This window comes from Grus americana, chromosome 1, assembly GCF_028858705.1.
Source record: "Grus americana isolate bGruAme1 chromosome 1, bGruAme1.mat, whole genome shotgun sequence".
NCBI classification, from domain to species: Eukaryota; Metazoa; Chordata; class Aves; order Gruiformes; family Gruidae; genus Grus; species Grus americana.
Window position 1 is genome coordinate 22,271,017 of NC_072852.1, and position 236,783 is coordinate 22,507,799.

The 236,783-nt window shown below is 39.7% G+C and overlaps 3 protein-coding genes and 1 long non-coding RNA gene across 8 annotated transcripts; 1 reads left to right on the forward strand and 3 right to left on the reverse strand.

Moving 5' to 3' along the window:
• Positions 1 to 6,764: 6,764 nt before the first annotated feature.
• LOC129214055 (uncharacterized) lies at positions 6,765 to 78,262 on the reverse strand. 2 transcript variants are annotated; one of them, XR_008579612.1, is made up of 4 exons: positions 78,102 to 78,262; positions 35,339 to 35,448; positions 34,815 to 34,887; positions 6,765 to 6,828 (listed from the first exon to the last, which is right to left on the reverse strand). It is a non-coding gene; the product is annotated as an uncharacterized LOC129214055 (long non-coding RNA). The 2 variants fall into 2 exon arrangements; XR_008579613.1 differs by lacking the exon at positions 6,765 to 6,828 and adding an exon at positions 31,971 to 32,780.
• A 7,814-nt stretch (positions 78,263 to 86,076) lies between these two features.
• On the reverse strand, positions 86,077 to 133,368 carry IL17REL (interleukin 17 receptor E like). Of its 3 annotated transcripts, none has more exons than XM_054821493.1 (17): positions 133,253 to 133,368; positions 114,393 to 114,420; positions 108,488 to 108,637; positions 107,598 to 107,707; positions 106,032 to 106,146; positions 104,254 to 104,298; positions 103,278 to 103,417; positions 103,043 to 103,114; positions 100,734 to 100,788; positions 97,893 to 98,056; positions 95,522 to 95,566; positions 94,801 to 94,858; positions 94,321 to 94,466; positions 91,665 to 91,724; positions 90,551 to 90,608; positions 88,028 to 88,082; positions 86,077 to 87,039 (listed from the first exon to the last, which is right to left on the reverse strand). In XM_054821493.1, the coding sequence occupies exons 1-17, from the start codon at positions 133,352 to 133,354 to the stop codon at positions 87,012 to 87,014; spliced, it is 1,431 nt and encodes a 476-aa protein (XP_054677468.1). In that variant the 5' UTR covers positions 133,355 to 133,368; the 3' UTR covers positions 86,077 to 87,011. The 3 variants fall into 3 exon arrangements, with proteins under 3 accessions (XP_054677468.1, XP_054677459.1, XP_054677478.1); XM_054821484.1 differs by having other exon boundaries at positions 95,522 to 95,569; XM_054821503.1 differs by lacking the exon at positions 90,551 to 90,608 and having other exon boundaries at positions 95,522 to 95,569.
• A 22,279-nt stretch (positions 133,369 to 155,647) lies between these two features.
• On the reverse strand, positions 155,648 to 176,197 carry MLC1 (modulator of VRAC current 1). Of its 2 annotated transcripts, XM_054821515.1 has the most exons (13): positions 176,110 to 176,197; positions 175,459 to 175,596; positions 174,573 to 174,756; positions 172,369 to 172,458; positions 170,259 to 170,312; positions 170,065 to 170,166; positions 163,376 to 163,477; positions 162,373 to 162,444; positions 161,999 to 162,115; positions 161,043 to 161,099; positions 159,819 to 159,941; positions 158,209 to 158,376; positions 155,648 to 156,219 (listed from the first exon to the last, which is right to left on the reverse strand). In XM_054821515.1, the coding sequence occupies exons 3-13, from the start codon at positions 174,750 to 174,752 to the stop codon at positions 156,145 to 156,147; spliced, it is 1,140 nt and encodes a 379-aa protein (XP_054677490.1). In that variant the 5' UTR covers positions 174,753 to 174,756; positions 175,459 to 175,596; positions 176,110 to 176,197; the 3' UTR covers positions 155,648 to 156,144. The 2 variants fall into 2 exon arrangements, with proteins under 2 accessions (XP_054677490.1, XP_054677500.1); XM_054821525.1 differs by lacking the exons at positions 175,459 to 175,596; positions 176,110 to 176,197 and adding an exon at positions 175,280 to 175,397.
• Positions 176,198 to 178,748: 2,551 nt separating this feature from the next.
• MOV10L1 (Mov10 like RISC complex RNA helicase 1) lies at positions 178,749 to 230,803 on the forward strand. The gene is made up of 27 exons (XM_054807243.1): positions 178,749 to 178,836; positions 182,746 to 182,930; positions 184,768 to 184,924; positions 185,436 to 185,548; positions 186,373 to 186,563; positions 188,698 to 188,838; positions 189,720 to 189,961; positions 190,089 to 190,284; positions 192,128 to 192,322; positions 192,995 to 193,109; positions 194,990 to 195,167; positions 195,787 to 195,857; positions 196,235 to 196,326; positions 197,107 to 197,165; positions 197,734 to 197,849; positions 201,315 to 201,411; positions 202,470 to 202,648; positions 203,152 to 203,298; positions 203,971 to 204,092; positions 204,873 to 204,972; positions 205,414 to 205,578; positions 207,051 to 207,224; positions 207,988 to 208,137; positions 209,291 to 209,398; positions 212,346 to 212,483; positions 213,248 to 213,339; positions 227,965 to 230,803. The coding sequence occupies exons 1-27, from the start codon at positions 178,749 to 178,751 to the stop codon at positions 228,059 to 228,061; spliced, it is 3,708 nt and encodes a 1,235-aa protein (XP_054663218.1). The 3' UTR covers positions 228,062 to 230,803.
• The last annotated feature ends 5,980 nt before the right edge of the window (positions 230,804 to 236,783 follow it).

The window sequence follows — 236,783 nt, forward strand, 5'->3', positions numbered from 1 at the left end:
ACAGGAAGGTGGTGTGCTGATGACTTTTCATTGCAGTAATATGATAGTATCACCAGTGAAATTGTCTTATGAAATTGGATTAAAGGGATTTTTGTAAACCAATTCTTCTAAGAGTAAAAGTATATTATGAAGCCAAAGGTCATTAGCTGGAAAAAATATTGATATAGACATTTAAACTGTAGGTTTAAAGTAAACAATAGTTATCATCCTTTTTAGACATTGTGAAGTTTCTTCAGTAAAGATTTTTCCCTTTACATTTCTCCAAGACTTCACATAAACCTAGACAAAGGCAAAAGTTTTAATTCCAAGAGATTGGTGTGATAGAGATTTTGTGTTCAGACAGAAAAGGAAGAATATCAGATTATTTTAATTATTTCAACAAAGTATTTATTCCTTAAAATTATCACATGCATAAATGATAAAATTCTGTAATGTTTAACATAATTTTTGAATATGCTGTAAAACTTTAAGAATGCCTGAGCCAACAAGTCTATAGCAAATGTAGCACTGACTCACAGCTTGGTTAAAATTAGAGTTATAATATTGAGATAAATAGAAAATGATAATTGTAAAAGAAGTCCAGCAGTAGCCTAGTCCTTGACTTAGAGAGATTGTTTAAACACCCTGGCATATCCCAAATGCAGAAGTGCTCCAAGAACTATGACAGTTCAATTCCCTTTTCCACTTCAATACTTTATTAGAGAGCAGTGAGAAAGCATGAGTAGTATGAGCATTTCTTGAAGCCAAGCAAGGCAGAACAATTTAATTCCTCATTGCAGTCTGGAAACTGTTTTAGAAAAAAATTCCATAAAGTGCTTATTTGATCAAATTGGCTATTTATGTTTGCTATATTCAGTATACCACTGTGGCATAATTATACACGCCCAGACTACTTTGTTATGACACTACTGACCACTGTGCTAATAAGAGGTAGCAAACAATGTTTACTCTCAAACTGATTTTGAGCAAGCTACAGTAATTCAGTGTTATAAATCATGTTGTAGTGGTCTGAATGCATAAAGTCCATGCACTTCAGAAGACAGCTTCTACTTTCCCTAAGTTACAGTTGATTGACTCAGTAATTATAAAATGGAAATGTATATCAGGCAGAGCTGCAGGTGTATCAGTGCATCTTTTTCTAAGGGAAAGATTCGAAAACTGTAGCAGAGATAAAGTACATTGCCAGAATTTATATTGACATACTCTTTTCAAGAGTATGTCAATAGCTAAATAAGCTAGTTAAATTCTGGGTGAAGAGTAAAGCATGCCTGTGATTGTCCCCTTCCACAGGTATACAGAGAACTGCTCTCTGCAAACAACATTCATCAAAAGGTTGCAGTCACTCCAAAAAAGAAGACAGCCCAGCAGAACTATTATTGTAAACTATTTAAGCTAGCCTAGTTCATTTTTCTTGGAAAAGGTTAGGGAGTGCTCACATGAGCAGTGTGCAGGCAGATCTAAGAGGGCAATCATCTTTGACAGTGAAACAAGGAGCTGAGGGCAGTAACCTTTACCACCAGCACAGCCAGATGGTACGTCCATGCCACAAGGCTACAGAAACCTCTAGTGCTCCAGGAATGCAAACCTTCAATGAGGACAAATTTTGAGCAGTCAGGAGAAAAAACCCAAATACCACCACTGCTACTGACAAGCAGTAGTCATAATTCATCCTAGCATCAAAAAGGCAGATGGTTCATCTAACAAGAAAAATCAATAGCATTTGTCATAGTTAATGTTGACATTTTTTAAACTTCTCTATATTTGCAGGGCAAAGGCCAGCCAAGCTATGCATATTGCATCTGCTGGAAGATATGATGACCTTACCATCTTGCCCTTTTTCAACCCTGACCTTTTAAGACTACAGTGAAGAGGTATCATCATTAAAGAAGGAATATATATTCACATGAACCATAAACTGATTTTTACTCCAATTTGCTACCTAATTCTTCTGTTTAAGGAGTAACAAGATTTTGGCTCAGTTTCCATCACCTAAAAAGCAGCTTTACATTTTCTTGTTTTTTTAATAAATGTTCCAACCCGTCAATCTAAATTTTATGTCTTCAAAAGACCAAGGTTATTCCTGGAAAGTAGCAGCATTCCCTAGTGTTTACCTTGGCCACATCAGGTCTGGAATTTTGAGGAAGAGGTAGAGAGTGCTGGAGATTCTCAGGAAGAACATGCTGACCTGATTTGATACATCATGAACAAGGCAAGGTAATTTCCTTTTAATTTTTTCAGTGGTTGTATCAGTATATGGGCTTGCTAACAAAACATAAAGTAGTTGTGTGTCTCCATTGCCAAATGAATTACAACTTAGTTTCAGTGCAAGTGATCATAAAACAACAGTCTCTGACAGGTAACAGTTCTTTCACTTCAGCTACTACTTCTCCATTTTTTATTTGCAATACGTGGTATGAGCTACTGATTTCCTCACTCCATTTTCCCTCTATTCTTGCAATCATCTCTCTCTCATTCAACTAATCACTTCTACTTTCCTTAATTTTCCTTCTCAGGGTTGCTTTCCTCACTAATTTTGCTCAGCCGCTTAACCTCCCATCCCCCTTTAATGTCTTCTAAATAAAAGGGCTGAAAACCAAAATACAGCCTTTAGTTTGCCTCTCCTTTTGTCTCCAGCAGCACTTTCCTATGATCTGTTGGGAATTCTGGATTTCATTTCAGATACATGTAGCACAAAGCAGGTTTTGTGATAGCTGTTTCCACGTGTTTTTTGGTAGCTGGGGACTGGTTCTACCAGATACACAATGCTGTTTGCTCTTGTTAATCTCAGAGTGATCTGAAACTCTCAGCATCCAAAGGCTCAGGTACTGAAATGACAGGAGCCTCTGGAAAAAGGCAAAAACAAAATCCTGCTCCCTGCTGAAGTCAGTAAGAATTTTGCTTGTTTCTTCAACAAAGCAAAAGCTCTCTCAAAGTCTTTATTTGCTGAGAAAGTCTCATCCACTGTATAAATAGTGACATGAAGGCAGAGCATGACTTAAATCACTGTTGACTTTTACATAACTATAGTTACTAAACTACAGAATTCAGTGAAGAGGTTTCCACAGAAAATGACTTGCTTTATTACCAAATGCTTACTGAAGGCCATAATTAATAAGAGATTTAGTATGTTTACATTAACTATCTGTTTAAAACTAATCTACTAACTCACATTTTGGCAATGTGAAAAGACTAAGCATAGTACCGTATTGTGATAGTCAGGTAGCAGAAGCATTTTAAATGCTTTCCAGAAATTAACACAATACCTATTTGTACATGTGTAAGTCCTTGTCTTAATGATTGGATTCAAAATAGATCCAAATTACCTCAGTTTATTTTTTTTCCGTATGGCATGTTCTGAAAAATGAATTCATATACTTTATTTTCTAAAAATAGACATTGTCAAATTTATGAAGGTGATTATTCCTATAATAATTACTGAAACAAAAAACTATTTGTCCATGACTTAAGGTCATTTATAACACATTCCCTGTGTGAACCATACATGAATCTGACTCCTTAATTTTGCTTGTCTGTTGTCCATTCTCTTCATTTGCCACCAGAAACCTGTTTTAAAATAAGATATTGACCATGGAAAGTTCATGTAACAATTGATATATTGACAATGATTTCCTTATTACAAACAAGGATTCACAAAAGTTAATAACATTATAGACAATGTGAGCTAGTTAATCCATGCTCAGGAATGCATATAATAAGAAGTGACTCTGGCTTTATGTTGATTTCTCAGATTACCATTTTATTCAGTGTTTTAGAGTGCACAGTAATAATAAAATGCATTAGGCATGATTCATTTCCAATACTGTCATCTACATTTTAATAAGTCTCAAAATTACAGAGAAGAAAAATGACAAAGACTTATGATAGTTAATACAAATTTCAATCTATACACTTCATTTTAAACAATATTCTAGGCTTTTAACTAAGGGTAAAAAGGGTTTGTAATAACAAGATCTCCTTCTCTCTGAAAAGGACCAAGGCAAAGAAAGACTGGTGCTATGTGAAATATACAGGTAAAACTGACGCTAAAGTACCCTCAACTCACTAAAAATGGCAATGAAAACTGATGAAGGCCACAAAGCATACTTGTTCATACTCAGTCAGAAAGCTTTCTCGATGTTCATTGAAATCTGAAAAACACCCCCAAAAATCGGCTTTAGTAAGATTAGTTCATTGATAAAAAAGGTGGAACTCTCTCAATGCTATTTAAAAGGTTTGCGAAAGAGACTGATCCCTCTGGAGAGTGCTTTGGCCCTTCCTAGGTTGGATGTCTAAGGCCAGTAGGGTGAATCACCCTGAGGAGGTACCAGTTACATCTCCACTAACTACTGAAGGAGCTGAGACAACAAGCTTAGATGAGACAGCTAACTCTCAGAGAGCACATTAGGAGAAATTAATGTCTCCCAGCAAAGGTTTATCTGCATTGCAGATGAGGCTGCTTTTGGATACAGGAAGACATATTGGCTCCAAGTTTAAGTTTATTCGCACCAGTAACAGTAATGAAAAGTTGCCAGCACAGGCTTCAGCAAGAGAGATACCCTTGCTGGTCACTGGCCTACATTCAAGGCAATTTACCACATGATCACTATGCTGATGAGATTATAGTCACAGCAGGGTCATTTACCTGTCATACAATTACACCTCTGTTTGTTCCAAAGACTTGCCTGAAGCCTAGAAGTGACCTTTTCACCTCAGATTAGCACACACACAAAAATTTCTTCACAGAAACAGTGGCAATTGTTTCTACCTCTTGGATATGGAAAATGACAACCTACAGGAAATCCTGTATTTTAACATTTAGTTTTACTCATACAGGGATAAAAAAAAAATCAGAATAAATCAACATTACCCAGTAGCTAGGTAAGATAAGCCAGGTGGGGTGCTTGACTAATCTAGTGGCCTTTTACAATGGCGTGACTGTATCAGTGGACAAGGGAAGAGCTACGGATGTCAACTGCAGGGACTTCTGTAGGGCCTTCGATACAGTCCCTCACAACATTCTTGATGCTAAATTGGAGAGATGTGGGTTTGACAGATGAACTGTTAGATGGATAAGGAATTGGGTGGATGGCCACATCCAAAGAGTTATAGTCAATGGCTCAGTCTCCAAGTGGAAACCAGTAACAAGTGATATCCTTCAAGGGTCCATACTGGGACCAATACTATTTAATATTTTCATCAATAACATAGACAGTGGATTGAGTGCACCCTCATCAAGTCTGCAGATGACACCAAGCTGAGTGGTGCACTCAATTCACTGTAGGGAAGGGATGTCATCCAAAGGGACCTTGAGAGGCTTGAGGAGTGGGTCCATGCAAACTTCATGAAGTTCAACAAGGCCAAGTACAAGGTCCTGCACCTGGGCTGGGGCAATCCCCAGTAAACCACAACAGGGTGGTGAGACACTGGAACAGGTGAACAGGTTGCCCAGAGAAGCTGTGGATGCCCCCTCCCTGGAAGTGTTCAAGGCCAGGTTGGATGGGGCTTTGAGCAACCTGGTCTAGTGGAGGGTGTCCTTCCCTAGAGGGGGCAGGGTGGTTGGTCTAGGTGATCTTTAAAGGCCCCTTCCAACCCAAACCATTCTATGATTTGATGATTCCGTGATAAGGAAAATCTGTAAAACATTGTTTGGACTAGCTCTGCTAGGGAAATAAAATAATTTTATTGATGCATTCCTGCTTATAATTAACTTAAGATATGAAATTAGTGAAGCAAAACTGTGTATGATATAACAGGTGATGAAGCAGATGCCTACTAGCCTTAGCTCCTGAAACAATACAGCTACAATACATTTACATTCCCCTTAAAATATTTTCTTGCATTTTGCGAGTAGATGGGATTATTCAAGTCTGCCGTAATGGCCCATCCCTTTAATGGGTAAGAAGTCAGTTAACTGAGAGCTAACTAGAGGAGTCTGCAGCTGGAATATAGACAAAATTCTTCGCTATATGTTTTTCCTCTGTCCTCAAGCTAAGAATCATATTTTCTTTCAGTTTGACACAAGTAAATAATCTTGTCTCAAGGAAGTGAAGCAGCCTATTTGTATGTATTTCATTTCTATCTCTCTTATTTTAAATCATCCTGAGTTACTCTCTGCTGATTTCTTCTTTTCAGTTAGAATTTCTTATCTGTCTAACCTCTCACTGGCACGTATGTAGGTCAAAGCAATTATATTCCTTTGTTAAACAAGCTAGCTTGAAACAACGGAAGCCATCTCCCTGTTACGTAGCTTTAAGCAAAATTAAGTCATTCAAGCTGAAAAATTTCCTGCAGCCAGACCTAAAAAGGAGATGAGGACACTGATTATGCATGTAGGAAGCAAAAAGCAACCAAAAAACCCAAGGAATGCTACAGAATAATTTCCTAGAATGAGCTTGGGAAAGGATAGAAATAAAGTATCATGATTCAGAGCTGCATTGGGATTGCTTACTAAAAATAATTGCTTTCTCTTTGTTACTACTGCCTCAGGAGAAAGAGAACTCCATATGCATTCTTTGTTTAGCAGTAGGATTTCCCTAAGAAATGCTGGATCCACAGTGTGTCTGTTACCTTTTGGGGTGGTACAAAGAGTGTAGGCTTGGAGGTTGATTTGCTGCTATCCACTAGTTCTAGGCCCTTATGTCCACACTACATATTAACCAGAAAATAAGTTCACTCCAGTTGATGACCCTAGATGCACACCATGTATGGGCAGAGATCTAAGCACTCTGTAGAGGACCTTACCTCCACACTGGAAGTGGGGTGCTCTTGATGGTGCCCCGGTGCATGACTTCATCTCTTCAGGAGAGGTACTGGCGGGTGCTTGAGTATCTACCACAAAACATAAAGAATATGCAATAGAAATTACCAGATGGGCATATCACCGGATTCATTTTCATGCCCACCCATTTCTCAACTCAGATTTTTTGTTGAATTGCTACAGGTTAGATTGCTGGTAGAAGACCTCACTCCAACAACTTTATGTCATCAAGCAGTTTCCTGTAAAAAAAAAAATAAAAATCTGCCTGACAACCCCAGTGATACTGTGAATCTATGATTCTATAAATATATATTCTTATATAGCTGTGTTCTCACTTCCTTCTTCTTTCTGTGGCATATTCGTGCTATTCCTTGTTGATTACCAGTGCCCAGGCGCTGGCAGCCTGCCCTGTGCCGGACACAGCCGGTTCCAGCCAGCTCCAATCCACCCCACGCAGGGTATGGCTCAGCCCTCGGCCACAATGGCAGTGCCTCGAGGAAAACAAAGTTAGGAAAGGGCAAAATGCTGCATGGCAGTGAGGAGTGAGGAAAAAAGCGTGAGAAACAGCCCTGTGACACCAAGGTTGGAGAAGGAGGAGGGGAGGAGGTGCCTCAGGCACCGGAGCAGAGATTCCCCTGCAGCTGCAGAGGAGACCACAGTGGAGCAGGTATTTCCCTGCTGCCCATGGCGAGACCACAGCAGAGCAGGGATCCACACTGCAGCCCGTGGAGGACCCCACACCAGAGAAGGTGGATATTTGCTGAAGGACCTCAGCCTGTGGGGAGGACCAACGCTAGGACAGGCAAAAGTGTGAGAGGGAAGGAGCAGCAGCTGTTACGGATGGACCAGACCTCCCGTTCCCCGCTCACCCTGTGCCACTCACGGGGGGAGGAGGTCAAGGAGTCAGAAACGAAGGAGTAAAGTTGAGCCTGGGGACACAATCAGAGAGGGGAGGGAAGGTGTTTTAATTTTTTACTTTGTCACCATCCAAATCTATTTTAAATGGCAATAAATTAAATTAATTTTCCCCAAGTCAAGTCTGTTTTGCTGTGAGAGCAATTGGTAAGTGATCTCCTTGTCTTTATCCCAACCCACAAGGTTTTCCATCTCATTTTCTCCCTCTGTCCTTCTGAAGACGGGGAATGAGAGAGCAGCTGGGTGGGCATCTGGCAGCCAGCCAAGGTCAAACCACTACAACCAGGCAGTCTCTTAAATTGAAACAATACGTTGAGAAACCCTCTATCTATGTAATTCCAATAGTTAATCAGTCTTACATGCTCACTTATATATGACAATGTCCATCTGCTTTGATTAGAGGCCCCTATTGCTACAAATACTTTTTTTTCCATAAAGGGATGTCAATGGCTTTTTAAATTAGCTTAAAACAAAACCAATGAAACCAATAATCATTTTTTTAAAAAAGTGTTTTCTAAGGTGTGCACTGTAATACCTTGACCTCTCTTTACGTATAGATTAAAATAAAAATGTAGGCAGTAACTACTTCAAATAGCCTTTGGTAATGCTGTAATTTTTATAGTTCTAAATACTTTTTCAGTAACACAATAACTCTCTTATCCAATTACTGAATTCAGAATAACTGTAGGCACTTTTACAGTACACTTGCTACATCCTGGATAGACTGAGTTTCTTAGAACGAAGTTTTCTTTCAAAATAGAGCTGCTGGAGCAGTGATGTTATTTCAGTTACAAGCAGCAGTCCTTGGAGCAAGACCTGTGACCTACTGCTCTTCAACCATAATGGACTTTGCTGACAACCAAATTAAAAGCCAGGTGCTCTTTTGCACAAGCACTCTTTTTCTGCCTTTTCTCTTCTTCCCCTCCCATGAATCCTACCTTCTCTTTTTCAAACACTTTCGTGTCTCCAAGAAGAGATGTGAGGCTACAAGCTCTGAGAACAGATGGCAGCATGATCTTTAGAGTTAACTCCTGAAAGACAGGACAGTAGGTTTTGAATGCTTTAGGGCCAAAAGATCAAATAGGAGTTCCCTACTTTCTGCATGGGTATTCTGGGGACAAAGCCATTGTATGTAAAGGTTCTACCCCACAGGTCATTGGTAGCTATGTTATGAACCTAAAAAGACTGAGTTTTGAACTGTATGACTTTTGAAATAAATCCTCATTCTCTTGATTGGGATTTATATTCAAAATAACTATACTTTCTGTATTTCCAGTGCTGGTAAACTGCAGTGGAGCAGCTCTTGGGTTTCCAGAAATGAGGAACTGGAAATAGAGAAAGAATTCTCTCTCATAGGCTCCATTTTATGCAAGGCTTAAATAGATATATGATTCCACTGCTTGTAGATTTATGCTGTGCCAATACAAAACCTTAGACTCTTTATAGATGCTTCAGTGTACATTTTTCTGCAGAATTACAGACATACCAAGATGCCAGACACACCAAGTACTGCAAAAGCTGCTTTGATCTCTACTGATAGAATACTTACTGCTCTGCTCCACATACCATACTGAAGTGCAAAATCAGTAAAGCCACAGTAATGGCACTTAGCACTATAATGCAAAGTGAATTTATAAAAAATGGCAAACCACATAGCAATGCTGCTGCTACAGACTGCTATATATCATTCTGGAAAAATACCATTAACATCATTCCACTTCTGAATGCTGTAATTTCATCACGGAATCAAGGAAGTTCCAAAATTAATCTGCCTTTTTTCAGAGACATCAATTTGATGCCTTTTCCAGATTCTGTTCCATAATGTTCACATTTCTAATCTCCACAGAAGAGAGCAGATGTGTACTGGGCTGGTGCTCAAATACTCTGCAGAGGGAGAACTGAATAAATATGTTCTTGAAAGTTAATTACTCTTCTGTTGCTTCTAAAGATCAAGACTTTGAGTGAGCATCTTGACAAACAACACAGATGGACAGTTCCACAGAGTAAACATTTTCCAGAGGAATGTCCCTTGCTTTCCAGCTTACTCCACAGTTTCAAAGCAGTGTTCATTCAGCTAAGTGATATCTATTAAATGCCATACAAATAAATGACAATGCAGAATTCTGGAGGCATGTATGAGCAGTCAAACTACTTTTAAATACTAACAGAAGTCAACCAGGAATTTACATTTAATATGTACAGCTTCATGCTTTGTTTTCTGAGCGAAAAATAGAGCAAATATTGCTGTGTTGATTACATTGTACATACAGGTCACATAATATCAAAACATTCAATGGTCTTTATTATTTACATGCATTGAAGCACCTAATTATTCAGCTGTATTTATCTAAATGTTTCTATATGCCTCTGTATGCAAAAGAAATAAAGACAATGATATTTGGTTTAAATAAAAATAGTAAAAGCACCTTTTCTCTCTCAAACCAATAGCATATAAATGTACTGCAAATACTTTAAATGTGGAGCTATGAAAAAGCTCCAGATTCTTCCAGAAGGATAACAACTCTTTAAAAGTTGCATACTTCTGAAAATGGACTAATATTTAAATCCATCTTCAGCTAGAACTGCATATAATTTTTCTATAGTAAAATGAAAGCTTTAGATCTCTGCTAGCTGATACATACACTCTACTCTGACAAGTCCCAAATTATAATTTGTGTGAGAGCTTCTGAATCTATAACTATTTGCACAAGCACTCAAAAATACAGCAGTCTCTGCCCCAAAATCTATGGTATGCATGGAAAAAGTCTGAGACAACAAAGTGTTAATAGCCTTAATAATAGTTAATTGTAGTTAGATGTAACTCAACTTCCTGAGGAAGCAGTTTAAGTTGCCTTCTTGTAGTAATACATATAGAACCTATTAAAATTATTGTGAATTGCTTAGAAAATTAACATGCACAAACTCCTAAAGATTCAGCTGAGTAATAAAAATGATCAATACATTACTGGCCTATGTATGTGACTCTCCTTCTCATCAGAAAGCAAAGAAGAAACTGCTATCTAGGCTACCTGAGGCAAATATGGTCAGTTGCCTCAGTCAAATATTAAGTGAAGATTAAATTCCATAGAATTGATTAAACTTGTACTAATATTTTTGGTACTGAGGAATATTTTATAAACTGAATTTCAACATACCATTTATTTGTATATCCACATACTTGTTTAGCATTCTAGGATGAAAGGAGTGATATAAAATTGCTGATAATATTTCAAAGATAGACAATAGCATATATTAAGGAACGTTTTTCACACAACATGTGGAAAGACTAGGCCAATGAACAGAGTGCAAACAGAAGTTTCACCATGCACATCTTCAACCTACCACCAACTCAGCATGTCAATGAAGAAGTGTCACAGCACCTCTGGGCCTTTTTCTTCTGAAGCCTACACTGAGAGAGGCAGCCCGGTGGATGGCTCACGAGTGTTAAAAATCCAGTAGGAAAATAATTCAGGTGCTTATATTTATTCTCCTGCCCAGTACAAGTCATAAGGAGAGAAACTATTCCTTCACTTCTGTACAGTCTGCAAAGGGTGATGAGTAGGGAATTCCTTCATTTTGTGCACATACCATGCTTCTATGAATCCATGCTCAACTTCCAGCTAGACTGCCCCAGCAAAATATCCACAGGACTCTGAAAAGCACTTGTTCTCCTTGAGAAAATCTAATTATTTCCACACAGTTCCAAGGTAGATCCTTCCTTACAACCTAAATTTTATCTTCCCTGCCTTACCAGAAACTGAGTACAGGAGGTAAATATAACCAAAATATGGAATCCCCTGCAGTGATTTCCTGTCGTGGTCCCCTGGGTTGAAATCATAGAATCATAGCATGGTTTGGGTTGGAAGGGACCTTAAAGATCATCTAGTTCCAACCCCCCTGCTGCGGGCAGGGACACCCTCCACTAGACCACGTTGCCCAAAGCCTCATCCAACCTGGTCTTAAATGCTTCCAGGGAGGGGGCATCCACAACCTCTCTGGGCAACCTGTTCCAGTACCTCACCACTCTAACAGTAAAGAATTTCTTCCTAACATCTAATCTAAATCAACCCTCCTTCAGCTTAAACCCATCACCCCTTGTCCTGTCACTACTTGCCCTGATAAACAGTCCCTCACCATCTTTCCTCTAGGCCCCTTCAGGTACTGGTAAGCCGCAATTAGATCTCCCTGGAGTCTTCTCTTCTCCAGGCTGAACAACCCCAACTCTCTCAGCCTGTCCTCATAGCAGAGGTGCTCCAGCCCTCTGATCAGCTTCGTGGCCCTCCTCTGGACTCACTCCAACAGCTCCATGTCTCTCCTGTACTGGGGACCCCAGAGCTGGATGCAGTACTCCAGGTGGGGTCTCACAAGAGTGGAGTAGAGGGGCAGGATCACCTCCCTCGACCTGCTGGTCACACCTCTCTTGATGCAGCCCAGGACACGGTTGGCTTTCTGGGCTGCAAGCGCACAATGCTGGCTCATGTTGAGCTTCTCATCAATCAATACCCCCAAGTCCTTCTCCTCGGGGCTGCTTTCAATCCATTCCTCGCCCAGCCTATAGTTGTGCTTGGGATTGCACCGACCCACATGCAGGACCTTGCACTTGGCCTTGTTGAACTTCATGCGGTTCACATGGGCCCACCTCTCCAGCCTGTCACGGTCCCTCTGGATGGCATCCCTTCCCTCCAGCGTGTCGACCGCACCACACAGCTTGGTGTCGTCAGCAAACTTGCTGAGGGTGCACTCGATCCCACTGTCCATGTCACCGACAACGATGTTGAACAGTGCCGGTCCCAGTACCGACCCCTGAGGAACACCACTCATCACCGTTCGCCACTTGGACACTGAGCCATTGACCACAACTCTTTGAGTGTGACCATCCAGCCAATTCCTTATCCACCAAGTGGTCCATCCATTGAATCCATGTCTCTCCAATTTAGACACAAGGATGTTGTGCAGGACAGTTTGTGCCACTTTGCCAGAAAAGATCAAAGATTTTAGTCTGTTCCTGGTTTCTCTCCATTTGTCAGAGGGGCGGTCTCTATGTAGTGTAACACTCCTTGCCTGAACCAGTTATTGCAACTGGGATTTATCCAGCTGGGACAAGGGACGCTGGAATGCCTCACTCCATACAGCAGCTCCAAACAACTCAATTTTAAACTGCTGTTTGGGTCTGCTTTCCAAAGCAACATGCAATCCTAGATGAGTCTCACAATAACATGGAATATTCAATATGCACCCATGAAATCTTAACTGAAGGAAAAAGCTCATCAACCAGAAACCCTGACTGCAGCACACCACATGTATTTGTTGATGAATAAATAAAATAAAATAGATCAAGCTCTAAAAAATAAAAGATATGGGGTGAGTGAATTTGCCATGTATCGTTTCACTTCTTAATTTTTGTCCCAATCTGCTGTACTGAAGAGAATGCATAGGTATGGGAGAATCATACTGCTGGCTTCTCCTTCCCCCCCTTCTTTTTCATTTTGGTGATAAAATTCAAAAGCTAATAAAATCAGACATTTTATAGCAGCATTGATGAATGGCCATGTCTGGATTTCCTGTCTGGAGACTGGAGCAGGCAGTGTCTGAGAAAGAAGACAAGGCAGTCAGTGCGTAGAGAGAAAGGGAATATCCAGCAGATGGATTATGTCTGGCTGCTCCCATTATTAATACTGATCTGTATCAGGCAGTGATGAATACATAGAAGCACTCAGAAATACTAATGGTTTCACCCTTTAAGTACTAATTTCTACCCTTCTATCCTACTTAGCATTAAAAATGCTCTCTGATCTTGTCATTGAAGGAAATGGTTATAATGAAGACGCAGGGCTCTTGGGAGGAAAGAATATACTGGATTTAATGAAAAATATTAAAATCAGCTTTAAAGGTAGAGAAGTCGTAAACTACAATCACAGAATATCAGAGAAAACTCTCTCCTCCTAAACAATTTATATTCTTATTTAAATGTGATTTTTAAATCCTAAATCTAAGGATATTTTCAGTTATCAAGACATTCTGAGGTATTAAAAAAACTAAGGAAGGCAGGACATGTTAGGTAACATATAGTAATATAATCAATTAAACAGAATTCATGCTGCATTGAAGTTAAGCTTGATGTTACAAAATCTCTAAACCTCCATTTCGTTGGATCTTTAGCTCTTTCAGAAATCTCCTTGAAGAAGTCAAAGACTGTGTGTGCAATCACTGCCAAACAGGTCAAAAAAATCTCACCCTAAGGCCTGAAACTACCTAAATATCTACTAAATGGAACTGGAAACAGCGGCAGCTCACCAGTCTGGAGGGGACAGCTGAAAAAACCAACCAGGCTGTAGCACCTACCAGTAGCACTTACCCGGGATGAAACAGGGAAGATCATTTGGATTGGGGTGGTTCAGGTTTGACTCTCAGACTGTGCAGTTCCAGTTGATTATTCTGCCAGGAGCTATTTGAGGGATTAATCTGACCGAGGGCAACAGGATAGGCTCTGGCCTAGCTGAGAACACTTTTTTGTGAGCTCCAGCTGCTTCATGCAGCTTGAGCAATTTTCTGTTTTGACATGAAAAAAAGCAGGGTGACATTTCTTCCTGGGGCACACCGGGATCTATGCAATATGTATTTAGGTATTAGGGCAGGCTTTTAAGATCTAGTTGCTGAAAAAGAGTTGCTAAAAGAGAATGCAAGCTTGACTTCATGGCTAAGGAGGGTGGGGAAAATGTAAGCAACCACAAACATAATGTAGGTGGTATCTATCAGCAAAGACATAAATTAAGTAACATAACTGAGAGTGACAACAGTGCTTAGCCTGAGGATTGTAGGCACCAGGTTCCCGGACATCAGGTGGTTGAAATCTGTGGATCTGCATTGTTGTGTGCCACACCAACCATTTGCATTAACTGAGAAACTTCTGCTGGGCTTAACCTTCCTTATGAAATGCTGCACAAACAGATGTATAAGGGGGGGGAAGGAAAAAAGAGGGCTCTGTCATTTGTCCTCCCTCCTCTTTTTCCTGGAAATACAAGTAAGCTTTGGTCTGGATCACGCAAAAAGGTAGGCAGAGCAGAGACTCCCATAGCTGCTCTGGTTCCTGCCTATGCCACCAACACAGTATTCCCTGACTACTTTTTCTGAGCCTGAGATCCTATCCCTCCGCTAAGAGTGTTTGTAAACTTAGTTGTGGGCTAAGAGGGAACACAAAACTGTGGAGGGAGGTCACTAACTTTATAAACCCTGCCAGCTGAAACATTTCTTTCCTTCTAGCCAGCAGATAATTCTGCACTTTGACTCTTTTTGTTTAGAAAAACAGGTGTGGTCTTCTAGTGGAGGGTGTCCCTGCCCGCAGTAGGGGGGGTTGGAACTAAATGAGCTTTAAGGTCCCTTCCAACCCAAACCATTCTATGATTCTATGATTCTATGATTATAAATCTATATCTCAAATGCATGACAGTCTTCTAGATTATTTTATTCCCAAATACTCTTATGGACTATTTTATTTAGAGGAACCTTCAGGAACTCAAATACTGTTTTGAACGCAGTGTCACAAATTCAGGGCCCCAAGAGCCCTCTAAGAAAGCCTACTCCAATCACAAAATACAACTTTTTAACACAAATTTTCCCTGAAGAGTGAGACTCCATTCTCTTGAAATACAAATAACATTTTCTTCATTTTGGCTGTCATTTTCTACTTTTAACCTCAGATTTCAATCACACCAGATAAGCTGTGGTTCCATGCCTAAAACCAAGGACAAGAAATGAATAGTTTTGGTTATTTTCATTACTCTGCCGGTGACTTTGCGTGTAACACCAGGAATATCAGTGACTGCTGTGTTATACTCTCATTTGTCTGTAAAGTAGAAGTACTAATACACACCTATTTTTAGATGTTTAGTTGCAAGCTTATGTTATACAAGCTTTTGTAAAATGCTTTGACATTTCTGGAAAAAAAATCGAAGTCTGTAAATGCCATCTTCATATATATAGAGGTTCAACTGAATCATTCTTTCCTTCCTTTTCTTTTACTGCTAAAAATAAGAGTTTTATTCTTGTTTTGTTAGCAAAGCTTCATTTTTACAATGAAGTCTTTATTATTACGCACATGAACTCCCAAAGAAACAGACTATCATTTTAAGAAACTTTGTCTCCTTTCAAACAACCCACATAAAAACTTCTTAAATTTTTCTTTTTTGAGGAAAAAAAAGGAGGAATATTGTAGAACCTTTCAGTAGGCTTTCAGGATACCTGGAGATCTTTGCAATTTCCTGAAGGATTTCAACATTGCAAGTCTTTTTCTCATGTGAAGAGTCTTCAGTTACACATGATGTTCTATGCAATCATTGGAGAAAACTTTGATAGTCTTATTAATACTGAATAACACTTAATAGATTTCAGTGGAAAGCATTACTCAACATAGGATTTTGAACAAGTAAGACTATTAGAGTCAGAACTTTTTATGCAGCTTTCCAGGATAATTTATCTCAAAATATTTCTAAATCTAGACATAAACAATATCAAAGCAATGCACATTATTAATTCCAGAGGAAAAAACCTATAAATACTTAGGTTTACGTCTCTGTTTTACTGCCTTGTGGATACTGTCAGAATATCATTGCATACACAGGTTTTATCTTCAGCATTTCGTCCTGATTTTAAAAGTATCATACTTTATGTATCAATAAATTTAGAACCACCACATTAGAAAATTGAGGGTTTCTTTATATATTTTAGTATGAAATTAAGTTATTGAAATAACTTGTATAATTTGGGAAGGGAGACCATATTTTTCAAAACATAGCACAAGCTATTGGTTAACACAAGTATTTTGAAAACAGCTCTATCAATGTGAATGGAATTTGTTTTAATAGCCTTGAAAAGCCTGTGATAAATGATCTCTGTCAAAAGGCATTATGCGTTTTTACAATTCGTATTCAGATCAGCACATTTCTAATCTCATAATGTAGTATGGAAGTTAAGAACTTGGATTTCTCCATTTTGCTTTTTTATTTGCAGTCTAACACATTTCTTTAGGAACATGAAGTTCCATATGTCTCTCTTCATTAAGTCAACAGTAAAGCAAGATATGTTTGTCTAAAGACTTTACAGTTGTCTTCTATTTCCAGATGTTATTGTACTATTGGGTATTATATAGTCTCTGAAGAATGGGGTCCCTAAACAGTTATTTCAGGTGTGTACACCATTAAAACCAATAACTATACTAAATATTCAGAAAGATCAAGGCAAAAGCTAAATGAACTTCCACAGGATCTGGGAGTTTCAGTTAAAAATCAACATCAAATACTTAAAGATACTTCTTATCTGAAGCTTATCCTAATATATCAGTAATTCTCTTCTTCTTGTAGTTGCAAACTAGGGTTGAAGTACCAATTTTTCTGAAGTCAATATCAAGCCTCCTGATAGGTTTACACAGAACTGTGATTAGCAGAACCGACTAATTCCAGCATTTCAGAAAGGTCTGATATTTAAATATCTCTTAGAGTTAGCAAACCTGGTACAGCCACCCATACATACTTAGCAAGGAAGAATGATCAGCTGGTAAATCAAGGGGAGGAGTTTTATGAAGGTATTTTGTAGCTCCTAGAAATTTTCCTTTTTAGCAGATATTTGCCTGCTTATCAATTTCATGCTTAAACACAAATAGACTCACAGATAGTTTCTACAATATGGAGCTGCTTATGGTGTTAACCTTGGCCTTCAATTCATTGTAGATGGAAGGAAGGAAGACTTGGAGAGTGTGTGCTTTGTAAATTCCTTCTGCACTACACAGTTTCTCTCCAGCTGTTTCATTACTATTTCATCTGCTCCAGTCAAATATGATTCCTGGGTTTTTGGAGAACCCCAAAGTTTGTTTCCCTGCTATTGCATAGCTCACACTGCATCAGAGTGCTACAGGTGAGGCATGTGACCAGTGACCATTCTAGCACTTCTAGAGAATGTGGAAAGGAACAAGTCCACAACAAACAAGGACATAAACCAAATATTTTTAAACCATAGTTCCTGAAAGTTTCTTTAAAATTCTGTAAGCTGTACTTTTAATTTACAGACCTCTCTTCAAATTGGAATGCTTTGTCCAAGTCTGGAATGCATCTGCGATACTCTACTCCAGAAGGCAACCATCCATGCAGTATGTCAGGCACTTTGGTTTGGTTTTGACAAGGTTAAAGAGAGACAGGAATCCAACTGGAATGAAAGCTGAAATCAGGCTTGGTTGAAGTTGCCTGCTGTGAAGAATGCTGTGAGTGAAGAAAGACCACCCTCACAAGATGGTAATCCCAACACAACATTAGCTAAACACAATAGTTCTGCAGGGTGATAGTGCTGCTGCCATCCTAACAATAGCAAATCCAATTACTTCTATGGAGCTCTCATTAGGACTTAAGATAATAGAAACAAATGCATGCTTTCAATACACTTTCACAGAGCACAGAGTGTAGTTTAAGCCAGTTTATCAGCCTGAATAATTTGGATCCTCACTGTAGTCAGCAGTGAACTTATCATTTTTCTACAGGATATTTTTCACTGTGTCAGCCTTAAAGGCATCATTGCTTCTTATTTCCTTCTTTTCCAGTAAAGAACTTTCTCTCCTTGTTGCTACACTCCATTTCTAAAAGATCGTCCAAAAATTAATCTCTCCCCCAAACTCGAAAGTCAGTGAAACTTGAGGACATTCACTTAATTAAAACTGCTGATCTTAACTGTGCCAAGAGCAACAGTGGTACCCAAAACAGCAGATAAGAATCAAACTGAAAACAGGAGGTACCTCACAGCACCATTTGTAGCTCAGACTCAGTCTCTTCTCAGCTCTGTCGTGATTCACAGAAGCCATTGACCTCTGGTTACATGGCATTTTGAGCCCTTACCCACTAACGGAAGAGGAGCTTTTAGCAGCTCCATTGTCTGGTTTGTTGCTTTTGGTTTTAAATGCAAGCTTATACCTCACAGAAGCAAACTATAACAAAATCAGAGAACCTCTATTAGCGTAGCTTTCAAGATGTCTTCCTAAGTGATCCTAAGTCAGGAAATGATAACACAATTGTGAGGGCAGTCAAACAGGCAAGCTGAGAGTCGCAAAGGAAATGGTGGAGAAGAGTTGGATTTCCGCATCATTAGATGTCCCTACCACCTCAGTAAAATGGCAAATGCTGTCTCCACAGAGATCCAGGATGCACAGAACAGTGAAAACAATATAAAGGAAAACAGACTCATCAGAAGGTCAGTTCAATCACCGGTGAGAATGCACAATAAAGGCTCCCCTGCCTTTCACCACCCACAAGGAGAGAGCTGTAATTCTGCAGTGTAATAGTCTTCCACTCACTCCATATGTAGCTACAGGGCTCCTCAGCTTTCTGTCATTCACTGCAAACACATAGAGGCCTGACTATGGGACACTATTGTCCCTAAGATAAGGGAGAATAAAGAACAGCCCAATAAAAAATAACATCCTCCATCCATGGCTTGTTGCCAAGACACATATGGAAAAGTCCTGCTCTCCCAGGAGAACAGAGCTAAGGCAGCAAGGCAGAAGCAGTCCCACCTGTTATTTTTTCACTGGACAGGCCACTGCTGTTGGGAGGTGACTTTGCCACTGGGGCACAAGGAGGGAAAAATGAACAATACTCCATTTGTTTCAAGGGGTATTACGCAAACCTCCTAGAGCAAGAATCACAATGTGCTGCTGCTGCAAAGAAGATAATGAGCTCATCATATAACGTAAGCATTTCTGGAAAGGGATCTGTGTTATTAGATTTTTTTCTTTTTTGCTAGTTATCTGTTAGTCAACATGGGTGAAGCTGGATGAATTAGCTATATAAAACCTTAAGAATGATAAAAGAATTATAACAAACAGTGTTTCCACCCTTTCTTCCTCTTTGTCTTGCGTAGCTTTGAGGAAATATAGCATGTGCACATAAACAGCTGTACCTGCAAGTTGTTACATTTCATTTGGGTTGCCTCTATTCACGAGGTCCTTGCTTACAAGATAGAATTGGGCAGGTTTATTCTGTTAGAGTTTTATAGGCAATATAAATTTTTAAGTCTTGCCTGTACTGTAAGCCCTGTCTTGAAAATGCAATCTGCATTAACAGGATTTTGTAGGAAGGAACATCTAAATCAATAAGGTGAACCCAAAACACCCCAGGTTTTGTGCATTCATTTCTGGATAAGTAACTGGAGAGCATGGCAAAGCTTTTTTGCATGCCAGCCTCTTTTATCTTCAAACAGATCCACAAATGGATTATATATAGATGTGACAGCAGCCCTCTGAGTAAAGCATAAAGGGCAGAGATTACAAAAGATTGATTTCCACAGCTCGTTACTGCCATAAACCTATAACCCAAGCAGATGCACAGGGGAGAATTCTCTTCCTTAGGTCAGCTGTTTATTTCTGGCACGTGCTTACAAATCTCTGGGGAGGACTAAAAGGACATACATATACTACATTTTGAAAGGGCCAGTAAAGAAGTCTTGTTGCTGTAGTTTCCCCCAGTGTTTGCCTCCATTTCATGAATCACTGTGGTTAACCCAGAGAAGAGATCAATTTCTACCTGTAGTGTGAGCCATATGCATACTTGTGTGTGGAAACACCACCACAAGCCTTATATTCAGGGTTTTCTCTACTGAATTCACAAACTTTATGAAAATCAGCAGAATGAACTTAAATATGGATTTCAGGCTATTGCCCAATTAAATTTGGTGACCAAAACATAGACAGGAGTTTTTCATGTCTCATTTCCATGAGCAGTGATAATATATAACATAAAACACCCCTAAATTTAAAATAATGTAGGCTTCAACATCATTTCAATTGCTCACATCATATAAATGCTTTTATGAATCTAAGACAGTGAGGTGTACAGGCCAGGATCAACTAAATGACAGTCAACAGTGCTGGGTCCTGCTCTAACTATACGTGTAATGGAACACCCTCATGATTATACCAGTTAAAGTCCTTATTTTCAGTTTTTAAGAATTTCTCTTCTTTCCTATTTGAAGAAGAGCTATAAGTACAGTTCTGATAAGACAAGTATCCATTAATTGATTCAGCTTTTCAAACAGGTTCGATTCTTCCCTTTGCCTATTTGTTCCTTAGAAATCAAGAAAGCCAAGAGTAAAATACAGCAAACTAAGCTCCTGGCTGTTTGTAAGATAAATCTTCCACAGAATCAAAACTAATACCATTAAGTGTTCAGACACTTCTGTCAGGTGACGAAAAGATATTTAAATTCCCTTTTTAAACTGAATCCTTAACATGCTGCCTTTGGTTTTGCATTTGTTACAGTTTTCTCCAGTCTGCTCAGTTCAGGCATAGATCCCAGAACGCATAAGGTACAGTTTTCATTCATTGTATCTTAAACATAGGAAGAAATCAATACATTCAGCTTTCCCCTTCTGAGCTAAAGAAGCAGTGCCTAATTGGTATAAGCAGTCTTCTGTCAGTCTGCTGCAGAACCATCACTTTGCAATGCTACAAACACCTCGAACACAACCCACTCAGCAACATAAGCAATTATATTGAAAGTTAGTAGATATTCTTCCATCTCCACTCTGAATACAAATCACAGCTTCTAATTTAGCAACCAGCCTCTTGAGACACACACACGCATACACCGGGGGCGGGGGGGGGGGGGAAGCCCATAATGGCAGCTGCTTTTGTGGCCAAAACTCTGCAGCTCACATTCCTATGGGGAGCATCAATCCAGTATCAGCAGGGCTCTTCTACTTCACACAGAGGCCAATTCTTAGTTATAAGTGTTTTCAGAACAAAAACAGTCAGGGTGCTTTATTAAAAATAATGATCTAGGCCCTACTGCATTTTGGCCCATATTTCGTGTGCTGAGACAGCTCCTCGTTGTTACTTCTTTTTTTCCCCAATAAAAAGTTTATAGACTTGGAGGGGGAGTACGGAGAGGGAAAAGAGGAAGGGATTGTGGTATCACCCCAATGTGCCCATATGTGACAGCTGTGAATTTAACTCTCCTCTTAATCTAGCAAGTAGGCATTCAGCAGTTGTGGACATTAAGCCTTCCACGGTCACTTTCTTAGCCTAAAAATTCATGACAGCTGCTACAGTTAAGAAAGGTACCTTTAGTAGATGTACCTAATATAGTGTCTAGGTGGCTTTGATCTAAGACATTTGTATTTCATATGAATAAATGTACTCAGTGTGGAGAAAAGCATTACCATCTTGATTTCCATGGCCATGGCCCTTAATATGTATTAACGGGGTGAAATTAACTATTGGCCCTCCCTAAAATTTATCGTCCAGTTAACATGTAGTAACATAACAACTTGTGTTTGTGACCTAGGTATTTACAAACTGGCCAATATTCTTCCCTCCCCGTTTCCCTCCGCTCCTGTCTCATCTGCATCTGGAGACACAGCCAATAAAGCCACCTTGAAAGGATAAAAGGCAAAAGTGCATTCAGGGCAATGGGTGGCTAGCTCATTCCTAAATGATAACTGAATCTGGAAATCCAAGATATGTACAGCAGGAAAGAGCCATTGGTTTATAAGAAAACTTGGAACATCTCATGAATAAATAAACAGTGAGGCACTGTTCCCAAGTTTTACATCAATACTTTCTTTTCTGACAGTCTTTATAAAAGGCCATATTTTAAAAATAACATTCATATTTTAAGAATTCATTGGGCTGAATTGAATTGCTAAAAAATGCTTAGAATTGTCTTTAAAAATACATTGTATTATTGTGGCTACAGTTGGAAATTATAGGCAAAACTACTGTTAATTCTGAACACTCAGTCTAATGGAAACCTTTCAAAGATTACTATATGCATAAAAATACAGTAAGTCAAATTGCTCAAGTAATTTCTCCATGTCAGACTTCCTAAATAAACTCTTGTACAAAGATATAATGAATTTTAATTGCATTCAGAAAATGTCTGAAATCTAACTACAGGTATAACATGCTGTGCTAGCTATTTCAGACCTGCTTTTTTGTCCCTTGCATTTCATTTTCATCACCCTGTTAAGAATAAGCTCGTATGCACAAAGAGAATAATTTTTCTTTTAAATTATTAATTAAAAGATTAATGCACACCTTCAGATCTCCCATAAGACCAATGTTCCAATATCAGTACAGCTTTTAATGAGGTGAGCAAGAGAGATCCAAAAACTATTTTATTCTGTGGTCATATTTTCAGTGTTAATAAGAAAATTTCGCATCCAGTGAAGTACAAGCCTCAAAACCTGCTACAAAGTATCACATAGACTAGGTTGAGATATGGAAATAGCCTGTTACAGAAATGCAGAGAAATGGCTAGAAATGAGGACTGCCCATCCCAAGTCTCCCAGAACAACTCCTTTGCTGAGTATGCAAATCAGGAAGAGATTGCTATATACTGCCGCCACTCCACACCAATCCCATGTTTTACCATGGGCTCGTTTCCCTTTTCTACAGGGAAAATTAAACAAATCCACATTATTGCAGTTGATTGGATATGCAAAATACTCCATTTGTTTCAAGGGGTATTACGCAAACCTCCTAGAGCAAGAATCACAGCTTATGGCATGCGTAACTTCGTATTGCCACCTTCAAAATGACTAAGCGGCTGAGCTCTGCCAGTCCTAATATGCCAACTCAAAGGCCAATGCTAAATATGCACTTTTTCCTTTTATTTGTGGCTTCTCTTTTGAAACATATACTCATTTCACAACATCCCCAGGGCCATCTAGTATCAGGTTGCTTTTCTAGGCATATCTGTGCATCCCCAAAGTATTACCTGGCTTGAGCTCAGAGGTTAGGAAAGCTTACAGATAGAAAAAGGCAAATCAGATGATAGTCAATAGAGAAAGACATAAATAAAGTTTTAGATATATTATGTTACAGTTCTTACCCTGTGGTCATGACTAATTCCTTTTCTCTTTATTTCTCTAAGCCAATTTTTTTTTTTTGCATTTTAAAAGACAAATTTTAAACTGTAGCAAAAACAAAGAAGTCATTGAACTCTCATTTTTTCTTTATGCATTACAATTACAGGAAAAATATAATATCGCTTTGGGTCAATCTTCTGTGAAAATTCACAGAGTATTAAATAGCCTTACTTTCAGCGTACATCATTTTAAATTGCGTAAGCAACAGATGGGAACAAAAGGTCATTTTATCCATTCTAGTGTGTGTGGTTTTAAGTGTTTTACTTCTAGTTGTAAAACCTCTAAAATTGAGGCTTTATGTAAGAAATTACATAAAACAGCAGATAGTTAAATTCACCACAGGAAAGAAAGACAAGAAGAAATAAATATGATAATAGGATGATTTAAAACAGCATGATCTCTTGATTGCAGTCTAAATATTAATACCTCTGTGTTTACTGTCCTAGTGCATGGAGAGAAAGAGAGGAGTCAGGATGACAGACTGCAGCAAGCACGCCTGGTGCTCAGCACCCAGGGAGTATGACCACTATTAATGAGCTGTGGACAGGATTTGATTTGCCCATTCCTGCCATACAGAAAGGAAGAGGACTTAATTAATGACAAATTATCACTTATCTGATAATGCATAAGGCTCCTTGCCATACTCTGAAAATTACTTTTATAGTCTTAGGTTGCTCTTACTGTTTTGAAAGGTGAGAGGCGTTATATATTGACAAAAAACAAAATCTTGAGTTTAATCTTATTCCATAGTAGAGGGCAAAAAATAGCAAAAAATAGCAGAATAAATGAAAGCTGATTTAGCAGGTAGATTTTTGGCTGAATTCAGATTTTCTTTTAGTTTCAGCTACAGGGAGTCCCTTCTTTATGTTATGCTATATGAGATTCCTATTCTGCCATTAAAGCAGTCTGGTAAACTACTAATTAGAAGGATTAGCCTTAAATGTCCTTTGAATTTTGTACATTCAGTCAGCATCCATCCCAAATTGTGCTTTGATCTTTGATGCAAATGTAAGAAACGTCCTCATGTCCTCCCTTGAGAAACATAGTCCTGTCACTTTAACTTTATGGTTGATGCTGCCTGGGGTTAACATGGTATTGCTCCCAGATGCAATAAAGGAAGGGACCATGTTTGGCTGAGAAAGAGAATTAGACTCGCAGTCCCTCCAAATTCTTGAATTCTAAATGTCTTATGTGGTATTTCAAATATTTTACTATAAAAAGAAAATTATTTGAATGGTTTTTATTGGCCGCAGGTAAAACGCAATGCTTCATTCTGCCAGAGTCCCTTTTCCTTTAAGAACTGTATAGATGACTTATTTTTAAAAGATTCCTTAGAGAACATTTTGTAAGACAACAATTGTAAATTAAAGCACAATTATAATTTATATTGAGTCCTTCTGATCTTTTATGCTCTGACTCTTTATTACAGCTACTATTAGCGAGTCCCTGCAGAGCCTCTTTTTGTAATCAAAATGACAACTCATATCATCAGTGGTAAACATTGTCTGAAATGTAATACAACATTTCTTTGACAGAGGCACAGGCAATTTTAAATTTACAGCCTAAGCCTACACTATCAAATCAGTGGAAAAGCTCATCAAATTCATAGGGCTTCTGATTGGGACAAGAGTCGTGTAAATGAGTAAGTAAACGTTTCAAGTAGCATTTTTATACTGATAAGAAAATCAAATCATTCCTTTGTGGATTTGCTGTTCTGGAGTGTGATCCTGCTTCCCAGTGCTGCTGATGCACTCCTTCCAGTAAGTCCTTAACACAAAGCACATAGGCAAGGCCAGGACCCTCCCTTCTCCTCCAGTAACACCCACGTGAGTGTCCATACTTTGGTTTCTGCTTGCTTTTCTGTGATGTCCCTAGCCCATGATCCCAGTGCTCCTTTCAGCACAGAGGAACTAATATTGTCACGGGTGAAATTATTAACCCTGTCAGCTCAGACTTGACTGCACCCTGATGGCCATGGCACTCTTTTGTGAAGTGGGAGTTCAGGATTCATGTCTCTTTAACAAAAGCTATGAATTCAGTTCTAGGTTTTCTGCTGTTGAGTAAGTGCTCTAGCCATTATGTTACTCAAAAGAAATGGCCAGTGTTTCTTTACTATGAACTGAACTCATCATCCTCGGTGTGTAATTCATTTGCTTGACAAATCGAGCCCTTCCAAGGACTTATGCATAGTTTACACACTTTTCTTCCCGCCTCTGAGATACAACAGATCTTGGATGGGTAATTAGTATTTCCAAACAGTGACATGAGAGCAAGTGAACAGTCTGCATGCCAACTTGTGGGTTCAAGTACTCCCTGCGTGCCTACTCTTATCACAGTCCCTAACACATTTTAGTGCAGTCCGTCTGTCTGCACAATTGCTTCTGTTTAGTGCTTTCTGCACAAGTGCTTCTGCATCTGCCAGACAAGTGCAAAAGTGATTAGACCAAAGATATCGTACGTTTGATTTTTAATACAAATGCATGCAACTACCACAGCATTTTGAATTCTTCTTTCTACAACTAGAGTAGCTAGATCACATGCATCTGCAAGAATGTCAATTCCTCCCCAGTGACCTGAAGAAAGGAGTTTCATAGCTCAGTAAAACACATTAAAGTGTGCATTCAAAGTGAAAACAAAAGTAAAGAAAAAAAAAAAAGACCACTGTTATCTGTGGAGGATTTTCTTTTTTCTCCTTTTGGAAGTCAACCCTTGCTGTTCACAATTATCTTGTTCCTTACAAGCAAGGAGCTGCAATAAATGGCATGATATTTTTCCCTGAAGATAATGCCGCAGTTCTAAGGGTGATGGTTTCATGTATTTATATTGGGAGAATAATTTGAATTGCAGGAACTATTTATTTTTTTTAAATACACACATTTAATACACATGAGAAAACGCCAGTATTCTTATACATTATATTAAAAAAAGAATTTTCAGAAAAGCATTTATACATTTTGTCTCACAATTACATAATTCTTATACTAACCCTGTTGCCTACATCTTCACATTTTCAAGAGGTGTGAATTTGACAGATCAGATGTCAGTTCAGAAGAAGTACACTAAAACTTGCAAAAGGTTGGATGCCATTCTGGCTACACCGATTAAAGACTGACACATATTTGGAACATGCCAGTTCAAGATTGAAGATGACAACAAAGGAAAGTATGAAGACATGGAAGTTGTGATTGATGGGGGCTACATTATTCTAAATTAATACTTAATCTGGGAGCTGACATAGTGGAGCAAAATAAAAAATGTTGTATTTTATCTGATGCACTGCCCCTCACAATAGCATAAACTGAAAGTTCAGAGAAAAATACTATGCTATTTATAGCAAACACATAAAATATCATCTTAACTCTTTATAAATACCTCCTTCATAACACAAGTCATACAAGCAAATTCCATCTTGATTTTTATAGTTGATTATGTATTACCATTTACCCTCTCAGACCCAACCTTATGAATCTGACAGCTTTGGTATCTCTGTAACCTCGGCACAGTCATCTGCAACTCAGAGACTGCTGTATTACAAGGTCAAGGGTGCCAAAACCCGAATACCTCCTTCTTCACTCTTCCACACATACCCCTTTCACTTTACCCCAGTGTCTCTAACTTCTTCACCTTTATTTCCCAACATCCACCCCCTTGCACACATCCCCTATATTTCTGTATCACCAGTTTTTAATTTTCCTTCTCCAGTGTTTTCAGACATCAGCACCAGGCTGCCTAACCCATGTTCTTCAAGCAAGGTTGGGGTGACATGGGAGGGCAAGTGCACTAGCAAGGGGGCTTCACATGTCAGAGACCGACTAGGTAATTTGACCACCTTTCCCTATCACCTATTTTTCCTCGCATCCTCAGATCCTTTCCTCATGACCAAGAGAACTGTTCAGCAGGCTACAAATTGTGCAACCCTCCTCTTGGATTTCTAGCTGCTTTGTAAAGTGCCCTGAGACAGATCCACACTGCACATCAGCAGTTGGCCATGTCTGGTATGCAAAAATCAGTATGAATGTCCTTATGAGCATCTTTATAATCCTGTAATTTCCCTCCTTTACATCCTAACCCACTCATAGAAACTATAAATGCCTGCAGCCCCTCAGGACACTTCCATCTGCAATCTCCTGTGACATTTTAAGTTACAGTCTGTCTCCAGTGCCAATGTTGGTCTTTCTAAAACAGAAGAGGTCTCCCTAAAACAGTCTGAGGTCTCTTAGTGAAGTCTAAACCAGAAGAACTCAAGGCTTTAACTTAGCGAATTCACTATGGGTCATAATCCCTACATCCTGTTTCTCATCTGAGAAACACTTTCATTATTTCATATTTTGAGACACAACAGTAGTATTAGAAGTAGGAACCAGTTTCAAATATTAAACCCCAAAGTTATAGACTCCAAACTCAGTTGTTTTGATTTTTAATTTTTTTTTATATTCCTCTCTCTTGATAACCAGTCTTTGTTTCCTCTTTTTCACTCTTTATCTTTCTTCTCCCCAGTTTAATGTCCCTAAAACTTACAAAGAAAGGAATAGATGTGAAAAACACATTAGCTTTGGGCTGCCTGTGCAAATGTTAATCAGAAAGTAATACATAATGTTTTGTATGTGTTTCTTTACTAGTACATCACGATATGGTCAGTGTGAAGGCTACATATTTTCAAAGGTAATATAGAATATTAAAAAATCAGAACAGCATATTGTTTTTGCAATGCAAAAACTATGAAATTCCCAAATACACAAGCAGTATGATTACTTCCCTTAAGAAATGGAAATGAGCATGAACATGTGATGAAGTATACTTCCACAAAAGACAGAAAATAGCCAATTTATCTGTTTTGGTAAGATCTGTTTTAATCTCCCACTATTATTATCGAATGTAGGAATTTTATGAGGGGAGTAAAAAAGCAACTGTTAAGATTCACTTACATTGCAATGAGGTGCAATGTAGATGCCTCCAGTTTTACATGTGATTGTTTGAATATCATCCTAAGTCTAACCACAGTTTTGGAGAGAATTAGATAAGCCATTTAGTTTTCTGATGAGTGCACTTCACTGAATTAAAAAAATTACAAAGTGAAGTCACTACCAGAAATGTAGTTCTGCCCTTTACCTGCCCTAACCTTGTATTTCCTCCTCTCCCTGCATCAGTACTAGTACCCACATGCCCATCAAGCTTCCTGATCCGGCTGTGAATCCTTTTTTCTTTGGTGCTATAATTACTTTTCAGTTACATCAGCAGTTTGATTCAACTAACCATAGGGTGCCAAAAGCCAATGCCAATACAAAAGTGGAGGTGAAAATATGTAGCCGAGGATGGAGATGAGGGTCCTATCACCCCTTGGGGCAGCATCATTACCTGAGCATTCAAACTAAACTCAAGATACTGCAGGTTAGCCACGAACACATGGTGCTTCTTGTGTGCAGATGCACTGAAGATTAGCTTTGATATGCTCTCATACAAGACAGTGTGTTACAGACACACCTTTTGAGGAACCGCTTTTAAAGCTACAAGGGAAATTCCTCTGGGCAGCATTCTGCCTGCAAGTAAACTGTTGTAAACCCCCTCTGCTTTTGGAAGCTGAGCTCTTTCCTGCAGAACAATCACGGGATGCTGAGTGTCCCAGACCCAGCACTGAAAATGGAGAGTCAAAATCACAAGTGTAAGCCTGTATTTTGAGCATTGGAAAATTAAGGGGTTTCCTCTACTTGCAAATTCTTTCTCCAACAAGGGGGGATAATCAAAGCAGCTCATTAGCAGTATAACATACACTACTATTGCACTTCCTTTCTCTAGCAATCATGATTTCAGTAAAACTCTTATCATAGAATCATAGAATCACAGGATGGTTTGGGTTGGAAGGGACCTCAAAGATCATCTAGTTCCTACCCCCCTGCCATGGGCAGGGACACCCTCCACTAGACCAGGTTGCCCAAAGCCCCAGCCAACCTGGCCTTGAACACTTCCAGGGATGGGGCATCCACAACTGCTCTGGGCAACCTGTTCCAGTGCCTCACCACCCTCACAGTAAAGAATTTCTTCCTAACATCTAATCTAAATCGACCCTCCTTCAGTTTAAGGCCATTATCCCTTGTCCTGTCCCTACATGCCCTTGCAAAAAGTCCCTCTCCAGCTTTTTATGTGTAAGACAAAGATTTTACAACTCTCTTTTTAGTCATCTCCCACAATTTAATTCTTCCAAGACTGTCTTTTTTTCATTCTGTAAGTGACATTTACTGCAATTCTTCATAAACCCCTGAGAATTGGATTCCTTGCTCCTGGAATCGAATAAAATATGTGCACAGCCTGTCAGCAGGTCACATGTATCCTGCCAACCTACATCTAATAGATTTTTCACTTTTCATCAGTGGATTTCAAGACAGTATGTAGTCTGCCAAATTTACTAAAAAGCTTGCTACAGTATCACACTTTCAAAATGTGCAATCTGTCAAAGCCACAGCTCAAAATGTCTGCTACGATGAGAGTCTTTGAAAAATCTGCTACAGTGTTGGCATTCATTCAGAAAATAATGAGTATATCAACAAAGAAGGAGGGGAAAGGAAAAAAGTTGTTAGGGGGAGGGGGAAGAAGCGGAGAGGAAAGAAGATGAATCCTAAATGTAATTTGTTAGCATCTGAAGAAATTACAGGAATTCTTTATGCAAGTGTAATCCAGTTTCATATGAATTCCTCCAGGATGACAGCATGTTAATAGATAAATACTCTATGAGTGCTATATTTAATAACACTGATGAAAAGATAATTTATCATAGATTTGACCACAACTGTACATAGCAAACCTCAATATTGATTCAAACACTGAATACATTTAGCAAACAGTAAGACGGCAAAATCGCTTGCACTGCTATTTCATATTATGAGATGCTATATATGGAGTCTATCAGAAGAGATAGGTGGAGAGAGTAGGAATGCTTAATTTATTAATTATGATATGAAGGAAACTGAAGTAATTTCAGGAGATTTGTAAGTAAAGGCAAACTTCCATTTTAAAACAGACAACACTAGCAACAAAATATCCAAGGACTGTGAAATGCAACTCTCAGAACTTTCCTTATCTGTTTTCCTTCATCTTTTATTTTAGAAAATACATATTTACATTCAAAGAACATAAAAAGAGGCAAAAAGAGGGGAAAAGGCTAACATGTATGTAGATGTTCTTTGCAGACAATCTGTGTTTTATCTTTAAAACTCTAGAAAAGAAGGTGCAATTTGAGAATCAACTCTTATCTTGGAGTGCGGGTGATAACAAAATAACAAACCATAAAATGAAAATAATCAAAAACCAAGAAAAACAGACTTAGGGCAAAAGGACTTGGGACAAAGCCCACACCAAGCCTCAAGGAATTCTGGGCTTCCAGAGGACTGCAGACTGGTCTGCTCCTTGCCTTTACCCCAGAAGAGGAATCTCATCCAAATTAGCTTTTGATGATGTATAAGATTGGGGGTGAGGGTTGGGGGGGTGGAATACACACTTAAGATTATAAAATTGCCTCTCTAAAGCGATCTTTTGTTCCAGTGGCTAACTAACCCCCTCCTTCTAGTAAAACTATTTGGTTGCATAACATGGAAGGAGAGAAATGTAGCTGAGCTGGCCCAGTTCCATAGCGGGTTAACAGAACTGGAATTGTGTCTGGGTCCCAGTCTGGGAGGGACAGAAGTGCTTTTGTTTAGTTGCAGTGGAATCCTGCAGGAAGGTTAAATAGCAGCGAGAGAACCCAACAAAGAAATGATAACACTACATAGGCTACAACCTGCGCAATGCACAAAGATATACATACATACCATGGACATTATTAACACTCTCCAGTTTCAGGCACCTAATTTAACCAGCAACCCTCTCGCAGCCAATAGGAAGGGAAAGATGGCTTTTTCCAAAAGGAAGAAAGGAGATTCCTGCTTTAAACTGCCCCTGGAGCTGACTCCCTCTTGCTCACTTCCTGCAGTGACTATAGAAGGAAAGAACAGGCAGCTACCTTAAATACTGAGAAATCCACTGATGTGAATATCCACCAGTGTGCCTTTCCCAACCTCACAGATACTGAGGATTTCAAAGACAAGGGGTCTGTTTTGTATACTATCTAAAGTAATCATTCTTCTGCTGGCTTGTCAGATAAGTCAGTCCTGTGAAGTTTTATAGAAGTGACAGTTGTTTTGAAAGTTAGGAGCATCCCAAAAAGGAGGAGACTTTTAGGAATGCCATTTTATTTCTCCTTTCTTTTCCTAAAAGACAGACTGTACTCAGTTTCTTGAGGAAAAACACTTTTAAGTAAAAAAAAGATTTGAACTCTTTGGTTGCAACAGCCTCAGCCACAGACTGCACGCAGTTTTAAGAGAATGGTAAGTACAGTAGAATGATTAATTCAGAATTAAATTGAGATAACTTGGGTGTTTTGTAAGTGCCTACAAACTGATCTTCCTCATGTTTTTTGAGGATTCAAAGGAAATATTTACAGACAGTGATTACAAAAAGTGTTATGGTGAAAATACTGTAAGACTGAAATATTTGTGGAAGTTCTTTTGCAATATTCATTGAGGTCTAATGGAAAACTCACTTCCAAACTTATCTAAAGTTGCACTTTACTGCACAGTCTTAAATTATGTAATTGCATGTAATACTACTGCATACTAGGAATTCCCAATAATCTGCGGTTCAACTACTCCACAGAAAAGACTTTCCAGAACTCAGACAATCACTTCACAATGAGGAGCCTAAATATATGCTAACAATGACACCAGCTTCAAAAAGATACTGCATTTTATAGACTGAATAAAATATCTAGCAAGTGTGGTCTTACATAACCAATCAAGACGTCTGCTTAAAATAAGAGCTCTTTAAACTGATTATGCAATGCATATAGTAAGAAATGACCTTGCTGTACAGGCAGAAAATATTCTAAGCTACTATTATGGCCTACTACATGCATTCACAATTTTCTTCTGAATTTCTTAAATATGCATTTATCTATTAGACCAAAACAAAGTCTGCTTAGCTGAATCAGCTTCATACATTATGAAAGGTAGCAATGTCGAACATGCTGTACATCGTAAGACCACTGGTGCACTTCGCCAAGTTATCTGTGTCAGACAAATGATCATCCTGTTGCTTCAGCCCAAGCTGTGTGGTAGGCAGTGATGACATAAGTATGACTACAGAGAAAGCCCACTCCGAACTCACTGTACTTCAGTCTCTGGGGGAAAAAAAAAAAATAATAAAATAATTAACTGAACATTTTATTTCTTCAAAACAGGAGAATTTCACAGAAGCATCAGGAATGAAGGCAGGGAGATACACCAAAACAGGCTGTGGCAGATTCAGTTCGGCCCAGTTCCCTGGACTGCCCAAGTGAGGAGCCAAGGCTTTACCAAGCTGAAAACCCAGCCTGCACACACACACAGACACACACACATTGTGTTATGTACTTAACGTATAGTATGCATCAGTCTCAACTGATAATCTCATTATTATTTAATGGATATGCAATAGATATTGCACTAGTGTATTTGCCTACATTTCCCAAGTCCACGTACATTGAGATCATCTTTGAAACTCAACTTCTGAAATTCATAAGGAAAGTAAACAGAGCGTTTTCCCTAACTGATGCCTATGAGCAGTCTTTGAAGTAAAATTTTAGTTTTCAGTATAAACATTTTGTCAACTGCTTTCTTCCTCACTTATGCACGCAGTCATGAAGTTCATCACATATTGCCCCATATTGAAAGACACGTCTCACAAGCCACCTGGTCCGTGTATTCCCCTTATCTACTCACAGTTCATTTCACTCATCATACTATCTATTGACACAAGTTTCCATGCAGTGGTTCCATCGGGCACCCTTACATCCCCGCTCACATCCAGGGCTCAGTGCCATCGCCAGCAGTCGCAGCAAACACCCCCACAAAGGAAGCGAGTGGGTGGCAGCTCCGGGCCGTGCTCCCCTGGGGCTAACCCTGCGGGATGGGAAGCGGCGCCTCTCCCCAGCTCCCAACAAACGCTAGAAGCAACAACCTCCTTCCCAACCTGTGAGCCTCACTTCTAGCACTACCAGCCAGAATTACAATATTTTCCCTTCAGGGGACTTTTAGCATTAGATGTGCCAGGAATTTCATTAAAACGCAACATTGACTTAACAGCTCAAGTCTCTGGCGGTTTTCCCCTGGAAAAATTGGCAGGATCGATTCCAGGCTGCTCTTCCCGTTATACAACGCCACGGTGCTTCCTACACACACCACTGACTTACAAGGATGCTTTAAACTTGCATTACTCTTCCCACTCAAAGAAGATGTCGGTTTTAATGTCTGCTAATAATACAGAAGTATTTTGATGATTCAGAGTGTGGCAGCTGACTCAGAACTCACTTTGCACTCTTGAATTCAATGCAAATTGCCAGAGAGGACAGAAATCTTGCAAATGTGAGCTTTGAATTGGAAGAAAAGGTTTCCTTCTGGGAAACATTTAAGTTAGGAAAAAGCCTACTTTATTTTTTTTTATGAATATGTCATTAATAAATATTCCCATTGTCAAGGCGCCATGAAGGCTGGTGGGTCCCTCGGGGTCAGGCACTGGGAGCGGCACAGGCTCCCCAGACAACCGGGGCAGGCAGGGCCTGGCAGCCAGGGCCCGTCCCACCCCAGCCAGGAGCAGGGAAGCCGGGGGCACCAGGGCAGCCCCAGGCATCGGGCACCTCCCTGGGCACGGGGACGAGCTGAAGCTGGGACATGGGCCCACGGGTGGGCCCGGCTCAGCGGGGCCCATGGCCAGACAGGGCAGGGCTGTGGGGCGCTGGAGACCGGCCCTGCTGTGGGATCACTGGGGCAGGGCCTGACAGCCCTGACAGCAGAAATGGGGTCCTGGGCCGTAGGCAGGGTGGGGGAGTCCCGGGGGGCTAAAATGGGGTCCTGGGCCATGGGCAGGGCGGTGCGTGTATATAACTTCTCACAGGAGGGAAAAAGGAAGAATTGGCCCTTCAAGACTACACAGCAACTCAAACTCCTTCAAGAAAGTTTACCCAAAAATTGCTGCCAGTCCCACATATCTGCCTGCCCAGAGTCTCCATTGTATAAATATCAGATAACAGCAACTATGGTCTTCCAGAATACGGAACTGCATCACATAATACATTGAAATTGGAAGCACTGTGCAAGAACCTGAATTTTGCATGGAAAAACAACATACCTAGATTTGGAGCAATAATATATGTTCACTCATAATTGATCCAACAGACCTTGTTTTTAAATGGACATAAATCTCCCACACAGTGTTGACATTTGCTCTCCCAGAGTGCCTCAGAAGCTCCCCTAAAGAAAAAAAAAAAAAAGAGAGAGAGAGAAAAAAGTAACATGCCAATGAAGAACTGAGCTTTTTTTTTTTTGCTGCTTTTAAATCAGATAGTAAGTAGTTCAGAGCAAGTATCTGGTAGACTGGAATAGTATTTCATTATTGCCTAATCCAAAGACATTCACCAGAAATCTTCCAACTTACAGGTTTAACTTGTGAGCGAATGTAAGCTTTACTTGTTTCACTGAGATTTTGGCTTCTCCCTTCCCACCTCCAGTGCAATTACCGTCTCACAAAACTTAAAATGGGAAACAAGAGGTTGTCTTCTGCTCCCCAGCACTAGTTACTTCCCAAGCCCCACGTCTGCCTTTGGGTCCCCCAGCAAGCTCCCTCTTCTCCCTGCAGCAGTGGTTGTGCTGGTCGAGGATGGGGCTACCCCATGCACCTCTGCTAGCCCTGGGGAAGGTGTACCTGATGCGACCGTTCCTCAGGCCTGCTGCTTCTGCTTGGGGAGATCTGTAGGTCCAAGGAGTTCTCCATTCTCACTTTTCAGATTTCATTCCCACTTTTCAGATCTGCAGCTGTAAGAAACGGGAAACAAGAAAGAAGTAAGTAACAACTACTTGATTTCAGCTTATTTTTTGCACAGGAACACAGGAGCTGATTTTCTGCAGGTTCTGGACCCTTTCTGTTCACTTCACTGTTCTCCTCAGAGAAATAAGCAAATTCCTGTGTTTCTTTCTTGTTCAAAAGATTCCTCTTTTCAAGGGGTTAGAGACAGCAGAAATTCCGTTCTGACACAGCTGTTTTCCTCCTGGAGGCAGGGAAGTGCAGAAAGCAGCCAGTTCTTAGGGCTTTTCAGTCCTGTTGAATAACAGTAGCAGCCAGCCCATCACAGCTTCATTTGCAAGACCATTACCCATCTATGAAATGTTCCATGAACTTTCAGAAACACTTCCCAAGTCTTACAGGAGTACAGACTTGAACGCTCAGGATTAAAAAAAAGAGGGTCAGAGGGCTTGAACGACAGTACACCAGCATCATTGTACCATACACATTTGTAGGAAGAGTATCACTGTTTTGCAATACTAAAAATATTGAAGGGAGTTTCCCAATATTCACTTTTTCCTAATACACTGGAAAGCCTGCTGTGATGGAAGACAATGTCTCCTCAGCTAAGACACATGTTTTACAGTCTCCCAGCTCTGAGTCCTCATTGTCTGTCCTTGACAAACCCCATGCAATGACAGGAAAATTGAACTTTGCCATCAATTAACGTTCAGAACAGATGAGCATGTGCCCTGGTAACTATTATTAATATGAAGAAAATCTTAAAAATAATTACTTGCACTCAAAGGGAAAACATAAACATCAATCCAGACATTTAGAACCTGAAAGTCTATCTACATAAAAATCATGACATTCATTTTAAGAAAAACGGAGCGGTTTGTTTCAGGAAGGGTCAATTTAAAATTAAAATACTTTTCCTTCTCTTAAAACTTAGTGAACAATGTGACATAAAATATAATAAGCTCTTTTATTGTCTCTCCCTAAAATAGAACAGTAGGAGAGAGAAATACATTAACATCTATATAACATCTAAACCATTAACTGTAAACTAAGAAACAGATAAAAAATGCACAAACAATAGGAAGCAGAGACTACTCACTGTAAAGCTGGATACAGTACATGATTCACAGAAATGGATGCAGAGCTAGGATAAAAAAATTCTGATTTCTGTTCACCCAGTTGGAAAAGTTGAGCATAATATTCACATTTAGGATCCACATTTTTCTCTCTCTCCTTTAGTAACATCTGAAGCCAAAAACTTGATCCTATTTTAACATAGATCACAACTATCCAAAACCAATACATATGAAGGGGAAAAAAAAGATTCTGAAATTTCTTATTCTCTAGTAATGTCTTTGAAACAAACAGGTTGGTTTACCCCATTTTTTACTGCAGAATTTCTTAGCCAAGAACAATCTCTATGTCAATTATGCAGACCTTTTACAGGCTTAATCGGGTATTTTAGGCTAGCAAGGTGTATCCCCATGTAACATTTATTCTCCAAAGTTCTGCCATCTCTGCAGAAAACATGTTTCAAAACAGTGACAATGTCACCTTGCCATCCACAAATCCTACTGTTCATATCTGCAGCAAATCTCTGGCCAAATACATCTCCAGTTGTTTTCAGTTAACCAGGACTGTACATCCCACCAACATGTATATTCACAATAATATGAACAAAATGCAGATATTTTTGCTTTAGAATTATTTATACTGCATAAATGTAGAAAGAAAAAGTTCCATTATAAATATAAACAGACACACGGCATCTATTTGATTTTAATAAATAATTTTCTCTCTTTATTCAACAACATAAAAGTCGCCCTCTTTAGTCAATACATCATCTCTAGTCTAAAAAGTTCCAACAAATGCAAATATTTCTGAGACAAGCAGGCACAGAGATTCTTCTTTAGCAACATTTATTTACACCAGAACTAAATCTGTGCAGATGAAACCTACAGTTCATCTTAAAATATTTGGACAAAGTAGTGCCAAGACATTCCACATAATTGGGTCATTTATTTTCATTCATTCTTCTAAGCTCAATACATGTGAAATAACCCATAATCTTACATTTCTAGTGACCACTAGAATGACTTCATTAAATGTCATCAATATAAAACACAAGGAATAAAGGACTAAGCATATATCAATGCTATATTAAAGGAGAAAGGAAAAGTGCACTTTCAAACATTTTTGCTTTGACATTCTGGCCTACCAGCCATTTACCCTATAAATAAGCAGATTTACTCTTTTATAGGCTCTATTCTTTCCTTCAAAAATGGACTGATTCATCATTATTATTGTCAAAAGCACTACGTTCATTGGCTACGAGTGTCCTTCTGCAGGGACACATCAACTTTAACAAAAAAAAAAAAAAAAGCCATGCAAGCAGACTATTAAAATCCCCAAATCAGATATAAAAGTATAACATTAATTTTAGTTGAATCAGTGTTGCGTTTCATTTTTGACTGTTCCTTAATTCATTACATAATCACAGTTGTAAATACTTTTATTCTGAAAATATTTGATGCACTCATGCAAACCAACAGATCTTAGAAACTTGGAAGTGGCGTACCTTTGTGTTTGTGCTTTAAATTTGCCTTGAAGGCCTTTAGCTGATACAAATAAAATATATTTTTTAAAAAAACAACCCCAAACCTAAAGGTAATTTTTATATCAGGTGGACTTCATTAATCAAAACCATCTCTTTCAATTATGCAAACGTATGCTTAAATCTAACCTGCTGTTGTATAACATACTCAGCTATTGCAGGTGGGAAGTTCAGCATTTCTAAAGGAAAACAGTTTTGCTACCTACTACTTGTTTCAGAATTTTTTTAGGTATCCGCTCTGGTTTTGACAACATTAGATGCACAGCAGCTGGAGCAGCAGGTGATCCAGGCCCTTTAAATACAATACCTACAAACACACAGGTGATTTATACAGGTGTCCACACAAATATTTTCAGGTCCTAATTTCATGAAAGGAGATTTTCACTGTGATCAAAGCTTTGACTTAGTTTTAATGATTACTTCCTCATTAAATGTTAAACATGTTAAGTAGCCACTATGCCAAAACACCCCTTTTGGCAATTACACCTTCCTTTTACTAAAAGCTGATATACAGGCAATGGGAATGCGTATGAGCTGAAAATTAGCCTTTTGCATGGAAATAAGGGAACGTTTGTGGAACTAAAAGGAAATGTATGCAGCACCCATACATTCAAGTAGATGGCAGGTATTTATTAGTGACCCACAGGATTGTGGTTTCAACATTGAACTTGCATCTGATTTATCCTTAAAAGCATCTACAGTAACACTAATTCCTCTGTGCAATGAAGCAGACTTCTCTGCTGTGATAAGAGGGATGCCACTGTATCCTCCTCTCTCTATAAATACTTTGTGCATACAGCAGTTCAGATGACCAGCAGTTTCAGCGTGAGCTTTACAATAGGAAGTTAGGCCACAGGAGCCCTAACATATTCTAATATCGTTATGGAACACAAAGGCTGTGGACAGCAAGCTATAACATAATGCAGCTGGAGTGAGACTGCATTTAAAAGCATATTCTTACCCAAACCTATTCCCTTGAAATTTCAGAACAGAAGAAGATGTATACACTCATTCTGGCTTCTTGACTGATGAAAGGTTTTCAGGACAGAAAATTCTCACTCTGTATGAAGCCTTGTATAACAGAGTTGTGCTGGTCAAATAATTCAGAGCAAGTGGAATAAGCTTGCTTAGAGGGATTGCTGTGTGTGGAGGTCACCCGTTGAGGAAAAACAAAAAGCTAAACCATGAGTCAGCCTCAAAGGATGCTGAAAAAGAAGAGGCTCCTGCAGACTGTTTTTGCATTTTTATTTCCCAAACAAAGCTTTCTCAAAAGGAGGCAATATGATTTCTCAGCCTTTCTGGTAGCAAAGAAAAAGGTATGAAATAACAATAAGTTGGAAAAGCAGCTGAGTTTCCCAAGGCACTGCAAAAATCATGTAATTTTTGGCATTTACAGAGATGAGCAAACTTGTTTAAAAACATACATATATTAAGGTTGTTTTGCAGATGACCAGTTCTCAATTCCTTTGTGTAACCATGCCAATGAACTTCTCAGCTAGTTGGATTGAAGCCTCTGAAAACTGTAACTCATTGAAAGACAGATTGTGCCATGTTCTGAACCAGTGCTTTAGGTTTCCAAGCCTTTTAGATATCTTTTCAGTTTCTAGTATAGCTGTTAGGCTCCTAGCAGTCATTGAGCACAGGTCTGGAAACAAAAAGCACCTAGTGAGAATCAGGAAACCTTTCTAAACACAAACTACAACGTGTGGGAAAGGGAATAGAGAGAAGAATGGAGGGAAATAGCCATTACAGCATTCGGGTCTCCCCATACTGCAAAAGAAAATGTGATTGCCTGGATTCCAGCACCTCCAGAAGTTATGAATGAGACGTGCATGGCATCAGCTATGGTTAAAAGCTCCATTTTATCCTTCATAGTTTGACAAATGTTACAAAATGGGCTGTGCTCTTATATTAAATGTAAGGAGCACAAGTTACTGACTGAGGTACTGAGAAACAGTTAAAGCTCTAGATGGCAAGGACAGGGCAAGTGCAGGAATAAAACCATGAATAGAACATTCAGTATTTCTGCTGTGCCCCAGTGTTCTCCTTATACTGGAAGACGGGAGATTTTTGATCCTTCCTCTTGAGAGTTGTAACACAACTAATGCAATTTCTAGAACAAAGAAATGACAAAATTAGGCAAAAGCTAACTGCAAACAAAATATATAGTTGGTTCAAAATTTCTTCACAATCTCCTCTATAACAGATCAGGGAAATATAGCAGCAGAAACAGACTATTTTTCTGGGGGCAGTATCAGTAAGATCAGTCCTTGGACCATTTACTCAAACACCAAGAGGTGCTGAAATAATTTTTTTTTTTTTTTTTAAAAAAAAGGGGGTATGCATTCAGCATATCGCAGAGAATTTGAGTACTGGCAACAAGATAAAAAATTTAAACAAATACAATTAAAAAGAAGACAGAAACCAGGCTTACTCTTACTGCAAATAACAGGACTTACTGCTTTTTCTGAATCAGTCTTTTGACAATTCAGAAGTTAAACTCCCTCCTGAGCACGTATGCTCAGTTGCCTTCATGGAGCATTCCCAAATCACTGCATAGAGCTGCTTGCCCAAGTCCTTCTACCAGATTAGAAACAAGAGTCAGACTCCGCTACTTATAAAGATGGGGCATGCACTTTTCAAATGCTCACTGAATGCTGTTGCTCTTTTTCCATGACCACCTAAATGTTTCCTCTCCCTTTCCTCCTGGCATATTCCAAGTCCCACAGCCAATCCTTCTGCCTTGCTGAAGGTGCTGTTACTGCTCAGGTAGACAGAAAACTCCCTTGGACTTCAATGATTGCAATTCACTGTACACTTAATTTTTTCAGTTGCTGTAAAACACAAATGGTGAGCTCTTATTCACTCTGAATGTGATAGAGAATAACGAAAGTCATAATGCTTCACATGTTGAAGCTAACATACTTTCAACAAAGCTGGCTGAGGATGGCAATGTCACAGGAAAAATTGATTGCACGGTTGTGTTTCCCTGGCAATTTAAAGATACAAGTGAATCCACTTGTTACTTTCAACACTCCTCAAAATTCTACCAACTGTGCAAACAATATGTCTAATGGCACTAGACTAGCAGAGCCTGCTTGAAATTAAATATGTGCTCTGAATAAGAATATCATTGGAATGCCTGTAACAAAAACTCCCCTGAAACTACAACATGACATGAAGTATGATATGTCCTCTGCTATCTTCAGTGGAATCAGAGCACCTGTGAGCCCAGATCCACAACAGCATCGGCTCCAAGGAACCTGAACCTGGTTCTTGTTTTGCAAGAAGTCACAACCTGTGAGCTAAATCAAAACTGAATGTCCAGAAACACTCATTCTGACCTTATGGTATACTATTACATGAGAGGTAATAGTTCATGTAATTAGAGTTTATATCTGTAAATTAAGATGCCAGGCTGGAAGGCAACATTTACTTTATGCAGGATTGTGACCTGGATTACATTTCTCTGTGGAAAAGAAGCATTACACATTACTGCAAGTGGAATATTTAGGGCATAAATAGAGCACCCATTTACTCTGATAAAACACAGGTGGGACACCTTCATTCCCCAGGGCAGGGAAATAGTTGACTTCTGGTCAGGGTAAATCTCAGACCATATATATCTCGCAGCACTACAAAAAATATGGAAGAGAAATAATGAGGAAACTATCTACATTAGTGAGTAGAAAATGCTAATAAATGGGATCCCACTTCTCCCAAAATTAGAGGGATGTTCCCCCCAGCACAACATGCATGCTGTGTGAAACTGCATGGACAATCCAATTCCAGCTTTCCTGGAATCTGCATCATTCCCATAAGCAAACAGAAGAGAGCAAGTCAGTTACCCATACAAACAGGGCATAACATTGCAACAGCCTCAGGGTTAAAATTCAGTCCTCTCTATACTGGAGAAGTGATGCTCACCTGAAACCCTGCATCTCAAAGAGTTTCTAATGAGATAGCACATGTTGCCAACTATGGCTCAGAAATCCACCTTAACCCTCATGGTTTGACAAATGTTGTGGAGTGAGCTGTTGTCTTACCACATCCAAGTAGGAAAACTTGCCCCAAGGCATTTCTCACATGCTTTGCTTTCTCTAAAGATTGTCCTCAAAACCAAGCCTGGGACTACAATGAAGGGAGTAGCACACTCCAACCCTGCTGTTGAAACAGTTGTTCCATAAAGAATGGAATTCATGATTTGTAAGTTCAGAAGAAGAAATCAAGGAGGACCCTAACAGTACGGACTCATCGTCCACCAGCTCTAAAAGAACCCGAGGTTCTGCCATTCCTTCCCAGCATAGCTGGTTTTGCACGGAGCAATTACTAGGTAAAACTGCTGTTAGCAGCAGCAGGGGCTATCATCTATTGGCTGCGCCCTTTGGAAAGGAATAGCTTAATTACCTTTGAGCATTGGTGGGAATGCAACCTAATCACAAGCCATGAGAAACCATCCTGATAAAGCCACTAAGCCCAGGGAACAACTGCAGCGCTAGAAATAGAAAATAAGGTGCAGCTGATGGCAGACATGCTAAGCAAGGCATGTTTCCTAGACCAATAACACAGATCTCCGTGAAAGAAAAGACTGAGAAAATCAATAAACTGTATCATGGTCCCCTCTCTGATGGAAGGCTCCAGTTCAGTTGACAAAAGTCTCAAGGTCACAGTTAGAGATAGTCTGGGTTAGCCTGATCACAAAAAGCCAATTCCAGGGAATATTACGCTCCGCTACCAGGTGACTGTTGATCTCTGGATGCAGTGAAAGCTGTGCCTTATTTAAAGAGAATCCATGGAGATTTAAGAACCCCAGCAGCACAGACAGAAGTTTCAAAACTTTGGAGAAAACTGACATGCTTATACCTAGTCAGAGAGCCAAGAAAGCCAGGATTCATGCTGTTCCACATATGCAGCTAGGTGCTGCCATCGGAATACAAATTTGGAAGAATGCAGGTCCCTAGTTTTTCATAAAAGAATCTGAGTTCCCTACAAAGAGGTATCTCTGAGAAGGCACGCTCTTGAATCTGGCAATAAACCTGTCTTCTCAAAGTAAAACACAAACCATTAGGGTTTATCCATAGTTTAAAATACCACATACTTCCAAGGATGTGCTCCTGAAAGAAATGAAAACAACTGTGATCATCCTCAGTGAAAAGCTTTAGTAGGTTAATTATAGTCTCTCTTTCCAACGAGGAATATATTTGATGATATTTGGGCTGAATTTTGAAATGCTTATCATGCTTCTCCAAATATGAGAATCACATTTGCTCATGCTGTGTATTGGGTCTCTGTTTGAAAGAGAGAGGCAAAAAATATTTATCAGAGTGAATTCATAATATGGACATGTTTTTCCAAAACCTGCAAGGAGAACAAAGATGTTACTCTGAAATTAAGTCCACTACCCTAATCAGCAAGCCACTTCAAGTTAAGTCTAAGAAGAACGGTACTTTCAGTCCTCTACTGCCTTTTCAGTTGTTTAAAAACAAGTTAAGTGTTATATTTTATGATGTCTGCATTTTTAAACTAAAATTGAGTTTTAAATATTTAAACAACAGCTAAATAACATTGATATGAGCTGATGTGGAGGAATATTCGCATTTGGGAACTGCCACCATTGTGTCAATAATAGTTTAAAACACTGGAGAACTTGTCTTGCAAGACATAAATATTTAATTAACCTACGAACAGTTTGTTGTATATGAATTCATATTGAAAATGGCATTCCCATGTCAGAACCGCACAAAGACAGGCTTACCACCACATGGAAACCATTTGCACATAATCCAGGTTACCATTGTTTAGCAATAGCCTGATAAGCTACAGGTCCACTTAAATGTGTATGAGAGTCACTTCTTTTCACCACATCCTAGTTCTGTCAGACTGGCTTTATGACATGAAAAAAATGTAACAAGATTGTGCAGCACAGCTGGACAGCTCTTCCAGGCGTTCAAACAAAATACTGTGTAAAAGTTATTGTTAAACACACCTGTCCATTCCATTTGCTTATATGTCAGTGCACAATCAGTCTCTACAAAGCTCCTACTTTGTAGAGCACCTTGAGACATAAGGCTCTTTTAGACAGCCAGGTTCTATTTCACATGAAGTTGATAAGATGATAAAAGTAAAAGCTTCTTTCCTTTAAGGAGGTTTGTAGCGATTAAAGCAGTGAACAAAGACAGTACTTGGTCTGAATTTGCTCAAGATCACATACTGGGAAATAAAGAATTGCAAGTCACATTCATGTGCAAACGCCCACATTAGTCTTTGTAGTTTTGAGCATTACTCCTGCTTTCTTTTACTGTTCCCCATTATAATTATTTGTCATTCAAAACAGTAAGTATTCCTACCAATTTTACTTGATCTCTCATCAGTCTCTGATGTGGAGGTGCTGCTGATATGCCTGCAGGACCTGTTAAGGCTAAGTGAGATTACTTTAAAACAGCTTGTTCACTCTTGTTTGGTTGCTACCAGAAGGTTGTGATGGGCATTTGTGTCTGTTCCCTAAAGGCTTTCGTGAGTGCAGTCTTACATCTTTCACAATGAGGTTTTACATCTTTCACTCTAGTTCTCTCACAGGTGAACATCCTTGAAGGAACCATCAAGCAAAGCATTTGTGCTTTTGTACTTGCAATACAAGAGGAGGCTGACTGGAGGAAATAAATAACGAGCACCTCCTCCTCCCCATACCACACACACTAACGGTGCAGTGTTAGAGTCTGAAAGATATGGGATATTTGGAGTTAAGATTATTTGGAGGATACAGGACTCCTCCACTTCCTAGGAGCAGTTAAACTCTCATCTCCCATCTCCCAGGCAGAGTTTGAACCACTCTAAATTATACCTGACTGTTGTTCTTAGTCTCTCCTATTAGAGTAAGTCCACTTTACATGAAATACCCATCAAAGTAAAGAGAGTCAAAACAGGCAAGACAGCTAAGTTACTATCCCATATCCTCCAAAAGATTTAGTATTCTATGCAATGTTGAACATTGTTAGGAGTACTTGAAAGAAATCCACTCTGGAGTAACACATACAATAGTGGTTAATGAACTCTGTTGTGAGATATGGATTCAAATGCCCTTGAACTGCAAGGGAATTGAATCTGGGTTTCTCACATCTTCAAAAATTCCAGTCCAGAATGGCTTGGTAGGGAGAATTAAGAAAAAAGTAATTTTTCTGTCTGGCTGTTTAGTGAATAATGTATGTCTCTTCTTCATGCTTTTACCACAAATTTGCAAAAATACAGTTGTCAAAGCTGGTCTTTTTCTTTTGGACACAATGTTTTGGTGAGTTTAGGATTAAATTTGCTGATAGTTTTGACAACTGAAATAAAACCCCAAAATATTTTTCCTGGTTTCATTTATAGTTTAAAACAGAGAGCACGCAATTTCAAGTTTTACTTCTACAAAAATGTGTATGAAGGCAGGGACACTGAACACATGCATTACAAAAGACTCTCACCTTGACTCCCTCCCCAGCTCTCCTTGCATCTCTGAAGCACCAAGGCTCTTCCTCCTTTGCTGCCTCACAGTTTGGGACCCATTTCGCCAACCATCTTTGCCAGGAAGAACTACTGACACACTCCAGCACCCACGTGTGTATTATCCTGGCCCCAATCTGCCTCACTTTGATGCCAGAGCTAAAAGCGTAATTTTCCAGCCCATCACAGCACTGGAGTGCGGAAGACACAGAAGTTAGTTAGGGCTAATGCCTTCTCCCCAGCTCAGAGTCCTGCTATACGCCTGAGGCAGAAGCAGCCTCAGAGTGAGTTTAAAATGAACCAAGCAGACTCCAGAGATCCCATAATATTACCTTCTGTAAATACAGCCCACCTTTTACCCCCAATCTAAACAGACTTCACAAGGAACAACTGGGTGCTGCGCAATATGCATCACTGAAGAGCAGATGAGGGAAGGAAGACTTCCAGAATATGTTTTATTAATGTGTGAAGATTTCCTCTTTCATCAATCAAACTATTACATTCTACAACTTGTTTTTCCTTTGCAGAGTGCTCCCTGCAAGGCCTCAAAGAGAAGACTCCTCATGCTGGGTTGAAATTCAACCTTAGTGTGGTGGGAGACAACAGTATTTGTCATCATGATGATCCAGATAAAATCCAGATTTCTTTCCAGAATTCCTTTGCCCTCCCTGGCTGGGGGCAGGCTGGGCAGGGAAGGGTCTCACATCCAGATCCCACCACCATGTGCAGATATATTGGCCAGCTGGCAAGGAGTTTGTAATAACTGGCTAGGTACTGCTGCCTCTCAGCTCAGGGGAAAATCAATGAAACGGCTTCGGCAACTCTTCTGCCCTCTTACAGCTCCTCCTGCTGTGGCAGCGGTGCGGGGACCATCCCCACAGACTCACTGAACGTACTACAGCCAACAGGCGCAGGGATGTAGACAATTTCTTCATCAGCTATTTAAGACCAGAGTGAAGACAGGCACTGAACTGAGAATAAGAAATCTCATTCTTCTTATGCTTGTCTCTCTCAACTGCTGGCAACCAGACAGTGTTCAGGAGGAAACCACTAGATTTAAATATTTTGCAACTTTGATAGCATTTTTACCTTTTTCTATGTATAGTTTTCTAGGATTATTAACAAACACAATGAAAAGCTTCACCATTTAACTCCATATCAAGCACCTTTACCTCAGAAGGGCTGCTCTATATGTTTTTAAGTGTGTATCACTTTAAAGCTAGTTCACTGCTAGCTGTATTTTCATTCTGTACAGGGGTCAGAGGTATCTGCAGCTTTTGTACTCTCAAATCTGAGATTATTTCTAAAATCTATTTTCCCATCTTACATTTCTTTTGTTCAGAACAGTGAAAAATAGACTGCAATAAGATTTAGTACTTACCGTGAGTACTACGTACATTGTGAAAGAAACAGGCCTAACCTGGATCTGTGACTCCCATAATTTTATTTCATTGTTTTTGTCTTTGTCAAGTCCCCAAAACAACATAATTTGATTTCATATCATTCAAATTACTACCAGTATTACATGATTAATATAAACGAACAATATCTGAGTAAAAAAATAAGACCAGATGAACATAAACACCAGAGGATGATTCATTCTTGGTGTAATTTCTGTGTCAATGGAAAATACACCAGGGATAAATTTGGCCCCGTTACGCAGAACTTCCAGGAAACATGAAGCTATTGTAACTAGAGATCTCTGCTGACGTATGAATTGAAAAGCAAAATAGAAATGAGGCAAATTCAGCATGGGCATAAAAGTGTTGAAGCCAGGTCTATTAATTACCCAACTGAAAGAAAATAAAAGCCAGGATCAAAATAACCTAAAGTACAGAAAGAAAAGGATGAAAACATGAGGCAAGAACAACAGCATGATGACAGATTTGAGAAGCAGCACATAGTAAATAGGATGACTAAAGTGGAAAAAGAAAGTGTTTTCCATGACATTCAGCACAGAAGACAAATCTTTGACTTCTGAGAAACTCAGTTCAGATAGTGTTCAATGAACTACATCTTTCAATAAACATCCTTTATGCGCATTAATAACCAAAGTAATACAGCTTTTGCTAACACCATGCTCATACATAAAACTGTGAAGAGATGGCTTTTGATCTGATGAAATTAGGGTAAAGGTGATCTGTTCCTACATAACTGGTACTGTCATTTTCAGCACTTCACAAGGGGCACAAGTACCAGTTCATCTCAGGAGATGCCCCACGCTTTCAATTTAAACTCTTATTAGTGTAAAATAAAAATGGTAGAGTAGGGTACAGAAGAGAAAAGGGCAATATGCATTTTATTACAAATAAACCCATCTTATTGGCACTTTTTTTTTTTCCCCCTAAATTTGTTAAGAGAGTGTCAGAATCATCATTAACCCTGCTGTCCCAATCTTCTGCCCTGGGGGAGCTGTGGGAACATGTCACACCTCCCTCCTTCCCTGCCTGCCCTCCCTGCCTGGGTTTGCTGCCTATGGAGGGTGGGAGAAGGGGGCCACCCACATCTTACTCCGATCTAGAGTTAGACACAGTCAAGACATGCACTTGGTGCCCAGGACTGCCTGTAGCAATTATCCATTAATGTGCACAGGTTCTACTGTGAAAAGAAGATAATTCAGATCAGAGAACAGTGGTGAAATTTTGCTTGCAGTTATTTTTTAAAAACTGCCATATTTTAGTACAATATCTAAGGTTGTTCCTAAACCAAGTAACTTATTAATGGTGTCACCAACTATACTATAAACCCTTACATTCCACGCAAGCTGAGACAAGTCAAACTCTAGATTCTTTTTTCTGATAGTTTATTAAAGGCAAGAAATGGTATCATTAAAAAATCAGGTTGACAAGTTCTCCAAGAGCAGTGAGGAGTGGTTTAGGCTCACTTCCAGTCACGTATTTCTTCTCCTGAGAGTTAACAATCAAAAAGGGATGGGAAAGTGAAGAAGGAAAATAAATCCAGATCTTCAAATGGTCTCTCTCATCTTCATGACAAGGTAATTAAGCTATGGATTGAGAATTTACCCTTGTTAAAACATGAACTTGTCCTTTCTGGTGAAAGCTGAGTGCATACAAATGATCTCACCAAGCTGTATCCCTAAAAAAACTACACCATGTAATCATGAGCATAGCTACTGTGTGAACTTCATAAGCACAAATTAAATTTCCACGGACACACAATCCCAAAGACATAACCTAGATGCAATATGATTTCTTCATGTTCTCCAGAATGGGACTAAGCCTTGTCATCCTTGACAAGTGAGCTTTTTCAGTTGTGCTATTCAAAATAGTGTCAATCAGAAGGACATAGCACTTTGTGATAGCCCTGAATCAGACTAATATTTACTAGATTGCATGTCTAGAATCTAAAATCATTAACAGCCTATTCATGACTATATCTTGGCCTGTAAAAACTACTCCAAATAGACATATTTGAGGAGGATTTTGGCAATTATGAACCTATGTCTTTCAAAGTACTAAAACTGCAGTTGCTGTGAGTTACTATATAGAGTTGACTTCTCAAAGAACAGACTTTCTAAAAGATAAAGAAAACAGACAGACACATACAGAAAATCCTTAATGAAATTTTTATCATGGAAATATTTCCATCTAAAACAATTACTAGTGTTCTTGCTTGGCTTTATTGCCATGAATTATCTATCTGTTACGATTGTCTGAACTACAAAAGAGATTTCAGTGTTTAACAAGTCATGTTTATCTCTTGATTTTCCATTATCATGTTAATACTGCCTAATTTCTAAAATACTAATAAATAAGGAAAAGAAGATGTTATTGTCAGTCAATTCAAAATAGGACATTTTTGTCCAACAGGAAAACATATCTTATGTATGTTATTAGCTTGGTTGATTTGTTCTCTGTCTTATGTTTTGCAAGGAAGACTTGAGGTGTAACAGGCAGGGATTTAGTAAAAGACATTTTCTAAATAAATAAAGTGAATTATTTCCCTGTGGCAACAACCCTGAAGAATATTACACAAAGAATCCTGCATGGTTTGAAGCTTCTTTTTACATGATAAATGATGACCATCTGTCCAGGCAAGGATCAGTAGTACGGCTTCTCTTACAAAGTAAAGCAAGGTCAGAAGTTTATGCATCCATCTTTATGTGTCTGAGATGGCAAATAGCACCCTCAATGTATTACAAGTGCATCAGTCTGCATCCCTGGCCCAAAATGAAAAATTTGGTGCAGATGACGCTATTTACTACTTGAACGACATGAGCCAATTTCTGTAACAATTACTTGATCCTGAAATCTATCTTCATGTACACTCTCACCATTGCCAATGAAATACTTGTAAAAATATGAACTATTAACTTCAGCAGCAAAGAATTCAAGGAGTATGGCCCTTCTGAAGACTTCTATCATGGATATGACTAACCAACCAACAAATAATGATCCTTTCTTTTTAATTATCTCTAAAAATAGCAGCTGGCAAACAGAAGAACTGGATAGGAAAACAGGGTCAGGTGGTTGGGTAAGAGATAGACGTAAAGTGACAACTTTAGGACTAGAAGGAGTTAGAGGACTAATACAGGCATGTGTTTTTCATTCAGAAGGGGAACAGAGATAGGAAAGGAATTTCCCATCAACCTCCCTAATCTTCCTTCCCTTGTCTGGTTTCCCATGATTAAAAGAGAGAGGAGAAAAGGAGAGTTAGGAAAAAGGTGAGCAGAAGAGAAAAGGAAAAACATGTTGCTAATTTCTTCCCCTGCTCCTTCCTATCCATGACAGCCAATACCACAAGAACAGTAACAAAACAGCAGCAGGTACAGAGGATCAAAGCAGGCTAGAAGGACCAAGAGGGAGGTGTCATGGGGGTACACAGGATCACCAGACTCCTTATTATTGCTAGGCCCTGAGAAACTCCTTCGCAATCCAGTCTGCATATGAACATCAACTTTACCATCATCAAAATGTTTGAACGTGTCTGACACTACTATTCAAGGTAAACTCAATCCTATCCTTTTGTAACAAGTTTATATGGATCCTTCCACAGTTGAGTCCTGGCTTCCAAATTACCACACAGGCCACTATCACTAGCTTCCCCATTTCTCCTTACTCCAGGAAATCTTACAAGCACAGGGATAACTTCTCTACTGGCCATTCTGATTTTCCCTCTTTTTTTTTGGTATACATAACTGGGAATATTTTTCCCACAATGAATTAACTTGCAGTTTTCTAAATTTCCTGTGTTCCTGCAGTCAGAGAAAATCATCTTACATGATTTGTGTCAAATTCTTGACAGAGAAAACCAGAATTTTATCTTTGCTTTTAATAGAGAGGTAGTGTTTCCACCTTCTGTTTTGGGTATGCGTTAGCCTGTTTTATTGATAAGGGCCTCAAGTATTGCACTTCTGTGCCAGAGCTGATTCAGAGTCCAGTGGTCTGATTTACTACTGTAAATCAGCACAGCAACATTGCTGCCCCTTTATATACTCTCTTGCCCCCCCGTCCTCACTCCAGCCCACTGTTATTGCTAGATATGTTCAAGGCATTTGGCATCTCCATGCAGAGAAAATAATACTCTCCATTTCTTACCCATACCTTCAGTTCAATAATATTAAATTTCATAACTGGGCTATGCCGATCACAGCTGGAGCAGAAGGAACCTAGAGGATTTGAGGAACTATTGCTCCGGTACTAAATAACACTGTTCTTTTCTCTCTGAATCACCAGTTTTTTGACTGAAGTCTCTTTGCTTTTAGTTACCACATCATATAACCAAGCTTTTCTTCTCTCTAAGATTATAGTATAAACCTACAGCAGAAGATTAAAATGCAGGAGCCTGCCCTACACTATTTACATCCCTGACATCCAGCAAAGGTTTCTGCAGAGCACCTATTAACTCTCTGTTAACTCTGTATCTAAATCTGCTATATCACTGTACAGGAGATGTGCTGTGAAAGACAGGATGCACTGCAAGCAGAAGATAATGGAATGGTGACATTAAATTTAACAACAGAAGCACCTCCTAATCATAAAGCAATATCCCTTATTTTCAACACAATTTTATTTCTATTGCAAATAGCTATCAGTCTGTGTAATCATTATATGAGTAGTGCTGTAGATGAAGCTACCCAGAGGGGTATTTTCTCTGTATCTTAATTAATTTATTTTGCCTACATCTAGTATTCCTAGTATATTATCTTGCCAACAGAAATATGGACATACTGTTCCATGCACATCTTGTTGATGGAGGGAAAGCTATGTTTGAATTGGTAACCTTGTTAAGAAGTGAGCAATATATTAGCCTCATCTCCTGTGGTTTTGCCATCTAAAGAAATTTATGCCACACTAGTCACCTCAACAAGAAAAATATAACATAGAGAAATTGAGGGAGAAAATTCAAGGAAAATGTGATGAGAAAGAGTAGGGATATCGATAGAAATTGCAAAAACATGAGGATTATTTTCTTAGGAAACAGGTGAATAGGAGGCTATGGGATTAAAATATACAAAGAACAATACTGAAGGATTCATTTTCTCTGTGTTAAAGCACAAAAGTAAGAGGATATTCAATCAAAATAGAATATCCTCTCACACGATACTTACTCAAACTCTGGAACTACATTTCCAGATGTCACAAGCATCAGGACAGTAGCAAGATGGAAAATAAGATTACATGTTCAGAGGTAGCAGAAGAAAATATGGAACAGAGCTAACAGCATTTCAGAGGAGATTAATCTTCATGTTTCAGGGTGTAGTGAAAAAGTGTCTTAACTTTTCTGAGGTATCTGGGCTGGCCACTTTCATAGTAAGACCTAGCTAGACTGCCATGTTAGATTAACTCCTAGACTAGTCTTCACCTGCAGAGTAGAAATGTTGAGACTGAGCTAAGTTGTCTTTTTCCTGTAAAACCCAGCCAAAACCTACAAATGCATTCACTTTTCCACACCAGTGTTATATCTGCCTACTATCCATACAGTGAGAGACTGCATTTTCCTTTCATTCCAATTATTGCAAAAATTCTGTTATAAAGGAAAGTTAGAAGGGCGAAAAGAATTTGAAAGATCAAAACCATATGTGTACACCTAGGGAAGGAAGATGCCTACCTTCACCTTCTGAAACTGGATTTATGTTGGACTCATAACTTCTGTAGGAACCTGGGAAGAGCTATATATGCAAGATACAGGACATAAAATGCAGTGCTCTTCATCTTAGAGCCATTTGGTCTGAGTAAATCAGCCTGGCATTATGATCACAAAGAGCTGGAGGGACATCTAGTGGACTTGTTTACAAGTAGGAAGGCCTTTGTGCTATCATTTTACTGCACTGCTCCACATCAGAGGTGTTAATGTTGGTCTTTTCACTAAATGAGCATATGAAATGCCAGAACAGTACTAAAATCCATGCCATGCAAAACAGGCAGCCAGCTATAAAACATACTGTCATCAACTCCAGATCTGTAGTCCGATTTTCATATCCAAACCAAGATACAATTCAAAGCCAATCTGCAGCTTACTGACACTATTAGATTGGAACTACATGCTTAAAATACGGACCCGAGGCATTTTAACTATAAATATGTATAGTGCACGTTGCGCCAGCCTTCCAAAAGGTGTTTATGGTTTAACACCTATGAAAATTCCTTTACAGGCTGCAGGCAAGACATAATTCTATTTTAAACATCTTCTTTAAAAGTAAGAGAGAACTATCTTCTAACTTTACCCTAATCTTATTGGCTTCAAGAGGAGTAATGCATTTTGGAAAGCAGAATGAGACATTTAGCAACATGTATTTTATGAAACTTTATTCTTATACAAGCTATGAATATTTACTTCCACTGGCCTTGCTCAATAGTATACCTGAACATCTCCGAGATTCTTAGGAATGGAGTTAGAAGTGTACTTACACATTTAGGGAAGTCGACAGAACAGAGTTGGGGAATGCTGTGATTCTGGGGAGTAATCCTACTAATTTCAAGTACCTTTGAAAAATCCAAGAGATACTATATTTGAGAGTCAAAACATTTTTGGTGCCTGAGTCCAACAGATCTGTTCCAAAATAGTTCATCAGCTTAACATCTGTATCTTTAAGAATATCTTTAGGCAATCTGGTCATTCCCACAAATTTTAATTTGAGCTTCTTGATCTGCAAATGTGTTCAACTTTGTTGTAAACATGGGCAAGCAATTTTCTGTTTAACTGAACTCTTAAAGTATTCTAGTTTAAGAAGCTACTGAAGGAGAATCAGGCAAAAGCCATTTCCCTCTTCTCCTCCCCCAAGTGAAAAGCTGAGTCTCAGCTTTTCTCTCTCTAGTTTTCCCTCTATAGTTCTCGACAGTTGAAACTATAGAAACAGAAGAGTCCTCCAAACAGTGAATTTCAGTAACGTTTTCAGCTTTTCAAATTTAAAAGTTATTTCATTCTATGATCTGTTTTGATTAATATGAAATGGACCAATATCAAACTAGGCCAATTAAAAAAATTAGAACAGAAATCAGTTCTGTTGACGAAGCTAATAGCTGAAAGGAAAAAGCCAACTTCTCTTAATAACCTTCTTAACTTACTGAGCCTTCCTAATATGCAGAGTTATACTAAAACTACAGCTCTTGAAAAGCATGAGTCTCAGGGCAATGGAAACAAAGACTAGCAATAAAACAGGTAAAGAGGAGAAGGAATTTTTATTTAAAATTTTAAAAAAACCCAACCTAATGTGTCTGTCTCATTTTTCTAGAACTTAGCAGATGGATCTTCAGTGCTGGAAAATGAAGGCCCTACAGGTACAACGTGGAACTGCCTGGAAACCAAGCTGTCATCCATTTGAATTCTCAGATCTGTCATCTGTTTCCATCTGCAAGTTTTGTCCAGGCAGCATGTGGGGACCTCAGGAATCTGAGTCAAGGTGGTGCTCGTTCAGATGCAACTCAACAGCTAAAATATAGTTATCCTGACACAGATGGGATTCAGTAGATCCTATGTTGTTTATGTACTCCACGCCAATCTGCGTGCCTCGGATCTGTTGAGAGTGGCTTGCTCACTATCCACACCCATATTTCAGTCTGGAAAACAATATAGAAACACAGGAACACTACGCTGAATAATAAAAAGCTCTACAAGTGTCTGCTTACGCTACAGTCCCTGGTGGGAATCTTTCTTTTCCTCCAGTTCTCACAGGCTTAGCTCTGGTGTCTCCCAGGTGTTCATGATGCTGCCCAGAACAGGGAGGGCTGCCTGCATCCAGTGATCAAAGATATTACTCTTGTCCTAGTCTGAGCATAAAATTCACATCACATAGGCTAACTTCCAGCTGGCTGCCCCAACTCTGCTGGGACACAAAGCTCAGAGACCCAAAAAGCTGAGATTGAAGGGCCAGACCTTGGAACAGTGACTAACCAGGCTCTGATCAGTTTCTAAAGGAACAGTCTGTCCTTTCATAGCAGCACAAGCCACAAGAAAGATTGGAAGACCTTTATCTGAATAATGGTAATTTTTTATCACATTAGTGAAAATGCAAAGAAAAATGCTACTTTTAGGAAACAGTTTTTCAAACATCTGCACTTTTCACTCCACCCTGTGGCCCAGAGTTGTTGGTGTTGGCTTTGTAAAAAAAGTCACTAGTCTTCAGTCTCTCAGAAGTTTCTGATCCTGCAAGAGGAAATTTCTCCTTTTCTAGAATTATATATTTTGGCTACAAAGTGATAGTGACTAGAACCAATGTGACAGAAGGTAGGCATGCAAGCAGGAAAATCACACTTGGAAATTTTACTACATTGTTGGTTGTTTCATACAGAATAAATATTTGGTACGGCAACACTGATGTGCTTTAGGAGTACAGATACTGCATGCTTTATACACAAATAGGAGGCTGGGAGCAATCCGATCTTCAAATAATTGTGAATTCACGTCAAAGAAGATACCTTCCTTCAAGAAAGTACGCTCTTTCTGTTTGAATATGTTCCTTATGAAAAATTCTCATTTCAGGTTATTTTCCCGTACATTAATAACACAGACATTGGTAATCCAAGCACATGTTGCCACACATCCTAATGCACCTAATGCCCTTCACATCCCTTGATAGACTCAATTCCAGGTGGACTTTCACTTTCCTAATCAAATCCCTGCACACTCAGACAGTGTCTCTGTTCCTCCAAAGTCTGGAGGAATGACCTGACCCTGCTTGTACCTCTTCTGCATTCCTTTATTATGTTTTTTAGTTAGGAGACCTCATCTACTTCTTCTTCCTGTCTGTAGCAGACACACGCCACAATGCCCGTGTCAGTTGCCTACCAACCCTAACCCATAAGCTCTCAGCTGGCTCATCATCCATCCTAGGCAAAGTTCATCTACAGTGTGTAAACTCTGTACAAGAAGAAAGCAAAATCTTCAGAAGATCTGAAACAGAAGTCTGCACAACCCATAAAAGAAATATATGCTTCCTGTTGCACCAACACAGGAACATTGCAATTTCTACTGCCATGTTGCCTAATATGGGCCAACATTTTATAGACTACAAGAGAGTAGAAAGCACAGTTTCATAAGTAGACAGCATTTGTCCATAGCAAGCTCCAAGATGCAAATACAGATTATTGAGCAAGACACTTGCTTTCATCAACATTTTGACTAAATTCTTTTTTAGGTTCCTAGATTTACTTGAATCCAAACATGAAAGCAAAGGTTCGGAAATATGCACATAAAACTGAAAGCAAAAAAACCCAACCAAAACACCAAAACCCAAACAAATAACACACACACACCCCCCCCCCAAAACAGAGAAAACTGGCCAGATGTCCATTCCTATTTTTTTTTTTCCCCCACATTTTGCCCTGAATGGACTAATAATACCTGTCACGAACAGAGACAAAAAGACAAAGTATCTGACAATCTTTCTTTACACTATGCTAGTGTTAGATTTTTTTTTCCCATTTCACAGTGTTCTCATGGATAGACGTAGGAATCAGGAATTCCACCACCATTTGGCCAATGGATTTTCTAATTAGGTCATATAAAGGACACCTGAAATCCAGACAGGATCAAAAGTCAGCTCTGTGCATTTACTAGCTACATAGTACTTATGGAGAAGTTATGAAGGAGATTAATAGTTACCCAAAAACTGAAGCTGAGGTTTTGCTTGGATAAGGATTGCAAGATCAATTTAACAGAGAGAGACTGATTGCTATGTCCCAGTTAATTTTGGGGTGCATCCATTTGGACTGCAGGAGCAAACTGCTGCACTCTGTATTGCCAGATGTTCTAAATCCAAGCCCAGACCTACAGTTTAAAAGTTAATTTTCATTTCTGTGGCATTCAAAATACATAGTTAAAATGAGGTTGCAGTGAACAAGCCCACACAAACTATTCAAATGGTGAAAGTGGCTTATACCAGCCTGAAGATGACAAATAAACCTACTGCTAATCACATTGCTGAAAAAGGCAGCCAGCCAAAACACAAGGTTATTCCCAACAGATTTACAGGCCAGTAAAAAAAAAATCCCCATCTTAGGCTTGCAATCCTTTTGACTGAGTAATAATAGAAGTATTATGTCTATCAGTGCCCTTCCCATCCTTATTCATATTTCCACCCAACTCAATTCAACAGCAAAGGAGAAAAAGAAAGAAAAAACAAAACACCTTTTATCTATTTCAGTCTTTAGGATCCAGAGAGTAAGGGAAATCTTCCCCTCTCCCACTACCTTTTCCCTCTTCACATTTGTTTTAAAAAGAAGACACATGGCTTGCTTTAAAAACTCTTTTCCTGGAATCACAGGATTACAATGGCTGAGGTTGGTAGGGACCTCTGGAGATCATCTAGTTCAACCTCCGTGCTCACAGCGAGGTCACCTAAAGCTGGTTCCTGTGAGCCATGTCCAGCCGGGTTTTGAATTTTCACAAGGACGGAGAGTCCACAGCCTCTCTGGGCATCCTGTGCCTGTGTTTGACCACCCTCACTGTAAAAAAAGTTTTCCTTGTGTTCGAGTGGGAATTCCCATACTTCAGTTTGTGCCAATTCCCTCGTTCTTTCACTGGATACCACTTAGCAGAGTCTGGCTCTGTCTTCTTTACTGCCCCCATCTGATATTTGCACACATTGATATTATCCCCCTGAGCTTTCTCTTCTGCTGTCTAAACAACCCCATCTCTCTCAGCTTTTCCTTGTACAGGAATTGGCTCTAATCCCTTAATCATTTCAGTGGTCCTTTGCAGGACTCCCTCCAGTCTGTCCATGTCCTTCTTGCCCTGGGGAGGCCAGGCCTGGACACAGCATTCCAGCTGCGATCCCACTTGGGCTGAGTCGGGGCGGGGGGAAGGATCACCCCCCTCAGCCTGCTGGTGCCATTGCCTAATGCAGCCCAGGATGCTGCTGGCCACCTTTGCACAAGGGCGCATTTCTGGCTAATAATTTTTGTTGTATCCCAGGTCCTTTTTGGCAGCGCTGCCACCCAGCTAGTCAGCTCCCAAGCTGTGCAGGTATAGGGGCACCTGGCTGTCACACATGGCAGGTAAAAATTCCAAAAAAACACCAAAGTCGTCTCCCGTTGTCTGTCTAGTGTCTCACAAATGCTTTCATGTTGCCCTCCCTTATCACTACTAAGACAGACCAATGTAGCTAGTACTCATTTGAAAGTCCAGCATGGAAACTTTTTTCTATTTTTTTTAGGAGTCAGGCCCTGCCCTGACAGACCCCGCGGGCAGCCCTCACCACTCCCAGCTCCCAGCCCATGGGAGCCGCCAGCCTGTGCTGTGCCATGAAAGATACATGTAGTGTCAGAATATGTAGGAAAGCTGCTATATTCCTGTTATACAACTCCATTCTATTTAACAATTCATATCAAATAAAATACTCTGCTGAATACTGTGAGACTTCAGAGTACTTTCTGTCGAATCTTCTTGGTTAATGCATGGTAAATCTGCAAGGGATGGTATACATTCAGCCATCCATCTTCATTCTCTGCAGTTGTTTACTCCATGTCTCGCTCAGGCTGCGAAGTGAAGGCAGAGTCCTCCATGTGGGCAGGAGGCCCCCCCCCCCGTCCCCCCCCCGGATCATAGAATCATAGAATCATAGAATGGTTTGGGTTGGAAGGGACCTCAAAGATCATCTAGTTCCAACCCCCCCTGCCATGGGCAGGGACACCCTCCACTAGACCACGTTGCCCAAAGCCCCAGCCAACCTGGCCTTGAACACTTCCAGGGAGGGGGCATCCACAACCTCTCTGAGCAACCTGTTCCAGTGCCTCACCACTCTCACAGTAAAGAATTTCTTCCTAATATCTCATCTAAATCGACCCTCCTTCAGCTTAAACCCATTACCCCTTGTCCTGTCACTACACTCCCTGATAAACAGTCCCTCACCATCTTTCCTGTAGGCCCCTTCAGGTACTGGTAAGCCGCAATTAGATCTCCCCGGAGTCTTCTCTTCTCCAGGTTGAACAATCCCAACTCTCTCAGCCTGTCCTCATAGGAGAGGTGCTCCAGCCCTCTGATCAGCTTCGCGGCCCTCCTCTGGACTCTCTCCAACAGATGCCATACGGGAGAGCATTAACGGCAGCAGCAGTAAGATTGATCACCCCTCATCACCCCTCACGCTGGCGCGCAGCAGCTCTTCTGCAGGATGGCCATCCCCACGGCAAACTGCAGCGGATTTTCCTTCGGTGCTACCTCGGTGCGGTTGTGCCGGATACTCGCTGCGGGCCCGGTGTCCGGGCACCCCGGGGGCGGCCAGCGACACCCGCCCGCTCCCTCTACCGCCACGCGGGAGCCACCAGGGGGCGCCCGAGTGCTGCGGCGCGGGCAGCGGCGTGGGCAGGCGCTGGCTCACCCGCGCACCCAGAGAGGTTCTCAGGTCCAGAAGACCGTTCGCTGACTGGTTTGCTCCCCATGACGGGAGGGGTGAGGAGTTGGTGCAGCTTCGCTAAGCTGCGGTGACAGCCGGAGTCCTGTTCTGTCCAGCGAAAAGCAGCAGCGGAGCAGAGAGGAGGGAAAGGCAGCGACCCTCATTGGGGTACCGAGGCTTTCTGGTTGTTTTTCTGGGCAAGAGCAGATGAAATCCCAGAAATGCCATTTCAGATTGTTGCCAAATGATACTGAGCAAATCAAAATGTGGTAATGAGTTGCAACAGTAGAGGATTGTCTCCAGGTCAAAACTCTGCAAGAGTTTGTACGTTTCAGTAAACAGAATTTCTGTGGTTTGAAAAAAGTGGGGGTGGTTTCGGTAAAGCAGCTAACTTATGAAGGGATACATTTCCACGTAAAACAGAATCTCCAGGAGTGTTCTGTGTTGTGAAACTTTACTACTTATCATTTACATAAGGGGGTTTTTTTATTATTATTCCTTGTCAAAGCAAGAAGTGAATATCAGTTTGGTGTCATTTGTAGACAAGGTAACCCACAGAATGGTTCAGTGCCTCATTTTAGGTCATAAACTAAGTCATGGGCAAAGCACAAGCCAGAATTCAGATTCTCTGAATTCCAGTTCACCTTCCCATCCAACATGAAACTCTAGTACTGTACTTCTGCACCAGTTCACACCCTTCCACACCAATAGTTTGATGCTTTTCATTGTATTGCTCTTGCATACCTTTAATTTCATAGCAACTTTGGCAAGATATCAACCCTGAAAACACATCTTGCAGAGGCAGAAAAGAACCACTGTCAGCTTGGGATACTAATTCTCATTTGCAATCTCAACAAATTTCCACAAATAGAGGTAGTTCCATGGGTCCTGTCCTGTTTAGGGATAGAGTTAATTTTCTTTCTAGTAGCTAGTATAGTGCTGTATTTTGGATTTAGTATGAGAATAATGTTGATAAGACACTGATGGTCTTAGTTGTTGCTAGGTAGTTGTTATGTCTACACTAAGTCAAGGAATTTTCAGCTTCTCACACCCTGTCAGGTGCACAAGAAGCTGGGTAAGCATAGGCTGACCAAAGGCATATTCCCTACCATACAACGTCATGCTCCGAATATAACTGGGGAGGCTGGCTGGGAGGCAGAACTGCCACTCAGAAATAGACTGGGCATTGGGGACTTTTTTCCGTTCTGCATGTGGTGAACAATTGTATTTGTGCATCACTTGTTTTATAATTGTTGTTGTAGTTATTAATCTCTTCCTTTGTTATCCTATTAAACTGTCTCGACCCACAAGGATATTTTCCATCCTCCTCCCCATCCCCTTGGAGGGGGAAGGGGGGAGCGAGCGGTCGCGTGCTGCTTGGTTACCAGCTGGGGTTAAACCACTTCCATTAAAGCCAATTCCTGCCATTTCAGAGGGGAGCAGGAATTCATTCTCTGTTTGAAACACTAAGAGAATTAAAACATTTAGTTCAGTACCACTGGGATTAGATAATTTTCTCAGTGCAGGGATCGAACCCCCTCTGAAGCCAGGGTTAAATTTGAGCAGAATGGCTAAGGAGATATGGTCTTTAAAAGAGGTGCTCTTCCTGCTATCTCTTACTCTCTCTCCCTGAAGCCCTAACCTATCTAATCAAGCAGAAGACCATCTTTTCCTGGGCCAGTTTTCTGCCAAGTAAGGGAGTTAAACCAGCTCAGGGTCTGACGAGTGCAAATTGGTGCAAGATGAATACGGAAGCCATGCAACTGGGGAGACAAATATAGGATGAAGGACCTCACTCCTTCAGCTGTGGTGAGTGGCCCAAGCCATCTTAAGCCATCAACTTCACCACCAGTAGCTGAAAAACTGTATACACCAACCCCTCCTCCCTGAGCGAAGATTAGCATTGGAGCTTGTCACATCTGGACTCCTTTCCTTCTGTTGGTGACCTTAGCTTAAAAGTAAACATGATGTTGCCAGAAGAAAAAAAAAAAGAGAGAATACAGCTTTCAGACCTTTCATGGGGGCTTTTCTCAGCAAGTTCTATTCGGAGACAAAGTTCATGCACAAATAAAACCTCCCTGTGTCCCAAGTGCGTGAAGTTGTCCTGACTTTAAGCACACATTCTCCCCCCTAACTTGACAGCAAAACAGTGTTGATTGAATGATCTTCACAAAAAAATGGAAGCACTCACTGCTCCTGGATGATGTAGCCCCATGTTGCAATGTAACTTCCTATTTTTGCTTTTTTCCCAGTTCCTCAGAATTATTCTTGCACAGGAAGGGCATTACATACCACTCCTGCTTTTGACTTAACTTTTTTCTTAACCATTCTTGAGAAATCCTTTGGGTTTCTACCAAAACTTTCTCATGCCTCACTGGAGAACAGTAGTACACTTGGCAATGCTGTGGATTCTCACAGTGGTGACCAGGACCTCCGGAAGACCAACAGTCTTACTCAGCGTCACGTTCTCCACACACACAGACACCTGCTTGGGTGACATTTCCATTTGCTTCAACAGCAGCACCAATCAGGTACCAGGAAGAGGAGGACACTTTGTTTCTTCACTGCTGTATGACTGCACATGGGACTATCATTTGCCAAGACACCGTTCATCAAGATCTGACATATACTTAAAAAGGCAATATCAGTCAGTCAGAGGGGATCTGCAGAAACACTGGGAATATCGGCAATGCAGGCTGAAGAGTGAAGGCAGCAAGTTCAGGCACATCTCAGTTCAGATGAGCAACAGATGAACAGAAAGTACTCTGAAGCAGAGAGGAAAGTGCAGGTCCCTGCCCTTCAGCTTCTGCGGGAGCACGTCCACAGTTTATGGACAAGTCAGAGGAACACCATCTTCCCATTCACAGGTGCAGTTTCTACACTTCTGCTTGTAAAAGATAGATGTCGTTGACATGACCTGAATGTGTCTTCACCTAGTTATTATCCTATTAAAATAATTATACCAGCATTTTGAGCAGTGAGAATTTTTGTCTTATACCTTCACACACATTAAGATCCCCTGCTTGCTATAGTGGATGAAATAAGCATTTATTTCATTAGGATCTTGTCTTGGTTTTATTAAACATCCTTTTTATTGCAGTTATAATTTCCATGTTCTTGGCAGCATGGGCTTTGATGTGTAAATTCTTCAGATGGGTTCTTGGAATAAACAACACAGCTTTCTGAAATAGCCAAAAATATCTGTTCTGAGCAGAGCCTTGGAATACATGTGAGAGGCTGGGAGAAGTGGGGGGCACAGCTCAGACTGGCCTCTGGTCAGGGATTCCCAAACCATATGAGCAACTCATGGCGCACAGGACATTTCAAAACGTCCCCTATGTGGGAAGATGCAGAGGGAAACTGCTGCTGCTACTGAAATGCAAAAGAGGAACTCCCAAGTTTAAATCCTTTCTGGGTTGCTTATGAAGTCAGCCAGGTAATTTCGTCACCGCGTAAAATGAAAACGCTGAAAGAGGGTTCCCCTACCACTAAAATTCCTGTACGTGAGCTAAGACAGCCATGGTTTAAATTAATTCCCTATTCCTGGGAACCCAGCGAAGACTCCCCATTACTTCTATAGTGGCAGATAACACAGTAACATTACAAAACCTTTACCACAGAAAAATTACTGGTTAATAGCTCATAGGAAGGGAGTTATGTCTGGTCATTTGCAGTGGAAAAAGTTGGATTGGGAAGCTGGTTCATACATCAAACATATATTTTTGCTCTTTTTGTTGCATTATTTTCTTTCATCCTCTTTGTCATACATAACATTAATAGCTTGCTCAAGTGACTTGCCCTCCATTCAGGTGTCTTGTCACCCAGCACAGCTGCAGTTGAGGATTGCTTTCCTCATCCGCTGGCAACTGGCTTAGAGAAAAAGAATTTCAGGCAGTTCTCCAAGAAAACCCAGACCTTCATTTTGAGCCATGACCTGAAAAATAAGCTTCAGCAGCAGAGGTCACAATCTTCCAGATCAATGAGCACACAAGGTGATGGCTGTTGTGGTTGTCTGAGGTGAGCCACTATATCCTGCTTCCACCGTCTCAGGGGAAAAACTTGGATTTGCCCTGGCACTAGTATATTCTGGGGGTGGTAGTTTGCCTTTGGGGATATTCATGACATGTATTTTGTGGGTTTCCCCCCCGGCCCCGCCCCATGTTCCCTTTTTTTCCTTCCATCTGTACAGTGCCTTGCTTATGACTGAGGAAAAACCTCTTCTTCAAAGCCTAGAGAGCTTGGTTTAATTTCCTCAATTTAATTTAATTTCGTTTCCCCACAGTTCTGCATGGGAGTGCAAAACAGTGTGTGCCTGTGCTTATTTATTAGGGATCCTCAGGGGCTGAGGTTGGCCAAGAGGCTGAATCGTGCCTTCCTTTCTGCCAGGCAGTCCCTAGCAGAAAAGTTACATGAGTGAAGATACCAGACCTACCATTACCCTGGGCTGCAAGACAGCGATGGGATTATGAAAGGAAAGCAGTTTTAGAAGTGAGAAGGCATCTTAGTTACGAGTATGTGGAACTGTGTAAGAGCTCTTGGCATATGCATGGTGCTTGTACCTGGCCTTGCACTCTCTTTGCTGTGTATGTTCAAGAGACAACAGCCTGAATATTTATATATCTGCCTATATAGATATGTAGCGGGCATGCACGCTGTAGTGGTTCACGCTTCATGATGGGGACACAAAGGACAGCCTGTGCCTATAACACAGCAGTTCACTTCCTCAGGAAAGCAAGGCAGACAAGAGCAGACAGCACAGTCTGAAAAACTCCAGTTACTGTAACATAAGTTACCTTCAGAAAATCCCTCAAAAGGGAAGGCCTTTGAGGGATTTTTCTGCTGTGGGCAACAGTGATTACAGAAGTGCTTTGCCAGCTATTAAATCCAGAAGCTTCTGTAAATTAGTGTGTCATCAGAGATTTAGGTTTGTTCTTTCAAATGTCTTTTTTTCACTGACACTGCTGAAACATCTCTGATGCTCTGTTTCACTGCATATGAAAAAAAATAGTATAACATCAACAGAAAATGGTCCATTAAAAATGCTAAAAATACTCTTGCATTCAGAACTAAGTCCATCTTGACCACCTTGTAAGAGCTCTTTATGCAACCTACCATCCTTTTGGAGAGTTCCTAAATAGTTGGAGATTGGCATACCCTCGGCCTCCATTATGGCCATAGTAACACCCAAGGAGACAGCCAAAATATATGATCCAAAAGACAAAGAATGGGACACTGTCTGGCATCTCAATTTTAGGCCACTATTCCTATATGAGATTTGTGAGCTATGGGGAAGAACATAATTGAATTTTTTTAGGTTAACAAAGATTCTCCAATCACTTTCAGCAGAGTGGATTTTTAAGAAATAACTCGTCCAGGTGGAAATGATGTAGTCAGGATCTGCTAACGTATAGCATGATTAAATTTAGGAACAGGCTGATTCAGTGCTTCTTGCATCTCCAGACAGTAGTTTGAGGTGGAGAGCTGCAATATGTCACGCAGTGTTATATAGTCTCTTTCAGGTGGGAAAGCTCATCATAAAGCCTGGCAATTTTGCTGATGGCAATTAAGGTAGCAAAAATTAGTAGAGAAGAGATTTTCACTTAGGACAGCAAACATCTAGCTTTAGGCTGAAGGGTGGTGGGATGCTTTTCCTCCCACCTCTATTCTGTGACAACAGAACGGGGTACAGAAAGTTGGGGTTGGGTGGAGTCACAGGATTCCCCTCTGATTTTGGAAAGAGCCACAGCGATCAGAAGGAGCTGAGAGCAACCCTACAGCGATGCCTCCATTGTCCAGGAGACACTGGCAAGGCATTCCTAACTCTAAGCTCTTCAGAAATGGAAACTTTCAAATTTCTTTTTGGTTAGTCCTGTAAACAAGTCAAATCTGCAGTAAGTACAAAAAGAAAAAAAAAATCCTTGTCGTTCAGAGTCTATGACTGTTCACTTGTGGTGTTTAAAGACGTGCCTGATTAAGTTATCCACCAGACTGTTCTAATAACTGCTGCACAGAGTGATCTGATGCCAGATGCATGAGTTCAAAAGCTTGATTACCTCCTGGCATTGAGAAAAGCTCTTACTGCTTCTCACTTCATTGTCATTGTCTATCATGACTTACACTGATTATCCTGAGATATGCTAGAGAGATCATTCATGGGCTTTCTGGGCTGCTTCAGAGTCCAGTACTGGGGGAGTTTGCAGAGCATGTCTGTCTCTCGGGCAATACGGGCAGTAAAATAGCTGACAGAAATTTACCCGAGTATGATGAAATACGACATGCAAGTTGTATTGTTTTGTGCCAGCCCTGTCTGGGTCCTTTTCTGTCTCTCTCTATATAGTAAATATTGGCAAAGGATTACACCCCAAAAGGCCTGTTTCTACTCACTAAAATTACCTAGAATTAGATCATTAGCTCAGTCTGTGTGGTTAAGTTACATTCAGAAATTGAACCTTGTTCACTTTCCAAACAGTGCCTATTTCTTTCCAGTGACTATAATAAGAGAGCAGACAACCAGCTCAGCAGTAGATGTCTACACCTGATCAGATGAATCCCATCGTCAGCCAAATTGTTGCCCCAGCTACTAGATTAGAGGCTTCTCAATCCCTACATTTTTCATTGTGAATACATGTTTTCTTTTGATCACTCTGCATAGTCATATTACTTCATTATGCTGGGTGTATGATGGGAGGTGAAGACCTGAAAATGAATCATTTGGGCTCACTTCAGTAAACTGAAATGGATTCTTTTGATTGTGGACTATGATAACATTTCATTTATATTTTAAAAACAGCAGAAAAACTTCTAGACTTTTAATTAAACTTTTGTGGGAACATCTGTTCTGTGAAGAGCAACGAGCTCACGTTTTTTCGTCATGTGTAACAAGAACAAATGTTGAAATGTTGGAGTTTTGCTTGGGATTGAAACTGGGCTCTGTTTAACAGCACCAAAAACATACTAAGTTCAGCCAATTAGGTCACAAAGTTACAAAAGGACATTACAGTGAAGAAGAACCTACCATATTTATAGAGCTTAGTAGTGTTTTCCTTTTACATTTGCTGTAGCAAACCATAATGCTGATTGCTATGAAATAATGGCCAAATCTGTATTGGTAAGCTGGACAACTGGCGTGTATTTTCTGACCATGCCAACAAATGGGACAGCCTGGCTTGATTGCATCAGCATAGCTAGACCCCTTCCACAGCATGGTCTTCACGATACCATGTATTGCAACCAGCCCCTGGCCTCATGTTATCCCTGAAACCACACCTGGCCATCATCTGATGGAGTGCCAGTTAATGGTCAGGAGCCAACACTGGGCCAGGGAGAGGGGTGGTAAACACCAATCAGTACAAATGATAGCTGCTGCTTCTCAAGCCAATGTCTTGGCCCTGTTTAGCTTGCTTGCAGGTTGCTGTTAGTTTACTTCTGCTAAGCATGAGTAGCGTAGGCTGGCTCATGCCCACAGCACTTCAGGTTAGCTCCCTTCAGAGCAGATCTCCTTGTGCCTCATGTGGTACACCACTGCTTCTAAGCTACTATTCTGTCTGCTCTTTTCAGTTCAAAGTGTCTAGAAATAATATAAGAGGTGCTTTGCAGTCCATCGTGATGCTTTCGTAGCAAGCAATTGTGGTGGATTGACCCTGGCTGGAGGCCGGGTGCCCACCAAAGCCGCTCTGTCACTGCCCTCCTCAACTGGACAGGGGAGAAAATACAATGAAAGGCTCGTGGGTCGAGACAAGGACAGCGAGAGATCACTCACCAATAACCGTCATGGGTAAAACAGACTCAACTTAGAAAAAAAAAAAAATCTAATTTATTACCAATCAAATCAGAGTAGAGTAATGAGAAATAAAACCAAATCTTAACCCCCACCCCTCCCTTCTTCGCTCCTAGGCTCAACTTCACTCCTGGTTTCTCTACCTCCTCCCCTGCAGCAGCACAGGGGGACGGGGAATTGGGATTGTGGTCAATTCATCACACGTTGTGTCTGCTGCTCCTTCTACCTCACAGGGAGGACTCCTCACACTCTGCTCCTGCTCCAGTGTGGGGTCCCTCCCATGGGAGACAGTCCTCCACAAACTTCTCCAACATGAATCCTTCCCACAGACTGCAGTTCTTCATGAACTGCTCCAGTGTGGGTCCCTTCTATGGGGTCACAAGTCCTGCCAGCAAACCTGCTCCAGCGTGGGCTCCTCTCTCCATGGGGCCACTGGTCCTGCCAGGAGCCTGCTCCAGCGTGGGCTTCCCGCGGGGTCGCAGCCTGTTTCACATGTCTCCACCTGCTCTGGCGTGGGGTTCCTCCATGCAGGGGGACAGCCTGCCTCACCATGGTCTTCACCACAGGCTGCAGGGGAATGTCTGCTTTGGCACCTGGAGCACCTCCTCCCCCTCCTTTTGCACTGACCTTGGTGTCTGCAGAGTTTCTTACTTCTTCTCACTCCTCTCTCTGGTTGAAAAAACTGCTGCTCCCTTCCCCCCCCTCCCCCTTCTTAACTATATTCTCACAGAGGCACTATCACTGTCACTGATGGGCTCGGCCTTGGCCAGCAGTGGGTCCATCTTGGAGCTGGCTGGCATTGGCTCTGTTGGACACAGGGGAAGCTTCTAGCAGCTTCTTGCAGAAGCCACCCCTGTAGCCCCCCCCGCTGCCAAAACCTTACCACACAAACCCAAAACAGCCATATAGGGTGTGTATTGCATGCCCAGAGATATGCTATAGGAGTGTGTGTAGGTGCGTGAGGGCAAAAGATGCTGATATATCATGGAAAGACTGCACAGGGGAAGAGAGCCAAAGTCAGGGTAGTCTCCTACATACTAACTACCTTTTGGGAAAAGAGCCGGGAGTGACCTGTCCCCAGAACTATGCCTGGGCTTTGTCCTAGCTAAAGCAAATTGGAGAGGGCCAAACCAGAGCCATGGAGTAAAACTACAACTAAACAGAGTGGATGATCAAAGTCTCTCTCCTTTGCCCTTGTACATTTAGCAGCAGTAGCACCTTCAGGTTCTAACAAAATGTTTAACAATGGTCCATCATCACCTTTGGGAACTCCTCATAGACTGGAGAACTGGACTCCAGAGTCAAACCGTGCTTAGCTCTCATGTTCTCTAAAGCCAAAACTTCCCAATGTGAAAACAAAATTTTGCTTTTAATTTTAGAACAACTGGACTTGAAGGGAATGTACAATTTCTACACAAAGGATAACTTAAACTTTACTGCTCCAAACTGGAGCATTTTTGCCTATGGTTTGTGGCCAGGCTTTGAAACAACACTCTGCTGCACGGTAACAGTCAAAGTGACACTGCGATCTGTTTTGCAGAGATATGATTTTATTGCAGTGATGTCCAGTGAAGAGTCTCCTATAATAAAAGATTCATAAATGTCTATTTTCAAAAGGCTTTATCTGAACCATAAAATTTATCTTCAGGCATGTGCTATAAAATAAGGCTGTGGCACTCAAGCATGATTTTGTATTTTTGGCAGCAACGTAGACAGTGTGTTTAAATGTGAATTGGTTTGCCCTGATTCAGTCTTTTCTTGGTAACTGAAGGGATGTCATGAATTATATCACATTTTTATAGTGTTAGATTTTTTTTTTTACAGATTTCATAAAAACCCAAAGGAAGGCTAGTTTTATGCCTGTAATTTTTATGGTCCAATAAATCTGTGAGATGGACTGCTGTTTCACAGCCAAATTCCAGCTCTAGACAAGCACGTTATTTTCATTGTCTTTGTAGAAACACTAATTACTATAACCAAGACTCTGTACAAAATCTTGTTGATACAGGTTTGTAATCTACTGGGAAACACCCTGAGGAATCACTTTTTTAATATACTGTCTTTTATGTTTAAATCTTAGCCTGACTGACTGGCGACTCCTCACGGAGAACCATGTTTCAGAGCAATAGCAATAAACAATGTAATAAACGTGAAATCATTTCAGATCCGTGTGATAGCTTCTTATGTCAATTAAATGAAGAAGAGGTTTTTCTTTTTTTCATGTACAGAAGGACCTAGCCCAGTCCCCTGGGCTGGGAGGTGGTGGGGCAGGGACTCTACCTGCCAGGCCAGGCACAGGTAGACATTCACCTCCAGCAACAAGCCTCTCTTTCCCTGGACTGTTTCAATACCCCACAGCTGCACTTGCAGCCTACCCCCAAAATCCCCAGCGTACCAGTGCATTGCCCTCTCATGCATCACCCAAAATGCCTATTAATCCTGGGCCCTTCTACTGTCAGCTCCGCTCAGCACCACAGGCCACCCATCATCAGCTGTCTCAATGCCTAGTCCCTCATTGTAAATCCCTTATCTGCTGCGAGATCTGCCGCACTCATCAGCAAAGTCGTGTGATCGCTAGCTACAGAGCCACAGGGCTGTAAAGCCAACATGGAGCTGTGCAGCAAGGCCACCCCAAGACACCCACTGGCCATGCGTTGGCCACTGTTGCTGCACTCTATGTTTTGATCTCCAGGTCTCCTTTTCAGTCAGTGTGGTATGGCAAAGGGGACAACCACCAGAAGTACACCAAAAGAAGTTTCAAGAGGTGCGCTGACTTGATGATATAACCAAAAACAAGCTTGGGAAAGTTCATGCCAGGAATTAGGTAACACAGAAGTACTTTGGTTTCTAGGAAGAAGTGATATTGCAAAAATATTGTAAGTAAGGTAAAACAGAGAGTCACCCAAATGAGCTTCTAGGTTAGATCATCCCTGCACTATTGAAAAGGCATTGAATCTAGGCATTTTTAAAAAGCTAATAAGAAAGGAAAGTGACAGACTAGGATGTAGCTCTGCTGGTGTGGGAACAACCATGAGCTACATGAAACCAGGTATGAGAGGCATATGGCTAAACACGGGCTGTAATATCTGTTCATTATATTGTATAGGCAACAAGCATGCTGTCAAATAACTTGTCTTCACCTCTTCTTTATCCCTATAATCCCCATACATGCAAACATTTTACCAATCCCACAAAATCTGTCTCTAATTCAGTTTTATCACCCCTGAGTCCACATATCTTCCACTCTTATTATTTAAACTAAATCACAGTTACTAGCTAGAATGGCTTGAAATGTCTCAGGTTTTCCTGCAATTCAGAGTTTTCAGAATTAAAATAGTTTGGTTGTTTTGGGTTTGGGTTTTTTTTATTATTATTTTTATAAAGCCAAGGCTTCCCATTTAAAAAAAAAAAAAAAAGACTGCTTTTTCATCTTCACAGAAGGCAAAAATTGATCATCTTTCCTTTTCCTCCATGGAAGGGAGTAAAAGTAAACAAGGAAGCAGAGATATTATGCTCCTGAGAGAGCAGAAGGAATAATTTCTGTAAATAACCCTGTCATTTGGTGAGAAAATGCCAGCTGCAGGAGGCAGCTCCTTACTGGAATTACCTGCAGGAAGAGAGACGAACACAGAGCACAGAAATAACACGCCAAATGACTGGCTGCCCGAGGCCATGCCTTAAGAACCCTTTGGACAGCACATGGCTGGTGTTGCCAGAAGAAAACCAGTGATACCCACACCCCCGTCCCCAAGCCGGTGCTCGTCTGTCCCTGCTCTATAAACCCCCATTCACTCTACAGAAGTCTTTTCAGAGACACGTTTCCTCCCGTCACAGGCACTTCTGTCTATACCACAACACCAGCATGTTGTACTTAGATCTTAAAGAGCCTGATAACTTATATGAATATGGCCTTATCCTCTATTTCTGTCTCCTAGTCCCCAGAGGATTTTTCACTGCTTGTAGTTGCACAGAAATTGTAAATTTTCTTCTGCTGCTGAGCTGGGTCTGCTCCTGCTAGAAAAAGTTCACAAGACTCTTACTCCTTCCTATTTAACCGTACCTAACAAATTACATTAAGGGGCACAGTTCTTTATGAAAAGACCTACTCTAAGTCTTTTTGGCTCAGAGGGGACTCCTGACCAGAACAACTGATCAGAAAGTACACCCCAAATGAGTTTTTAGTTAGGAGAAAAATCCTATTTTCCCTTTCTATACCAAATTTGAAAAGTATGTTAGAATCGTGCTCAACTCAGTCATGATTCAAAAACTGGAAAAAAGTTGCTATCTTATGCTGTTTAGCATAAATTTGTCACTGGTATTTCAGATAGGTCTAATCAGACTGATGTAGTCATAGGTAAATATTCTCAAAAAAAGTCATTACACAGTACATTAGCCAAGGAATAACATTTTAATGCCTAGGACTGCATAATTACTTCAGCACACACGTGAAAGCTGAGAAGTTCACCCAAAAGAAGTAGACATTTCTTATCAGCTTTGATTTTCTTACACTCCTGTGGCTTGCTACATATCAGCAATAAATTCCTGTTAAGTATTTCCATAATATAGATCAGTGTGTCATCATCCAACAATCTGGCATGAGCTAGCCTGCAAAAGAGCAAACATTTACAGCAAACGGAGTATATCCAGTCTGTGATCAATCTCTTTCTCAACTTTCATACTTAATATGCCTCATTAAAAGTGAAAACACTGGTTCATTCCCTCAACACCCATGTGGAGAGGAGCAGTGATAAACCACGCAGCTTGGAGTGCATTCAGCATGACAGTCCTCAGCAGCCCAGACCTCTGAGACCCCTGGACCTCTATGGAAAATGAAAATATTTCAGTATCTCCTGAGTGCTGCAGCTTAGGAGCAGCAACTCCATGTGTTACTGATCCACTGGCAAACCTCAAATTTCCAATTCAGAATCCCTGCAGTACAAAATGCAAGTTGGAAACCATCATCCCGCCCACTGCAAAGCTTTCCACCTACCTCCTGCAGAAAGCAGCCTGCTGGAAGAGGTACTTTCCAACAGCGAGGTAGAGGCTAGATAGAACTACACTTAAACCCTCCTCCTCTTCTTCCAGATGTTCCAAATATTGAGGGAGTTGGGATACCATATTCTTGACCTTCTCTGGGGGTTTCTTATCTTGCTCCCTTCATGAGATGGTGTTAAGAAAAATAAAATCGGCAGAGGTTTTTAATGTTTTTTTAATTTAATTTCATTAACGTTGTCATTTTAGTAGCTGCTAACTGGCTGAGAACAGGATTGGTTAGCATGGCAAAGAAACAGTGACTTAGACCTTCCTGACTGACCTGTGCCCTCCTTAGGTGCAGTGATTTTTTGTCAATTCTACAACAAACCGGTTAAGACCATTCAGATAAGCACAGCCCGAGCAGTGGCAGTCCCTTGGGGGGCACAGAAACATCCCAATCTGCAAAGGCCAGAGTTTCCTCAGTGTTATCTATGCAAATTCCAAGGGGCTTTCTCATCTGAAATAACCCATAACCAGCAGAGAAGAGGAAGTCACACTTCCTCGCACACCCACATGAAAGATGATTGACACTAATGGCATTTGCTGGATTGTGGTTGTTTCTCCCTTTGTCACACTGTGTTGCTCTGTAGTTCTGTCTGGGGTTCCCAGCACTGGCTGACTTGGTGTTATCATGATAGCCTTACTGGAAACTGTCGTTCCTGTTGTTGTTCTTCACAGGATTCATCATTCATGATTATTGCACCAGTTTTCAGAAGTGATTGTCAAGTGGAAATTCCCAACTTTGAACAAACTTACACAGATTACAGTCTATAGTATATTTGCCTAGTTTCCTTATAGGAAACTGGGGACAGGTTGTGTTTTTAGAATTAGTTGGTTTACTTTCCCTGAGTTGCCCTCCTCTGAAAATGAAAAGAAGCTGTGTTGTAACTGGAAAGCAGCCAAGGATCAGCAGTTTTGTAATGGATTGTGTGTCAGATCATAACCTTGGTTATTGTTGTTTCCGTGCCAAGGCTCAGCTCCCCAACATAGCATGCAGCCATTGGAGCCAAGGAAGTAACATAATTACCTGGATGCAGCAATAGGCTGTTCCCTGAGGTGGCACAGCCACCATGGCACAGGCATTGATTATATGAATTCTCGCTCTGAAATCTCTGGCATAATTTTCTTGCTCATATTGTCTGCTTGAAAAAGCACCTGGAATCACCCCAAAGCATCCTCTTATGCAGTCGGCTGAAGCTAAAAATTAAGTTCTGGAATGAGAATTTACATTGAAATAGTCGTTATTGGTGGTGAAGCTCTGGTTAAAAATCGGTCCATGAATTCAGCCTGAAGTTAAACACGGTTTAAGGACTGGAACAATTTTCAGGGAGGTCTAGAAAAAAATAATGAAAGAGATAAGAAAAGATGACTGATTTCAGCTTTTAGATTCCTTCCTGATAGTGAAGCAATCCTGGAAGACAGCTTTGAATAAATGAAAATTCACCCGAAAGACAAATTATACTGATACTATTGGCCCTCTTCCTACCCATTGACAAATTATGTCTTTCCACATAAACAGTTGGAGGATGCAAATGGCTAAAGTAAAACAGATAACAAATTACTAAAGCAAAGTAGATAACTTATAAGAAGAAAATGCAGAAACTATTCCTGAAGCTATTTTCTCACCACAAGGAACATGTAGCGTAAAATAAACATTTGAATATCTCTGGCAAAATAAAGTAGGGAGAAGAGTGTGTCATCACAATACAATAAAACAATATTATGTTTTATATGGGCTTTTCTTTTCCCCCAATGGGAGCTAAAAGAAGGGAAGGGCTAGAGGGTGCAGAGGTAGAAGCCAATCTTTGGTCTGCATGGCTGGATCCAAGGGTGCTATGAACAGACCAGGAGATAATTCTTTGTGCAATACTGGGAGAAGGATTAATGCAAACCTCTGTAATAAGGAAAACCAAGGCAGTAAAGCCAAGTCACTTTCAAAGTCAGGATTCACAATCAAGCAATTCCTCCTCCTTAGAAATTACCTCTTAGTATGTGCATGTGTGGTCCCTGAAGACTTGGCTCTGCAATTCATAACTCAGTCATTACCTCATAGGAAGGGATAATTTTACAGCAGATCAATATCGTTTGTGTTTTGTTTCAAAAGGTACCACATTAGTCATAGGTTGCACATTTCCTCTCATGCATATTCCTCTCTTTTATATATCATTTTAGCATTCTTCTCCTTTTGTTCCCCTTGCATCTAAGTGGATTTGAGATTTTTATAGGGTAAAAACAAAAAAAAGGATTAGCAAACTTGTATTCACTTCCCCATTCTTGTCTTTGCAAAGCGGAAAGACCTTCCGCAGGGTCTGATGTTGCTATATTAAGTTAGTCAAAAAATTCAGAATTAAAAAGCTGTGAGGTAAAAATGGCAGGACTTGCTCTTCTCACTGTGGTTTCATGTTCTGATTGGAAGAATGTTTTAGGAACACTGGAGCTGAAACAGAAGCATCATGAAAAGGAAACAGCTGAGGGTGATCTACAGTAGATAGAAGTGGGTAGGAAACGGGTGTCAAGAGAGATGAGAAACAAAAGGAATCTGAAAAAATTACATAGCTGCCTTGACAGAAAAATATTAAGGAACTGTGGATTTCAAGCTTTGCAAAATTTTTTATGATTCAGAACCATGTGCCCATTTTTTCTCTGAAAGCTATGTGTGGAGTAATTTCCGGGAAACCAGAGGATCCACCTCTATGGAAAGCGTAACTAAGCCCCACCGCCATCATGGCAAAGTCACCGCTGCTTTTTATGAGGAAAATAATTCCCAGTAAATAGTATCATGAAGCATCACAATAAAACTGATTAATCTGTAGTTAGTTTTCACTTGCTTTTATGAACACATATTTCTTTTCCAGTGAAGCAGCAGGGAAGTCACCCCAGAGCAATCCCTCTACCTCAGGATGAACAGCTCTCCTCTGGAATGAGGAAATAGAGCCTCACCTGGGCCTGCTCCCTGTACCTCATGTGTTAATCAACATTGCATACATATGTGTTTGCTTTATGAAATGCATGCTAGAACAGGAAGGTAGAGCATTTCATGTACCTATTATCTATCCTCTTTTCCACATAAATGCTCCAGAGATGTTTTCCTGGCACACAGTAGGTTCTCTCAGTCTGCAAGCTGGCCCAGGCCCCAGGTTTTTCAGTCTATTTTCAGCACACTCAAGTAAAAGGTCGCACTCCCCACCTGCCCGAGGGTCACTCCCACCAAAGCTGCAGTTCTGCCATTAGAGGTACCACAGCACAGCCATGTATTCAGGGACCAGCCCTCGGGCTCTGACCACGGGACTCCCGTTCCTTCCCACGAGTCACTGACATGCCAGGCAGAGGCCGCTCAGAGACACATCAGTGTTGGGGTGTTGGTCACAACAAGTTTGCATTGAGGTTCAGTCTCATCAGCCCCCAGAGGGAATTTCCAGCCTGGTTTGTTCTCCTCACTGTATCTCAAGCCCTTACTTTGCATTTATTATTGCATAGGTGGATGGGAGTCCCTCTTCCCCCTCCTAATTTCTGTCAGACCCAAAAAGTGATTTGTGCAATTCCCAAATTCTGGAGATGGGGCAGTACAAAAAGTCAATACCAGAGCTCGGACACACATGGTGTTAGCAAACCCCTGGCTTCACATCCTACTGATCAAGGTACTGGATAAGGTAACTTCCAAACCATCATACCATAACCTTCAGTAAAATGCACTAAGAGAGGGAAGGCCTCTGTTTCTTCTTCTCTTTGTCACTTTTAAGAGGGAAGAGAGGCTGAGTGGCTGCTGAGGAGTCCCACTGGACATTGAAAACACAGAGCAATGGCATCCAGAGAGTTTTCAGACTCCCAAGTGCAGCAAGACTTGAGCCTAGGCCCAACAGGTAGTCTATTCTTTCCTTGCCAGTCATTACAGTTTGAATGCTGTATTCAGTTTTTCACAATTAATCAAATAAATGCTAAACCTACGCAGCTGTTAAGAAACGCTTGATAAAAATCACAGCTGAGAAGGTGAAGGGGAATGATTCATCCAAAGCAAACAGTACTTTGCATAAATTAAGAAATAAATACAGGGAGACATATTATTCACTTCAGAGCACTTCCCTTTGGAGCACTCTATGGCTAATTGCAAGTCAGTCATTTTTGGCCCCAGCTGTGCTATTGAGCAATCTATCTGAAGACAATGATGTCTTCTAGTGACAAAAAACTGAGGATGAGATAGAGGGCATGGAAAAGGTATCCAGCAATGCAAGAAGAAATATTGATGTAAATTTTTACTGCTGTAGAGGGAGCGCATGTTGGTTTTTCAACTGTTCAACATACTCATAAATTATCTAGGTACTGATATAAAACATTTGCCGAGGAACCTAAGGTATTCAAGCTGAACATGACAAATTACAAATGGGTTTCACAACAGTGAGCAGCTGGTGATAAAATGGTAGGTGATATTCAGTGCTGATAGACAAAGTGATGTGTGTGGGAAAAAACAATTCTAACTTCACAGCTACAGAAAGTATCATTGACACCACCATCACCATCACAACCCCTACCATGAAACCTTAACTACAAGCAGAATGTATCCTGTGCTTGCTCACAGTAGCTCGGTAGACTTATGGGAAAAAAAAAAAAGCTACCATAATGAGTGGGTTGCAAAACTTTTCTAAAGCTACCTATCTTACAGAAAAATATTATAGTCCATATATGATATTGTCATGTACAGCCTGCTCTAGATAGAAGTGATTTGGACTGGAGGAACAAGACAGTTTTCCCTTAAAAGCTGACTACATAAAGAGCACAGAGTTATAACAGTGCATATAGTGTGCAGGTGCCACTATATATGACAATCTACTTACCTTACAAGCATCCAGGTAAGGTGTGAACATCCTCTGGCTGGGTCTTCCCTGCAGATTGGCGAAGGTGCATATTAACATGCACGGAAGTGTTACCAAAAAATGTCTAATACAAGGGATGTGCTAGCAGTCTTCCTTCTGATTTTGCTTATTTACAGAAGTAATAACAAAGCCTCTCTCTCTTCTGTCCAGTCTACAAGAAGCGGGGTCTGCACAGAGTATAAAGCTGCATTTTTTTTGTAATATAGTGCTAAACTCTGATTTAGCCATATGCACTAAGGAACGAAATTTCGGATTTCTGACAGTTCCGTGTTGTCAACAGTTCAGTACTTAGTAGTACTGGCTAAAGAGAGGCATGTAGTTGTCAGCATTATTAGATAGGGAACAGAGAACAGGACAGAACATCATTATGCTACTGTATAAATTAATGAATCATAGTTTGAATACTGTATACGGTTCAAGTGATTTCTGTATAAAGAATGACTAAATAGACCTGAATTCTTCAAACTGACAAAAAGATCAGGAGGAGATAACATAGAGGTTGATAAAGCATAAGGAGCGTGAGACAATAAGTACGGAGAAACTGTTCCTTGTCCCTTTCAACACAAGAGCTAGAGGACAGCTAGAGCTAGGTGAATGGCATAGTGGCTGGTGACAGGTTTAAAGCAAATACAGATACTTCACTCATCACCTGCTTACACTGTGGAGTCCCTTGCCACCAGAAATAGATAATTAGAGAAGTTTTCATGAGTTCAAAAAAAGACTTAAGTGAATTTGTATAAGAAAAACCCTTCCAGAGATATTAAACACCAAAAAAAATCATTCCTTAAGTTCTTAAGAAATAGGCATTGAAGTTGGGAATATTACCCTATGGTCGTCCTGACTATCTGCAGATGTACCTGTTGAAGACAGAGTACAAGCTAGATGAATCTTTGCTTTGACTCAGTGCAAACTCTCATATGTCCTTAGACAAAGTCAGGGAAGCCTGAGGTGACTGGATAGAAAGTGTAAAAGGTAACGTGCAGGGAAGCCCTGCTGACACTGCATTGAAATCCTGGCTAACTCGTCAGGATTGGTTTTGAAATGCTCTGCAATAGGTAAGGAAGGATGGGATTTACAGGGCAAGATTTAACTTTTCCTACCTCTGTCTGTGATTCCCTACATTCCCCAGACAGTAATTTTTGCTTCTTCTGGCTCCTCAGCCCCAGTTTCCCAGATGCCAACCAGGTGGGCTCCAAGAACAGGAGAGAAAATGCAGTGTTGTGTGGCAAAAATGGAATGTGTGCCTCTAGCTCCAGCCCCACAGTCCTCCCCCAGAATGGACTTGATTTGGAGATGGCATAAAGGGAAGTGACTTGTCTCATCATGTGATACAAGATGGTTGAAGGAGGAGCACCTTTGTCACAGGACACAGTGCTGGCAACTGTGAAAAAGTAGCTACCCACACAAAATAATCAGGACTGCATCCTGCCCTGACTTTTTTTGATGGGGACCTAAAGTCTTTAGGGGAGCTACTGAGGATGACAGCAAAAGCATGGAAGCTCGTAATGTCCTGATCCAGAGCTCATCAAAATTTGCCTAATGCGGAGCAGACTTTGATTTCTCATGCTTCTATACTGTATATCATTTGTACTCTCTGAACAAAACATATAATTACCCACATTTCAAAAGCTGTTCTGTATGTCTCATAGTCTAAAAACTTGCTTTCTGCTTACCTGGAAATGAATCACTGGACTTCACAGGAGAATTAAGAGCTTTTGTGCTTCTGGGAAATGAAACTCAGTAGTGTGCAAAAAATAGCACAAAAGACAAATGGAATCCATATTTGACTGGGATTTACTACTAATTATTACAGATGACTTACAGAACAGAGGCGTACTTTCCTTGGGCAGGACAAAGTCTGTTTTCTTCGTGACAATACTAAGTGGGCAGTGAACGATGTTTTTTCTGGCAGGCACAGCAACTGTTGCTGTCAAGCAGCAGTTCACAGGGCAGATAATACTCAGAGAAAGTTCCTCGTGATGAAGTTCATTCTTCCTCTCCCTTTGTCTCACACTTCACACACACATGCACACACACACCCCCTTCACAAAAATTCACAACCATCAGATTAGACATGGGATGGGAATTGTGGTTGTGAACTATATTACAATGAACGTTCTTTAAGTGAACCTCCCACTTTGCTGGAATTTTTCAGTATTCCATAAAATCGCCTATCACATTTAAAAGCAGTTTCTTTACAGACCTTAAGATACAGATAAAGGAATGCTGCTACCCTGTATGCTGAGTCTTACACAAACCTATCTCCAGGAGAGACCTGATGCAATGGTTCTTCATTTCTGTGAGTTTGAACCAAAATATTGGAGTGTTTAATGGAGAAAGAGAATGAAACCTTGTGAGAATTTAACCCAAATTAGCCTGTAGTCTTTGAGTCTTATGAAATACTGGAAACAAAGATGATGGCTTACGTTCTTTAAACACAGTCAATACTTTTCTCTTGTAATGATGACAGAGCATTGCTAAGCTGGAGTACAGTAGAGCATCCATTCAGGAATCACAGAGTCCTGTCTCATCTGAGGACACAAGAGCAGCAATTTTTGTACAGCTGTTTCCCATGATACCCAATGTCTCTGTGCCAAGCAGATAATGACAAGTGATAAACAGCCCTCACAAGTACATTTACGTTATCTTTGTGATCTTTTCCGTGGAGTAAATCTTAATCTGCAATATCAACTTGTGCAGACTAGGTTGTATATATGCTGTTCCAGGGCTCTTTCAAGAGCAGACTGGCTATATCCACACCCCCCGAAGGGAGGGAAAATACCCTGGAGCCTAAGCTGTGCCCAAGCTTTGTCTCAGATGGGAAAAATTGATTTGCTCCAAATGAAAGCCCTGGAGTGAATTAATATGTATGTAATGTGGATGATCAGAACTCTGAAGTAAACTGGAACAATAAATTTTTGCCCTAGGGACTACACAATATTTATTAGACAAAGAAAATAAGAAAATATCAGAGTTTTGTATTCCCCAAAGACCAAGGGTCATTTCACAATGCCTCTTCAGACCCAGTTTCCAGAAAGTTGGCCCTGTATCACTTTTAAGTGCCTGATAAGACCTTTGTAGCAACTGGAACACATTTACCTCAGCATCCTGTTGGTGTTTGTCTCTCCAAAGTATTCCTTTAAGTTAGTTCCAGCTGGCTGTGACAGAAAGGGCTGCCTCCTCAGAGGCATTCCACCTCATGGGACAAAAGGAAAAATAGGAGGACAAGAGAGAAAGAAAGAAACCCATTAATAATTTCATTCATGCAAAAACAGATCTCCAAAACCATTTCTGGACTAGAGAAAGGCAGAGGAACAAAGCTCTCACTCTGAACTTCAAGAGCTCTGCTCATAGAAGAAAAGTCAGAAGATTGCTTGTCAGCAAGGAACTAACACATGCTTCAGCTGTGAAGGCATAGGTTCTTGATTTGCCCCTGGCCTTTGTTGGACTTTGGGCATGCCACAAAGGCCTAAATCTCCCCCAAGATATCCAGTTCAAGAACTTGTGAGCTCATTTTCATGTGGAGGCCAGATGGAGCTGCAGTAGAGCAGCTCCCAGGAATGAAAATTAGCAAACAAAATTAAAAAAACCCAATGCAATAAGATGGCATCTGAAGGTTTTGCAGCAACAGTTGAAGGACATAAAGTCAAATAGAAGAAAAATGTTGGCTGGATTTGAGTGGAGTTTTTACTGACAGACTGGAAAGCCCTGTTGCATCACTTCTTTTTGGAAGCCTGGTGAGCTGGCCAGCAACAACTAGATATTTGGTGAATATTCTCCTGGCAGTAGAAGCAGATGAAGTCTGATCACCTTGGAGCTTACAAATAAAGGTGATCTGTAACACATCCTTAAAGAGCTAGAAATGTGCCACTAGAAAGGGGGGTCAAAAAACACCACAGAAGTCAGCAGCTTGAAAACAGGCCAAAGGAGTTTAGTCAGACTAGATATTTATGACAGTTTTCTGCTCATCATTAACTCACAGAAACTTAAAGGAACGTAGGAAGGATGCCTCAGCTTGAATCATAAAATAACCCCACAGTCTCTGAAGGAAGGGACCCCAAAGAAGGTAGATCATTTGGCTCAGGTCAGTCTCATACCTTAAATAAGCCAAGACTGAAAGAGGGAATTTGGGAAACACAGCTCAAATAACACTACAGAACATATATCCAGAAAAAAAAGCTGAATATTTGTGTATATAGCAAGGTGAGGAGAGATACCAGATTGCTGTCTGTGCTCTGACTTGGCCAGAGTAAGTTATCCTCAATCTGGAAACTACATGAGTACTGTGGTCAAAATGATCTATCCTGCCTTTCAGTAAATCATTAGTTTAGACATACTCCCACATAACTGTAGTTAAGTGACTCCCAGGACTCAGATACACAGCCATCTTCAAGCACAGAGAAAAAGCTTGCATGATCTAGAAATATTCTGAGATATTCAGACACTCATGGTTGTAAGGTTCATCGGTGTGACTTGAGTAGGGCCCAGATAAGAAAGTAGGTGGGTAAAAGGATACATCAATGGAACAAGCAGAACATTTAATGGTTAATATGGTATTAGTATCTGCAGAGATACAGAGAACCATGTCTTCCAGGGTGAGCTGGCAACAGCGCAATTTGAAGGCAGTCAGCTGGCCGGAGTCTTGCAGATAAAAAATCAATGAGTAGAAACTACAGAGGTAGGAATAGATTCTAGATTTGACAAAGCATGTGAATTGAGAACAGAAGAGGAAGAGCCACCAGAGAGGAAGATGACTGCCATGGAAGTTGAACACTGCAAGAAAGGACGAGATTCATGATAATATTAAGTAATTAAAGAAAGTGAAAGTTCTACTTCTTTTTATACTTATTTTTATAAAGGGAAACTGACAGCAATGCAAAAAAATGAAAGAAACAGCTCTGTCAGGTGCCAGTACTTTTAAGGGTGAAAATGGTCATGAAAGGACTACTAAAGATACGTGGCTATTGTGTAACGGTGTTTCTCTGCTCGTTTGAATCACACCTTTGCTTTCTTTCCCCACTGTTGGGACTGTTATTATTGAAGAACAAAAAATGACAGGCTGTTTCCACCCCCCTTCTAACCCATGCTCTGCACTTAGAAGCTGAGACGTAAGATGACTTGCTGAGGACCCAACAAACTGGGGAGTCCTATCGGTAAGAAGCCTACAGGCACACTGAAGAGGACTCCCTGTCATACAAGGAGGTTCTGGGTCTGTTTGCCTCCCACTCACTGTGACGTTTTGCTCCATGAAGGAGGAGACAAGATAGCATAGGACAAGGATGAAGGTGAGAAGCAACCAGCAAGGGCAAATGTATGTACTGGATGCAGAGCAGTACATGCCTGGTTCATCTTCACTCGCGTTCCCATTTTACCCGGAGGTTCTGAGGAGTAGATCTGAGCCAGCAATGTGAATCACATCTGGGCTGGCTGGCTTCATCTCTTCCTTCCCTCTCCTGCCTCACACTCTTTGTCCCCTCCAGTCCACCTCCCCTGCCCCACCACAAGTCATCCCTGCCTCCACTTCTGCATGTCCACTTCACCCTTTAGGAGTTTCCTTCTGCAGGCTTCATATATTCCATTTTCTGTTGAGTGCTTCTCCCTACCTGTGCCCATACATGCCTGAAAGTACATTGTCCCCATCTTTTATCTAGTCAACATATGTCTGGGTCTTCTTTTGCTTTTCATCCATTCTTATTCCAGACACATCCCATCCGAGAACCTCTCATGCAAAAACTGCTGGCCAGTTTCCAAATGCATATAAGCTATGAGAGCAAAACTTGGAAACCTCTGCAGTGGGTGTTCAGCCACTGAGCAGGTATTAGCAGCTGTGAAATACATGAGAACAGTGGGCATTGGCTCAAAGGCAAGAGGGTTTTTTTATTGTATTGGCTACAGTACGAAAAAGTCCAAAACCTTACAGCACTCAAGTGGAGATAGCAATGTGCAACGTGATCCCATCCCAAGCTGATTTTGAAAACTGGACCTTTAGAAGTTAGATAGGAACTTAACACAGCTTCAAAAGAGGATTGTTTAGGTTTCATTAGTTAGCATGTAGTTGATGGCAGGAAGTATATCTTACAAATTCCATCTGTTGAAAGATGTGGTCTAGATAAATGATGATATGCTTTTCAGGAGATAAGCTGTCCTGTTTTTATTGTATCAGCAATATATATTAAGGAGTCATTTACTCCAATGGAAGATGGAGAGTGGATGAGATGTATCTTGACACTGATCATTCCTTGGAAATCATAATTTCTAGAGTTCTTGTGAATCCAAAACAGGAACTGACCCCTACTCAGTGAGTTAAAGTTTTTTAAAAATGGCACTTAGTGCCACATAAAAGGGCCTTTTCCTTCAAAATGTGAGCTAGTGATACTGACAATGGCTTGGAGCAGTAGAAAACCAGAAGAAAGATGGGAGTAATAGCTCCCACCGCTGCTACTGGACTTGTTCCAGTACTGCATTAAACACAGCAGCATTACATGTTTGCACTAAAGGTATTTCTGGATAAGAGAGAGAAATTGTTTTCTTAATCAAGGAAAGATATTTCTGTGTAAAATAAAAAAAAATTACAGAGGATATGAGATATAAGATAGAGTCACTATTTTTTAAGGCCAGCTGTTAATAGGATATGAGCAAGGGGAATTTTTTCATTGAAACTTTTCACAGTAAATTGAAGCAAAAACATTTTTTTCTGTTTGCTAAGCAGAGGTACATGATCAGGTTGCAGTGTTACATTACAGTTCAGTCAATCTGCTATCTAAGGAACTAACAGGAGCAACACTTTCCACTCCTCCATGGCTGGGTGCTTCCCTTCTGCTGGCTCACATATGCCTGACTTTGTAGTTCAAGGAGTGAAATCGGCAGTAAACTAACCCTACAAAAGTAGTCATTATTTCTCTTCCCACTGATTTCCATGAAGTAATTTATCAGAAGTCCAGAAAAGAGATGAGTCAGGAACACAGCCTGCAGAGCACTGGACTAGATCTGCTGTGGCTGTTGTTATGCCTTAGGACAAGGCTACTCATTAGGATGTGGCAATTCAAGCATGCCACTCAACTATAACTTGCTATCAAGGAAATGTATCCACTACTTCAAATAAAGACATCCAAAATACTGCAGCAGCAGCAGTCTGTTTCCCACACCAGACCCAGTGTGGGTGTAGCAAGTGAAAATAAGTCTCTAAATAAGTGGAGGAAAACTGCTTTAATTTATGTGGTAACTTTAAATGTTAGTTTCAGGTTTGTGCAATGCACTAGACAAAACTGAAAGTTTTTTGAAGATGTTACTACAAAGCATCTATTAGTGCTTTTGCTATACCTCAGTGATATTCTGATAAATGCTAGTATCTCAAAAGAACTGGGACATCGATGCTCTATAATAATAGTAAGAATGTACATATGAAATGAAAGCCAAATAACTGCAGGTTGTCTCAAAATAGGGTGATTGGACTGGGCCCACAATAAGCAAGAAGGGAATTTCCTTCAACTAAAGAATGGAGGTCTACAGAATTACCCAAGTCTATAGGCAATCACATATGGGATTTTTGCATTTGATTGTTATTACAGCACATTTACTTGTGCGTTGGTCGATATTACAAAACTATTGCATAGTTTGGGTGAGAAAAAGAAAACATTTCAGTGGTCAGCAGAGTGAAATGGATACTTTTAGAGTTGGGAAAGACTCACATACTTTCTTTTTCAGAATTGGCCTACCAATGTTTAAAATGCCTTGTGAAAAAGAAAAAAAACTATTTTTGAAGCTGTAATGTCACAAGGACAGTAGTGTCTGGTAGCTTAATAATGCAGAACTCTATTTTCTCTAGAAAAGGCACCACCTGAGTGGAACTCCTGCCAGTGTGTTACATGTTTAGGGTGGTCCAGTCACTATTTGAAGAGCTGGTCTCAGGTGGAGCAGGAATTTTCTAATCAGAAGAGACAATGTTTACCTGAAGTGGTGTATTAGAAATATGGCTCCTAAAGATCAGCTTGGGAGTCAATCAGAAAAGCTACCAGCAATTTTCTCTACTACACAAACACAAACAGGCAGACCTGAGCCAAAGTATGGAAATACTATTAGGGATTATTTGCAAACATTGCCATAAGCAGGAATGTCTTAGTGGTAAGCATTTAGGCTAAGTTGTCTAGGCTCCCTCTAAAACAAGTATCCAAGCAGAATAACTTACACTTGGGAAGCACCTGTCTCTCTGCAGTGGCCATCATGGGAGCCTAGACTGTTGCCTTTGAATGAACACTTTACTTCAGACAGTCTAAGTGACATGTCCGCTATGTTCACCATTCAAGCTTTCCTGTAAAACAGCACCAAAGTGATCAGGACCATGGCTGGCCACAGTGTCTTTGGTATTTCCATTGCTGCAGCCAAGAAGAGAAGATATACTGCAAGAGATTTAATGTCTGTGCAGCTGAAATGGATCTTATCATTGAAAGCATCCAGCTTCAGTACAGCCATTATTGCTTCAGGACCTCATATGAGCTTATCATTGGAGGCGATGTTTTATCTTAGCTACACTTAAGTTTTCAGCTCCTGCCACACCTGTATAATTTTAATTCATTTTCAGTCTGAGGACATATTCAAAAAGTTGATCTTAAGACTTCTCTGCAATAAAAAGCACACTGTACAAATCAACCTTTCCTACAGAAAAGACTTTTCCACTGGAGGGAAGTGAAGAGACTAATGCTATGATGCTCTCTGAGTTGAATGGCTGAATGTCTTGTTTCTGGCTGTGGTCTGGAGGGTATTAAAGGAAAAGCAAATGTCTGAATCGATCAGTACTTCTATTTCACAGCCACAGCAAGTAACTAAATGCTTTAGGAAAGCTGCCTTGCCACCTCTGCTTTTGGAGCTATAGCACTGCTTGGAATAAGAATGTGTCTAATAGATGTGCAGCCTACACAATGAAGCTTTTATATCAAAGGAGCCAAGCAGAATTCGTTCTCTTCACGGCACCTCAAAACACTTGTGTTTCAACACAGCAGATATGTCTCCTACACCATATTTGTCTCCTGTAAATTGTTCTTTGAAAGTCTTGAAGCAAAAAAACACAATCAGATGGCAACTGGTTTTTTATTGATCAACTTCTTGTTCCAGACCCTCACTCCCCACCCATATTCCTGATCTCACATGAGCAATTCCACATGGTTTCAGGATTTGCTATTAATCATCTTTTAGTTGACTTTATTTCCTTGTTACACAACAGGAAATAAGGATGTTTGATAGGAGTATTCCATGAAATAAAGGCCAATGTTTGATAATCAGTACAATGCATAATATTATTCTCAACAATTGAGTATAAATACTGATATGATGGAAAAAAAAACAAAAACTCAATTTTTTCCACTAAACTGTTTCCTTCTAGGCTGGATTTCCACATGACTGTTTTAAATAGCTATCAAACCAAAGATATGTACTTCCTCAAATAGTAAAGTTATCTCCAAGTCAAATACAAATGCAAACACAGAAAGCAGTTGTTAGATATATTTAAGGAATATGGTCTGTCATGGTGAGATCATCAGAATGGCATCAGAAAACAAAGGAAATGACAAAGAAGGATACGGTAACAAAGCTGAGAAAACATCTGCATTCTTCATTTCTCAAAAACTTTTGCTTATGGTTTAAAAACAAAGGTTACAAATAAGAAAATCTTAAATACTTCTTCTATAGGTACACAAGGTACTATGAAAGTACTCATTCATAGCATATTGTTTGTAAAAATATTAATTTAGAAGGAAAATGTGAACCTGATTTTCTAAGTGATCTAAGACATGTTTTGTTTTGAAATACTAGGAAATGAGGAATCATAATCCAGCTTCTTTTGGACATGTTAGAGTAGGCTTAACTTGCTAAATTCTTCACTCATGAGAATAATCTCACAGTAATTAGCAGAAACTACTGACATGAGAGATGACCAGTTAGACAAGATTTGCAAGTTACACCAAAATACAACTTCATGTTGAGAAGATACTAAGGACCTTGAAAATGTGTTGTTAAATTCAATGCAAGGAATGCACACTCTTCATTCTAGGGGAAAAAGAGAAGAGGAAAGAAGATTGGCTTTTTTTCTCTGAAGCGTGAGAGAGTTCATTGCATTCATATATAGTTGGAGTTCGATAACAAATGTAACCATTTGTCTACAGCTAGTGGACTTGACTGTCACAGTCCAAACAGCACTCATATGAACAAATTAACAAACCCAAGATGCTTTATCCTGAATGGCATCTTCTGGCAAGGGAAAAGCCAAAGACTGCCTCAAAGCAAAGGTGGTAGCCCCTTCTCACCCACATGACTTGCATAACTTCTGCAAGGCTGCATCTTTTCCCCATCTTTGAAGAAGGGCTTTTCAGAACATCTCTACTCTCTCTGCAGTTCTAGGTTGCTTCCACTACTCTGGGTTGCCTCTGAAAAGGTATCCTTAAAGGAAGAGCATTTTTAAGAGCTTAGGTCTACAAATCACACCTCCATGGGCTGCATTAATTACTGATTCGATTACAACCTGGGAATGAGTGTTTTGCAAAGTACTGCATGAATGAAAAGAAGCACTGGAACAGCTGAGCAGACACGTTTGAGTGAGAGCAGAGAGGGGACTGATCTGCCTGCAAATGTCAGGGAGAAAGCAGGGGGCAGGTGCTAATAATGTGAATGTCATACTCAGCAAATCTGAGATTGTTCCAGGGCTCTCGAAGGTTGTCTTGTTACGTTACAAACTGCTCAATTCCACTGGTTATTTGTCTCCCTTTGTCCTCTCTCTTTGGCAGCAAGGCAGCTACCTCTGATGCCAGACTGCACTGTGGTGCAACAGAGAGAGAGCAAGAGGAGACAGAGCACCGGAGCAAGAGATGTCCTCAGTGGGACGAGGAAGGGGAGAGATAGGAACCTGATATTCCTGCTGGTTAGTACAGAGTTCACTTAGACATTGCTTCTGTTCTTTAGAGAGACCAATGATATGTTTTCAGGATTGACAACTCTATCAACTCTCGGAGATGTTTTAAACTATACATCGGATGGATACCTGTGTGTCATGGCCTTTGCTGGGTTTCCATCACCGTATGTCTGACCACGAAAACCTGAAGAAACAAGTTCAAATATAAGTTGCCATTTTGTTTTCATTATGATTCACATATCTATTCTCACATTAACTGATTTGGGTTATTGTTTAATTCACAATAGAGAAGGGTTTTTTTTAATAGGTGAAATAATATCTTGAAATGTTTGGCTACATTAAACAAAATGCAGAAAAGTGGCCAAAGGAAAAAAAAAAAAACATTTTAAAAGAACACAAAATTTTGCCTCTAAGTCAATGCTATTAAATGCAAAAAAAAAAAAAAAAAAATCCATTTCCATCCTCTGTAGAGCAAATAAGGCTAAACCATTCTAATTCCAAAGTACAGCTACTGATAGAAAAATGCAATGCATTGCGGTATAATGCATTCTACATGCCAGAAAACTCCTCTTCCAGCTGGACAGAGAGTAGCCTTCATGATGGCTAGCTACACTATTTTTTTTTTTTCATAATAGATACGGTCATCACTGGAATCTTGGTTTTGAGTAACAAAATACAGGTTAATAACATCATGGCTCTTTTGGACACACTGACGCTGCTTGGTATTTTTAACAGTGATACTTAACAATGTAAATTTCTATTTTACAAAGATGTATGCAGTAAATATTTTCACTATTTTCACTATGCCATTATAATGATTATTTCTCATTTACTTTGACATTTTGTATAAACCAAATTTACACAAATTATGGACAAATCTTAGGTTTAATATTCCCTCCACCTTTGTGTGGATTGTTTTTTCTTAACATCTTGGGTTCAAACACAATAGCATTCCAGTGTAAGAATTATCACCCTTGGTGACATCATCTTTAAGAAACTTTAATCATCTCCTGATTTTAAAAAGCTAGTGCTTGAGAAAATATCTCTGTTATAGAAAATAAGCATTTAAGAATACGAAAGTCCTTAGTAGTAATGCTATTACTGTTACATTAAAAATCTTACACATAACAAGCAGTTCATGGCTCCTGATGAGTCATTAAGAACACAGGAATTACAGCAATTAGTTGGACCCACCTAGTTCAGTGTCCCATCTCTGACACTGACTTGTACCATCTGCCTCAGAGGGAAGTTTTGGGAACCTCCTCCTGGTCAGCTGACAGAGATGGAATTATCCACCCACTAATGTGGACCACATTATCCAAAAAATATAAAGTATGGCAGAATGCATGAAGCATGAGGTTAATATCCTCTATACAACACAGTGATCATGTATTACAGTTCTGATATTCTTGATATGCACACAGTTTCTCATATTTTTTTCTAAATATCCACAAATTCTTGATTAAAACAAAAACTTGTGACAAAAAGTTCCACATTGAAATCAAATACTGTGCCCAAAAAGTTCTTTAGTCAGTTTTCAGTGTTCCATCATTTTCATGTAATACGCAGACCCATTCTCTCTGACTATAAAGTAGAGGGGAATTCCCAGACTGCCATCTCTGGAGCCTTTCATTATTTTATATGCTTTCATCATACCCTTCACATTTGTTAAAAGGAAAATATGAATAAGGAAAATGCATCCAGACTGCATGAATCACCACACACTGATTATTTAATTGATTTACCTTGAGTGGGCTTGCTGTGAGTTTTTAAGTGGAGAAGAAACCTAAACTAGCATTATGCAAGGGCTTGCACAGAGCGCTACATTTAGATTACAGATTCAAGCCCCCTCCTTTTTAGTATCAGGCTTCCAAATCTGAAGCTGCAGTTAATTGACAGGTATTCTTAGACAACAGGGAAAATCTGCCAGAGGAATCACTATGAACTGGGAGGAGAGGTTGGGTGGGTGGGTAGGTGTTTTTGGCAATGCTCAGACTGAGCCTTCTCTTCGCTTGACTCCTTTTAGACTTTTTAGGTCTACTAGTCAATCCACTCCTGCGTTCTTCACCTTAAACCCCACAGCCTTAGTTCACTCTGAACTCACTAACTTCTACAAGGCCTTACTTTCAGGGCTTGGAGATTTCAGAATATTCTGACTCTGTCAGCGTATCTGAATTTACCTCAAATCATAATAATAACCTCACCGTACGTCTGCGGTGGAGGGAAGTATTACCGTCCCATTTGCAGAGGTGGGGAGTTAACAGCAGGGCTGTGCTGCAATCACTACGATGACAGCACTGCGTGCCTACTTGCCAAGGACTGTTTTTAACTAGTTACCTCACGTACCAACAGCAAGGTAAATATAGGTGTGGCATGCAGAACTTGGCACTGGATGCAAAATTCTCCCAGGAAGCAGAGAAAACAGACAGCCACACAAGTTGCCCTTGCAGTAGCTAATTAAAAGCTAGTTGAGGTATGCGAGTCCGTTGCTGGGACAACTGAGGAAGGTGAGCATATCTAGCGCTCATGCAGACGTCTACATTCAGTCAGGTGAATCCCATCTCAGTTTCCAAATGAAAACACACTTCACATGAGATGCTGTCTTCCACACAGTCAACACCTAATTCTTCTTTTGTTATCATTCATACTTACCACAGTGGATATCACAGATCTCAAGTGGAACTGAATAATCTACATCTGTCCTCCAGCCCTTTTAAAAGAAAGAATTGAGGCTTATTCCTCTTTCAGCAGAACTGTTACTAAAAACTTGTGTTGACAAAATGAGATCACTTTATTAGTTTACTCAAGTGACTGCATTTTTTAATCTCTGAGTAAATAAATGCATATGGAGACTGCTGGTCTAGTGTATATTTAGTGAGTTGCAATCACTTTCAGGTTTCTAAATAATAAAGCTAATCGGATTTCTTAACTTTTTTGGGGGGAGGGAGAACTATATTCTGACAGATAATGTCTTATTTACAAAATAAATTATTTATGCAGGAAAACATCCGTTTTACCACCAAATCTGATTTTTCACAAGGGAAAGAAGAACAACTCTCCTTACCCAGAAGGTTCTTGCCAATCTCACTTTCATCTTGCCCCTTTCTTCCCAGCAGCAGAAAGTGAAGCTGACAAGGACCTTCCAGGGCAGCTGCTGGAGCCCCACAGCTCCAGCTGTCAGTCTCCCTTGTCCCAGTGTCTGCTGAGAACATTAACTCCAGAGAGGAATAAACTTATCAGCTTCATGCTCATTTTCTCTTAATGTTGTCTTAATTAAGTTCAGCTATGGAAATAGTGTGCAAAAATGTCAGAAATAATTTGCTCAGCTCTACTTTCAGGAGTGCTAATTCTAGCATGCTATGCACTTACTGTGCTGTTTGCTATTGCCTAACCTTTTCCAGTTAATGCCAATTTTTGAAAAATTCATCTATGATTTACTTGGATCTTTTGATACCTTGGAACTTTTTATTACAAAGGAACGTATAAAGACAGGATTAACAATTTCCTGATGATATCCCTTTATCTGCCACTGACAAAGGAGCAAGATCATGGAGAGCAACTTCTCTGTTAATTAATGTCATCTCAACAAGAGGTGGTGGCAGCACATCAGGATATAAATAATGCTCTTTGCCAACTCCATTCGCACAGTAATCAGATGTGGCTGGGAGGAGGAAGCTGCGAGAGTGCCTGCTGGTTTTCTTTTTTTTTTTTTTTTGGATGATTTGTTTATTTTGTACAGACTACCTGGCAAAGTCAAGACACATACCTGAATGCAAATTGTTGACCCACACATTTCCCGTGACATAGCGATTGATACAGAACCTCCCTAGTGAAAAGAAAAAAAATTGAAAACTATTATTTTCCATACCCTGGGATAATGAAAATGTGTTGTGTTTGTGTCTCTCCAGCTCTTTGGTTCATTTGCCAATAATGCTACATGTTCTACTGCATCAGAAAATTAATGAAGTATATATGGAAGGCTATTTATTTTCAGAGATATCCCCAGATCTCAATGACCATTAGCAGCTAGTGTAGTTTTGCCAAGCACAGTTTGGGCAGCACAAGAAGAGGGCTAATGTTCCTGCATTTTATGAAGCATTGTAAGGCAGGACGCCTTCCCCACCGTGGCTGCTCACACCACGTTAGACACTGAGTGTCTTCACTTCTTTTCTCTGGTGTACAAGAGTTGAAGGAATGACCCTTACTTTACAGTTCTTCTGGATTTCCCATCATATTGTATGCTGAGAACATGTTCAGCCTTAGGGTAAAATTGTCCTAAATGACTGTTCTGACAATGTTTGATTGTTTTTTGTTTGTCCTCAAAATAATGTTAGTTACTCTACTAATAGCTATGAATCCTACAGTGCTTGCTTTATTGTGTCAAACTCCTAAAATAACTTGGGGTAAATTAGGTGAATATGTTCTGTTTCGAGCAGGGTGAACAGGGATTACTAGGTAGAGAATGAACTTTGGTTTCTGGGAACACAGAGCTAAGTCATGATGAAAACTTAACGTATATTGCTCATGGTGTTGAGACAGGGACTGTATGTAATTTACATGGGCTCCCATTCTGTCACAGTAACAGAGGACATAACAGCTTTGTCCCGAAGGGAACAAAACAGCATTTTTAAATGCATCAGTGCCCTTCATGAAACACACAGTTCAATAACTAGCTGTGATTTGTTGGTGCTCCACCATTACCCTTCTAACTTAGCAATTCACACAGGGAACCTTTAAAACCAGAAAGTCTGAACTCCACAGATTTCATGTGAAATAAGCTGGTTGAAGGGAATCGCCACCATAAGTGTTCACTGAACATAGTGTTTGACAACTCTTCTACAGAAGTCCGTCTCTGCCAGTAATACAGCATTTCCCCAGATATCTTGTCCCATTAGGACAGACTCTTGGTAGTGCCACCAATGCCTCTGTGGTCTCTGTTGACTAGGATAGCCTTTCCCCATGATTATTCTCCCAGGCCTTTCCCCATGATTATTCAGCTGTGGGGTCTCCTGCAGGACCAGCTGTCATGTTCCACCTAAGCATGTCCACAGCTTAAGCAGCAAAGTCCAGAGCTGAGAAACTCTGCTCTTAACACCTGATCTGTTACACTCAGCACCAGAAACATAATAAAGATCTAAACTGATTCATTAGAAAATAAAATCATCTTTCAGTGTCCACCCCTTTGAGTTTAAGAAGTCCTTATTCATAGCTACCAGCTTGTCAACAACCTCCTAGTACGTGCACCCTGCACACCGAGATACTTAAAAAAAATCACAGTTGCAGCATGTACCTGAATACAGTGGCAAAGAAAGAAGTACAGATGGAATATATCCTAAAAAGAGGACAGGCGTAGGAGCTACAGCATGCTTGTGTCTTCTAAAGCACATACCCCTACAAGTGGAGTGAAGTCAATGGGCAGAGTCAGGAATAACCATAGAAATAACAACATCCGGATTTCTCAATTTTCTCAAAATTCATCATATGACATCTCATATACCTGGTTGGTGGAGCAGACAGCAGGAGCACACATTTGGGGGTGGACATAGTACTACTGAGGAGCTGGCTGCTGAACGAGCAGGATGCCTTTCAGTGTTGTGGTCCTAGCAGCTCCTAGGACCTATCCTGCTAATATTCGCCTATTTGAAAAATAATGCTATGGCCACTCTTCTGCTCTTTGATTCCACTTTCCAGATGGACCTCTCAGTAGTGCACAGGTCAGGCCAACAAAGTAACTCTGGTAGACAGGGTCAAAGGGCAAGAGCAAGCCACAGAGCTGCACTGAAAACGTATGAGATACAGACCCAGTTACAACAGAGAGTCTCTCCTTTGCATGACTAGCTGCTACCTGAAGCAGAAATTTCACTCTCCCATAGTCTTTTCCCTCTCTCCCTCACTTTGATGGAAGAAGCAGTTGTGTAGTCCAGTCAGCCAGCACAAAAAACTAATGTGACTAAAAACTTAACTTTTTTCTTTGTGTGGAGTTTGTTTTGGCAGCTGTGAGATATGGAGTGGCTCAAGGTCATCATGAATTTACGCCTCAAGTCTTACGTTTCATGATGTGAGATTTGCCAAGTTAGCTGTATCAGTGACCCATATATGAAGTACTAACACTAACATTTGCTATATACATGATACAAATACTACACCACAAAAATGATGTTAAAAGAATATTAAGGTTTCACTCAATAGTCACTTCCTTTGATGTGACTCATTTGACTTCAAGATCCTTATTTACTTCTTGCATCAATTTGAGATCAGAATTAGAACTACATGCTTTAAAAATGTTCCAGTAATTGTTCCAATATGTGCATACATGGGTTTATTAATGTTTTCAAGCTGCAGAGCGATAAATGGAATAATAAATGAATGCAGTAAGATATGTTTAAAAGTCTTACAATGTTTAAGAAATAACATATACAAACCACAGAGGCTGAATGGTGCATCCCAACAGATTCACATGAGGCCAGCTGCGTCCTGTTACACACAAGCACTGAGAACTGTGCCTTCATTTGGGATGTGAAGAAAACTTGTATTTGTTCTGCAACTGCAGCAGTTCTCATTTTCCAAGCTAATATCAGGGGAAAAGACTTACTTTTAGATGTACAAGGACCATATATTATAGTCTAAATTGTTATATTTAAAATAAATGCCTTTTTAATTAGTTAAGTGCCATCAAATTACATGCAAGCAATTATTTTGATTCCCACAAGTCACTTTTTATACTGATAAACTGATGATCTACTGGGGATACATAGAAGTAGCAAGCTGACAAATCTCTTTGCCATAATTTACAGGCTACAGTGATGTGAACACATCTCGCTTACTGGAGAAGGCTCATATCTAGTAACTGATTTAAATATTTTTCACGATTTAATATCATCTAATTAAAAATATATATTTACCTGGAAATTCTCCATGAGCAAATGGACATTTAACCCAAGAGCCTTGCTTGGTTGTAAACTGAAAGCAGAGAAATCTGTTAGGAAAACTGATTTTTCTATTTCAATCTGTGGCTACAACTTCAACTAGAGATGAAGTTCAGTACATTGCAGAAAGTTGCAGAAGGTGAATTCACAGCTTTCCTGGTCTACGGCATCTTCCAACTCTTGATTTAAATTAGATCCCCCAATTCTTCAGATATTTATGCACATGCTTATTTTACAGAAACATGTAGTCCCACTGACTTAAAAGTAATCTAAAAGAAAACAATAATATGCCTACATTAACCTTATGTGGCATTCTTTTCTCAACTAGAATAGTAAAAGGTACTCCAATAAATGGAGCGTATCCATCATTTTATTACCAAATATTTAATATGGAAAACTTTATATGCTAAGTTTAGTGCATGCTTCAGAGTTTGCATTGACCTAAAAACATTTTTTTCACTGCTTTTCTCAAGCAGAGAATAGAGGGCACAATCTGACCTGTGTCTTATCTATCACTGCTGCTGCACTTGCAAAGAACCTCCTTTTAATCTAATCTTTCGCATTTCCTTCATTCTTACTTCCCATTCATCATAGCTATGAAACAAAGTATTGATCCTAAAGAGTATTAGCAACTCATTCTTTTAGAGCTGACAGAAAGAGGGCAGTTAATAGGTGTTTTACAATGAAATTCCTTTACCTTCATGCAAAGTCTCGGGTGAGTGTCCACACGAGAATATTTAACCTGCTTGAAAAGAGACCGCTCAGCATTAGCTAGTTTCATTAACTAGTTTCACAAAATCAATTACCCAAAATTTTCATAGTTTTATTACTGAGAAAGGAACCAGTTTGCTTACTTTATAAACATCCTAGGAAGTTAAACACATAAAATAGTAAGAATAGAAACAACTGCTACTTTGGATTACTGAATAGTTTGCTTCTTTTTATCTGTAACATGTAGCATTCCTAATAGTCAGTCTGACCCATTAGAGCTACATTAAGTGATTCTATGGTGGCTCGTGTGCAAAATTCTGATTACACAGTCATCTTGTTTCAGTCCCTTATTTACCATTCATCAACTCAGCAGAACATTTAAACGTATACCCACAAGTGTTGTTCCACCTACGGTTCAGAAATTTTTCAATTTTCCGTATCCCTATTCCAGAAGAGACTTAAACGTAGACTGAATTTTAGACACCCACTTAAGTGGCCTACAAAATGTTGCTTTCTTGATTAACAGCTGTTTACCCGCCAGGGGCTTCACTATAAAAAGCCTTGCCTCCTATAAATAATTACTACCCATGTAAGTGATCTTACTTAAACACCGTTGCTCAAGTGACTGAACACAATGGACCCTGCACACAACACATGGCATCGTGACCAAAATAACACCTCTGTCCTGTAACTTCTTTGAGAAGAACATAATGGATGTCCTCGGGTATGTCTACCATAGGGTCACAGAAGATAGTTCCGTAAGAGTTCGCTCAGATACGGAGACAGCATTGCCATCAACACAGGAAGCCCCACCCTAATTAGAGAGAAGAGTTATGTAGCTTTTGGGCCTCGGTCGGTACATGTGCATGCTATTAGAGCGTGCAGCATTGTGTGGATTTACTGGGGGAGCTGGCACTGTGTGAGGAATCTCTGCAGTAGTCTCCAGCACACTATAGAGATGTTCTTCAGGGTTACAGTACAAGAAATGGATCAAATTCAATATCGAACTTTTTAGAATTAATTAGAAAAAAAGGCAAAATGCATCCTGTCCATCAATATTAATAAATACAGGAAAACATTCATCATCTGTAATAAACTAATCTTGGATTGTGTTCTGGGTAATAGATAGGACCATTACCAGCCAAACCTCATTTCAGGCATCTTTCTTTTTTTCTGGGTTTTTTTTTTCTTTTCTTTTTCTTTCCTGCAAGCAGTGAGTTGTGCTTGTTGTCAGCAGATGATGAATCCCATGAGGACCACTCACATGTATAAAATTAAATATATTTGTTTTTGCAAGATCAAAGCTGTGTTGAAACCCATAAAATGGTGAATCTGAACAATCACTAAACACTTGGCCAGGAGTTCCTAATCAAAAAAATATTCAACAGTCTTGAGTCAGCCCCCCTCCAAATCATGCCATCAGAATAATATTCATAAATTTTCAAAAATTAATGATTTGTATTTGATTTTATTTGCCTTTTCAGTTGTTACCTCAAGTTTACTGGCTTCTCTCCACAATCAGGAAAGTTTGAAACCTACTTTTCAAGATGAAATCCAGAAATCTAACTAATCTCATAAATCCAGTGCGGTCAGCATCATGAGACTTCAAGATTGAATTATTGAGCAGTTCAGGATACATGCAATGTAAACCTTTTTCCACTTTAGAACATAAGTGCTGGAAGAACTAAGGAACCCAATATTTCAATACCCACAATTTCAAGACATTGGACCAGTTTGAAGAAGGCACTTCAAAGAGATCTTAATAGAGTACAGAACAATCATGTCCTACCAAGGTACCGTTATGTGTCCAGTAAGATTTAAAGAGATTTAGCTTCATCTCATTTACATTTTTGGTGTCTCAATGTTAAATATCCAAATGTGATCTAATCACAATAGCTCTTGCCATAATCAGTGAGAAATCCCTCCAACCTTTCTTATATGCCTGTCTTCAGATGAGAAGAGTTGTCCTCTCAATATGTCTGTTTCATCTACTTACTTAAAAGGGAATCTGAGACAAACAGCATAGACTTGAGCACCTATATTTTAGACAGCAAAGTTAGGGCAGATGAATCATGCCTTTACTATAAATGAAAAGCAGACCCTATTTACACCAAAGAATTTAGCAAACATTACTAGCTTCACAGTCATCTCCCCTTTTTATTTCTTCATAGTGAGTCAGTCACTATTTGAATAAATCATGTGGTTAGTGCTCAAGAACAGACTGTGATTATGAATACTTTTAAGTATCAGAGAAGAGAGGAATCTGCAACTGCTCTTATTCCAAAGTCTAGCTCTTCATCATGCCTTTGGTCATGGCCTTCAATCTCAGAGTCTGAATAAATCTGCATAGCTCTTACTTTCTCAGGTGAATTTTTTGAAGTGTTTTGTATATCTTCACAGTGGTTGTTAGACTTCATTAACCTGCATAGGTTAACCATGACAAGCACAGGACAGGCTGGCTCCCAAGCTAGGGTTTGTGTTGCTGGGTTGTAAACAATATTATCCCATAGCGCCTTCGTATCTGTGCACAAAGAGTGGAAACATTATTCAAGATGAAAATGAATCAAAATTGTTCATAAATCTGGTATCTATACATGTGCTTAAAACCAAAAGCATTGCTTTTCCATCTCCTCACCATTTTCACCAGTCAGAACCGTAATCGTTCACACTGTGACAGTGTAAAACTTGAATTCATCCCACCAAAGTGTTGGCATTTACCAGAGGTACTCAAACTGAGAGCTCAGTCTTAACCAGTCTCCTGCTAAGGTAATAGATCGGCATCACCAGGGAATGACGTCTCACCTCTTACATGGCTGCACTGGAAGTGCATTCTCTGCAACACAAGTAAATTCCTAACCGAGGACCTTCAGTTAACAATGTATGGTAAATTGGAATGAATCCATACATTTGTGACTAGAGGTCATGGTATTGGAGACTCAAACTCTGTGTGTTTTGTGTAGGACTTACATACACTCAACATATATGTAAGAAGATAAATTCAAGCCTTTAGCTGAATATCAAGAACTCCACTAGTAAAGAAAGCTGTGTGAATAATTCACAACAAATAATTTTTCTACAGCATTTAGATAAATCTTCTTTCTATGTATACTGGGCACACTGTAATTTCAGAGCTAGTCAACATATATTTAGAGATAACTTGAATTGGCACTATTATAAAATAAAAGATGTCTTATTTGATTGGTCAAATTAGTCACTTCATACTGACTTTCTTTTCCATTTAGCTGCATATGGATGAGAGAATCTCCAGCATGAAATTCAAACTGATATTTCAGCTCATACTTCAAGAAGTAATTTGGAAAGTTTTTCATTTATTTCTGCAGCTATTTGTGAAGAAAATCTTGAAAACACGGCCACTTAGATGTTCAAGAGGAGGGAACAAACAACAACCATGACTAGAAAATGTAGCAAAGTGAAGAAGCACAATCTACATCAAAGAGCGGAAACACTAGCTGTCCAGGTTCAACTCCTTTAAAGTATAACAACAATTCCAATTGGTATTGTTTCTCTCAAAAATGTCCTGAAATAAAACCTTTTGATATTTTCTAATAGAAATCTTCCAGACCCTTTAATTTTGCGAAGCCTCTTGCTGTCTTAACTTCATGTCCCAATGCGTATACATCAAAATACTGAAACTTTCTATGAAGTGGAAATTTTTATTCTGTTTTCAAAAAACTGCTCAAAAATGTGATTCTTTTAAAAATATACTGTATGTAATAAATGGGCATGTACTATAAAGCTAATATTTAGAGAATATTTAACCCGATTGCAAAGTCCTCGATTCCAACAGTTCTGACAGTTTTCACAGCTACACTTTGAATGTTACAGGAGTCTGTAATAATGTAGGTGTAATGTAAGTGTAATCCTAATAATTAAGAGAATAGCACCACAATTAAGACTTCTCAGGTTTGTTTCCAGGACTGCTCATTGACTTATTGCCTGAGTTTCCTTCTGTTTTACTCCTTTGTGGCATTTACTTACTTATGCCATAATACTCATTCATATTCAGTCTCATATAATTACATTGTTCAGTAACCAATAGACATTCATTTTTTCTTCTCTTACTTACATTAACCCAAAAGACTTATAACAGAGAGGAGCTTCTTTCCAATACACAACTGTTAATAACCTCCTACCACAGAACCAAGTCTATAATCCCAACTTTATTACAGCAGTGATAATTGAGCCCAAAACCAGAACCATTTTACTTTAGATATGACAGCAAACAGAGTTATCAGTTAGGAAAAAGAAAGATTTAAAAAGAAAACAATTTGGCTCAAAAGCTGGAACTCTTTATACACTTAAATAGCTGGGTCCTAGTGTCTGAAAAATTACTTGAGATATATTTTATATTCTATATTCTGCCATAATAAAGTAAATCAGAAATTAAGGCTGGGCTAACTAAAGAGGAAATTGCTTCCATTTTAACACAAATGTATCAGCCCTGCAAGAATGTAAAAGGATTGCAGTGAATGTCTACACAGTGTAATGGAGTTTGGATGTCCTGTTATGGGTTGATGTTTTTATTCTCTCTCAAGATTTTCTTTTGGGTTTTTTTAAATCAAATACTAAAATCCCTTATTAGCATAGTCTGGGGAAAAATATTGTTGTACTTATCTTGGACTTAACACAATAAAACACTTTTTCAGGCTACACTTTTTTCTATCTGCCTGGTAAAAATTTCACTAAAGACCTATATTATATGACAATTTCTTTTTCAGCTGCCATCTCAGACCAAAATCTGACTTTGCTGGAACACTTTGTGTAAATAATTTTCAATTTAGTATGGGAAATCCTATATGCAGTTAACTGTCTTCTTTTTCAACTCCCTGCTCCCTCCTTTAAGTTGGGTGTCGGACACCTTCTTCAAATCTCTCCTTGAGACCCTCTTCTCCTATCAGCATTTCAATGCTGACCACAGTGGTTTTTCTTTCTCCTGGCCAGTTTGTGTGTGACTTAAGAAAATGTGGGAAATGACTAGAAAGTTACTTTGTGTTTACATTGGCATAAGCGTAGTGAACAATTTGTAATTTCATCCACCCACAGTATAACAAACCAATATGACGATTTCCTTGAAGTTTTGCAATGTATGGTTTTCACCTAAGATGAATTTCAAATTGTGACATACTACTGGAGCTGCTGAAAATCACTCGTATGAGGAGTAACCACACAATACTTGCCATTTTCAAACGGGCAAAGTTGTATCCTCCTTGCATCTGGAATTGCCAGCCAACCCTACAACCCAAAAAGTGGCCATTAGCTAGAGATTCTCAGATACACCAGTTTTTAACATTTCAGACTGAATGTGACAGAAAACCTTTCCACCAAAGATAAAGATGCTATGTTTATTAGAAAGCTCTGGAAGTAATTTTTTAAAGGATGTTTTGCACTAGAAATCTATTTTATTGTTCATCATTAGGGGAATTGGAGCTGATGAACTAAGGTGATCCCTTCTAGCACTATATTCCCACTGTTTCTGAGTCATATATTTAGCCCAATTTCATTTAGAAAGTCTTCCAGTTTGATTTTCATTAAGTTTCTTACAGTGTCATTACTTTCTAAGAGTATCAAAAGACATTCAGGAATCATAATTTCAGATCTCCCAGCCTTTGTTATGGTAAAGCATGTATCCTTAAAATCTGAGGGCTAACTCTTAACCCAATCTGCAAGCATATGTACATGGCTGTTACTATACCCTAATTATTTAGGTTCATGTGCATATGTTTCTGTTACTCCTAGTTCCCATCTGTTTGCTCAGCAATTGTATTGTGGGATTCTCTGTCTGTATGCTGAGAGGAATCATACCTTTCCAGTGACCTCATATCCTTCAGACTGGAATAAAAAACTCTAGCCCTAGGCTTGGAAAAGACCTTGTGGCTCAACGCGCATGTTAAAGTATGTGATTTTAGGTGCCCACAACGTACGCATCTGTGTGACTAAAGTGCCAAATTACTATTACAGTAGCCATATGAAGATCTATCCAAAGCAGCCAGTGGACTCTACAGTGCGATCCAGCACATCCCAAAATAGCCATCTACATTTGGTCAGCTGAGTGACTGACTGCGTTAACTAGATCTCCATTAACTATAAGAGTTTCGACATCTAATTCAAATGTATCTATCTACATCTGGACATCTACATTTAGGTATCTTAATCCACAAGGTAAATCAGACCCCACAATTCGCTGAGAAATTAGGTCACATAGTATCTTTATATCTTAGCAATAGCATTTTAAATTGGTTTGGTGACTTTTTATTCCTTTTTATGAAAGATATTCCAAAATCTCACTTCTCAGATTATAAGAAAAAAATCCGTATCTATCCTGAATATATTCATGCAATTAAGTTTATCCCCCTTCATTCTTGTGGCAAGAATGGCTTTAGCTTAAAAAAAATCTCTTCTTTTTCCTTATAATTGGCCCTTCTGATGTGTATTTAGACAACAAACATGTTGCATGTGTTTTACCAGGTTAATGAAAACTTGTTCTTTGAATCTCCTTTATAAGAAAGTCTCTCATTCCCCAACCATTCCAGATTTTTTATTTACATCTTCCATTTGAATTAATCTTTCTTGAATATGGATACAAGAATTGCCTACAGTATTTCAAAGAAGGCCTTGCCCATATACTTGCCTGCTAACATGGAATAATCTAAACCACTAGACCTTTCTTCACATTTACATCATGTAACCATGTTAGTTTAATCATCCTGCAATGAACTATTACATTCAGATCTTTTTTTCCTCCACTGTTATTTCTAAATGAGGACTCACATCTTACAGCAAGAATTCTTTTTATTAGAGCAACTGCATGAACTTGCACTTCATACATTACACTTAATCCTCCTTTAGTTATTTCATGTATGAAGTTCTCTAGTCTCTTCCAATTATCCCGACCCTCTTCCATTTTGATTACACCTCTCAACTGTATTATCAGCAAATGTCATTAACATGTTCCCACCTTTTGTGCCCATGTCATCGATGAAAACATTTAGATAAGAACTGTTCTAAGTGTGGTTCTTAAATAACCTTCCTACTAGCACAACCCCATTCAACAGGAGTAGTCGAGTTAGTTAGCCCTCCAGCTAGGTATTATCTACTGTATAAATCTTGTTCTCACCCCCAGCTTCCTCAATTCTTCTTTTAGCTTCTCATGCAATACTATATCAAGTGCTATGCTGAAATTCAGTCAGATTAAATTTTCTGTTTTTTCATTGCTTATAAAAAAAATCAGTCAAATTAATCTTACACAATACTTCCCATAAATTAATGTAAATTGTATCCCATTTTCTTCTTATCTCCATGTTTTAATTAGTGTTTCCTAAAAAATCTCTTCTACATTTACATGATCATAAGGTCAGACAAGCCTTAGTCAAAAACTTCGGTCTAAAGCCTTTTTCTACAGATTTTTTCCTCCTTTCTTTGCACAAATCCCAGATAAAATTTCTTTAGTTAGAAACACAAGTATATACCAAATTCCAGACTGTATTACCTCAATGCAAAGACAAGGAAGTAGCTGAGAATATTTCAGAGAAACCGATTTTAAAGATTCCTTCCCTTTTATCTGAAATGAAAAAGACGGTCATGAATCCAGGAGAGTAAATTTCTTTTAATAAAGCTAAATAAAGATATAGCAGGGCATTTCCTATAACTATGACCTCAGTGAGCATTTCCATCTACAAGCCAACTCTGACCAGTTCAACAAACTGCTTTGAGCTTTAACTCACCACAGCAAATGCCCCTACATCTTCACAGGTAAACCATTTGTGGCACAGGCGAACGTAATAATCTTGATCTCGAAGAAAGTGGGATACATTCACTGATATAATTTTTCTTGCCCTGTCTACATTATAATCAAACTTTCCAGCTGAAAAAGAAAATTCAAGCATGAAATTATTACATCTATCTTTGTTACTTTATTATTTCTGATTTTGTTATTTCTTTATAAAAGGTAGAGAATGTATTTCATAACTTGATAGAAATGAAATTCAACATCTATAGATTCTTATCTAGGATGTTTGAATTAATTATTTTTATATCCTGATATTCCTAAGTGTATTCTTATTTTATGAGATATAATAACTTTCATAAGAATAAATTTCAATAGTATTCAGTTTTAAATTATCACTGGCAATACTGAGAGGCCAGGACACCTGCTGATTGTACCTCAACCTTAGTACTTGAAATCTTCTGTAGTTCATGTGCAAACACTTGAAATGCATACACTAATACTACTACAAAAGCTGATTATCCCAAGGTTGCAATTTCATTACACAGAGAATATGTGCAACTATGTTAGACAAATACAATATGTGGGGGGATGTTTTATTTTTTTAATATTCACGGGTATGCGAAAATCAGGATAGCAGTTTGGCAAATTAATTTCAACCTATTTATGAGATCTGTCTGTAGACCAAATATAAAACGAGCAATTCAAAGTGCATGAAAAGGACACAAACCTATTTCCAAAAGTTTAAGTATTAAATAGGTTGTCAATATCTTTATCTGCTATCTAGCATTCCTAGTCAATACAAAGAAACCCATTTTCCAGGACATTATCTATCAACTACATGGTAATTATAAGTAGTGGTAGTTGTAAATCATCTTTTTTTTTCTCTCTGCTTGTTCAGCTATGAAAACATATCATTGTATAGGTCACCAGAAATATCTCACAGCTTTAACTTATATAGAAGATCAGCTCACCCAGACAAGCTGGAATATATTTTCCCACATCACTGTTCCTGCAATCTGCAAAACAGAAGCCAGAGTTTTCTTAGGGATCTTTTATTTATATAACTGTGTAAATAAATTACCAAATTATCCAATAGCTCCCCAACAGGAAACCTCTCTCTTATATCCCTTTTTAAAGGCAGCTTTACATCTACTTCTAGATAAACAGCCAAAAAGAAAAGTACCCTTACCACACACAGAGATTATATCACAACTTGCCGTAAGGAGCTATCTCAGCAGTGTGGGGTTTCTACTGGAAAACCTCATCAGTAATTTAAGGTGGCAATCTAGGATATAACACTGCACTTCTTCACCTAACAATAATTTCATAGAATCGTAGAATTATAGAATGGTTTGGGTTGGAAGGGACCTCAAAGATCATAGAATCATAGAATCTTTAAAGTTGGAAAAGACCTCTAAGACCATCAAGTCCAACTGTCAAGTTTAACTGTCATCTAGTTAAAATTTAAGAAATAATAATAAAAATAATAATAATTTAATTATTCTTTCCTTGTAAGCTACTCCTGTTGTTTACCAGGCTTATTCCTCTGTTAGAAACAACTGTGTATTTTCGCTATTCTGACTCCACTCCAGGCTTACAAAGAAACATCCTATTTAGCTCCCAGGGAGCTCACCACAATGTGTGCCAAGCAGCACTTTCAGAACTAACATCTAATATTTGTAACTCCAAAACTTAAAGCTCGATTTAAGAACAATAAATCAGCTCATAATCTGCTGCCTAGTGTTTTCGTCGCTCCTTGCTTAACTCAGTATTAGATCAGCACTTTGCTCTCATTTCCCCACGCAGTTCTTTTCCCTAGAGAAATATTTCTTATTTTCATTTGTTTACTCACCCTTATAAAGTGTCTTAAAACTGGCCTTTATAAAACCTTATTTCCCCCCCTCTTTATTCACAAAGTACATATCTACGTCAACAGTGAATCAGGACTTATCAAGAAAATTAAAGGCTTTTTAAACACAAAAAGGCTTTACTTCTACGAAGGCATGAAACAGATACTGTGTGCAAGGGATGATACTGTACCAAGGGGCAAGGGCGAGAGCCGCCCACCCACTCTGGACATGGGAAGGCAGGACGATCCCGGGCACTGGATCAAACAAGGGGTCTCATTTTGGTTTTTTGCACCACCGTTTGGTGCACTTGTCTTCATTAGCCACACTGTATCTTGCTTGGACCACAGTGCTGAATCTATTTTTATATGCATACAGTAGGCACTTTACCCCCAAAACATGGAAAAATGTCACCTTATCCAGTTACATAAATACAGGTGATAGAATGCCTAATGAAAGTGAAAAGAAATTTCTTTACACTTTCTTATTAAGCTTTCCTCAATCTCTGAAACCACCTGCAGCCTAACTATGAAGAGAAGCGGAGGCTCCATCTTATGCCCAGAGAGCACACAGGACTGAACCTGCAGGCAGAGAAAGAGCACACGCCAACCACAAGAAGGCCAGTTAGGACAAATGCATAGTGTAGTTCCGTTTTCCATGTACTTTTAGATATAAACTCTGGTCTCTGGTTTTTATAGCAAGTCAGACATTTATATGCACAAAATAAGTCATCAAAACATAGAATAAGACTGGTCGTGGCATACATGATCTACCATCAGTTAGATCAGTGTATCCCAGAATGTGGTTTGGCTTTGCATTTGTGGGGGTTTTTGGGTTGGGTTGGGTTTTTTTCTTTGAAAAGATGTTTCTTGAAAAACATCTGGTTTAAGATGTTTTCCTACCTTCAACATAGTATTCCTGACTCAGCTTGACTTCACAGTAATTTGGTACTGTTTTCATGGTCACATAGATGTGTTGTGCTACATTGACTTCAATGCAATTGAATTGTACCTGTACCTGTTTAAAACATTTATAAAATCAAGTCTGTGCGTGATTTCCAGAATACACGAAAACCACTGGTTATCACAGTTAAGCAAGCAATTTTCTTTGTTTAGATTTGTTTATATTTACAAGGAGCATTAAGCAGTCTCAGATATTGTAGCATAAGGAATGTAAAGTAGATACCACTTAATGAAAGGATTTCAAAGCGTATCATTACTTCTAATCCAGGACGTTGTTATCTTCTTCACTTCCAGAAATCCAAATATCTACAAGCTATCAAATAATCCTAAAAGCATAGAAATAAAGGTACCCAAAGCTTATTGAACTTCAAAGAGTCACAGTTTGAAGGCGTTTTACAAACACAAACACTTGCAGAATAGGAAAAAATGTCTATTTAAATATTTAATGGCAACTTCAGAAAATTTATTCATTCCAGTTTGTGAGAGAGAATGTAATTTTGGAGACAAAAGTTGAGGTCCAATTAAGGCAGGTCATTCCCTCACTGATAGCAGTAACTGTTAAATTCCATACAGGTTTTCATGTTGGATATACTCCTATTTGGTACAATGCATTTGGAGGATAAAAGACATCTTGTGTCACCATTCTAGCCACCGAACTAAAACTGAGAAAATTTCATTAAATATGTTTGTTGAGTCTTGCCTATAAAACTTACTTTATTCTAAAAGCTATCAGTTATTCACTGGTGGCCGTGCATTCCCCGCAGGGACGTTTGATCATCAAGCAATACAGAGCATAAACTGCAATTGCAGTTTGGGAGAAGAACTTTGTTTCACATGTGCAATTAATATAGTATTTGCAAAGCACATGAAGTAACACATTTTGAATGGTATTAATAACAGTTATCCACCAGTAATTGAAAGCAAAAATTCATCTCTCTTAAACAGTTGGTCCAGGATGGTTCTTTTTTTTTTTTCCTCAGCTGCAAATTTTAGTAACAAATACTTCTGGGTTTAGTTTAGTAAAAAAATTGTACTCTGTTGTTGCAATTATTATCATGAGTTTAGGACAGATGTGTGCACATGCTTAGGCAGTTGGCTGTCTTCTAAATGTATATATTCCATTGACATGGTTGGACTTAAATAAATCATATGTATGCACTTAAAGTCCCTGTGGCATTGTGCTTCCTGGAGTTACAAAAGCTTCCCCACAATTTGGTGGGCACGAAAAGAAAGCTAGCGAGATTGATATGAAAATGCGACTTTGCAGAGGCAGCTTCTTCTGCAAAAAGGTAAGAGGAAGAAGTACAAAAATGGTGGAGAATTGAATTTATAGGTTATAAAAGGATGTTTTGTTATGGAATTTCATTTGACAATGCTGAAGCATACATTTCATTGCAGTTTTCCACAAAGTCAATAAGAGAAATAAATGAGAGATACAAAATATATATTTTTTTCCAAAGGCTCATAAACATTGTAATGAAAAACAACCCAAAAAAAGGAGTCTACCTTCTTTCCATTAGGCATCTTGCTTTTTTTCCTAGCAAATCTCACACTTGTGCACTGAGATTGCTGTGTGTCCAGTGAAAGAGAACATATTTCCAGCCCACGGATATTTTCTGAAATTAGTTAGGAATAGATTTCAAAAATATATTTTGAGCATCTTTAAGAAAAACAAAAAACAAATTAAAATATACCATATCTTAAGCTTTCCTTCTAAGTGAAAGGCATATGCATTTTTTCTCTGTTAAAGAAAGGGATGTTATATATAAACACACACATAGGGGTAGACACAAGGATTTAATACCAATTGCTATAAATTAAATTCTTATGCAAATTTAAAAATTTAAAATATAAACCTATTAACTCTGAGTGAAGCACATCAGGAAATGTCTAAATGGTAATGCACTAAGGATATGAATGGCAGGGTGTTAGTAAAAATAGACTATGCCCAAAAAGTTTGAGTGCTTTCATTTTATTTTAGTGCAGAGTTGTAACTTCAGACACATAAACTGTTTCTCCCTCTGTTGGGGCGGTCGTTCATTCATGTCTGAGTTACCAGGGCAGACAGAATTAGTGTGTGTGTGTGTGCACGTGTGTCAGAGCAAGAAAGAAAAGGGCAGCAGCATGCTTGGGGCATTGGTAGAGGACAAGTTAAGTATATTACATTGGAAGTAAAAATTCAGTTGTCTTGAATTCACTGTCTCAGTTCTCATTCCGTTGAACAGCGCCAGGGCTTTATCCTGGTTTGTAGTAAAATGGTTTCACAAAAAAATCTTTCTGATATAATTACTGGAAAATAGCTTGGACATAAATATTGCACTATGGAACAAAATTTGTCTGAACAGCTATAAACAAAAAGTAAAGAGAAATAATTCAGTAGCAGATCTGCTTTTTACCATCCAGACTCAGAGTTCCTTTAATGTTTAAATGAAGAGAGCATGGGCTTCCTTGGATGCATTTCATCACTGTTGAGATCTTCATGCTTTTCAGTACCATAGAAGATAAAGATGCAGGAGCATCATGGCAGAAGCTGTTAAAAATGCCACCTGCAAATGCAAATACAAAGATCGAGAAATCTCATTGTGCACAAGATATTTGTGAGGGGAGAAAGCACCAAAGGTGAAGCTCCAGCTCTACTGAAATCAGTAGGAAAATCACCAATGATCTCAGCAAAACCAGTACTCTACCGAAGGCTTTCACATGACCAACATAGCTACTTGGCTTCACTAGCAATGCAGGGAAAGAATTACATTACAGAAAGGGACTCATAATGCATTTCCTGATTGGGGAAGTGTTAACCCACAAGAGGAAGGTATCACACTTCTAACAGTTGAGGCTGGCAGAGCACACCTAGACTAATCATGGGTTCAAGTAATCAGATCTCTGAGATCGTGGCAAGACTAATAGTTTATGTAAACTTTTTTTCAAAACCATTACCTGTATATTATGAGCACTCTCATAGGTAGTATTTTAATTTTAGGATTGGCTGATGGTCTCAACTGCTGTTAAAATATCGTTTTCACACAAGAGGGCACCATTGCATTCCTAGTTATGGAAAAATCCCTCACACCTGCAGGATTTCCTTCTCCTTTAGACCAGAGCAGCAAGAGCAGAATAAATATTATCCAGGCCTTCTTCAAGGTGTAAACAGTAGGCACAGAACACAACTACTATGTCTCATCTAATTTTCCTATGCAAATTTAGTTATCCCTAAGCCTTAGGATATGGGTTTGCACAGTAGAGTCCTGTAGGCTAATATAAAAGAAAAAAAAAATCTTAAGGCCCCAAATCTCATCAGTTAGCCATATTTTATCTCTTCCTACTTCTTAGACTGCCCTGCAGAGAAATCAGTTATTTATTTATGAATTTATGTTGGTACAGTGGATTTAATCCCCAATGCATTCCTTGGGCTTCTCTACCTTATGTGCATTGTTTGTAGTCCCAAAAATTAAGAATTCAAGAGACTGTCAGGACAAATAGCCAGGGAATTGGATTTTGTCCCTTGGCTTTGTCGTATACAATGCAGCACACCTCATTTTAGCTGTAACTACATCACAGCAATTCCTTTGAAATATTTCTTACCCTTCTCACTTTGGTACATAGCATGAAAATTAAGAAACCCAAGTAAAACACAGTATTTCACTGCACATTCTCCTCCACCTGGGGAGAGGCTGGAAGAACAAAAAGACTTTTGACTCTTATTAGTCATACTGCTGAACATCCTCCTAGGAGGAGTTCAACTAGTATGGGGAAGAGCATAGTTTGAAACAGCAGTGCCGCGATACTGCGCTTGCCATAAAATACAGGATAACATCCTTAACTCAAATCGTCAGGAAAAGGTGCATCCCTCAATGTCTAGCCAAGAATTGTCAAGCGTGGATGCCCATGGACTCACATGGAAGACACAGCCACAGTTCTCACAGAGAAAAGGTAGGATGTGGAGGAGGAGGAAGGGCATCCTTATCCTTACTTACCCCTCCAACCCTTCCAATGAAGGAAAGTGCTCTAAATTTAAAGACTGAAAGTGTATTAACCTGCACAGGACTTCTTTCTATTTTATGACAGCCTCACTTTTACAGTGTCCAGTTGCGGCTAAAACCCATTGTCAGGGATCAGATACTGATCGTTGCAGGATGTGAAGACAGGCTGACGTAAATGTGGTACCTTGGCTTGAATCTCTCAGGCCTTAAGGTGCCCTCACACTTGGTATGAGGAGAAGTCCTGCATGATACCTATCAAAAGTCAGAAAAGACAAACACTTCACACCTGAATCTCCCCTCCATTATCCTGGTTTTGTGCCATTAAGCATCTTTTAGAGGCAACAGGATATGCTGATATGAACTAAGTGGAAAAGAATGGAAAAACAAGAACATGTTACCTCAACTGACAGTAGAGTCAGCTCTCAGTTATCCAAGGTAATATGGGCAACGAGAGAAGACAATTTGTGCGAACCAAAGAAAAAACACAGATCATTCAAAATGTACAAATTAGGCTTTAAGGGCAGTGGAGTACATTGACTTCTGAAGAATTTGTAAACATGTTTCTGCAGAGATGAGACAGCCTTAAGAAGTCAGCACAGCAGCCAGATGTGAACACTATATTCTGTGTTCCAAGAATGGGTGGTGTAATAATCCTGAAGGTATCTCAGGATGGAGAGCTATTGTACAACACCCAATCAATCCACTCACAGTGAATTGGGAGGTTATTGCATTCGCAGAACTGCCTGATAATTATTACTAATAACGTGATAAGTGATGATTAGTTTTAGCTCTGTCTCTGTTCAAAAAGATGTCTTCTTGACTGCACTGTGTGACATGCAGTTGCGGATACCAAATGGTATTCAGTAGCAATTGTTTCTGCTTAATTCCTTGGTTCTTGATCCAGACCTAATCTTGCCTATTCCCATGTTTGTGTAGAAATGATTTAAGGTAAGAGCAATATGCGTGTATATACACATATATATATATATGTATATACATACACATTGTCAAAACTGACAGTTCTTCACACCATATTCTGTTTGGATGAACCTGACCGTATTATTTGACCCTACTTATTTTTAGGAGAGATTGTCATGACTTAATCGAATTTGGCCCTTAGTTATTACTGCCTGAAGTATGGTATTATCAGATGTAACACGTTTGGAACTGTCTCAGGAGAATCCTAAGTCATATCTAGGTGCATTTACTGACATTGGATCAGTATCAGGCAGATGCACAAACACAGTTTTAGGGACTACTGCCTGTCTGTAAGCAGGGACACTGTCTTCCTTGATCACACTTTCTACCTTCAAACTGAGAACAAATAAGTAATACACTGGATAAAATGAAATGACTCTTCCACTTTGGATTTTTTCCATTAGTTTTATGATACATTTTGAGAATCGTAAAAGATGCTGCAAAACTCATTAATAATAATTTAAATGGATCACATCATGCATAAGAATATTAGTTTTGGATCATAATAAGTATATGATACAAGGAAGAGCTGACAGAATATAATTTTCATTCTATAAATCTTCACAGTGTGAGACTCATTTCTGACTAATTCTTCAGTAAAGTCTTACCTTATCATCTTTTAATCCCCCCCCTTAGATAGTTTCCTCTGGAACACACACCTCTTTCCTTTTCTCACGAGTAGTTTGATCTATACCCCAGAACACATAAAGATACATCTTGCTACACAAGCCATCTGCTGAGTAAATCTTGCCTAAATTTTATGTTTATGAATTATATCTGTAATTAGCCCTACATGAGAAGGAGATTGTTGCTGTAATAAAAGATTTCTTCATTATGGACACATATAAGCCCAGGCATAAAGAAGCCAAAGCGTATTATTCAGCATGTAGACACTTTCCTTGTACTTTTGCCACCAGCTCAACCACAGCAGATTATTGTTTTTTATCTGATGATGCAGCAATCAACTCAGAACTGTCACGACAGCAAAACACACCTTATGTACACTTGGATAACAGAAGCCAGAGCTGAGCAATGAATACGCAATAGAAATGATTAGATGGAGAATTTGAAGCCTCAGGCAAGAAGATGAAATTGGAGAACATTAAAAAAAAAAAAATTGCAGAGAAAAACCCATTAAGAACAGGCCCAGGCCAACACCCAGTAGAAAACCCTAACTGGTTTACTTTTTGTCTGATATTTCTTCCCTACAAGAATTGTAAGAATTTGAACGACTTAGGCTACTGACAGTGCTAAATCTGTGAGCATACCTAAAGCACACAAAAATTGCTTCACTGGTGCATCATTCCATGAGAATAAATTACAGTTAGCATTTCCAACCTATTTGCATATGATTTACCACAGTATCTGCTGCATCTGTGCATGATGATGATTCATTAATCTTCATAAACAAACTAGATATGCTCTCCTAAGATAACCACATGGTGCACTTTAGTTAATAAATACCAAAAATTTGCTACTTAAAAGTACTTACGCCAATTATGAAATTGATTAAATTTCAGGCTGACAGCCTCTCCTTCACAACAGATTTCAATGCACAGTACCTTAGAAGGGCTTCACAGTTGTAGTTCAGAAAGTATTTCAAACTTTCAAGGATAATGGACAACATGGTGATACACTGTGCCAAATATATTTTCTGAGAATCTAAGGCTTTTGTAAATCATTGATACATTGATATCAATGTCTGGATATATTACAGTGAATTACAAACACTACAGTAGCCCTTATGTACTACTCATAGTCTAGAAGAGCAAGAAGGAGAAGGCAGAGTCAAAGCTATGTTGCCAAATACTACTGAGCCGATAGCTGCAAATTATAGGAAATAAAGTCATCTTTTTGTTGCGGCTAAAAGCAATGACTACTGCAAAGGTGCTCCATTATACAGTCAAGGTCTTTTAAGGTAATTTTACTTCAAATAATAAATAGTAAAAAGAATGACTATAGAAAAGGAAGTATGGAAATGAGTGTACACCCACTGTTGCACAAGTGCATTAGGATGAAGACTAAAAAAATGTTTTTTCATCACCTCTATAAGGCTGAGTCATCCTACACGTTACTTATATTAAAGATAGCTGATAAGTCATTTTCAGGCAGCACTGAAAACCTACAACCAGCTCTGCTTCGTGTAAATCATCTTGAAAGATAAGGATCTTTAGTTTACAAACTCTTCAGTGCTCAAGGTCTATATCCAGCCAAGAGTTAAACATCTAGTTTAAGCTTTTGTGCATCACCTAAGTACCTCTGGCAATCAACAGAGAGGGAGAACCCCTCTCGCCTCCCTCCCAGCACATAATTCACCTTGTCCTAAGATGGGTGGAATGAATCACCACCTTGTGGTACCTGTACTGATTCTCCACTATCTTGATCTGCATTTGTGTAATATCCAGCACAGATTTAAACTCATAACCAAGAGTATTGCAGGTGTCCTTCTCTTTGAGACCAGGGTTGAAGGGTTTGGTTTCCTCAGCCTGTGCTGCCCGAGGGCATGAAGGCATGCTTCAGCTAGGCAGAGCAGAGGTCAACGCCCCTCTTTCTTCTCCTGCAACTCTTTCATCGTAGTTTGTGTAACTAGCAGCTCAGCTGCCTAATCCTGAAAAGATTCATTCACAATCCTTGAACCAGCCACCGATGTTTCACTCTGCTCGCCAGTAGAAGGCTAGAGACTTTTTCGGGTGGGACTTCTAACCGCATCCCTTCCACAGCCGTGTTCTTTCTCTCCACCTCAACACGTCCCGTAAAAGTCATGTTTTCAGAGTAAGACTGACAGCTGACGTTCAGCTCACACCCTGTGCCACAGCATCAGCATCTCATGCGCTTGTCCTTGTGCTCTCTGCCACAGGGACCCCGGAAAGGCGCCGTGGAGACGAGCAGCGCTCAGAGCTGGGCCTCCGGCTAGGACTGTCCTCTCGGAGGGGACTGCCGGCACGGCAGCTGCCTCCTGCTTCCCTGCCAAGTGGCTCTGTGCACTGGAGGAGTCACTGGTGGAGGCTGCAGAGTTCAGGTAATTCAACACCCTGTATTATTACTGTAGGCAATAATAATAAGTAGAAGCAATAAAAAACATGTGAAATGACTAAGCAAATTCTCCCAATGACCATCTATGGTAAGGGTAAGTAAAATTATAAAGCAACAATGCATAGTCATTATTAACCCATTATTTACCAGAGCCTACCAACTTCCAATGTTTTGTACAAGGAAACTGGTGGTACGTACCCTGTCATGACAGTGATCTGATGTCACCAGGAAAGTAGATTTATTATCTGCAATAAATTATCTTTATCTTTCAAAAACAAATTCAGTAAAAATGTGAATGATGTATACTCACTGGAAGGTTTGCTTTTACAATGAATCCCCTGCAAACAGAAACAAAAATATTATAAAAGGTGAGGTAACAATAAAAATAAATATTGCTTAATCATTGTAAACAAATATAAACGTACCTTAAACAAGTAAATATATTCACAGTCCACAACAGAAATCATTTTGAAGACAAAAAAAAGATTTTCAGATACAGTGAAAATGCACATCACTACTGCATATGACAGCCTGATATGTACACGGACACAGGAACAGCATTATCCTTATTTTCATGTTATTTCTACTGAGGCGCAATTGTTATAACAAGTATAACAGCTCCATCAAATACAGACATCATTTTATCAGGTACTGCCATTCACACTGACCAATAGATTATTTATTGTTTTGTCAAACTTTACAATGGAATGCTTCATATCAAGGCAAAGAAACCAAGCAATTTTTTAGTGGAAGATATCTTCTGAATATTATATCATTTTAGAAGATCACACTAGGCCAATGGAAAGAAGTATTAGAGTAATTTCAAATGAAGATTAGAAATAAGAGTTGCCTTTTTATTTCTGAGAACTATCTGGCTCAGAATCTTGAAAATGAAATTACTCAGACACAGTACTTACCATGTTCAAGTGGGAAAGTGTTTTTATAAGAGGCAAAGTGAACCCGACACTGAGATTTTAACAAGTTTCCAGCTATCTTTCAGACAGACTGCATCCATTTTCCCAGTAAAATAAACACTTAACCATACACTGAAATTCTATAGAGTACAAAAATAACAAATCTTATTTTGAATACTATGCACGACATTCCAAAGAAAGGCTATTACTTAGCCAGCAAATACTGTTTTCTGCTGTTCTAGCATTTGAGTTTCTGACATAGTACTTATACCAGTATTTCTTTGTACATGGCATATATGTTCCCCTGTGCTTTCCTTTAAAATCAGTGTCTCATTCACAGAGACACTTTTGTCACACCTGCAAAAGGAGCAGGCACCATCCTTTGCTCTCAAACGGACTGGCAGCTCTCGGTCCTTTTAAAACAATTTAGGATCTTACCAGTAAGCCAACAATCTGTGACTTTTAGAGCCAGCAGAAGTCTCTCAGTGGACATTCCTTTGTCCTTTTGGCACTTTTCAGTAATCACTTCTGGAGGTAAGTTACAATCGCCAGTTTGTCACTATGACTCATAAAAGTGCAGATGCATTAAAGGTCGTATTTTAAACCACTTTTTGGAATAAGACAGAGATGGTCACATACTTTCGTAGACTGAAGAGTATAAAAATTACTTGTGACATTGTTAATTATTTTTCTTTGGCTGCTTCTACACAATACTACATCAACACTCGAAGAAGGAAATCTAAAGGAAAACAAACTTCTTTGCATAACTGTTCTGTAACTGAGGTATTTCTGTTTCAATGGTTTCAAAAATTCCTCAAATCCCCCTGAAGGACTAAAAAATGTCACTGATGTGACCTCATTTCTGCTGTAATGTGTTCATAGAAATATTTGTCATTTATGAATTATTTCTGCCCTCCCAAAAAAGCTTCATTGGTAGTTCGCTGATTCTCCCAATGTATGTTCATCAACAGAAAGAAGACTATAGCTTTCTGAAGAATTCAATGCAACACTAAACCAAGAAAAGTGGAACATGCCAACTCATATAAAACTACTGGAATTTTAAATGCTGTTGCAAAGCCCTAATTCTGAATTATTTCTAATCAAACCCTGCAGCACTATGCCAAAGGAGGATTTGAATTCAGTCTCTTTACTCGGGTTCTTCATGGCCTTAGGGAATTGCGGTGGGTTGACCCTGGCTGGGGGCCAGGTGCCCACCAGAGCCGCTCTGTCACTCCCCTGGTTCACTAGACAGGGGAGAAAAGGTTTAACAAAAAACTTGTGGGTCGAGATAAGGACAGGGAGAGATCACTCACTAATTATCGTCACGAGCAAAACAGACTGAACTTAGAGAGGGAATTCATCTAATTTATGACTAAGCAAAACAGAGTAGAGCAATGAGAAACAAAATCAAATCTTAAAACACCTCCCCCCACCCCTCCCATCTTCCCGGGCTCAACTTCACTCCCGGCTTCAACCTTCCCCCCTCAGTGGCACAGGGGGACGGGGAATGGGGGCTACGGTCAGTTCATCACACGGTGTTTCTGCCGCTTCTTCATCCTCAGGGGAGGACTCCTCTCATCATTCCCCTGCTCCAGCATGGAGTCCCTCTCACGGGAGACAGTCCTTCATGAACTTCTCCAATGTGAGTCTCTCCCACGGGCTACAGTCCTTCATGAACTGCTCCAGCGTGGTCTCTCCCACGGGGTGCAGACCTTCAGGAGCAAACTGCTCCAGCGTGGGGTCCCCCACAGGGTCACAAGTCCTGCCAGCAAACCTGCTCCGGCGTGGGGTCCTCCACAGGCTGCAGGTGGAATCTCTACACCCCCTCATCCTTCCTCCATGGGCTGCAGGGGGACAGCCTGCTTCACCATGGCCTTCACCACGGGCTGCAGGGGGATCTCTGCTCCGGCGCCTGGAGCTCCTCCTCCCCCTCCATCTGCACTGACCTTGGTGTCTGCAGAGTTTCTTACATCTTCTCACTCCTCTCTCTGGCTGCAAAAGCTCTCTCTAACTGTTTTTTCCCTTCTTAAATATGTTATCAGAGAGGCGCTGATTGGCTTGGCCTTGGCCAGCGGCGGGCCTGTCTTGGAGCCGGCTGGCATTGGCTCTATTAGACACAGGGGGAGCTTCTAGCAGCTTCTCACAGAAGCCACCCCTGTAGGCTCTCTGCTACCAAAACCTTGCCACGCAAACCCAACACATGAGTGGAATAGACAAATATACAAAATGACTGCAAAAAATCAAGTGAGCGAGCTAGGGAGCTAGCTTTCTTGGTGAGAAAACCTAACTGTTGGAACAACTAATTGCCGAGCCACTGCTTACTGGAAGGAATTAATCTCTCATGAAGTTGATAATTTAGCAAATTACTTCCGTATTTTTAACTTCCCATTTTGCAGCCAGACTATTGAAAATATTTTGGTTAGGTGGCTTGAGAGAGTTCCCAATTGCCAGTCAAAATTTCTTAGAACGTCATCTTTAAACTAACTGCTCCAACCACTCTTTCTGGTTACAATCATGGTGCAAAAATACATTAGAAGATTCAGCCTTTTATTTAAAGAAGGCCAGTGCTTTGGACCCCCTGTTATGACACCTGAAATATGCAAGTCGTATGTAAATAAGTTATCTTAAGTTACAAACATGGAAAAAAAAATCCATTTCTGTGGAGCTGTGGGATGATGAAGAAATCCTCCTATGTCTTCTAGCATATCCTAATTAATTATTGATTTTCACTATTGCTCAGATGAATCTGAGCACTTTCCAGTACCATCTTGCATTTATTTTCTCATCTTCTCTATGGGAGAAAAGAAACATACCCATCAGTGATTTTTGTTCTGGTAGGGAGATGTTTTGTCATTCTTGGGCACTTGGTTTTGTTCTGAGTGAGGAGTTCTTGGGAAGGTTTACATAAATAATCAAACATTTGCAAAAACACTTGCCAGTTACAGCAAGCATTTGGTCACAGCTCAATTCCTTTTTTTAAAAAAGGGTTTCTTCTTATTGTACAATACCAAGGGGGGTGGTATTTTCTTTTATAATCATTTTGCAAAATAGTCAAAAGAGACCATTTGTCTCAAATAAGAACTCAAATAAACTAACCAAGTTCCTCTCCCACTTTCTATATCTTTTGTTTTCAGGAATTTTCAATGATGAATGCCATAGAAAAACACAACACACAAACCAGAATGGAAATTTTCTTCCCCTTCCATAAATGCCGTGGGTGTCTTTTATGCAAAAATAAGATCCTGGACATGATAGTACATTTTACTCCTGTACAGAAAGCATCTTTGATACATATCTGCTTTGGCAAAAAGCCTAAGCAAACTATACTTACACAATGCACAAACAGTTAGGGATTTTCCTATTTCTCTAGGGTTTTCCCCACTTGTGGTATTACCCAACTGTAGCTAGAGGTTATCTGAACAGACACCACCAACATGCAGCATTCTGAATAGAAGGTGTGGTGCCAACTTTTTAGCTAGCACAGCAACTTCTGCTCAATCTAAGCCAATTGTAATATCACATTGGTTCATCTAAAGACTGTAAAGAAGAAAGTGACATCAACAGAGGAAGACTTGGATTTGGGGGCAGAGAGAGTATTTTCATGAATTAAAATTGCCAAGGAAAAGAAACAAAGATCAGACCTGCTTCCCGTTTCCTCTCATATCTCCAGGCACTGAATCAAGTGCAGAAGTGTGGAAATTCTTCCCTGAATGTTCTGTCATGCAGGAGAGAGTCTGAAGCAAATTTGTTTTCACAGTCTACCTGTTAGCTCTGTTGTGCCTCCTTCATAGAAGAGTTGGTGGCAGCTCTTCCACAACTCCATAAGGAATATGCCTGAAAAGGCCTTAAAATGTATTCTTTAATTGGGACCAGGTTGTCAGACACTTAACATTCATTCATTAAGGTGTTTGCATTAAAGTCAGTGAATGTAGAGTGAACAGTTTTTCCCCTTTTTGAGAGATCCTCAGTGGCAGAGCTATTACCTACATTCCTACTTTAGGTTCAGCTGTCAGAGGGCAGAGAAAGAGGAACATGACCATATTCTGACATTTCCCTCTATTCCAGCAATTCCTGCTCTTTGACCACCACTAAAAGCAAGCATGGGACTGTACATAGTCTTACAACACAGGGAAAGGGTTGTCTTAACGTGGTGTGGTTTTGCAATAACCAATGCTCAAATTGTAGCCAAAAAGCTGATAAAGATGATGAATCTAATCATGTACTTCTTGATTTCCAGCCGAGAGGGGATGCTCTGCACAAATCCATCGTACTCTGCACACAATTAGAAAGGATCTCCCTGATCACTGTGTCTAGTCCCCTGATAACCACAGGTGGCACATCATCTAATCCCTTTCAAAAACTGATGAAGCTTCATTTTAAAATCAGTCAGGAATTCATGTGTACTGCTCCAATAGCCAAGGCTATTCCAGAAGCCCTGCTCTCTGCCAGCACTAAATCTTTTAATTTCTAACATAAACACAATATCGGTTAGCTTGTATTGACTTCTGATTGCGCCCATTATCTTTTCACTTAAATAGATGCTTTCCACCCTGGAATTTACTTTCCATTTACCTACAGCAAGTAATATATCTTTTCTCAGCTTTTTTGTGAGACTATATAAGCCAAGCTCTTTTATTCATCTCTAATAAGACAGGCTCTCCTTCCTACCATACCCTTCTCAGCAGCTATTTCTACTTTAATGGACCTGTCCACTTCTGAACACAGTCTTCCACTAGGGTTTATTTGGTGCCTTGTAAAGTGGTAATATTATTTGTCTCAACTGGGGGCATCACAGTCATGTCATATTAGTAGTTATTCTCCAGTACAGAGAGATACTTACCCCTTTCTATTAAGCAATCCAGCAGAGGCCTTCTTTTCTCCATCTGCTCACCTCATTCAGTTCATGGAGAGAAGACCCTACAGATGCTGGGCCATAAGAGTCCTAAATGATTTCTCATGTCCTCTAGTGAAAAACCTGACAATGCTAATGTGATCTCAATCACCTCCGCAGAGATAAAAGTCTTTGAGCGGTGGGCAGCCACAGTCAAAGTGATATGGATCTATACAATTTAAGAACTTTGGATGGAAACAGTAAGAATTCAGAGCTGTATCACAAGCTCCTCAGACTATCAACAAATAACTGTAATTTCTTTCGTAGAGACCTTCAGCCCAGAAACTGTCTTGGGACAACTTCACAAATAGAAAGAACTGAGTACGCTTTAGCTTTTTCCAGAGCTATTTTCATAGGCGAAGAAGATAATGGCTTTGCACCTTGATACTGGTGGGGATTGGAACCTCACAGGACTTTTCTCATTCTATTCTTATAAAGGTGACCACTGTATTTATCTCACCAGACGTAAGAAGCATTACAGTAAAAGAAAGCACAGGGATAATATAACGATTCCTGTCCCACTAAAAATGTCTTAACTATATCATGGTCAAGTATTTATACAAAAAAAGCATGTTATTGGAAATGAGTGAAAAGGAAAAATAAGAGGCCAACAGAACACACTAGGCAACTGAATAAAACTGTAGTTATATTTACTGAGAACCAAAGGAATTATAATGATTAATACACATAATATGAAAATCCGTAGTTAGTACTGCTGATACAGTGTCCCCAAAAGACCTTTTCTCAAAAGGAACATCTGTATTTGTTTTGACGTCATGTGTAATTACTTTCATTGCCAAGGTAAAACTATCTTACTGATGATCCTTTTTAATTTTTGGCAAACCACAAGGTTGTTCTTCAACTTTTACTGACAGTGTGGTAATCAGATACACGTGAACAGTGTGCAATGGGATCAGCTAAGCAATCACTTGGACTGTTAGCCATGCAGAAAAGAAACAGGCACCTGAATTTATGGCAAAGCATTATTTAGGACTACTTTGAACTATGGCTTCTACAAGAGTGCCTGGATGTTGCTGGATTTTTTTTTACAGAATGCTAAAAACAAAACACCTGAGTCATGCCTACGCATTATCCAGCTCTGAGTCTCTCTGTGTGCGTTCCAAGCTGAACAAAAATGATCCCATCACATTAGTGCAGTGCTGAACCTGAGAGGTTAAGTGCTACTGAGAAGTGGGGTATTAAGCTCAGGCTCAGTACAGTGCTAAGGAGGTCACACACTTTTTGGATGAGAGCTGGCTTGTGCCCAACAGAGCAAGGTAACCTCTGCCTGCGGTAACACCATGTTGACGTGCTCTCAACTAAACACTGAACCGACAATGAACAAACAGGAAAGAGATTATGGGGCTTACTGAAGATTACTGGACTGTCTTCAGTAAGGCTTCGGAGTGGTCTAAAGCATAGACTTTTACCAATCTTTGTTTCCTGCACCACTTGCCGTTTCACATGTATGTATAAACATACGGACCCTGTCCTCCACGACCTGCTGTTTGTCACAAGGCCAACACTTCCACGACAGTCCAGCAGTACTTCAGTGATGCGGGAGCACATGCTAATGCAAGACTCTCAGGCCCCTTAGGTTTTGTCCTTCTGTTTACCTGCTACTCTCAGGTATAGCACAGATTTCTGTCTTCAAGTCAGCATGTACTTGCTCCTGCACAGTAGTGGTGCATAAGAATCCTGTTCCCATATTTTAACTGGGCTGTCCCATATTTTAGCCGGCCTGCATGTGGCATAGAACGTGGTCTAACTGTTAGTGTGGCTGCATGGCTCTATCCCTTTTACAGAGCGAAGTCAAAGAGTTGGCAGCACAGTAATTATATTTCTGGGAACTCTTTGCAGTGACATGCATTTATCCTATAAGTGAATGTCCAGTCAAAACAATATTGCTTTGAGGTCTCACAACTGGGAAGAATATTCTCCCCTTGAATTTTTTTTAAAAGTGAATTGTATGTAAAAATAATGCTGTGATACAAAAAGGATCTACATAGAAAACGCTTGCTTTTAAATTTATTGGACCAAAGGGAGCTATGACAGTCTGAAATAAAAGCTGCTTGTTCTATTGTATGCTTCAACTCCAGGACAAGAAGCAGAATTTGCTTGAAGCAACAGTATGCTCTAGTTTCTTCCTTTTTTTTTTTTTTTTAAGAAATACCCCCCCCAAAAAAAAAAGAAAATTATCAATCATTTTGATGTCATGTTTCCTAAAATATTAATACAAGTTGTTAACAAAACAGAATTGCATACAATAGACAAAGTAAAATTAAAATGCACTTTGAATGCCAGACCCTCAGTTGGTATAAATCAGCACCATCCTATACATAGAGTGTCAAAAGTTTCAGACCACTCAGCTACTTGAAAGGACAGCTAATGTACCAAATCAGCACTTCTAGTCTAACAATGGAACAGGGACATTCTAACAGCATTGACGGTTATTTCAGTGAATGACTGGAGATCTCATACAGAGGATGATAAAATGGAATAAAAAAAATTTAGGGTGGAGGGGGTCACTGGAGGTCACAAAGTGCAGCATCCTAATGGAAGCAGTACTGTCACCAACCCCAGATCAAGTTAGCCATTACTTTGGCCATTTCTTGAAAAACTGGAGGACAGAGATTCCACAAGCTCTCCAGACAACCATGGATATCCCATGCTTTGAGATTAGGATGGTATAATGATCTCCGTAGCACAGAAGAGGCTACAAGAAAAACTTAGTCAAGATCCCTCAGCAGCACTGACGGCACTGAGACTTGCAGCCTCAGAGGCAACTGGAAGCAGTGGGCAGTGAGATTGCCAAAGAAAAGGAAAAAGAAAAAAAAAAAAAAAGCAAGAATTGAAGTGGAGATGATTGTGAGAAGAGACCCTCCAGGATAGAATTTCTCCTCCTGGTGCAGCTGGAGGCAGTGGTTATTTCTTTTGGAAATATTTATTTTTCTTTTGGCCTGAAGATCTTTTTCTATTCCAGTTACTGTCTTCTCATACATCCTAACGCTATTGCTCAGCAGAAGAGGGAAAATATTGCAGGACTGGCTTTCCAGTGCTCTGGCATACACAGCAAAGCCCTCACTGGTTTTCTCTAGGCAACTGCTCATTTTGTTTATGTGTCTCTACCTTCTCCCCCTGACTAGCGCAGGAGGACGGGGAATGGGGGTTGCAGTAGGTTCATCACACTCCTTCCTCCCAGGGGGAGGACTCCTCACACTCTTCCCCTGCTCCAGCCTGGGGTCCCTCCCACAGGAGACAGTCCTCCACCACCTTCTCCAACGTGAGTCCTTCCCATGAGCTGCAGTTCTTCATGAACTGCTCCAGCGTGGGTCTCTCCCACAGGGTGCAGACCTTCAGGAGCAAACTGCTCCAGCATGGGTCCCCCACGGGGCCACAGGTCCTGCCAGGAGCTTGCTCCAGTGCAGGCTTCCCACGGGGTCACAGCCTCCAGCCTGGGGTCCTCCACAGGCTGCAGGTGGATATCTGCTCCACCATCAACCTCAATGGGCTGCAGAGGGACAGTCTGCCTCACCATGGTCTTCTCCATGGGCTGCAGGGGAATCTCTGCTTTGGCACCTGGAGCACCTCCTGCCCCTCCTCCTGCACTGACCTTGGTGTCTGCAGGGTTGTTTCTCTTCACATACTCTCACTCCTCTCTCTGGCTGCAATTGCTGTCGTGCAGCAACTTTTTCCTCTTCTTAAATATATCCCAGAGGACATACATAATATATCCCAGATGTGCTACCACCATCACTGATGGGCTCGGCCTTGGCCAGCAGCGGGTCCATCTTGGAGCCGGCTGGCATTGGCTCTATCAGACACAGGGGAAGCTTCTAGCAGCTTCTCACAGAAGCCACCCCTGTAGCCCCCCCGCCATTACCAAAACCTTGCCATGCAAACCCAATACACCTATACAAACTTCAGCTTTGCCCATGAGAAAAGGGTCACATCATATTTCCAAGTAAGGAAATTTCTCTTTGTGGATTTTGCATTACTACTGGTAGTGAAATGAGACCAAAGTTTGCAGTAATTTGCAAAATAAGATTAAGTCAGCCAAATCTAAAAGAGGATTTAGGTACCTGAAACATGATTTAAGCAAACTGTGGTAATCTCAGCTGAACACCAGGATCCATAATACGCTACTAATTCCCACCTAACACTAGAAGCACCTAAGCTTATTAGGCATCTCCCTTTCTGATCTGAAAGCTCCGTGTATGCGTGTAGTTTGGTGTTTAGTCCATGATTAGAACGAAGCTGGAATGACATCTAGCTCATCCACAGCTCTTTGGGACGGCATACACTCACTTGTGAGACACCCACATGCCCCAGCATAGCAGGTGGCTGGAAGAGATTTAATAGTAACAGAGATAAAACTAACAGAGCTCAAGCCAAGCTTCTTTCTAACTGGAAATACTAGAAGAGAAAAGCAGACTATGGGCATGTTACAGCTTTAATACTCTAGCTTTCAAGTCCTTACCTCAAGGGACAGCCAGGTTCAACATCCTCCTTAACCTGAAGCAGTTCTAACCCTAAGTTGTCTGTTTGCCATGCTGCCCAGTAAATGAGAGGGTTTCCCAGGCCTCCTGTCGAAGCAGTGATATTGTATAGAGAGGAAATGAAAGAATGAAGGTCTGAGAGAAGGACAGGCAAGATGCAGTGTAGTTTTTAAAGCTGAGTGCTTTCAACATTCAAATGGGAGATCTGTTTCCTACTTCAAAGGCTACTTACATTTTATTTTAAGCAGTCATCAGAAAAAAAACCCAGAAACTGAAACTTTGAACATCAAACTCTGGCTCATAACTCAGGTTCCTGGGCTCTAAAGAGTGGAGTTCAGACTAACCTGGTGCTTAACTTTTTCCCTTGCCTAACTTGTGACAGCACCATGCTGAGCATGCAGGTTTCTTATGCTGCCCTGACAAGTCGCTAATGCTTTCTCATGGTATCCATTTAATCTGTATTTAATAACCTGGAACCACAGGAAAGGAGCAGGGCCATAGAATGGGTGAATGTTGCACAGATACTATCCTGAAATGTTTGGTGCAGAGGGGCTTAAAAACAAAACTGCACTTACTAATCCCAACCCTGTCGGCATGGATCACAAAGTCATACTAAAATTTAGAACAACTAAACACACTTGGCAATAATTTCTTATAACAGTTTCAAGACTTTGGAAGCCACATGTCAGGACTGAGACACCCTTCAAATCCATGGAGAGAATGCAGGAGCACATGTTCCTGGGTTTTGTAGCTCCCATAAAAATGGAGTTTCTTCCTCTTCTCTTTAAACAGAGAAAAATCTCAAACTAAACTTGGAACTACCCCTAATCATAGCTCTTCCTGCTGAGAAATATTTTTAAATGTTGACTTTGGTTTTATTCTAGCCTTAGCTTGTTATGTTGTTGTGTAAGGATGTAAGGCTGTACAAATGATCCCTCAGGTCATGCTAGAAGCAGTGGTATAGTATGGGGTGGCAATCCTGAGAGGCCACCGCATTCCTTCCTGGTGCCACAGCATCAGTTAAGGAGCTGATTCCATTAAAGCCTTAGTGATAAAGATGCCTGACTAGTTCTAATTGTGCTTGCTTGAGTTACAGAAACACTCCAGCAACAGCAAAATGAGGAAAATCTTCTTAGTACATGTAGGTGAAAAACTTTTTTTTGCAGCTGTATACTTGAAAATTTTGGGGAGAGAGGATTATTTCCTAACTATTCATATTTGCATTATTATGGCATCTGGAAGCCTTACCCCTTCATCAGAAATCTTACACCAGAATCCCTGCATACATGCCTTTCCTCTCCTGTCAAGACCAACAAAAGCCAAAAACACCTTTCCCTGAAAGAGCTAGCAGTGTGAGTACATGAAAAATTAAAAAACATTCAAAATTTGCCATGTAGAAAAGCCCTACTGAAAATATCTATACTGTACATTCCAGCTGAAACATCTGCAGTTTGAGATAATTGATATAGAAGCTAGCTATGAATAAATTTGGAAATGCTAAGGAAGAAGAAGTCATATCAAATACAAAAAACCATAATTACTGAAAAAGTCATTGCATAGTCTATTTCTCTTTTTACTGTTAATGCATAATCTTGCGGGGGCTTTAGGGGGTGGAAAAAAGAAAGAAAAAAAAAGAAAAAAACCCCAAACAATGGAATAATCATATAGTTTGGCTTTATCTTGTGTATCTTCCACATACTCTAGTTGCTAAAGTTAGCACAGTCCAATTAAAGGAGGCAGAGGTCCAAAAGAAGGGCTTCCAAAGAGGCAGGATTCCACCAACTTTACAACAGCAGCATTGTTTCACCTGACTCTCCTGATCACGCTGTTGTCCCTAGAGGCAGCAATAATTCCTGGGCATGGCCTCAGCTTAATAAACACATCAGTGTTCAGTACCTTCATGTGTTGCTTCACCCTATGTCTCATTTTTAATGATAGCCCTTACTCACTGAAAAGCACCTATGCCACACATTCGCCTAAAAAGTGTATGTGTTTTTTTAACCCCTAAGTGGGAGAGAAAATAAGCTATAAAGGCAGACTGAATGGTAACACAGATGTGACCATGCTCTAAAGTTTATTCTATTATATCACATATAAATATAATATATTGAAAATTAGGGGAAAAAATTAAAAGAATACATACTACTGACCAAAACTAAGGATGAAACATCATACAATAATGAGGATTGCAAAAATAAATTTAAAAAAAAAAAAAACACAAATGGGGAAAAATTATAATACGAAGATATCAAAATTTGAAAAGTAATGGAGAAATCTGTCATTGCAGTCACAGAAGGAAGAACAGCAGGTGAGGGAGATGAGGAAGTGGGAAAAAGATCAAGGAAGTTTGCATATGTAGGGATGAAAGGGAAAAATAAAACTGGAGACAGTGAAAAGTATTAACTGCAATCAATTCTATTTCCTCAAAGTTTTTCCAAGAAAAGACAATGAATGCACATCTAGTACTGTACAATGTTGCTTGTATGATTCATACTTTCTGAAAATATGCAAGCAAGTTGAGGCAACTCCAAGACAATCAGTTTTTCAGAAATGATTGAAATTTACCATACATATTCAAAGCAACTAAGTTGAAACATTTTCTTGCAGGAGAAAGAGCCACAGATAATTTGCGAAGTAAAACTAAAACTCTCTTCGTTTTTGCATAGACACTTCCTGAATGAGATTGTATGTCCCATACAGTTTTCACGGTGAGTCCCATATTTTGCGTGCTGAAAGAGCAGGATACGCAATACAGCAAGACAGGTCTTTGGCTCTGCTGCCTGTTCCAAAGGACTAAGTTAAATATCACTTGACAGACCATCTTTAGATCCCGCAAAAGAGAAAATGATGAACAAAAGCAGAGATATTAGGATTAGAAAAGAACTCAACATGCCATCTACTCTACATTTCTGCCTTAGGAAGAATGACCTTTGTCTGAGACATCAGAGATATTTGCTTAGCATGTGTGGAGATCTCTATAAGCTCCGTAGGTGACCTATTCCAGTGCTCAGCATCATTAGTTTCTGTGACTTTCCAGCTTATCCATGACCTCAGAAAATTCTGGGCCAGTGAATTCCTACAGTTGGGAAGGCAGGGTCAGGGCTGTGATGTGTCCATATCACATCAGAGTATACATGAGTTCTGCGATCATTCCTAGCCAAGCAGTTCAGAGCTGGTCTGGAACTTCCTCAGCAACACACTGCTGTTTGAGGCATATTTTCTGGTTTGTGTTTTTAAGATGGAAAATAATTTCCTGTTTTTCAAAATACAGCCAATAAACGTTAACAAAAACAGAAGAAAAAAAAGTTTTACAAGGAAAATTATTTTCCTGAGAGTACAAAAACTACTTTGAAAATATCTGTGCCACCTATCCCTGGTCAGTAGAGTTTCAAATGTGGGTTTGACAGCCTGGAAGCCACCGCACAGCGCACAGGAATTCATGGCTCCCAGAAATCAAATGATTTTCAGTCAGAGACAGGAGGAAACTCCTTTCTTAGGTCCAAATTACCTACCTATCTGGGAGCAAGGCCTACTTTCTCAATGCTGAGCCAAAAAGCCAGGAAAGTATCCAAAGCTATCCTGAGAAAGAAGTCTTTTAAAACATCTTTTTGGTCTTTCTCATTTTTGATCATCACTGGTTCTCTCCCATGCACAGGCATTCAGGCAAGAGAGGAGGAACAGGACAATATAAACAAACATGACAAAGTAACAGGTTCAGCATTGCCAGCTCCAGCACACGTACAAATTAAGCTGATCCTAGACCTTACTGCAAGAATTCCAGCTAAATCACACCACATGGTCTACATTAAAGTTACTACCACTCCTAAAAATCCTGCCTAGATTTGATCAAATTACAAGTAGTTTTCCAACTGCAAAGCAGTCAGTCAGACAGCAATATTCTGCAGCTGCAGAAAGCACCTACTCCCAACTCTCAATATTCACCAGAGCTTTGGATCCAAATGGAGCTGAAGGATATCTTCCCTCCCTAGGAGCAGGGCTGAGAGATTTTGAGCTATAACTCACTGCCGGTAATAAAGCTCAGCTGCTCCCATCTCCTGTTGAGCTTGCTTATATATCCTTTTTTTTTTTTTTTTTAATATCTACCTCCTGCTATGGGTACTGATTCCACATACTTATGTTGATGTCTCATGGTGGTGAAGCTTCTAGCACTGCCTTGTGTTTCAGTTTCGGGACACGTTGTCAGGTCCAGTTCCAATATCTGTTAATTTTGTGCCCCCAACTTTCATGATTATCTGTAGTGCCTCTGCTCTTGCCACTCTAGTGCCTTATCTTTTTCCAGACCTTGTAACCTTTTTCCAGAGTTCTTGAGGAAAGGAGGAGAAAGAAAAAAACCAAGAGCTGCCATTGCATTTTTTGCAAGTTCTGAATTGCAGAGCTTTCTCCATCTCCACCTCTCCTCAAAAGAAGAGTTGGTAGATGCTCTAATAATGAGGAACACTGTAAGTCCCTGCTTGTACCTGTCACTGGCTGTTTTCTTCTCAGGGGGTGAGGAAATTGGGATGGCACCCAACCAGTAGCATAAGACACAGCAGGAAACGTGGAAGCTAAGTGCTTCACATCATTGCCAAGCTGTTTTTGACCCTAAGAGCAAATGTAAAACACAGTCCAAGAGGTAAGTCACCTAAACTTCCCAAACCGCAAGCTCTCCTGACTACCAGCAGAGAAGGCAAGCAGGGATATCTAAGCAAATGGGTTAATATCAGTCTAATGTAGTGACTCAACATGATTGAGCCCCTTAAGTATGACTTCTTTGACTAATGAGTACTTAATAATTATAGTATTCAAAGCACTTAATTAAAACACATAATTTAGACACATCACACAGGAAGGTCAGCACTATTTTGTACTTGTGAAAACTGGAGAAAGGAAATTACTTGAATAGAGCCACACAAGTGAGTCAATGACAGGCAGGGATGCAAAACCCAGGCTTTCTATCTAGGGCATGCTCTCGTGGATTGTACTGCATCTCAGCAAATATTAGCAGAGGATATGGTTTACGGTTTAATGCATGTCCTCCAGTCATCAGGTATATCGATGACCTTACACAAAAAAGTCTGTGGTGAATCATCTTCCTACCTTGGGACTTCACACCGTATCTCTCTCTCACTCACTCTGAGGAAGCCATGTCTCTAATCAGTCTCTTGAGACATTTTCCATGTCTGAAACTAGTTTTTCAAACAGATTTTAGAGAACTGAATTATGTCACCTAGATTATTATGTCCATTTTATAGAGGCTTTGGATCACTTTTAAAATACGAATTGCTTACCTTAATAATGAACAAAGAATGCCAATTTATCTCAGCTGAGTTAGTGGCCTAAGGGCCGTATTATATCACTGGTTTTGCAATGTGTAGTATTCAGCAAGAATGGACCCATCCATGGCATAACTATCCAGTAAAGGAACACAACATACTTCGACTATGAATAGCAAGAACAGGCAGCAGCTATATTGAGAATTTGCTGCCAATAACCTTTCTAATTGCAGGGAAAACCCAGATTCAGTTTAGGGTTTCCTTCTTTACCCAAGGACTTTGGAAACATTACTACATTTAATGGCAGACAATACAAATACTATTTCATAGTTTTCTGGAGAGTTTTCTTTTAAACATAGTCCTCTTGATCTTTCCCAGCTGTTGAGTCAAATTTGGCGTAAGCCTGTTTCTTTGTGTACAGCCTGCAAACACTGTGGATTGTAAAATGAGTACGGCACAAACCCAATTTCAATTGCAGGCTGGGATTCCCCTATACTTTTACAGGGGAACTTGGTTGATAACTGTGTTTACTATTGGGTGAGGCATGGAGACCGAGCCCATTGTATTTAACCTCTGAATAATAAAATATCAAGCGAGCTCTAAAGCCAAGCTGTTAAAATAAGGAAGGAGAAATAATATATAATAAAAGCTTGGTTGTTCCTTCGCCATCATTCAACCCACAATTGTATATTTTCATGATGTTTAAATTTTAATGTAATACTTGCATAAACATCCAATGTTCTTTTTTTTTTCCTTTCCTGTACTGGACAAAAGTACAGTTTGTGGTATAGTAATGAAACCTGGATATTGCCTTATATAAGGCAATGCAAGGGTGTCTTGCTGAATACTAATGGTAAACTAAGAACGATTCATAAAGTTGTAATAAGATCCAAAATCTAAACAGTTCAGTGTGAAGGGTTTCTAAGTCACATACCTCAAACCAGTTATGTCACTATTTCCCCCTTAAGAACAACTAATGCTTTGCTCTGCTAAGGAGTACCCAAGGAGGTCAAAAGTGCTCATAAATATTTAAGAAACATAGCCACCTTAAAATTTAGTTGGCTAGTCAAACTCAACAGTTTCAGTTATTAAACCTGCTCAAAACCTTCTGAGAGGTTTAAACAGTTTGAAAAATGCATAAAAATGCAAATTAATTGCTTTTCATTCCTATACTGCCTTATGAAGAACAACACAACCTCAGGGTTGACTCTGCAGAAGAGAAATCCGCTATACAAACTTATGGGAAAACTTCATAAAGAAAAACCCAATTTTCTGTAATACCCACTTGCAGCAATAGCAGCTACAGAAAAACTCTGATGGTTTTGAAATTACAGTATCTCATTATCACATTAAGCAAATTGCTAGAAAAAAGGGCATTGATTCTCTACTTTGTGATTTGATGTGCTATAGCAGAAGGCAGCACATATATATTGCACATAGACAAAGGCAAATGGTAACCCCTGGTTAGTGCCCTTATAAAGACCATTGAGTTATAAATTATGGAGAAGATAAACTGCTCCCTTTTAAAGTAACTCAGGTAGCAATGGGATGGAGGCCACAAATTGCAGTTAGTTATGTAGGGATATTGAAGTTATTTCCAAAGGAAAAGGAAGAAGGAGTTTTCTCTAACGAGCTAGTCATGAGACTCTAAAGTTCATGTAGCTAAAATGCTTTGCACTAGATTGAAAATGCTATGCTGGCAGTAATTTGTCCTGTTGAGATTATTATTGTTCCCAGTGAGAAAACATTTTTGTCTTCAAAAGTCATTAATGCATTCAAGATTCTACTGAATACAACTAGCAAAAACATTACATAGAGAACATGAATTGAATCCTATCTTTAACATCAAAAATGATTGATTGATTCCATTATAGTGAAAACAATGTATTTCCCCTGTAAACAAAAAAAACCCCCCAAAAAAAAAAAAACCAAAAAACAAAAAATGCGAACCACCACCTTTCTCAGTTATCCAGCCTTCGGTATTGGAAAAGGTCTAAGACAAACTCTTGAAGGCAAAGAAGGGGATCCAGTCTACCAAACCTCAGGGTTGTGTTTGTCTGTATCTTAGGCATCTAGTGAATCAGTCGTCTTAACATACCTACGTAAGAGATGACAGAGAAGCAGCCCTTTAAGGTCCTCAGAGGTAAATCCTAGCCCCTTGACTGAATCCCACCGAAAAGGTTGCTATTGATTATTACATGCTGAGTCTGATAGTCCATACGCTCTTTGGAGGGATAAATTAGAACAGTAAATCATTTCTATTTTGAACTGTCATTGCAGCGGACCAAAGAGCATAAATTATTTAAAATAAGTGTGTGTTTGCATTCATAAACATAAGTACATAAAAATTCTTGAAAAGTGCACAGGTACACCTAGAGATTAATCTCTTATGATTACATTTTATTATTCTAAAAACATTATCTAAGTGGCTAGAGATTACAGAATTTGAATGTAGGAATATTAAACAACTTGAAGTATAGAGGAGGGGGTTTTCCCCTCAATCTAGTATTTTACAAGCATCTTTATTTATTGGCCCCATCCCTGGAAGTGTTTAAGGCCAGGTTGGATGGGGCTTTGGGCAACGTGGTCTAGTGGAGGGTGTCTCTGCCCATGGCAGGGGGATTGGAACTAGATGATCTTTAAGGTCCCTTCCAATCCAAACCATTCTATGATACTATGATTCCTAATATTCTTTAGGATACATGTATAAAATATAGAATAAATTGCTGTAACGTGTACTAACTTAATATCTGGGTAGTACCGTCACATTTAGAGAATCTTTAGTACATCTCATTGCCTGACCTAAACACTGACATCTTCAAGCAGAAGTCTGTACAGCCAGCCAAATTATTTCCTGCCATCAATTCCGCTTCTCTGTAGCAAGTACATAGTTATCATCCTCTACTAAGACTGAAAGTCAAATTCCCTATTATTTTATCCTTTTTTTATTTATCTTTCAATTTACTCTATTCTTACTGTTTCAGAATGCCAACAGAAGCAGAATATCTCCATACTGCCTCTTTGTGGGGATATTTGGAAACATACAACATTCGAAGCTATTAAAGAGATGGTACGGTTCACACTCCACTTTTATGCACATACATAAGTCATTAAGTTTAATACTGCAGTTACCCACATCCCACAAAATGAAAAACAGGTTTTACTCTTTGTCAAGCTTAATTCATTTATTCACAGGAAAGTCAGTGTTTTGTATATTCCTAACATAATTAGCAATTTCTGAAACATCCCGTTCCTCCCTCCCTCATCTCTTTGGCATCACTGCTGTTGTAAAAACGGACTCTCCAAAGTAATGAATATGAACTAAATCATTTTTTTCAAATACAAAAGACAGATTTTAAAAGGTACTAAGAACAGCAGTTGGAAATAGTGTAAGATGCATTTTCTTACTCCCTTCTTAACAGTCATCTTTGCCACTTTGGATACTTAATTCACAATGACAGGAATATAAAGTCAGAGTTCAAGACAGCTGAAATATTTTTTCCATTTTTGCTTTTATTCTTTTCTTACAATTATTTTGGCAGCATACAACTACTATATTAATAGACAGCAAATAGGAACAAGTAAGAGATTACCTGAGAACATGAAAGTCCACATTCTTCAATCCTGGGAATAATCTGACAATCAGAATTCCAAAAAAGAATTATTAGAAGAATCTGCACGTGAATACTTATCATCCTAAATTGGAAGGGAAAAAAAAAAAAAAAAGCAAAACCTCAGAAGAAACCTTCTACTCTGACAATTCTCCCTCTCATGCCAAAACTTTAATATGAATTTTAGTCCCTCCCACAGCACCTCTGAGCTCCTCCCTCTAAAACTTTCCAAAGACAGAAAATTGCTAGTTGTGGGAAATATAAAGCATGTCCAACTGATTTCTTACATTCTGTAGTGAAAAATAGGAAACATGAATTTCCGACAATCATAGTAAAAGCCTTTTCCTTCTGGATTTAACAATGTCAGCTTTAGATCAGTTTTAGCAAACTCATTTTCTGTAAATTCTGTGTACAAATGGGAATTATGTTTCCAGAGTGATGTGCCAGGCAGGTTACCTGGAAACCAAATGCATTCTTATGTCGTCTTAGTTTCCTGGTTTTCTAATGCATTGAATAAAAAGAAAAACAGCTTTGCTGAGGTGGGTAGTCTTGGAAGACTGGTTTCTTGTTTTTCATCAGCAGGAAAAACAGATTTTCTTACCCTAGAAATCTGTGCCTTGAACTTATTTCACTTATTATTTAATTGTATCAACAGAAGCCTCTTGTTCTACAGCTTATCTCAAGTTTTTGGATTTTCAACGCACTCGGGAAGTATGCGTGCTTTGCCAAAGCAGCTGACCACCACCAGCTCTGAAAGCAGGGTACGAGTGAGTCACAGCACCTAGTACCTGACAGCAGAACAAAATGCCCAGGAATGCCTTTCTGGGTGCTACCTCGCACAGTCCCACTACCCATCACAAGGCATAAGTATCCAAAAAACCCACACTTTCTGGTTCATATGCAGGCTATAAATGGTGTGTTATGTCCATAGGTGGAACAGGGAGTTACTCCTCCGTAAGAGGGCTTGCTCACAACTAAGAGAGATATCTTTCAGTAGGACAGTGCCAGAACCCAAGTCCTCAGTGCTCTTGCAAAACCTTTTGCATCAGTTAAAGTAGGGAACACACAATTAACACCATCTGCTAGGATCTGGCTTTATCACTATTTTGGGGTTTTTAATACATAGGTAAAAAGCAACATCTACTCTGCCATTACATCTACTATGTTTGTATTTTAGATACTTTTCTGTGAGTTCAGTGTGTCAATTTTCCAGTCAGACTGTATTTTTAGAAGATAAAGAGCAGTATCAATCACAGTACCGAACAAACTGTTATTTAATTATTTTTGTTTAAAAATAACAATTAATTTTTTTCATCTATACATAAAAATACACCAGATCAAAGATCTCTCTGGTCCACTCTCCTGTGCCTAACAGGATCAGCAGCAGATGCTTAGGAAAAATAAGAAAGAAGTTGAATATGCTACTTACATGGATTATTTTAACCCATATGCTGCCAAGTTCCAGTGACCTGGATCTTACGGATTTCCTGAACTGAAAGCCATGTGCTCATCACTGTTTCTAATACAGGCCCACTGTCTCTGGACCTTTCTTGAAAGAATTTGTACAACAACTCTTTGCATCTATTTATCCTTTTGGTTTTCAAAACTTCTTGTGGCAATGAGTTACACAATTAGACTATGTTTATTTGCATTCTTTTGATTTTAAAAGGGTTCCCCCCTTGCTTTAGAAAAAAATAGAGAATATCCATTCTCATCTCACTTTTGCCAAAATATTTTGGCAAAAATCAATTTTATTGATTTCCAGCATATATGCCCTATTTTTTCTAAGATTAAGAATATACCTCTTCATTTTTACTATACCCTTTTGTAAGAAAGATAGGGGGTCTCGCGGACAATATTCAGGAATGAGCAGATCAAGGGTTATTCCACAATAGCATAGTGATGTTGAGCAAACCATCAGAAGCATGATGTCCCTCTACCAAAAAGCCATTTTGACTCTCCTTAGTGTATCATTTACCAGTACGTCTACTGCAAGCAAGCCAGTTCAGCACACATCACAGTTAATAGTTTTGCAACTTCAATTTTAATTGCAATTTATGGTACTCTGTAGAATAACGTTTGATTACTGATTCAGGTATTAGTCTTATTCTTTGGATTATTTGTTTTAAACTGAGATCTGAGACAATTCCTCCAACTCACCCTTCAGTAGGTTCCACTGTAATGAACTCCACTGCAAGCAAGCAAGCAAGCACTTTGGGTTTTTACTGTGTCATTAGATCCCTTGAGCAAAAGGTGTCTTTTCATATCTCCATTACTAGTCAGCTCCATAGACTTTTTAGGAGGCTTTCTTCTCATCTTTTGTTTAAAAAAAAAAGGGATGATGTTGACCCTTCTTAAAAATATTGCGTTGGGAAATGCAAAAAAGTTGTTTTCCTCCAGGTGGCATTTTGGGGGATATGTTATATATGTACTGTTCTGAGTTTTCCCTACATGTAAAGAAGGTCCTTGTGCCTGGAGAGCTTCCGCCCCTTCATCTGCTCCTTTTAATTTCCTTTTGGAGACTTACTCATTTTATATAGTTCCTTTTTTAATTTATACATTGGCATAGCACATTTTTTTGGATGTTGAACTTGTGCCACTATTGAAGAGTGGCTTTTTGAGTGGCTCCTTGGAAAGGGACCAAGAGTTCTTTCTCTTCCTATGGGGTCTGTGATTGCTTGCTCCAAGCAACAGGCATTTGTAGTGTTTACAAATCTAGTTTCTGCATCAAGCCCTGAGGTAACACTCCTCCAGTTTCCATAGAAATGACTGATGTTGTTCACTTATTAAGTTTTCTTCTCTCTGACTGTTTCTGGTATTTCTTAGCACACCTCTGTCACCTTCCAAATCAAGTGGCAGGCAGCACTGCTCTAACAGTGTGCTCTTTCTATGTAGGAACAGTGTTTCAGTGCAGACAGTTTCTGTAATACCTGTTATTAAGTTCAGCAGGCAACAACCTTATTATTATTTACTTTATTTGACAGTAAGCTTTTTAAAAAATCATGTCTAGACTAGCACAATCTACTTTACCTTTCCTACATAATTTGTATCCTGGAATTACAGTGTTCATGCATTGTTTTTATTACGTCAGGTTATGGAACCCCCATTAGGCTAACATTCCCACTAAGAGCTGGGCAGTATAATGGTCCCATGCCATGTTTTTTGAAAACTATCATTTATGCATGTGAAATTCGTATGCCCGCTAGCTCTTAGGCTCCCTGCACAAATAGGACTCTAATTCTTGATAATAATTCTTGGAAATAATTTCTTAATAATAGATTTTTTTTATTCCTTGTTCCTCACTACCCCTTACCTGTATTTAATCAACATTTGTCTTGTGTTTGACATTTTTATTACTTCATTCTTGAAGAACAGATGATAGCAAAATATATACTCTCCTGCTTCTACCAATGTTCCTCTATCTTAAGAATACAGACTCTTAAAAAAACCCTTAATAGAAAGTACCTCCTTCTGCACTTTGGTAGCAAAGACACTTCATGCCCTAAAGCTTTATTAGAGGACTGGTCAAGGATATAGAAAAGGAAAAATCTAAACATTTCTCAGTCCAAGAAGGCTTGAGTCCAAATCTTGAACATTACAGGATGGCAGTCTGCCTGCTCAGGTTTTTTTAATAAAATGCAGAGGTATACCCCAGAGTAGAGAGCAAAATCCAGTATTTCCCATTATCCATTTTCTCTTGGGTCAAGCCTGATATCTGGACCATCAGACCAGGTCCCTTCTTCTTAATTGCTCTCTGACTTCACAAATTTTGCATGCTTGTCTACACACTTGGCCTATTTCAACAGAGACCACTAATATAATTCCAGTGTTGCTCAAGTGTGTTCAAGGAGTGCTACATGGAAATAAAAGTTAGGACAGGTGTATTACCAGACATACCTAAGCAGCCAGACATGGATTTTGTGACTTGTTGTGTAGGAGTTTAGGCACAGAACTCCACACAAATTTCTATCTGTGTTGGGTTTGCGTGGCAAGGTTTTGGTAATGGCGGGGGGGCTACAGGGGTGGCTTCTGTGAGAAGCTGCTAGAAGCTTCCCCTGTGTCTAATAGAGCCAATGCCAGCCAGCTCCAAGACGGACCCGCTGCTGGCCAAGGCCAAGCCAATCAGCGCCTCTGTAATAACATATTTAAGAAGGAAAAAAAACCAGTTAGAGAGAGCGCTTTTGCAGCCAGACAGAGGAGTGAGAAGATGTAAGAAACTCTGCAGACACCAAGGTCAGTGAGGAAGGAGGGGGAGGAGGCGCTCCAGGCGCCGGAGCGGAGATCCCCCTGCAGCCCCTGGTGAAGACCGTGGTGAGGCAGGCTGTCCCCCTGCAGCCCATGGAGGAAGGATGAGGGGGTGTAGAGATTCCACCTGCAGCCCGTGGAGGACCCCACGCCGGAGCAGGTGGAGGCACCTGAAGGAGGCTGCGGCCCGTGGGAAGCCCATGCTTCAGGCAGGACCGTGGAGAGAGGAGCCCACACCAGGGCAGGTTTGCTGGCAGGACTTGTGACCTTGTGGGGGACCCACGCTGGAGCAGTCTGCTCCTGAAGGTTTGCACCCCATGGAAGAGACCACGCTGGAGCAGTTCGTGAAGGACTGTAGCCTGTGGGAGAGAATCCATGCTGGAGCAGGGGAACGATGAGAGGAGTCCTCCCCCTGACGATGAAGAAGTGGCAGAAACACCGTGTGATGAACTGACCGTAACCCCCATTCCCCGTCCCCCTGTGCCGCTGAGGGGGGGAAGGTTGAAGCCGGGAGTGAAGTCAAGCCCAGGAAGATGGGAGGGGTGGGGGGAGGTGTTTTAAGAGTTGATTTTGTTTCTCATTCCTCTACTCTGTTTTGCTTAGTCATAAATTAGATGAATCTCCTCTCTAAGTTCAGTCTGTTTTGCTCGTGACGATAATTAGTGAGTGATCTCTCCCTGTCCTTATCTCAACCCATAAGCTTTTTGTTAAACCTTTTCTCCCCTGTCTAGGGAAGGAGGGGAGTGACGGAGCAGCTCTGGTGGGCACCTGGCCCCCAGCCAGGGTCAACCCACCACAGTACCTTGGCTACGTATTTACAGACTTTGTTGAGATGAAGATGTCAATGCCTAGGCTGGAAGGCATGTCCCTGTCACATTCATACTGGAGAACTCCCAGCCTTTGGAGCACAATAGCCACATTCACAGTACATTTTGCAAGAGTATGCTGTGGTACAGTGCTACATACTTTCCTGTCTCACCAACACAGGCACGCATATCTTATTATTATCACTCAAGCTGTCTCGAGAGGAAGGGCTGTGGCCATCACGGTCCCATGGCTCCTCTTTTAACTTAGTGTGCAGTTGTACTGCCTGCACCAGGCAACAGACATCTTGCCTCAGGGCCACTCACATCAACCACAGGACAGCTGAGTGTTTATAACTTAACAGCTTCTTGTCATGTTGGGCAAGCTGTGGAGCAGAGCCGTGTGGGGTGCTGCTGTCATCACAACAAAATATTCACAATGATTCAGAACCACTTGGAAGCTACACTTTTCCAGGAGTGTGCCTACATCTCCTGCCCAGGGTGAGCCTGTGCGGCCAGGGCTGGTACTCACCGGGGGGTACCAGCAGGGCACGTAAGTCCCACAGAGCCATAAGACAAGTTGGTAAAACAGGAGCTGCCCAAGTGCTCCTGTATCCAGCATGTTACTGCTTCATTGTCCAAAAAACAATCAATCATCCACATGATCCAAGGGTACACTCCCTCCCTTCCCCACCCCAACCCTTTCCTACTAGAGTGACAAGTATTCAGCGACAATGGCAAACATTGCAGTAGGTAGCACCTTAGGAGCATTGCCTACTAATCTGTAGAAGCAGTTGAAATACACCCAGAATTGCAGGTAGGGGCTGGAAATGTCATTCATGCACAAGTCTGCAGTACAAGGGGAGCATGAAATGCTCACTGGGATGCGAGAAGGCTGCTATTTCACCTGGCTCATACTGTACCATAAGCAGGCACTTACAGCTAGACCCAATGTTGATGAGATTACAGTTTTTGCAATTATCCTGCATTTGGGCCCCTTTGGAAAATGCAGCTTTCATATGTCCGCAAGCAGATGCATCAGACATCTAGGAATTAAGTCCTATGTATGCAACTACTATTAAAATTGTGTATACCGTATCTAGGCAGCAATGTCTAGTTAAGAAATTATTTACTTCCAAGTAGAACTACTAGCCACAGCATTGTGTCCAGTGATACTGCTTCCCTGCCAAAGCAAGCAAGTTTCTCCTGTGAGTAATCAAGAGTTCCTCCTTGTATCCACTTCACTTACCACCCACGGTGCCAGGAAAAAGGCAGGAAAGGATGAAGCACTGCTGGAAGATTGTCCCTGCCCTCACCCTTCTCCCTCCAATACAAATACCACATTAAGACACTTGTCTGCTGAGTACTCTCAGTGGAGTGTACGGACCTGAACAGACTCATTGCTGCTCCTCTGGACTGATATCAGCAATATTATATTCAATAACACACTCTGTGAAAATATAGTTTTTTACTTAGCACAATTGGGATCATTCTCAAAGATGACGACCTTTAATCAGCATGAGGGTTTTTTTCCTGTGTCAAATTAGTTTTAGTTTCTTCTGTCCCAGTTGTTCTGCTTCTTTTCAGATACTTGTTTTAATATCAAAACTGCATTTAGTTTATGTTTTTCCTTTACATTTTTTCTGAACCTTCCCTATTTGAGGAAGGGATAATGGAAGAATATGCCAAAGATGAGAGCATCTGCTTGATAGGTAGACACAGCTTTGGAGAGGGTAAACCTGGACTTAGTAGCTGGTAAGAAGGGGAAAACAAGAGGAACGTGAGGATTTTGGACATTTGAGAGGAGCCTGTTGGACTACACAAAACTCAGTAAAGAATGCACAGGGGAAGGGGATTAGGGAGGAATAAAGGGGGAATAGACAGGAGCCAGTTGCATCTAAACAGCGTCTGGTCAGTATGCGTGTGACCGAGCTCTGAACTTGAGGAGCCCAGTCTGTCCTATCTTCTTATTGAATCCTCTCTTAACCATCTCTCCATCATCTCACTCTACCCCGCGTGTGGGAGGGCCATGAGGATGAGGTGCCAGCGCTTGGTGTTGGTTTAGGGTTTGTTTCTCACTACCTGAATCTATTTTAACTGGCAATAAATTAATTTTCTCAAAGTCCAGTCTGTTTTTCCTGTGACAGTAACTGGTAAGCAACCTCCCTGTCTTTATTGTGACCCAAGAGCTTTCTTGTCCTATTTCATCCCCCTGTCCCAGGGAGGAGGGGAGTGAGCAGCTGGAGTTTGGCCCTTGGCTAAAGTTAACCTACCACAGGTATCAGACAGGCAGGGGGTCTATGCCAGTATTTGAGAGGACCCACAAGCATAGGGTGCCTGTGAGACGAGCGTGTGTGTGTTTGCCAGCACACATCAAGCTGGACCAGCTGGCGAGTAGGAGACCTGTGGAGCAGGGAAGAGGGCTTGGGATTTGGGCAGGGGTAGTGGAGAGAGAAGCCATGCTGATGAGAGATCTGTGAACATCCCTGTGAATAGAGTGAGTGGTGGGTGGGTGTGCTCTCACTAGTGAGCTTCAATCCTGATGAGCTGAAGAGGGTGAGGGGACTTGGCTGTCTGCACTTACATGAGTCCTGGTGGTACTATAACATGGGTGCTCATGGCAGCGTGCGTAGCCAGCTGCGACAGTGTCCTCTCTGTGTGTCTCAGACACATGCTCAGCCCTGCTGCTACTTGAACCTGCAGACATCAGCCTGGGACAGAGACCTCTGGGCCTCAGGACAGCCCCGGCTGGGCTCCAGCAGCCAGGCAGGATGTATCCCCATCCCCAGAGCTGCTGGGGGGGCGGCCCCTTATAACACATCCCTTAACAGACATTTAGCACAATCACTAATTTGATTTGGTATGTATACAATTATCTACATGAAGTTTTTGACTTAGTAAGGGATTGCCAGTTAGTGGGTTTTTTCATCCCCACAGACTCCGTGAGCTATTACCATTCTTTTCCATCCAGATCTGTTTGTAGAAACAGCCTCACACGTAAGCTGGGTAAGACAAGCTGAGAAACTCTTGCAACTGAAGAGGCAGTGCTGCTCTTCCTCTGCACGCTCCCAGCAGCACTAGTCTGACACTTCAGTGAGATGATTGAACTCTTTCAGCTTGAAAAAAAGTGCAACTGCCTGTATTCTGAGCTTTCCATACATAGAAAATTTGCTACAGATTACTGACTCTATCTATCACCTTCTGTGCCAGTCACCTCGTTGTCCATCTTTTCTGAATTGGGGCAGGCATTCATAGATAAATATTTTTTATATTTATCTATGTATTTGCAACATAACTGAGCAAAATGAGCTGCAGCATTTACTTATTTTTTCCCACTTGAAAGTGTTTCCAGGTACATTTATTCTGCTTATTATTCCATATACCTTCAGAGAGAAAAAAAGAAATCATGAAACCTCATTTCCGTTGGATTCTACTTGAAATTCAGCTTGAAAATAATTGTTATAGGGATGCACAGTATACATAGGCCACCATCATCTAAGTATAAGCAAGTGCTCTTAGACTTTCAATAGCTGTAGCTGCTTAAGCTGTAAATTAGGCACTTTTTCCTCAGAAAGGATTTGAAGCTAACTTAGATAGTGGGGCTCTCTATATAGTGCATGGAGAGTGTGCAGAGGTTGAATTGCAAGCGTCCTGAGAGAACTGCCTAGTGCTAGACTATTGGGAAATGCTAACAAGAGGCTGTGCTTAAAGCCTTGGCCCCCTCAAGAGTTCATGACTGCAAAGATACACCTTTGTTCACCTTTGCCACAGTTCTTCTCTCAAAGGCAATTATATCTTCTCTTAAGGCACTTAAACATTGGAAAGAAAAACAAAATGGGGCATTTAGCATTAATGGTGACTGGATTAAAACCAAATCATGCACAAATGATATCAAAGCAGAGACTAGATACATATACAATCCATGGTGGTTTCCACTTTTACATGATTCATCTATTTTTTTGAGCCTATTGATCTATAAACTGACAGTTCATAGAGTGGACACAAGTTTAAAACCCCTCCAAGCTCAGAACAACACTGGCTCGAAGTGCCCATCCTCCCAGGTGAGTGCTCTGACCCCCAGGGTAGTCCATAACACACGGGCATCAGCACTTTAAATAAAACAGTCACAGACACTTTTTAAATGGGACCTGCTCAAAACAGGCCATTAAACATGCTCGTACAACAAGGCTTGTAGGTAGACCACCACCTAGTTCTTCCTAGACTCTTGAGAAAAACCCAACTTTCTGCCGGTATTAGGAGACTGCCTTAAAAGAAAAAGCTGGAAAGACTGGAACCAGCTAGAAAAGTGAGGATGCAAAGAAGAGCGGATATGATGCAGACATACAGTAAACTAGACAGATCAACTTAAGACTTATTCTGTGTTCTTAGCATTATACTCATAAAAATGCTGTTCATGACACAGTTAATTTTTTTGCTAAATGGATACTAGCTGGTATTTTAGAAAACTGATGTAAAGGCCAGTTAAGGGAATGCCTTCTTTGAAAGGGAAGACATGCATGATCTATTTTCCAGAAATTTGCATCTTTTTCCACTTTGCTTTTATTAATAGGTGGGAAAAGTTTTGGATCTGGAATGCTCTGTCTAGATTGTACAGGACAGCTGGGGAAATTGGTATGCCCAAAGGATTTTGTCTGCATGTCTTCTACTTTACATTTTTTTCCTAGTTGAGAACTCTTGTATATTACAATAAACATTTTTAGTTTTTCCATATCGACTTTTTTTTTTTTTTTTGTAAGTGAAAGGTACCATTGACTCTCCTTTTGGCAGCTGGCTGAAAGACTCTCAGGTATCCTTGATTCTCTAACATTAACATTAGTAGTGGGAACAGTCGTCTTGAGATCTGTAACATTAATTGCAGGTGGATCGAAAGTAGTCTGGAGACAAATAGATCAGTGACAGATTCAAAATATTAAATAGTGTACAGTCTCAAACACTAACTCTAAACGCACATCAAACAACACGGAAAAGCTACAAACTCAAGAACATAAGTATTTAATAAACACAAAATAAGACCAAAAACCCTGTAAAGTATCAGCTTCTTGGTAAGCTATTACTAACTAATCCTACCAACCCCTCTGGACACACTTGTCTGTCTGTTGCATCTTTTCTTACACCTAGTACGTAAGTTTTCAGCAAGTGGTTGTTACCTTTGGTATTGGTCTGGTAGCGTGTCCAGCACAATGTGACTTAGATCTTTTATTTAGCAGAAAGTGGCCACAGTCATGACCTCAGGAGGTGTATACAGTCTTTAAAAAAAATTCCTCCCTTTTTTTTTTTACTTCCACTCAGAATAATGGGTTGTTTCACTGGACTTCCCCAGAGTCTAATTTCCTCCTTTTCATTAGGAGAATTGTTGTTAAGTACAAAACCAAAGAGATTATGCAACAGTTCAGAAAGTATGGGCAGAGATTTACCGTCTTTCAAATGTGTAAGCCCACACATACAAAACTTTTTAAGAGAATGTTGAAGTTTTTTAAATGGCATGTGAATAGTATTCTGTCTCTTAAACGTATTTCAAATAAATAAATGCTTGATGACATAAGGAAGAGGAACTTGGCAGGGTTTTAATTTTAGAGCTTGATGTAGTTCAGAGAAATGCCACAGAGTAAGGAGGCTGGTGCCAGTCCACTGCCCAAACCGAATATCTTTTTCTATACTAGGTTGAGGGTTAGTCAAAGGATTGATTTACCGGTGCTTAATTTCCAGAGGGCAAGGAAGCAGTGGAATTCCTTTACAATTACTAATGGATTCATTAGATTTAGTGAGACAGAACTTACAACAATGTGATTTGGTTTAGAGTACTTCTGGAATACAGAAGCTTCTGTATTCTCCTTCAAGTGACTTGTTTAAATGCCAGCAGTAGAATACCACAGAAAGCCGTAGAAAAAAATCAAGAGAGATGTAGACACAGATAAAGGTATTTCTTGACTAATGTCATACTTTGTTATGTTTTTAAAAGTAGCCAAGGATTAACTTGTAGTAAATACATCTTTTTAAGGGACAAATACTGGGGGGGGGGGGGGGTGTTGTTCTGGGTTTTTTTCCACTGATGTAACCAAAATGGTTGCAATTTGAATTTATTGTCATGGCAGCCTCTTACACGCTTGTACACATTTACTTATAATAATTACAGTATAACTGTAGTGATGGAGGAAGAAGTATTAGAAAAGCATAGTCAGGGTCCCAAATTCCTACTGTAATTCAAATCTCATTTTTAAAACAGAAATTTTGACTATACCACGAAGATGACTCAAGATATTTTTGAACCAAGGAAGAACCATTTCGAGTCAAACAGGGCAGATTTTGTTCTTGGGCAGGACTTTAAGCCACAGGTGACTGAAGTCAACACCAGCCCAACCAAATTTCCTTCAGCCCGAGTCACAGCAAAATGGGGTGGAAGTGAAAAAGGGGAGAAATTTTTTTAGAGACTGTATACACCTCCTAAGATCATCCTATGCACTGTGGCCATTTTCCACTTCAACGACTGTGAAAATTTAGCAGCAACATGTTTCCCCTAAGCCTTTTAGCAGTGAAAAATCAGCACTGGTGACTCTGGCCAAGGTTTTAAAAAACTTCAGCTGCTTTACCAATCCAGTCAGCTGATCGAAGGAGCTTCAGAGAGGCCTAAGGCAAAAGTATGTGCTCAGTAAATTAGGTGTTCATTGCAGTATGCCCTTCAAGCTCTTTGACCTTACAACTGTTCTGTGTACTGCTTGCTCATAGTCAAGTGTCATGGATCTTCCATAGCACATGATATCAGTAAGATAAGACTATTTTAAATCAGCTACTCAACTATAAAACCAAAATACTTGTTTTCCCTGCAATGACAATCATTTGCTGTGCTTGAAGTATCTGCCATGCGAGCAATCCCCTTCAGTGGCAGGGAATCTCTTATCCTGAAAATTTAAAAAAGGAAGGTGGTGTCTTCAGAGGAGGAAGATATTTTCAGTTTTAGTACACATGAGCAGCATAGGTTTTAGAAAAGTAAGGAAAAAAAATACACAGACACTTTTCAAACAAATGACAAGCTATGACTAAGACCCACTAGCTGATCAATCTCAAAAGTGTTGCAGAAATTAAAACAGGCACGGAGCTTGTACAACTTAATAAAAGAAGCTTACTTTGGAAAAAAGCTAGAAAATGTCATTCTTTTCTCAATTGAAGGAAAAGGTTGCCTCTAAGGCCAAACTCAAATTATGCTGAAATGCTAGTTAGATAGTTGAATGACTAAGGAATCTACCTCACCTTTCTGAAAGATTCTGAGGTAAATAAGGTATTTTGAGGATTAACATTTTTGTCTTCTCCAATATCATGATAAAAGCATTACTCTGGATTTACAAGCATATCTAAACCAGTAGATTTTGCTTATACGTATCTTCCTGCAGTAGTGAAGATAACACAGTGTAACAGCAGAAAGTGTCTGACTGTGTTTGATGTTGCAAGGTGTTGAGTTTTCTGAACCAAACTCCACACAGTATTTTGGCACCCGTTTTGATAGTAATAGTTTAATTACTTCAACAAAGCTATGCATGTTTTTTATGGTACATGCTAATGCACTGTAGTAGATATGGGCAAGTGTTCAGTACCTTCGTGCATGAAGTTGTAGGTATATAAAAATATTCCTGTTTAAACAGTCAAAGGATGAAAAGACTTACCCATTAAAATCTCACTTTCCACATTCCCTGCAAATACCCTCAGAGTGGGGAAAGACAGTAGGAGGATTTGCTTGAGCATACCACTGTAAAATTCTCAAATTTAAACAGAGTCCAATCTTTAAAAAAATACACACACATACATACATTTGCTCTGACTTCACCACCATGTCATAGTACTCACAATGAGACAGAACATATAATATTGTGTGTTGGGTTTGCATGGCAAGGTTTTGGTAGCAGGGGGGCTACAGGGGTGGCTTCTGTGAGAAGCTGCTAGAAGCTCCCCCTGTGTCTGACAGAGCCAATGCCAGCCGGCTCCAAGATGGACCCGCCGCTGGCCAAGGCCAAGCCAATCAGCACCTCTGTGATAACATATTTAAGAAGGAAAAAAACAGTTAGAGAGAGCTTTTGCAGCCAGAGAGAGGAGTGAGAAGATGTAAGAAACTCTGCAGACACCAAGGTCAGTGCAGATGGAGGGGCAGGAGGTGCTCCAGGCGCCGGAGCAGAGATCCCCCTGCAGCCCGTGGTGAAGGCCATGGTGAAGCAGGCTGTCCCCTGCAGCCCATGGAGGAAGGATGAGGGGGTGTAGAGATTCCACCTGCAGCCCGTGGAGGACCCCATGCCGGAGCAGGTGGAGGCACCTGAAGGAGGCTGTGGCCCGTGGGAAGCCCACGTTGGAGCAAGCTCCTGGCAGGACCTGTGGCCCCATGGAGAGAGGAGCCCACGCCAGAGCAGGTTTGCTGGCAGGACTTGTGACCCCGTAGGGGACCCATGCTGGAGCAGTTTGCTCCTGAAGGTCTGCACCCCGTGGGAGAGACCACGCTGGAGCAGTTCGTGAAGGACTGTAGCCCATGGGAGAGACTCATGTTGGAGAAGTTCATGAAGGACTGTCTCCCGTGAGAGGGACTCCATGCTGGAGCAGGGGAATGATGAGAGGAGTCCTCCCCCTGAGGATGAAGAAGCGGCAGAAACAACGTGTGATGAACTGACCGTAACCCCCATTCCCCGTCCCCCTTGTGCCGCTGAGGGGGGAGGAGGTTGAAGCCAGGAGTGAAGTTGAGCCTGGGAAGATGGGAGGGGTGGGGGGAGGTGTTTTAAGAGTTGATTTTATTTCTCATTGCTCTACTCTGTTTTGCTTAGTCATAAATTAGATGAATTCCCTCTCTAAGTTCAGTCTGTTTTGCTCGTGACGATAATTAGTGAGTGATCTCTCCCTGTCCTTATCTCGACCCACAAGCTTTTCGTCATACTTTTTCTCCCCTGTCCAGTGAACAAGGGGAGTGATAGAGTGGCTCTGGTGGGCACCTGGCCCCCAGCCAGGGTCAACCCACCACATATTGACACACACAAGAATTGAAATGTGTATTTTTATTAAGCATGTGATTCCACTAAAAGGATCCCATTTCATGCTCTGATGATATGATACAATCCTACAGATTAGCCAATTCTAGCTGCTTGCTGCTGCAAAAGGAAGACATAATCCTGCTACATGCACTTCCTTCAATCTCAGCTTTGCTCATCAGACTACCTGGCAACGTGATTAAATTCGTTGACCTATCAGAAACCTAATCCATCCCAATAAACTGAACAGCTTCCTTTGGGTCAGCTAGCGAGTTAGCTCAGATGCACAAAAGCCTACAGGACAAGGCAGGAATGCATGGCTGGAACCAAACGTGGGAGAAGTAAGCAAGGATGTGAAACCTCTTCTTCGTAAGAAAGCCTGATTCCCACACAATAATTAGAACTGGCAACCGCAAGATTCTCCAGCATAACAGGCATTCCTAAGAGACAGAGCAGTTTATTAAGTCTCTACCTTATTCTACTACTTCATACATTTCTAATTCAAATGATCCTTTTCCTTATGCACTGTCAACCAGTTTTAATTCAGAAAAGGATCTAGTTAATTTAGCTAAGTATTTAAGACCTACTGCCTTCTAATTATTAACATGAATGCTTTAATTATTCAATAGTAAATCACTTGTTGTATGGACTCCTCCCACCCAACTTTATCTAAGAGCTGAGGATTCACATTATGTCTGAATCAAAATAACAGCTTATGTCTCCTCTCTCCGTCCTGCCTGGCTCTTTCACCTTCAGATACAGTCACACAATTTCACTCTTCCATCTGCCATGGCACAGACTCTTGCACTCATTTCTTCAAAAATGAATGAATTCAATTATTCCAAGAAGAAAAAAAAAAAAAAAATCTATTTGCTGCATTAGTGAGTTAAACAAGCCTACTCTGAAATGAAATGAGTACTTAAGTTGACTGAAGGTAAATAAACGGCAGTGGTGTAGGGCAGGGAATGGATGCTGGGGAAGGGGAGGACATCAAGTAGAATATGGCTTTAAATTTTAGTCCAGCGATTAACTCAGTTCACACCATCTCATGAAACTACAGCCTCAATATGTAACTGATTTCCTTTGACTCCCTCCCTAGTGAACAGAGGAAGATAAAATCTGAAGCCCTCTGAAGGTCCTTTTCTCCCATTTCACCACCTAGAGACAGAGCCTAACTTCCAAACCTGGGTACTAAAACGGAAGTAAGCCAACAAGTTTGACAGTATGACCAAAAGCCATAACTCAGCACCGAGGCAAGTCCCAGAGCTGAGAGGCCTCAGCCTCCTGCCACCTAAGTGCCACTTACACAGTGCAGGAGAATCAGTTCAAGCACTTTGCACATACAGCAATTTGGCTGAATGTTGGCATGATTTCTCAAAAAAACAGGTCCTAAGCCAAGAAAAGATTTAAAGCAAAACAAAATCTAACCCCTAGAATTCCATTATTTATAGCTGCTCTCTTCCTCTTGTCCTTACTCTTCTGCCATTGTTACTTAAACAGCTATTGAGATATTGAAATTGCAAATGACTGCTCAAGCACCTAAATTATTGTCTTCTATCTGAAGCCAACAATAGACCCAACTTTGAATTCTGAAGCCAAATCCAAATAAGCTACTTGAAATCTCACCATACATATTAACATACTTTGCTTTGTGTAAAAACGTGTAATTGGGAATGTAATTTAGGAACATTTGGGACACCTCTGCAATATTTACGTTCATGTTCAAATACAAAAAGCTGATATAAATATTTGAAAAAACCCTTGTGCCAATGACAATTACAGCTACGAATAAGTAGGTAACTTTCCAAAAATTATTTATGAATACATCATGAACTTAGCAAAATGTGCAGCTTCACATGGACCTTATCAATAATTTTATGTGCACGGGCTCCATACTGATGTAACGATCTGACTGCTGAGTGGGGCCTTGCATAGTAGAGCTGAATATATTTATGTTTCTCTTTCAACTTCATATCTCACTTACTGGTACCAAGTTTACAAAGAAATTGTATCCTTTCTGTGAAACCTAGCCGCACCAGTAATTGCCATCTGCAACTTGGAGACCACGTGATTTCAGCCACCTACTTTAGCTGTGAAAGAGTCAATTTTACCGTAACATTTCAACATCTGGTTACAATGCAAGTATGGCAGTTACTAGCATCCTTTCTTACAGTCAAGAACAAAGAGACATCTTCATTTCTTACCATCCAAGACTGACATAAAAAGAGAATTTTGTATTATCATCGTATAGATTTAATCCCTTAGAAATTACTAAGTATAGCAATATTAGACTGGAAAGAGTTTTACACACTATTTCTGTATAAATTCACAGAAAGGATGAACTACTGCAATCGCTTTGTCAGGAGAACGTGATTTTTTTTGTGGAGTGTTACACTGTCTTTACAACATAGGTTAAGAGCTCTGGTATATGGGGCACTCACTCTGGAGTGCAGAGCAGTAAACACCAGCAGAAGACATGTTCACCTTGGCAGATGCAGGATGCCCAGATTATTCACATATAGGTACACACTTATAAACTGCTATAGAGTCCAAGAAGACCCTCCCATCTAGTCGTGAGGTTCAGACTGGACCCCCTTGCTTTCTAAACTCCTTCGGAGAGGAGTCTAGGTGCAGCTGGATCCGGTCTTAGCCTCTGACTCTAAAGAAGAGTTCAGACTCTAAGTTTTGCCACAGAGTTGGTTTATTTGAGCTTCATCTGGGTGCTTCCGCAGAGGGATCCCCTCAGTTATTTTCCTGTGCCCTTTAAAGCTTCACAATCTACTACACAAGGTGTTCACACGCTGTCCACACGACATGCATGGACTTTCTGTCCAATCACTTTGTTTAATAGCCGCTTTTCCTCTGCAATGATAGGAGTAACATCTTTCGAATTGTAGCTACTCATGCAGTTTTGTCATCCTCCCATCTTACCCGCACCATCTGCACCTAGGTCTCGTCTGTCTTCTGTTGACTTGAGATAAAATGGTTTCTCTCCCTCTTTGAAGGTCTTTCCCTTGAATTACAGGCTTGGTCCAGTTTATCTTGCTGTGCTTGACTCCCAGTACTTCTCGACCAAGTAAATGTTCAACTAACGTTCAGTTACGGTTTGCAGCTTAAGGCTTCTGCACTCCAGTCACTCATGTCAAGAAAAATCACTCATGTCAAGCAAAGCCACCAGCAGTTTCTAGAACAGAAAGTAACCCTTAACCATCTGGAAGGTTTGAAATAAAAACTCCTTCCCAGCTACAAAAATTTCAGCAGGGTAGGATTTCAGATTTTCTACTGCATTAACACCAGGACCAAAGAAGAAATAAAAATAAGTTGAGTTACAGAAAGAAGGAAAGCTGCTTCTCACTATGTTCTCCTTTCTCACCAAATCTAGGAAGAATCTTTCCTTGAAAAGCATGGACCAGCTAATGATAGTGAGATGGGGAAGTGTGGAAAGATTGGCAGTGGCAACTATCAACAAAGTGATGCTATGCAGCCTTCAAAAAATGGGAAGTCTAGGATAGGGTTTGAAAATGTTGTAAGTGGCAACAATGCTGGCTTAATATACCACCGTATCTGCTGTGCCGTGCTGTAGCATCTCAATCCTTCAGGTGAACTGAGGGTGTGAAGCCATACTGTAAACTGAGTAAGGAAACTAATGCAGCTTTAAAACTTCTTCAGAACAAAGAATGATTTTGTGTGATTTGAGTGATTTGGGGTTTTTTAGGCAGATCAGTTTGAAGCATCACAGGATCCTGGTGGAACTCAGTGTAATAGCAAACAGTATGGCGTAGGTTGTTTTAATACTATTTTTTTTCCTTCCCATTTCAATCTTGAACTTCAGTGTTTATATAATGCAGATAAAATAATTCTGATTTTATGTAACTTTTTATATAAATCAGATGTTGGAAAGAGCATAGAAAGAAATACAAAAACTCCAAGATGAACCATATTGAAATAAATTAGACTCTTTCCATAGACTTCAATGGAAATGGGTAAATCAGCAGCAGAACATGATGAATAATTTAAACCAGGACTGCTGGCAAAGAGCACATCCTCAGAACTGAGCCTGAGTGCGTCAAGGCCTCTGTCTAGAAAAACAAGCTCCAGAGTAGTTATTAATCCTGGTTATTTGTTAAATGGCGAGCCCAGGAACAACCAAGAACTAGTCACGATCCCTGCACTGTCCATAGGGGCCAGTAGGACACAGCGCAGAGGTATGGAGGTAGGAGGCACTCCACCAGCATCTCCCCTCTGGTGGCACTTCTGAAAACAAGCAATGTTGGGGAAACCTCTAACAACTCAGCCCCTGCAGAAGCACTTGGCCCCTCGTAACTGCTGGGAAGCACAGCTGGCAATACAGGAACACGTTTCCAAGTTTGTTCTGAATGCCCAAAGGCTGACTCCATAAAGCACAAAACCACACAATACAAAACTGCAAATTATCCTATGCACACAGTGTTTCAACACTTATTTTCCCCTTCCAGAACATACAGGTGGTAAAAATTCCTACAAACTCTGGATATCTGGAGTTCAGCCTCCATGGTTCACAATAACCAGAGGAGAAAAGAACAGCGCCTGTTTAAACCTAAACACTCTGCCCTTTGTTTGAGGAAATGGCCACTACCAAGCATCTGTATAAGAGGTGTTTCTTGGATTAGGAGCTGCATTAGATTTTACAAATGGAGTCAGCTAGAGGAAAAATCATTCAAAAAAAATTAAAAGATTCAGTATCAGTATTATATTTTTTTCTCCAGAAACAGTTTCTCTTTACAGGCCCGAAAAGAATAATTATAATGTGTTCACTAAAGAGGTTGTAACTTTTGAACAAATAAAACAGAAAGGTTAAGTAGGAAATAAATGTTAAAAAAAATACTCCAAGGAAAACTCCAGTACGCATTACATAAGGATATTTTATACTTGCAGACGTCTCCTGTCATGAAAAAGGAAGTATGAAAATTAATTTTTGCTTATATTTGATGGTCATAACTTGATATTAACATAATAATCCAAAACTCATCTTTTGAAGACACTTTTTCTAAGATACTACTATTTATAAAATGGATGACACTAACATTGTCTTCTGTCAGTTTCTCCCTGAGGACTTCCCACTCAGTAACAAACAAAAGTACTTCTAACATTTGAAAAAACAGGAAATCATTATAAAACCAAATCAGTTGCCAGGGAAGCCTGACTACTCCAGTTTCTGAAACTAATTTAGATTTTATTATTTTGATCTCATGGATTCTTTTCAGAAACACAAGACCCAGATCACAAAACATGCAATCTTTTATTTGAGAAACTCCTTTAACTCCAACTATAACTGACAGTGTTCTACACACAAACCAACTCATTACATGGTTAGTCTAAAGTTGTGATTCCTAGTACAGACCATGTACAACTCTACTTTTTCAAACAGGGAATGAAGAAGAGAAGGGGCATATGACCAAGCAGGACATGTGATGGGAAGGGACAAAGGAAGTACTAACAAAAGACAAATACTCCATTGATCTACCTCCAGTGAGGTAGAAGTTCAATTCTTCTCCAGTTGGTATGAAGTCATATCCAAGATCTTAAAGAGGGCCACTATGAGTTTACAGTGTGCTAAGCTGGCTAACTATATCAGCAGGAAACCATTTTTTTAATCAATAATTTTTCTGCCAGTCTAATCAGATTCCAGCCACAACCAGCACAAGAGAAGCAGCCAGAGGAGACAACCCCTTTCAGCACTGAATTAGATTAGCTCATTTGCCTTGTAAAAATCTCCCCTTTCAGTTGCTGGAAACAAATGGCAGGAAAGATCTAAAAAAGCTCATATTAAATCAAAACTATCCATGCAGAACATGCACATACATATAAAAGCACTGATGCACAGTCCATTTAACACTGAGACATTTCTGGATACAGAGAGATCTGTACTGCTGTTGTGGGGTAGGCAGCGTACTACTTCTACCAGATCTCTCATTCTAGTTGAGCACCTAACATACTTTAAGCCCACTTTCACAACAGGAGCTTAGGTCCAACGAAACTACAGACATACTGCTTTTCTAACCATAACTAGGCACGTGTCTTAAACAGAAAAACAGTAGATAGAAACACCAAAAGTGAGACTTGATAAATTGGATTCTAAATGCAGTTTTCCTCCTTGCCTGTCTGTTCTTATAAGGCAGGTTGCTACTAAAACCAACAAAAATATATATATATACCAATAGTCAACTGTATTATTGTTCCTGGTGAGATGCTACAAGAAGTTTGCCTGCAGGAGCAGAGAGGATTAAAAAATGCTCTTAAATTAAAAAAAATTCTCCTTCTGCTTTCGTAGCTTTTCCTAGCTAAATTGGTAGGCAAGGAAGGATTCATGCACCAGGTGCACACAATTTTATTTTTTCAGAAGATGCTTCAGCCAGATTTGTGTTTATTTTACCTAGGGCTACTTTTTTTCTTTTCCTGTTGAACTAGGACCCTAACTCCTGGTATAAGCTAAGCAGTAGCTCATGGCATCAATACTACTGAAACCCAGCAAGGCAGGAAAGGGTACTCTCCACTTGGTTCCAAATGGAAACCCTTGTAACATGGCACATACACTGTTATCTCATCAAGCTGACCTCAGAGGGGGGTATGGTTTTTGTCCCTAGAACAGGCTTCCCAGCTGTGCTGTGGAAATGGATCACATACCAGCACACCCTAATTAAAGCTACAAGCAATCCAGATTTACTCTGTGTCAAACACCAACAGACAAAATCACTTGGCAAAGAAGGGTTCTTTCTTTTTGATGAATGCTATTTTCTTCACCTCTTATTAAAATACTTTAGTTCCTCAAAAGAAAGGTAAATATCCCTTATTGTATCCTGTCATTAGGTTCTTCCTAGCCACTCTTGAGAGTAAAACAAAAATCAGTAGCTGTTTAAAAGGTTCCTACTGTTTGGAGGAGAGCTCCTTAAACTATCTGACTCAAAAGGAGGTTCAAGTCCCTCAGTGTCTTGTTAGTCTAAGTGTTTTGTGGAACAGAAATTGCTTCAGATGTGTAACATCCCATTAATTTCATTTCCAACCAAGGTCAGTAATAGAAGTAATATCTACTTAAATCTAACCTTCTGGATAATCACATCCAATCATTGTTTGACAGAAAAGATACAGATGATCTCTTGAAGATACAGATTCTGTTAAACGAAGGCGTGTTACCACATAAAAGCAAGCAAACTGTTGAGATACATTCACACTATTCTACATGTGACTATCTGTTCACTTTACAGTGATTCATGAAGAACATCTATACTATCTACAGTCTATGTCCAGTTTCAATCCATGCATGAGATTTAGAGAGTTGTTTGGATGTTTATTTTTAGGTAGAACTGTCACTATTTCTTTGCGACTTTCAAAAAATAGCGTACCATCGAAGACTAACTTTTTCTTGCTATAAAGATGGTAGGATTGTAGGAGATACATTATTATTTATCTGCCTTGTCGAATGTTCACATAAGTACCACCAGCAGAGGCATAAGATTTGGCAATATTTAAGAAACAGCGGCTGCATCCTCTGGTAGTTGATGTATTAGTCTGGACCAAAACCACACACTGTTTTAGGTGAATGGAGAGGTTGCTGCACTGCGCTAAACTTAAAAGAGTATTCTCTATGTATTAAAATGTCATAATAATTATCAGCTTTTCCCCCTAAAAAAAAAAGAAAGCCTACTAGCACACCTGAAGGGCTCTGCACTGTGCATACCCTTCTCTATTTCCCCTCCCCAAATGCCAAGAGGTAAGCTTTGCAGCATGCTCTGAACAAATGATTTGGGTTATTTCAGATTAAAAAAGAATGAACTTCAAAGTCTAGAACCACTCAAAAACTATCAATAAAACAATAAAAACAGAAAATCAATTAAAACCCCACTATCTTGCGAGCAGCTATCTCCCTAGTTACACCAAAAAGCCTATTAACATGGAAATTCTTATCGTGTTCAAAATCTACATGATCATACACATAATTCAGCTAGGAGGAAAAGGCAATCTGTATGGGGGATATCCCTCGTTTAAGGGCAGCTAGGTTCTGTAAGTTTTAAAGATAGTTAGGAAAATAAATAAATGAAAAATAATATACCTAAAAGTACATTTTCATATGTGAGAAAACTCTTTTAATATCAGTAGTATGTCCTGTTATTTGGCTGATTACTTCTGTTTGTTATTTTTTTGTTTTGGCTAGTAGATTTTTTTGCTTGGCCACTCAGAAAAAGCCCCTTCCCCCTTTAACAGTCCAGAAATAGAAGCTTAATGAGAAAGAACATTCTGTTTTCACCTCTCCAATTAGAATTTCAATCCACATTCTTGAGTTTCCACATAATAAAGTCTTTTATTTATATAAAAGCAATGAGATGCAAAACAACTTTACAACTCCTACAAAAGTGAAGTATAAGCAAAAATATCAATTATGACTTGTACTCATAACTTTACAAAAGCATTTATCAGTTACACTGACTGCATAACTGCAGTTATAACAATCTCTTGCAAATATATGAAGCCTACTACATATTGTCCTATTTTACTTTGTCATCAGCATAAATCCATGTGACTCATTACCTTTTTTCTAAAGGTATCTTCTAAAGCAACACTAAAGTACAGATACCAACAGAAAAGACAGATGTGTTAAAAATATCCATGTATTTCAAAATTATTAGAAAAACACATTATTTACTGTGTTATTCCTTGGCTCCTACTGCTGTAACTATATTGCTGTTTATAAACTGAAAAGTTTTTAAACCTTAATTCAAACAGTTGATTTACTGTATTGGATTGTACTGTATTGGCTGCATTTGCAGAATCCAAACTACTGAGCCATCTGCACCACAACTGCTTTCCAGGCTTTGTCTTTGTCAAAATCCTTTAAGGTATTATTGGAAACCTAAAAGCAAACAAATTTCAGACAAATGGAAACATTAAACAATGCTTTGGTTAAAAAACAAACTTCAAGCAAATAAATATCTGAGAGAAGCAAGGAGAATGTAAACATGAATAGTTACAGCCCGAGCTATTAAAATATTCTATTGTAAACTGTATACTTTTGTATAGTATACATTTATGATATAAAATATAATAGTGTAAATTCTATAATACTTGAGACATTTGGGTCAAAGAAACCTGGCCAAATTCCTATTTCGAACATATTACTTAGGACATTTTTCCAAGATTTTTGCCAAAATATGACTGAAGGCCCTAGTACCTAAATCTCTAAACAAAAAGCCAGAAGTAGCCCCTTACAGTGCAACTGAAACAAGATTTATCTACATACATACAAGCAAAGTAAAGTCTTGCCTAAGAACACAGACTTCTAAGCCAAAAGGACCTACAACTTCACCTGTAACATTATTCATGTGCTTAAATACTAAAATGTAAGCAAAATGTGTTGCCTTTCCGGACTTTTAGCTCCTTTTAGCATTTAACTCACACCCAATTTCTCAGTGACTCACAAACTAGGAATACTTACGTAAATAATCCCCAGAATAGATCTGTTTAGCCATGCCATGACCTATGCTCCAAAACGTGACTTGCAGCAGTGGAAGTGCTGCTGTACTTCATCTTTTATGCATAATGTAACTCCGAGGACTGATGAAAATAAGCAACCTATGCCAAATGCCCTCAGCAGCCTGAGGGGACATAAATCCACAGCTTCCACTTTCTACTACCAGCTATATAATGACTTGACTGAATTTCAGTCCCTGTTCCCAATGCTTTCTATCCAGTGCTGTTTCAATGCAGATGCTCTTTCTAGAGCAGGGACTGAATCCAGTACACTCTTTCTAGTGCTGGGCCATGCAGTAAGCATCCAGCAAACGTGAGTTACTCTATCCTAGTCTTTAAGAATACAGCGGTTTGTTCTGTACAGCAGAGGTGAGGAAAGCCAAAGGGCTACAGTTCTGTGCTAGGAGATGGATGTAGTTAACCTACGCAGGCTGAAGAAAGCTGGGTTCCCTCAGTATCTGAAGTAGCACTCTAGCCCTGAATGACTATATGAAAAGTGGCAACAGTAATAGTGGCACCACCATGCTCTAAAAAAAGTTGTGCCAAATCTGTATCTGAAAGGATAGCTTTAACATGTACGTGCAGGAGGGAAATGGGGGAAATATCAATTCTGCTGTTTATCACCAACTTTCATAGTGTAGTTAGCACATGGAGAGACCTGGGATTCCAGGCACCTTCCTCTGCACACTACTTCACACTGTACAGCACAGGTAGCCACTCACTCAGCTTGCCCATTGTTGTTCCTATGCTCCGGGTTCTTAACTCTTCCCATTCGAAGTTTAGGGAACTTAAAAGAACTAACTGAGCTTAGTAAATTCATTCCCCCACAGCAGGCCTTGAAGAAGTACAACTATATCAAGTATTCTCATTCCATAGCTCAAAACTTTTGCTTGCATTGAAAGGGCTAAATCCATTCCTTTCATAATAGAAGGCTATCGCATTATCAGAACATGGTCATGCAAGGCCCATCATCTTTTCTATAACTTCATTCTGACATATAAATAGCTATCATGGATCTGCATCCTGTGGAGTAGGACTCATTTTATCTTAGTACAATGACAAACCTCATCTGTAATTGGGAGCCCATACTACAAATAAGAACAAAAGGGGGCTTTAACTTTACAGCTGTTTTTCTCTTAGCAGGACTTGTCACAGATTTACAGATACTGTGTCTGTCGTGCCCCAGTTATCATTTAACCAGCAAAATATTATCTCTGTATTACAAAATTCAGCAGGGCATTAACATCTTCACAGTTTTACAGAGCAGCTTTTAATTGTGATCTGAATTAAGTAATGCAAAACGTTACAAAAAAATAAGAAAAATCGTTTTATATACAGATTTTAAAATTTTATAATGGGTATAAATACATACCTCTGTTGTTCTATATTCCTGTTTTTTAACCTGTGATGTTGTCCATGATGAATCATGTAGTTTCATTTTTGTCTTGTAATTTATACACTGTATTACAGTTCCAATAGTAAGGCATGCCTGAATTAGCAGCATCAACATCAGAAGCAACAGGAGCACATCATAAGATTGCTGAAAATAGAGACGTGAATATGTTAACTACTTGAATAAAATATTTTCTGCTGTTCCCACCCCAATATTCTTCAGATTTGTATCTAGATTTCATTTTTTAACTCAAATTATAATTTAGTTTATTTCAGCATGAAGCTTCAATTAAAATTTGAGTGCCTGAGTTTGCAATAGAAACTATTGGCGATTTTTAACAAAATGTTAATTTTCTAAATGATCTTTTGCTCTAGAAATAGAACAGAATTGAGGAAACCATCCTCTGAAATATAGAGCCTCACTGCTGGTCCTGACCTGAGCAATGTCGCAGCTATGCCTGGGCCTGGCCCAGTGCCCTGCCAGCTCTGACCTTGGCCTGCTGACCTGAATCCCTGGCTGACCTTGGATCTGCCTCACTACTATGGACTTGCCTGGCAATGACTCAACTACTGGCTGAACCTGGTTACCATGGCCAGACCTGCTTTGGTTTTGTTGAGGGGTTTTTTGGGTACTGTAGGTCTGCACTCCTTGCCAACGAGGTCACTGTCCTTGTCTGCCTCGCTGTCACCTTCTGCTCCACTGCTCACCCTCCTTTCCAGAGCAGCCCACTCTTGCTGCATCCAGACACAAAGCAGCATAAGAATGTAAGAAATGCTCTGCAGGGTCACACCAACTGTCTAGACAGTCCAGTCTTCTGTCTCCAACGTGTGTGACAGGAGAAGCTACTTAAAGAGAGCATGTAAGCCGTGGCCACTTCCTGAGGCCCAACAACACACTATGGTCTTCCAGTATCAGAACAGAATCATGTACTCAAAAGCTGGTTTTCCAGTCTCTAAGATCTAAACATTTTCCCTCTCTTCTTCTAAAATTACAAGACTGCTGAAGGACTAGTGGGTACTGAGAGTTGAGACCCTTTTGACACTATTTTAATCCCTGTAAATGGTTCTTTGAACATCATCACAAATTGAGAAACACTTAGACGGTAAAGCCCTAGAGAGCTCTTCAGCAATGCACTGGTAAGACTTCATTTTGAAATGCTTTAAGATTTGCAAACTTTTTTTCTTCTCTGCCCCAATACAGGCTTTAAATGAATCCAGGTGTAAGTTTACAATCCTAACTATTGAAAGACATCCTAAGAAACAGAAAAACATATTCAAGTAAATCTAGAATCTTTAATTTATATACTGCAAATTTATAAAAACCTCAAGGAGTCCAGCATACTATATATTATTTTCACAGATTCTTTAGAATAATATCCCAATTTTTTTAAACTAGAATTCCAGGGTGGCAATAGATCTAACATACTTAAAATTGTATCATTAGTTAAGTAAGAGTTTTTAAATAATTTCTATAACATTTTATTCAATCTTTATAATGCAGTACCTTGTCTTCTTTTACTTCCTAATTCAGTCTTGTGTTGCTACTATAATAGATATATGTTAATTTTTCAATTGCATAAAAATACATACTTTAACAGCAGGTGGGTAATTTTTAAAGATGTCAACAACTTGCATGATACTGAACGATAAGTATGCAGAAGCAGTGAACAACAACGGAGAGGTAACACTGCTAATGGCAATCAGGACCTCAACCTAAAAAATAACATAAGAAATGTTAAATAAGAATGAAATCAAGTTAACACTTTGGTTTGTGAGCTTTATCTCCTTGAAGAAAGCATAACGGAAGTGTGTAAAATTGTATAACATTACACATATGAGACAAATATTAAGAGCCATCCACACTGCAGTGAGATACAGAAGGAAGCTGTTTAGAATAGATTAAGTTTCCTAGCCAAAACACTGTTGTTTGTAATTCATTTACCATTTAGTATGGACAATGGGTTTTTTGATTGATTTTAAAAGTGCCTTTCATATCCATGTAGAGGAAACAGTACCCAATTTAGAAAGCCAGTACAGAAGTATCATTTATTCTTCAGTTTGTATGAAATAATGAGAATTAACAGCAGATATTGTAGATTTACAGCCTAAAAAAAACTATGCAAATAAATTTGAGTGCTTTGAGGCAAATTTATTGCAATACAATAGCAGCCAAGTTTTCATTCAAATATCATCCCTACAGGATCAAATTCTGACTTCAGTTGTGGTCATGCATCATTACTGATTTAAACATGATTGCATGACTGTAACTTAGAACAGATGTTTTAAGGAGGCTTAACTACACATCTGGGACAGTCAAGGAATAAATGCACTCTACTGAATATTCTTAGTCCTCATTGCTAGTCATGCAGATGAGGAAGTTGTTTAAAACAGGTTCTAGGTCCAGTGCAGCCTGCACACCTAATTTTCTTCTTTCAGAAACCATAGCTCATAATGAAAGGAGAACAGAACAGAAAGGATCTCAGCTCAGGAGCATGAAAGCAGTGTTGGGCATATAAAGTATGCTGTTTTCCTCTAGTAATATCCATTCCCAAGGAAACAGCACAAAAAACCCCCAGCAAACAGTCCTTTGAATTCTTTTCTAGAATTGGTGGAATTAACGTCTCTAAAGGAGCTACTGGATTTCTTTTCAGGAATATCAGCTTACTCTTACTCTCATGCTCCATATTTCTGTCACATTTTGTAGAAGTAACTAAAAACAAGTGAGCAAATATGAGTAGTGCCCACTATCACAGGCAGGCTTTCTTAGCATTATTCCACTCTAATGAGAAAAATCCAAGAATTTTACACACTTACCAGACATTTACTTGGGTATTCAGCAGCTACGTGACTTGCAATAGCACTTGGAAAGCACTAAACAAAAAAGCATAACAAAATAAATATTTATCTACTTGAAAATTACAAAAATTACAGTTGGGTGATTCCCACTAGTCACAGATCACATCCTAAATGTCCTGAAAAGGTAAAACTGTATAGACTTATTATGACAGTATTAGGAATCAATTAGTCAAATGGAAATAAAACTAATCTCCATTTAACTTGCATTTAATGAATATCATGTATTAAACCCACACATGCTGAAACATGACTATCCTCAAAACTGGACGCTTCTACAAAAAAACCTAATGAACTCTACTGAAGTTTGTGAATTCCGAATGCTGAAAAACTTGTTGATGATCTTCTCCCCCTTCATGCTGACGGATTTTCCAGACATAGGAGCCATATATAAACCTAATGTTCACTGTCTTCTTTCTCAACTGGTTCAATTCACAGCAGGCAGGGTAGCACAGCATCCTTTATGAATCCACTGCTTTTAGGTACAGGCTGTCATTACTGACAAGGGTTACCAATCACAGTCTCAGGCTGACTGGCTAAAGGTGATGTTCTAAGGATTCTACCATACCAAAACTAAACTTTTTATTTTGCAGCCTGAAATATTCTAAAACCTAGGACTTGTTTGACAAAACACTTCATTTCTAATATCCTTGGTTAATTACTCATTTCCATTTTACTGAACTGACTGAAAACATATCAGAACATTTTATAGGAACCAAAGTATTGTAAATCAAAATAGAACAAACATATTGCATAAATATATTAAGTATATTGAAGTGCTAATTTATTTGCTAAGCAGCAGTTGCCAGTTAGTATTAGAGCCAAATACATATTCCAGTAGGGAGGGGAAAAATGAAAAAAAATTAAAAACCCCAAAGACATTGTTTTAAAGAGTACTTTCATTTTGCACTACTTACAGCAACTAAGATCCAAAAGAATGTTACTGAAAGATATGGACCTGAGACTAGAACATCCATATTCAAAGCAATTATTCCACCAAATACTGATGAAATTCCAATAATCACCTCAATTACCTAAAACAAAGAGAGCACACAAACAGTTCAGTTTACACTATTTATCCTTAAGGTACTAAGTAGTCTCCTTCCTATTATGCATGGCAGTTTATCTGGCAATATTCTAAAAAGAAACATTTTAGGATGTATCTCTCATTTCTGTCTTTATTCTTTCAGCTCTTCCCTACACTGATCCCTCCCTGACTTTAAAGAAGCTTAGCACTTAGAAAGATGAAAGAACAAATTGATTTAATGGAAGAAAACAATGCTTTTCTTACTGAGTATGACTTCAGAATTCTAGTAGGAAAGCTGACATTGCTCAAAACGATGGTACTGTCATATGCAGTATTCTAGAGAGGAATAAAAAATCATGATCAAAAAAATACACAAAGCAATACATGTCTTTCTAATACCCTGTACAAACTGTTACAGATCCTAATGGTGGCATGCAATGCCTGGTAGCCCATCAGGGCTGACAGTGACACACCATGGCGTTTGCCAGTGTCAGACCACATCAATCACATTAAAAACCAATGAGGTGGTCCCAGATTAGATGCTATACAACCACAATTCAACAATGAAATATGGTCATTTTGTCTCCACTTTCCACCTTCAAAATACATAATTTCTTCCTGAGCCTTCAGGTTTTACTGATGTGGATAAACAGTAACTGAAGGAGAACAGTACACTACATGACTTTATCTAGCAAGCAATACTTCCACTGGAACACAAAATGGAACAGCACATTTGTTTCATTATCACCTAAAAGAAGTACTGTTGTAGGAAAATGAGGGTGGGATTTGAGCACTTATGACTAAAGAAAATTTTATCAATAGCCCCAGATGCTGAAGCCAATATTCATTGTACAGATACCACCAAATTGACATACATGATGAATACTTTCTCCACCTCAGGCTTCAAAAAGGCATTGCTTGCACGCATACAAGTCACAGTATTCTAATGTTTCATATGTCATTAAGTTTTGTCCTACAAAACAGAAATAAAACATGTGCCATGCCTGTTCATAAGATATTCAAACAACCCTGTGCTGTATAATTGCAACAGGTCATTTTGCACATGCCCATTACACTCTTAAAGATAGGAGAGTCTATTACTGTTTAGTATGGTGCTTTTATTTATTGTTCAAGTCTAGTTTTACCATATAATATGAAATTATATATTGGAGTCGCCAGTAACTTGTCAACGTATGTAACAGAGGAAAAATCGAGTATTTTTTAACACCAAAAACAAAAGTAATTTTTAATCCTTAAGGGTACCTACTTTCTTTCTCGTACAGCAGTCTTCAGTAGACCTAGCTGAAATGATCACAGTAGTTGCCATGAAGATTTCCAGCAGAATAAGTAGAATCAAGTTGAAATTTATCTGTCAGTAAAATTCCAGATATAAATGAGTTACATCTTCCATATTAAAAATAAAGGAGGGGGCGGGATCTAGCAGATCCAGCAGGCCATCTATTTTCTGTGACATTTAGACAGATCTATTAATTAGATACCTTGTTAACTGTTTTCTTGGGTTTTGATTAATTTCTAGGACAACACTTAGCTGTCTACATAATACTCAGAATGTCTAACCTAAGAAAGAAACATTTATTTCATTTATGGGAATATTCTGCCTGAAGATTTTATCAGTCTTCCAGAAAAGCATTTAATGACAAGGGGGTGATTGCTGGGTATGTTTGCATTTTGCAGGACCTTCCATGTGAAGCCTGAACACTGCAGCAAATCATGGAAGATTCACAGGAACAGAAAGAGGACAAACAAGAGCAAGCCTGACTAGCCTAGGGGCTAAGGCAAGCCACTGCAGGGGGGAAGGAGGCCACAGGCTCCCAACCCCTATGCTGCAATCCGAATGGTACAATACAATGTCTACTATTGAATGAAAACACAATCCAAAGAACTGGGCCAAGCGTCCCAGCTCTGTGCTCTACCTAGTGCTAGTAGAGCACTGATGAACACTCTGTGGTTTCATAACTCCTGCAGGTCTAACAGACTACGTTACTGCGCAAAACCATGGATGCTGCCATTCCTCCTGCCATTGCTCATCTTCAAGAGACAAACGGGTAAATGTAATACTTAACATTTCTCTTTGGTTCCTTATTATCTCATGAAAAGAGGTAGATACCTAGTCTACACAGGCTGAATCATTTTCTAGAGCCATGCAAGTTAGACAGAGTGGATCTCCCTCTCTTGTCTTCATAAGCACCATGCTTTTCCATTGGCAGTCCAAGAAAACATTTGGTGGTTAGGTCATGCCATTGGGCAAAGTACTGAAAGTTTAGGGAGAACTGACTCCCTTCAGAACCTATACAATTATAGCAAGCCATTGCTCAGTGACTTCAAACAGAATTGTATTGTTTCCTCATGCCAGACCTGCTTTATAGATGATCAAATCTCAATTTTTCTCTGATACATATCTTGCAGCACATGTTTTTTGAAAAAGATCATAAGTGGCAAATTTGAGAGGCTTTTTTGGGCACTGAAATTCATCCTCAGGAAATCGTAATTGGAACTATGTGCCTTGCAGTACAGTTGTAGTTGAGCCACAGACAGCAATAAATGTCATAGTGGTAAGCTTCTAGGGAAAGTGCTAGCATGAAGAATAAAGATGTTATTTGGCAAAAGAAGAGGTGTCAAACATGTGGCCTGCAAAACAATTTAAACCAGCCTGTAAATTCCCATGATTTGAACGTGTTTTGACACATAGTGCTGGTACTGATGGGGGCTGGCAAGGCCACAGTACAAAATGCAGTGCCAAGTAGGTGTACAAGTTTGAGTCCAGAAGCACTGTAACTACATTGATGGACTAGCTCACTTAGTGCTAGGTGTAAGAAGTATGTAACAGAAATTGAAAAAATAACAGTAAATAAATTAGATTTTTTAATTTAACTTTTACCTTCCAGTATGTTTTTTCTGATATGACACGTGTCAGATAGAGCCTTCCACTCATAAAATTAGTTCAATACCCCTAGACCAAAGTAAAAATATCTCCTCTCCAGTTTTGGAGTTTAGGTGGGTTTGGTTTTATTTTTTTAAACAGAAATATAGATAAAGCTAGAAGTACCTTTTTATACCATCAGTAACAATGGGACATTCAATGTTAGATTTCTCAGCACTAAAGAAAATTCTGTCTACAGCTACCACTGTATATAAAATCTATCACCAGATACAGAGAACTAAGTCAGCTGTGTCCCTAATCCTCTTCCATGACTAAGGAACATGCAAGTGCAACTGTGCAGAAAGTAGTAGATTAGTACAACCCTCATCTCATTTGCTCTGAACCTACACCAGGTATTAAAAACGTGCTTCACAGAAACTGTATAGAAGGGTTGAATTAATTTCAAGATTAAATAATTTAAAGTTCAATAGAGTTGCTTAAATGCATACTTTTAACACGGTTTAAAATATCCTACAGATGTTTCAAAACATCTACACAGGTCTGACAAATAACAACAGAGGATGTGAAGGAGACTGATGTCCTCTTGGACCAGCGGCTGCAGCAAGGCAGGACAAGCCAGCACATACCTAATGGAGACACACACTTACAGTTAGATAACCACATCAATCACCTATACTCCATTATCTGTGTGTACCCATGTTGCCTATGCTTCCACTACTGTCAGTGGAGACCTAGTCAATACAGACAAGAGAGGGAACCCCAAAAGCTACTGGGCTGACCAGTCGCTAGAGGTGGGGTTCAATTATACTGGCTACTAGTGCCATTCGAAATACTCAAGCACATTGAACATGCCTGCATGAATGGATGTATGACACAAGACTGATGGGAGACCCTCAGCCATCCAAAGTAGAAGCAGCAGTCAGGCAGAGTATCTCACAGCACTTGAAAAATAAACATGTCTAAGTTCACTCCCTGGAACCCTGCCTTAGCCATCTACGCTGAGGCAAACAAGATTGTATTGCAGGGTCCTAGTGACTGGATCATCTCAACCATAATGGAGGTATAGACACTCAACTCACAAGGAGGCAATAAATGTATGTACTCAATTTGGAGTTAATTTGAATCTTGTTAAAGATCTGAACGCTTTCAGTTGCAGTGGCCAGCATGCATAAGGTTCCACTCATTTTTGTCCATCAGGTTTCTTATTCTGAGAACTGGGAAGGAACAGAGTGGCAGCAGTGGCAGTTTGCATCTTTTACACATCACATCCTTCATTTTGATAGTATACTAACTACAGAAGTACATGCTACTGGAGTGGTGTCACATAGTCACAGTCTAGGACATGCCTTGTATCTTGCATTCCATTTATCTATCTAGAGTAATTTTGTAAAGTTATCCATCAGTGTGAGTAACACTCAAAGAATTGCCCAGGTCTTTTATAAAGAGGGGGTGTTAAATTGCAATTGTCTTACTTGGATAAACTTACCCTTTTTATGAGTCTTACTGCTTTTAAACTACTGGCAGTGATTTCACATCAGACCTAGTATTATTTTCTTGTGCAGTTTTCCATAGGGAGGGAAAATAAATATGATGATGAACGAAAAGTTAAAGAGATGGTATTCTACATTTTCTTTGTACCACATGGTACAAATGGAAAACAGCTGGCAGCGAGCTGCCAAACAGTGAGACTGTCTCACTGAAACAGTATCCTTCAAAAAGGAGAAAAAGTCAGCACCATGAATAACTCTTAAGACAAAAAGGTTCAAAGAAGCTTCAGAGCCAGCTTTGCACACAGTTATCCTGACTTATCTTTATTCAGTGATCGATGACATAGTATGGACATGCAATAGGCAAGTGAAAAGAATTAAAACCACATAACCAAAGATGTCTTGTGGATATTACTGTAGATAACTAACATTTGGCAAAGAGAGAATTTGCCTTGTTATAAATTTACTGTTTGTCACTTACACTTTTCCAGTCTAATATAATATCTTTTTTCAAAAGGTTTGATCTGCCTTGAAAATACAAAAGCTGTTACTATTTAATAACAGAAAATGCAAAATTTTATGCAATCTAAAAACTACTCACTTCAAAAGTATGCAACTAAAGTTAAGCTCTTAAACGCAGAGCAAGCTCAAAGCTTCTCAAGAACATAAGCAAAATTAGTTTTGTCACACTGGGGCTCATGACAAAGTAACTATTTATTGTGGTGGCAAAATGAGTCCTTTGGGTCCACCTTTCCTGGGCAGACATAGCCCTCCACCATCCAGACAGTGCTGTGATCTTGTCTGCCAGGGGAAGGGAATGCAAAGGGACTGGCAGTCTCCAGTAAGACTGCTCTGCTGTTTTCTCTCAGAATGCTTTGACTAGTTTCTAATATCTGAACTCTCTACCAAGAAAGGAAGGGAAAAGGCAGTACCACTGTGTCTGGTATATAATTCATTCAACCCCAACTGCCTAAGACTCTTGAGGGAGGAAATGCATGAGGGAAGTGCTACACTAGCAATAAGCTAGCAAAGGCTGTGCAAAGAATTGACTGGTGTAAACTGTCTTGAGATACACACAGAACCAAGGGAGCCATGCATTGTCCCATCAAACACAGGGCAAAACTGCCCACATCTAAAGCCAGTACTGCTTGAATTCAAGTGATCTGACTGTCCAGAGTGCTAAATCTCCACAGCTCTGATTGACTGCAGTACACCATCTCTCTGAAAATCAGGCCAGCTGCACAGAAATGTGAAGCTAGACTTAGTTACCTAATTTAAAAAGCAGGTTTGTAAGTATTGGCCTAATATACTGCACTAAGGGGAAGTAAACACAATTAATTTAAAAGTTCAACATCTGTGAAGTCTGGAGCTAACAAGATGCTATTAAAATAGCAAAAAAGCAAAGCAAACTCTAGCCTCTGCATTGTTTTTCTATTATAAAAGTCTTTTGTTACCCACACTAATTCAGATCTGCTATATTATTATAGGGAGCCATTATCACTGCTGAGCTCTTAGGATTGCAACAGCTGATATGAAGTGGGAGAACAACTGAACAACAGCACGAGAGCAGTCATTAACCTTTACACGAAATCTATGACATAGTTGTATTGAGTACTGCTATTCTGTGATGGTCTATTATGAATATTCATCAATGGTAATGATAATACCTATCGCTATGTTATTTACTCATACATGTAATATTCTTATGTAGCATAGATGTCTCAGAACATTTTACCACAGCAAAAAACCCCAAAACCACCGTGTAGTTCTACTCTTTGGCTCAGACTACCAAAAGACAGATGGCATTCCTCAGAGGGTCTGTATTGGGATGAGTGGTGTTCATCAGGTGTTGGTATTGGGACCGGCACTGTTTAACACCTTTGTCGGCCACATGGACAGTGGGATCGAGTGCACCCTCGGAAAGTTTGCTAATAACACTGGGCTGTGTGGTGTGGTCTACATGCTGGAGGGAGGGAATACCATCCAGAGAGACCTTGACAGGCTTGAGATGGTGGGCCCATGTGAATCTTATGAAGTTCAACAAGGCCAAGTGCAAGGTCCTGGACATGCATTGGCTCAAGCACAACTACAGGCTGGGCAGCCTGGATTGAGGGCAGCCTTGAAAAAAAGAACTTAGGGGTGTTGGCGGACAAGAAGCTCAACGTGAGCCGGCAGTGTGCGCTTGCAGCCCAGAAAGCCAACTGTGTCCTGGGCTGCATCAAAAGAGGTGTGACCAGCAGGTCGAGGGAGGTGATTCTGCCCCTCTACTCCACTCTCATGAGACCCCACCTGGAGTACTGTGTCCAGTTCTGGGGCCCCCAACATAAGGAGGACATGGAGCTGTTGGAGTGAGTTCAGAGGAGGACACAAATATGATCACAGGGCTGGAGCACCTCTCCTATGAAGACAGACTGAGAGAGTTGGGGTTGTTCAGCCTGGAGAAGAGAAGTCTCCAAGGGAGACCTTACAGCGGCCCTCCAGTACCTAAAAGGGGCCTACAGGAAAGCTAGAGAGGGACTGTTTCCAAGGGCAAGTAGTGACAGGACAAGGGGTAATGGCTTTAAACTACAAGAGCGTAGATTTAGATTAGAGGTAAGGAAGAAATTCTTCAGTGTGAGAGTGGTGAGGCACTGGAACAGGTTGCCCAGAGAAGCTGTGGATGTCCCATCCCTGGAAGTGTTCAAGGCCAGGCTGGATGGGGCTTTGGGCAACCCGGTCTAGTGGAGGGTGTCCCTGCCCATGGCAGGGTGGTTGGATTAGATGATCTTTAAGGTCCCTTCCAAACCAAACCATTCTAGGATTCTATGTCTTAAAAGGTTGTGACTCAAAATCAGTGAACTTTTCCCAGCATGAAATATGCGTGCTTCAAATGACATAACTGCTGCATTCTTTTTGTTGATGATGTATAGGAAAAATGTTCATCAAAAGTTTCTTTCCTGGTGACCTCACAAGCAATACTATCCATTAAAGAAGACCCCAGAAAGTATTATACTCAATCTGATGATGAAATGTCCTAGAAGTAGCACTGTTTGGTACACCTTCTCATTTCAGTACAATTCAACCCTAAAACTTTGCTAACATACAGATGAGCTACTAATTAGTTTTCAATTTTCTCTTCTGACCCTACTCTTTCAAAAAAAAAAAAAAACCCAAAACCAACCAATAAACCAAAAACATGGCACCCCACAAAACACCAAAGCTTGCTACAGTCAACAGAAAAATAAACAGTCAGTTGATCAAACTGGATCACATTTGAAGATCTAATTCATGGTTTTAAACTTTGAATACAAAAAGACAGGAAGGTAATTTCCACATTAATGTCCTCCAGGTTAGCTGTACTGTGCATCTTTTAGCCATACAAATTTTCATCTCTGATGTAAATTTTCCAATCTTGTCTTACTCAGAAAAGTAAAGTTACCGCTAGATCATCTCTCCTCACAGACTAAGTAGGAATACTGGAGTATTGACAACAATGTAATTACATGTTATCTCCACCCACCTCACCCCTCCCTTTTTTTTTTACAAAGATAAATTTAGTATTAATTAGTAATTGTTTTAGTAACTTACATTTATAGCTGATGGATTGAGGACAAGTTTGCATCCAAACCAAATTAAACACGTTGTTGTAACAGCAAATGTAGAGACAAACAGAATCTGAAAATTGGGTATCTGGAAAACAGTTGCAGAATGGGTTTCTCTCTCATTTTAACCAAAGGGGAAAAAAATAAGAATATAATTGCCAATAAAAATCTTATACTTACCACATTAATTTTATTCCTTGCTATAGCAAAGCTCACAACTGCTGAAGGAATACACTGGGAAAATTAAAAGAGAAGACTAGTGGGATATTCTGCACAAAGAATTATATATATATTTCTATACATGTATTTTATTTGAATTCATATTTCAGTTAACTTAGCAAACAGAAGATCAGAAACTCTGAGGCAAGTCTGTCACTTTTGTCTGAGATCATTAATTACAATTGGTATCTGAGGATTACAAGACGTTTAAGTACACCTTCCATATCCCTCAGTTTTGACTAGCTACCCAGCACAATGTGATGAGTAAAGGAAAGAAAACAAGTCTTTTATGAAGCTTTTCATGCCTTTGTTAGTATAAATTAACTCTAGAAGGCCTGAGATCCTTGAGCAGGAAAAGAAAAACACTGCTACTCCCTAACTGGGCCTCCACATTCTTTTAAACAGACAAAGTCATGGTTGTGTAAGCTAAAATTTGGCCAGTCTCAACACAGTTCTGAGGAACTTTGTAGAAACTGATCTGTTGAGTCAAATTACACTTTAAGAACTGTGCCTGGGATCTCCGCTACGTTCACTAGGAACCCTGCTTCTATACTGAAGGGCTAAATGGAAAAATCATGCACAAGTGAAGTTTCATAAAGTAATTTCTCTATCCCTTAGCTGTTCCCCATCACAATAGATATGATACCATTACAGATTCAACTCTATTTTACACAAATACATAATGTTACAACTTACTAGTAAGCCAAATAAAAATATACTCAACTAAAATTAAAAATATTTCCATGTTAAATAATGAATCATGTAACAACTGCATTTCTTCACTAATTATCTCTTCACACATCTGAGCACTGATGACTTAACAATGGAACCACTATAACTAGATTAATATTGACATTTAAAATTCTTGGCAGGACTTCCTTAACACCTAAATTACCTGTATTTAACATAATTAAAACATCCTTTTATGTGCTGGATACACTAGAGTCTCATGACACTACATGACTCATGACACTATATGACTATGCTTAGGCAACTGAATCCTACTACTAGTCCAGATGGTCAAAAAAGACTAGAGAACAATTCAGCTTATGCTAAACTAGACACTCAGTTGGCTACACAGCTCTCTAGGACCTTCCAACTCCTCTGTAGTAAGAGCCGTAACAGCTTGCTCATATACAGACACTCAAATGTACATCTCTTCACCCACCTCGAGCCATTCAAACCCACGTGATAACCTTCTGCATCTACCAGATCTTTGGAAATTCTAAATACAAAGTGCAGGGAGACACGATTTGGGGCAGAAAAAGAGACATCTCAGTAACTAACACTAATGTTGCAGAGAATAACACATCAGTGAAGATACTAACTTCAAAAACTGCTTCAACTACATTTTAACACCTCTAGCACAAACATAAGCAACAACTCATTCACAGAGCAAGTCCTGGCACTTGTTTAAAGTAAAGTATTAGTCTTGTACCTAACTTAAAACAAATCTGCAAGTCAAGTTGCAAAAATAACAATGACAGAACAGAATCCTGCCATGAACAATGCAAGTGCACCAGACTCATGCACACAGATCTAAAGTATAGATTATGCATATATAATGCAGTAAAACAAATGTAAGTCCCTAAAAATATAGTAAAAATTACTGGACTTTGGAAAATGTGAGACATTTTTAATGCATATTCACTAAAAAAATAATAATATTCAATTCTGCTTCAGTACTTGGATATTATGGCAAACTACACTGAAAAAGTAATACTTTGAAATACAATCTGAAATACATTCTGATAGCATTTAGCCAAGAAATTCCCAAAATACATAACAATGCAAATTTTCCTAAAATCAAGCACAGAAAAAATCTTCATGCAGATAACTGCATGCCAGTGGTGAGCTGGTTAACAAAAAACAGTAGCACAAACGGTATGACAACTGTTACTCCCTTAACCACAGGATAAAAATCCATTTAATTAACTGTTAAACAGAATTAAATCTTCCATGAAGAAAGTTAGTAGTGAAAAGACAGAATAAACAGACAATAAATCCACAAAAATTATTTGCTAGTGATTTTGCTGTCAAACAGCCACAGCAAATAATTAAGAATGCTTACTGAACCTGCTGCACAACGTAAATAATCCATTTCAGATGGAAAAATATTTCCCAGATATAGTGAAAAGCCAGATGTAATAAAGAGGCAAGTCTGCAAAGCAACAAATAAGATAAATTAATAAAATAAAACTATTTCTAAAAAAGCAACTAGTCAGAAATCAGTAATTCCTTTCAAATTAAGCTACTGATGAACATTTAATAATGCAGTCTTTGTGTGAATAATTCTGAAGCAAAATATCAAAACATGCTGAGTTCTGAAGAGGATGTTTTGCTGGTTATGAACACTTAATACTGAACAAAATAATCATGTTTGAATCAAGCACTGTGCCCTGACTTGGCAAATACCTAATAAAATGCTCAAAAGGTAATTGCAGTGTTCAGCGGTAAAAGTGTTTCAGAAATCTCAACTAAGCCTCTACTTTGCATTCCTTGCTTGGCTTCACCAACATTCATTATGCATATGGACAGTTGGGCAATTACCAACTAGAACACTAACAAGAATAAGATTAGGATACACTGATGAAGATTCTTCCACCTATATTCCAGCCTCCCTCCAAACTCTCTTCCTGCTTTGGTCCAGTGGCATACCCATAAACGTTCAACTTCTCCTGCTCCCTTGCTAACTATTATGTTTATTTCACAATTACCAGAATTACACTCTCAGCAACCAGTGTATTCTACTAACATTTTTTTTCTTTTTGCCTGTCACTTCTCTGAGTAGGCATTTCCTTGAAGAGGCTGGGGACGATGAGTGACAGAATGGCTCTTTTGTTTTATTTGGATATTTTTTTCATGTTACAAAATTATGGGGGTCTTTAAAAAGTCCTTGTCAAAAAACAACAGAAAATAAGCAGTGAGTGTGTGTGTGTGTGTATAAGCACGCACACAGAGAATCCTGGCAGACTGGAAGAACAGTATTTATAGAACACAACTTGAAATTGTGCTTGAAGCATATTGAATGGCTCCTGCATAAGAACAGCCCATACGAGCATCCACTTTGATGTCACTCTATGGTTTGCAACTGCTCCCTGAAGCAGTCATTTCTGTTCACTACGACTTCTGTTGCTCAGCATACATACCTTCCTTTCTGCACACTGTCTTTCAGAAGAGATTAACCACTACAATACTTGGGAGGAAAATCTAATTGGAATTTATTGGATTAGTTTATTAATAAAATTGCATTTTTGTTTATCCATAAAATTCATGCTTCTTGGTAATATGACTTCAGCAAATGATCATTAAACATTAGTATGTCCAATCAGTCACAACTCAGTGAAAAGGAAAAATCTAATTAAAGACTGTTGTCCTTTTTGACAATTAAGTTTGAGAAAATTTAACGCAAAGAAAGTCAGCTCTTCTTTTGCTCTCTTTTTATGTAACAGTACATCTGAAAGGAAATCCAAGTTTCGTAGATTGTCAGAACAGGAAAAAAAAGTTCAGCAGTTTCCATGAAAATAAGGCAATACTTTTATTCACTGTGCAACAATAAGTAATTAGTGTACTAAAAGTGAAACATTTTTAGCTCTTAATAAAACTTACTCTTCAAAACACACAAGTTGACAGGAAAATAAATGATCAAATACTAATTGCTATAATGAATTTTAATCAACTTGGTTCAGAACATAAGCAGCATATGATACACACGCAAGATCAGTGTCCTATGATTCTAGTAGTGACACAAAAATTCAAATCACTGTGACATTCATGTAAGAAACAGAAGTATATACCTCACTACATGAAGATTCTACCAAATAACTACATGACTATTGAACCCTGAAACATGAATGTGGCATTTAAGTACCATATATATTTTTAATGCCAAAATGCTATTGTGGCAAGTACTGTTTACAGTTAAAAATATGTTAAAAGAATGCATATGATCAGGATACTTTACATCCTTTACCAAAAGGCACTGCTTATACATATCGGTTGATATTTACGACTACTGCACTTACTCTCTGTTTATGCTATACGATTAATATGAAAGATAAAAATCAGCCTTCATATAGCATCTTTGATTAGTGTAGAATTATTCTAAGAATACCATTAATCACTTGTGTTACATTCTAAACTTCCTACAAATATTTATATTCAATACTATCAGTGATGAAATTGTGAGTCCCTAAATGATGTGAAACAGAACAGATTACTAGGCACTGAGACCTCACCGACATTTTTAAATTCTGTATCATTTGAAATACTTACTCCCATCAGCAAAGAAAAAATCCATGTTCTGTAACTAAAGCAAGGATGCAGCCTCTTTGATAGCTGAAGATCACTGGATTTGATATCTGGTATATAATTTCCATTCTCTTGTTTTCCCCGCTCCAAAGTTGGCATCCTGTCATAGCTAAATTCTTCTCTGTAACCTTCTTCCCTGGTCATAACACTTCACAAAGGCAATTAAATAATGGGAATGCAAATGATGAAGAAAGATGAAAAATATAATTTAGTTCTTTCACATATTCAGATCAGTGCTCAACTAGGGTTTTGCCTATTTAAGGTAAAATAAATAAATTTATTAGCAAGGTAAAATAAATAAAATAAATAAATTTAGTAATGAGTTGTATTTGCATTTCAAAATATGTAAGCATTCTAACTACTTACTTGCATACAATAAGTAAATTACATCCTATAGCCACAGTTCATAATAATACAGTATAAATACCAACAGAATGAAAGAGTATCTATGATACCTCAACAGACTTTTATTTCAAGATCTAAGAACCATTTCTGGAGGTGTTTAGTTCAAGGGTAACTCTATAACCAAAGCTTTTTTCTGTTTTTTAACTCTAGGACAGAAAAGATATTGAAGTATGTTTAGATATTAACTTCCACTTGATTTTAACACTTCTTATCAGGTATCTGAAGTGATAGACTTTACTATGAGTCCAATGAACTCATATACTCACATTAACTCAGCTACAGCAAACTTCTTCTAATTTACCCAGTATCAACCATTTCTCTTGTTCACTTAGCCCTTTTCTGTTCATCTCACTACTTGCCAATCTGTTCAAATACCTTGAGAAGTATCTTATATTAGAGTTAAGTTACCGCAGATTTTTCAACAGTTAAAAACCTTCATGCTTACCTTCAACTGAAAAGTTAACTGTCAGTTTAAAACAGTCTTGTGAACACAGCTGCCTGTACACTTTGTGATATTCTCACCGTTCAGTGAGTCATGCTGTCTTTGAAAAGTTCTCCCTTACACTTTGGCTTTCAACAACATCTATTCAGATAGGGAACAAAAGCACAGCAAAAACTTCAGTTAAGCCAGGGAACAGGAAAATGCCTCCTGAATTTTAATTAACAGAACACACTAGAAAATCACTGTACTACATTCTCATAGGGCTGCTTCCAAATCCAACCAACAAATTTAAAAAGTTTCAAGTCTCTTTTTTATTTGAGTACTATCCCTTACTTAGCATCTTAAATAAAACCTTCCTCATAGTTTACCACTTTTAGTTATTATAATAGCCAGTGATAACAATATTCAACAATCTAGTTCTTGTTTCAAAAAGGTAAAAGCTACTTACAATGCAGTATTCTTCTAGAATAAACTACAGATAAAAACCCAAGTGTTCAAGTATCCCAACAAGTTGAGAAGTTAGAAAGCTAGAGGTTAGAAATACATCAAGAATATTATCTTCACTGTAGAATTCTTCTTTTTCTACTAACCATACTTTTCTAGAGCGTTCAGATAAACCCTGCACACCTCAATTGTGCCAACATTCATACTTACAGAAGACCATGAGGACCAAACAATGTATTTTAAATCTAGCAGGCAGCAGTGACATGCAATGGCCAGCATGCATTGGATTCAGTCCTCCTGCTTATTAGGCAGTGGAAAAAAAAAAAAGCAAAAAGAATGCTTTTATCTTGAAGATGTTGGCACCTCGACAGCTACCGCAATTACAAGGTCTTTTGTATAAACTTTAAACACTGTTGTAACCATGACACAATTAAATCTCTAGTTCTCTGAAGGGCATCACCTTTAAAAAAAAAAAAAACCTAGAAACACTTCAGAATAGCACTACTTCTCTATTTGTACGGACTGTAGATTTTGCTCTTCTCATAATGTCAGCAAATACTGAAGGAATATTAAAATGTTACAGTTGTTTTAATAGACTGAAACATGGAAATTAATAAACTATTCACAGCACTAGACACAGCTATAAACTGTGTTAAAAATGGGAAAAAAGAGACTGTGTAGCAAAGCAAAACTGTCTTAAGTAATTAAGCCCTTCTGTTCACAGAAGAAACACTATGCAAATATTTCCATTACATGTAACATTTTAAAGACTATGGTTTAATGGAAAATAGGTAATATTTCATATCTTTTTCAATGAATGCTAGGTACTGGTTTGCTCTAACATAAATTACCATAGATATAAAAACAGGATCATATTTTATCCCTAGCAACCAACTTACTTTTTACACAAAATTGGTGAGATGTTCAAGTATTTATTTGATGTAGTCTTTTGAATAAAAAGAATTTATGAAGTCCTGTGCCACTGAACTGAGCAGGGCTCAAACCCTAGAAATTTTTGTTTACAATTCCAAGTGTTTCAGCCAGTATTGTACCTGGAAGCTCCCTCTCTCAAGCGTGGCACTAGATTATTTTCTCTGGTTACAGTGAAATTCCTTCTGCCCCTTTCCTGTGCACTTGTCAGTATTTGCCATTTTCCTTTTTGTACAGAGGTTCACCACACTATTAGCGTACCATCCGCATTTGGCATCAGCGTCAACAAAAAAACACTTGAACTTCACAGTTCAGTTTCTACTCTAAAAATTTTTTGGGACCCTTATTTTAGGTTCCCTTCATTTCATGGTCCTGATTTCATAAAAAGTCTTGGGGCATTTTTGTGTATACACAACCACAAAGCAAGATGCAGTAGCCAGATCCCAAGTCACAGGCCAAGACCTTATAATGCTAGGTACAGTACAAAGGTGCTGTACAAAAAGATTCCTCCTCATTCTAAATAGTGTGTAGGAAACCTACACAAAGACTGGAGGAAATATAACAAAGCCAACAGAACATTACAGGCTTCTGAAAAGGATTTACAAATTAAGTGGTTTCATTCGAAGTTAAGTCAAAAGATGTCAAGAGATGACAATCAAATCAAATTGTGAGAGGCTATGAAGAACTCCTTATTTCCACTACCGAAATGACCACTGAAAAAGATCAGACTGCCTGAAGCAGCTATAGCAGACACCAGGTCATTGCCAGGGCTGTGCCATGTGAGCATCCCTCATAGTAATTACAAAAAAAAAAAAAAACCCTACTCAGAAAAACCTGATTGACAATTATAACTGATCTGCCCAGGGACAATATGATTTAAGGGTACATAAACTTGTAATAGTTCTATTTTTGTATAATAAAAAAGTATTCTGTCCTGGAACAGTTTCCCTAGCACTGAATCCAGGCTCATGCCTCCATTCTGCAAAAAATACACAGCACCTGAAGCTCTGCTGAAATTTATTTTTACCATGCTGACCAGCCCTTCCTTCTTCTGATGGGTTTTTATTAGATAATGAGTCCTCAGTCCAGGTGAGATGGCAGCCTGCCTATGGGTTTTGCCTGCTCGAGGCTCCTCACTTACAGAAACCCAGAAAAGCTGTCATACAGTACAACTGCGATTGCAGACAGCATCGCCACCAACCAACAGGCTACACACCTTAAGCTTTTTGTGATAACCACACACACCACCATCTTTAATGCCTCCTCAAACCCTGATGCCCTGAAGCCCTCCTGATGGAGGCCCTCTCACCCTCCTTCTGCCAACGCTCCCACCGCTCGGCGTTACCAGGAGAGAGGCCTCTGCCTCTCCCGCGGGGCCCTGTGCCGCCTGCGGTGAGGAGCCAGCGCGCTCGCCGCCCGGGCAGCGGGGGTGACAACAGCCCGCCTCTCCCGGCTTCGAAGACGTCGTCCCCTCGGAGCCGGGGGCAGAGGCGCCCCAGAAAACCGTCCCCTCACGGCGGGCCGGGCGGGCGGGAAAGCGGCCCCGTGACGCCACGAGGGGGGGCGCACGCTGCACCACAGGTCGCGAGCGCCGCCCCTGAGAGAAGACACGAGGCAGCAGGGGGCGCGGAAAGCGGGCTACTGCTGCTGCCGCTCGACGTCACGGGATGTTACATAACGTCACGCTCAAGGCACGCGGGCTGCAGCGCAGCTCCGGCACCAAAGCGCTGGGGAAAGCTGCCTGCCCGCCCGCAGCGAAAAATCTCACGTCAGCCCATAACACCTCCCCTGCTCCGCCCCATGGCACGCGGCGTGGGCTCTTTCACGTGACCAGGAGCGAGCAGCGTGATTGGCCGCCGGCGGCGTGAGGGCTTGAAGTGCGGCCATAGGAGGGGGTGTCTGGGAGGGGGTGGTCGGCCATGCTCGGCCTCTTTTCTAAGGTGCTGTCCTATTTCTGGAGACGTGCAGGTGATGAGGAAGGAGAAGATGAGAGATGGGCAGCCTCAGGTAGGGGTTCCTGGGTCCCTTGTGGGTTTGTGGTGCCAGATGTAGGGCCTGTGTGCAGCTTCAGAGCATTAAAGGTGTTGGTGGCCTCCCATGTGAATGGGACTGAGTGAAGGCCTGTTTCCTTAAGAAAATAAGTTAGGAAAAGAAGACAACTTTTTGACTGCAGCGCATGAGGGAGTATTCCTAGCAGTACTTTTTTGCTATGTGTCCTGAGTAGGACAGGTTACTGTTGCTGCTTAGAATATGGAGTGAGGTGTAAGAAGAGTGTGGTGGTGGTGGATACTTTGGGCTTCTCCTTGTACTACTGTCTTAATAAACTCTTTTCATCTTTCTTTCTATAGAATGGAGATGATAGTGTAGCTTTGATGTTTTGGGGCTCCAAAATGCTGTACATTTAAGATACTTTTAGTAGCATTATTCAATGTAGCAAAAAATGTTTTTTCTTATTTATGAATACAGAAAGCAAAAAAGATTGCGTACTGTATTAATAGTCTTGATTGTGAGTGCAGCTAATAATGTTAGAAATCTGAACTAGCATGCTTCAGTTTAGCCTTAAGCCTGAAGTTGTAGTGCAGTGTTGTTGAGTGAAAGTTTGTGTGATATGTAAGTACATGCTACTTCTAATCCAAAATACTCGAAGCTCCTACATCTCCAGAGAAACAGCACCACATCTCAGTTCAGAAGTGTATTAACTATAATATTATATAAAAAAATTTGAAGAATTTATATAGCTTGTTTACTTTTCCTGCTTTTCCAGTATAGAAATTTTTAATGTGTTGGATTCCCCATGCAAACAATGCTGAGAATTTCCTTTTGCTATGGAAAATCTTGATAATAATTGCTGGCCCAGACCTTTGGGGAGAAGCTGTTTAGCTTGCAGGTATTTTTATCTCAAGTTTTTCAAGGTATTTGAATACATGTTATAGATATGTTTTTTCACATGCTGCTTCTGCACCTGAAATGGGGTGATCCTGGCCTTGCTGAACAGAGAGCTTTGGCTGAAACTTGGGCGGGAGGGGATGAGAGCTTATGACCTTTTAAAGAAGGGGCAGGCAACTCAGGAGGACTACAAGGGTGTCATGAGGTTATGCAGGGAGAAAATTAGGAGGGCCGAAGCCCAACTAGAACTTAATCTTGCTACTGCTGTAAAAGACAAAAAAAAAATATTTCTATAAACACATTAACAACAGAAGGAGGGCTAAGGAGAATCTACATCCTTTATTGAATGTGGGGGGAAACATAGTGACAAAGGCTGAGGTACTTAATGCCTTCTTTGCCTCAGTCTTTAATAGTAAGACCAGTTCTTCTTGGGGTACCTAGCCCCCTGTGCTGGAAGACAGGGACAGGGAGCAGAGTGAAGCTCCCATAATCCAAGGGGAAATGGCTAGTGACCTGCTGTACCACTTAGACACACACAAGTCTGTGGGGCCAGATGGGATCCACCCAGAGGTACTGAGGGAGCTGGCAGAAGTACTCACCAAGCCACTTTCCATCATTTATCAGCAGTCCTGGCTAACCAGGGAGGTCCTAGTTGACTGGAGGTCAGCCATTGTGACTTCCATCCACAAGAAGGTCCGGAAGGAGGATCTGGGGAACTACAGGCCTGTCAGTCTGACATCGGTGCTGGGGAAGGTTATGGAGCAGATCACCTTGAGTGTCATCATGTGGCACATACAGGACAATCAGGTGATCAGGCCCAGTCAGCATGGGTTTATGAAAGGCAGGTCCTGCTTGACCAACCTAATCTCCTTCCATGACAAGGTGACCTACTTAGTGGATGAGGAAAGGGTTGTGGATGTTGTCTACCTAGACTTCAGTAAAGCCTTTGACACTGTTTCCCATGACATTCTCCTGGAGAAACTGGCTGCTCATAGACAGGTGCACTCTTCACTGGGTAAAAAACTGGCTGGATGGCCAGGCCCAAAGAGTTGTGGTGAATGGAGTTAAATCCAGTTGGCGGCCAGTCACAAGTGGTGTTCCCCAGGGCTCAGTATTGGGGTCAGTTCTGTTTAATGTCTTTATCAATGATTGGGACAAGAGGATTGAGTACACCCTCAGTCAGTTTGCAGACACCACCAAGTTGGGTGGGAGTGTTGATCTGTTTGAAGGTAGGAAGGCTCTACAGAGGGATCTGGATGGGCTGGATCGATGGGCTGAGGCCAACTACTGTACGAGATTCAATGAGGCTCAGTGTGGGGGTCCTGCACTTGGGTCACAACAACCCCAGGCAATGCTACAGGCTTGGGGAAGAGTGGCTGGAAAGCTGCCCAGCAGAAAAGGACCTGGGGGTGCTGGTCGACAGCCAGCTGAATATGAGCCAGCAGTGTGCCCAGGTGGCCAAGAAGGCCAACAGCATCCTGGCTTGTATCAGAAATAGTGTGGCCAGCAGGACTAGGGCAGTGATCGTGCCCCTGTACTTGGCACTGGTGAGGCAGCACCTCGAGTACTGTGTTCAGTTTTGGGCCCCTCACTACAAGAAGGACATTGAGGTCCTGGAGCATGCCCAAAGAAGGGCAATGAAGCCGGTGAAGTATCTAGAGAGCAAGTCTTATGAGGAGTGGCTGAGGGAACTGGTGTTGTTTAGCCTGGAGAAAAGGAGGCTGAGGGGAGACGTTACTGCTCTCTACAACTACCTGAAAGAAGGTTGTAGTGAGGTGGGTGTTAGTCCTTTCTCCCAATTAAGAAGTGATAGGACAAGAGGAAATGGCTTCCAGTTGTGCCAGGGGAGGTTTAGATTGGATATCAGGAAAAAAATTCTTCACCGAAAGGGTTATTGATCATTGGAACAGGCTTCCCAGGGAAGTAGTCGAGTCACCATCCCTGGAGGTATTGAAAAGACTTGTAGATGTTGTGCTTAGGGACATGGTTTAGTAGAACTTGGCAGCGTTACATTTACATTTGGACTCGATGATCCATGGTTATATGTACAAATTGGGGGACAAGAGGCTGGAGAGCAGCCCCATGGAAAGAGATCTGGGGGTTTGGGTTGATGGCAAGTTGAATACAGGTCAACAGCGTGCCTTGGCATCCAAAAGGGCCAACCGTGTCCTGGGGTGCATCAAGCACAGCACAGCTAGCTGGTTGAGGGAGGTGATTGTCCCAGTCTGTGCTGCACTGGTGTGGCCGTACCTCAAGTACTGTGTGCAGTTTTGGGTGCCTCAATATAAGAAGGATATCAAACTATTAGAGTGTTTCCAGAGGAGGGTAACCAAGATGGTGAAAGACCTTGAGGGCAAGCCTTATGAGGAGTGGCCGAGGTCAGTTGGTTTGTTCAGCTTGGAGAAGAAAAGGCTGAGGGGTGACCTCATCACTATCTACAACTTCCTCAAGGGGGAGCAGCAGAGGGAGAGGTGCTGATCTCCTCTCTCTGGTGACCAGCGATAGGACACGAGGACGTGGAATGAAGCTGTATCAGGGGAAGTTCAGATTGGACATTAGGAAAAGGTTTTTCACTGAGAGGGTGGTCAGTCACTGGAACAGGCTCCCCAGGGAAGTGGTCATGGCACCAAGCCTGTCAGAGCTCAAGGAGCATCTGAACAACGCTCTTAGTCATATGGTTTAGTCTTAGGTAGTACTGCAAGGAGCAGGGGCTTGGACTCGATGATCTGTATGGGTCCCTTCCAGCTCAAGATAATCTGATTTTTTTTTTCTTGCAGCTTAAAGAATGTTGTTTTTACAACATAGTTTGCATTTAACTAGCTTTCTTAATTGGTTGAAACCATAACTTGCCATAAGACTTCAAGACTTAAATGTGAAACTAATTAGTTAGCAACTGCTGGTATTTCTAGTTGAACAAGAGAATGACTTTTTGATAGAGGGGATAGTACTATCAGTAGCATTCGTTACTTGTTGCATAGTTCTGTAAACAAGTGATTTGTTTTTATGTCAACACTCTTCCTCTGGATGCAGGTGACAAGGGATTAAAAACTGTGCAAGGAGTAGTGACAAGACTTTGCCATGATTATGGGATGATAGATGACATGATAATCTTCACAAAGGATGCTGTTACAAAATATATACTGCTGACTGTTGGACAGGAAGTTACTGCTGTTATTGAAGAGGATAAAACATCAGGTGGCCTGAAGGCCATCAGGGTAAGAGCTGGAGATAAAAAGTAATCTCACTTCCTCTGCAAATGCATTAAGGCTTTCTTCTGGAAGTTACTATAGTTTTAGCCTTCCAAATTCTACAAAAGAGGAGAAATTGTCAGCCTTTCACCTAGTGGGGATAAGTTGTTTTGAGTTTTTACTATTATTTTATTCCATCTCCTTTAAAATGTTGTTCCTTTAATACTGATTCTCTGAATATAGATCTAGATCTAGTGACTATGAAACTATTGAGATAATTGCATCAGGATTTGTTTAATCATGCCTCGTTCAAATCTCTGTGTATTAACTTTTTTGAGCTTCAGAGTCAATTTTATGTTATTGTTATATGAATGGATAAGAAAATAAACAGGGGCTGCAAGTTTGCTCTTTTTGCAGAAAAGTGAGAACATAAATTTCAAAACTTCCTGTTGTAAAAAATTGACAACTTAATTTTTAATTAACTTAAAATTGAGCAGTTGAAGCTCCACTGGATGTTTCTGTGCACTCTTTTGGAAAAGAGCATCATGGCTTTCAAGTAAGGCCCTGAATATCAGTGGAGGCATTGACATGTCTATGGAAAGCAAGGTTGTATGGTGTATTCTCTTCCTTGCTCCCTATCCCCCTCAAAATTTTGAGGATTTGACCTATCTGTTTTAATTTTTCCAGGTGTTTGAAGGTCAGGCTAACTCAAACTACTGAACATTTGGAAATCCAGGGGGTTGTGTACATGTGCAGAGGCCTCTCTAATGTATCTGTGATGTGTAGGACACGTAACTGCTGGAGTATTGTTGCTGCATAAAATATCTAATTAAAATTGAGAAGAGGATGCGTATTGTGGAGGGCATGTGTTCTGTGTACATAAAGTTCACATACACATCTATGATGAGAAGTATAACAAAAATTTTAACACTGCCTGTTGATGATACTTAGGTTTTGAAGAGCTTCACTTAAGGCTAGTAGACTCTCTGTAAAGAATGACCAGATACCATCATAGGCTGCTTTGTGAGTGACTGCATGAGCAATTTAGTACAATATGGTTCCATTCACTGTAACTCTCTTCCTTTGAGTATGACTGCGTGGATGAAGGAGAAGTGAACGTTTGTCTTTGCTGTGAGAAAGAGTTGCTTCCTGTAAAACATGTGTTAGTACAGATATTAGTCTAGGAAGTTACTTTGGTTTATTATGTTTCTCACCTTTTCTGCCTTGAATTTAAAAATCTCATCAAGGTTCAAAGCTGTAACTTCATCAGCCACTACAGCTGTTAATCTTAGGGAGAGATCTTAATTAACGTATAAATAGGAAACCAATTCAAAGATGCTGGATGCTTGCTGAAAGCTTTTTTTTTTTGTAATCATTATTCATCAATAATAAATACGCTTTTCATCTGAACATGATAATAGTCCATGAGATGTACACCAGGCTAATGGGGAAGGCAAGTTTTCTGGCTGAAATAATGAATTGCACATGATAAACCCTTCCTAGAGCCTGGACTGCAGCTTGAAATAAATGCAAAGAGGGTGCAGTCCTTCTGTCAATATGAAGAAAATTTTTAAGTAGACCTAAAGCAAGGGAAGCATGGGAAAGATCTGACAAATCAACATGTAACTATGGTAGTTGTCAGTGTTGCGGCATAGAGCAGACTTCTTAAAGAGAAGTCACTTACTGTTTATGGTTCATGGGGGGTTTTTGTGCAAAAATGAACACCTACGGTAAGTATAGAATTGTCTAATAAGGAGCTTGACTTCCATAAGCAGTTGAAATTCTGATATTTATTTTAGGAATATATGTTTAACGTGATTCTAAGTATCAGCTGTTTGAGTGCTGGGCCTTTTTGTATTAATAGGTAGATGCAGTCCAGAATACATGGGGAGACTCCAATCCTACTTGTGATGCTTCTGAACTAAATATGAAAACATTAATTGGCAATGTTACCTCTCTCTGTAAGGATGGTGGCTATATTAATCAGAATACTTTTTTTTCAATGGAAGACGTCTGTGAAGGTGTGTAGGGGCTTTCTTGTTTGCTTTCCTTTTTTTTTATATGTACAATAGAAATATTTTCTGATAAACTTCCAGTCCACATCCCAAATAAATTCTAACAGAGTATATGTAGTGACACAAACGGGGATTTGGGTGAAGAAGGCTACCTGTTCGTTCTCACTAAGCATAACTTGCATGCAGTCATGTAAACAAGTGTGTATTTTTCCACTAGCATCTCTTACATAGTTTGTTGTAACCTACTGGAGTAAGAACTGTGAAGAGAAGTTTGAACTTGGTGGGTCTGAATGATGCATTGTTCTGACTGGTCACTTTATTTAACTTAAACTCATTCTGTATGGGAAGTTGGATGCGGCTTTGGGCAACCTGGTCTAGTGGAGGGTGTCGTCCCCCCCCATGGCAGGGGGGTTGGAACTAGACAATCTTTGAGTTTCCTTCCCACCCAAACCATTCTAGGATTCTATGAAATGTCATCAGTAGCAATTAAACTTGAGAAATGTTCTGGTTTACATAGGTTTTAAACCTTATGAAGGCGACTGGGTGCAAGCAAAATATTTTATTAACCCAACGACATGGAACAGTGAAGCAGTTGCTGTAGAGCCTTTGAGATATAAGCAAGTAGACAAGGTAAATGTTCTGCACATTGGTTTTGGCAAGAGGAATCTTGTGTGGAGTTTTGTACATGGTTTTAAGTTGCTAATATTGGTAGATCTTCTATAACACATCTTTAATTAAAGATAAAACACATCAACTCATTCATTTATAGGATTATTTGTAAAATTACAAAGCTTTTTGAAAAGGCATACACATTGGTTAGAACAGGAAGACTACCTAGCTCATTTACTGGCTATCAATTGTTGATTTGGTTGCTTACTGTTGTTTTAGTTACATCAGTTGTAATGAGGATGTGTGGATCTTCAAACTTTTTTAAGAAGTAATAACTGTGGAATTTATGTTTAATTTATCCAAATGTTTTGGCTTAAAAACAACAGTTGTCCCTTTATTTTAATGAAAATATTTGTTCCCTCTAGGAATACATATATTAGGTTTATGGTTTATTGTATTTGCATTAACTGTATATATTGAATAATGTGTGCATGTCAAGCATAGGAAAAAAATTTCTTGTGACTGCTAGTATTGAAGTATTAATTAAATAAGTTGGTAAGCCACAAGACAGGTATCATGATTTAGTCAAATGTACATATTGTAGTCCGCACTCAAGCGGATTGTAATGCTTATTTGAAGTATATGTGTTTCTTTACACTTTTAAATCTAAAGAAAAGCATGGTGATTCTAGGTTAGAGCTGTATGTTTATCTCCCATGAGGTAACTTCAGAATGCAGCTCTGTTAACATGAGAGTGACTGCTGCAGGAAAAATGTATGCAATGGTAGTATGCCTGTTAGCTTAAGCAGATAATATCAAGTAACACTGAATAACAAACTGTTACAGGTTCGCATTTCCAGCATCTGTGGAAGAAGTGGTACAGTAGATGAGAGTATATTTTTCACTTTGGATTCATTGAGACTTCCTGATGGCTATTCACCTTGTAGACATGATCTAGTGAACACTGTCGTGGTGGAGAGCAATCAGTCCTGTTATATTTGGAGAGCTCTCTGCTTGGTGCCAGTCAGCCAGGATGGGTAATATTCATTCATTCTCTTTCCACTTAATACCAACTAGACATAAATTGTAATTATGCAGCTTAAATTTTGTTGCATCTGTTAAGTGAGGAATACTGTAAATTCTTCACTAGTTGACTAGAATGCATGATAGATCTTTGGGAACATCAGAGTGTGATATGATTTGGCCCTTGCTTTATCTTCCTTTCCAGAAGGTGGGGATATCTGTGCTTACTAGAGAAGCAAAACTAGTAGCAGCTGAGCTCAGGGATATTGCTAGGCAAGGAAGGAATTTTGCATGGTTTTGTTAAGAAAAAAAAAAAAAAAAAAAAAAAAATGCCATGCTCATGCTCCTACCTTGTTTTTCTTCTAATCTATGTTCTTCTAGTGAGAACTTCACTGTTTGAAAACTATTTTCAGCAAAACTGATGTAAACAGGATGATGTTTCTTTAATCCATTTTGCTTAAGTTGTAGTGATTCTTCAGATGGCTCTCCTCAACTAAATAGTTTAATGATCTGAATATTAGATATTTGTTTGGCTTGCAGATATCAAACTGAGAGATTCTGCAGGCACTTTAGATGGTATATGTGATGTGAGGAGGATCTGGACAGAGCACAGAAAATGTTGGAAAAAGTAGATGATCAGTATGGAGAAGAAAAAAAATTTTGTGAAATAATTGACTACACAAATGTAGAATGGGCAACAACTAGTCAGTAGTATTTCTGCAGCAAAGACCCAGAGTTTGACTTGTGAGATTGTCTGTGAAAAACACAAATACTGTCCAAATATACATAAATAGGGTTATTACCTTCAAAATCTGTCATCTCAGTGCTAACAAAGTCTGGGTAGGATTACTGACTCTGAGTCTGCAGGCCAAAGATAAACTGTCAACCAACTGGAAAGTCCAAAGGAGAGCAAAACCAGCATTCTGATACCTCTCAAACACAAGTCTTTGGGAGAACTTGCCTTGTTTGATCTCTAGGAAATATAGCTCAGGGTGGTACATATGTCTTCAAAGGCACTATGAAGACTGGAATGAGTTGTTTTCACTGGAGATAACGGATGTAATAGATTTAAATTGTACCTAAATGAATCTTGAAGTGTTTACATCACTTTGCACAACAGTACAGTTTGTTCACTTATTTTTTCAGTTGGACCTATTTTTAATGATGGATTTTATACAGAAAAGTATGACTAAAGCCAAGTTACAAAAGTAGACCTTAAGGCTGATTTCTCAGTTTTAGTGTATTTCCTACCATATATCAAAAAATTGAGGCAGCTTAAGCTGAAATGGGAGACATCTAGTGGGCTTTGCTAGTAAATTGATGTAGCTAATAAAGAACAGCTGCAGTCATTTTCTACTTTATTATATTAGATAACCAGGGAACACTTAGCGTGTAAGTATTGGCAAGACTATTAAAATATTTCCAAGTTATTTTCATGCCACTTTAACTGACAAGTTTCTTAATTGTAGAATAGAAACAATTTTTTAAATGGTTTCTGCAGGTAGCTGACACCGAGAGGTTAGAGCTCTGGTCACTGTCTATACAGGAAAGAGTCTGTGACTTTGGTTTCATGGGCATTTTTCATCAGTAGTATGTGTGATAGTTTTTAAGGGTGCTTTTTGTTTTTCAGCTTTTTTGTTTTAATTTCTTCTTCAGTTTGATGCTTTCAGATTGTAGCAGTAAGCAGAAGACCTAAGTATTTAGGATACATGTTGAAACACTTCCAGTCTAGTCATTTTATCTCTGTAGCTCCGGTGCTAATCAGGACTCTTGGTAAGGAGCTGCTGTTTGTCGTGTCTTGATTCAGCTCCAAAAGAGGTCCACGACACCTTCAGTCACCATTTGATTCAGCTTTTCAGCAAAGATTAGCCAGCTTCTTAATCATTTTAGTCTTGTACCAAAAGTTTTATGCTGGTTTATTATGCTGCTGACAAAAGGCTTGTTGTTTTTAATTTGTTGCCTGAATTATTAAAGGTAATTAATAGTCTTGGAAGTATAAGTAGGTGAGAAACAGTGAACCCTCTCACCTGCTGCTTCCGAAATACTGTGACTATGCTTTGGTATAGTGATTCTTAAACTTGTGCTGAATCAAAGATATTTGTTGAGTCTATTTGTGTTTCAAATTGCTGGCTAAAATTATTTTTACAGGCAATCTCACTCTAATGGAGTCAATCTGGATGAGCCTTATGAACACTTAATGAGAGACAAAGGAGAGTTGGAAATATCAAGAATGACTAATTTTGGAACTCTGAAGCAGGGGGAATCTAAAAGAATGATCATTTGGATAGAGTAAGCCTTTCTGATTGTTCTAAGCTTGCTTTCTTTCCATCACTCTGTAGTCTGTAAACCTGTCTTTCATATAGAAACCTAGTTGAGCATTGTGTTTCTTGGTCTTCAAGTAACCCCCAAATACTGTGGAATTAAAGAGACTTTAATATTGAATTTTAATGTCTTTAGCATAGTCTTTTTATTAGCAACTATCTTGCAGATAGTGCTTTGAGGCTCCCCAGTCCTATGTCTCTTTTCAATCCTAATAAAATCTCTTTGGGAATGAGGATTTAAGTAAATTATTTTACTTGTAAGTGTGTTTAAATTAAACCGCAGATATGTTGTCATCCTCAAAATCTTAGACTAGAGGACTGTTGTATCCTCATCTATTAAAAGCCGATCAGATTTTTTCCTAATTTTTTTTTTTTTTAACTTGGATGCTGAAGAACTATTATGGTGTTTCCTCAACAGTGTTTTGTTGTGATAGTCTTTCCTTTTCTGTGTATGGTTTTGTGTTTTCACACACAAAAACACTCTATGCCACACCTGGGCATACAGGCTCAAATGAAGTCACACCTGAATACGTTCTGTTTGTTGCTATGTGCTCTTTCCTAAGAGTTAGTTACCCAATGATAAATTTTAAGTTACAGTAGCTTGTTTATACACTGTATTTCTGTATGCTTCATATGGTAGTTGATATGACCTAGAAATATTAACATTTAGGAGAGGTTCTAGTCCTTGTGAGTTAGAAGCAGCAATGCAATTTCTTTCTGATAGTGGTTATGAAACAACGGTGAACTAACCTGCTACAGGCAGTTGTATTTGACTTCAGGTAGAATTAAGCTTCCCAAGAACATTAACTATGTATTTAATTATGTAATTAATTATATAACTACTTCTAGGAATAAAGGGAGTGTACCACAGTCCTTAATCAGCTGCAGATTAGCTGGATGGGTGAAGGACAAGCAATTCAGTTTTCAGATTCCTCAAAAATGTGAGAACAGTCCACAAGCGTATCTGTCATCTCTTCCAATAAATCACGAAAACCTCTCAAAAGCTGCAATTAATTCTTATAACGACAGTGGAGGAACAGCATATGAGTCATTGAATAATACAGCCATTATGAAGGACGGAGTTATTCCAGGTACGGTGACATGTTAACATTTGAATGCTGAGTGTTAACTCCTCAGAAGACCTGTAGGTTTGTTTGAGAAGACTTGTCTATGCTAGCAATAGCGGTAACAGAATTTATTATGATCTGTTTACTACAGGAGGAATTAATTCTCAGGATACAAATTTATCAAGGACAAAAGAAAACTTTTCCTTGGTAAAAGATGAAAATCTACATAATGGAGAAAATGAGCAAAGAGAAGATGTGGAACAACCAGTAAAGCACATCAGTATTACTGGAGAAATTGTCATACCACCAGGTGGAAAAACATTCATAATGATCATATGCACAGCTGTGTAAGTATGTCTTTCCATTGGTTCTGACTGATAAAATAGAAACTAATCATAAAAATTAACTTAACAGTTCCCTTATTCTGGGCACAGTTCACTTTTTAGTGTAGGATAAAGTAAATGAAGAGTAGGGAGTAGATAATTTTTTTTTTTAGAGAAGTTAAGGTGAAGATAATACCTGTAGCTGTTTTTATTCTTAAGAAACCCATTGCTCCATGAGCACTAGAGCTAATGTAGACTTCCTGGGAATTTTTGTGTTATGTCCGATACATTTCTTCCAGTTTTGGTACCCTGACATCATATTCATGTTGCTACATGCCTCTGTCTCAAGCTTCCCTGTCCTGTGAACCTGTAAATGCGGGTTCATGTTTGCTGAAATAAAAAAAGCTTTCTTCCTTGGTGTAACTTACAGAGGAAGTGGTTTGCAGATCTTAAAAAAAACGTTGAAAAACTAAAATACTTTGCTGTACCAAATAGTTCGCGGGTTTAGCTAAGAGTAAAAAGTGGCTTTGTGTGAGCTCTTTCAGAATTCAAGTAGGAGCTTTGTGCTGGAAAGCTTACTTTCATGTACTTTTCAATTACTTCCAGCTGTAGCTCTACAAATATTGTGTACCACAACCATTGATTCTTATGATCATAATTTAAAAGTTGGGCAGGGGAAAACAAGGTTAAAGTGTTTCATTCATAAAAGTAACACTGCATTAACTTTCACACAGTTCTGTTACCATTTTAAATGGCAACAATGAGGCAAGGGGTAGAAATTTTCCTGAGAGGATGATTTAGCTGCAACTTGAAAGATAAACTGCAGGCATGCCCTGCCTTTGTGAAGACAGACATGTGGAGAAAGAAAAACTTATACTTCACTGTAGATCTGTAAATGCCACAAAATCTGATAATCTACTACAGAACAATCCACACAAAACTGCGTGGGAGGTTGCAGCATGAAGGTAGCAAGTGCTTGCTGGCCACTTAAGAGACTGTAGAGATTGCAAATTTGGACCATGAATCTGACAGTTCAGTGTCTACCCTGAGTTTGTGTATCAGAGAAAACCAGGCTATAGCTTTAACCTGAGCATGTAGTGTTTGTTGGCATGAAAGTGGTACGCCTGCCATAGAGAAAGTAGGCTGGTATCCTCCTGGGATGCTTTTGTCTCAGGCACACAGTAACAGTGTTGGGCTGTGTAGTTAGTGCTGAGGAGAGAATTGTGCTCGGAGTAGTGCTGGGACAAGTTCATTAAGGGATTTTGGAGCAGATGGTGTGTGTTAGATCTCTTAAGTTCCTTAGAAACCAATCTGAAGAAACTGTTCCCTCTGATCTTTTCCTCTTTGTCACTCCCCAAGCACTGCTTACACATAAAGTGTGTTTTTCAGAAAGAAAGAATCTTTCCTACTTTCTCTACTTGATGTGTTTACAGCTAGGGTTCAATTCTGAGTAGCCTTAAGCAAGGTGGAGTAAAGCTCTTGCTGCAGACAGTGAAGGGGTATGCTTCAGGTTCCTCTGATGGAAATGTTCAGCTAATCTCTTTCAGTAAGAGCTAATTCCAAGATGTTCCTTCTTATGGAAGTATTAATTCTGTGCCTAGTATGTTGAGGGGAGGGATTTTGCTCTTTACCCAAGTTTTTGATGAAATTGGGGTTTTGAGACTTTTTTTACACTTTTTTGTTAGTATTTGTAATACCTGGATTGAACTCAGGGTGTGGAGTAAGTGTAAGGAATTACCCTAAGTTAGCAGTTCTCATATGTTGCTGAAATGAGAATCCACAATTTTATTTTTAAAAATACTTATGGCTGGAGAAAATAAAGTATGAACATGATGGGTTTAAAAACATAACTTCTGCTTACTTGAAGAAATCCTGGGTACAGTAAAGAACTCCTGTTGCTTGGGTTTTCTGATTTTACTGTTGGACGCTATATTGAAGCCACTGTAACAAATGAAGAAGAATTACTAATAGCATCTGTGGAGCCATTTTCTCCAAGAAAGCCTAATATTATTCCAGAACCTCAGCCAAGGAAGACAACAGTGGTTGCCCCTAAATACAAAAGGTACTGTGAATTAGAGCAAAAAATAACACTTACCTAATACTGCTCTATTTGGTACTGCTATGTCTGTTCTGTAATGCTGACAAAGAAAATGTGAAAGGGAGCATCTGTACATGTTTATATATGTATGTTGGAAACAAGAGAACTGTGGACATCACTGATAAAAGAGGTTTAGTAATGAACTGCTTGATTTCTTTGTAGATTTGTCAAACAGGAGCATACAATGTGATGATAAGCAAGATAAACACTTGCATAGTAATCTACAAGTAAGAATTGTGTTATTAAGAAGATGGAAAATCAGGAATAGTTTTCTGAGAGAGTTAGCTTCTTAACTCCTCAAGCAACTTTAACATCTGTATCTGATAAATGTTTCCCATCTTTCATTCAGAACTTTTCCTTTTGCAAATAAGCTGCCGTTATAGTTGGAGTATTTACTTAGAAAAATATCCCTAAACTGAAAAAGCAGGCACACAATGTTTTCAAATAATCTGTAACTGGAACACTTATCTTTCTTCTCAATATAGCAAACTTCTCAATTGTTACTTTGAAGGAATCATTGGGTCCATCGTGTGTGTGTTTGGTTTTATAGCCTTGATGATATGGCATGTTAATTAGCTGGTTTTCATCTATATAATTTGAGAAAGCTAAATGATATGTCATACACTTTTGTTTTAGAAATCACAGAAAGCAGTTGCCAAGCTTTCTTCCGCATTATACCATACCAGATGAGTTAAGAAGATGTGTGGAGCAGAAGTTAGACATACTGACCTTTCAGCCACTCCTAGCAGAGGTATGCAAGTGTAGGTTTATATAAGAAAATATATTTTATATAAGTGTGTTTGTTCAAGCTGGCCTTAATTTAGCAAAAAATGTGTAGCCCTTAGTGTAATAGGAGATGATGTAATACTGTTACCAAGTAGACTGAAGACTTCAGTCTGTATCCCGTAACTTCATGGGTTTCAGTATGTCACAGAATCTGAACTTACAAGAGCACAAAAGGGTAAATGTGAAAAACTGAAAAGGGAGTAGAAACATACTAGGGGTGCAGAGGATATTACAGAAGCTGAACAAAGATTGTTCTTCCCTCTCACTTTTTAGGCATCACTAGAAAGAGATTTTTGGGATGTCAGAAGGGTAGTCCAGCAGTTGTTTCACAGCAAATAGAAGCAGAAATTCTTAAGTAATTGCAATAACAGAAGATTATTTTCTTGTGGTTCAAAACTTTTTAAAAAAAAAAATCCTCAAATCTAATTCACCATGGCTTGTTCAAATTCTTCCCACAAGTATGCTCTTTTCAGAGTACATAAAAAAAAAAAAAAAAAAAAAAAAAACCACCAATATTGAAGTCTAAGAAGAATGTTACAGTGCTTCCTTCTCTAAAACTTTGTCCTGATTTCAGGTATAACATTGCTACAACTCAGGTGGTTGTTTTCCCTCCTAACTTTTTAAGGACTTATAAACTGGGGCTTATAAATTAATTTTTCAAAAATGTAAAAGGCTATGGTGTCTGCTTTCTGAACAGCTCACACAAAACCTGAGGTCACAGCATTAAGATAGCAGGTTAGTGATCCTTTCTCAAAAAGAAGATAAAACACTGTAGTGTTTGAAATAATTTTTATACTGAAAGCTTGCCACTAATAGTAATTTTTTTTTTTTTTTTAAACCACACCTTAAGTTCTGTCTGGTACTGGTGACTGTTTTAAGTTTGCTCCAGAAAGTATTGTTCCTTCACCTTGTATTTGAGTGAGAAGATACCAAATAGCATTCAGTGCTCTCAGTCACGGTTTAGATAGAGCTTTGGAGAATGCCTCTTCAGTGAGAGGCTGTTGTTCAGCCTGGAGAAGAGAAGGCTCTGGGGAGACTTTATTGCAGCCTTCCTATACCTAAAGGGGCCTACAGGCAATTCAGAGAGGGACTATTTACAAGGCCATGTAGAGACAGGACAAGGGGTAATGGCTTTAAACTGAAAGAGTGTATATTTATATTAGATAGAAGGAATAAATTTATTTACTGTGAGGTTGATGAGACACTGGAACAGGTTGCCCAGAGAAGTTGTGGACGCCCCATCCCTGGAAGCGTTCAAGGCCAGGTTGGATGGGGTTTTGAGCAACCTGGTCTAGTGGAGGGTGTCCCTGCCCATGGCAGGAGGGGTGGACTAGTTGACCTTCAAAGGTCCCTTCCAACCCAAACCGTTCTAGGATTGGATGATTCTATGAGATGCATTAAGCTCTAAGGGAGAAAGTTCAGGTTCTTTCAAGTTGCCATAAGTTGTATAATCATCAGCCAGGGCCAAGACTGACATGACTCTCTCTTCACCCATCTCTGCCCATTGTACTTAGATGTCAATGCTTTCTGGGATTGCTGAGCATAGAACTCAGTTCATAGACTGCCCCTGAATTCAGATGTTGAAACTGCCATTGTAGTAGGGAGAAACTTAGTTAACTCTGGCTATTGTAACTGAGTTCTGAGGACTACACTAATTCTGCTTTGACTACTGGGGGAGTTTAAAATGTTAGCTAGTGTGCAGGGACAAGTATTTAGGTGCCTTAATTGGCAACTCAGTTGCTGTGCAGTCTGTCTTAAGAGGTATTATGTATAATGTTAAGAATAGTGGGTTCCATATCTTCTTGCAGAAGTTATAACAATAATGTATGCTATTCTGTTTTTCAGCATCTTAATCTAGATAATTATAAAGCAAACTTCTCTACTCTTTTGTGGCTTGAAGAGATCCATGCAGAAATGGAGATAAAAGACTTTAATATGAGTGGGGTTACTTTGAAAAGGAATGGGAACTTGTTAGTCTTGGAAGTGCCAGGAGTGGAAGAGGGCAGACCTCATCTGACTACAGGTTGTAATTAATATGAGATATATCAATCAACATGCTATTTGTTTTTTTTCAGTGCAATACTAACTCCGCTGCTTATTCATTTGTTTAAAGAAGTCTTTCACGTATTTGAACATTAGGTTATTAATCTAGGCTACTAGTCAGGTGAACTGCACTGTTAGTGTCTCAGCGTGAGTCAGTCTTACTGAAGCAGCGTTGCCTGCATCTGTTCTTATGCACATTACGATACTTTAGGATTTTTCATGTACGAAAATTGGTGGGGCCTTCAGCAAAAATAAATTGTGCAATGTAGTAATAACTTGAAAGACAATAGGTGTATCAAAAGCAAACACTGGGAAAGCAGTTAAAATTGAATTAAGAACATCAAATAATATAACGTACAAGATCCTGTTTTCAGGAGGTGTTGTCTGATGGCATCAATGTTAGGTGCCTTTTAACATGTAATATACAGCTGCATGTGGCATTTCAGAACAGGTACTCACAGACACAGCAACTTTGCTGAAGTTAGTTAACATCCTGCAAATTCTCCTAGTTTAACCATGCAAAAGAGGAAGAAATTAAGTGCTGCGGCAAGAATTTTACTATTCCTTGTAACAGTATGTTGCCTTTTAACTTTGTTTAGGTGATAAGGTGATACTGAAAAGTCAGGTCTACTCTGAGCATATAATAGAGTATGTTGCCTATATTACTGAGGTAAGCAAGGTGTATCTTCTGTTGAAAATACTGTGGCCCACAGGTTTCAAAGGGGAAGATAGCAATTCATGGAGTTACAGACTAGTTTAACCTGGCTTTTGGAAAGCTAGATTTGTTTTATCTACATTGAGTGGTGATTTTGTATTTTTATTGTATTTTTTGAAGACTTTGGCTTCCCTATTCTTTCTAGATTATAATCTTTACCTGCTCTGAAAGCACTCATAACTTAATCTAGATATGCAATATGTTGACAGCAGGTAAATCTTGGTGTTCTTTTTGGAGGTGATGGGAGGGTTCAATGCTTTCAGAGATGCTTCTTTGTGTTTAAAGTACTAAACCTTCATCAGTAAACTGACTGGTTTTTATCTTTGCAACAGATATGTAATGAAGATGTTACTCTTAAATTTAATGCAGACTTTGAACAGGCTTACAACTTGGAGCCCATGGATGTGGAATTTGTTCATTGCAGGTATCTTTATAAGTTTCCAAAAAGCTGCATTTAATGATTCCTCTAGTAAAGTGACTTTTAAAATATACGTGACTGTCAGTTGGTTGTTTTGGTGGATACAGGTAGGAGGACATAATTAAGATCTTGCCAATTCTTTCACCTCTTTCCCTCAACACACCTTTGGCACTACATTCATTGGTAAAAGACTGCAACTGTTGTCACAATGTACAATGAATTCTTGTCTTAAGCCTCTCTAAATGATTGCACCAATGCCAGGTAGTGAAATGGTGAGAGGGATGAGGTGGGATCTTTTGGTTTTTTGAGGGGTTTGGGGTTCTTTTGGTTGTTTTTTTTAAGAAAAAAATATACCAATATGACTGCAAGACCATGCAAAAAAAATTAATGTTAACCACCCATCTTTTTATTATACTTTTTTTATTCATGGGATGTTTATTATCTATACAGAGTTGCTTAATCTTCTCTGTAAAACCAGCTTCACAGAGAACTTCCTTGAAAGATCATCTAAGTCTGGAACACCAGGCCATCTTTTTCTCACTGAAGAGCTAGAGAATATATGTATCAACGTTATTCATAGCAAAGCTGTCGATTGACACTTCTGCAGCATATATCTCATAGATGCTTCTGGTTTTGTTTTGTTTTTTTTTAAAAAAGGCAGTTTTCTATAAAACTCCTATTTTCATATGCACTGGTGCATAGTAAAAAATACTGGATACCTTGTAGGTGTAGTTTATGGAAATGTAAGCTTTTACTTTAATCTACAAATTTGTATTCTGTTAACAGGATTACTAGTAGGCGATGCCAGTTGGCAGTTGAGCAAGCTAGCTACCTGGGTGAAAAAGGTAAACTTCAGTTGACTTAAGCTGTCTAGAGGAGTTTGTGGGGTCTTGTGTTTTATATTGCTTTCACATCAGGGCATACTGAGAAGAATGCATTGTAGTTTGTTCTTAGAGGAGCTTTCTGTAATTTGGGGGGGGGGGGGGGTGTGTGTTTGTTTGGTTTTTTTAAAAAACAAACAAACAAAAAACCTTCTCTGAATCTAGAGTAGATGTCATCAGAATGATTTCATCTGCTTGCCATCACAGGGGAGAGGAGTGGAAAAGAACTTTTGTGAACTGTTTGAGTCAATAAGAACTGTAGAAATCATACTGTCATAATAATAGCAAGTGAAATGGCAGTGTTTTGTGTTACCTCAGAATTTATTAAAAAGCACTGATTTCCTGTTTTATGGTTGAGTAGAATGATCTGTATGAACTTCACACAGGTCTTTACTAATTTTATGTTAGTTCTGATAAACCAGTTTTGGCAACTCGGAGCAAGCTGATGTACCGGCAGTAATGTTAATCAGTGAAATATGCGAAGTGCTTGTGTGGCTTTCAAATTTCTCTGCTTTCTCCCCTAAATTTGAAGTATTATTTCCGCAAAACCTTGTCTTACAATCACCACAAGTTATCAAGACCCAGAATACTACTGCCTATCATGTTGTTGATGATGGCCTTGAACAATGTTCCCAACAGGAAAGTAAGGTATGTATTCTGTAAATATTCCTTAAAATGCTGAATACCATTCAGATTGGTAACAGATACCTACTGTACAACTATCCTTAGAAAGGAATTGCATAATGGAGTATCAAAGTTGTATTCTGCTGCTTTCTGATGACAGAAACTTGCTGCCTGGGGACAAGGGATTTTATGATAACTGATACTGTTAAGCTAACACTCCCATCTTAAATGGTACGTGCTTATAAAAAACCCTGTATGATTATAATTGGAATTGTCAGATTTACCTTAGACTAGTTTCCGAGGCTACTGTTGAGTAGATACTTAAGTTCTGTCACTGTGGCAGGAAAAAATTTTATGATAGAAGGTAATCATCTTGTTCTGAGTAGATTTACCCAGGCTTCTTAACTGCTAGTTCAATTATATGAAGAAAATGTAGAAAACTCTTAGAAAGGACTTAAGAAGGTTACCTAGTCCTCCTTCTATTTGAAGCAGGACTGTCAACAACACTACATCAAGTCCATTTGGGGGCGGTTGGAAGGCGTTTCTTTATTTTTGTTTAGAGATTTCGTAGCCTCTGCATAACTTGTGCTTCACCACCTTTCCACTCAAGATTTTTCTGAATTCCCAGTATGAGTCTTCCACCTGCAACTTGTGGATGTGGTCCCTTGTTATATCTTATGTGTGACTACAAAGAAGAGTTTATCTTATTTTTTTTATTTTTTTAATAACTCTGATTTAAGCCATCATGGTCTATTAGACTGCCTCTTCACCTCCTCGTGGCCAAACTAAAAATCCAAGCTCTCTCAGCCTCTCCAGTTCATAACAAGAACATGATATTGGCTCATGTACAGTTCTAGCATTCACAGTAACCCAGGATGCTGAAGAGAGCCTGAGGATTACTAGTCAGCCAGTGTGTTCTTGGCCTTTCTTGGTTCACACAGTTACTCAATCCCAGATGTGGAGCTTTCCATTTTTCCTCACTGAACTTTGAGTTTTCTGTTGGCTCTGTTGCCAAGTTTCTCATGGTCCCTCTGAACTGAAGATGAACCATCATGTATTTGAGGTATGACTGCTGATTTTGTGTTGTCTGCAGATTTTTCAGCGGTGTTATTTAGTTTCATCGTAGTCATTGATGAAGATACTGAATAATACTGATGTCTACAACCACCCTGGGGTTCTTAGGTTTTGACCAGCTTCCAGCTGAGTATCAAACTATTGATTAATACTCTTTGAACCCAGTAGTTCGGTCAACTTTCAACTCATCTAACTGTCTGTTGATCTAGCTAATATGGCTTCAGGCCACAAATAAGAATGATGGGATAAGTAAACCATTTCAAAAGCCTTGCTAAGGTCAAGGAGTATTACAATAACTGCTTTTCTTTTGTCCATGTAATAGTCTGTCTGCATAATAGTCTCCTTACATAGAGGAAAATCAGGTTGGTCATGTAAGGTCTGCCCCTTGGTTTAGCCATATTTACTATTCCTGGTCACCCTTTTTTCCAATCATGTGAAGGACATGGAATCCAGAAGGATGTGCTCCATGATATTCTCAGTGACTGGAGTGAGGCTGATAAGCTGTAGTTCCCCAGGTCTTTCTTGTCCATCTTAAACTGGAGTAATATTAGCTTTTTCCTCCTGTCAGATACATTCCCTGGCTTGTCATGATTATTTTTTTTATTGTAGATAATACACAGTAGCGTCCACAGTTGTGATTCACCATGCTGATACATCTACTTTATGCAGTGTCTCTCAGCAGTTTGTAGCATGGTCCTCTTCTTCCGTTACTTGTCCCTTTCCTTCCCATACTGTTACTTTGCACAGGAGTCTAGAGGCCTGCATGTGAGGCAGAAAGGACTTAGAGTTCTTTCCCATCATCCATCAATAAATTGTTTTCTCTTATCCATCTGTGAGCCTCCGTGATCCTTGAACTGCCTCTCTTCCACCATATTTGCTGTTGTCTTACTCTGTTCTCGCCACATTTTAGTTTCAGCTGTACTTTGACCTTCCTGATTTTGTCCAACTGTCCAAGCGGTGTTTTTGTATTTTGCCTGTCCTTGTTTCTGCTTGTAATAAGATCTTTATAAAATCATCAAGAAGCTACAAGCTTAGCTAAGCAGGCCTTCTGTTGAAATTTCTGATGATCTTGTGCAACAGGATGGTTTACTTATGATCTCTCAATAAGCAACTTTCAGCTCTCCTGGGCACCTTTTTCCCACGTGGTAGCTTCCCAGAGGATTTTTGCCTGCTGATGTCTTACAGAAACAGGTTTGCTGTAGAAGTGCCAGAGTTCCAACTCCGCTGCTTTACCTTCTGAGCCTTCCTCCAATCTTGCAATCTCTGCAAGAGAAGCTGATATGGACACATGCTCTTTGCTGTATATGAGCAGCAAGTTTATTAGAACATTATTTCTGGTCAGCGTGTCATCCATTTACATCAAGAAGCTGTCACCAACGCAGTCAAGAAATTCTAGACATTTCCTGGGTGAATTGCAACAGATGTGTGAATGATCGAAATCTCCAGGAAGCTGCATGACCTGTGATCAGGACAGCGATGCCAGTTGTTTGTCAGAAGTCTCATCCATGTTATCTTCTAGTGGGGATTATTATATTCTAGCAGACAATACTGCTGCTGTTCCATACTCCTGTGGTAACAACTCGGATATGTCTCTAGGTTTGCAATTAATAATGTGCAGTCAAGGAGCTCCTGCACATAGACTCAGAATCATGCTGGTGAGAGCAGCTCATTATTGTTCAGCAAGATGCCTGCTTCTACTGGGGCCTTTCTGTTTGACTAGAAGGATGGTGGAGAACATCACCTGGACCCCTCATGCTTACCCCAGAGCTATATGATCATCCCCTTGATCTATTCAAGTTGTCACTAGTACCCACATGGGTAAGCAGCAAAGGGAGTAGTCAGAAGGACTAGATGAGCCTTGCAGTCTTTCCATGACATCATGGCTCTGGGGAAGCAGCAGACATCTCTGGATGATACCTGTGTCCTGTACAAGGAGTAATCAACATCTAACACTCATCACTTCACTGGATTAGGATCAGTGTTATTAAGATGACGGAGGTATTTGGTCCAGAACCTTGCAAACACCATGTTCCATACAAGCAGTTTTCTCACATGCTGCACTCTGAAAGAGGTATCATTTTGCTTAGTGGTATGGAATGTGGATGTCAGCTTTTGTGGAAGGCAACAAGTTATTCACCCATGGCTTCAAAATCCTCATCTGAGCCTGCAAAGTATTTGTGAAATAAATGTTCAATGTTAACATAAGCCAAACTTTTAAAAATCTTAATTTTAAGGTGGGAAATCCTCACACTTTCTACTACCCTATTTTCTGTCTTCACAGTAGATACTCTGTTTAATGGGTTAATGCTATTTAGCGGGAAAAATTAAAACCTAGCAACTTCAGAAGTGTTAGCGAAGATAGTTACCTGTCATCTTAAGGTTATAAATGCATTTATCTTCACTTGCTGTTTTCAGGTCAAAAAACTGCAGAACAAACAGTCACAATGCATGGCATCAAGGGAGATGAACATAAGAGATGTGATGAGAGTAACTGCACAAACAAGCCAACTTGGTATGCTTTAATACTTTATATTCAAGTTGCAATCACCTCGGTAAACCAGGGCTGAGTAAGATACCTTTTAGATGTCCTCGTGCTGTCTTTTAAATTCTAGAACAGTACTAGCAGGAAGTTCCATTGGAGTCTTTCTATGGGTTGCTTAAACATCTTCAGTTCATAGAATCATAGAGTGGTTTGGGTTGGAGAGGACCTTGAAGATCGTCTAGTTCCAACCCCCTGCCATGGGCAGGGACATGAGGTTGCCCAAAGCCCCATCCAGCCTGGCCCTGAACACTTCCAGGGAGGGGGCAGTAAACATCTAGTGATATATTTTGAACTCAATAAATTATCACTTTCCTATCCTTTACTGGAAAATTTTTGGTCATGTTCAAAGTTTCAAATTTGTTGCTGAGATGCTGTGTCTTATCCTTGGGATAGCTACTTTGCCAAAGATGCTAAAACTTTAGAAAAGTTTTCAGAAAGCCCAGATCATTCCTATGCTTTTCTGGAAAGTGTTACTTTAAACGCCAGAGAGGGTGATTTGTATCACTTCTTAGGAATAAGATGCCTAAAGTATGGAATAGATTACCTAGAACGAACTTCTGTCTGAGGGTTAACAAGATTCTGCTGTAGAAAGCTAAAGCTAGACTAATTCAGACAGGATTAAGAAAAAAAATTTTAATAGTTGTGTCTTACTACTGGTCATCTAGTACTGGTACTGTCCCGGAAGTACCAGTTATTGAAAGTTACTGAAATTTTGCTATTCTAGGACAAAAAAAGTGAACTTGATGCTAAAATTACTGAACAGAGTTTTTACAGATTGTTGGGTTACGTTATCATAGTCCTTTTCTGGCCTCCAATTTTATTAAAGATCCAATACACTTCTGAAATATTAATGGCTTATTTTCTATATGCTATTCTGTGAAATCAGAATTTTTGAGAAATTCATTAGTTGTTACCATGTAAGGAAAATTAAATTTTTTGGAAGTATAGTGTGAATTGGAATTCCTCTAATCTACTTATCTTAAAAATACTTATGTGGAGTTTTAATATAGGCTTATCTTGATTTATAGTTGGTGAAACTGTGCCACTTAAACAGAAAGATGGTGAATTTTTCAATCCTATGCTGAATGAGCAACAGAAACTGGCAGTGAAAAGGATACTGAGTGGCGAATGTCGTCCAACACCTTACATTCTCTTTGGACCACCAGGAACTGGAAAAACATTAACAGTGATTGAAGCTATTTTACAGGTAATGGTGGATGACAAATCAATCATCTCTAATCTTTTCAGTGTTGGAACACTTACAGTAATTCTGTAAGTACCACCATATTTTTTTTTTCCCCAGGAGTTTTCAAAATACTCTTTTTAAGATCACTTTCTATAGCTCCATAGCTTGATACAGATTTAATAGAATTCCTGAATGGCTTATTTTCAAGTCATCTTGTCTTCATCTTTAAAGCTTTAGTGAACAGTATCTAACTTGCGATTCCAGCAGTGCATAATATATTCATGAAGCACAGGTATACATTAATATGATAATCATGAATTAATTCTGCTGTCAGTACACTCAGTTTGAAACTACTTAGTCCTGACTGTCAAAACTAGTGTTCTTGGACTGCAGAAGGATGGATGAATATAACATGTGTGCAAAACTCTTCTGGATTCTGTATTCAGTGAAATAAAATGGGCATGTTTGAGCTATTGCTACTTCTCTAAATAACCTTTGTTTAATGTCCATCTTCTTTAATGTAGATACATTATACTCTACCAGATAGTCGAATTTTGGTTTGTGCACCATCAAATGCTGCAACAGATCTGATTTGCTTGCGGCTGCATCAAAGCAATCTGTTAAAACAAGGAACTATGGTCCGAGTTAATGCTAACTTCAGGTCAGTAGAGGTAAGTATTATAGATATCTGTCAGTTAATATTTTGATCTTAAAATACTGATTTAGTAATGCAACTGTCAGTGGTTATTAAGCTGGTAAGGCTTGTTTAGAATCCAAAGTACAAACATATTATTTCAGCTTCTCCACAAGATTAAGTGGAAAATGTTGTTCATAGTCCTTAATTTGATTGTATGAGCATAGACTCTTAACCTCTTTCCTGCAGTGCTTAAGTCTACAAGCAGCACTTACATATCGGTGGGATTTTTAATGTGGTAAGATGCTTTGACTTACTAAGCAATCCTAAAGTCTGTTACTGAAGTCGTGCCTTTGTCTCCAAATTAAGACTACTTACACAGAGATGACAATCCTAATTGCTTACTATTCTATACAGTACACACACATTGTGTGTGCATTTTTATATATTTATATACATATATGTATGTATATGAAACATCCATATATTCAAGTTCGATCCTTACAATAGAGGAAACACAGATGTCTTTCATATGTACTACTTTGTTTAGGCAAATTAATGAAGAATTCATTTCTGTGTATGAATAGGTCTAAATCAAAGTGTTTTGCTCAGCTTCTAAAATAGTTCTCAGTGGGCTTATTTATTCAAATTAAAACATTTAATTTTAGGGCAGCATTTTGTTTTACAAAATACCTTTTTATTATTGCAGCAAATTGATGACATGGTGAAACCTTACTGCAAAGATGGTGATGATATCCGGAAAGCTTCGTGGTTCAGGATTATAATTACCACATGCAGCAGTGCAGGACTGTTTTATCAAATGGAAATACGGTAGAGTACTATAGATAGGAATATCACTGAGAGAGCTGGATGCTACAAAATCCGGAGCTTTTAGATACCCTCTGTACTGCAACTTGAGTTGTTTTAATACAGTTTATTGCATGTGCCTCTAGTTTGAAAGTATCTTCCTAACATACAACTTGGTTTTGGTAATGTTTCAGCAGAGACTTTCTCCATGGTAAATTTAATAATTATCTTGAATAACATTAAAAACTTTCGACACACTAACTTCCCCACTACCAGTGGGATCCTTGGAAATTATATCGTATTTGGTTTTTATCAAGTCACATTTACTAACTGTAAACAACCACAATGTCAAGTGCTGTTAACAAAAGACTCTTCTGATTCTGATTTTAATTTTGTAAAAGGACAATCTGAAGCCAAACTCACTTGAGTTGCTTGGTAGAAACAAAGCCTGGGGATTGTCTTCACCACACCAAGTGCATTGTTCTAATTAAATAGCTGAAGGAAATTGAGAACAAGGAAAGCTTTTCTAAGTGTCTTAACCTTGGTATAAACAATCTTTTAAATAAGATTACCAGTGGTTGTGTATATCAGAGTATGTAAGCAAAGTCAGAGATGACAAATTGAAGTTACTGGGGTGTTTTTCTATATTCCATGTTGAAAATGTCCATCTTCACTCTTCATGTGTGGTGTTGCTTGGCACAGCTTGACAAGGAAGTTAACAGAATTGTTGAGGTCAACCACAGGGTGGCAGAATGAACTAATCTGAAAACAGCCCTGTTTTGGGTTCATGTTACTTAATTCCAGGCCTGGACACTTCACTCATGTGATTCTGGATGAGGCAGGGCAAGCAAGCGAACCAGAGAGCCTGATTCCTATTGGGTTGATTTCAGAAGCTAATGGACAGGTAGTTCTCTTAGCATAGTTTACTGAAAGTAAAAAAATTTTGGTTTACTGTTTTCATTTTTGTGAATGATGTAGAATGCAAGCAGCCATTTCCTGGTAATGAGTATGGAATTCTGAGTACTTGTAATAAATCTTATTCATGTATAATCTCCATTTCCCACACTTAAGTTGGTTTACGTCTAAAACAAGCCTATATTGATAAGACAGGATTCAGTGTGTGGAAGACGTCAAAATAAAAATATACTTCCTTAGTTTAAGACAACAGTGTAGCTCTGTCCTGAGCCTAACCCTTCTTTGTAAATATATAAGATGTTTGGAGAAAAGCAGAATGCTTGATATAAATTGACCTTTGAATTCTGAAGTATGTATGTTGTTGTTGAAACTACATTTTTTTTAATAAATGTTTTAATACAAGATGGATTTCTTTTAATTGCATATACAGATAGTTCTTGTTGGAGATCCAAAGCAGTTAGGGCCAGTAATAAAATCTAAAATTGCGCTGACTTTTGGATTAAATATGTCCTTGCTGGAAAGACTGACATCAAGAGAGATATATCTGAGAGATGAGGATGCTTTTAGTGCCTGTGGAGCATATAATCCTTTGTTGGTGAGTAAAACTACAATTTTAATTACTTTTTTATCTAAACCAAAAAAGGAGAAACTGTGGTTCCTACTGTTTACTTACCACCTCTTTGCTCCTTGATGCTTAGTGATAAGTCTAGTTTGAGCATTAGTCCTCTAGGAAAGCTTGATTATTTCGAACATATACTCTGAATAGCAAGAATGCTGAGCCTTCCAGCATGTTAATACCCTTCTTTAAAAGGGCTCTCTGTGCACCGTATTTAACTTACTCTGCTTCAGAGCAAAGCAGAATTCTAAATAATGGCTTGAAATGCCTTTCCATATCCATTGTGTACATTTACTATAATTTCATAACTTAATTCTCCACAAATGAACAAGTACAACTTCTACTTTTAACATAAAAAGAGAAACAAAGTCTCCTCTTTAAACATGAAGATTAATTTTGCAAACATCCTGTTTCAGGAAGGGAAAAAAGAAACTTCCTCTTTCTTTATCATCTCTTCCTCTGAGGAATAGCTGCCCAAAGCTCCTGTATGGTGAAGTAACTGAAGTCTATGTTAAGTGGCAAAGGTAGCATAGTACATGAACGAGCACAGATGTTTCAGCTGCTTTAAATTATTGCCTGAAATATAGGGCTAAAGTTAAATTTACTGAGATGCCTTCCCATTCTCATGGTAATGTACTTTGAAGAATTAAACTGAGGACAAAAGATGACTAGATGACCATGTAAGCAGAGGAAGGAGGAAATCTGATGGCAGACTTAAGGCGGAAAGCAGGGCTGTTTGGCCCTAGGCTTTCGATTGGGTTCAGCCTACTGAAAAACCTGTCATACTTCCTCCTAAAATCTGTTATGGCAGACTTTCATTGTTGTATTCTTTATACAATGCTTAAGGAGAATTGGCATAGTGAGAGCGTAGGAGGCATGAGGGCTTCAAGGATACCATTGGATTGAATGTCCTATGTTAGTCTTTTTACAGGACACATTTTTTTCAAGCTGGTTATTACTGACTGGAGTGCTTCCTTAAGGCCAGTCTTTCATTTAAAGACAAATACATTTCTTGTTTCTAAGGCCAGCTTCTAACAGCTGTTCTGATGTTCCCTTTCTGCCTGTTAAGGCTTCCTCAAAAAAACAGGTTGCATCCATGGAAACCCCATGAAAAGAATGTGCCTGTAGATCAAATGTTTTAAGGAGCTGGAGAATGACCAATTCATCCATCACATATATACAGTTCCTTTTTTCTTTCTTCCCCCACCCGCTCCGCCCATCCCACCCCCCTTTGGAGGGGAAAGAGATGGTCCTTCAAAAAACTGCTTTTCTTTAGTATTTACTTATAGAAGATCATAGCTGTAGTTTTTGCCTTTAATACAGTTCTTCAGCAGCTTTAGAAAAGTTAAATGCTAGAGGATGGTAAGGTGGTATCTGCTTGGGAACTGTGTACTGTGAAGTCTGATGATTAATTGTGTTTCAGTTATGGACTTTGGTTTTTGTCTTTGCAGATCACAAAACTTGTAAAGAACTACAGGTCACATTCTGCATTGCTTGCCTTGCCATCTAAATTGTTTTATCATAAGGAGCTAGAAGTTTGTGCAGACACTTCAGTAGTAACTTCTCTGTTGCACTGGGGGAAATTGCCCAGGAAGGGATTTCCATTAATTTTTCATGGAATAAGGGTATGTAAAATGTTCATGTATTGAACATAGGAATAAGGAGGCCTGATAAAAGTTTGCTGGTGTTGTAGGTGAGTTTCCTTCAGAATGAATTCTAGAAAGGATATGAAAAAGAATAAATTTTCTTTTGCAAGTAATGTGACTTCATGCCCATCTGGTTTTAGAAACAACTACTGAAGTCAAATGTTTGCTAAGAACTTAAGCAGCTGCACATTGAAGTGTATTGTAGTTTGATACAAATTTGAATTCATAGCAGATTCTCCAAGATGGAGCTACAGTCAGATAGCTTTAGACTGCTTTTGATGAGTTTGCTGCATTAGAATGAATACAAGCCTGAAACTGGAGGATTGTTAAGTGTTAGGGTAGGCAGGGCAAAAATTGTACTTTAGAAAGAAGTTTTTCTTTTAGTCTTCCAAGAAGTTAGTAAAAAGTGATGATATCACATGCTTGGAGAGGCATGGTTTTGAACTCTTCTACCTTGCACAGAAGCAAGATACCAACTTGCTAACATGTTAATCTGAGTTGAGATTTAACTCCTTTGTTGCACACTTAAAGTACTGTTGCCATAAATTCTCCAGCTTAAAAAATATAAAAAGTTAGGTAATACTTGTTCATTGGAAAGGGTGCATAGCAAAGATGAGAAATTGTGTATAGAGTTATATCCTTTTTTTTTTTTTTGCATTTAGGCTGTATAAGAATAACCTATTAATAAATACATAGTCACTCTGTACCCAGTCTTCACCTTGTTTCCTTTCCTCTAATACAGGGCAGTGAAACACGTGAAGGTCACAGTCCTTCATGGTTTAATCCAACTGAAGCAGTTCAAGTAATGCAGTACTGTTGCCACCTTGCTAAAAACGAAAATGCTGTGGTGTCAGTGACTGATATTGGAGTGATTACACCATATCGTAAACAGGTATAACTGATGTCTAAGAACTTCGAAGTTGCTGTATTTCATCTTGTGGCTTCACGTTGTGACTGTGGTTTGTTAAAGCAGGGAGACATATCTCAAAACTTCACTGTTGTGTGTCATATTATACAGCGTATTATCAGTCATTAATGATGATTCCATTGAAATCTAAGCCTAGAGAAAGACAGCAGTAACGGCATTCTAGTTTTTTAGTAGAAAAATGGGGGGATGTGCTTGCCCTGCTGCATCTGTAGTAAGCATGGGTTTGGATATAATGCACACTGGAAGAAGAGGGTTTATGGATCCTGGAGTGCATTAAGAGTGTGGCCAGCGATCAAGGGAGGTTATCCTCCCCCTCTTCTCTGCCCTGGTGAGGCCGCATCTGGAGGACTGTGTCCAGTTCTGAGCTCCCCAGTTCAAGAAAGGGAACTACTGGAGAGAGTCCAGCAGAGGGCTGTGAGGATGATGAGGGGACTGGAGCATCTCTTGTATGAGGTAAGGCTGAGAGAGCTGGGTCTGTTTAGCCTGGAGAAGACTCAGAGGGGATCTGATCAATGCTTATAAATATCTAAAGAGTGGATGTCTAAAGGAAGGGGCCAGATTCTTTTCAGTGGTGCCCAGTGACAGGACAAGGGGCGATGGGCACAAATTGGAACACAGGAGGTTCCACCCAAATATGAGGAAAAACTTCTTCACTTTGAGGGTGACAGAGCACTGGAACAGGCTTCCCAGAGAGGTTGTGGAGTCTCCTTCTCTGGAGATATTCAAAACCCGCCTGGATTCAATCCTGTGCAACCTGCTCTAGGTGATCCTGCTTTAGCAGGGGGGTTGGACTAGATGATCTCCAGAGGTCCCTTCCAACCCCTACCATTCTGTGATCTAAGCTGTTCTTAGTAAAATGTGGATTATTAAAAATCTGTTGATTTCTCTTTAAATGACAGTAGCGAGTACTTCTCTAATAAGTGTGCTACTTCTCAGGAAAAGTTACAGGTTTAAAATAAAACCTTACTAGTAGATGATTATTAAGTTTGGTGTAGGCATTCCCTGTTACATCTGTGTTAAATCACATACTTGTATATGCAGTATGTTTTCATTTTTGAAGTAATCTACTCTCAAATGCAAAAATAAATTTCTTCAAACACTTTTTTTTCTTCGATAGGTGGAAAAAATTCGATTTCTTCTGAGAAGTATTGATTTGGCAGACATTAAAGTTGGCACAGTAGAAGAGTTTCAAGGGCAGGAGTACATGGTTATCATCTTATCAACAGTATGTATATTTGCTGTGGTCCTGTAGAGAATTTTTGTGTGTGTCTAATTCTCTATGTTTCCTTTTTGATATAGGACTTTTAAAATTTAAAAAAAAAAGTAAAAGCTATATTTTTTGTCAGTCTGTCACAGTATTTGAAAACAGAGCTTGTTTTCAAAGTGCATGGAAACAGTACAGCATCTATGATTTTGAGGTAAATCTTAAACCTTTGTAGATACTTGTGCTGAATTTATTTTAGTTTCATGCGGATAATGTATCTTTCACTTAAGTGTGCATAGGCAGAATGAAAACTGCATGCATTATAGATATTAGAGACACAACTGTGTAAATCACAGTATTAAAAAGTAATTATTTGACTTATAAAAGCTGATGTAGGTTCTTACGTTCTTTTTTGCTTTCAGTTTGAGAATCATCACTTAATGGTACACAGCTGATGACTTCCCAGACACCAATGCTGACTGTGCCTAGAAGCTGAATACTCTTTATCACTATTTATTTATTTTGTTTGTATTGTTAGGAGAGCACTTGATAGTCTTTCATTATTATCTTGATGGTGCACTTTAAGTGTTGTGCTGGTTGTATTATAGGGATGTTGGTAAAGGTCTTTTCTAGGTGCCAGCTTTTTGAACCTGAAGCTATCAAATGCCTTGGTGGGGGGGCAGGGAGGGGAATCCATGCTATGTTTCTACTTCAGCAGTACACTAGTCACAGGCCATCATTTTAACTATACATCACCTCCTTGATTCAGACTACATCTGTATAAATGTGAAGATATAGGGGTGTGAACTGCATCACTAGAGATTTTTAAATAACCATGAAAATGCAGAGGTATTTAGTTTCACTCTTTGTAATAAATGGGTTTTTCAGAAAAGTGCTGACAAAGGGGAGCCTTCAGGAAGTGTGGGATGATACACGTATTTGAGAAGATGCTTGCAGATTTGTGTTGAGCCATCCCTTGCATTTGACAGAGGGGAAAAGAGAGGATATTGTCACAGAGTACTGGAAGGAGTTGCTGTTACTTGGAAGCTGGCAGCCCTTGTCTCTCACCTTCCTTTTGCAAACTTGATGACCGATATGCTTCAGCAGATGCCTGGTTTTTCTGAAAGATCTCAGTGCATGTTATCTGCAGATGACAGATAAAGATGTATTCATAGTTTTCAGGCAGCTGACTAGAGTGTGGAAGTCCAATCTGTAGCAGTTGAGACATCAGGCTTCAGAAGCCTCTGAGGTTGAGCTGAGGTTAGATGCAGGCATACGCCAGTTCCCTCTCTCTAAATGCTAGATATTACTCCCGTGCATGCATATATCCCTGGTATTTCAATTCACATGAAAGCTCCATAAAGGGAAAAAAATACAGCAGCTTTTTTATGTCCTATTTTTCTGTCCTTTGTCTTCTCTGACATGTAAGAATGTTGGCTGGGGCTCTTGACAGGATACTTTTCTTTGTACTTCTAAGGAGAAATCAATGTGGAATTGAGAAGTATATGCAGCAGCAGCTAAATCAGCTGATAGCTACTGAGTTTTTTTGCAGATGGCTTCTTGCTACCAGAATATATGATACCAATCCTTTATGTTCTGAGACAACATCCATCAAATGCACACTGTTGTAGGCACACTGAACTCCTGGGCAGAAGTAAAAATCTGTGCTGGATCAGTGGAAAAGATAGTCGAGAAGCTTTAGAGAAACACTAACTTAATACTTTGAACTGGTATCACTTGCTGATGTTCGGTGTACATGATGGTGTTTGAGGGTCTAGACTTTCTGGTAGGCATTATGTGCTCTCCATAGCTGTATTTCCACCATGTGGAATTCAATTCAGAATACAAAAAAAGTCTGCATGTGCTTGGTTTTTTCCAAATGGTAATGTGGTTTTAGTGCAGTAAGTCTCTAAGTAAAGTAAAAGATTAAAGTGTTTGGAACATGGAGTTCCTGAGCTGTTTGGCACCTGGTTTCCCTCAGGGCTGTTCAAGAATGTACAGTACAGACAGAGCCTATTTAAGTAATAGCATATAAGGCAAACTGATCAAAGAAGGAAATATAGACCAGGAATGTGTAGCTGAAGCTATGACCAGTACTGAACTACTTCTAATGGGAGTACCTAGGATTTCCTGGAGGGGAGGATAAAACAGCTATGTAAACAACCAAAGTACTGGAAAGCAGGGTGAATGCAGGGACTGGAGAAACCGTTTGGTTTTGGGGGTTCTTTTGTGGCTTGGGGGAAGAATGCGTGGGGTTTTCTTGCTTGTTTTTTTTTCCTGAGGGCAATGGTACTATGCTTATTTTCTTTGTTCTGCATCATACCATAGCTTTTCAATCCAGCATTGTATCTCTCTTAAAGTAGTTATAGGTATGTACTATGCTCCTATTTATAAGAACTTATTATTTAGGTCATGAAAACTTTTCTTTTATCAAAGATGGGTTCAAATATAGGTGAAATAAATAGAAGTGAAAATTTAATGAGCAATAGTTACAGCACACTAGTTGCTTTGGCCGTTTTTTCCAAGCTAAGTCAAAGCCCACTGAGACAACTGAAGCAGGCGTGCAAAAAGATACACTGTGAATTGTCATTTGACTGTAGGAATTAGAATACCAGCAGCTCTAGCGTTTCTTCTACTGAAAAGATAAAATCACTGGGTTTTAGGAAGCAGTTTTGGTATTTTGTGTTTCAAATTACAGTGGGTAGTCCTGATGCTAAAATAAGACTAGTATGCCATTCTCTTGAAACTGCTGAAGTTGAATTAGTAGCCTATTGGAGAATAGACCTTCTGTGGGAAAGCCACTGGTGGAAATAGCTAACTGAAGTTTGGATGATGAAGTTAATCTGCATTGCTGACACTGAGCTGTGGATTGCTGCAGTAAGCAAATATTAATGCTAAAGTTACACTATAGCTAGGTAAGTTGTTTTCTTATTATTCTATTTCTAAAATGATCAATAATTGATTTTAGGTGCGATCTCATGAAGGCTTATTTGGTGATGACAAATACTGTTTGGGCTTTCTCTCTAACCCAAAGAGATTTAATGTGGCAATTACTAGAGCAAAAGCTTTGCTGATTGTCGTGGGAAATCCTCATGTTCTTGTGAAAGTAAGTTTTATTTTTATATCTTTGGATTGCATGTGGTATTTGACACAGTAAATGAATGATTTGGGGGGTTAATCCGATGTGAGGGAACATCAGATTATGTTAAGAATTGGTACAGTGTTCTCAGTCTGCATTTGGGAATATCTGAGCTCCATAGGTTCCTCTAAGTATGGACTGTTCAGGCACCAACACAGCAGACATCCAAGCACAAAGGGAATTGTAATGCTGATCTGTGCATACAGGCTTCTACCTCTAGAAGAGGTCAGAACCTCAATGCTGAAGTTCTCCAGCAGCCTGCAAGTCCATTAAGCACGTTCTGAATAACCTTATGCAGTCAGATGCTTCACAAAATGCAGTTGCTTCACTTTTTAAATAGAGGGTGGTAGAAGTCCCAATTAATGTAACAGCCTTCCAGGGAGGCAGTCTCCTTTGGAACCCATGCATGGTCCTTCCATAGGAATAAGGTGATCTTTTCATAATATCTGATAAGATGTTACATCTGACTTTCCAGATAAGAAGGAAAGCAGTATTCCAGAAACAATCTGAATACGAAGTTTAGTCTCCCCACACCTACATGCAACAAATGTAACTTAGAGCAGCTATAGGTATCTTCCTCCCATGTTACACCATGCTTATACCAGTTGCAGAGGTCTGCTTCTGGAAGAGGTCCTATTAAATCTCCTGCATGCATGTGCCATGTTAATTTGTTTGAAAATTCACTTCACAGAGCAGTATAACTTAAATTAAACATTAATCTTCTCTTGTAGGATCCCTGTTTTTGTGCACTGTTAGAATACAGTTTGATGAATAGAGTTTATGTAGGTTGTGACCTGCCTTCAGAGCTGGAGTGCCTGCAGGAGTGAGTGTCTGGTCTTCTCTTTAACCTTGCTAGATATGGATCAGTTCACAGTATTGTTAAAGCTAGTATCATTTGAAAGATTGAGAAATACAACAACTTGTGGTATCATAGTAGGATTTGATTTTGCATTCTTAAGTATGGTAAACATAATAACATGTAATGTAACCATATTTTCTCCCACCCCATAAGAAGAGTCTGAGCATTAAATATTAAATAAGAGCTATTGTTGACTGGTATTTTATGTATCCCCAAATGATGCATTATGTATTTCATGACCATTAGGATTGGGGTGTTGGGGGTTGTAGGAGAAATGTTTAAGATGACTTTACTGTAATTAAATTTGCTTGAAGATTGATTTAAATGTGTCTCTTCTAGTAATATGTTGTTAGATGGGTGTTATCTACTAGATGAAACTCCTGTTTTTTTTTTTAAATCAAAATTGTTCATGGAAAGGTAAGCAAAATTTTTCTTATTCCATTTAACTGACAGGTGTGACTAGTTTTTCAGTGTTCAAGATGCATTCGGTCCTCATCTGTTTTGGAACTAAGAATACTTGACACAAACTTGGTCCTGACCAAATCCAGCATCTCTTATCCTCAGGGAGAGGCACATGTTCTGAAATGGTTAGAAGTTTCTCCAAACAAGATTTTTATACTTTTTTTAAGTGAAAAACTTGAAATTTAACAGTATAAAATAGTAGTGGCAACTTATTTGCTTTTCTGTTTAAAATGGATGACTTTATGCCTCTGTACAGAACAGTATGCCTGAATACTCCAAGCTTCAGAAGAAAAATGCTCATGAACTCATATGTTAGCTTCTCCTTATTCTATAATTTTTTTAGCTTCTCAGTTTTCTCAGAGTTCTGTAGTGCCTCCTAAAAGTGGACTGTCCCAAGAACGTATGTGTCTTGTAATTTTGTTATGGGAGCGTTAAAGTAATATATCCATGATGTGAACTGTAGTGATACATGAATATCTCCACTTGACTGATGTTGAGTATCTTAAGCCGAGCATGCTTAAAAACCCTACTTCCAGTTTCTAAGGCTTTTGTATATACAGCTGAGATCACACAGGATTTATGTGGTTTTCCACTGCAGTCCAGCTGTATGTCAGAACAATGCCTAAAATGGTGGGTCAAGAAAAAAAAAGAAGCATGTTTTGTATTTCTACAGACACACTGTAGAATAAAGTATCTTGGTTTATTTTGATGAAATTAAAAATAACTGATGGTTTAGCAGTATTCCTGCTATCAGATTTATTGGATACTGTGCTGTCCCCTTAAACAGTGTTTTTCTCTTTTTCTTCTCTCCTTGTTGTGTGGCAAGACTTAATCACCACTTTAGGAATAGTTGGACAACTAGCCACTGTGTTTAGGAACTGCCAGTACAAGCAGATGGTGTTCTGTTACAGACAGAAGTATTTTGGATAGGACTGTAGCCTACAGAGAAACAAATGGAAGGGGGGCGGGGGGGGAAGAGAGCAAGCTTTTGTTTGCTTGTTTACAGTCCACTCATCACTTCCATTCCTGATATGCACTGTACTCTTCCTCTGCAATGTACAACATGTAGATACTGCAACTCAAGACACAAATGTGGTAAAACATCAAAGCCAGATACGATGTAAGGGTACACTGTACTGGTGACACCGTGTGGAGAACCCAGAATTACCTCTCGCCCAAACTATGCTGCATGAGTGTATCCTGTCTGAGTCACGGCTGTATTTGAGTAGCACTGTAGACTGTTCAGCCCAGACTCTTTGGCATGATATTATTCTGCTTAAATTGCTTTCACACATGACAGGCCAGAATAGATGGTTTGTGTTGTTGCAGTGTGGTGCTGAAAATCCCAGCATCGATGATGCCATGCCAATATTCTACATCAAACTCAGGAAGTTCTTTAAGTAAGAGTCTGTCCTAGTTGTTGCCTGTTGAAAGACCTCTTGCTTCAGGATTGTGTAATGACATACCACCTCTCACAAACCACTGTTTAGGGCTGCCATTGCTGAGGTTGAGGGCCAACCTTGGCCTTTGATTGTGCTCATGCTCTCTTCAGAGAACAGTGAAGAGGTCATAATGGACATGGATGATGCTTACATTACTGCAAGATACAGTCCAGAACTCCTGATTAGTATTTTCATGACCTCTGCATAGCAAAGTAGCAGAGGATTTAATAGTCGTTTAACTGTAATAGTTTCCATGTTGACAGTTTCTACAAAGATAAAAACTACTTGATGTATTTTTTAACATTATGCTTTTATTACTCAGCAAAAATCAAATTATAAATGCCTATTATCATACATGGTATTTAATTTTCTAGAAGAGTTCTTAGTTTAAAGGGCAAGTACACATTTTCGAGGGAAGGAAAAAAAATAATCTTTCATCTAACAACTATATTTTGCCAGTAGAGAAACTCACATACTCATAACTGTTCTTAAGGTAACTCATATCGTCCACAACTAAAATGTGGAAAACATTCCCTGACTTGCTAAGAATAGCATCTGACAGTCTTAAAAAGTGTTTCCAGAGAAGTGCTTATGCCTCACTGAGATGGCTGCACAAAGCAAGCTTGCACTCTTTATGCTGAAGAGTGGGGAGAAGGGGGATTTCTGTTCCTGCTTCTGTTGTTATGCCTTTAAAACTACACTTTTTTTTTCTTAACCCTTTCACCTCACCCTATGTGCTGCTGCTTATTAATGACTGAGAAGCCGTACTGTGTGATATAAAACAACTTTGCCTTCCTCCTTCTCTTGCAATGTTTCTCATCTCTTCCTGCCTACCCAGCTATACTGAAAACCTTGTTTGAAGAGAGACCTACCCATCGGAATTGTACAGGATTAAACAGTGTTTGCAACTTTAGAACAGCTGCTTCTGGCAGCTTGATGTGCAGGCAGAGCTGCTTGTTCCAGAGGTGTTAGCTTCAATAGTCTAGTCGTCTCCTTCATGAGACACATGGCCTGATGAGCTGGAATGAGGAAAAGGGGAGAAAACAGTCTGAGTTCTCCCTATTGGTTAAAATAGTCTTTCTTTTTCACTGTGACAAAAATTTACATAATTTTCTTTTGGGATATGCAAAAAAAGAGGATCAGCCACTGCATGCAGAAGTAGCAATGACAGAGTCAGTTTAGAGTTAGTCTCTTTGTTTTTAGAGACAGTTGAACCACGTGTTTGCATGAAAACCATGTTCCAGTTATTCAGTTGTGTTTACAGGAACAGTCTTTACCCCCCCCAAAAAAAAAAAAAAACAAAAAAAAACCCAACTCTGTCATGGTTATTTCCCATTTATTAATTCCTTGCCTTATAAAAAAAAATTACAAAAGCCTGACAGAGGGCTTCCACCACATCTTGGGGAGCACGTCAGAGGTACATCAGGTCGGAGAACACAGGAACACTATGACAAATTTCTTTTTCCTGGCTTCTCTCTAAATATTGTATTAGACATTTGAGTTTACGAAAAGCAAGAGACTGAGAAAGAGGTGGTCTGTAAAGCAGATAATTGCTTATGTTAAATGGCTCAAATTAAGAGCTGAAATTTTAAAAAATACCTTCAAAAGACCAGCCAAGCTGTCAGAAAACCTCAGAGGTTTCCTTGCCAGAATTGAAGCATGTAGTGCTCAACTGCCCACTGAACTAGTTCTTTTTGTTTTCTCAGTATGTTTCAAACAGTAGTGAAGGTCTGAGAAGTCCCTTGCTGCACTGTGTTGTTGTGGTCCCAACAGCCCAATTCTGTGCCCTGGTAGCAAGAGTTCCCTCAATGGATGGTTTTGCTTCTTGGAAGAAGTAACTTAACTTGTAGGTGGCTGCATTTAGATCACAAGTAAAAGAAAATTATGCGCTTCTAATAGTATTTTAGAATAGGAAGGCTTTATTAGAGTGGCAATCCCTCATATTACTTATTATAGTCTTCCACTGACTATTTTTAATGTTATTAAGTTCCCCTTAAATTGCTGTTGTTCATCTGTCCACACTGGTGCAGTGTTGGTCAGGTCACACTAAATCACTGATGGAGTTGCTGGGCAAGTATTTTTCTATGTCTCATTTGTTATTTCTGCTAGTTCCACATTTTTTTTTCATGACAGCTGTTCAACTGTGCTTTAGCTAATAAAAGTGACATCCCTACCAACTACACAGCAACATTTTGAAGATGAAACTGTGGGCCTCTGACATGAGCCTAATTATTCAAGTCACACCAGCTCAGTAATCCAAGACACGTGGATGGGTGGATACTCCCCAGTGCCATGCTGATGAAGGCATTGCAGATATGCTATGAGTATTTTTCCAGACAATGAGGGGTGGGAGCCCTGTTCATTCCTTCTATCCTTTATCCTCCTGAAAAATGGTCAGTGTGCACCTGAAGGGGAAAACAAAATTAAGGCTGTAGTTACAACCTGTATTCAACGCTTTGTGTGATCGTGGTTTTTCCTTTGGGCTCACTACCCCCATAAGGACTTTAGATCAGTGGGGCAAGAAAAGAATTCAATGTGCGGGCAACTGCACCCGCTATTTACTGTCTTCTGCAACCTTGATTTGACAATGTTACAGAAGTTTAATAGACTTTTCTCCTTTAAATAAAATAGCTTCAAGGTGTCCAGCAGTATTGTGCTGCACATTTTGAAGCTCAGATACCAGAATAATGAGTATTCTAAATCTTAATAAGAAACAGACTCTTTTAAAAAGCAATATTGTTTTTTTGCAGCTAACAAAAGAGAATATCAGCATTCATTCACAGATTGACAAACAATTCATTTGCCTCAGTTTTACCAGGCTTGTTAAAATTTATATACTCTGATTATTTAAACAATTGGTTGCTTTTTTTCTAATAGTAAGGAAAATGCAATGTGCCTCTAAGCTGTGGGGAAGGGTGTTCTCCCAGAAAATGGTGAAGAGTGGGAGTGTAAAATAATCCTTTTAAACTGCTTAAATTTCCTTACAGCTTTAAGTGGTGTTATGTCCCAATATCTCTTTAAAGATATTTCTGTACCAGCTTCTTCAGCATTGCTCTACAAGAGCAAAAGGAAACGCTTCCACGGCGGTGTCTCACAGAAGGACAGTAAGTGAGGAGGCGATGTGCTGTAGGAGGACAGAAGTCAAACTGCAGACCGTGGGATGAAGAACTGTATGTAAATAGAGGATAAAGTGCTGCTGAAATGTTAAATTTGGAAAGGCTTGGAATTTGTCCAAAAGGCATAAATTAATAATTCTAGTCTAGAACTAATCATTCTTTTAAGGAATACTAATGGCAAGGAAGAAAAAAATAGGAGCCAGAAGAAACTATAGGTAATGAAAGCATACAGTCAACAATTTTTAGTTTAAAAAACCCAAATGTATACACACAAAAACCCAAACAAATCACCCCCCACAAGAACTGGTGACTCTTTTAACCTTTACTTGTTTCTCTTCACTGTTCTTCTTCTATGACTTCTCTTCCTCTTGCCTAACTGGAAGGTGTAGAGGATGTGGTAGTGCTAGAACTGAATGGAAGATTCCTCTCTGTCGTCTGGTGCGTACACAGCTGGCAACGTAAACGCCCGAGTTGTGTTTCGACTAGATTTTTCTAGGCTACCTGTCTAGCTGATGGAGAGAAATTACTCCGGAAGTTGGTTTACTTTATCCTAAAACATGTCTAGAATATGTGAGTCATAGAATGGTTTGGTTTGGAAGGGACCTCAAAGATCATCTAGTTCCAACCCCTCTGCCATGGGCAGGGACACCCTCCACTAGACCACGTTGCTCAAAGTCCCATCCAATCTGGCCTTAAACACTTCCAGGGACGGGGCATCCACAGCTTCTCTGGGCAACCTGTTCCAGTGCCTCACCACTCTCACAGTAAAGAATTTTATAGAATGAATCCCCAAAGGTGCCTGTCCCTCACCACTGACTGGAGAGGGAGCCTAGAAACTGAGACAAGCCAAGTTCTGGGTAACTGAAGCTAGGTGAGGGGAAGCCTGCCCTCGCTGCCTGCATCTTCTCTTCCTAGAAGCAGAGGAAGCAGCTTTTCTCCTATGAGTTAATGAAAAGCAGTGCAGCCAAGAGGGGATATGACAGTGTTTAGGAAAATAACACAACTGGAATTTTAATTTTTTTTCTCCTGCTGAGGAAGTAAAGGTTGCTGATGTAAACTGGTTTACATCTGGAATACAGTAGCACAAAATGAAATGCTTCAGTGACCACTAACTACTGAAAAGCTGCCTTAGTAGAATGGTGGCAGAGCTTAGTACATCCTCATGTGAGGAAGTATGGTAACATGAGGTGTTACGTGCAGTTCATATCAAACTAGTTTCAATAACAACAGTGATCACATGGAGAATCAAATAAGGTCTATTTAAGTACTGTCTCACTAGGTTTGTGAATAAATTTAAATTGACAAAAGCCTGGTGCCAAAGACCTTGGTTTATTCATAAATGGGGAGAGCTACTCATAATGACAGCACTCCTCAAATAACACCCACACTGCAAGTCCAAAAGACTTGCATGAATTATCTTAGATCACCTAAAAATGAATGACCAGATAAAAGTGTGAAGCAAAATAAACATGGTAGCTCAGCAGCTGTTCAAGTACACACCCTTCCTAATGGGAAATAACATTCCCATGTTGACGAGTCCTGGACAGAACTTGGGTCCTTTTTTATTTGCTTTTGATACACTTTAATATGACAGAATTTGGTTACTATCGCCAAGGAAAATACTGCCACTTTTCTTTTTACACTTTGGAGTATGCATAATGTAAAAGGTAAAAGTACGTAAATATTGTGGTTCATGGTTCCTTGTACTTTCAGCTTGGAAAAAAGTGCATCCAAACAGTATCAAAATTAAGGGAAGGTGAGAAGTAGCAGAAATTCAGAGTAGAAAAGAGCAAAGATGAAGAATGAAGATGAGAAACAGAGAAATACTTCTGTGTGCATTCTCCTTAAGGAGAGGGACCCAGCAGTAGCGTTGGGTCTGCAGAGGGGTATCTGAAGGGCAGGTGATGCCATTCCAGCCGGTGGCTGCGGGAGCTGGTGGGGAAGTGCTTTGGGGCTTCTCCGTTCTTTCATAACACCATGCAGGTGATGATGCGTGCCGTGAGGTCTGTGAAGCGTGTCCTATGCGTCAGGTTTTCACATGCTTCTGCATGCCTAGTGGCATACAGTAAAGCTAGGGTCCCAAAAACTACTTTGCTTCAATAAAAGCTGGAGTATATTGGGTTTTTGCGAACAGAAAGCTCTCCCTTAATGTGCCTTTTAGTACAGCAATGCTTAGCAGGAGCGTGCTAAGAGATCCATGTATTCCTAATAATATGTCTGAAAAGCAACAAAATGCGTCCCTGTATGAATACCAGGAAGGTGATCCCAGTCACCATCAACCTGACAGGTGATCGCTATCACAATATTTGAGTGTGTTTAGAGAGGTCACAACAACCAGAAGAGCAGCCCTGCTAGTGTAAGGGCCAAACGGGACACGGGCTTGTCCCTAACGGCCAGTCTTTTTAAGCAACCACGTGTACTGCATTGACTGTAAGTGTGCTCCAAAGGAAAAGCCCTAATGCTGCAGCCTTTGTTATTCCAGTTGCTCCTCTTCAGCAGGGGGACCCTGGGGCGAGGGGGACGGTGGGGCCGCAGCCCATGGCACAGCCCTGCGGAGCAGCACCCCAGCCAGGTGCAGTTACTGCTGTGCTTCAGCATCTGCCCTCGGCGCAGAGCGGGTGCGCCGGCCATCCGGGGCAGAGCGGAGCAGCACCCTTACAAATCCCCGGCAGCAGTGGGGGTGGAGGGGAGAAACACAAAAATAGGCATATTGTCAGCTCTTGGCAGTTTGCTGGAAATGTGTTTTGGGAAGTGGAGGGCCTCGTGGAATGGTTTCCATTCTGTTGCTAACAGCTGTGCCCTGGGGCAAGGAAGAGGACAAGATAGCAAGGACAGAAGGGTAGTGAAAATTTCCCTTTTGGCTTCCCTTAAATTAATGAGCAAACAGCACAGATGGGATAAGCGAGGCAGAAGAAGAAATCCAGCATGAACATTCCCTGTAGAGTGCCTAAATGAAGCCATCTTTTGCGTGGAACAGGGCAGCAACCAGAAGGCATTTTCACCTCCCTCATTTCTGTTTTGGGGAGAGCTCTCTGAAGACCGTTTAGGGCTTGCTGTAGAACAGGGCAGTGACAGTAATTATGAGTCCTGTACCCCTCCAGCTGGGGATTTCCATCCTTGAAATAGCACGCTGGTTTTTCATAGGCACCACCTCCGCCACGGGCCCGGCAGCCCGTGCTGGGAGGGGAAGCACTGGTGTGGGCAGAGCCTGTCCAGTTCAGCACATGCCCTACTGCTGTCATGCTGGCAGGTGATGCAATTCATTTGACCTGTCCCAATTTCCGCAGCCTTGAGGTTGTGCTGGAGTTGCCTGGCTTAAGACTTAACATTTGTCAGATGTGGCGATTTTTAAATTCAGACCCAAGGAATTGCTAATAACAGGCTAGTAAATAGCGTGCAATTAACTTTCTCAGGCTGTTTGTTAGTTTTACTTAAGCCACCACCCATTTTTAAAAGCAACTTCAACCAATCTTCAGTCAGATTTCTTCATCCAGTGTAATTCTATTTAGCTTTTATTTTAAATATGTTGTACTAGGTACCACTAACTGGGTAATAAGTCATCCCAGATAGATTCCAGGTGAATGTTACCATCTCATTTGCACTGAAAATGGTAGCTGGAATATTACCCCTTGGTACTTCACCATGTCCTGAAATTAAAAATGATTGTGTGCTGTAAGCATGTGTGGCCTTTATGGTAGTGCCCTGTACATGAACCTCATTTGTGTGTGGAGGCATTGCTACCACCACAGAAAAATCTAGCAAGAGAAAATGTAAAGAACAGATTGATTTTAGAAGTGACTCATTGCAGAAATACACATGGAAAGAAACAGTTTACCAAAAAAAGCAGAATTTTTTACATAATTTATTAATACTAGAAATAAAAATAAATTAATTGCAGACAGATTAATGCTGTCATTTGTAAATTGCTATGTAATCTTTATCCAGATTGAACTGCAGATCTGCCTGGATTGAAGTTAACAACATTTGGTCTGGACTCAAAAGCCCATCTTTATTATCCTGCTGCCTGCTTGTAGAGATAGCCTGAAATAAAATAAGTTAACGTCTCCTCAGCATAAGAAGTGTTAACAGTTCAAGCTAGCTTTCCCTTCTGGTTTTCACTCTTACGTCCCAGTGTTTGCATCCCTTTGTGTGTCGCTGGACAAGAGCAGAGCGCTGCCTTTAGTCAACATACCGAGGAAGGACTAGCAACGAACAGGAATCGGCCCTACGCACGCCATACCTGAACGGTCTGATGACAGTGGTTTGAACTGCACATTAATGTGGTCTCAAACATGTTCCTTTCATAAATGATGTTTCAGACATTTTAAGAGTAAATTATTCAAAGAACCAGCTGGAAATCAACTCTTACCTCACATGGTTGGTACATTTTTTAAATCTCTTGAAGACAATGAAGTGCTTTAAAAGTACGTTCTCTCTTCTGTTGGTCCCCAGTGCATCGAGCTCATTGCTATTTCCTACAAAGTCAAATCTGTTTGAGATCCTGGAGCAGCTGTGTTCCAAAAATGTCTAATTTAGCAATTCCTTGTGTTCCTACTGTAAAAGGAATTTGCCATTTCCAGGTTTTTATAATGGCAGTTTTTGCATTGGACTTCTGGCTGGAAACCATAGCAAGCTGTACCTTGTAATCCACAAGCCTGAGGTAGCAGGTGTCTGTATTCAGACAAAATTCCAAATAAAATTTGCGTCAGCAAGCCTTCGGCTGAATGACAAAACAACTCCTCAAGGGATTATCTGATGTAATCTGAAGAAAGGGCCTAGGCACAAAGAAGTGAATTCACTCACATGAGCTATGCTATTGAAATTCAGGCATTTCCTAGACAGTGCTGAGCACTCCATGCCCAAAGAATAATGTAATTTAAGCTTGTGAGTAACCTCATGGACTTCACAGACTTTTTGAACATGCTTTGAGAAGCAAAGGGGAACTGTAGATCTCTTCATTTCAAGAGTTTCAACTTTTTTTTTTTTTTTTTTGCCCCCATATCTCTGTTTTGTGCAGTAGGTTAGGGATGTATGCGGAAAGCCTCATGATGTTTGGGGAAGATGTTGACGCAGCGTCCCGAGTGTCTGAATGTAAATATGGACAACTGATGGTACATTAAAAGTGCGAACAAACCCCCAACTTCCGTGCAGTCAGACCTGCGGGGCTGTCAGTTTAACTCAGTGCAAAGATTGGGAACTGCAGAACTGTTTAAGAACATGAGAAATGAAATCATCCCAGTTTCCAGTTAATGGTTATCCCAAATATTAACTTTTTAAAAGTATCTCTGTACTGTTTGCATCCGGAAAGCCAAGTTCTTGCTGAGCGTTTTTGATGCTTTGAAAAGCAGCTGCTCTATGTAGTGCAGATACAGGCTCTGTGTAAGGACATCATCCACTCTCCACTGACTGCAAAGGAAGGAATCTCATTAAAAGCTCAGGAGGCAAAATAATTTAAAAAAAAATAAAAAAAAAAATTTTCAGGAAGCACATTGCCTTTACCTCAATGTGTATTTGCATGCATTGGGGCTGAAAACCTTTAAAGGATGACCTTTGGTCAGGTACTCGTCAAATCTCTTTCTCCCCTTTTGACAGAATATTACAGACAGAATGCAAATTTTTGAACAGCTGCCTGTGTGTTTTGTGGTAGATGTGTGCAGTGCAATAATCCATCAACACCTGAGCGGTTCCATGAGCACAGACAGAATGAGACAGGTACCTCAGCAATTCTTCCAGCTCACCGACATCTGCGTCAGTGGTGCCTGGAGAGGTGTACGCCTCCCTCTCCCTGGCAAAATAAGAAATTACCGCACACCCTCTGCAGTGCCTCAGACTGATCAAATCTATCACATTTAAAGAAACTGCGTAGCCTGATTAAACTCCCACTGCCAGCAGCTCCGTGCCATGTATTTTAGACTTTGGTAGAGTTACTCCTGCTTTCCACTGGGTGCTGCAGAGCAAGGTTTACACAGGCACCTTGTTTATTTCTTCAGAGAATAGTCAGGGGGTTTGCAGGTTTAATCAGGATAACTGTTAAAGGTTGTTGCCACTATGACATTCCTTTAGTACTTTTTTTCCAGTTTCATTTCTTTTACTAATCAAAAATGTGTATTTATCTTACATTCAGATAAGAAAATACATTATGATCTAATATTGCAAAGACTCATTTTCCTTTTGTGGCATCAGGATCATGATGAGTAACTACAGCCCACAGATACTAAGCTGAATGCCCGAAGGGCAACAGCAGATTTTCTGCAGGTATTACCTGTCTTGCTTGACTGTTTTTTACTTGACTTTTTCTTCTAATGTGAAAATGTCATTATATACTAAATTAATTCTGCTCCAGCAGAAGCTTTATTGAATAGCCCAAGCCTATAAGCCTTTTCCGTCAAGTATCTATGCTGCTGTTGTTGTCATATATCCAGCAGCTTATCAATCAGCATGAAAGTTATTCATATGCTATCATTTTCTGTATCAAGAAGTTAACAAGTACATATTTAATATCTTACAAATGCCTTCAAAAAGTCTATTCCATCAAGTAATTATTTCAGAGTTTATCAACCAAATTTGTAATTTTGCCCAAATGTATTTGATAGAGTTTGCTTCAGATGTGGATTTCTGGGTTCCTGGTGTAACATCTGGGCTTCTCTTGGGCTTCTCAGCAAAATACATCAATTCAAAGAAGCTGCAGAGCTGGAAAACCCTCGGTTCCTGCCAGTGACAGTACTACATGACCTGACGTTAGCAAGCTTAGGAAGAAGCCGCATCCATTCCACAGCCTTCATACCAGGGCAGTGTCTGCCCTCACCTTGTTGCTTGGCATTGGATCTGATCCTGTATGCAGCACGTTCTCTACAATTTCTCCTCAGGGCAGATGACATGGCCTGTAGTTCCCCATTTTAATTACAGGTGAAGTGGTAGGGGTTTTTGTAGACTAAATAGAACTTCTTCAGGGTTCATGCAGTTAAGTCCAAAATTATACAGATTATTTTTTAATTAACTCTTTAAGAAATTGTCTGCAGATTAACTGGTTCCCTTCATCTGGTGGGTTTTTTTTCACGTGACTAATTATTTTTTAACAAGCTGTAGCAGATAATGATGGAGTATAAAGTATCTCCCCGTTACTGCAATATATTAATTTTATCTTCCTGCTACTTTCCAAAGAAAATGCTAATTTAGTGTTTCCTGCATCATGACTGACAGCTTTACCCTCCCTGCCCACTATCTGATCTGTTCGGCTGTTAGGGTTTCAGCTGCCCCAAGTTTATATAAGGAACTTCACCACTTGTCTTTATCCCCACAAACAAAAGGGGTTTGATCAACAACTTTATCTTAGAGCTTTAGGCATACTCTAACTTTAGCAATAGGGGCTCATGGCAAAATCAATATTTTATCATATAGATTCAGCATAATGGAAAATTATTCAACCATTGATATTCTCTATTCAGAGGTAAGTAGCTAAGTATAGTCAAGTTAATATTGGAGACCTCCACACAAATAAAGACCATTTGCAAACACATGTGCAGTGGCATAGCCTTACTAATGTGAATATTTCCACATTTTTAGTGTGCCTGGCTGTGTAGGACAATAAAATTAAGAAAGCATCAGGGTTTACAGAACCAGGGACACAACCAGCAGCATGTGCAGGTTTGCCAAAACTAACAGAACAGCACGTGAATTAGAAATGTTTTGCCCAAGGCTACATCAGTTACATTCCTAGGATTACAAGAAAAACCTGGTATGTTGATAGATGAGAATCCAGCTCTTCAGTAAATGTGTTGCATGTAATCTTACCCTAATAGCTCTTAGGGGTGACATCACTTAGAAGGCAAAATGTTTGCAGCCAGGAATGGAAGGACATGATTTACAGCAGCTATACAGCACTTACACCACAGCAGCTCTCAAAGGCATATTTTCTTTCTGGGTTTGGGCAGCTTTCCAGATGTAGAGAGACGTGAAATGCTACCTATGTGACATAAGGTTATAGAATACGTTTAGCTTGCAAGGCACCTCTGGAGATCCTCTAGTCCACCCCCCCTGCTCTGAGCCCATCCAACAGGGTCAGGTTGCTCAGGGCCATGTACAGTCAGGTTTTTAATAGCTCTAAGGATTGAGAGTCCATAGCTGCTCTGGGCAACCTCTTCCAGTCTGTGACCACCATTATGGTAATTTTTTTTCATACACCTAATTGGAATTTTCTGTTGTTCAAACTTGTGTCCTTTCCTTCTCATAGAAAGGTGAAAATAAAAATGTTTTTTTCAATAATCTTCTGAAATAAGAGAAATAAAAGCCAAATAAAAATATTAGTCTAAACTGAAGCAAGCAGAAATCTCTTACGACACATCTGGGAGGATCTGTTTGCAATTTTGTCCTTTACTGGAGGACTGATAATTACTATCTCTGGAACAAGACAGAATTTGTATTACTTCAAAACTTTATCAGTTTAGTTTGCTTGTGAAAATTTTAGGCACCAAAATTGCTTGCACAACATTTTAACATGAAGTCAGTAGAACCATTCAGAGGATGCAAATTACAGAAAGTATATTTATTATTCAGGTTTTGAACTGTAGTTTTACTGAGTTCCAAGGGCACAAGAGGCTAGGATACTCCAGATAGCCCAAAAATCTAGGTAACACAGATGCAGACAGCAGAAATGACAGAGTCACACTAACGACCCGGCATGGCATTGTCCAGCACTCCGGATTCCTGGAGAACTAGTTCCTGTTCCTCCTCAGCCCCAGCAGGTTTCTTGCCTTTGTCCCACACTGCTCCTGAGCTACTGAGCTCTTTGGAGAGCTGGGACAAGGCTGCTGGATGGACTAGAAGGACGTCACCTTTTGTCACTTACTTCTAAGCATTGGGCAGTTTGGTTGGAGCACTGGTTCAGACCCGGCTGTTGGACATCCTGAAGAAAAGACATTTGGAGACGTGCAGATCACATCTGCAACTGGGCACGTTGTGAGTCTGCGGATGCAAACGCTACGCTGTAGTGCACAGGCAGCCTACTAGCACATAGCACGTACCGGGCAGGTACCGGGCATGGTGTGTGTGTAGAAGTTGTGAGGAGTCTTATCTGTGCCGGGTTCCGTGCACTTCATCAGGGAAATGGGCAGTGGTCCTACTGCAGGGTGCAATGCCAGCACTGCATGTTGCTGCTGGGCTCCAGCGGGCTCCGACAGGGGCAAGAGCATCTTTTCACTGTGCTACAGAAGGTAGTATCTGTGGCACCAATACCGGTCATTGCTGTTGGGAACTGACTCTATTTCTCACGTATATTTGGATTCTCATTTTTTTTGAGAAATGTTGCAAGATTTTTTCCGTTCTCGGCTCTTTACTTCAGTCACTTCTAAATCTCTGAGCTGAAACTAAGCCAAAATATTCATGTATAGGCTATAGTCAAAGCTCATTCAAAGGGGAAAAGATGATTATGAGTTCTTGAATAGTAAAACCAGATGATTTTTCTATTTTAACTCATTTTCTTTGTTGCTATATTATTATTAAAAACAGCTTTATTATTAACTAGGCAAAGCACTGGTTTTATTCAGAGTTTTTGTCCAATCTTCTTGTTCCAGAAATGTATATTTTGGCAGCCATGAGAAAATATGCCCACATTTGGAAATAAATGCCAGGAAACCTCCATTTGTACGTGCCCGTTTTTGCAAACATTAGGCAGAAAAAGCCACTGAAGCTCATATTCCAGTTCTGCATTACCTTTTTTGTGATACTTTCTTCTAACGATGAAGAGTGTCACCAGCTGAAGTCTTCTGGATGTGAAGTCCTTCCAGTATCAGGTTCAGTTTACACTGGAACATCTCGTGAGGATAGGCTGATGCCCAAATTAATACCCAAAAGATGTGACAACGGCTGCCTGAGCCCTGTAACTCAATGTACAAAAAATAACTGACCTTACGAGGCAGGTACATGTTGGGAAGTATCCACACGTCTGCACATATGGATGCCAAGCTCAAGACAGGTAAAATCCCTCCGCTCCCACACGTGCTGCCTTGCCTAACAGGCTCCAATCGACGGTTATTGGTGCTCATGCTGTGCCTCACGGTCCTACAGCAGTTGGTAGGGGCACATCCACGCTCTCCATGGGAAAGCAGAGCTGTTCCCAGCAGGACACTTCCCTGTGGTGCATTGTGAGACTTGCTTTTTCTTAGCAGGCTCAAGAGCTGCTCAGGACTGTGTTAGTCAGCCAAGGCATATGGCTCTGCAGGGCCTGCAGACTGCTGGGTTCTATGTTTACTGGCAGTTGTGGTTTCAGACACCAGATCAGAGCGACAGTCCATCATTATGTGAATGAAGGCATTGAGTATGGAGACTGAACACAGAGCATACGATAAATCTGGCAAACAAGATGAATGCTGCATTCTCGTCCATCAACACTTGAGGAGCAGCAGAGCAAGACACAGCGTGGTAGGTGGGATTATACAGCCTCGCTGACATGGGATGGCCAGTAATGGCTCCACAATGTCTGGAGGATGTCGAGGCTGTGAGGGAGGTACTCCAGCCTTTCAGGGCCATGATACACAGAGGAAGAAATCCATTCAAGTACTGAAACAGGCCCTCAGCAATTCTACTTTGCAGTCCAGTACATTTAGAAGAGTCAGGGTAGGGTTGGCCTGTGCATGTGGAACACAAAAGCAAAATGGCACTGGCTTGAAAATGACCTGGATGTCAAGATTGCAAAAGCATGTGCATACAGCCGTGACTTGCTTTTGTCACAGCCTGTAACTGGAAAGCTAGAGGCGAATATTTCTTTGTGGAGCAAAGCCTACGTACTGATGGATCCCTTAACCAAACAATGCACCCTCAAAAGAACTGTAGACTTTAGGTTAAAGCAGGCAACGGAAATTAGGGATGCCATATATGCTCAAATTCATGCCACGCCTGACACTTCTAATGAGTAATTACTCACTGCAAATGCATGTGCTGTTTTGTGGATTGTGAACTGTTGTTAGACATGTTGTACTGATAGCTTACAGATTTTAAAGTGCTTTTGCCTTTTGGGGTTGGGGTTTTTTTGAGTGCACCTGGGATGAGGATACTGTTAATCTTTATGGAGTATTTTGTGCCTAATTAATTGTAAGGGCTTAGGTAGCTGAGGGCTTTTATTTTCCTTTACAGAATAAAACATCAATTAACATGTAAATCTCTGTGATTGCCAGCTTGGGAACGAGGGGATCCCTATAATTGAACTGTGTAGATTACTCACTGTTTTCAAATACATTACTAATAATATGTTGGAACAGCTGCTCCTCCTTTCCTTACAATTAAATGGACAATACTAAGTGTTAAAAACAAATGATGACCTGTATTGATTTTGCCAAATGTATGCAAGGAGGTTAAAATAGTTGTGTAGTTGGAAGAGCTGATTGATAGTAAAAGTCAGTGGTCCCTTCCAAAAAGACTGCAACCTGCATGAACAAAAACTGATGAAAAATGCAGGAGTTTCACTTACCTCCTTGCGTCTCCTCATTTCCTTTCCCTTTCACATCTGACTGCTCTGAGCAACTGTAAAACTACAACATCAGTGTTTTCCTTTATTTTTCATTAAAGAAAATTCTGACATCCTGTAGCAGAGGAGACAACATGATATCCTAGGGGTTGGAGCACTTCCCTGGGAAGTGAAAAATCTGAGCTTTAGGCCCTCTTCAGCCTGAAGAATTTGAATACATACTTCTCAATAAAATGCCTAATCATGCTACAAAATAGGCTACAACAGCAGTGTTCTCCATCCGTCCCGCTGCAGCAGAGCCAATGTGCAGCAGAGTGCAAGATTAATAGGACCAGGGAGCAGGGATAAGCAGTAGGGGACCTGTGTGTAGCAGAGCGAGATGAGGACTCCCAGCAATTTATGAGTCCTGGAGAGTTTTGTTCCTTGCTCCAAATGCTATTTATGTATTTTAGCTTGTGATGCTCAGACAAGCAGGACCAGCAGCAGAAATCAGGACTCTTACCCCTTCACTTAGGGTTTACTGACAAAAAAAAAGCCATCATCATCTCATCTCTACTTCCTTGTTCATTTGCATTATGAGTTTTCTTCAACTTTAAATGCTCCTTGCTACGCTGAACTGGCATTATGACAGCCTTCCATGTGATGCTTAATACCACTGCCTGGCAGGATGAAGCCTTTACTTTGCAAGCTTCAGAGCAGAGTTTGAAAGAATGTTGCTGATTGCAATCTGTATTGAGCAAAGCAGTTAAGCATGTGCTTTGCTTTCTTTTGTCAGAATTTTAAATTTTGAAGCAAGAGAATAAAACAAGAAACGAGCCGTCTTCTGGCAACAGAAGATACTAGTATAAAGGCACCATTGACTCAATACACAAATATATTTAAGTCTTTAGTCTCCTCTGAAGTAACATAAACTGCCAAAATTAAATTAAAATAATTTTTTAAGATGCTGTTTTCTTCTTTTTTTCCCCTTGGTGTTAGTTTCTGTACTTCAGTAGGCTATGTTTAAACGTCTAAATGTCTCTTCAATCTCATGTTAGTAATTTAATCTCCAGGTCCCACACTCAACCTTTCTAATACTGTCTGCATTTCCTTCCATGAGTAATCTGCGTGCAGCTGCAGTCTCTGCATTTCAGCACCATGCCTCACTGTCTTCAGCCGCAGTACTGAGCCCCCACAAAACATCCCCACTTGCACTCCAGGTAGCCTTTTGGCTTGCACCACTCTAAGCTCTCTTGACTCTGCAGCGATCAATGCCGTAACAGCATTAGAATAAAAGCACTAGGTCATCCTGCAAAAAGTCCCGTACCACGGGACACAAAATTACTCCCTGTTTCATTTTCTTGGTGGTTGTGGATAACCAGTTGGAAAGTCTTCAGGAAATGAAATGGTTTTAGCTTTTAAAATAATGATCATAGTACATTATGTGTCTGACTCTTCTCCATTAGATTGGAGACATAAGATGTAACTGATTGGCAGTTATGATGTTTATTGATTAATCAACACACCTCTAAGAGACTGATAACACCTTAATTGGCTAATGAACAAATGCCTAATTAGCAGTACTCCTTCACAACTGTATCACTACAGACACAATTCTGAGTTACAATTATATTGCCTGTTACTGGTAGTAGTAATTCACAATTACATTACTATGAAGAAATTGTATAAATCGCATGCAAGCTCTATCATGTTATAATTCCATTGCCTTCCCTTCTCCACTTAGTATTAAGGGACAAGCCCATCCCTTCTCACCCCACCTTTGCGCGCCAAGTCTTTTGGACATAGACCTGATGAGAGTCCAGTGGGTTGTCCCAAGGGTGTTGTCCAGCATCCTGGGGGACTTGGGGACACAAGTCAGCTTTACCACTGCAGGTGTCCACACTTCCACAACCAGAGTATCCCACCCTTCTTTATTCTCTACCGGATTATATCTAATCCCTATTATTTTAATTATTTCCCCTTTTTTTCCTATTGAATTATTTTAATTTCTAGTATTTATTCCTTATTTTCCTGAACCCACCTTTTCACAACCCTGCACTTCCCATTCTCTGCCTAGACTCAGACAAAAGGGACCTTTTTCATGACCTGCCCCTAATTATTTTTTCCCAGTTCTGTTACACCCACACCCAAATTTGGTGTTTCTAACACTGTTATCTGGGTAGTTTTGATCCAATATGGTATTACTCATACTGTTATCTAGATAGTCCCAAGACTCCCTTCAGACCCTTTCGTTCAAGCTGGTTACATTTCATCTATACGACATGCCTTTTGGACACAATTATCTTATCTGGCTTTAGCCTTGACTTCCCTCCTAACTCTAATTTAGCCAAGAAGTTTCTTGTTTTATGCAGAGACAGCTTGCATACCAGAGCAACAGAATAACCCATTTTGTGCTCACACAGCGTCTTTGCCCATGAACAGTTTCAGTCACCCTCCTGGTTCCCATGGCAGGCGTTACCTGGTTTTGAAGTTGTGTTTGAGCAGGGCCTCTTACTCACAGTATGGCCCTGCACATGCCAGTGCTTCACCCAAGTGCATCCCTGCACGTGGCAATCAGATGGTGCAGAAGTTGCTAAGAGAATGTTTTGCTACTGCAAAGCCTCACCACAGGCCTTTCTTAGCACAAGAAGGCACAAGGAGGATGTGAAGAGGAAGGCAGAAATCGGTCTCCTACACCCTGCACTGCTGACACAGTGGCAGATGATGGCAGTGGGAAAGAGCCCAGGCCGGATCACATCTTCCTGCAGCGATCTCTTCCTTCCTCCATGCAGCAGAGAGAAGCTGAAGTAGAAGTAGCAGGAGGGTGAGCGAGCAGCTGGCCAGCCCAGCACAATGCTGTCACCAGTCAGCGCCGTCTCCTGCCACCTGCACCATCCTCTTTTGCTTGAACTTGTTACCAAGGCTCAGTAGACAGGAAAGGGAAAGGAACCTGGAATCAGCACTCCTTCAAGCATTTTAATGAAGCTGGTTGTATAATCTCCTCATACCTTCTCACATCATCTGAATGGAAGGGAGCAAAATTTGCTTTTGATCCCTCACTTCCACTTGAGAAATAATATACAGCACAGTGAGCTGAAACTTTTAAGGTCCAGTTGATTAGGATTCCCCAGGGAACTGCGGGACTGGGAGAACAAGAGACACAAACAATCCCAGAAGAGGTCCATTAGCAAGCAACGAGATGTGCATTGCTGCAAAAAAAAACTTCACCAATGTCAGCAACTGTATGGCATCTTCCTGTTAAGAGTCACTTTTTCTTGACAGGGAGCACAGAGCCTCCTCTTATTGCCAAAGCCTCATCTCGGTGCCAGAAGCCACAGCCAGGCTGCATTGCCAGTTGCCGCTTTTCACTATCATCCGGCATCTCACTTCGCTTCACTGCCAAGACCCTCACCTCAGCGCTAAAACCCACTGTCACAGCTCGCTGCCATCTGCCAGTTCCCCTTGCCAACCCTCCACAGTCTCATCTCACTGGGTGCATCTGCAAAGGCATGACTGCTCTCACCAAAGGCACGACTGCTGCTCTCACAGACAGCAGTACCTGCAGAGCTGTGACAGCACTAATGGCAAATCTAGCCTAGCAAGAGCACCCATGCAACCACAGAAGCAGCTGGTCCGTGTGAGGGCCACACTGCCTGCATGTCACTGCTCAGTGAGCAATGCATTTCCCAGGGTGGGCTGATGGGGTAAAGGCTATATGGATTCGAGTCACAGCCTCAGCTGTGACTTCCCAGTCCTTCTGCTCCTCAGTGATGTTATCAGGGAAGCTGCATCCTTTCCACAAAGACATCCTGGGGGACTGCACGAAGGATTCATGGTAGTGTGACCGATGTTAAAACCACCAGATTAAAAGGCAGCAATTCCCAAGCGACTAGTGACTGACAAGGACAAGGACAGCACACAGTCACCCTTGGGGAAATGGCTGAGCTGGGACAAGCTGTAATATAAGAGACAGCGAGTGGGATTCACATGTAAACTCTGGACACCTACAATGTGGAAATGATTCATTTTATTTTGAAGAGGACATCTGCATTTGGTCACATGAACTGCACCGTTACATTTTGCTATTTCCCCTCCTACATGGTTCAGGAATAGCGCTCTGCAATATCTAGCTCAGATGCCTTCACGTTTGAATAGATAAATCTCACCCTGTATCTAGAGGTAGAGTACTCTCTGCTTAGAAGGCAAATTCTAGATGCTACAGGTCTCTCTGTCAGAATTTGCAATCAATCTCTCACCTTTACTCATTTGCTTTTAAATTACTGAACTTTCAGAACTTCAGAAAACAAGATTTAAAACCCCCCCACACTTCAAGAATCAATATATTCTATATGATAACACCAAGTGATTTATTCAAACTATCTAAAAATAATACTCCTTTTTTGATCTTTTGTTAGAATTAATTAGAATTCATTCACATGACTTTCCACTTTGATCTGCAAATCAATTTCTGACCCTACCAGGGGCTTGTGAAATATTTATTAGCACAGGATTATTATCACAGCCTGATAACTGTCTAGATTACCCAGCAGCACACATGCCAGCATGTTATTGCTGAAAATCTTGGCCATGGTGTTTGTAAATTATGGCAGTAATCTTCCGTGTCCCAGTCTCTGCCCTACTACGGGTTTCTGTTTACCTACATGTTTTGGTCTGACAGTACCGTTCCACCCTGACAGTCTCATTGCCTTGCTATACAGACATAATCTTGCCAAGCAAGATTACAAAATTGATATGATTAAATCGAATAATGGTATTATAATGAAGCAAGCTTCAAAAGAGAAATTTAAATTACTCGTGGATGTCATATTTATTTTAAAAACAGAGTGTCTGATTTATGGTTATTTTTCTATGCCAGTAGGACCCCGTGCATACTAAATGTGGAACTAGATATAATTTAGAGGGAAGATATAATAGATGTCTACAAAAGCATATGCATCATGGAAAAGATGGATAGGGATTGATCCTTCCCATAACTACGGCCCATAAAATTAAATTATGTTTGAAACAAACAGAACAAGGTGGTTTTGATACAACGGGTTGTAAGCCTGTGGAATTCCTTAACAAAAGAGGCTGTGGATGCCAGAAATTTGCACAGTCCCAACAGGAGACCAGGAAAAATACTGGAGAACGTTTGGGTGTTATTACACCATCACAAGCTCTGGAAATTCCCTGAACATAGTTGGAAGTTGGAACAGTGTTAGTGAAAAGGCATCAACACATGTTGCCTCATTTTTATGCTTCCTTTAATTGTCTAGTTACAGCCACACTTGGAGATATAATAAGGGACTAGATGGACCCAGGGTGGCTGCTCCTGTGTTCTTGAAGTTTGTAGATACTTACACTGAGCTTCCTCAGCAATACTAGAGGCTGGCATTATTTCCATGAGGAAGCATCTAGAGTCAGCATCTAGATAGCAGACCAGTGGTAAGGGCTTAGGCAGGGGAAGATAGGAGAAATACCACAGGAAGCCTCTGAAAACAAAAAGCATGCAGCTTGTTTTGAATTAGGTAACCAGATGGGCAAAAGAGAGGATCCAAAAAGGAGAAGACAAAGTGAGGATTAGGAAAATGATCTCTCAGCAATGTTCTCAATGAGCAGGACAAGATCATCAACAGCACAGAAAAGCATGGTTAAATGATTACGATGTTGAAAGTCTGAGCCAAAGTTTTGCAGAAGATTTGCTGTACTGCCTCAGTCTGTCAGTCCACCTTGCTCAGTATCATCCCCCTAGCAGCAGCAGTAACAAGAGCATAAGGAGTTTCACATGTTTGTTGTTGGAATGGAAAGCCTGTACGTTAGGGGCTGATAAAATACACGCATAGCCCAAATACAGCTATGGCAAGGGAATTTGGCGCATCTATCCCTCACCACAGGTAGGAAGGATTGCCGAGGCTTCAGGCCTGACCCAGCAACTATCACCCGCTCTCCTTCTGTGTGGGAACGGCACAGGCTGTACTCCATTCCCAAGTTCACTGCACCAGGCTCCTCACTGTTCTGCCTCCTACCTTGCTCTGCCTGTTCTCCTGGCTGGCATACAGCTGGTGACCAACAACTCTCTGCTGTGCTACATCACAAGAACCCACTGTACCCGGGCAAGGAGGTCAGAAGATGATAGCACTCCTCCCTGTCTTCTGCCCATGAGGCAGATACCACGTGTTGGTCCTTACAGAGGAGCAACAGAGGCTGAGAAGCAGGGAAAATGAAACAAATGACGGTGTCAGCTTCAGATTTAGGCTCTCTTGCCTTCTTATCCTCAGTACTCTTCAGGAGCATGTGGCATTGACAGCTTTGTGTCTGCTGCCTGGGATCCTTCATCAGGGCTGTCGCCATCAGGACATCCCTCTTGCCTTGCTCATTACATCCCTGCCTGGATGGAAGGACCCCTGGCAAGAAGTATTATTTAAAGCTTGCACTCAATATTTAAACTTCAATAACAAGCAGGACCATCATATTGTTCACAGTGACTGGGGAAAGGGAAATTTCAAGGCAAAGATGACAATCTCTGCCTTACTCATGCTGCGTTGCAGATGACAACTGCAAATCTTTGAAAGAAATGTCAATGGTATTTGTTTAAGCATATCTCTGGTTTTCATCTAAGTAGTGCTAAATATAAAATCCATAAACAACTTGAGAAGGAAGAACTGTGACATGAAGCTTTTGTCTGAATGCCATAGTTGCCGGCTATGATGCAGCACATATGCCCTCCTTTGATGCTGTGTGGTCCAGCTTTTGCCTAGAGAGTGGTATGTTCTCCTTTCCCAGCCCATTCCAGAGATGGACAGCAAGGCTTGAACTCCATTACGCTGAGGCAAGCTGAAAGCTGTCCTCTATGTTGCTGGCAAGCTCTCTACCCCTTGGGCTGTTTTATCAAGCGTGACTAACTCCACATGAGACTTAAAAAGCAACCAGCTGGAAGGGTTTCTAATGGGA

Excerpts from the sequence above, each read along its gene's own strand:
- IL17REL (XM_054821484.1), bottom strand. The coding sequence starts at position 133,354 with ATGATAAGTATTCACGTGCAGATTCTTCTAATAATTCTTTTTTGGAAT. Across the intron at positions 107,708-108,487 it reads AGGAACTCTGAGTCTGGATG|AAAATATCCGTGGGCTGGAA; the intron begins GTAAAAAGCAGA and ends AACTAATTTCAG. Across the intron at positions 95,570-97,892 it reads CAAAAAATTCACCTGAGAAA|CAGGTTAAATATTCTCGTGT; the intron begins GTAAGAGCTATG and ends TCTCTTTTCAAG.
- MLC1 (XM_054821515.1), bottom strand. The coding sequence starts at position 174,752 with ATGACCAGGGAAGAAGGTTACAGAGAAGAATTTAGCTATGACAGGATG. Across the intron at positions 170,313-172,368 it reads TACGTTGTGCAGCAGGTTCA|TGTATTCCTTCAGCAGTTGT; the intron begins GTAAGCATTCTT and ends TAATTTTCCCAG. Across the intron at positions 162,445-163,375 it reads ACTGCTGTACGAGAAAGAAA|AATACTGCATATGACAGTAC; the intron begins GTAGGTACCCTT and ends ATTCCTCTCTAG.
- MOV10L1 (XM_054807243.1), top strand. The coding sequence starts at position 178,749 with ATGCTCGGCCTCTTTTCTAAGGTGCTGTCCTATTTCTGGAGACGTGCA. Across the intron at positions 201,412-202,469 it reads TGCACAAACAAGCCAACTTG|TTGGTGAAACTGTGCCACTT; the intron begins GTATGCTTTAAT and ends CTTGATTTATAG. Across the intron at positions 208,138-209,290 it reads TTACACCATATCGTAAACAG|GTGGAAAAAATTCGATTTCT; the intron begins GTATAACTGATG and ends TTTCTTCGATAG.